General features: G+C 40.3%; 6 protein-coding genes, 1 long non-coding RNA gene and 1 other non-coding gene across 9 annotated transcripts; 4 read left to right on the top strand and 4 right to left on the bottom strand.

Annotated features, from left to right (window-relative positions):
* Positions 1-18,346: 18,346 nt before the first annotated feature.
* POP1 (POP1 homolog, ribonuclease P/MRP subunit) lies at positions 18,347-40,237 on the bottom strand. Its single transcript, XM_053965621.1, has 15 exons — positions 40,056-40,237; positions 37,387-37,563; positions 36,377-36,552; positions 33,771-34,019; positions 33,137-33,224; positions 32,654-32,829; positions 31,795-32,045; positions 31,583-31,676; positions 30,706-30,817; positions 29,620-29,739; positions 24,489-24,604; positions 23,017-23,208; positions 21,968-22,122; positions 20,914-21,255; positions 18,347-20,105 (listed from the first exon to the last, which is right to left on the bottom strand). Exons 1-15 carry the CDS (start codon positions 40,174-40,176, stop codon positions 19,448-19,450), a joined length of 3,027 nt encoding a protein of 1,008 aa, XP_053821596.1. The 5' UTR covers positions 40,177-40,237; the 3' UTR covers positions 18,347-19,447.
* A 194-nt stretch (positions 40,238-40,431) lies between these two features.
* RIDA (reactive intermediate imine deaminase A homolog) lies at positions 40,432-49,808 on the top strand. The gene is made up of 6 exons (XM_053957208.1): positions 40,432-40,551; positions 44,758-44,863; positions 45,422-45,476; positions 46,328-46,396; positions 47,901-47,956; positions 48,390-49,808. The coding sequence occupies exons 1-6, from the start codon at positions 40,490-40,492 to the stop codon at positions 48,450-48,452; spliced, it is 411 nt and encodes a 136-aa protein (XP_053813183.1). The 5' UTR covers positions 40,432-40,489; the 3' UTR covers positions 48,453-49,808.
* A 7,661-nt stretch (positions 49,809-57,469) lies between these two features.
* ERICH5 (glutamate rich 5) lies at positions 57,470-62,979 on the bottom strand. Its single transcript, XM_053942968.1, has 4 exons — positions 62,566-62,979; positions 59,852-60,271; positions 57,822-57,935; positions 57,470-57,483 (listed from the first exon to the last, which is right to left on the bottom strand). The coding sequence occupies exons 1-4, from the start codon at positions 62,591-62,593 to the stop codon at positions 57,470-57,472; spliced, it is 576 nt and encodes a 191-aa protein (XP_053798943.1). The 5' UTR covers positions 62,594-62,979.
* Positions 62,980-73,724: 10,745 nt separating this feature from the next.
* On the top strand, positions 73,725-77,574 carry RPL30 (ribosomal protein L30). The gene is made up of 5 exons (XM_053935403.1): positions 73,725-73,823; positions 73,912-73,962; positions 74,839-74,984; positions 76,072-76,202; positions 77,406-77,574. Exons 2-5 carry the CDS (start codon positions 73,942-73,944, stop codon positions 77,453-77,455), a joined length of 348 nt encoding a protein of 115 aa, XP_053791378.1. The 5' UTR covers positions 73,725-73,823; positions 73,912-73,941; the 3' UTR covers positions 77,456-77,574.
* LOC128801877 (small nucleolar RNA SNORA72) lies at positions 77,064-77,198 on the top strand. The gene has a single exon (XR_008435269.1). It is a non-coding gene; the product is annotated as a small nucleolar RNA SNORA72 (small nucleolar RNA).
* A 1,417-nt stretch (positions 77,575-78,991) lies between the features above and the next one.
* MATN2 (matrilin 2) lies at positions 78,992-140,593 on the bottom strand. The gene is made up of 27 exons (XM_053935395.1): positions 140,525-140,593; positions 138,914-139,075; positions 123,922-124,491; positions 119,815-119,937; positions 116,388-116,510; positions 110,380-110,502; positions 105,748-105,870; positions 101,755-101,877; positions 99,450-99,572; positions 98,456-98,578; positions 98,167-98,289; positions 97,653-97,775; positions 97,443-97,565; positions 97,111-97,233; positions 93,931-94,053; positions 93,714-93,836; positions 93,498-93,620; positions 93,209-93,331; positions 92,883-93,005; positions 92,624-92,746; positions 92,336-92,458; positions 89,867-90,280; positions 87,241-87,393; positions 83,172-83,243; positions 82,550-82,654; positions 82,210-82,305; positions 78,992-79,324 (listed from the first exon to the last, which is right to left on the bottom strand). Exons 2-27 carry the CDS (start codon positions 139,059-139,061, stop codon positions 79,272-79,274), a joined length of 3,825 nt encoding a protein of 1,274 aa, XP_053791370.1. The 5' UTR covers positions 139,062-139,075; positions 140,525-140,593; the 3' UTR covers positions 78,992-79,271.
* A 19,797-nt stretch (positions 140,594-160,390) lies between these two features.
* Positions 160,391-219,779, bottom strand: LAPTM4B (lysosomal protein transmembrane 4 beta). Of its 2 annotated transcripts, none has more exons than XM_053963739.1 (7): positions 219,628-219,779; positions 201,857-201,968; positions 194,791-194,864; positions 194,080-194,202; positions 186,095-186,193; positions 179,410-179,505; positions 160,391-162,429 (listed from the first exon to the last, which is right to left on the bottom strand). In XM_053963739.1, the coding sequence occupies exons 1-7, from the start codon at positions 219,721-219,723 to the stop codon at positions 162,355-162,357; spliced, it is 675 nt and encodes a 224-aa protein (XP_053819714.1). In that variant the 5' UTR covers positions 219,724-219,779; the 3' UTR covers positions 160,391-162,354. The 2 variants fall into 2 exon arrangements, with proteins under 2 accessions (XP_053819714.1, XP_053819724.1); XM_053963749.1 differs by lacking the exon at positions 160,391-162,429 and adding an exon at positions 173,335-173,995.
* LOC128799392 (uncharacterized) lies at positions 195,738-197,181 on the top strand. Its single transcript, XR_008434717.1, has 3 exons — positions 195,738-196,079; positions 196,356-196,504; positions 197,062-197,181. It is a non-coding gene; the product is annotated as an uncharacterized LOC128799392 (long non-coding RNA).
* Positions 219,780-235,956: the final 16,177 nt, after the last annotated feature.

Here is a 235,956-nt window from a genome sequence, read left to right as displayed (position 1 = left end):
TCAGGGAAATTAGACTGTGTGATACAGGATTGCTCTGATAAGAAGATACAGTACTGCCAGAATATTCCTATGACCTGGGAAGTGTTTATAGAGAGTGCCCAGCAAGGAAGTTTTGTAAACCTGCAGTCTTGGGTTATGTTCCCTTTACTTTCTGATTACCACTAGAGTAAGCATGGACAGTTTTGGTATCCATAGAATCTCAAAAATCTCCAGGCCTAAGGATTAGGTGGCTGCTGAGTAGGCTTTTTATTTAATCTAAATCCCAGTTTCACAATTAGGCCCCTAAAGCTTGTCCAAAACTTTCAAAGTGCATTTCATAGTACAAATCTCCATCAGTGTTTTGGTTGCTAATGGACTCAGGCATCAGTCCCAGGGGAATCTGTCAGTTCCCAAGGTAGCAATGAGAGGGATGCTGTTGGGCAGCAGACTCAGAAATGTATTGTGGTGGCAGGAAAGTTTTGCAAGAACACAGAGAAATTACTCCAGGGGGTCAGTAATGTATAGTGGTCTCCTGGGCTCCTTTTTGACAGTGTCAACAAGGCACTTGTTGACAGTTTTCTAACTACAGCTACTGTAAAGGAATGATTAAACAGGTGGTGCTAACACTGACTGCTTTACATGAAGTCAATATATCACTCTAGACCATGGCACTAATACCTTAAACGTGAAAAGTGGCCTGTGGCCCTTGATGAAGGAGCCAATTTCTGTACTTTGCTAAATCACTTTGGGAAAAATAGAAATGATTGATTTAAGCCTCCAGCAGAAACATGCACTTGCCAGCTCTCCAGTTGAAGATTTCCACTCTTGGAATAGGCATTGCCTTGCCTAGATGAAATCTTTGGAGTCTGCTGCCAGGTCTTTTGCCAGAATCATTAAACTGCTTGAAATAACAGCACTGTCATTTGTCTTCCATTTGATAGCTTGTGGGCATAAATCCAGAGCAACATGAGCACAAGATCAGGAGTTTTCTCTCAATTTGAAAAAAAAATTTTAAAGTTTTTCTTGAATTTTAATAGCATGTGTACCAGGTGCAGAGCTTTATGCTGTCAAATGCTCTCTAATGCCCTCAGCCAGGAGCAGGAGAGAATGCTTGCATGGCACAGAGGCTGCCAATTAAGCAGCTCTTACCTGTCATTGAAGGTTATGGCTGGTAACACATTGTACAGCAATAGAATACAAAAACACACTACTGGACCTTTTATTGATTTTTCAAGAACTGCTGTTCTGTGCTTTACAATGCAAAAGAGCTGAGGAGTATAATTTATTATGACTAAGCATTGCAGTTACCCATGTGTTTATTTTTTCCTGACAATATTTAGCAGTGAACTAACAGCACGTCCTGACTGGATAATACTGACTGGGTTCTGGGTGCGTGGATGCGTTGCAGGACTTGAATCAGCGCTGTGAATAATGAAAGATGTTGATATAAGAAGGCAGCTTTATGTCATCTGGCCTGGCCTCCTTTACAGTTCAAGTCAGGCAGCCTCCTCCAAGCACTTGTGTCAACCCTTTGACCCATCTACAGAAGAAAACAGCCCATCCTCTCCTACTAGTTAAAGTAGAGGAACCACCAATGCCATTAGTGATTTTTACTAGCAATGAGTCATTGTTTGCTTTTAAACTCTGCCTTATGTCTATTTTAACTTGTTTTGCAGCTATTTGCCTTTTGCCAGTGGTTTAAAGCACTTGGTAAGTCCCTCTAGCAAAATACAGTATGATGAATTTTTCACTAAGCTAGAGACAAACCTTCTAAGTCTCTCACCATCAGATATTTCTGTCAGCCCTCAAATTGTTTCCTGTGCTTGTTTTCTGCTTTCTCTCCATTTTTTTCCAGTGTCTGCATTTGGCCAAACACAAAGTAAAAATCAGTTTGTAGCAGCACTGAAGAAATAGGACAGAACAGGATGAGACCCAGCGTGCCGTGGTTGGATGCCTGGCTTCCCCACTTCCCACAGCTGCAGCCCTGCCACCTCTCCAGGGAGGTGCCTCTGCTTTGTTTTGACACTAATTTATCATCGGCTGTTTTGCACGCCCAGAGATGCAGCAGCCTCAATTCTTTTCAGTGACTTGATTTCTGACTCATTGCTGAGTTTGGTGGTGGTCCAAAGAGTAGGTGCCCCTGCCCAGAGGTCTCCAGGAGGTCCAGCACAGCAGGAGACTTTGAAAGCCTCTGGCCCAGGGTCTGACACAGGTATGGTGGTACCTGGCAGTGGTAACAAGCAACATCACAGAGCTGCCCTTTCTTCAGCACCTGAGAGATTTGAGAGCTCAGCCCAGATTTGGGAGGAGGGTGACTAATTCAGTGACTGTTTGAGGTGTGGTAAGTAAATACCACACTGGGAGGAGTGCCTGGATGTGGGGAGACCCAGGTCAGTTGGTCTCTTCTCAAGGATGGGGATGGTGCACCAGAGAGAAAAGATGCTGATATTTGACAGATGCTAATATATGACAGAAAGATTTCTGCTCTCTCTGTCCCTCACTGCTCACAGCCTCACAGTGAGCCTGTGTCTGAAAGCAGCACTTTGGGCATCTTCCCTCCAAGAGGACACAAGCATCTGGCAATGCTGACTGGGACATCCAAACCCCAAAGAGCAGTGGGATGTGCATACCAGCCCTGGCATCTTTGGATCATCATTCAGGTGATCAGCCATTTATTTACTCAGGCTTTGGATCTCCCCATGCTGAGGTTCCCAAGGCACCCCACAAGGTCCAGCTCCTGGGTGGACCCTGTGCTTCAGGTCCTGCCTCTCTCTGAACAAGGAATTAGTGTCCCCAGCCCTTTTGGGGATATAGGATTTGAAATACCTTTGCAGTGGAGGGAATATTGTGGTGCTTTTACAGCCCAAGGTGCTATGTTAAGCCACAGAACAGACACAGCTATTTTGCTGGCAGCTTTACACAGCAAATAGTTTGTATCCAGTGCTCTGAGGTGTTTAGGGTGGTTTTTCTTTGTAATTTCAAATGAACAGATCCCTAATGTCACCTCAATTAGCCTGAGATAATTTGTGGTAGAGTTTTTAATTTTAAAACAAGTTTATTTTAGTAGTGAAGCTTTGCAAGTAAAAGGCCCTGTCAGAACACTTTTAAAGTGATTACACTGACTCACATTTTTAATGGCTTTTTTTTTTAATCTCAAAAATGGCTTTCTTCCAAATAAAATCCTACAAGGCCTCATATAACAAACAAGGGTTACTGCTCTTTTCCACACATAACATGAAAAATATCCTTGAGCAGAGCAAACTGCAGCCCATCTGCTGTAGCTTGGCCGGCGTGCGGCACAGCTCGCTGGCCATTACGCATGGCTCTGGGTAAAGCAAACCACCTGCTTCCTGCACGAGGTCCCACAGCCTCCCCCGTGCTTCTCCGAGGAGGAAACCCATCCAAACTGCTCATGGGGGATGACAACCTTGGCATTCCCTTTTGCTGCATTTGTTCTTATGCCATTTGTTGTTCACTCAAGTACTCCGTGGACTTTCGTCTTCTTTTCCATCGAAACTAGAAAAAGGCAGGCTTTGCCAGGGATAAATAGACTCTTGCTTTCCTGTCTATTGCACTCCCCCTTATCTCCAGCTGCAGTCAGCAAAGTTTTCAAGTGGGAACCCAAAAGGGCACTTATGAAAGGGCAGGGAAAGGAGAGAAGTCTTGGGGTAATTTTCCCAAGGAGCAATCTGAACATCAGCCCTTCCTCCCTGATCCAGGATCTGATGCTACACTTGTTGAACTGAGCTGAGCCTTTCATGTTTCCCACTTACATCACACAAGTACTCACTTTAATTCCAGAAGCATCCCTGACATGTACTTCCCAGACAAATTTCCTAAACACTTATAGCACAGACAAACTGTAATTTTGCAAAGACTATGCAGATTAAAAAATGGCATTTCCCCTAAGCTGCTTGCCATCATGCTGCAGAGTCTGCCAGCACCATTAGACTGCACATGCTGAGCATCCTCTCATGGCCATCCCTGTCCATGAAGGGAAACCTCTGCTCATCTTGATCACTGCTGAAAGCAGATGAGGGATGCATCACCCATCCACCAGCTAGACAGGGAGGATACCCTGCAGCCCTGGGCCCAAGAGGTGGGCATGGCTTCAAAGGATTCAGCACTTTACCAAAAAAATGGCATTCTATGGCCTAAGTGAGGTCACAGTATACACTGCTCCAGGTACCTCTTAGTGGTCAAAACATTAGTGTGAAGTTTAAAAGTACAAATTGAAATCCTTTCCCAGTCTGAACTGGAGACTATTAGCAGTGTCTTAAGGAACTGGAAGAACCAGACTATTGGGAAAAGAGGACTTCTGCTCAGCCTTGACTCTGCTGCAACAGCCTGGAGGGTGTTGTGGCAGCACTTAATATTGCCATCAGGACAAGATGCTTCTTTCCTTCTGTGTTAAAAAGAAATTAAATCCAACGCTGTTGTTTTGCTAAGAAATAAACAGTTTTCACTACCTTCTTCACTGAACTTAAACCAGACTGTTAAATTCACTGACTATAAACAACCATTGGTGGCACTCTGAGGTAAAATCCTCATATGAAAAATTTCCTCTAAAATGGGAAAAATTTGGCGCATTTGTGTTTGACATCTTCTGCTTACAGTGTTGTCCTGAATCCTTCTGTGTCAGCCTCATATGCAGCATTTTTGAGTGCTCAGAGGCATCTGGGTAGGGCCCATGGGTGTGTCTGTAGTGCAAATAATTCACTTAGATAAAAGGTAGCTGTAGAAGCCAGAAGATAAGGGGCTAATCTGTTTGTGTCAAACACTGATAGCCAGATAGTTATGGAGCCAACCCAGGATTGTTGGTAATAAGAATGGCTGTGTGAAAGAACAGGATGTGTCTGGACAAGGGTGGCATACAGAGCAAGGGCAGCACTCTTCTGGGACAAATATTCTTGCTCTGGCTCTTGGAAATAAGCACAGCACAGTGGAGTGCAAGCATGAGAATGAGGCTGAGAAGTGGGCATGGGCTGTCAACCAAAGGTCTATCCACAAGAAGTGGATCAACAGCACATATGCCCCAAAAGCACTCTGGCTCATTTCCAGAAAGGTCAGAAAGAACAAACTGCTCACAATAACTAATTTGCATTAAATGCAAGAAATTTTGGTTCAGGGCAGGAAAAAATTGTCTATAAAAAGGCACCCCCAGGACAACCCATCAGCTGGACTAACTCTGGACTGGTGATCCTCCCTCCCTCCCTCCCTCCCTCCCTCCCTCCCTCCCTCCCTCCCTCCCTCCCTCCCTCCCTCCCTCCCTCCCTCCCTCCCTCCCTTCCTTCCTTCCTTCCTTCCTTCCTTCCTTCCTTCCTTCCTTCCTTCCTTCCTTCCTTCCTTCCTTCCTTCCTTCCTTCCTTCCTTCCTTCCTTCCTTCCTTCCTTCCTTCCTTCCTTCCTTCCTTCCTTCCTTCCTTCCTTCCTTCCTTCCTTCCTTCCTTCCTTCCTTCCTTCCTTCCTTCCTTCCTTCCTTCCTTCCTTCCTTCCTTCCTTCCTTCCTTCCTTCCTTCCTTCCTTCCTTCCTTCCTTCCTTCCTTCCTTCCTTCCTTTCCTTCCTTTCCTTCCTTTCCTTCCTTTCCTTCCTTCCTTCCTTTCCTTCCTTTCCTTCCTTTCCTTCCTTTCCTTCCTTTCCTTCCTTTCCTTCCTTTCCTTCCTTTCCTTCCTTTCCTTCCTTTCCTTCCTTTCCTTCCTTTCCTTCCTTTCCTTCCTTTCCTTCCTTTCCTTCCTTTCCTTCCTTTCCTTCCTTTCCTTCCTTTCCTTCCTTTCCTTCCTTTCCTTCCTTTCCTTCCTTTCCTTCCTTTCCTTCCTTTCCTTCCTTTCCTTCCTTTCCTTCCTTTCCTTCCTTTCCTTCCTTCCTTCCTTTCCTTCCTTTCCTTCCTTTCCTTCCTTTCCTTCCTTTCCTTCCTTTCCTTCCTTTCCTTCCTTTCCTTCCTTTCCTTCCTTTCCTTCCTTTCCTTCCTTTCCTTCCTTTCCTTCCTTTCCTTCCTTTCCTTCCTTTCCTTCCTTTCCTTCCTTTCCTTCCTTTCCTTCCTTTCCTTCCTTTCCTTCCTTTCCTTCCTTTCCTTCCTTTCCTTCCTTTCCTTCCTTTCCTTCCTTTCCTTCCTTTCCTTCCTTTCCTTCCTTTCCTTCCTTTCCTTCCTTTCCTTCCTTTCCTTCCTTTCCTTCCTTTCCTTCCTTTCCTTCCTTTCCTTCCTTTCCTTCCTTTCCTTCCTTTCCTTCCTTTCCTTCCTTTCCTTCCTTTCCTTCCTTTCCTTCCTTCCTTCCTTTCCTTCCTTTCCTTCCTTTCCTTCCTTTCCTTCCTTTCCTTCCTTTCCTTCCTTTCCTTCCTTTCCTTCCTTTCCTTCCTTTCCTTCCTTTCCTTCCTTTCCTTCCTTTCCTTCCTTTCCTTCCTTTCCTTCCTTCCTTTCCTTCCTTCCTTCCTTTCCTTTCCTTCCTTTCCTTTCCTTCCTTTCCTTTCCTTCCTTTCCTTCCTTCCTTCCTTTCCTTCCTTCCTTCCTTCCTTCCCTTCCCTTCCTTCCCTTCCCTTCCTTCCCTTCCCTTCCTTCCCTTCCCTTCCTTCCCTTCCCTTCCTTCCCTTCCCTTCCTTCCCTTCCTTCCCTTCCTTCCCTTCCTTCCCTTCCTTCCCTTCCTTCCCTTCCTTCCTTCCTTCCTTCCCTTCCTTCCCTTCCTTCCTTCCCTTCCTTCCTTCCCTCCCTCCCTCCCTCCCTCCCTCCCTTTCTTCTTTCCTCTCCCTCACTTTAATCTCTTTCTCTCCCTCTTCTCTTTCACCCTACCCCTTATTCAAAATCCACCACAGTGTGCTCAGACTAGACTAACTGGGAGCAGCCCAGCAATTTCCAGAGGCTGATGGAGCCATTAGATTCAGTCTTGGCTTTCTGCAGCCACAAAGCAGTAATGTGAACTTCTGTCCACAGCAACAACCACCTCTTCTCTCTATAGTGGAGCTGTGAGGAAAGAAAAAGGCTTGCATTTGACCAGAGGCTAGATGGTAGCTGAGATATTCCAGGAGTGATATTTATGTTGGAAATGCCAACCTGGCCTACTGCAACATTGGTGTAAGGGCTTCAGCAACATCTGAGGTAGTGTCCACTAGACAAAAAGAGTGCAATAAATTAATATTAACCTGCTGGTTTTATTAGTAGTACTGTTGCATCCAGTATGCTTAATTCATGAGCACCTGGTGGAAGATGGAAGCTGATACTGCAATCTGTCATTGACTCTAAAGAGTACAGACAACACATCAGGCAGGTATTTTGTGTCTTCACAAACAAATGAAATAGTGGACAGACTCCTCCAAAGAAGTGTTTCTCCATACTCCAAAGTTCCACTAACGTTTTTGAGGATTAAGCTGCAGACTGCTTGAGCAGTCTTAATGCAGCAGTTTTCATGAATAGCCTGCTAAAGATTAGGCTGCCCTTTGAAAGTAGTGACAGCATGTGTGTGAGAGTTTGGGCAGTTTTGGGATGGGGGAGATAGGGGGGAGTTGCTTTCTTTTAGAATTATCTCAGAAACCATTCTCTGAAGTCTTACAGAAAGGAGTGGTCCCCAGAGCACAGGTGGAGAAATGCCCTCCCAGGGCAGGGACAAGAAAACATCTGCGAGCAGAACTGCATTGTTCCCTAAAGCTGCCAGGTTGGTCAAGGATTGCTTGGACAGCAGGGGGTGGTTAGACCTCTCCGTTGTTATTCACAGCTTTAACTTACAGCAGAATAGGAAATAGCACTATAATTGTTGTCATAGGGAAGGAAATGTTTAAACTCAGTGCAAATGCAACCCATGCTGGTCTGCTGTAAGCATTCGTGGAAAGTCAGAGATCAAGGATCTCCTGGGTATTCCCATGGCACAGAGTATAAAATCAGAGCTGACACAGTCAATACCTTATACTTTCTGACTGATGTCAGTGATGATCAAAACATGCAGGAACTGAGAGGGAGTGGAGATTTTAAAGGCAGTTGCATCAACAGTCACAAATGTAAGACCATCCCAAGGAAAAAAGATGGGGGGGCCTCTAGATGATAAGGACAATAAATGTATGAATCCCAGAAAAGAGCCAGATTTCCCATGGGTTTCTTTAATTTTCTGGATTGAGGAGTAGTCTTTTAAGAGTCTGGCAACATTTTCTTAGTGCAGAAGAGGTGCTTCAGAAATGAGACATATAAGGATGTGCTGAATAAAAGCAGAACTCTCTCCTCCATCAAAATTCCTTTCAAATAGTAATAAAATGTAAATATTGAAGTCTCCTCTACTTACAGCAGTCCTCTGTTCTTTTTGAGGAGCACTTGAGAAAGACATGCCTTTTTCCTTTGTCTGTAGGAAAGCAATAAAATTACAGTCATCTGAAAAATACTGGCATTAGGTCAAAAAAAAGGATGATGCAGAAATATGCCAGAGGGAAAAAAAAGAAAATTAAATATTTGTTACATTTCAAGATAACTGAATTCCTCTAAATGAGTAGCACATTTACTGTGAATGTCAAAATTTTCAAAGGTAGTCTCTTAAAAAATCCACAATCAACACTCACATGGTTCACAGTCTGTACAGAAAAAAAACAGTCATAAAATGTGGGGGTTGAATAATCACTGCTCTTCTCTCTGCCCATTGCTTTCTTTCTGTAAATAAGAGTACATGCTTACACACACATGTGTGTGTCTGTGTGTGTGTGTGTGTGTGTAAAATAACACAAATCTACCAAAAAGCAGGACTTATATATCCCTGCATTTACCATTCTTTGCTGACTCCAAAATTTGCAGTTCTGAAAAACAAACTCTTGTTTCTCCCCTACAGGAAGAACATTCTTTTCTTGCCTAAATCATCACTTAAAACATTTTAGGATTAAAACATTACTAAACTTAAACATTTTCATCTGGAGTAAACATTGTCCAGAAGGTTTGGGTGGCCAGCTTGGATATTTGGCTTCTATGAAGCCATTTGCAAAGAAGAAAAAAGTGTTGTAAGTGATTTCAGTTTTTTCCAAAGATTGCTTTCTTGATAATGTCATACAATAAATCCTAAAAGCTGGTCTATAGGCCAGCTTCACAAGACAAACAGTGAACAAATTGGCCTGGGCAAGAAAAGCTTTCCTAAGATAATAAAAACAACTTGTGCCAGCAGTGTGAGAAAGAAGACAGCTTTCAAAATGTTTATCTTCAAGCTAAAATACAAGTCCTAAGTCTGGGTTTGAAAAGCAACTGGAAAATTGTCTTTGGTGAGGAGCTGGGGGGTAGAGGGGCCAGGCTGTGAGCATCACCAGGTGGGGTTGGGGCCAGCAGGTCAGCTGGAATGGCCCCGGGAGGAGCTGGGCAGGGACCTCCTTCCTCTGACATATCACCCTGGTCTCGGAGGCACATCCTCTGCTAGCTATGTCACAGTCCCTCCTCACACCCACACCCAGCACCTTTAGCCTCTTTGTTTCTCTCTTTTGATCCCTCAACCCATTAGCACCTATAAATGATCATGCTGTACGATTCCTTTGCCTCTCCTGCATTTTCTGTGGGCCACCCTACCGTTGGGATATTCAAAATACCCTTTTCTTTGCCACCATATCCTTCTCCTATTGCTTCACTTCATGTTGGTTTCATGCAACTGATTTAGGCAATGATTTACATTAAAACCTTGAGTGAGAACAGAGGCCAACATGGTGAAAAGGCTTTGGTTGAAACCTCACTTTCAGACCCTAACCTGAAGAAACCAGCACCTCCTGATTCCAGATTTCCCAGTGTTTCAGTTGCCTGTAACTTGATGGTTTTGTGCATTTTGAAACATTTCATTCACAAGAAGAAAAGAAGCAAAGTTCAGCCTTTAGTGCACGAACAAGAAGTGGAGGAAAAAAACCCCTTTCCTCATTAAAAAAAAAAATACTCAGATTTTTTCCCTGCCTTCCCCTGTGGTCCAAGCAGGACTTCAAGCAGAAGGCAGTTTCAGGCATTACTGGCATACACTTGCTATGGAAGTATGTCCATGGAATGCAACACAGGGCCAGGTTCTGAAGGAAACTTCTGTTGTTAATTGGATAGTTACAGGAATTTGGATGTCACCTAAGGAGCATATGCGTTTGGGTGTTACTATCTCAGTCATTATTCTTGCACCTGGTACATTTGTGTCCAGCAAATATCACATGTAGGACCATCATCTCATTATATAAATAGTCTGAGGAAGCCAAGGGTCTGGAGAGGACAAACCCCATGCCCAAGGTGAGCTCTTGCTATGACAAAATTGTTAGTAGAGGTCTGCTTGTAAGCCTCAGCCCTGCATGTTTAGCTGTTTGCTGGCAGCAGATGAGAGTCTGGACAAAGCTTGTGGGCCATCCCCTGCTCACGTTCTGAGTTCTTCTGCTGTGCCACCTGCAGAGGCTGTTGGACTACAAAAAATGCACCTTGCTCCAAAATGCAAACAAGCTGGACATCTAACTAGAGAACATGGTCATAGTAGATTTAGTTCTGAAGGTCTATTTCTTTGAGAACTAGGGAATAACAGAGCCCAACAAACCACACAAGGGTACAGTAAATATTGGCAATCTCTTCGGAGTCCTTCACAGAAGAGTGACATCTTTGCACAGGGTCATCTCTTACTTCTGTCTCTTCCTTTTTTTTTTTTTTTTTTTTTTTTTTTTTTTTTTTTTTTTTTTGTTGTTGTTGTTGTTGTTGTTGTTTAAGAGTAGCATCTCTATTTAGTAAATACCTGATCTGCCCTCAGTGCATTTGTGCATTTTGTGCTACTGAACAGTTTTATTGCGACAGGAGATGGCACAGAGGCACAGAAGCCAGAATCTCTTTAGGGCCTCAGAGACATCACATCAGCTGTATCTGGAATAGCATATAACATCCAAGGAGAAAAGATTAAAACACCATACTTGTGAAAAACATTGTTAAGAAGTAGTTTCAGACCTGCCTTATTTGTTGCATGGTTAGCAGCTACAGCTTAGGCAGAGTAGTTACTGCTACAGCAGCTCTACAGCCCTTCCTTGCAGACAGAGTAAAACATAAATATTGAAGTATGTTAGAGGTCTGTAGCAATATGGGAAAGGGCCAAAATAGATGGTGGCAAATAGTGGGGAAAAGGTCATGAGAAAAAAAAATGAGGGAAGTAAGTTGTATTAAGCAGAAAAACAGGGCATGACCCTACAATTTGGCAAAGTTACAGAAATGTTAACCTTTGGAAATGCTATTAGTTCATTGCTGTTGGAAAGTTGGCTAGAAAGGCAACACTCAGGACTGACTCAGTTCTAGGGTTTCTGCTGTGCTAAGCACAGTAACACATGAACACACCTCCTCCCCTCTTGGAGGCACGCTCATAAGGAACAGCCACTAAATACTGTTATTCCTAATATTTTGCTACCCTAGGCAACCAACCATCAACTCCACTCGGCATGACATAGCCAGCAAGAACTAGATAGTCTAGAATCAATTTGCTACTCCAGTGGAGTTTGATTTTATGATCTTAACACTTGTCATTTTGGGAAGGAACAAAACATTCACTGTTCCCAGGGTATGTAATGCTACTGGGAAGCCATAAATTTTAATTTGGTGCTTTATTTCCCTCACGAAGAGATGTTGTTCATATGTGCTGTCACAGCTGGGGGTTCCTCTTTTTTTCCTTGTCCCTTCATTGAGTTGGAACATACTCAGGTACACGACAGCTTTTGTTTCCATCAATGATGGATGTTAAAGTGAGAGTTTTGGTCTGGTTTCCTTGGACTAGGAATAGTTTCACATGAAATTTTCTGCTGGATGAGCTGGCACTCCTGGCTCCCTCTCCAAGCTCTGCCAATCACTATTTTTTTTCTCTTCAGCATTCAGCTTGAATTTGAAGTGGCAGGATATAGAGATTGATGGTTTTATTCTTTAGAGGAAAGGAATTAATTCCGAGTGCATGCTGGAGCACAAAAGAGACTTGGGGAAGAGAAATGTTCTGCCAATTTATCCAAGTGTTTTTCAGGAATTGAAAGTGGAAACAGAAAACTTATTAAAATATTTGTATTTTTTATTTTAATGACTATCTTAATTTATAGGAAAACCCATACTTTATGGAGTCTCCTGTAAGATATATTACTTCATATTTGGGAAAAAAATACCTGGATGTCTAAAAGCTTAGAAAAAGTATATGCTTTTCATTCTTTCCCATAGTATTTTCCACTTGAAAAAATTTTGTTGTGGCAAAAAATGTAGGTACATAAAGCAGAAGGCTCAGTTAATAGAAGTATGCCTACAGCAGTCTGTGAAAGAAGACAGGTGTTACACCAAAGGAAATTTTAATGACAGAAATCAAAGTTCAAAGGACAATCTTCTAAGGTTTTCTTACACTTTGATGTTATGGAATAAAGGTATAGCCTATCTGTAAGGTCAGAAACCTTGTTTAGCTCCTGTTTGAGAAGGAGACTCAAGCTTCAGTCAGGAGATTGGCTGAAGCTTTTAATATTTTTCAATACTCAGTGGTCTTAGCATTTTGAGGACTGAAAAGGAGGAAACGTATGTTTTCCTCCAAGTCTAGGTCCCTATAGAGTAATTTATGTCCTTGAAAATATGCAAATTAATTTTACAAATGGATTTGGATAAGAATCAAGTTTTAATGGTCATCAATTTCATGACCTTCCAGATAGAAGAGTTGACCTCTCTTACTGCTTAATAGACTCTGAAATCCAGCTGACATGTGGAGTTCACTATTTTCAATGGTGAAAGGAAGTTATTATTTTTGGTGGGGTTTTTTGTTCCCATCCCTGAAGACTACATGAAACCTGGCTACTGTCCTGGGACTTGTAGTTCAAGTTATTGTCTTCATAGTCCCTGGAGTTAATCTAATAGCCTGGGATCTTGACTGCAGAAAACATTTGAAGAAAAAATGAATTTATGTCGTATTTCCTGCATATTTGTGATAGTTGTTTGGCAAAACTAACAGCATCCCCCTTCTTGTACTGTGGGACAGTAATCTTTCAGCTTTTGATGGTCTTTTACAGAAGGAAATATGAATTTAAAAACAGTGTTTCAAAATAAAGGCCAAGATTTACTCAGAATAGGATCAAAGCAGAATTTAAAAGACAGATACAGCACAGAAAGTTTTTCACAGAAAGAGTGATAAAGTTCTGGCATGGTCTGCCCAGGGAGGTGGTAGAGTCACCATCCCTGGATGTGTTTAGAAAGAGACTGGATGTGGCACTCGGTGCCATGGTTTAGTTGAGGTGTTAGGGCTGGGTTGGACTCGATCATCTTGAAGGTCTTTTCCAACCCAGTGATTCTGGGAATTCTCTGAATAGACGTAGCCATTCCCTGTTCCGTGGTCTTTACACTTCTACAGGAAAGTTGTCAAACCATGAACCATTCCACAGCAAAAGGCAAGGACACAGAGTACGAACTCATGGGGGGAGCCAGGTTGGATGGGGCTTTGAGCAACCTGGCCTAGTGGGAGGTGTCCTTGCCCATGCCAGGGGGACTGGAACTAGGCAATCTTTAAGGGCCCTTACAGCCCAAACCACTCTGTTTCTATGATTTTAAAGATGTGTAAAGCCTCTTCTGCTGCTCAGGCAATCAAAAGAATTATTTGCTCCAAAGGAAGCAGAGATTTGAAAGTCTGTTCATTAGGAAGCCTCTTCCCTTGTGTGTTGTGTATTTGCCCATGTGCAAACCCTTGCACAACCACACCTTGCAACATCAGTGAGCTCTGGCTTCACACCAGCGTGCTGTACCACAAAAAGGGGGTGGCTGCCTAGGAAGCCACAAACAGGCCTTCAGGCAAAGAAGGAACTGCTATTTTCTGGATATTTCTGCTTTAGTTTTACTCCTTTTTGGATTATCCAACAAGTCTTCTACATGTCTACTAACCTAAAAAGGGAAAGTTTAGAGGCCTTCCCCCCCCCCCAGATTAACTCAGAATGGCAGGATCAGGATCTCTGAGCTATTTATTAGACTTACCCTTCCTTCTTCAACATGGAAGGAATCCAGAGCTTTGCATGGGAAGGATTTGCCTCCACAGCTTTTGACACACTGCTCCAAGATCAACTTCTACTGAGGTTGTTTTCTCAGGCTCCAGTGTGTGTGTCCCACTGGGTGCTGCTGGACACCTGCAACACCCCATAAACCTCCTCTGTCCCAGCATCAGGTGTGGGGAGACTTCAGGGGATACAGAAATCTGTAGTTTGGGGTTGCCATTTTAGAAGTTGGGCCATTGTGTGCTGCCTATTGGCATAAAAGTAAATTCTTAAAGACACCAACAGAAATTATAACTATTTTTTTCTAATAGTTAACTCTTATGAATACAAATAATTAATGCCTCAAAATACAGTAGCTCAGTAAAAGCCCTAAAAAGACTAAGGGAAACTACAATTAATTCTTTTTTAAGACATTCCTCAGACTACTATGTACTAATGCTCATTTTCATCTGCTTCTCTTTGAAAAAACAAAAACAACTGGTTACAGTTCTCAACCAATTTCGTAAATTTTTGTGCCTTCATTTGGAACCCCCTTCATGTATTTGCCAACTAATTTAAAAGAATTATTGCAGTGCAAAAATATTCAGAAAACCTGGATGCAATTGATTCCTGTAAGACACTCTGTTCTACAGGAAAATAAATTATCTATTTTTAACCCTTTAATCCCTGCTGGTCTGTACCAAAACTACTTCCATCTGCATCTTAAAAAAAAATCAAAAATCTTTACATTAAGCAGCTGCCCATCTGAAAAGTATATTTTTAATTGCAGATTTACTGTTTGTTTTTGTGTGCATGCACCCTGGATATTTTTCAGTGCTGAGGAACAGTAACAGACTTTGATATGGATGATCCCTCTTTCCCACCCAACCCTACTCATTCAGATGAGCAATTGGCTTTGCCTCTGGGTCAAAGCTTTCTTGGATGACACCTGATAAAACCCAGGTAAGATTTTTAGAAGTGTATGTATGGTATTTATACATAGTTACAACTGTAGACACACAGGATTCATCACTAGAGCCACAGTTAAAATAACTGAGGTTGAGACCCACTGAGGTCTCTAGTAGATAGAAGGAAGGGGCTCACTCCTGAGGTGGCATTTAAAGTAATTTCTGAGTAATAAAGCTCTAGACTCAGGATTTGCCTGTCCAAGATTGTTTTTACTTCATCCTTTTGTTAAGGACAAAAAAAAAAAAAATAAAAAGCCTTTAATATTACCTAATATGAAAAAAGAGAGCAAACCCAGAAGAGAAGTGATGTGAGAGAGCTTTGATGGACACATGGGTTTGCAGGTGCTTGAGCTCTCCTATCCATCACAACCATTTTAGTCTTCTTTAAAAAAACAGTTTCTGGGCTAAGAACAGGATGCTGAGAGAAGGACTGAGCTGAAATAGCTTTCTCATCATGGCTATTTATTTGATCTTGAGATTAAATGAAATAATGAATTGCATGATCATTTCTGGAAAGTTGCAGAAAACCCTCACATATTTGGATCATGAAATTTGAGTCACTCTCTTCCTTCAGGCTGCCCTTTCCTTCTCTGCTTTATTCTTGCTATGTCCTGAATGTCTTTTTGATTTTATTTCTTAAGAATTGGACTTAGCTAGTCAGAATAGCAGCATTGCTGTAAGCCCATGATGAAAAGACAACTAGAATCAAGTGAGCTGATGCTGGTAGATGTTACGCACATCTTGGAGTGTCTAAAAATGTTTTTAAAAAATCATTCTGTGCAGGCATATTGCTACTGTAGAAGAAACTGAATTTCTTTAAGAAGAAACCCAATGCAATAAATAAAAGCTGTGTTTTGTCTTTTGTCACTCCACCTACTTTGCAAACTACCTTGAACTCATCATTTTGACCAGTGTCAAGCTGGCTCTGACTTTCAAAGCTGCCACAAAATGGTTTCAGTTCATATCCCCTATCCTTTCTGAGTTCTCATTACTCCACACAATTTTACTTGCTCTTGAAGGGATTTGATGAGATCAGTGTTTGCAAAGAACTGTAGTACAGCTGAGTTAAATTTGCATGAGGTAAATTGTGGGTGCTGTTTACATTGCTGACCTCTGGGAATATAATTTAGAAGCATGGAATTTTAGGCTGAGGTTTTCTGTATGTTGTATTTTTGGAAAACAGAACAGCTTTTCTGCTTTTCTCAGTCTTATTGCTTCAGAAATCAGCCTTTGGTGGTTTACTCCCCCAAGCTCTGTTCCTACTACCTACCTCACATGGACATGAGAATGGATCAGGTTTGACATATCTGGCTCTTCCAGATTTAGAGCACTGAAAGAAAAATGTCATGCTGAATTTGACAGCTCTTTGTCTGAGTATGCCATGATCCCCCAAGGCTTCTATCTCCGTCGAGCAGTCTCACACCCTGTCAATTATTCTCCCAGATTTGTTTCAGCAACCCCAGCTGCCTTTCTGCCAGGTAACTTCTTCCATTACCTACAGGCTGCTAAATTGCCCTGAACATCTTTAACAAACACACAACAATCTGGCCCCAGTCCCACCTCACTTCATCCCACAGAGTAATCATCACCCCTCTCTGCAACCTCATTTTCTGGAGATGGTAAAGAATGTGTATCTTGGAGCCCCACAGCTTGGTAGGTCCATTAGTCACTCACCTGTCAGCAGAGCAGGCAACTGTCATGGAAGTCATGGTTCAGCCTGGGAAAAGACCCTTCACCAGGTGAGTCAAATGCAGCATTTACACAGCTGCTCTGAGGGAGCCACAGGAACAGCTACAGGAGCAGTGTGTTACCATTCAACCTCCTCACTGTGTTACAGAGAATGCCAAAACTGCCTTCTGTGCTTCATTTTAGCTTCCAAAAGCTCTTGCCAAGCACAGAATGAGAGCTAAGGGCTTGTGCTGGCATCCATTTTGAGAAAGTTATCTGGAGGATAGCATGGGAACCGGAGAGCTTCTGAGAGCTGCTTTCACCAGGCCAGAGCTTCCTAGGTTCCCAAAAATGCTCGTGCATTACAGCCCACAGGAGCTGATCCAGATGCTCTGGGGTAGTTAACCAACATGTAGCAACTGCATTAAGAGCAGATGTGTGCTGTAAACTACACCTGATTCAACATGATGAGCACAGACATACTATACAGCTGATGCACAGATAACACAGGTTTAATTACCCACAGTTTGATTATCCAGTGTTGACATGGTTTTTATGACTAAATCACCCTTGAGACACACGGAATCTGGAAATTGCAACCACAGATAAAAATTTCCTTGCAGCTAAAGTCACAGTACTTTTCTGACAAATTTTGGCTGAGAGTTTTGAGCATTTTTAACTTATCTGGTGTGCAGTGTATTTTACAAGGAGTGAAGTCTTAAGGCATAAATCATTGACTTACAGGAAAACAACTGTGTAACAATATTACAAGATATAGAGAACAGGATGCACTTGGGTTCCAGTTTCTGTTCACTGGCTCACCAGAGACAAGGATCATAAATCAAAAATAGAGAATGAAATCAAAGAAAAGTAACAGGAAGTGTCAAAATGAAAACCTGGCAGAAATTACCAATAGGAAGAAAAAAAAGGGAAAGACTCCAGATGTTTTTTTAAAAAATAAAAACCTGGGAAAGACTCAGTGAACAAAAGATCTACAAGTAGAAAAGAAAGAATAGTATCTTGGGTAGGGGCTTCTCTTTCTTTCTCGCATACAAGCCAGGTCTTTTGAGGCAAGAAAATATGTATCTATTAAGAAGATGAGGGAGGTAAAAAGGGAAAAAATCATATAAACATCACCTCCCCTCCTTTCTTCCTGTGAAGCACAGCTCTGGAAACTGTGATCCCAGAAATATTTCTATCAGGCTTACAATTCAAAAGGTTCATTAAATCCAGAATTATTACCATGAGAGAACTTGATCAGAGCAGCCAGGCTGTAAAGTTTAAGGGGCTCCTTATTCACACATACCTACAGGCTGCAGCACTCACAGTCACACGCCAGGAGCGTGTGAATCCCAGCCCTGCCAGCACCAAGCTCTTTCCTCTGGGGCCATCTGCTGGCTTTCCTGCAGATGCTTCCCAGGACCTTTCTGGGACCATGATTGCTTTATCAGGTGCATCAAAGCTGAGCAGTAAGGAGCCATTCTGCATGATTTCTCAGGGAGCTGCAATCCAAGCTCTGCTGGAAATTGCATCTTTCTTTCCCACATGCCACCACAACTCCCATTACTGGTGCACATTCTACAATCCATCTTCTGAAGACTTTAAAAACAAAATCCAGCCCCACTTCCAATACTTCCCTTGCAATCAGATTTTCTTCCTCCTTCCCCATGTGTGTGCCATATTTAAATGGTCCTATATTTTAATAATTTTGGGGGTAAGGCACACTAACTCTTACCTCAAATAACTCCAACCAACATTAATAAATTTGCCTAAGACTTTCAAACAAAACTGTGAAAGAGAAAATTAGGTTGAACACTGACATTGAGAAAGTTATGAACTGATCCATGTTTAATTTATCTAAGAATTAAACTTAGTCAATAGACTATTAACTCAAGAATACATTACATTTTTATTTGTACATGATAATTTCAGGATAATTTTACCAACTGACAGATATTTGTACCATGCTGCTACTAAACTACAGCATATTACTGTAAATTCCTGTTCAAGTTCCTTAACTCAGGAATAGCTAGATGTTTAAGACTATCATTAAAAAAACAAACAAACAACAAAATACCAAACACAAACAACCTACCCACACTGCCCCAGGCAAATCAAACACCTTTCTCCCTTTACCCCCCAGCATATTTTACAAGTTTTATGATTGTTTGAACAATATTCATGAACCATACTGTAACATGAAGAAACCTTCAATTCTAGCACATTCAATACAAAAATAAATTCATGTTTTGATGAACAAAAATATCCCCTATTATTAACAGAAAATGTGTGCTGTCCCACTGTGGCATTCAGTAGCAATTTGCATCTGAAAGGCTAATTACCTTTCAGACTAGGGAGACAGACTGATATGCTTTCCAGTTTAAAAGCTCCAGTTGCTATAATTCAAAATGACATAACTGGTCTATATTTTATTTGTATTTATTTAAGCATTCAGCTTTCTCTACATAGCTCTGTTGCACTGCAGCCACATCTATTCAGATACAAGGAATCAGGAAAGCCACTTGCTGTATACACGGGATCAGACTGCATGCAGTTACATGTGAAAGTGCACAGTAAATTTACAGTCCATCTGAGCAAAGACTTCTAAAATTAACATGATGATTTCCTGTATATTGTTGTAGCATCCACTGCTTTGAGGAGAAAAAATGAAGAATATGCTTCTTTAGAGACAAAGAAGATCATCATAATGATCTGCTAGAAATCTTTAGCAATGCAGACATCAAAAGTAACTCTAGTCTCTTTAGGCATTAGTTATTTTTCTTGAATAATGTTGAAAAGCTTTTTAATCATTTCATAATCTTAGAGCTGTTTGAGCTCAGAATAGCATCAAATTTGAGACAAATCTGAAAGGCCACAGAATATAAAACAGAATTCTTTGGTATTTTTGCATTGCACTGCAATGATGCTTAAACCTCAATATTAAGTCTTGCAAACCTGTACTGTAAAGATGCTGGAGTCCTTAACAAAACAAGCCCTTTCTTATCTGCTGGCTGGTTGTGTAACATACAAATTAACCCAGTCAAGCTAACAAAACCCAGTGCTTCTCCACAGCCTACAGCCAATGAAAAATCCCCTCGAGTGACATACCCCAAGATAGTCCTGGAGCAGTGGGAAGTAACATCTGGAAGAGGATCTGACCAAAGACCGAGAATGAGGTCTTCATGGTCCTCAGTTGCTTTCTCATCTGGAATACCTGCAGGGTCACTCTCTAGAGACTTCATGTTATCCTTTTTCTTCTTCTTCTCCTCTTTTTGCTTCTGTACCTTGTCCTTGAATATGTCACGATGCTTGGGTTCTTGTGGACCACAGAAGAGTTTGTCTTTGCTTAGATGCAGCAAGTCATCTTCTGTTGGGATGCAGATCATGGCATGCAATTCAGGGTTCCCCTTTCTCAACAGTGACAAATTGACCCAGACGAGAGCCCTTGGGTAGCTCATCAAAATTGGCAAAAAAACATCTTCAGTCATTTCCTTCTGTCCCAGCCGAGAAATGAGGCGGATTCGCCGATCTTTCCCAGCAGTGGGGTAACACCAGGCTGATAGCTGCATTAGTAGTTTCTCACTCCTATTAAAAATTTTCAAAAATAAACATCACAGATAGTTATTAACAAGCAATTTAACAGAAATCCAGCACCCCACATATTTGCAAGAGCACACTTAAAAAAAGCCCTGGGGCTTTCTATAACCTTCCAAGCTGATAATTTTATCACTCTTAGCCTAAAAAGAACATTGGTGAGTAGAACTCATGAGTCTTCTTCAGAAGGAAGGAGACATTACTTGCTTAAACTTCCAAAGCTTGTTAAAACCACAAACACTCTAAAATCTCCAGTGACATTAATGCAGTCCAGAACTTTCAGTGTTTTCTTCCCCTGGTAACCACACAAAAATGAAACACCTGTGTTCAGGCACTTTCCAATACTGTTGCTGCCCTCATGTGTTGCATTGGAATGCAGGGGATTCTCTATTTTCTGGAGACCTTGTTAAGGAGTGCAAAAACCACCTGTGGTGATTCTTGGGAAGAGAATGCAAGATGATTTTCACAGCAATAGTCCTAAAGTCACAATTATGAGCCTCTAAAAGCTCCATCAACCTGGAAGCAGACAGAATACACCAACTCTAAGAACACAGTAAACTCCAGAGTGTTACATTTAAGAAAATTTATGGAGTTTTCTTTATGTAGTCATCAAGTTTGCTGGAGAAAAGCAGAAGGATTTCCATTCAACAGCAGATTCTGATTCATGATAAAGCTATTTAATCTCACTGTATTCGAATGAAATAATTCTCTCATCTTATTAATCAAGGCTGAGCTCTTCCTCTCCTTAATTCAATAAATACCAATAGAGAAATAAAATGTATGTATCATTTTGTCATACCTGAGAACGATAAAGTCACTTGTCTTAGTTTCATCTCTCTCACCAAAATCTTGGGTGCTTGTAACATCCTCTGTCTTTAGGGCATCTTCAGAACTTGTTATTTCCATGGTCTCCTCTGCCTCACCACTCTCAGGGGAAGCTTCTCTGACCACTTCTGCTTTGGGGTCACAAAGGGTCGGCCCTTCAGTTGTGCAGTAGTCAGGGTGTGGGGAAGAAGGACATAAAAATCCTCCTGAAGCTTTCACTCTTTCTTCCCAGTTCTTGGTCAGCTGCCCCCAAGGACAGATGAAAGGAGACAGAGTACCCAGCTTGACATAATTTGCCCTTTTTGCAGGTGGACGTCTAAATGATAAAACAAGTAAGTAAGTAAGAGTATTTTCAAAATCAAGTATTTAAAACAGAAAGGGAATGCGCAGTTAACGTCCTAACCACATTGAACAAGAATTTTAAAAGTACAATCTAGAAAATGCTGCTGTATTTCTGTCAGCTATATCCTTTCAGCCATGTTGGAAACATCTACCTACTGTGACTGACATCACCACCTTTTCCTCTGAACTTCTCCTACTTTCCCCTCCTATCTGGAAGGGGAACCAACACCAGCTGGTGCAGAGGACATATCCAGCTACTCCAAACTCATGGTTAAGAGTTCTCTTTGTTGCAGTAAAAATTAATGCAATCTTCAGAATGCCTCATATTTGAAATTATATACCAAAATGTACCTCTTAATTTAACACTTAGTACATAATTGGATATAATCCTTTGCATTCTCTTACCTCCTCCCCCATTTGCTGCTTAGGCATCTCAAAATAGTTTTGTTTATTTTACTGCTATGCAGCCTTGTTACAGCTCTATAACTGAGCATGTCTCTGGGAATAGAAGGGTTTAACTTATGTGCTCTGTTTAGCAGAGTTAAATATATCTACGATTTCTAAAACACTGGTGAAAGATCTCCAAAAGTCCAAGTCTAAATGAACACAACAACAGATAATTAAGGGAATATTTTAAGCAGTATTCATTTTTGTCATTCTTAACATCAATTTTTAATTAATGTTACCGTTTGAATTTTTCAAGAAGACTGGTTTCCAGTTCTTTGGCAAACTGCATTCCTGCCCGGCAGTCTGGGAAATCATTTGGAGTGTGAGGTGTTCTTTGATATTCAGAATGCTTTAATGCCTCTTGCAAGCCACCCACTCGTACACCTCGATATATCTGTTATAAAAATCAAACACCCAAAAAAGCAATGTTTGAACTGATTTTGGGTTCCTAGCTGAAACAAAACATTAATGCCCAGAGGGTACTTCCTTAGAAAACTGAAAAGTCTAACACTTAAGCTTTAAAAAACGAACTTAAGCATGGTTTCTACAGTTCTAGATGCTAATTTCAACAAAATAGCTAGTCATGCTTTAAATTTCATTCCCCAAAGCTATCAACAAAACTGAAGAAAATTTAACAGATTCTGATCTTGTGCATTGCCAGGAATGTTTATTACTTTGACAGCCACTGCCTGATGTATTTTAACCATACAATAGGTATCACTGCAACTGAATCCCCTGCACATTCAAAAGCATAATTTTAACTGCAGAAAGGCATTAAAACTGCCACCTAAACACTCAAAGCAGGATGCTTCAAACAGCACCAAAGGAGTATTCAAGCTTAACTCAAACTTTGTCTTAAGCTCTCTCCCAAATCAGAAGCAACCTTGGTGACAGAGGTGTAGATATCCAAGCTGGAAATTGATTAGCAGCAGGCACCAAATGTTTTCTCTTTAGAGGCATATGCTTGTAGAAACACAGAGGTATCGCTTCAGCTTTCTCTCCTGACTCCCCACTGATTTGCTGCTGCTAGACTGCCATGTGGGCATAGCTGTCTTGCAACAGAAGACATGGAAAACTATTGTTTAAGTTTCAAGACCAACCTTCTGTCATGAACCAGTTCATATGCCATTTTTTAAAGTGAAATTTTGATCCTGTAATTGGGAATTAGTTATGTGAAGTACACTCTCTAAAATAAATTTTGTGAAGTACACTCTCTAAAATCAATTAATTTAAACTAAATTATATAAATTATCAAATTGACTTGCAATTTGCCATCAAAGTCACTTACAAAAGGAATCCAGAAAGCCATGCCCCAGCCCTTTGGGAGACAGATATCCCAGCCACTCCCCCATCCTGGTCGATCTTCTCCAGCCATTTTCCCTGGCTGCTGCACCAACAGTATGGGAATCTTAGACTCACAAGGACCCAAATCAAGGTGTGATCCAGGTACCAGTAACTGAGCTCTCATATGGTTTAAATCCTGAGAAGGAGGAGACATTTCCCATAAGTTAATAACCATTCTTCTTCCCTCTTCCAGATACCCTTCCAAGATACAGAGAAAAGGTGAGTTTACAGCTAGGAAAAATATAGTAGTAATACACTATATATTTGAACAGAATTTCATCAAGGCATGAAAAATTATTTTAGAAAAAAGAAGTATTAAGCACCCTGTTTCTCTCCTTCTTACTTCCACAGTCCTTCATAAAGAGCAGGTACAAGGTACAATATAGATGAAGGAGGAAAATCAAGTTTTGCAACTTTGTATTTATAGACTTGTGCACAAGACTAGATTGAACAGGTGCTTTTCAGTGCTTGCCATGGAGCAAATCTGAACTGATGGGAAGATTTGGTCATCAAACAGTTTCACATAAAGCATGCTGGCACCAAGGTTTTGGCAATCACCAGTTGTTATATTCCATTGTTCCACATTAAGAATACATTTATGAAGAAATAGACCATCAGACTCCCCGTGTTTTATCAGCTAAACATTAAATTTCATGACAGTATAAAGAACACTGTCTTATACAAAAAGATTGTGCTGGTAACTGTCATGTGCTAGTGTAATATTTTTAAGTACTCTGCTTTTTTACACTATGCCAGACAGTTTGAAAGGGCACAAAATTATATTTCAGAAAGAGTATTTAGAAAGATGTTTTTTGCCATACAAATATTTTCTCTTTCTGATTACAATGGTGCCAAAAGTTTATCACCTCTTGGGACTAAATCACCTTTTTATCCATACACTTTATGGGCTGCCCTCCACTGTCAATGAAAATATCAAGATAGGAGATTTCAAACCCACAACAGCAAACTTGAAGTTCTCTACAAATCACAAGTTATTGCCCAGCACACCCACAGCACAGTGTGCTGCAGTTCAGAAACACAGGATTTCTTTCCTTTTAGCTTCCACAGTTCTTTCATCAGAAGAATCATCCCGACCACAGCTAAAGGCCAGAGCCTTCCTGTGTCACTTTTCTGCTGCACGAGTCAAAGTGATGTATGAAAATCCAATTCCAAACCTTTCTGTTATATAAACCTACAATTGCAGTCCTGCAGGCAATCCAATAAAGCTTCCTTTTAACTGAACCCATGGTCAATGGCTGTGCAAGAACATTATGCAAAGTCAACTTCATGTCAGCAGCTGGATACTATGACATTAAGGAAGCTATTGATTAATCTTAGTTTTATACAAATTTCAAGAGTCTCTTTCTACGGACTCTATGAACCATTTCCTCAATGGAAATCCACCTACTTAGTTACCTGCTCTGATATTTTATTTTCAGTGACGTTCTTACAGATGTCGTGGTCCCAGATAAAGCTGTGAGCACAGTCTGCAGGTACACCCTTCAGGTACAGCTGCCTAACTTTATCATTATCTACAAAAGAAAAGAACCTTCAAAAAAAATTCAAACCATTTCTGTGGTTTAAGTATCAAATTGCCAAAGCCACTTCCATATCATAAGTATAATGAGCAGACAACCAAGAAGAGCCTATTAAAAGCTCGACAAGCATCACTGCTTCTGGCATATCTTACTATCCATGTTTTTCCAAATACAAAATATGAAATCATCTGTTAGTGTTATAAAGACTAACCTCGTATTTTCTCACCAGCGTTTCTTCTTAACAAAAGACATGACTGTTGGCAATGCAAACTAGATCTTTAAATACCACCTTTAATAGTCTGGAATCTGGCAGACTGTGAAGCTCAACAGATTTGATGAAAATCAGAAAGAGCAACATTATAAAGCCTGAAATAAGTCTGCCTAAGTAAACTTGTAAGAGAAGCAAGAGCTACCTTTAAGAAATATACATACAGGAAACATTTGTATGGCTATGCCTAGCATGCGACACTTATTTAGTACTAGTTTCCTGCTCTGGATCTTTTCAGGCTGTGTGCTTCAAGGAAGGGACTATTCTTGCTTATGCCTGCACAAATCAGCAGTTGTGTACATTACTGAAGAAAAACAACAATTGCTGCTTCAAAATGGATTGCTGAAGTATTAAACCTATCTCTTCTCCAGTTTTACAATCTAAGGAAAGCAAAGAAAATGTGTACCTACCTTTAGTGATCTAAGAATTAACAGCCTCCAATGTACAGTACAGTACGCTGTGAATGCTGAGCCATTTAAGTAAAGTAATTCTTATCAAGAAACAATACAATGAACCTATTAATAGTTCTGTGATTAAAAACTTAGAGGGATTGCTCCTCATTTCATCATCCACAAGGTGTTACATATTAAGGGAACATAATGTGTCAGGGTTTGTTTTGTTTTTAAAAATTATTTAAGTCCTTTAAAAAACGGTTCTGCTAAAATTTCCAGGTAATGTAGACAAAGACTCAAAACCAGAAGATATGGATTATTCAGTGGTACTAATGGTACCTAGCAATAGGTACTGCCAAACATAACTGCAATAATTATTTAAAATCCATAGTCTTTAAGATGTACCCATTACTAAAATTTGCAAATCCTTTGCAAGAAATATTACCTACTGCAGCACTTGTGACAATTTGGTCATGTTACTGATACTTGCCATGCATTCTTGCTAACGAATTAGATCTATGTGAGGAGAAGAAATGCAAAAGAAATTATCAGATTACAGTGGCATTACTTCAAATTAAGAACAATAAAACTAAAAAGGGAATTCTTGCCAATTAAGCAGAAGAATTCCTTCTCTGACCAAAAAATTAAGAACAGTAAACTGAGTGGGAACCTAAGAGAACTCAAGACTCCTACAGGCAAAGCACATTCTGTCTGGAGAGAAAGCAAGTATTAATGCCTCAAAAGAAGGAGAAAAAGAGCAACAAAACTGTGTGGTGGTGGTAGGGAATGCCTTCCTGACTCTTACAGATAACCAAGGGGGAAGGGCACATAATTACAAGCATAAGGTAAGGGAAGTACTTTTTCCACCTTCTGTACAGAAAGCAATTGCAAACACCAGAATCTCTTTATGTTAAATTATTTCAACATGTTCTAGTTCCTTTAACTGCAAATTATTCACTGCAAATTTCTCTGCTTTTTTAACATTTCTTTCTATCACTACAGTTCAGGCAGCCTATCCTTGTCATATTCTCAGAGTTCTTTGCAATTCCTATATTCTATAATGGCATGAATATTTGTTTCCCCACTATAGAAAGACCTTTTAAGTCAGTCTCTTTTCATCACCATCTCGTATCCAATATCCTCCTTAACACTAAAATATCCTTCTCTAACTTGGTACATTCCTTCTCTTTGATCCTTGCTGAACCTGGAGAATTTATTCTTTCTACTAAGCATACTATAATTAAAATCATAATCCCAAATCCTCACACCAGTTCTTCTTACCTCTCTCCTGTTTTCTTCAGTTATATTTTAAGATTTCTGGGGAAATAACCAAATAACCTTACTGATGATTAAGTTGCTGGTAATAGTGAAAGTAAGATGTTAGGGCTAGTAGAGGAAATAGGAAGTTTCACTACTAAGCACATGAAGCTCATCAACAAGCTACTTCTGCTGGTGTCAATGGTTGGTGTTTAGACAATACAGGCAGATAGAAGAAGGCTTTGTTCCATTTTGAGCTATTGATCTGATTTGCATAGCTGATTAACTGTCTTATCTGGCCTAAGAGTTCTACTTGAAAATTTTCCTTCCTCCCTTTCGCAAAATAAAGCATAAAAAATAGAAACTGCCTGGGAGCAGTCGGACAGCCCTTTGTCTGCAGGAGGGTGGGTATCAGGACAGCTGGGGACATACACCTACACCTCTGCAAGAGGTGCATTTAGAGGCATGGACCCAGGCTCTGTATCTACAGAAGGAACGTTAGTTCACATATCTTTCATGGTGTATTCTCCTTCTATGCATCTCACTCACTGATTATGTAGATGTTTCACCATACTCCATGTTGAGCGTTTTTTAAGGCAGTGGGATTTGTTTTTTCCATACAAGACAGTAACAACATATAAAAATGTCAGAAGTGTACTTTAAACTGGAGAAAATTACAGTACTAATGTGCAGTCATGTGGGAACTGACTGCTTACTGGGAGTCTTGACTCCAGCCTGAAGAAATAAAGACAGTGATTTGGTTAAATCCGATCAGCCCGGGCTCATGACACACAGCTTGCACACATGCATATGCACTGAAGAGATAAAGTAACTTGGAAAGACTGAAATTACATTTGATTTGTTAGTGTGTTACTTACAGGGAAAAACTACAGAGGCATATCTCAGAACAGCAGTTTGGAAAAAAAAACAGTATGAACAGATGTGTGTCATTCCACAGACTGCATGTATGACAATCCCTAAGCAAAGGTGATGGCCTTAACTTACCTAAACTAGTCACTCATTTGACAAACAATGCATCTTTAAATTAGCAAAGTTTATCTAAGAAAATCAGTTGGCTTTCATACAATACTGAAAAACAAGAGAGGCTAAAATACATATGGAACCTGTATGCTACTGTATACAATGCTATTTCAATCTTACTAATATTAATCTTAATAGTACTTGAATGTCCAAGAAGCAAAAAAGGAGGGAAAAGTGTGGAATACACCAATAGTTCCCTTTTACTGCTCAATAAACAAGATGTGATTAAGACAAATAAATTACTATTAACATTTTTAATAGAGGTCAGCTCACGATATTACTGTATCTGAGTAAGTTCACAACACAATCAAGACTCAGAAAGTTTATGTAATTCAAAGGCTTATAAAATGACTTTTTTTTTTTCCAGAAGGAGGAAATTAATAGCACTGCAATGGAATAACAGATCTTAGACAATTCTTTTTTTTTGGGGCAAGTTCTACTGAAAGATAGTGGTATTGTCTATCTTCTTTCAGCCTTCTGCCTACTCAATTTTTTCAGCTGCATGTAACAGTAACTTATTTAGCAGAACCTAAATTAGAAGTAATTACGCTATTTACCTTTCCTTGCTAGCTGAACAAGTACCTCCTCCTGCTAAATAAAAGTCAGAAAGGACAGAAGCAGTTTTAAGTTCATTATGAAAAAAAAAAGACTCAGAAAGATACAAAAAAGCAACACCAGGTTTTCTGAGTATCTGTGGTATGGAAGATATTTTGCAAGTGAAGGATAACCCCAGGTAGAAAGAGTTGAAGATGGACATTTCTATCCAGTCAAAGGAAAAGACATAGAGGTGCTCTTGACTCCCTATCTTACACCATTACCTCTTTACCATGGCCATCCTTCCTGAGGGAAAATCAGATCCAGCAGTGGGAGAGACACTACTATGAGACATTTAAAATACCTAAATGCCTTCTGTTGATCTTGCCTTCTTGAACACATCCTCACAGACATGACAAACAGAATGAAAGACATCAAATTACTTTCTGTAGCTGCTAACTCTTCTAGCGGCTCAAACCAGTATCTGTAAGCAAGTGCTACATATCTCACCTTACTTCTCAGCAGGAAGGAACCAAAGTAGAGGTCGTGTATGCTGCAGCATTTCCAACAGGAACACTAATGAGAAAGCTAGCTGAGCAGAACTAATTAACAGAAAGGCTGTTCTAGATACAGAGGGGAGAACAGGAGGATGCAATTGAAAATAGCAGAATTTTGCAAAGAGCTGAAAGTAACTGAAGTAGGAACCTGTCTTAAGTCATATGTAAGACTAGATTATTCTAGTGTCATGTAAACAGACCACCAAGGAAATTCAGTATTTTGAAGTCTCTGGAACTTTCAACTTTTCCTATTTGCTACTGCTTGCTAGCTGGCTATCATGTTTCTCCTATTAGGTGAGGCAGCCTGTGTCCAGTCAACCTAATTGGGAATGCCTTCACTGTACACAAACTCCACTATATCCTGTGCATACTTTTGCACATTTCTAGAGGACATTCACATCCATATGAATTTGAATTTTGCACTGAAACATTGTGCAAGTCAGCATTGAAACGAAAATTTCAGAAGTTATGCTTGCACCTTTCATTTTCTATCATAACCAGCATCTTGGCCATCTGAAATACTAATCCTGCAAAGGTAGTAACTTTTTTGCAGTGGAATTGCAACTTTCAACATTGTAGGCCTATAAACCAGAAATAGCAGATATCTTCTTGGAGGGAGAAACAGGAAGACTAAACACCAAACAGAAACTTACTATGGAGCTTTTAGCACCTGGTTGGCCTTGCCAGGATTCGAACCTGGATCATCTGTATGGTCAGACAGAGGCTTCCACTGAGCACAAGACCAGCTTTGGTGCATGTCCCTCCCTCACAACTGCTGTTCTAGAACCTATGCAACTTTCAAGCTGTTTCTGTTCTGCCAGAGGCTCTGGAAATGGGAAATATTTTGAATGAAAACCTAGAGAAAAACAGCGAGACAATCCATAGAAGATGACAGTAAATGAAAACAAAAGCATAGAGAGAAACTAAATATCTTCATATAATATAGACAAGGGATTTTACCTTGGTATTTTTCAAAGTCTGGCATGGCTTTTGTCTTCTTTTTTGGCAAATTGACTCGAGGATCTCCAACAGTGAGGCCAAGTATTGTACCTGGTGGCATATCTGATGGTGAGCTCATCCCTTTAAAAACACACAGATGAACATTGACATTGAAACCAATTAAGTTGTGGTCTTTTTCTGCACTAGTATTTTGTGTATTTTTGCCTGCAGTAATGTGACACCACTGTAAGCCAGTGCAGTAATTCAGAATACTCTATTTAATATGTTTTGAAAACTCACCAATGCTTGTTAAATGTTCAGTAACAAAAAAGTCAACAAGAGCAGTGCAAGGCTTGGTTTGCAATTACATTTACATTTAGCATAGAAATGAAGTCACTGTCACAGATTCAATTCATCCTTTGCATTTGACAAATTTCAAAGAACTACCAACCTTTGTTTTACACCTGCCTTCATGAGAAATGAAATTTAGAAGTATTTTGTGAAAGTTTTACCTCATCTCTGCTTAACTGCCTCACATTGGATAGACAGCTTGAATACAGTGTTGAGATCTACCAAAGTGCCTTACCTGTTTCAGTGCTAGAAATTGAGAAGATATCGTTAACTTTATGAAACTTTACAATTCAGCCAAATACACAACTGTTAATTTAGAAATGAACATATATAAATTAAGTATAATACTTTCACTTTGGATTGGAGGCTACCGTTTTATCTGTGGATGTATTGTACAACTTACTGTCTTAATTTGAACTGTGCGGTGAGAGAGTGAGAGCATACATCAGACTGTATAACCCATCAGCAATCCCAAATCTAAGTTCACAAAGATAACAAACAAAATTCAGTTTCTCTATTAAAAGTTTGAACTACACATACGATTTATATTCCTTTAAATACCCCCAAATGTAACATTTTTCAATTCTTTGCCATGCCCTAGCAAGTACCTAAGCACATACTCAAAGGCATCACCCTCTTGATCATGCAAAAAATAAGCATGTACAAAATGAAGTCAACTTTATTAGCATGCCAGTCTTTACCACTAGAATTTAAGTTTCCCCCCCGTCCACCAATAGCACCCATGAGCCCAAATACCTTCCAATAGCTCAAAGATTGCACTTTGACATTGATGAAGAGATACTTTTTCAGAGTCCTTGCAGTTTTCTACCCACCAGTTATTCAGTTCTGTCTCTGAATCTGCCATCTCCTGGAAAACAATGTATCTAATTAAACTGAAATGGTTATTCATTATTTTCTATCAGTATGAATTGAGTCTCAGTTTGCCTTAACTACTATAGTCACTTTCTTCCTCTTCAAGTTTTAAACCAAAGTAATTTTTTCCTGGTGAAGTGTAGTCCTATACTTTACAATAACCTCTAATAAACTGTACAATTTAACCTGTGTTCCAAAAATAAATAAAGCAATCCACAATACTTCCTAATTCTGACATTATTTCTTACAGAAAGACAGAGATTTCATGGCCTCATCATGTTGGTTTCAAGAGACAAAAAAAAAAAACAATAAAACCACAGTGATGGTATATGCCAATAAGTGGATGAAACACCTAAATCCTGGAGAAACTCCATATTTGATTGAAAACATCTAAGTTTTCTGTACCTTACATGTCTTGCCCCCTAGTTCTAGGTGCTCTAGCTCATTGTTTGAGAAACAGGATGAATGGTTTGACAAACAGAATATGAATTATTCTGGATCTCTCAGCAGAAACTACACAGCCTGTTCAACAGCACCACTGTTTTTATTTTCTTCCTACTCCCACTGAAAATCCAGGTGGGAGTTCTTCCTGAGATCAGCATTAGAGACTCAAAACAGAGAAGCCACCAGGGTAATACATAGGTTAGCCTTTATGAAAAGTAAGGCTAGATAATTTAAGGGTCTTTCTAGCAAAAAACAAGCTTGCACATTCTAAGAACGTTACCAAAATTACAGTAACATCCAAAGTCAATTTCCTTACTGTTTGGACAGAAGCTGCCTTCAGGGTCTCTGTAAGGACAGAGTGTGATAATGGGCCGATCAGCCGGTATCTGAGAATCTCCATGCTTCTGTCACTGAAACAGGAAAGTTTCAGTTGAATGTACAACACACATTATTTTCCCTAGTACTGTTAAGCCAGAAATGCAGCATATGTTATATGGGCCACAGCTTCTGACTCTACTGTGAACAAACCTGATTGCAATGCCAGTAGTCCGTGAGATCCAAGAGTAGGACTGGAATGGATCTCTAGTGCCGTCACCAATTATTTTTTTCACTGGCACAGCCTTTTCTCCTTCTTTATCTTCCTTCTTTCTTTTATTGCCAAGGCTCGTAACAACTTCCACTTGTTTTTCCTCTTGAAATGATGTTGTAACAGGCTCAGAAATACAGATTTCTTCAGGTTCTGAACACTGAAAAATTGCTTTTAACTCCCTCAGTATGTCCTTAGGAAAAATGAAGTTTGCATTAGGATGATATGCAGTGCACTGCAAACCTTAAGTATACTTTTGAAAATTATACTCTATTATTTAATTTTCCTATATGGATTTCAAGGAATAAAATTTAATTCTGCTGAAGTCAAGGGCTTGCTAAGAAAAGCTGAATGTAATATTGGAAGTTGCTAAGAATTTGTTCTCTTGAAAATTAACACAAGGAAAACTGCCTGTGCACAACATTTTATTTTTTTCATTTTCTTTTTTTTAAAGCTGATAGCTAAGTATCAGATTATAATTATCCATGATGATACTGAACTTATCCTGCTGGGGGTGAATCAAGCAACATCATATTGCACATAAATCCTGAAGGAAGTGACACTAAAAAATTTTACAGAGGCTCAAACACTGAACACCCCAGCAGCATGCATTTTCTGTACAAGCTTTATAAAACAAGTTGCAGAACATGAATATTGTTAGAGTGGAAATAGTCTTCCAACTTTTAGTTCCTGAAGCCATGTATTATATCCAGTTCTTCCACACTTTTCAGATGACCTCTTTCACATTAATATCACCTAATACATAAAGAAATAAGAGTTCAACTATATAGGAAAAAACACCTGCTTGAGAGCTGGATGCACCCAGATCCACAACTGTCTGTTTTCAGACCCATCCCTGGGTTTCCAAATAAATGTAACAGGACCAAGCATATCTTCAGGATAGCGATCTGCTCGGTAAAGATTCAGGGAACCCTCAAATCTTCCAGACAGGCAAGAAGCCTCTTGAAATGTCAATCCTAAAAAGAAGATACTTATTGAAGAACAAAATAATATGTTGTTTAATAAACAAAGTAAAATTGAAATTCAGTCTGGCTGCTGAGTGGCTAATGTTGTACCATAATTAGCTTATTAATAAGCCACTGAAATAAAAATGTCTAGTGCTACTATGACATCTTAATTACATTTTTCACTCAAAATCACAACTCAGTATCAACTCTGTTACTACTATTGAGTAACTACTACTGACACATTACTAAAAAAGGAAAAGGATGGGTCATCCTTTAGTCTATTCAGAATCTTTATTTTGAACTATCTAAAGTTTACCTGTGTCAATGCTACATATTCGAGCAAGTTGCTTCAGAAGCTCATTCTCTTTACCCTTCAACTCCAGGCAACAATAATATGATAAGTCCTGAAACAATATGATAGTGTCAAAGTGAGGATAACTCTTTAAAGTGAGCCTGTTAAGAAAGGATCAGACAGGGCCTCACAATTTACACTTAAGTAGAAATTTTTCATTCTCTAAAATTTGCTGAAGTGAAATGACTTTCTTTTTAACTTAAAATTAATAGCTGTAGGAGAGTGGTGAGGCATTTCTCATTTGACGGCCAACCTGCCTCTCAAAACAACAGATCAAAAAGGACATAGAATAAATTATCTTTCCTCAATAGCTGCTCAGGTAGATGACATAAGGATTCAGTTAACCTTTTAGCTCTTGAGAAAACTGAAAATGCAGTATTTCAGTCATAGTTACCATAAGACTCCTTTAAAGGTTCATCTTATTCTCTCTGAAACTTGCCACCCAGAATTACACTTATAAAATTATTCATTTCATACTTAGCAGTCTTATTAAAAGCTGACCCAACAGTACTTCACAGAGACAGAAATATTCATTGTAACTAAGCAGTTGATTACTTCACCTTGGCAAAATACCCAACAAAACACATAGATATGGTACCTGAAGAAGGCATTGCTTTGTCATGGCTCGGTAACAAGCCCTGTAGCTCTTCTCTGTAGGGCTGTTTCCTAAACAGTATCCCCATTTCTTTACCATATGAAATCTCTTTGCATGCCAAATATGGGTTTCCAGCCAAATATTCTTCCGTTGCCTGTGATTAAACTCTGCTACCAAATTTATGTGGCGTCTTCTAGCTTTGCGGCATTTAGTCTTTGACTGTTCTTTTTTCTGATGTACAGCTTTCTCTGCCTGTTTTTTAGAAGAGAGGATATTGAAGTAAATCTCAAAAGAAAAAAAAATCTGAAAAGAAAATGGCTGAAATACAAGAATACAGGAAGCACTAACATTAAATAATACCATGTTGGATCATTCTTGAGGGTAACTAACTTTGAAATTGTCTATGCAAATCACATCCACAGAAGTGCATTAAGGTTTGATTGAAACCCATGTATAAAACAAAATCCCCACACATTCAGAAACTTAACAGTGAGCAGTAAGTGCTACTACTTCCTGTATGAAGTTTTTGCCACACATCAATATAGTCACATGAACAAATCAATGTGACCTGGAAAATGCCTGGAGATTTGAGCTCATACAGAAGCAGTACAGACTATCAGACTGACAGAAAGGACCCTATCAGTTCTACAACTCATAGAAGCTGACAAGAGAGGACTGTGGTAACATCCTGAAAACAACCAGATTAATCAAGGTCTGAATTATTACATGTAGATGCATGACTAGAGAGGAAGATGTGACTCAATCAATGGTTGAATTTTCTTTTTGTGAAGAAAAGTAGTACAAAGAAATAGGATTATAAAACATACAAAAAGATTCTTAGAATATTCTTTATAAGCTCACCAAGAAACACTTGATAACAGACCACTGGTTATAAGAATAGCAAAGGAATGAAAATGACAGAAGATCAGTGCCAAGAACACTAAAAACAGTGAAGCAACCCATGAAATCAAAATAGAACTGGAAAAAAAAATGTATCTTCCCATCAGACCCATCATTCACCACAGAGAAGGAAATACAAGCCACTGGATCAATGGCAGGTGACTGGTTCAGAAAGGCATTTACAGAAAAAGGAATGTGGCATTCTAGGTGAAAAATATACATCTTTAAGCTTATTGAAGAGATAAGAGATGGTCCAGGTAAATGTTTCGATGAATATGGTCATGACAAGGGGTCTTAAGACAAATGAAGAAAATGCAGCAGAACTGAAACAGATCACTTTGAAGATGTAGATGAAACACCGAAAAATAATAGGCAGAACCTTTACAAAAACAAGTAACAGAGATATGACAAGCTGCAAGAAAATGTGAGCCTGTGCAAACACATAAGCCACAGCAAAAAACCTGAAGACAGAAAATGTAGCAGAAGAAATACAGTTGCACCAGGGCCAATTAAATAATCTCAAAAATCCAATGGAATGGAAACAGAGATGGGAGAGGGAGTGTGAGCATGTACACAGAAGTTAGACAGGCTGTCATATGAAAGGAGTTAAAAAAGCAGGACACAAAAGAACCAAACATAAACATTAGAGAAATCCAGATTTAACAAGAATAACACAAAACTAACTATGCAAAACAGCCCATGCCTTCTTCCTTCAGTTCCCAGAAAACATGCCCAAACTGCATCTCTTATCATGTCTGACAAAGCAAAAAGAATGTGAAGCAAAACAGTAAAATGAGATTCAGGTTGTGAAGATCCAATAAAACACCCTAAAAAATATGTAATTGGCATGTGGCAGGGAAGTATCCAAAGCGATTTCTGAACCATGAACAACCATCTTCAGGAACTCAGGGTGGAGGGGGCAAGGTCCCAACTTAAAGACAATGCAAAAGAAAAAAAGAATGCAATGAATAAACTTATCAGTCAACCTTAATACACAGAAAATTTACCAAGCAAACTCAATTGATCACTTTAAGAATTCTGAGAGATGATAAAGTGATTAATGCCAAACATTGGGAAGATCATTTCCCAATAACATCCTGCTGAACCAATTTTTAATTTTCCATTTTAAACATACAGGAAGGTCACAGTGAGTAAGGAGCAAGTAACCCCCATAGGCATATTCTGACTAAATGCTGAGATACTGCTACAAAAAGAGTTCCATGAGCTGTTAGGACTAGTCAATTAGTAAGTCTTAGAGCTGCATGCAGCCTGCAAATAACCCCAGTGTACCTCCCACATTTGAGCTATAACACTCACACCATTGCATCAGCTGTGCTAGCTTGAGGCTGGCACAGTCACATCCTAAAGCTGTGGTGGGATGCAAGGCAGACAGGTCTTACTGAGGACTCTTGGACCACCTGGGACCAGTGCACCACCTGAACAACCTCTACTGCAGTGGACTCTTTTATCAGTACTCTAAGAACTTTTCAAGATGTCCAGTAATCACAAAGCCAGGTGGTTGGTGAGACCTATTTGAGCTACCACCTAAACCTGAGGCGTTCCTGCATTTTGAATCCAAACGTCAATCAAAATTTAGGGTACTCAGGGAAGTCTGGCAGAAGTTCAGGTCTGAACATTAATAACTATAGAGCTGAGCACTGTGCTTTGGCTGTGCCCACTACATGAAATGCTGTAAAACACACTTATACCTCTTTCCTGGCCATCTCTTGGAGCCGCCTGGGTAGGCGTCTCACATTGTGACTCATTGCTCGCCTTCGCATGTGCCTAGGGAGGGTCTGGAAAACCAGAGAGTTGGAAGACTTCTGCGAAACTGCTTTCAACATGGCACTGATCTCGGCAGCACGAGCTTGAGCAAAGGTAGACACTGGAATGAAAAGAACTGCGTCAGAGCATGACAAACAACAAAAAAAACATAGGAGGATACTGTATGTAAATTACAGAATTACTCGACTGCAGCAGTCTGATATCTTCTTGACATAAAAGTAAATACTGTACACTGTCACTGAAGAAATTTCAGTTCTTTACATATCCTGAAGTTTACAGATATGGTCAAGCAAATATTTATACGTGAATGAATCTCAAAGCTGTTTAACCACCAATTCCTTTTTGCACTAAATACTTCTTTGTTAAATTAGAATAGCAATCTTTTCAGGTGGTATTCATGGAGATGAAAAAATCTTTAGCATGGAAAAAAAAATGGAAGCAGTAACATATTACAGACTGTTTTGAAACAACAAATAAAAATCCAGAGCTTGGTCTCATTTCATGTTTATGGAATTGTATCTACTATCAGAGCACTGCCACATTTTGCAAAGCTGATTTGCTCTCCTAAGTAAACATTCTGTTAGACAAAAAGCTATATTTAACTTACATCACGAGTAAAATCAGTTTAACTGGCTACATTAAAAGCAGATGACTGTCAGTACTCATTTTGCTGGCAAACAGCAACCAAAATGCATATTCCCTCACTACAAGCAGGTGTAACTTTTCCACTCAGAAGTCTGAAAGAACCCATTGAACAACAGCTAGTCATTCATTCCAGTTCACAACTACTTCTGTGTTCTGGAGAAAATCAGGAAAAACAGAAGTGTTAGCATCAGTTCTAATTTTTGCTCTTCCACAAAAACAAAGATGGCAAACTTAACTACCAGCAAATTGCCCTGGACAGATAAATTACAACCTTTTCACACATACAAACCTGTTATGTATTTTGGCATTTCCTCAGATACACTTTGGTGTCCTCCTTGCCATCCTCCTCTTCCTCTGCCTCTCTCTCCTCTATTTTGCCCCTTTGAAAAATATTGGTCTTTCCTGTAAGAAGGCCCAGATGACTGACTTGAAAATTTCTGCTGCTGCTGCTCAGAACGAACATCTCCTGGAAGGTTTAGAGATGAAAAGAGGTTAGAGAAACACAAATTAGTCTGCGTAACCGACAACTCTATTAGTCTTTCCTCATAAAACTGCATTGCAGACTCCGATTATATTTAATACATGTAACTGAAAAAGCCACCAGAAATCAGAAGAATTATGTTCTTTCTTACAGGAATAAATAAGAATTTTACGCTGCCCTGAAGCAAACTTGTAGTAGATTAAGTAACTTTTGCATGCTCTGAAAATGGCACGGAATCTAGACTTTGCCTCCAAGAGTCAGAGCGAAATCAGTCCATGCAACATCATAGTGATTTTTAATATTGTCTTGTCAGAGCTTTAGTAACAAAACAGCAAAGTTATTTTTTCCACTTGCTCCTTTATATTTTTTTTTTTTCTATAAGCAAATGTATTCTTGTCCAACATATATTTCTTTTACAGCAATAATTAAGGTAAGCATGATACATGTATGTTGGTGCATTAAGTTGCTTGTCTGGTACAAACACTTAAACCCATACTGAAATTAAATAACTAAAGCCTACAGTAAAGCTTTCTAAGGTACAGACATACCTTTCAGGAGTGCTAAGCACCTAGCAAGTACCAAAAGTTTCAGAGGGCCTTGAAGTCCTTATTCAAAAACCAGTGTATATTCAGCCTAACAAATATTATATATTAGTTTAGATTACTTTATGTTCAGTTAAGCCTTAGTTAGGATTTCTAGTACAACTTGAGATATGGTTCTCAGGCAGTTCATGCTGGACATTCCAACTAAAAAAGCTCCAGACAGCCACTCCTATCACTCCATCCACTACATCAAGACAAGTGCTCGAGAGAACAAGGGGCAATAGCATTCAGGGAGCTTCTCTAGTGAAAATCAACTTGTGTGTCCACAGAAATGGAGAGAGAGATTAAAAAATCCAGTTTTCAGGTTGATCAGCTTCTTAACCAAGCCTGTCCCTTTGTCCCAAAAATGCTACCATTGGCATGAAGACCAGCCAGGAGCAGACTCACATTCAGGAGCATCTCAATTTATGAGAACTTAAAAAGACAAAGAACCTCCTTTTTCCATTTCAAATAAGCAAGAAACTGAAGTTTCATGTTCAGCAGGAGTACTGTTGTAGCCTGCTGCAACCACACATCATGCAGAACTGCAGTAAAACTGCAGAAAAAATAATTTGGTGTAGAAACAGAAATTAGCTTTTATGTGGAACAATTCCCTGACCTGGTTTTCCACATACTTGACAGCAGCATCATCCAGACACTGAGGTGAAAGCGAGAAGGAAATAGCTGGGAAAGAGGGATGGAAGCTGTCTCAGCAAATCTGTGTAGGCCTACAGCCCAAAATCAATTCGTATCACAAACACACCCTCTTAATGGAGGAAGTAAAAATTGTAATCAGAAGACAGAAGACTGTTTGGTAAAACAGTCACTGACTTAATAACTAAAAAACCCTTAAATTATTTTAGCTACTGTATAGATCCACAGTTTTGTAACTCCTATTTAGAATTTTTCTGTCCTATTTCAACAAAACAGCTTTGTAAAACTGTGATACTGGCACTACAGAAGAATGCTACATGGGTGAAAATCCACGTCTTTTAACAGAACAGAAAAACATGACCATGTAATCTTGGAAATTCCCTGCTACAAATACAGTTAGAAAAATGTATTGATCTGGCAGTACTCCTGTAATGACATTCCAAAATCTTCAGACATAGCTAAGCATAATTCGCTATGTCATTCTGTCTGCTTAGGAACTCTTCAGTCACCTAAATACACAATGATACTTCAGGTTTTTTTCATTCAATCACAAAGATGCAATTTGTCAGCTTCTGAAGGCCTCACAGTAACAAGTCATTTTATGTGTGGGGTTTTTCCCAGAAATAATGTAGGTAACAAATATCTAAATGTGAAGGTGGTGGGGGAAATTGAGGTCCGATTGAATCATAAAGGATTGCAGGTCAAACCACAAGGACAAAAAGAGCACCTAGCATACAAGCCGACAGGATCTTTTAGTCTTCAGCTGCAAAGGTTACCTGTGTACAAAATGCTCCAGCAATAACCCAGGACACTGCTATTTTGGGGACACGCCCCGCTGCCTCCTGCCACGACCCTTCACAGGTACAGGAGCCACAAGGCCCAGGAGGCAAACTGGTCGGGCGTGCAGATCTGAGGGAAAACTAGTGCATGGACCATAGCACCAGCCCCCCCGCACCTCCCAGGTCTGGCGGAAAAGCAGGGGAGAAACTGGATTGGGTGTAACATCTAAATTCGTTTTACGACTAGGAACTGTAGGGATTCGTTATGTAATCGAAGGGATGATAGAGAGAAGGGCATATTCACAGGGTACAGAATAGTTTGGGTTGGAAAGAGCCTCTGGAGACCATCCAGTCCAACCCCCCCCCCCCCCCCCCCAAGGCAGGGTCACATGTAGCAGGTTACACAGGAACGCGTCCGGGTGGGTTTGGAATGACTTCAGACAGGGGGCTCCCACAGCCGTACCTGGGGTCGGGCAGGCTCTGCTCCCACCGCCGGCGAAGGGCCCCGGCTCTGCGGGCAGCGTGACGCTGGCCGGCTGGTTCCTCATCTTCTTGGCTCGCTTCTTCTCCCGCGCCCCAGACATCTCCGGCGGGGTTGCGGAGCCTCTCTGTAGCGGGCAGAGGAGGGCAGAGGTCGGCGGGCGGTGCAGCCGCAGCCCCCAGCACCAGCCCCGACGCGGCGCTCACTCACGGTGCGGCCTCCACCGACACACGTGGATACCCACGCCCCAGCACTGCGCATGCGCAGTCCTCCAAAAAAACAGGCCTGAAGGACTACATTTCCCAGAGGCCCACGCGGGCAGTGGTGGGCGGGGCGTGCTCCGGCTGGACGCTAAGGGGAGGGAGTGCAGGAGGGGCGGCCCAGCAGTTACTGCAGCTTCAGCACCGGCTCCAGCCATGGCCTCGCTCGTGAAGAAAATAATCAGCACTACCAAGGCCCCTGCGCTGGGTCCCTACAGGTAATGCCTTAGCTAAGAAAGATCTTGGTCTTGGTGGATAACAAGCAGACCATGAGCCGGCAGCGCCCTTGCAGCCGATGCTTTCCTGGAGTGCATCGGGAAAAGTGGCCAGCAGGTCGAGGGAGGTGATCCTGCCCCTCTGCTCGGCCCTAGTGAGGCCACATTTGGAGAACTGTGTCCAGTTCCGGGCTCCTCAGTACAAGAAAGACGAGGAGCTACTGGAGATGGTCAGCAGAGGGGCACAAAATGATGAAGGGTCTGGAGCATCTTTATGAGGAGACACTGGGGGAGCTGGGTCTGTTTAGTCTGGAGAAGACTGAGAGGGGATCTCATCAACACCTCTAAATACCTCAAAGGCAGGTGCCAAGAAGATGGTGCTGGACTCTTTTCAGTGGTGCCCATATGGCAGTAGCCATAAACTAGAACACAAGAAATTTCAGCTCAACATGAGGAAGAATTTCTTTATTTGAGAGTGGCAGAGATTGGAACAGTCTGCCCAGGGAGGTTGCAGAGTGTCCCGCTCTGGAGACATTCCAAACTCAGATGGATGCATTCCTGTGTAACCTGCTCCAGGTGGCCCTGCCTTGGCAGGGGCTTGGACTGAATGATCTCCAGAGGACCCTTCCAACTCTAACAGTTCTGTGATTTTGGGAGCAGGTTTTGCTGGCAGGGTTTTGGCAGGTCCCTGGGAGTCTGTCAGGCTGGCCTGGGGCTGAGGTGAGAGCAGGACCCCTGAGTGGGGGCCAGTCCTGGTACTCCCTCCCCCCCCAGCAACCCCCAGGGAACCTGGAGTCCCAAAGCACGAGTGGGGCTGTGGTGCCATGGCAAACTGCAGTCCAATAAAGGGAGGGGGTATAGCTCAATAAGTTAGTTTGGGAAAATAATTCTGGAATTAGTGGTGAGGAGTGAATGAAAAAAAAGAGGAAGAAGAATGATTGTTCTCCAGAAAAAGGTGCTTGGCTAGAGACAAGCATATTGTGTAGGGAAGCTAGAGATGCTGACTGTGCAGGTGATACAGAGTGAAGGCTGAGCCCAGTCCGGGGTGAACTTGGTTAGATGGAGAATTCAATGCCTGGGAATTAAAAATCCTTTCTTATTTTGAATAGTTATAAATGTTTTTCAGTCTAAAAACTTAACTGCTGTAAAAATATGTATGATGTTCAACATTTTCACAAGTATGTTGTTGTAGCAGTTCTGCATAGAAAAATAAAGAAAAATACCAGTTTTAATTGGAGAAAGATTTCTCTTTGCAATTTGGATGTGAAAAAAATGTTCAGTTAGTATAGTAGATTTTCATAGCTAAAGTACTAAAGGGTTATTACCAGGACATTTTCTAAGAATTTTAAATTCTGTATTCAGGCTTTGTGTTCACAATAGAATCTTTGTGCCTTCCAGGTGCATTTTTGTCTCCATTACTTTGTGTCCTGAGCTTTCTAAGCTTCAAACTGTGTGTGTCTTATAGGCTTTATAAAGATGGAAAAATACAAGTGTAGAAGCAGAGAGACATGACATGAAGGTTAACTTCTGTAAACAATAAACTGTTGGTGGATTGCAGCCAGGGGCCTGGCATTGCTTGGCATCAGGAGAACATCTAAGACAGGGGAAGGCAACAATTCTTTGTCTGCACGCACACACCAGTGTCCCAGCCTTCAACATAGCTTTCCACTCCAAAATGTTGTGCTTATTGGCAGTTTTTGATGAAATACTGCTTATTGTGCAGCTTGTTAAATGTATGACAGGTCTAACATCAGTAAGTTTATCGCTAACTTAGTTTATCAGATTTTAGTAAACTTGTCAAAGTCCAGAGGGCAGAAGTTACACAAGAAATAACTGCCACATCTCTGCTGTGAGATCTGAGCTTGGTTATGCAGGAATGAGGACTTTTGTGGAATGAGGAATTGGGATGAATGAGCTGCATTCCTGGTTCTGCTACAGCCCTTCAGTATGCTTTTTGGTGACCTATTTTTACTGTATTTTTCTATTTCTTTTACTGCATCCATTTGCCAGTACCTTGAGAGAGGTAGGTAGATATATAAAAAGACACATTTCTATGTGTGGGTCTATATATCCCATTAATGTTATTAACCTTTTAAAGGATACTGTTCTTGTATTAATCCACAATCATTTATGTAAAGAAGATCTGATTAACAAATAGCATGGTTCCTAACACCATCTCTCTGACAGACAATGTTGTTCTAAGGTCACAGTGTCTGCCCAGTTATGCATTTAGGTACACTGAAACCTGAATGACTTTAGACACACATTCACATCCCTGCTGATTAATGAGTAGCTACGATTGGCCCTAGTTGGAGGTGCATCTGCAGTTGAAGAATGATTGGGGTTTGTGGAGTTGAAGTTTCCCTTAGCTGCTCTCATGCATTTGAGTGCAGTGCAAGTGTACTCCTTGGCTGGTAAATTGTTCCTAGTCTCAGTGAATGGAGGATTCCATTGGTGGGCACACCAAGAGGAGGAAGCTGAGCAGACCCAATAAGGCTGCTGCAGCTGTTGATCTGGCAGTGGTATCAGAAGGTTTCAGCCTGTTCTTTCCCAAGTTATTAATGATTTAGGACTCTCAGAAGACCTCTGTTGAGATAAACAGTTCACTGTCATTTGGTTTGTGATAAGGAGTACAAGACAATCTCTTTTAGTGGCCAGCCCATACCTTCTTGTTGCACAGTTCTCTGTGCTTCAGACAGAAACAGAAGTTTGTGCTCTGAGGGCTCTCCTCCACAGCAGGACTGATAGGAAAGAAAACTAAAGAACTGTGTACATGCACACATTTCTATCAACAATACTGTGTCAGCTAGAAAACTATTCAGTGGTTTCTCTTTGTATGGTGTAGCTTTGTGATTTGCTACAGCTTTGTTAGTTGATGACAGAAAAAATAATCCCCATGTAAGATAGTTTACCATATCTGACAAGTTGCTGGCTATTTTTTCCCCATATGAAATTACAGGAGAATGTAGGACAGGTGTAAAAGGAAAGATGGGAATGATGCATTGTTCAAACTGCCTAACCCTGATTATTTGACTGAGTCCCTGGATTAGGTTGGTCCCCTGTGAAGTGAATGGATTAAGACAGTCCAGCTGAACGAATCTCAGCTGGGAGATGTACTAAAAATTTTCTCTGCATATGTCCCTCTTTTTCCATCGACACTAAAGGGAAGCAAACCTCCTAATTCAGATACTTCAGGGAGGTGCCTAACTCTAGTTTGTGTATCTTGAGAGAGTTGTTGAATGGTCAAAACAAGGCATTTCCTTGTGGAATGAGAAGAGATACGAACAACTGTGTTGACACACCATAAGCACTTCCAAAATAATCTCTCTATAATTTCTTTGCAAAATATTTTTAATTACTGATTGAAGAGAATTAAATTGTGTCTCTTGTATAATGTTTGCTAGATAGTTTAAATCTTTGTTTTCAACTTTTAACCTCTTTGTAGTAGAGACACTAATAATTGGCAACTCAACTTCAGCAAAAGCACATTTGACATTTTTATATAAATGTTTTGCAAATAGCTTGAATTTTGCATTCTTCTGAATTAACCCAGCAAAGAAGTCACTCTGGTTATTTGGTGAGAGGAGAGTGATTATTCTGGGGATGGAGTGATCAAGGCTTTTTGCTGCCTGGCCAAATTCATTACTCTGGAGGAATACTGCCAGAGAACCAGGGGGCAGGTACCACCTCACAGCTGTAACTCATTATCATAGTGCCTGTTTAACAAGAAAAATGTTAAATCTCTTTTGACTTTTTTTTTTTTTTCATTCTTTACTTTGCAGCTGAAATGTAGTTGAAAGGTATTGTCTGCTTCTCAAACTGGGATGGAATATTTATCTGGGCAGATGCAAAAAATGTTTTTATTTACTCTGCCTTCCCTCTGTGCTGTCTGCACAGAACCTGTATATCTGTGTGGAACCTGTAGCTCAGTTTAGTATTGTGCTGCTGCATTCACACCTTATGCCTTTGCAAGAAACAGGGTTTATCTCATCAAGGGCAGAGCTATGCACTCCCATAGATGGTGTAATCCCAGCTCTTCAAAAGCTTAAGCAAATTGATGTAGGACTGCATGTACAGACTTGCATGTGCAAAACCTCAGTCTTATTTCTGATGAATTATAAAGTACTGTAGAAAATTTGAAATGTGCTTTTGGATTTGAAATGTTTTCATGGGGAAACATTAGATCTAAAATGCCACTTGTGTTTTCAGCCAAGCCGTGCTGGTGGACCGGACAATGTACATTGCAGGGCAGATAGGGCTGGAACCTTCCACTGGGCAGCTTGTCTCTGGAGGGGCAAAAGAGGAAGCCAAGCAGGTAAGAAGTCTTCCAGCAATGAACTTGTAATGGAATTGGCATGTGTCTAATTAAAAGTGGAATTGTGAGAAATTGAGGAGACTAGAAAGCACGTCACATCCTCCAGGTGGGGGAAAATTTCACAGGACGAAGTCATTCCATCTTAACTAACACTGTCATTTTTCCAACAACTTGGAAAACTTGGAGGCCAGGCTAGAAATCTGTTTCATGTAGGAAGGTAAGAAAGAATCAGTGTTTGAAGCAAAGGTTCACACCCCAATAAAAATGCTGGCTTGAGTCAGGGAAAGTTTTACTCCCTCAGCAGCAAAGAGGTGGAGTGAGATAATAGGATGAGATGGAGCTGTATCATGTATTTACATCTAATGAATGGCTGGTTTAATATTTATTAGATGCTCCCTTTTATTAACTTTTAAGTCAGTCTTTTTTTTTGGCAGTTGAGGTTTTGCTGATTCAACTTACAGTAAACATGGATTCAGCCAAGTCACAAGTCATATTTACATACTTACAGAAATATAACCCAGCTGATAGCTAAAAGACTTTTGTTTCATTTTTCTTTAGGCTCTAAAAAACATGGGAGAAATCCTGAAAGCTGCAGGCTGTGACTATGGCAATGGTAAGTGCTGCTGTGACTCTGGCAAACAGGTGGTTGTTTTTACCTGAATTAAAATATAAAAAAATCAAGTGACCTTTTAAGAAAAAAAGAAAAAAGCTATTTGCTGAACATTAAATTGTTACCAATAGCTGGAAGAAACAAAAGAAATTGTGAATTTAGGTTAAAAAATAAAAGAAATGAATCTACATGCAAGTCTTTGCAGTGGGTTTCTATGGAACACTGCCTTTCACGAAAAATTTCTGGCAATGGAACTAATATTTTAATTCCAACTGAGGAAGCTCAGGTACAGAGAATGTTGCAGTGACTACAGACATTTTAAGCATCCTAGTCTTTGCTCCAGGTGAAAGCAGGTTTGTAACTATGCTGTTAATATTCTAGACACTCTTGATACTTTTCGGGTGGAGGACTCTACTGGTGAAACTGCACCAGGATTAATGCTGGGTTAGGCAGTCCTGGGAAGAAATTCTAGTACAGAGTATATTTTCAGACCTTCCATGAACTCTTTTTTTCTGGCAACAGATATTATATCTAAGTTATTGCTGGCAGCTGGCTTACAACAGCTATTTTAATTGATCTACTTCTTAGTTCAGTCCTCTTGGGAGAATTTGGCTTTTTCAGAGCTGGTCAGGAATGACTTAATTCCTTGAAGTTTTATATTACATACAAGGTGCTCAGATTTTATTAGGTGGTTCCTTAGGTTGTAGCTCTAATGGTTAATATCTGCAAAACTTGTCAAAATGTTTAGAATACTTGAGAGAAATGTATGAAATAAAAGCAAGAAATGTGCTAAAGTTTTTCAATTTTTTATGCAAGTCAGAGGTCTAAAATAACTGCACTTACATAATTTCTAGTTGTGAAGACTACAGTTTTGATGGCAGACATGAAGGACTACAATGATATTAACGATGTTTACAAACAATGTAAGTAGATATTTTGCTTGTGTTTTACCATTATGGCTTGTGGAACAAATTATGTTCATGGTAGTCAAAATGTTTTAATGACTCAGATGATGTAGTTCCATATTCTTTGAAATTACTGTAGAAATTTTTTTTTATTTCATTTTCAAGTATCAGATCAAGCAGAGCCTAATTTCATGTGGATTTTTATTCTACCTTTCCACTAACTAACTCGCTGTCCTGTGAAGATCAGCTCCTGCTATTCCTACAGGTTGATCTTCTTTGCCTCTTACCTTGCTTGATGTTTTGCTGTCCTGGCTATAATTCTACCATAGGCAGCCTTCAAATGCTGAATTTCAGAATTTCTGAATTTATATCTCCATTTCTTTTGAGTCTATACTTTGGAACAATTTGAGGGTTACTGTTATGGGACTGGGCTCATTCTTTATACAAGGATGAGCCATGCTGCTCCCCTTGAAGAAAAAAGGGAACAATGCTTGGTCAACAAAAGTGAATGTAGACTGAAATAGGTGATTCCAACGAGCTGTTTTGTGCAGAAAAATTTGGGACAATTTGCATGAGCTCCTTATTTAGATAGCAACATCTGGTCTTGAATGAAGTCTCATTGATAAGCAAGTAACACAGTCTCCTACTTGTCAAAATGTACTGAGCGGTGTGCCTGCTTAAGCAGAGTAAAACCAAACTAGCTGCATGCTTAGTTACTTGTTGCCACCAGCCTGGAGTTTGAGAAAACAGCTGCTGCTGTTCTCTTATTGTGAGTTATTATCTCCATGCAGGACCCCTGCATTTCCATTATTAGCAGTTTTGTGATAACTGTCAGTAGTAAAACTTTGACTTCATTATGCAAATTTCTTGGAAGTGTTCAGTCAGGGTTGGATGGGACTTTGAGCAATCTGATATAGTGAAAGATGTTCTTGGCCGTGGCATGGCGGTGAAGCTCTTATGTCTTTACCAGTACTCTTCTCCATGCCTTACCCCTGTTCTAATATCTGTGATTGTCAGGTCTAAATGGGCACGGAGGAATAAATCAAGGGCCTATTTTTCCTCTGTTTTCCTTTAATATGAGTAAGGTTGGACTCCTGGTGACTTTATGTGAATCTGGGATCTTTGCTCATGACTTTTTTGGCAGAGGTCTGTTTCTCTCTCCTGCTCTTTCTGTGAAAGAGCCATCTCCCACTCCCTGGTTTGAAACTCATCACCATTCTGATTTAATCTTTCTTTTTCAGCCAAGTTGGTGTGAAGGCCCTGCAGTGTCAGCAGAATACAAGTTATCACTGGCCACCAGGTCACAACTGCAGCTGACTGCTTGGGGATGAGTGGTGGCTTGCTGAGATTGAGAACAGTCTCACCAAAACAAAGAAACAAAGGGGAAATGGTAGCTGGCATGGAAGTCTTGTAGCCTTGAACCTGAAACTGTTCCAATGATTTCATTTTATACAGATTACTTTGATCTGTGTTTTATCAAGCCAAGTTTAGTGATTGCTGGATGTTTCTGTTTAAATTACAGTTTTCAAGGCAAACTTCCCAGCCAGAGCAGCCTATCAAGTTGCTGCTTTACCCAGAGTAAGTGTCACTTTTCTATCTACAAAAACCCCCAAAATTTTCTGTAATACCTTACTACTGAAGCATTCTGAAAGCTTTTCTACTTCTGAAATAGTTTTGATTGCAATTATTTTAATAAAGACTCTTAATTAGTTTCTTTTCTAAGTATACTATTGTTATGCCCACATATTATCAGAGATCTGAATATGAGATACATATTTCTTTATGGTGGAAGATAGATAAAACATTAGAAATAAGGGGTTATGGTACTTGAGTAAGCATAAATTGAATTTACAATATTACTGAACATTGCTAAATCAATAATACAACTGTCAGAAATGTAATCTCTCTCAAATGTCACTCTGTTTTTTTATGAAGTTGTGTTGTTCATCCAATTGCTTCATAAAATAGATACATTGAATTCCTAATGTATTTCTTCATTGTTTTGTCACAGGGGGCCAGAGTTGAAATTGAAGCTATTGCCATTCAGGGACCTCTCCAAGATGCTTCAGCATGACTATAAGTAGAGACTGGATATCTTACAATGACAGTTTTAGATTTAGTTAATACTTCTTCCTTGTATCCAATTCCTACAGCTGATTACCAGCAGTTACACACAGTTGAAATCAGTAAACTTACTGAGGAAAGGTGCTTTCTTCAGGACTTACAGTGAATTCTCTGCTGGCAAATGCTGAAAAGTGCCTGAGTCCTAAAATTTTAGCTTCAGCTAAAATCAGCTGAAACAGATTGCAGGACAGGACCTGCCCTTTGTGGAGGTGACTGGATATTCAGGTATTAAGGTACATACCTGGATGAACATATTAGAGTTATACAATGTGTGATCTGGACATGGAAAACTATACTGATTTGTAATAGTATGTTTTTAGTAAAAAATTTTAAATCAGAAAAGAATGACAGAAATGAGAAAACACTACACTTGAATTGCTTAGCATACATTTTCACTTCTGAGGAATTTTACTGTATTTGCTTCTGAATTTTCTCAACTTCTTTCTTTACATATAGATTACTGTTGGGACTCAATTTTTCATATGTAAGCAACTGCTTAACAAAGTTAATATTAATTTCAGAAAGAAGAAAATTATGATTTTCTGAAGTGGTACCCTTATAAATCAGATGAAAATTAATATCTACATGTAACCTTTCTCATGATCTTTTTCATAGCAATTCAGCTTTGTTTTGATTTTAAAAACAAAATATGTTTAATGAGAATAAAATATAATTGCAGCTGCAAAAATGTGCTTGTTTATTATGGGAACAAACTTTTCTTTTCCCTATTGTGGTTTGGTACGCCATTACAAAAAAAGTCTCCAGCTTGCTTATTCAATAACAGATAATTTGAACCAAAAGAATAGGCTTATTATCTACACCCTAATAGCTAAAGGTGAAATTCTCCAGGACAGGAAGCTTTCAGCTACCATCATTACAGTTCTTGTAATTTTTTCCTCTGCCATTAAGGTCAGAAGCATTGGTTTGATGGGGTGATTAAGCGACTGGTGGTGCTAGTAACTTAGCCCATCCTTCTGTATTGATCTTCTATCAAGTAGAAATGGATACTGTGAGAACAGTCAGCCCTGCTTACCAGTCCTAGATTTGATGTGAAACAGCCATTCCTTCTTTTCACTGAGCTTATCAAGTGTAGTATTATAGAAAAAAGATTCATAATGAGGTTGTCACAGCAAATATGTGCAGATATGAGGATTTTTTAAATTGTATTACCTTGCTTTCTTTGGGAGATAATTATTTTCATTAGAAGCAAGATAATACCTTTGTTATTTCAAACAGCAGACTTCCAAACAGCATTTGAAAAATGCCTGACTTTTCTCTAAATAAACTTCCTATACATAAACTTTGATTAGTTTTTGCTGGTGTTCTTGTTCTGTCTCCTTGGCTGTACTAATAAGGCATCTTATGCTCTATAGCTCTGACTCCATAAGCAATCCCACCTAAGAAAAAACATGGTCAGACGTGTTAGGAAGGAGTTAGTACTAACTAATATGGCAGTGTTCCTTCATTTTGTCAATTAATAATAATTAAAAATAATGTAATTGAATGGTGTTATATTTAAACTTTTAAACGGAGTTCAATTCCTAATTTATATTTAGGTTTCTCTGTTACAGCTTTGTTTAGATGTAATTACTTGGTTGGGATCTATTTCACAGATTTGTAGGAGATTTAGTTCAAGTTCACTGTAAACCAGCTGATTTCAATTGTTTTGAACATGACCTGTGTTCTGCCTTTTATAACCACAGTGGTTATCCCTTATTATTGCTCACGTTCTTCCCACTGCCTTCCTAACCTGTGTCCCGCAGCCTCTGTGCACCTCGAGCCCAACACTAGATGGCAGTTGCGATGTTTTTGTGGCGTGCTGACTTGTGCATTGGCCGGTAAAAGTCCATTATAGCTCTCCTGGAGACTTCGCTGGTAGGAGAGTTGCTCTCCCCAGTAAGGGACAGTCTGAGACTGAAGTGTAAATGAAACACCTGGAAAAAGTTCCATGCTGGATGCAGCCAACATTTTGCTTCCATTAAGTGTTTTTATCGGTAAGTAGGTGCCATTCTGCAAAAACTCAAGAATAGAAATTCCCTCTTAGCTTTATGATTCTTCAGGTGAAGACAGTTGTAGTTTTTAACGATATATTTAAATCAAAGGCATTCAAGATATTTTTCTTGATATGTATTCTTCTGGTACAGGGAGTCTAGAATAACTGAAATAAACTCTCTTATTTACAGCTCTAACATAGTAGTTTTCAAAATAAAAAATCAGCCTTCCACAGAGGAGTGTAAAACATTTATTTTATTTAAGCAGATTTATTTGATTCTATTCTTTAAAACAAAAAGGCCAACACCCATGATTCTCCAATATGAAAAGCCTATCTCTTAGGTCTTAATTTGCAAACTAGTAAGTACATAGATATTTAACAAATCCAGTTTTAAATAGAGATATGTTAAGACAGGTGGGTTTTTTTTTCTTTGCTAGACTGGGCTGCATGCAAAATACAAAGTTGCAATTCATCTTGTGGCATCCTGATTTCAGCATTTAAAATCTGTTTCTATCATCTGTAACTAAAACAAACCACAGCAAAACTCCTCTATCTGTGAAAGTAAAGCAATGTATAAAGTACTGAAGTGTGTATGTTCTAACAGGTGTTTTTTTAGTAAGACTCTTTCTTCTTTAAAATATTATATTTTCTACAGATTAAACAATGCAAAAAATACATTTCAGTACCTAGTTTTAATAAAAGTGTGTTCTCTTAAACCGCATAAACTGCCCCAATCTTCTACCAGCACTTGCTCTTGCTGCAGTGTTTACCTAAAAGCAATTCCTCATTGAGTGAGCCAACCCCAGCCAGCCAGATGGGCAGGGATCTTCTGAGATCCTACAGAGTGCATATGTGTCTGCACAGTGCTGACAGGATGCAAATTTAACCTCTTCTAGGGCTGTGTTTATTGGTAAAATAATACATTTTTGGTAAAATTATTGGTAAAATAATAAATTTTTTTTTTCTATTAGAAAAAAAAATTCTAGCAGAACTTTCTTGTTAGCTTGGAAATAAAGTTTGTTCTTTCAAGTGCACTGTCTAGCACTCCCTTCTTGAGGAAGGGTTACTTCTACCTTGGATGAAGTTGAGGACTGAAGATTGTTTAACTTTTGATAAAATACAAAACAATCATCAAAAATGCTTGACTGTATTAAAAGAATTTTAAAAAATGTAGCTTAAGATCTGGAGGTGTGTCCTATAAACACAAATATTGGAGCATATCTTCCTTTTCCCAGCCTTTAACAGGAGAAAGCCCTTTGACAGACTAATTAAATTTGCATGGTAGGGACATCTTATTTCTCAGAGCAGGAGTTCAGCATATTTCTAGCACGTACATTTTGATAATTTAGGTGATTCAACTTTTCATGTTTAACATAGTATGAAGCTTATTTCCTCTTTGGGAAAGGAAAAAGAGAATGTTGTCATTATAGACTATGTAAGGATGAAGATGATTGAGAAAGTCTGCTACTGTTGAATCGCTGACTGGTTTATATTCCTCTTGTTTTCATTTACATTGCTTGATGGCCTGAAGAAGCTGAACAGTGAGGAAGAACATACATAGTCACCTGTCTTCCTTGTTACAACAGTAGTAGAAAGAGTGACTCTGAGGTGAGCAGGTCATTTTGACTCCCTTGTATCTTAACATTTTATTTCCAAGCGCAGTCTCCTCTGTTGCTATGAATACTACTGATCTCTGAGACAGAGCTCTTGTTGGTTTATGCTTAAAAATAGTTTAATGCTTGCCAGACTGCAGTTCATGATCTTGCCAGTAGTCAGCCTGTCGCTGCCGATTTAACCTCCTGTGTTTTGGAGTGGGGCTGTGCTGGCACATGTGCTGGTGGCTGAACTGAATTCCCAGCTCACAGGAAGAAATCAGCCATGAGATGCAGCTGAAGATGGACGTGCCTAGGGCATTCTGGGACATGGCTGTACACCCAGCCCAGTCCTATGTCACTTTGGGGCGTTCTCATTCTGCTCAGTACCTGTTCCCCACTCCTCAGCTCTCGAAGGTGCATGGTGTTGTTTTTCATGGCTTCTTTTTGTGGAAGGCTTTGAGTATGTCAATAAAAACTTCCTACTCCTGTTTCAATTTTTGATGCTCAGTTTAATGTCAATAGACTTTTTAATAGAACTAGCAGCTTGTTTTAGCTTCTCTATCACAGAAGGCTAGAAAAATGAAAAAATAAATTGAAAGTGACATCTACCTAGCAAAAATTCCCTAAAAAAAAAAAAAGTATGCATTTGGGTTCTAAAAGTTTATGGTGTTACCTACAGGCAGTTGACATTAAATGAAGCTGACAAGTTCATAAGAATGCAGCTAAGCAGAAAACCTTAGATTTAGTGATACAGCCAAGAACTATCAGCTTATACAAAAGGTTAATAGACCAAGGATATCAATTAGATTATTTAATATAAACCAGAGAACCAGAGTCAGCTGGAGTCAGACATGGACATGCAGTATGAAATTATCTCTTAGAGGGGATTTGTATAACTTGCTGGTAACAGGATTTTTGTTACGTCGTATTATACAATAAAGCTAATAAAAGAGCAACATTGTGCTTGCCATTTTTAGGTAACTGACCTTTTCTCCATGTCCTACATCCTTATGCTGGGGATCTTGTAAACACAGACCCCAGCAATGTATTATATAGAGTCCCTTTGCACAGGACATAGCCTCAAGCTGTGCCAGCAGAGGTTCAGGTTAAACATCAGGAGGAATTTCTTCACAGAGAGGGTTGTCAAACATTAGAATGGACTGCCCAGGGAGGTGGTGGAGTCATCATCATGCCTGGATGAGAAATGACTGGATGTGGCACTTACTGCCATGGTCTAGTGACAAGGTGGTCTTCAGTCAACATTTGGACTCAAGTAACTTAGAGTTGTTTTCCAACCTAATTGATTCTGTGATCCTGCAACATTCACCATCAGAACAAATTTCTACTCTTTATCTGACCCAAAACACAAATCATATCCAGGGGCCAAACAAAAGGAAATTTGTTTGAAATTATTACCATTCAGCTTCATCTCCAAAATTATTATTTAGCATTTTGGAAAAGAACCCAGACAGTCCCTGATAGCGTATTTCTCCAGGAGGACAGCATGCCAGGGAAATATAATAGATAACCTTTTCTTTGAGAACAGGCTTATATTTGTCTCTTAGATAGGTTTGTATTTTCTCTCTTAGAAGTCTATTTTAGAAGCCACAAATGCATATGAGGAGAGCTACACAGCTAAAGACAGGTTATTATTGGCCATGAATGTTAACAGCTGTGAAATTATCTTCTAGGATTTATACAACTAATACATCCCACTCAGTTAAAAATGCCCCCTGTATTGTACTACAATCTCTTCAATAAATTTGAGTTTAAAAATGGGGAGTGAGCAGCACACAGCTGGGTCCTGGACACTGCACTCTGTTATCTTCTATTTTCTGGAAAACTCCCTTCTGCATTTAGTTAGAGCTTGGTAAATTTCCTCTCCCAGTCCTCTATGTGCTATACACTTCAGCCTCCATTGGTAGTCCAGGCACTCAGCAAACCTGCCTACATACTATAATTGAAGAGGAAAAAAGCTACACTCTATTCTTCATTCTTTGTAATGTTGGTTGGAGGTTTCAACAGTTTGAAGCCAGTTAATCTGAACCTAGGGAAAAACTCCTAATTGAAAAAGGAATGATCATACTGCTGTTGAAAAATTATCCTGGTGTGTATAGAAGGCATTCTGGCAGGGAGATGAAGGTTTGGGTATTTCAAACTCTTGAAGTCTTTGCAGCTTGACTTCAAAAAAATCTGTATTATATAAAACTTTTTCCAATGCCTCCTATTCATGTGTCTGTAGCTTGTGGTTCAATCCATAAAAGCCTTTATATTTTCCCAACCCAATTAGATTTAAAAATATTCATGTGAACAGAAGAGCAGGCCCAAGAAGAGGATGTTCACTGAGACACAACTTCTATTCCTTGTTATTAGCTGTCTCTGAAACACATGGAAAAAATTAATTTAGCAATTAATTGAAGGTATAACTTGATATTCACTAAATCTGACAGGAACTCAAAGTGAAAGTTCCCTGGAAGTATCACAGGTTGAAGGGGATATATGCTCTTCTCCCAAATCTGTAAGAATGTTCTGTGTGGACCTAAAAGCAACCACTGGTTCTGCTTCCTCTTCCCCCATCCCATTCATACACAGTTCCTGCTACAGACATTAACGTCACCTCTGTGATGTTACACATCACTGCTACATTCTCGAGCTCCTCCTCACTTGCTGCCTTTTCTCTTAACAACTTTTGAAATCACTACATCCTTCCAGTCAGATTTGACATAGAGGCAAGCACTTAATGGACAGTAAATCCTGAGTAAGGACAAGAGACAAAGGGCACAAATTGAAGTACAGTGTATTTCCTTTAAATACAAGATGGTTTTTTTTTTCTTTTTCTGTAAGGACAGTTAAGTTATGGGAATAGGCTGCCCACAGTTGATGGAGTCTCCACCCCTGGGGATTCAAAACCCAGCAGGACAACCTGTTCCTGCTTGAGCAGGACTAGACAAGCTCCAGAAGTATTTTTGTCCTCTGCTATCCCATGACAAAGTATGGCTGAGGAACTGTGTCCAGCCCCTGAAGCTACTGTTGGCCATCAGCAGCTGAGAAGCTCTGGGGCTCACTTGATAGCTAAATGATAGTGCCCAAGGGAGTGATTGGCTGAAATCACAATGTCTGGACATCCCAGCTCAAAGTACTCCTTTCCCAGCTAGAAGACTCAGCAAGGGTATGGAACATGAGAATCTGGGACTTCTTCACACTGAGTTGCGGTGTTCCATGAGGGTGGGTAAGGAACACAGGAAAGGTGGGAAATTTTGCATGGGAATGAAGGTGGCCAATGAAAGACATCCACCTTCAGTGATTCTCTATTACTAAGAAGATTGCTAATATAGCATGAAAAAACCCAACTCCCTTTAATGGTTTCAAATTCAACACACTTAGCATGTCACTGAGCATTCCCTTGTTCTTAGGTGGACATCAGCTACCTTTAGAGACCTACTTCTTTTTTTTTTTTTTTTTTTAAACTAGGATCAGCTTGTATCCTCTTAGTCATACCCTCCTAGAGATAAAGCTGTGAATGTTTTTGATGTCTCTCAAAGTAAGAATTTTTCCATTCCCTTAAGCAGTCCTGCTTTCCTGCCCAGAATCTTGCTTTATTTCTTCAATATCCTTTCAAGATGGAAGAATTGCTCCCTTACACAACAGAATCCCATGTTTAGATGGTCACTATTCTGTTCTTAGCATTGTTTGTTCCTCTTGCCTGCAGCTGTTCTCTGAGCTGGGTCATTGCACTCCCATCATCTGAAATGCATTACAGACAGAGAAGCAGGACTGCTCTTTCTGCTCCCTTACAAAACTGTCGGGGAGAATACTGTCAAAGCAGACAAATGCAGGAAGAATTTCAATAAAGCTGTAATCATCACTGGGTGAAATTTCTGGTAATGTTCAAGGCCAAGTTGGATGGAACCCTGACCAACCTGATCTAATGGGTGGCATACCCCATATGTGGCATACCCATATCTAATGGGTGGCATAATGGGTGGCAGGAGGGTTAAAACTAGGTGATCTTTGAGGTCCATTCCAACCCAAGCCTTTCTATGATTCTCTTATTCTTCAGGAGCAGGAAGATGTTCTTTGAGGTTTCCTAGAATCAAGTTAAGTGCTTTGCTGAATTCACAGCACACAGAGATGATTCTTTGCAAAAGCATAGGAGCTTTTAAAAAAGACATAATTTAAAGACATTAAAAACAAGTTGATTGATTAAACTTGTTTTGACTTCATAGGCAAAGCTATCTGGCATAAATTTAAAGATCCTGCAAAAGAAGAGTTGTCAATGGCCAAGAACTGCTTCTCTTCATAGGCTAGCTTAAAAAGTAACAATCTGTAAAGATGAGCAACTGTCAAACATGAAAATTAAAGGGAGGTGAGCAATTTTTTTTATCACTGCTGATCTAATTTTACTTGGGTCATAAAGGCACATAAGCCTTGGCCAAACTGCTTGACCACCACCCTACTTGTCTTACAGACTGCAGTGCTTGTGCTGAAAATCATTTAGCCCTCTGGCAGAAGCATAAGCAGCGGTGCAACACGCTGGCTTGCCCTAAGGCTGTGACATACTGGCATTGGGAAGGAACCAAAGACTGCTCACCCCAGGTGCAAGGGGTTCCTTTGGAAGTCATGAAAGACACTGGTGTAAGGTATCTGCCAGTCTTTCTGCTGAAGCTGTTCTCTTCTGAAATACAGAAATACTTGCTAGCCCAGAGAGATTTTGAGCGTGACTAAGGACACCAGTGATTAGGATGGAGGGGAGAGGGAGAAGGTGAATCCAGCTATTGCAATAACATTTGCTGGGGGAAAGGGGGAGCTGTCTGCATTGCCTGCTCATCCATTTCCACATTCCAGCAATACCATAGGGTAACCTGTGGTGGTGGAATCACCATCCCTGGAGGTGTTCAAAAAACGTGTGGATGCAGCACTCAGGGACAAGATTTAGTGATGGACCTGGCAGCACTGAGTTAACAGTTGGATTCAATGGTATTTTCCAACCTAAATAATTCTGTGATTCTAATTCTGCCTTCTGGGGCATGTGAACACCTTTACATGATAGACTCAAGTGTGAGGTTCTTAGTAAATGTGGAGGAAGAAGAAGAAATAACTTTTGTAGCAAGACTGTGGTGACAGAATTTTGACCATAATCTCAAAGTCTGCCAGAGGGATAATCTTGTCCTCTTGATTTTTTTCTCTTCACTGGTGTGACAGTTTTCCAGAGGAATTTTATTTGGCCTGTGACTTTTCCTTCCCACCATGTGACCGGATATGCTGGGTAATGTGCTTTCATCACAGCACCATACTGCTGATTTCAGCTGATAGGGAGAACAAGGGGATCTAAAATGACTGGCGTAGAATGGAAATCACAAAGCAGTATTAAGGCTTAGCTTACAAAGACAAGCCTGCAAATAATAATGAGCAGAGTCATGACTTTAACAAAGGCTTTTTATTTTCCAAGACTGCATGTTACAGTCTATCATTCTTCCCAAAGAGGGAAAAGTTATCACTGATAAGGTTTGTATATTCTATAGAGATGGCCCATATAAAAAGCATGACTTCCAATTGATTGCTTCCAAAAATGTCTTTTACTGTAAAGTATTTTTTACCCTCTTGTGTAAAAATGCAGAAAGCAGCTGTATGCCTACAGGGAAATAACAAGATATGCTCAATAAGGACAGGACAGTTTTTGCTGTCTCTTAAACAATAACCCATGTGGTCCTTCCCTCCTCTGTCAACATACCTATCTCTGTCGCTGCTGCACTATCCACAGCTTCTCCTGTTTCTTCTTTTGTTTCAGGCCCTTCACCTACTGTCTCACTGAGCAGCTCAGTTTCCACCTGTTCTCCCGTCTCACCTGGGAATGGTAACCATGGAGATCAAATTAGGATCCACTAAAAAAAAAAGCACCTTTTTTGCTTTGTAAGCTCTCCAATGCCTGTTATCAAGGTACCCCCCTGAATGAACCCAGAGAGAACAAACAGGAAAACAAACACTTTTCATCATCCAGCTATATGGTTGTCTTATGCCCATGAAATTCTCCTAGTGCTTTCAGAAAATCCCCTTGATGCTGTATCCAAAGGAAATCATGAGTACTATTTCTGCTCAAATTATTTTTCCTGTATTTTATTTCATAGATGTGCAGTTTTATTTGCAATTGAAAAAAAAAAAAAAAACAAACCAGAAATAGAAAACATGGTAACATGCAAGTCTGGCTGAAACCCTGCTTTCCCAGGGAAGCTGCTGCCTAACTCATTTCCTCCCATAGCTATGGAAGCACAAAGGGAAAGCAAAACAAATGCTTTTGTACCACAGCATAAAAATAGAAAATCCCTTCTTCATCAGAGGTCTCTGGGAAGAGAATGCACTCAAGTTAAGGTATTACTTCTACCTTGGAAATAATAGGAGCAAAACTCTTTTCCCCAAAAGCTTCATTCACTCGCCCTGCACACATCACTTGGTGCTAAAAGCCTCACAACTCATCTTCAGACAGACAACTGTAAACATGTTTCCACTGATGAGAAGTGACAGCACAAGGTCCAGGGTGTGCTGCTCTGCCTCTGGCACTGCCCTGAGGCTTAGAAATTGTGAATAAAGAAATTGGAGTTTGCAGCTGGGCAGGATGTATATTTAACAGGTGAGCAACCTGTCATTTACTGCTTACATAAAACAAGGCTTTATTCCAAAGGATATATTACTATGTAGAGGACAAAATTAATTCATGAAGAGACACAGGAGAGGACGAAGCAATCCAACAACCATGCTCAGCTATAAAGGACGAGCAAAGAATGAGATTCACAGAGCCAGTTCAGAGCCAAGCAGCACAAAGCCACGGGAGTAGTGGCAGTGGCAGTCTCCAGTAACTGGCTCTGGACTTCACATGGATCAGTCCTTCTGCAGTTCTTCAAGGCCAAAGTGGAGTGAGGATGTCTCCTTGCAGAGAAATACTCCTCATGTGCTTCACCTGCTTATTCCCTGAAGAAGAGCTACCCCAGGAATGCATCTGATTCCTTACTGAGCTACTTTGTACCTTTTAGGAGAAATTTGATTCCACCTGTGAAGTGTTCATCTTCTGCATGCGCAGTCCATGTCCTCTGGGCACTAACCCAAAGGAGAGCATAGCCTGCAATTTCCAGGAAGGAGCACACCTCCTGCTGAAGGTCCCTCCACAGCACATGGAAATCCCTGTCACCTCAGACACCACTGCTTCCTCACACAGCCCGTCTCTCCCCACCCAGTCATCTCCAAGCATTGGTGCAAAGACAGCCCTATGTCTCTCCACTACTACTTCTATTCTGCTTGTCTTTTAGGCAAGCTTCCAGGACACACTGGAGATGCCAAGTGTGCATCAAAGAGATCTTTTTCGTCTACATTCAGCTTTATGTGTGCAAGGTCAGCTGGTTTATAATTAGTACATGTGACTAAGTAATTGAGCCTTTGGGCTGTGCAAATATTAAAGAATGTGTCTGAGCTACCAAGAGACACAATGTTTTAAATGAGGGGTATGGTGGGACATTTTACCTGCTAAGAACAAAAAGGACATGAAATGAAATAGCAGAGGTGAAAATGCTGATTAAATTTATTACAGCTTGGACTTGTAAATCTGAGGCTTCCCCAGCCACATTCTTCTACGCCTCACATCGTACAGGCTCCCTCGACCAAATTCTGACTCCAGAAGCTCATTTGAGGCTCTTATTAAAGCCAAAAGGACCCACACAGAAGTCCCTGGAGGCAAATTTTTGTCTCCTGAATTTATGAAAGCACAAATATTACCCTCAATGAGGTGGTCCTCTTCAGTAATATGTACTTTCTCGACGACTTCCACTACAGAGCTGTCACTGCCCTCTACCAGCCCACTGTCCTCTGCTGGTTCTGGAGGTGGTGCCCCAGCATCTTCTCCTGGTGCTGGAGGTGAAGGCCCCCTGCTCTCCTCTCGCCACACAGAGGGCAGCTCAGAGCTCTCCTCCTCTCCTGCAGGCAGGGGCTCGGTGCCCTCTGGCTCCTCCCTTTTACTGACCGACTCTGTCTTCCCCTCCACGTTCAGGATCGTGGCTGAAGTCTCCTCTCCTGGCAGCCGCTCGCCTGGGTTGGGCTCCTCAGAGGCAAGGCTCACATGTTCTGCTGGCTCCAACTTTGTTTGGTCAGCTACAGGTCCATGGTCATCTGCAGTCAGGGTGTTTGCACCTGAGGATGCTTTTAGTTACAGTAGGGCAAGGAAAGGAAAAAGGGAATTACAGATAATTGGTGAATGGGCACATAAGCTGGATGACAACTAAACCCACAGTGAACCACACAAGCACTACCTGTCAAAGAGCTCCCTCCTGGCTAGGGAAAATACTCCCTCATAGGTCTGCTGCACATATCCACACATATCCAGTAGAGGATGATGCTGCTCTTACATTAAAAATAAGTTTTCATTTGATGCATATAATACATTTTTATATGAAGAGAGCAGACTTGTTTGCAAGTCAATGTTCTATTACATTTTCCCTTTTGACTCTGCAGTGTGCAGGTGGTTTGCTAGGGATGGGACACTGCAAGGAAATACCTTTACCTGCAAGGAAACACCTTTTCCTGCCCCAAACCAAGCACAGCAGCAGTGTGGGGAGTGTGAGGGAGCTGCTGTCCTGGGTTGCGTGTGAGAAGTTCTGGCAGTACCTTCAGGTGGACTGAATAAAACCCCTGAGAACCCAGAGGATGAGCAGTGCTTACTTCTTAAAACAAAAACCACATTGTCTGTCTTTTTCAGTACTAAACTACCACTAACAAAAAAACCAAAAAAAACCCCAAAAAAAACCCCAAAACCAAAAAAAAAACACCAAAAAACAACACAAACAAAAAAAATCAAGGAAGCCTAAACTAATTTAAACTTCCACTTCTTTCATCTTTCATCAACTTATTGGCTAGTAAAGCAATGGGTTTTGGCAGAAAAAATTATGAATAAAGAACTCACAAAATTACTTTGACAGGTATTTAAGGATAAAAGCGTAAGACTCAAAATGAGCTATACCTACCTATCAGACTGACTTACTAACATTCTAACGAAATTCAGTTTGACAGGATCTTTTACTTAACCTTTTCCTAAAGAATGTCAGGATGAAACCCCTGGTAATTCAAGCATGAAATCTGTTTATATAATAATTACAAAACTGGAAAAGCTGTATTTTCTGAGAAAATTATGATTGCAGTGTCAAAGCCAGTAAGCAGAACCATATGTTACTGTTCACAGATGAATACATCTATACATGTTCATATAGACATAGATGAACAGGAAAAAAACCCTGCTTTTAAAACATCTGGTTGAATACTGCTGCCCTTAAAGTAAGTTTACAGTTCTTTTGAGACATTCAAACAAAACAGCTCCCCAGCAAGTGTCACCTTGTCAGCATGTGCCTACAGACCCAGGGAAGGATGGCTAAGCCAGAAGAAGAGCAAGAACTGAGAATCTGGACTGTTGAGACAGACAGAAGGCAATTTCGACTATGAGACAGATAAAATCTCATTTGTCCCAGGAACTGTTAAACCATCCAAGTTGCAACCAACCCCTCCAAATCCACAGAGGAATGGCAATTTATAATGCAACTCCAACAACAGGAGGTAAACTCAGCTACTGGTCTCTGACAACAGACCCCCCCCAGGGCAAGACCCTGCCTCTGACAGTTGCCAAGGGGCAGGGGAAAGGGCAGAGGGCCCCAGCTTATGGTGCTGAGTGTCAATCTGTCAGTGGAATTCCTCTGTCAACCTGTTCAAGCCCCTTTTCAATCTGTTTATACTCAGTCTCCACTATATCCAATGGTCATGAGGGTTGCAGCCCACTTACATCCCCTGTAAAACGCACCTTGGCTTGTTTTAAGCCTGCTGCTGGTCATTTCATCAAGTGGCAGTTCTTGCATTATGAGAAACAGCAAATATATTTCCCTGATTGCTTTCTCTAGATCTCTATGACACCCTGTCTTCCAAGCACTCCTTTTCCTAAAATGAAGCTCAAGGTAAAACAGATACCAAATCACAATAGTAGTGAGTGAATGTTAAACTTAAGCTACTCTAAGCAGTGATTAAAACAGCAATGTATGCTCAGAGACCAGAAATTTGATGTTTTCACATTTTTATTTTTTGTCCCTTTAGACACTTTTCACACTTTCACCTTGCTCAGTGCCAGATGGAGAGAGATCATTTAAAGCCTACAGACAGAAACAAATAAGCCGTGAAAATTTGCATGTTATATAGAGTTTTAATTCATGTGAGCAGTAAAAGAAACAATTCAAATGTGTTATTACTAAGAATCTCCTATGATGCTCCTATAAGCATCAGCCCTGTAACTTTGAGCTAGCCCTCTCTACATCAAAATATTTTATACAAATTGGATTATAAAATACTGCCATATCTGCACCACTGGAAACCCTGGAAGCATTCATGTGCTCTTATCTGAAATGCAAAGAATTCTCTAATATGGAAAAAATAAATCCTCTCAGTAATCTGTTCAATACCTTTATCCCTGAGAAAAATTAACATCATGCGGCAGTCAGCATTCCTAGGATTCCTTCTAGTTTTGCTTTATTCTTAATTTTTTTTTTTCTCTGCTGTAGACTGTTTTAGCTGGAGAAACAAAGAAAAACACAGTGAATGTATGTGAGCCATGGCTACAGTATTTGCTCTTTGCCTTCTTTCCTTTTGGAAAAGCCTCAAAGTTTTGTGAGCTACACATCAATGGAAGAAAATGAAATACATTTTCCTCTATTAACTTATTCAGAGAAGTTTTTTTTTCAAATTATCTTTTCTTATTAAAATAAACTAGCAAATTGTTAACATATCTGGTTAGTAATTGCCAAATTAATGCAGATCTTTCAGCTATAATTAAAAACTGCACTTCATCCTTGCCATGATATTAGTGTATGTATTTAGTACATTTCATGACCTACCCTGCCATGAACATGCTTTTATACAGAATAATTAAAATATGCAGAATAAATTACTTCTGCTGTTTCTTCGATCCCTTCAGTGTTCCTGTGAAGGAGGATGGAAAGGCAGAGGAATTGGTACATTGACCAGGTGACCGAGACAGCAGGTAAGCATAAAGAGGTTTCTCCTGATACTTTCAGCAGATGTGTGCTGGCTCTGTAGTGGCATAGACAACGCTCAGCCCACAACCTGTTCTCCTCTCTGCAGTCACGAGCCACAGCACCACAAGACAACACGCAGAATATAAACCCATGCAAAAACCATGGATGCTGCAGGCAGAGTAACAACAACAGATCATAACTCAAGAATATAGGAAAGAAATGCTGTAAAATGAAAGGCAAACAACTTTTTTGGATCTGCCTTCGAGATGTATCTTTCTGGAGAGGTCAATTCCTATAACTTCAGCATTCAGATTCTTACAGAAGTGTTTCCAAACCTTCCTTGGAGCAAAGAGCTAAATATAGCCGATATGCACACTATGTCGAGGTGGATTTTGTTAGAGAAAGGAAGGATAGTGGGGTCAAATATTGCTAGTTTATTATTCTTTTAAAGAAGGAAAGAAAGGCCACTAGACTGGCAAGGTACTACACAAAAAGACCAACAGCAGGACGTGTCTGGAAATTAAACAAACAAAAAAAACCTGCGGAGCGGAGTGGAAGGGACTTAGGCATTCATTCACAAGAACCACCAGTTTCGAAGCCATCACTCATGGGGCGCAGCTCCCTCTGCTGCGCGGGCAGAATAAAAAACTGAAGCAAACCCGACGGGCTTCTGGCCTCGCGGGGTTTCTGTGGGAAAAGCGAAACCGACGGGAAACAGAAACGCGACGGGACGGGACGGGATAGGACCACCCTGAGAGCAGCGCGGCCCCGCATCCCCAAAGAGCTCTGCGGGCAGCTCCCGCCCGGCTCCCCCCGCCCCGCTCACCCGGCAGCGGCGGCGGCTCCTGGGGGCGGCTGCGGGCGCTGCTGGAGCAGCCCATGGCGGGGCCGGCGGGCTCTGCGGCCGCTCCCGACGGCCGGGTCGGGTCGGGTCGGAGCGCGGCGAGGCGCGGCTGGCGCGGCCACCGGGCAGCACCGACCTGCGGAGCCGGGGGGGCGGCCCCGGCGATGGAGCCTCCCCCGCCGCTCAGCCCTGGCCACCTGCCCCGGGGCGGATTTCTGCGCTGGGTCAGGGTGCCACAAGGTGTGAGTGGCAGCAGGCGGGAAGGGACTGCAGGTCCGTGTGCCCCAGAGTTTAATCCTGGGGTGTGCTCGTAAACCTCGCTAGCAGGCTTTGAGCCACGATAGCATCGAGTAGAGGAGACCCGTAGCCCGGGAAAAAGGGTCCAGGTCTGGGCAGAGGTATTAGACGGACCTGGAGGCCACGCCGATGTTTGGCGATCCGTGAATGTGGCTGAGCTTGTGAACCTGAGACTGAGGGTGTGGGGTGTCTGTAGGGAACCCCAGACCGGACCCGGGGAGAGGAGCAGCAGAGCTGGGTGATCTGCACAGACTGTGTATGGTTTGGGCATCCCGGGGTTGTGCTCGTACACACACAGGAGCCGCAGCCCCGCTGCCAGCCCTCCCTGCACACAGGAACAGCTGCACCCGTGGGACTGAGCGGGGACAGACCCCTGGGTTCTCAGCAACTCGGAGGCAAAAAGGAATCCACAGAGTCCTCTGGGTTCAGCGGCCACCTGTAGCATCCTTACCATCGGCCTGAAAGGTAAAATGAAGATAATATTTTATATTTGCATATAGGCAAATCAACAGATGTCCAGGAAAGCTGAGGTGGCCTAAAAACTTCCCAGAGTAAGAATGAAGAATCTTTGCCACACATCTGCTTGCATAAGCAGATAATGTATTTATTGCACCCAAGACATAATTTGATTTTGTCAAATTTAGACTAATCACGTGTCCTTCCAAATGAACTTGTTTTGTCCACCCAGAAATTTATTCAGACAAATCATTGTATTTGTACATTTGTCCAGGGTTTGTGATGTTCCATGGCCAAGGTAGAGCAGTAGCAATAACTCCAATAATTTCCGCAATAGTTTCTGCTTCCTCAATTTGAATTCATTTTCAGGATGCTTTTAAAAAAACAACAGAAAAAAATCCACTGTAGGCTCTATAGATTTCTATGTGGCTATATATAAGATTACTATGCAACACTAGACACTGAAATGCTGGTAACTTTAGGATTAGCAAAACGTGTTGCTCTGCGACAACAAAAGCAGAAGTGCAATAAAGGGCTTAGCAACTTAAAAATTAATTTCAGAAATATTTGACATTCATGCTGCTGGTGTGAAATCCTGACTGCTGCAGTGGGAGTGAGGTCAGTTCCCTACACTACAGGATTTCCTGTACAGCACAGGTGAAGACACCCAGGCATCCCACTGCTCTGCTGCCACAAGTAGGAAACAGAAGTGTCTGTGACTGTGAAGGAGTACTGACATGAACTGAGGAAGCCTGACATGCCAGGAAACATACTTGATATCCCACCTTTCTTCTGTGATCTTTCACAGAACAAAGTAAGGAGGATGGGCCACCAGGACAGACTCATTAAACACTTGGAAACATCAAACACTGAGGAAAATAAAAAAAGGAAGGCTACATTCAGTTCATTCTCTCGTCTGCGGAGCTTTGTACCTGCTTCCCAGCCTGTCGTAACCAAAGGGTGAGCTGTGCAGAGTGCACCTACCATCCAGCTTACTGATATAGCAGAGAAAGGAATTCAAGGTTTACAAGGCCAGAGAGAGGGAGCACGAGTCAGCGTGTATTGGCAGCAAGGCTCACCGGGGGTGCTCTGTTCTCCATGTTCTTTAAACAGGCCTTGGATAGGATACAGAACTAGAAATGAGAACCCAAGGGCCATTTGGCAGGTAACTCCAACAAACGCTAATTAACAATGTCATGGTCTTCCCTCTTCCTGCGTGAAGGAGAAGTTGCATCTTTTGAGCAGGAAGACTGGACATAACAGAGCCAGTGCTGGAGCTGGACACAGGCAGGGCCACGCCGGGACAGGGCTTCACCTCAGCATTTTGGCTGGATTGCCACAGCCAGGCCAGCCCTGGACAACGTGTGCCCTCTGCAGAGCACTCAGCACAAACACATCTCCCCGGGATAACTACACGCTGCCTCTCTGCCACTGTCCTACCTTCTGGGAGCACAGGCTTGTACAGACCTTGTACAGAGTCCCGAAGAAATTAATGCAAATGATACAGTGGCTGCAGCATGATATTGGCAGATGAAAATCCTTGGTAGGTTTTCCATCCCTTCCCCTTGGCAGGGCACCTCTCCACAGACTCTCTGCCTCTAATCCAAACCACCCTGGTACTGCCCCAACTGAAGACAGTACCAAAGTAGCTAAAAAACACCCCCAAACCTTTAAGAGCAAATAAACTAAACAATTATATTGAACTATTTCTTTTATTCAGGAATACAAATTGGGAAATTAAAATTAAATGTAAACTATGAGTATTCAGGGATAGCTGCATATCCAGAGGTAAAGCAACCTTTGACCTCTTATACACAATCAGCAATACACTTCCAAAAGCAAACTCCATGAAGATTTCTCTAAGGCCCTGATAATTTTTAAGTTCTCCAGGCCAGTACTATATGAGCAAATTTATTGCACTCATTCCAGAGCTCACTAGCTGTTAAGATTTCTGAGTATTTTAGATATTTTTCCTACTACAGCAATTAAATTTATATCTATTTTCTGATAGTCCCAAATCCTGTGACTTTCCAAATCAAAATGATTTTTCAAAACATTATGTTAATCAAGAGTTTTCTTTTTGATGACTTCTTTTCTCAGCTCTTTGGGTACAGAACGACCAGTACCTAAACAAGCAATAAAATATTCTAGATTGTTTATTTTGTCAAGTAATTCAAGCCAAATGTTTCATGATCCAAATATTTGTAGGTCCACTGAAGGCTGTTCTGTAATGCTGATTTATGAACTGCAGAGAGCTGCCTTCTGAAACAGCTATTTTTGTTTGGCCTGGGATAGCAACAACCTTGAAACTTAGCTCCTAGTACATGCCTAATTTCCTGGAAAGGAGGCAATCTGAAGATTTTCTCATCAAAATGATTACTGTCTTTAGAAATCTTTAGATTTCTGCACAATTTGGCCCTTAGAAAATGCAGTTTCCCATTGTACTGGCACTGGATTTAAGCTGGTTACACATATAGGTATAAAAATGTATGTATATATTTATGTATGTACATATACACATACTTCTTAACATGCTTTTACTGGCTGAAAAATCTGTTCAGGTCTGCAGATATCCAGGTATTCACAACAGACAGTATTTAACCTCAGATTTTTCCCTGTTCCCTAATGAGATAACCTTTCTGCACTCAACCCATTTTCCTCTACAACTCCTTTCTTTCTTTCCTTCCTTTCTCATAGTAAAGCTGCTTCAAGGGTGGCTGAAGAAAGGTTTTAATTCAGATCTAGTGAACCTGTGCCTTACTGGGATTCTAAATTCCCAGTAATCTGAAACAAAGAGCTGCATTTGTCTGCCTGACAATACAGTTGTTCAGTGCACAACCCTGTGAAAATCAGATGAACATGTTTGCATTTGCTGTAACTGCAATGACTATCAGAGAACACAATCTGTCACTTCTAATAGCCCTGATGTGCAAAACTAGAGAATAATGGCTGCAGGTGTTCATGCAACATTGTTGTGTAATTGTGCAGAGATTTGACCAGACTATAAATTAAAGCAGGACTGGGTTTTTTTTGCATATTTTCATCCTATTAAAAAAGTATGTTCTGTTCATATTGGTAAAATAAAGATATAAACCTGTCGGGGTCGGGTTGGCAAGACCCCAACAGTGTGAAAGTCCTTTTTCCCTAGCCTGGCAGACAAAGAAGAGGTCTTGAAGCTGTGAAGCTGAGTTTTCAAGGCTGTTTATTTCTTCTTATCTAGAAGATTTTCTCTGTGACCTGCCAAGGTCCGGCTAGTACAGAAGCCATGGCAGTCTGCTGCGAGCCCCAGGTGTCTCCCACATTATATACCCAAAATTACGTGTACCACGTTTACAGTTCCCGCACCAATACCTAAAATCTATGTTGGACAGTGTGTCCCTATCCTAGACCAATAGAAAAGTGTCACCATCACACCGAGACATGGAGGACAAGAAGAAGGAAGAAAAGGTTAGGGCACGCCCAGATTCCTCCATCTTCTATCCCTGAAGTACATTCTAAAAACCCCAAAATTCTACTTTTTTTTCACCCTGTACCAATTCCCTTATTACACTACTTGATCCCTTTTGGCTTGTAATTCCTCATACAAGGTTGGCAGCCTCTCCCATGGGCTAAAATTGAAGCCACAGGTGTTTTTTGACTTGTTGCCAAGATCCCTGAGCACCCTGCCAGGGTCTTGAGGCATCCAGAGCAGCCAAAGAGATGTTCTGGACTCCAACATAAACCTAGCTTGTCAGAAGATCAGTCTTCTTTTTTGAATTGAATCTCATCATTCAGGGTTAGCATGTGACCTGTGGCACCTGAAGGGTTGGCTTTAGCAGAGGTTACAATTTGAAATCCCCCCAGTCACACCACACATTTACTGGAGCTTTCCTGGTGACCTGTTACCATCTCAGGCACCTGGCACCTCTGACAAGGAGCAAGTGCTGAGTTCTACACAATGCCTACTGACACTCGGGGGAAGGGGCTAAACAGGGATACAGCTTCAGATGTTCCTCTGCATCCCTGGATGCCAGAGTGATCCCCACTTTCTCTGAGGATCAGCAGTGCTGCCACTTCAGCTTTATAAAGACCTCAGAAGTTCAGAGAATTTAACAGAATGATCCATCCCAGACTGTACCATAGGGTGCCCATGTACTGCTCATTTTTCAGACTTCAGAATGTTTTTTTTCTCATTCTTCTCTTCTTTCCAACCTTTTCTCTCAGTTAACTATACACTGTCTACAACAGCACACATAATTAGCATACATACCTGTTTTCTTAGTACCTCATTTTACTGCTCACTGGATTTTCCAATGAGTAATGAGAAAAACTGATGATATTATTACCACTGCATTTGTGCAGTGCTTGGGGCTCTATAAGACAGAGAAGAAGTTGCTTTGGGATTCTCTGCAGAAAGGCATGCTGCTTGGATGAACCCACATATGCACTATGTCCAGTGCTGATTCCTTGCAGCCAAACTGCTGCAAGAGACCTCACAGGTGATCCTGGCCAGCTCCCTGAACTTGCTTGTCTGTCCCCAGGTATGTGTAACCCTGCCACCACGGCTTGTTTGCTGATACACTGGTATTGGTGTCAGTGCTGCAGCAGGAGATTCCATTGATGCTTTAGGATTTTAGCTTTTATATTTTTCATATATTCATAATCCTGCAATTCTTTAGTGTATAACTCTAGACTCCATATAGAGTGTCAGCTACTGTCTTCCCATTTTGGTCAGACAAAACAATTCCTCTCTAGGCCTGGGAATCTGTCTCAGGCCCCAAGAAATATTAAACAAAAGTGAGTTGTGGGGGGAGCAAACTTGGGGTAAATGACTTCATTACCTGAAGCTGTAATTGGAAGATTAACTTCCAATATACAAATGGACCAAACTTGTAAAAGTATGAAAACCTGTGACCAGTTGTCCATTTTTTGGGTGTAGCCCCTGGGGGGGTCCTGTCGACCCTAAATGTACCTGAAAGCCCTTCAATAAATATAACTGCTTTTTATACCCTTAATTTTGTCTGGCCTCTGTTTTTAATTAATCCCAACAAGGCATCACCCTTACTTTTCTTTTTTAGATACACTGAGTTGGTTTCATTCACCCAAAATGAAGTTGCTTTCTTATTTTTGGGATAGGTCAGTGTTCCACCACTGACTTTTCTCGTAGTGCTCTCACTCTTCTCTTCATAGCTCTAACTGGTGCTTTCTTACACAACCTTGTCAGCATTTTAGTGGGGAAAAGTGGTGAAAGAACTTCAAGACCACTGCTCTCTGGATTAAGTTCTCCCTCTCTTTTAGAAACCCTGCTCCTGCCTTCTCATCAGGCAAGCACAGAGTTATGCCAGGGTGAGGAGTGGTCCTGCTTTCCCCAAGTACTCTGCATTCCCTGCACGCTCATCTCCACTGCCAAACTGAGCCCCAGCCCGCAGAGCCCCAGAGCCAGAGTAACACCTGGCTCAGCCTGAGAAGGAGCTGACCTCCCTGGCTCAGCACAGTGGGGCAGGCAGGGGGGCTGGATGAGACCACAGTGCCTGCTGTTGGTGCTGGGAGAAGTAGCACTGCTTTTCCTGGGGCTGCCAGCTGCTCCCTGGGTCGCTCCACCTGGAGACTTGTTTCTTGGAGATAGAGACACTGTCTGCTGCTTCCCTGCCTTTCCTCTATTTCTGCTGTATCACAGCCTCGTTGTGGAGGGGAACTTAAGATCCCTGAGGGTGCCTGAGTGCCTGATGTGTCTTCCCCCATTCCTTAATGCTCAAACAGCTGCTGTGAAGGCCCATGCACTTCCAGCTGCTGTTTTTAACAAAACAGTGGCTGTATAATAATGTTTAAGGAATTTTAGTGGGGCCATAGCCTTTTCTTTCTTCTAGTGTAATTTTCATCTGATTTGGACTGGCCCTTTGTCTTTATAAAGGACATTTTATGGGCCATGGACTCCCAGGAGAGGCCTTCACAGAAGGGAGATCTGGGGGCTGAGAGACAATAGTGCCCATTTCTACCTGTATTCCCATCACCCCCAACCCAATCCTTATTCCACCTAGATTTAGGGACAGAATTTGGGGTCCAATGCCAAAAGTGTCTATCAGAAAGTTCCTTTGGAAATGCAGAGATTTTTAAAAAGCACATTACTAGAAAGAACTAGTTTTATAAATGGCTAAGGAAAGTTGTTCTCTCCTAATGTGAGCAGAGGCTCCAAGGGCATCCTTGGAAACAGCTCCCTCTCCCGGAGCCATGCATGGCTCCCACATCTTGCAAGGTGACATAAAACCTGGAATAGTCCAATGGAATGGCATGGAGCACTTCACAAGGCCCACTGAGCCATTACTCCCTTGCCAGTAATTTCAACAAGAACGAAAGATGAATGTTTCACCCGATCATAACCAACCGAGTAAAAGTACAAAGAGTGAAAAGCAAAGTCACAGTTTGATGGGGAATAACAGCAATGCACCTGAGGGCTGGGACAAGGACAAAAAGAGGAGCAGGAGGAGAAAGAGACATAGAATGGAGTTTACTTTTCAGTTGCCAAAGAAAAGTTTCAAGTATACTTCAAAATTGATTTAATCATACTCTGTAAAGGAATAGAAATTTTTTTTTCAATTAAAAATATTGGACTATAGAGACACATCAAAATGTACCATTTTTATATTATTATTTATATACTACATGTATCATTTATGTGCTTAACAGTGACATTATTCCCAGAGAACTTTACCTTTAGATATGGACCAATGTCAGAGTTTCACTTGTGATATTTCAGTTCCACTTAACACTTAAGTTTGGTAACATTTTTTCCAAGATACCTTTATCTCAGTGTTACTTTAGATATTAATTTAGATGCTTAAACTGATCTGTCAAAACCCAAGGTTGTTACTCAGGAAAACATGATTGGGATGATGGTTTGCATTTTGGCCAGAGGCTGCCTGTCACTGAGAAGGTTATCCTGTTGGAAATATTTTGGTTAGGTCTGATCATACATCAGAAAAAGTTACCATGGAGGTAGTCATACCAGGAGAAGGGCATAGCAGTATATTGCTATAAATTATTTCCCTTACTTGAAATAATAGCTATTAATATAATATTACAAGCATACTAGAGTAACTGAATGCAACATGTTTTGTCTTGGCTTTTTAGTTTGTTGCTCCATATTCCATATCGATAAATGCATCACACTTCCTAAGGCCAACAAGCCCAACACTTTCCCATGCTTGTGCTACCTTGGGAGAGTCTAGCAAAGCTCCTATGCTAGCTCTGTAATTTCATAAGAATTGTGCACGCTGGGATGCCTTTTTGGTGCAGTGTCTTAAGGGAATAAAGTCACACCAGCAGCAAACCCCATTTCTATCCCTTTACAGACTATGTCCTGTGGCTGGATCCCTGAGCATCCTCTAGGGGGATGTCACAAGCAATCTCCGAAACTCACACGCAGAACATCCACACTGCTCATCCCTGCAGGCGCCAGCTGAGCTGCTGCTGCTCTCTGCTCCTCCCGGCGCCAGCCCGGGGTGCTTCTTCTAGGATGGACAGCACTGTGGGATCGAGAACAAATGTCCTCGGCCTGAAAATGGGAGTCTCATGTCGCGGCCCTGGTCCCAGACAATGCCGTGCGTGTGTGCTCAGAGAGGTCGTTTTCAAGCTGTTGGTTTCCAGAGTGCACGGGGGGCAGGAGGAAGTTTCCCTGCACTGTCCCTCCGGCACAGCCAGGGACTGAGCAGCTTGGGGACGGGCTAAGGGCACTGCACGGCTGGTGGGAGTGCAGAGCCATCGCCCCGGCAAACCCGGGAGCTGCACTGAGGGCGCCCAAAGCTGAACCTGCTAACAGGCAGAGTCCGGCCCAAGTCTGTTCCCAAGCTCAGTGGCTGGTTTCGTGCAAAAAACCTGTCTGCTCGGGCTCGGCCCCGTCCCGGGGCTGTATCCCGTCGGGACAGGCCAGTCATGCGGAGCTGAGGCCTGCCAGGGGCTGCCGTGCAGGACAGAGAGCGGGCGCTGCGGCTTTAGCGAGGCGGGGTGCACTGTGCAGACAGCGGGGACACGGGCAGACCACCACGTGTCCCCTGTGCTGCTGCCTTGAGGTGCCCAAGAGATTTATTTTCTCCATCCCGTAGTTTTCCCCATCAGCTCTGTGTCAGAAGTGACAGTCCCAGGGACACCGTCCTGGTGACACCGCACCTGAAGTGCTCAGCTCTGGAGTCCCCAGCACAGGAAGGACATAGACCAGTCAGACCGAGTCCAGGGGAAGCCATCAAGATGATTAGAGGGGTGGAGCTAGGAGGAAAGGCTGAGAGAATTGGGATGGTTCAGTCTGGAAAAGATAAGGCTTTGGGATGGCCTGATTGTGGCCTTCCAGTATCTGAAGGGAACCCACAGGAAAGATGGACAGAGACTTTTTTTTACAAGAGCATGTACTGCTAGTGACAGGAGAAAGGCGAATGGCTTCAAACAGAGAGTAGGTTTACATTAGATATTGGGAAGAAGCCCTTTACTGTGAGGGTGGTGAAGACACTGGTACAAGTGCTATAGATGCCCCCCAACCCTGTGAGGTATTCAAGGCCAGGTGGAGTGGGGCTCTGAGCAACCTGGTCTAGCAGAAGATGGCATGGCAGCGAGGCTGGAACTAGGACTGCTTCAAGGTGCCTAGCAATCCAGGCCATTCCGTGATTCCACGATGGGAGGCTCAGGCCCCTACGGCTCTTGCCGCATCAGCACCTGAAGCCTTCCGCGAGGCTGTGATGTGCAGCGTGTGCTCAAAGCCCCTGCGTGGAACGGGGGAAGCAGCGGGGATGGAAAGGGCGGAGCCGGCACCCCGACGGAGCCAGCCCCGCAGCCGGGCCCGCCCCTCGCCCAAGCCCCGCCCACACGCCGCCGGGCCCCGTCCCTCGTTCAGCCAGGCTCCGCCCACATGGGCTCATGACCCGCCCCCGTCCGGTGTGGCCCCGCCCACGCCGGACAAGGCCCCGCCCCGCCCGGGGCCGCCGCCGTGGTTCGGGCGCGTTGGCAGCCGTGGGGCGGGGTGGGGTGCGCGCGGGTCTCGCGAGAGCCGCCGCGGGCTTCGCGCGGTGCTTGCTGGGAGCTCGCTCCTTTCTGGCGGCCCGGCCATCTTGGCGGCGCGTCTGCGGTGAGCGGGGCCGGGCCGGGGGCGCGGGGGCCGCTGCGGGCGCTGCTGCCGGGTTCTGACCGCTCCCCTCCATCCCCCTGTGTTCCAGGTACCGCCCGACCCCGCGTGAGGCAGCAGCATGGTGGCCGCGAAGAAGACGGTGAGTGAGAGCGGGGCCGCGCCGGGCGCACGTGGTGGCGGAGCGTCCGGGCAGCGCCGTGGTGCGGCGGGGGGACCCCGGCGTGGCCTGGGTTGGCGGCCGGGGGTGCTGGGGGGCCCCTGGGCGCGGTCCTCAGAGCTCGGACCGTGCCCTCCTGACACTGGCCGCGCCCCTCGGCCGCCTCCCGCTGCGCTCGGTGTCCTCCGAATCCTCCCGTGCTATGTCCCGGGGTGCTTGCAGAGCTCCTGAGATGGCTGCAGGAAGGGAGAGGTGGTGCCGAGGTCCTGGTGCGGGTGGAGTTCATGTTTTTCTTTTCGTGCCATGTTCTGGCCTTTCTCTTAGAGTGGCTCTGACAGATCCGGGTTTCTCGGTCAAATACGCCTAACCTGTTGTTATGAGCATCACGCTGCCCTGTTGTAATATCAGTTCGATATCGCGCAGAGTTACTTCTTTCTGCTGCCCCATGTAATGTCAGTGTGCGCCCTGGGGAGAGACAGACTCTAAACCTGGCTTAGATTTGCAAGGCAGAAGTGGTGTGTACTTGGCCTTGACTAGCTGAGCTTGACAAGAACTTGTCAGATACACGCAGATGTCGCTGATCTATGTAGCTAGCAGCAACGGTGCTTTGAGATGTATTTTCCTAATGAGAGATGTGGGGGTAAGAAAGAACTTTCTGAACTTGTGAAAGCACAGTATCAGCTATGCCCCGGTTCATAGGCTTTCTTATACTCAGGTAACTGACTGGCCTTCCTAGTCCATGTTTCAGATTATAGGGAGATTATGAAAAATGCATATATTTGAAATTTTTCTATTGTCTTCTCCATTGTTTTGAAAAGTATGAAGTAACACAATAATGCTTTTCTACATCTTTTTCAGAAAAAGTCTCTGGAGTCCATCAACTCCAGGCTTCAGCTGGTTATGAAAAGTGGCAAATATGTGCTTGGGTACAAACAGACCCTGAAAATGATTCGTCAGGGCAAAGCCAAGTTGGTCATCCTCGCCAACAACTGTCCTGCTTTGAGGTAAGCAGATGTGGGAAAAACAATTCTGAGACGGGTTCTTTGTACAAAGGTGGTGTGTGCTTCATGCTGATTGCTCCAGAGACTTCATACAGAGGGCTTTGCTGGCATGTTCTAGAGTGCTCTGAAATTTGTTTGGTAGTTTGCTGTGTAATGATTTAAAGTCTAGAAGTGCTGACATGCTTCCTGGTGTTTTTCTGGCTTTCTAATTCAAGGAGTTTGCACTAGAGAAAGTACTGGAAGCTTTTCACACTAAGAGTGTAATGGGACTGAATTCCTATGTTTTTCCCAATTAGTGTATTGGAAAATAATTTTATAGCTAGGAAAACTGATAAGAGATTTAAAGTATTTGAAGCACACAAAATTTGCCAAAGTTTGTTATAAATCTGGGGTCCTGGGCAGTGAAACTGCTTTTTTGAGAATGTAATTTGTACTAATATCTTGATGTTTTCCTCATTGAATACCTGGGCCCTTTTTGTTGTTGAGGGATATTGACAGGCTCAAGAAAATGTAAATGCAAAACCCAGTAATTAGATACTTGAGAAATAGCAGGACTGTTGAAGTGGGCAGCAATCCCCAATATGAGTGGGGATCTGAAAATGCTTAGGAAACAGTATTGACTTCTAGACTCTCCTAGACGAAGTTAGAAGAGAGGGCAGCATAGATGGACTTTCTGTTTTAAATTAAAATACACAGTTCTTTTCTCAGCTGCAACAACTGTCTCTGTTCAGCATCTGGATACCACTGGCCATCAACATTAACTCTCTTAGTTTATGCACTTTGGCACATAAAAAAGGCCTTTCAGAGGTCTGCGAGTGCCGAATTCTTCTGCCGTGTAGAAATGAGCCTGTGTAGGAGCAGCCTGAAGGGTTTGTTTTTACAAACCTTCAGCAGACATCTCAGTAAAGGTTCCTGAGCCACAAGTGTGGAATGATGCTGCCTCACAAGAAACAGCTGCGTTTCTCTGGGTGGGACCGAAAAGTTAAGGGTCTTAAGGTTTAAGTGTGGTAGGAGTTAAAGCTGCTCTCTCTGTATTGCAGTTGGTCAGAATTGTTTGTGGTCCTGATAACAGCCAATTTTTGGATTTCAGAAAATCAGAGATTGAGTACTACGCTATGCTTGCCAAGACTGGTGTCCATCATTATAGTGGGAACAACATTGAGTTGGGCACAGCATGTGGAAAATACTACAGAGTGTGCACACTGGCCATCATTGACCCAGGTAATTCCCTCCTGCAGTATGGGGGCCAAATGAGGAGGAGTCTGTGGATCCTCCCTTCTCCTGTGAGTAGCAGCACTGAGCAAGGAATGAGCAGGAGTGATGACACACTACTCACTGCCTTTTTCTGTCAGGTTTAACACTTAAAATTTTCTCTGACCAGGATCCTGTTCTTCTTTTGTGAGTCCTAGGTTCTTAGAACCTGGAAGGACTTCTGCTTCTCTTGCACATAACTGTTAATGCTGAGCCCTGTGAGCATTTTGTCTGCTTGTCAGTCTGTAGGGAGGTTTCAGTGTCTGGGACTATATGGGACCTGTTTCTGAACCCATCAGCTAGGACATGAGCTTGCACAACATACTGTTTACAACAGCCCTGTTGGACTGTTTTTAATCTGAGACAAAGAATTGTGACTTGTCCTACTTCCCAGAATAATATATAGAAAAATAATCAATAGGCAGGTGGATATTCATCAAGGGAATGAAAATTACATTCAACACTTCATTTTAAAACTGTTTGTATGTAATTACTATGGTTTGGTAACAGTCTTTGACCCAGAGAGTTGCTCAGATTCCTTATATAGAATGCTAAGTAGGTGATTTCCCAGAATGTTTTAAGCGAAGAATGAATCCCGTGTTCTGTTTGTTGACCAGAATGCATACACATATGTTTAATGATTTCTCTAATAACTTACACCAACTGTTCCCCAAGTCACAAAGATTTGAATTTCCTACTGCTTCAGGAAACTTTATTTAGCTTGCTTGTATTCAAATAGTAGCTGTAAACTTAATTTTCCAAATGTCACTTTCAGGTTGGTTTTGGGTGGGGTGGGGGCTACAAGTCAGTCCTAATGCTCTGCAGCTGCCAATGCGAATATTCTCGCTGTCCTGATATTTCTGTGATCAGGGGAGGCTAGACATTCGCTATAGTAAAACTATGCATTGTGTCCTCCAGGACTAGATTGTTGTTTTAGTCCTGGCTTTGTAAATGCTAGTGACAGGTGCATAATTACTGTAAATACTGTATTTGGATAAGAAAAACAGTTACAGGTATTCTTACCAATATAACCAAAATTATTTGGTTTTTTTCCTAAGCAGACTATCTAGAATCACAGTGGTGATTTTATGGGTGGGGTTTTTTTTCTTAGTTTTATTCCTAAAAATCATCTTCCTGTGGGTCCTCTTGTAACAATACATTTTTGTTTTACAGGTGACTCTGACATCATTAGAAGCATGCCAGAACAAACCAGTGAGAAGTAAATGCTGTAGAGGTGTTATTTCTACAATAAAACTGGTTACAGATCTCTTTTAAAGAAAAATTTGTATTATACCTTTGTTGGTTTTAGGGAACAAACTATATAAATGAAGATTCATTACCACTGCTGTGCTTCTTGTTCTGTTAGAAATAACCTTCACATGGCAAAAATTGCCTTTCTTTCCGTAGGCATTGTGGATCTTAAGAGGTAAGTGAAGGAAGGCTTGATCATGACAAGTATGGTGCCAAATCCCAGCAGGCTGGGGCTTCCTTAGTGTTTGCTTTTGGAGTGCTAACACAAATACAGGCATAATGTAAGGGACAGTAGTAAATTTGGGATGTTGGTGGGGAGCCCTAAAGATTTACATGAAATATTTCACACTGTTCTTACCAAGTGAATCCAGTACTAATGTGCATTAGTCCCTTTGTCTTTGCCTTCTAAGAGTACATATCTGTAAAAGGACAATCAGGATATAGCTTCTAGATGTGTAACATACACTTTCAGTAAGATACCAGTTAACTTCACAAAGTTGTTTTTAAATCAGTAACCTTTTTTTTTAGTTTTCTGAAGATACTGGAGACAGATGAGCTGGTGTTCTCAAGTCACAATTGCTGAGAATGTCAGTATCTTAGAGATTTGTGCCTGTTTTGTTTGAGACCATGACTGCAGGATGTTCCTTATTACTAGGGATTGTTAATTGAGGTGCTAATGATTTTCTGACATGGTACAAGCAAACACCTAATGAAAATCAGAATGTACCTGTAACCTTGCAGAATTCTAAAGTATGCCAAAGCACAAGGTATCTTTCAGAGCTTGCTGTTTTATGTCCATGCACATTCACCAGCTTGTCTGAGATCACTTAATCACTTAAGTTTTGCTGCAACTACTTCTGTTATAAAGTGAATGAAGTTTGGTGTTTCCATTTGGAGACAAGAGGCAAACTCTGAGGTGTGTCAGAGCAAAGGAGGAAGTGCTGGTGTATTTACCTATTAAACCACAAATCTGGATGAGTTGCAGTCAAGGGAAAACACTTCAGGTGGCCAGAATAGAAGCAGTTTGCTGGTTTTGTTTGTGTTTTAGTATTTAACAGGTGTGCAGCTAGATGAATTGACCAAGTAATACTTTCAGAATTAATATATTTGCATTCAGGAAAGTTAGAGAGTCAGTGAATACTGACCGAAGGACAGCAGGGAGAAGTTGGGTAGTCTGGACACGATAAGGAAAATTTTTTGAAACTTCAAGTTGTGATGCCCTGATAATCCAGTGGACTTCCCACTTTGATAATTTAATTCCATCACAGTTTAAACACAAATGTGTAACTATATATTTACTTCCTACTGATTCCAGTAGTAACTCTTCTTGTAAGAATCCAAGTCAAGCCCATGGCTGTGAATGCTGTCTCACTTGTTCTGTGTATGTCTATACATAGAACTATATATATACACACAAACTGTGCTTAAATTACTAGGGGTGGAGGAAGGAAATACGGAAAAGCAAGTCAAATAAATTCATACCCTAAAAATACTTTAAAACATAGAGGTTTCATTTCAAAAAATAACAGCATTTTATTATTTTGCATAGCTTATTTCAGTTGTTCTGCTTGATTAGAATTTCTGCCACTTACTAAATTGTTTATATAAAATTTTCAACATTTCTTATCTGCAATCAATGCAAACACATGGCATGTAAATGCAAGGATCCAGATATTCTTTTCAACTTCAGACACAAAAATGTTATTTTACTTTGAAACAGTTTAAGAAAACAGCTCTGACAAGTTTGTATGTATAAATATACAGTGTAGCATACACTTAAAATTCTGATCAGTATTTTAGTCTGTTTTCCAAGTCTTCCATTCTCTTTGTAATTTCTTCCAGTAGATAACAGTTAAGGAAAGAGAGCTACTGATAGGATGCATTAATATAAAAAGTCAGCTACCTGATTGCTATGGTCCATAAACATTCTGTTTTTTCTCCTCTTTGACTCCCAGTAGTGTCTCATACAATATTCCCCTGTATTTTCTTGTTCTGATTTGATCAGCTGACTTGAGAACGCTGTGTGAAGCCCCATTCCTTAACAGGCATACCTTGTCATGGAGTTCAGACAGTAGCTTATTAAAAAGGCTGGTTCTAAAAATGGATTGCTTTTCTCTATTTTAAAGGGAAGGTAAATATTTATCTAGTTAATGCTGTTTAAAAAATGTTTTACTTAATCATATGGAAAACTGCACGTAACTAACAGTAGATTATAGAACTATGGGGCTCTGAGACCCCAGTAAGAATGTCTGCTCCTTATGATCTGTTCTGTCCACAGTTGTGACAGTGCTTCCCAGACAGTTCACAGTGCTTCCCAGACAAATGTGGAATAGAGCACAACAAACTCCATGGGATCTAGGGCTGGTTCCATTTACAGTAAGAAGCTGTAGCAGTGCAAAGTAGTGTACAGCATCCCTTTCCTGATAAGCACTTTCAGTTGGCAGGAATTTTGTCTCCTGCATGAAGAGGTTGGACCAGTACTGTTTACTTAAGTCCCTCTCTCTGAGTGCCATGGAAATGCTGCAGCCATGGGAAGCTGAGAGGAAGAAGAGGCCTAGCATCAAGCGAGATCTGAAGGCACTGAGATCTACTTCACAAGGATGAATTTGCTGCACCCCACTCCTTGCTTGTTTGATTAGAGTCTTGATTTCAACATTTTAAGGTCTTACACAAGGGAGGATGGAGAACTGGGCATATAAATTGGGATCTTTGACACATTGCTGTTAGGGATTTTTTAGGGCACACAGGCAAATAGAATTTTTCCTCTTGAACAGCCATGTGTACTGTTCCCCCCCACTGTCAGCAGGAAAATCTCTTGCTAGTAAGGAACCAGGGTGGGTATCCTGCTTCTGTGGGTGTCTAGTTTGCCTGGACATTGGGTTTGGTAATTTCTCATTTGTCTGCTGTGGCAAGGTTACTCTGTGCATAGGAGCACCATGTGAACTGCATTTTCTTCAACAGCCATATTTCTCAAGTGTTGACAAAGGCAAAGTTGAAACAGTGAAACTGCACTCAACTTACTGATAGAAGTGAATGTAGCTGGACACCAAACAGTATGGACTGGTCCCTCTAAATTTGTATTGTGTAACTGGAGCTAGTTTTGCAGCCAGTTGTCCCTCCCTTAGTCTCCAGACCTCTGGATGAGGACTAGCCAGCAGTCTGCAGTTCCAAGGACTAGTGTATCACCTCATACCTGAGCTGCTCTTGCAATAAGGCAGAGAAATGAGGTTTGCAATAAAGAGGAAACTGCATGGTTCATACTCTTCGAAGCAGTGGCTGCACAGTGCTCTGAGGAAGTGCTTAGCACTGTTCCTACAAAATTCCTAGTCTCTGGGTCAGTGTTGACAGGTTTTCCATCACCTTGAACCATTGGAGTAAAAATCACAGGGTTGCCTGCTCAAATGGTAAAGCAAAAAAGCACATGTTGCTAAGGTTCTAAGCTTAGTAACTAAGTTCTTGATTCTGAGTAAGCTCAGAGTTCCTCACAGCTCAGTTGCAGGAGACTGCAGTAAAGAGCTTCTGGAGGGGCAAGAATTGGTCTCCTTGTCAGCATGCAGGTTGGAATGCTGCATGTCATATAACACATAAGGACATGGGAAATTACCTAGAAATTTTTCTTCAAAGTTGTTTGAAGAAGTCCCATCAGAGGAGTATGTATGTTGATGAGCATTTGAAACACCTGGCAATAACCGTACATGATGGCTTTCTCCTCCTTTATGAAATGTGCTTTGCATGGCATAACTTAATCAAGTGATTAGAACATAATTCCTTAAAGTGTCTGCCAAAGGATTCCCTTGGGAAGATGAGGGATTGCTGGCTGCTGCAGGGAAGGTCTGAACTGGTAGGCAATGTTCTGCATAAGGTTACCAGCCACTTAGGGCTCTGCTTGCCTCCCTCTGGACAGACTGTTCACAGTCTGAAGCTGTTCCTGTCTAGGAAGCACAAAGTGATGAGCTGTTGGTATCACTGCACTCTTCTGTGCAGAGAATAAGTGCTTACTGCTCTTGCACACGGTTACACAACTCAAGTAGATGATGTTTTCTTAGTGTTTATTTGACCAGAAGCAGCTTTCATGATGAAAACAGGAATTTGCTGCATAAATAGTGCATGATGAGTTGTATTGCCATTTCACTGCTGTTTCTTGAGATGTGGACATTGCAGGCAGCGTAAAGGCTCCTGCAGTAGCAGCTCCCTTGAAATAGACTAACTGGATGGCAGAAGGTAGTGATCTGCACTTTGCTTTTATCTACATTTCTTTTAATGCAAGATTAAGCAAACCTGAGTCCTCTGATTTCATCTAGAGTATGGTTTTAAATGACTCACTGCATATGGTGCTTTACCAAGGAGTTCAGCAGGGAAACATCTCCTGTCCTCTGACACCTGTAGCCAGTAAATGCTATTTCAATAGCATCTGAAGAAGTAACCCAAAGCAAAGCATGTTAGTCTTGAATTTAACCAGTTGTTTCTTTGCTGTTCCTTAAGGTGTTTACTGTAAGGGGTTATTAAAGTTCAAGATCCTTGTTAATATTTTGGTCCCTTCTATGAAGGAGAAGCAGATTAAAAGTTAAAGGCCTTACTCCTTGGAAACTAACTATTACGTAGTTTAGATTTTCTTTACAATAAACTGATTTTAGCTATGGAGGCAGATTAGACTTGATGCAAAACCAGTTTTTTTAACCTGCCTTTCTTAACTTACCTGTAAGAAACAGTTACTCAGAAAGGATATATCGCTGGGTGAGTTTTCTTACTTCATTGGTTGCATAGTTCTGGAATGTCACAAGGTTTTCACATTTGCACTGGTCATTATCTTTTGAGGCTTTTGCTGAAAAACAGAAACACTTAAGTATAGACTAAATGCTGAATAAATTGAAGAGGATGGGGAGGAATGGACAGGGCATTATAAATGCAGAGCAGGTTTAATAAAGCTTCCTGTTCTCAAAACAGGTCAACATCCTCAGGAACGCCCTGAGGCACATTCTGTTGGTACTGGAAAATAGTATACAGTGTGTAGTCCTGTATGTTCAAAGAACAGTCTGGGTTATTCTAAACAAAGGGAACCCGATTACCTGTTGTTGAGTGGATGTGACTGTCTTCAAAAAGATACTTGTGGTGTACTGCAAGATGTGGACAGTCAATGACATCTGTGATGGCTATTGTGGTTGATTCAGGTCCTGCAGGAAACCCCCCAAAATTCTAAAAATCAGACCCACTAAATTATAATTTTTTTTTTCTACTCACATGCGCTGAGTTCTCCCTAATTAGTAAGTAATCTCACTAATTGCAGTAAGGATCATTCAAGGAAAGGATTAGCGATACAAAGATAAGAAGGAACCAGGCTGTTAGGCTGTATTTACTTTATACATGATATAAGTTGTGGGTTGCAGAACTGAAAGGGAATTGTCAATGTTCCTGTGAGAAACAGAAGTGATTGAAAGCTGAACATGCTTAAAGTGTGAAGCACAGTGTTGAAATACAAGCTTCCCCATGAAGTATTTCATTCAGATGATGTAAGAAGCATGCAGCCATGCTTTGTTACAGTGAATCTCCATTTTTCACATTGCAGGGTGACTCGGAGGGGCGAGGAGGCAGGGACATGGGATAAACCATTTTAGCTGAATTGTGAGAGTTCTCTACAGAAGGCAGCATGAAAAGGCAGCAGGAGAGGACACTTGAGTTAAAACAGCCAACCTGAAGGCTGTGGACCAGTCTTATGAAGCCTCCCAGATGATGCATCCTGCTGGTGAGGTGACTCTTTCAAGGCTGGTAGATAGAAATTTCCAAAGGAAATGGTATCACAAAAGGAGCAATAAAAATGTTCACATTCTCTAGAATTGGAGATGTTTCTTGCCAGTAGCTTGATATTTGTCTCTCCTAACACACGGAGAATGCCTCATACCTGTGCTATTTAGAAGAGGTCCAGTGTTGATGGAAACTCCACAATTTGCCCTTCAACTCAGACTATCAGAAGAACTCCTCCAAAACCAGAAGTGATTATTTAGTAATGAAGCAGTCTGAAATGACAGCAATCTACTTTGTGTCCCATAGTGAAAATTCTTTCATGTTTCATTATCATTCATTATCCTTTGGGGTGAACTGAATAATAATATTGCTTGGAGAAAGAAAAAGTTTCTTCCTGTCCTTCAGTTTTCTTCTTTATAATGGGAAATACTGATCAGGGAGTTGGGAGTTTTTAGGTAAGAAGGGTGCAGCAGAGTCTATTTGATACACTGCAGTTGTAAGCAAAAATACACATTTCTAATTCATGAAGCACGGCCTTTAAAATGTAAGGATTTATTTCAGAGTCCACACCCCGAACTTTTTAGTCAAGAAATTGAGAGGAAACAAAACCTGTTGCGAGGCAGAACCTCAGCCATTGTGTGCCCTGCCCCTTTCTTGCCCCCAGAGGGCAGAGTGGAGACAGCTGCGGTTCCGTAGGACTGGTCCTTCGCTAGGAAATGAACACTTCGTCCTCCACTGACTCCGGAGCCCCCCATGGCCCAGGGGAGCTAAGAGCAGGTATTTAACAACTGCACCAGGTGACTGATCATGCCAGGGTGATGGAGCATCTGGGACACATCCCCTCCTCTGGAACCTAGAGCTCCTTCCCTGGAAGTGAATGCATGGGAGTAAAAGATGACAGTGTAAACTTTCCTGATGCAGTAGGGAGGTGGAAGATGCTTCTGTGACATACAGGTTTGCTATAACTATTGGGGTCCCTGCTGGTTTAGTCAGTTTTGACAGATGCATAATAATATACAGCTGTGCTAAGTTGCACTGGGGAGGAGATGAGGCCCTTTTGAGTGGAGGTTGGACTTACTGAGCATGAATATCAGGGAAGAGCAGATGAGTTGAATAAGAAGTCCAGAGATCAGGCAGCAGAACTACAATATTTATATAGAGATACAGGTATAGATATCTCAGTCTGCATGGGAACCAGCTGCTAGAAGGAACTCAGATTTTGGAGAAGAGTTCAGGGCAGAGAGATGTGGGATAAGATCACAAGGGAATTAAACAAACGAGAAGCAGAGCCTAGCTGAAGAATGATCAAGTGGGAACAATGATAGTGAAGATGTCTGTTGTAGGAGAGCTGGAGCAGGTAAGATGAATCTTGAGTGTTTGACCCTGGGTCACGACTTGCTCAAGAAGTTGCTCAGGAGCTGCAAGCTAATGAGAGGGTTGTTTAAGAAGGGCAGAGGAACTGACCTGAAATGTTTGAGCTTTGGACACTGGGCTGGTATGGACACGTAATTAGGGACAGAAAATGACAGATGCACTGGTAGAGGTGTGGCAGGAAGTCTCCAGTTTGGAATAGGAATTGGGCATTTAAGAAACTCCTCTTCAGGCTTCAGAAACTAGTTGGAGCTCTGAGATTTCTGATCTCATTGCCTCTGTGAAGCTGAATAAACACATAAATAGTGACAGAGGCTGATCACCCTGAATCCCTTGGTAAAGTCAGTGCAATGAATAAATCTGTTGGGGAACAATGCTGAAGTTGGATGTTCGTTTTTAGTGTTCTGTTTTGTAATAAAACACAATTAATTTGTTAGGAGGAGACTCTGGAAAAGTCTCATCAAAAGCATTGTCTAAATATTTGCTGAACTGATAACGATCCACAATTTGGAAGGAGAACAGAATGTTAACCAGCTGGCTGCTGAGTACTGTTATCTGATCAGGGCTGGGGTCTTGTGACAAAAATAGTATATGACCATGTAATTAAAAGCTCCCATAATGCACATGCTCAGGACTGAAGGTGCAATCATACTGAGTATGTATGACATTGCTGGAGCCTTGTTAGTGCTTCCAGTCAGATGAGAAATTAAAATTAACCAAGGCAGTGAATGGGAACCTTCTGACTGAATGCCTTTTAATAAGAGGCAAGAGGAAAAAAAAAAACTCCTATTTTTGCCTTTACTACTAGTCATCAAGAATAATTAATAGTAATCAGCAGCTATTTTACAAGGCAGATGCTTTCTTGCAGAATAAAAAAAAGCCTAACCCCCCCCAAAAAAAACATTTGGAGGACTTCTACATTAGTTGGAAACAGGCGGTGCATCTACAGCTGGGATTAGGGATGAGAGGCTCTTTCAGTGGAGTCCATGAGGACAGGATCTCTTCCTGTCCTTACAAGGTGGAGCCTCAGCAGACCTCAGCTAAGGACCAAAGCTGGAGTAAAGATAAAAGTCATTGCTATTGCAGAGGAGAAAAATTGCACTGTATACAACAGAAGGAATTAAAAAAAGAACATTTAGATTGTGTAACGGGTTTGGAGGCAGAATTTCTGGTGGAGTGAGTTGATGAGTAATAGGTAGTCCTGGAGTGTCCAGAAAAACAAGGCTGGGTCAGTCCTCAGTTCACAGGTGTGAGGCATTCATTGCCTGTTGTTGAGAGAGGGGGAGGACAGAAGCTGAAGCACCAGTGCTGCCCAGTTACTGGAGGTGTAGACATGAAACTGCCACAAAGGGGCAGGATTTACTTATTTTTTCATATTGTAAATAATGCAGTTAAAAGGAGAAAAAAAAATTGTGGTTGCTAACCACTGTTGTGGGTACCTGAAGGATGCGTTTCCATCACTGAGCTCTGGGGTTTGCTGGTCAGTGAGAGTTATTGTACTGGGGTTTGCTAATGAGTGAGAATTATTGTTCTGGCTGCCAGATAGTTTTGGGTTTGCCTTCTCCAAAAGCTTTTAAGATGACATGCTGTCATTGGAAGATTATCTGCCTAATAAGGTTAATTGAACTGACTTGGTTTTATATTATTATAGTATTTAGTATTTCAGAAAGATGAAACTAGGACCTCTTAGGACTGAAGGACAAAGAGTACGCAAGCTAAGAAACATCCTTAAAGTCTTTTTTACAAATTCTTTCTTGAGATCTGTATAAAGAAATGTCCTGCAGCTTATTTTATACAATAATGTAAAAGAAAAAAAAAAAAGGGCAAAATCTGTTTGCATTTAATTCCAAGAAAACCAGCCAGAAAAAAATCTAGTGAAAATTAAATAATCTTGCACAATTCTAGTCTTACAGCTAACATCATTCCATATGTTGTTTCTGAATTTTGCTTCAGGTACCAGTTTGAATGTACAAAAAAATACTGAGTCTTGGGAATGTATGAGTGGGAGAGACTTGCTGTCCTTTCCCTGGCTCCATAGCTTTCATCTCAGCTCAGATTCCCCCTTCCTCTTACAAAACTTCATCTGGTAATGTTTATATACAAGCTGTTTGTTCCAGAACAAAGAAGGGTGCTTTCTGAAACAAACCTTTCATATTGTGTAACAAAACTCAGAGCTTATGCATAACTGAAATCCACTCTTTGTAGCTGTGAATGTATGTTCAATGAACTATTTTTAGTCTATAAATACACACAACAGCTCTTGACAATTTATTTTGCTGTGGTTTAGGTTTTTGCTGCTGGTCTTAGGATTTTTTTTTTTTTTAATTCTCATTAAGATATTACAAATCCATGATTATTTTCCCACATTCCTAATGAAATAGATCATGTTTATTTGCTGGAGTGGGGTTCAATTCATGGCTGACTCAACCTTAGAGATAGAAAAGAGAAGAAGCAATTGATTCTTCAAGGCATAGAATTGTACATCTTATGCAACCTTCATGAAAATAAAGGGAAGATAATTACAATACATTTACTCAGTGATGGATTAACAGTATATATTCTTCATGTATTAAAGGGCAGAAAAATCCAAAAAGCAAAACACCTGAAAGCATTCACTTCCATCTCAAGGAAAATGGGATTTTGTTACCTTCACAGATTTGGGCTCTTAGCTCTTCACTTATGTCCTCCAGAGCTGTGAAATCCTCAGCATAGAAGAGATGTTTATATGATGGCTCAGATGCAATTTCCAGCAGTTCTTCCTCAATTGCTTTTCCTATTCCAATGGCATAGATGATTATACCTGGATTAAAAAGAAATTGCACATACTTATTATTTCAGCAGTTCTAATTCTAAGCACTTGTTCATCCATGAAAGGAAAACAAGAGAGAAAGAGAGAGCCCAAGAAATGTATATTATATGTAACTTTAAAATCAGTGAAGAGGCTTAATATGCTTTAGTGCTTTAGTTACTGGGAGATTTGCAGAAACTCTCTTGTTTGCTGTAATTTGATATACAGTTTTTGTGTTAAAGAGATGACACTTGCCTGGCCACTACTGATAGTAAATGGTCCCAGAAAGAGTATTACAAACAATGCAAGAGAATCACACAGTTCAGCCTCACAACTGCACTACAAGTCCCTGGTTTGTGTGTGTCTGTAGGGTATATGCAATACAGCTGATTACTGGGTTGATGGGAAAACCTGTTAAATATTAGCAAATGGGGCAGAATCCTGAAAGATGGCAGTAATTTTTCAGAAAAATACGTAAGTGTTTCATTGAAATCCTCAGAGCACAATTGAACTTGATTCTTGCTCTCTAAGGGGTACTAACAGGCTGGAAGGCCCACATAGGAGGGTAAGAATGGGAAAACAAGAACTTTATGGGGCTAGGAAAGAAAAAGCCTTACAACAGGGATGCTCAGGACAAGTATTTCCACAGCAGAGGTACTAGGGAGAAGGTAAGTGAGGATGTGTAGTTTTCTTAACTCTGGAAGCAGGGAAGGAGGAAGTGGTTCAGAGCCCTCTCACCAGATAAATTTTAAACAAGCAATAACTACAAAACATAGAGATCTTCAGTAATCTCTGTGTCAGCAGATATGTTTTTATGTTCATGAGCATATGATCTGATACAACATTTCTCCTTATATCAGTTCTGGCTTAGAAAGTGTCCACAGCAAGTACTGATTTTGTGATTCATAGTACAGCTATGAGCTTCACAGCTCTTACATGATTCAAGAGAAGAAGCTGCCTTCTCTGGTTGGTTTCAGATAAAACTTGAGATGAGGAGGTTTGATATCATTATTTAACATGAGGTGATAACTGCTGCACACTCACTGAATTGCAACTTTTAACCTTTTTGCTGAAGAATCATGGGCCTGATAATACCACAAAGTATGCATTTTCCAAGTTTTTAACTTTTAACATCTCCTTACTTTTCTTCATTAATCTGCCTACCATTGCACTTTAGCCAGGAAAGGAAAGTGTTTACCAGAAGCTAATTCAATTGAATGAATGCACCAGTCATGCTGAAGTTATTGCTATTTAAAGACTTGGGGATATCAGTGATAAAGTATTCAAGGTCCATTTCATATTGAGCATTACTCTATTGGTTATGCTGCAATTACACAGGGAGTGGGTTTGGCTTGTAACATTGCAGTCAGTGTAAGCAGTCCAGAGCTGAGGTTTCATTCAGCAAGTAAGGAAGTTGGTTTGTGCTTCTTTCCTTCTTCTGTAAATCCTCCATGTAGTTTCATTTCACCAGTAAGCCTGTAAATGTTCAGGGTTTTTAAAGTAATTTTAAGATCACCATATCTTTCATTGTAATGGCACTCTTGTTAGCACGTGCCCTTCTCATATCCTTGGATGTTTTTCCCTTTTCTCCTTACAGAGAGGCATCGACCTGATCAATGCTCTACTAATCATGTATCAAATTCTGATTAATATGTCAAATCAATAAAACAAGCACAGAAAAAAAATGGCCAAAATCTTTTGAAGTCTGGCTATTTTCTCTGTGTTGCAGCCCATCAGCCATGGTTCTTAACGCAGTTTCTCATTAAAAAAAAAATTAGCAAAGAAAAAAGAGATTCTTTTCTTGGCAAGTTTTTAAAATTTTCAGTTCACTCTGCTAAACAGATGAAAAGATTCTGATTTGTGGTACAGGTGTTCTAAAGGATGGATGTCTACCCAAACATATTAGAAATTAAAAATCACCAGTTTTCAGTCACATTTCAGCATATAGGCATGTAGAAACAGTAAGATAGACAGCACTACAGTTATATTCTTTCCAAAAGAGTCATCTTCCTTCCAGAACACCATTAGTACTATAAAACTGGTTAAAAATAAAGAATATGCCCTATAAACAAAAATATAGCAAATTATTACTGTAGTATTTCTCACAAGAATAGATTGCTGTATTTTGAAGAGACAGCTTCTTTTATTGTTTTCCTAGAATTTTTGATGGTGTTCCCAAGTCTCTGTATCAAATGTCTACCCTTAGAGGATACGTTCAGGGCACTCAGGGCATGCCAGGTGGGTGGCACCACTGTCTGTGGTGAGGCACTCCCCATGAGTCCTGCTGTGGGGATGATGCACATGGCAGGCAGCAAAGGCCCTTGTGAACAAAAAGATCTGATGTGCAGGACAGTGGTCACTGTCACTGTACTGGCCAGACTGCTTTGGCAAACACCTCTAGATTAGCACATCCAAACTGGTACTACGTCTTATTCCTAACACTATTTGCCTTTTAGAATGAGACACCAAAAATATCTCTACTTACCACGTTGCTTTGCTCTGGTAGCCCACTCAGAGACTTCATCCTGAGCCCGTCCATCCGTAAACACAATGGAGATTCGAGGGACATTTGCTGAAAATGGTCTTGCTCCTTCTGCCTCTGTGAAGCTTCTCTCAGACATTTGCCTCAGCGCCAGTCCTGTCATGGAACCTCGGCCCATGTATTTCATTTGTGACACAGCTTTCTTCATGTCTTTGGCTGAGCTGAACTGCCTTAATGTAAACTCTGTACGAACCTCAGTGGAGTACTGAAGCAAACCAACTCGAGCAGCTTTGGGTGAAATCTCAAGTGTATCCAAGATTCCTGAGACAAATTGTTTTACAATTTCAAAATTTTCCTCTCCAAGACTTTTTGATCCATCAATTACAAACACCAGGTCAATTGGGCCTTCAGTGCATCCTGTGAAATGAGCAACAGAGTGTACAGATCAAGAGAAACCCCCACAAGGCTGGGAAAGTGATCCGGATACCCTGGAAAAAATTCAGGGATCATCTAAAGTAGCCTGTTCCTGGCTTGTCCTACTGTGCCAATGTGTCTGAAGATGTCGTGTACAGCTCGTGTCAAAAGCTAAGTGTGGGCCTATGACTGAGAATTTTACAAAGTTATAACCACAGTGAATATTTACTGAGACATATTCTGCTTTGCAGAATACTACAATTCTTTAAAATGCAGCAAAAATCAGCAAATGTTTAGAATTAAGTGGAGAGAACTGAAGAACATATAGCTAGCACATAGACAGAGTTGCCATCATTTTCTTCCAGAGATAAGACTGTATGCTAACTTTGCATTTATCAAATTTGTCAGGACTGAGAGACATGGAAGAGAATCATTGAAGCTGAATTTCTGTTGCAGGAGTTATAAAATAGTTTTAAAAAAATTAATTATTGCGAGGATGAGAATTGGCTAGATAAGGGATTTTATGCTTGTGTCTACCAATTATGTAATTAGAAGATATATATATTGCTGCAATTAATCTTTTCTGGTTTAACCATTAGAGCTGGGAGTTTGTCAGAAGATCAGCAAATTTGTAAAATTTGTTACTTCCCCTACTTTTTGGTAAATGCACATGTAAAAATCAGAGTAGTTGGTAGGCACTGGGTGTCAATAATGAGGTTAGGGAATTTAGAGATTGGAGAATGTCTTCCAAGCTGCAGACTGCTTCTACCAGGTGGGTTGTTTGGTATGGTGTTTTTTTTTTTTTTTTTTTTTTTTTTTTTTGTTTTTTTTTGTGTGTGGTTTTTTTTTTGTTTGTTTGGGTTTTTTTTTGTTTTGTTTTGTTTTTTTTTTTTTTTATTCTGGAAAGGAATTGCCTTCAGCAGGCAGAGATTACTGTGCTTTGTGCAAAGACTAGCTGCAGAGGTATTCAGTTCCAATTGGATCAATGTAGCTTCCAGGGAAAATATGCTATACTAAGGAATGTAAGATTTGCTTCTTAGTCTGGACCAAATAAACTTTGACCTCCACTCATCTCTGATCTTTGTACAGGGAGAATGCTTTAAGCACTACATAAAAGAGAACTGTGCAGCAAAAATTACTCTGCAGAAATTACTGGAGATGTTTGTTACCAAGTCAAAGTACGAAACAGGAATTTTCAGCTTTAAAGCCTGGACTTTTCTTCTTAGAAAATATCTATTTTAAAACTGCTCAAGAACTCCTTTCTGCAGTCATCTGAGGAAAAGACACCTCACATGTAATAAGGTGATGAAAATACAATGAATACACATATACTACTACTGCATGGTAATGCAATGAATATACATATCAATACTACTGCACAAGTCAAGAAAGGGCAGCAGTTCATGGTTCATGGTGTCAGTTAGGACTGTTACCGTTCTTTTGGTAATCACAGTCTCCTCAACTAAGGCATCCCTTTTTGGCAGAATAAATGTTTTTACTGAGTTCAAATAGAATTTCTCCTCCAAGTATTAAGAGATGATCAGATAAATGCATATTATGTTGGAAGATAAGCAAATAAAATTAATAGGATTTTAAAATATAGTATATAAAGATAAAAGACCCACAGTACATGAACCTGATTAAAATGTACATTCCTTGATAATAAGATTCCCCTTTGGCTTTTTCCTGATGTTTCAAAAGAATTATTATTGTACTAAAACAACTCTTCCAATTTGCTAGATTTTTGCTTAAGAGAACATCAAGTTCATTGTTTGAGACATTTTATGCCACATACATATGCCCTGGGGTTTCAAATACTATATCATGTTTGAAGTGGGAAGCTGTGGCAGTGTTCATAGTCAAGCTGGATTGGGCTTGCTGACACCTGGTCTAGTAGAGGTGTCCTTGCCATCAGCAGGAAGATTGAACTAAGTGATCTTTATAATAATAAGGTTCCTTCCAACCCAGACCATTCTATGATTCTATAATCTTTTTGAAGTGAGGTCAATTGATTTTAGAAATAAAAGAAACAAATGTGTTCTATATAAATATACTTACTTCTGCATGTTTTCTGGTCCTCTTTTAGTACATATCCCTCCTGGCACTTGCAGATATAGGAATCACCATTATTAACACAAGCATATTCACAACCATGGTCAACTGATCTACAGACATCTTTACCTAGGAAAAATTGAAGTATTTATCTGTATTCTATTTAACATTTTATAAATCCAAAGACTCCAAACATGATATCTGAAGAACATATGACAAAGGAGTACAATATCTTTGTTCATTTAAGTAGCAATGCCAGAGAAGAGGGGCTGACAAACATAATGAATTACTTACTTCGACATGTTCTCCCATCTTGTCGCAGGACAAAGCCCTCATGGCACTGACAGCTGTATGAGTTGTTATTATTAATGCACACATGTTCACAGCCATGGTCAATGGATTTACACAGGTCTTTATCTGAGAATTGTTAGGAGAATCCCCTTATTAGACCATTTTTCAAATACAAAACTGTCATGAACAAGCTTTGAGTGAAAATGTGTTATTTCTTTTAAGACTGAAAAACATATTCCCCATAAAAGTTTCAGCTACTCACTCCTGCATGTTTTCCTGTCTCGCCTCAACATAAATCCCTTGTGACACTGACACATGTATGAATCGCCAGTTGGAACACAGACATGTTCACAACCATGGGTGACTGTTTTGCAGACATTTTTACCTTGGAATAATGAAAATTGTGTTTAGCACAGTTAGCTAAGTAGATAAATTTCACAAAATATAAAAAAATTGGCTATAATTTTTCATGAAGGAGCTCACTTTTATGAAGCTGATTTGTTATAAAAACACAAAAACCACATTACTGTTGCATAGTATGTTTCATTAACAGATCAGGAAGTACAAAACAAAGATTAAATAACTTACTCCTGCAAGTTCTTCCATCTTCCCTCAGTATGAAGTCTTCCTGACACTTGCAGACATAGGAATCACCAGTATTAACACAAATATGCTCACAGCCGTGGTCAACTGAGTTGCAAACATCTTTATCTGAGAAAAGTGTATGGGGTTTGTGAGGTGAGGCTTGTTATGGGGGGATGTTATCCTTTTTAAACCAGCCCAAATATTTGGAAATCACAAACATACACGTGTGCACTCACACCCACAACACTTGAAAGCTTCAAATAAAAATACTTTTATAGCTCAGGCTACTCACATCTACATGTCTTTCCATCTTCCTTCAGTATGAATTTTTCATGACACTGGCAGATGTAGGAATCTTCAGTATTCACACAAACTTGTTCACAGCCATGGTCAACTGAGTTGCAAATGTCCTTGTCTGCAAACAGGAGAGTTGGTAGTCAGCACAGATCAGTAGAGGCCTTCATTATTTTATGTGTAATTCATCCAGTTAAGTTCCTGTGCTGCTTACTTCTGCAGGTTTTCCCATCTTCCCTCAGTAGGAACCCATCATGGCATTTGCAGGTATATGAATCACCAGAATTAACACAAACATGTTCACAGCCATGGTTGACTGATTTGCAAATATCTTTATCTGAAAACAGATGACAGCTTTTGTTGGTTAGTGCATTTCTACACAATCACGAGCTGCAGACAAAGAGTATGTTGATAAAGATCAGACTACTTACTTCTGCAAGTTTTTCCATCTTCTCTTAGCAGGAATCCCTCCTGGCACTTACAGACAAATGAATCACCAGCACTAGCACACACATGTTCACAGCCATGGTTGACTGATTTGCAAATATCTTTGCCTGGGAATAGTTAGATAATATTTATGTGGCTTGTTAGTTAAAGATTTTTTTTTTATAAATACAAAGACTGGGGGATCACTCCCATGAGCAAAAAAAAGATGGAAGCTTGCAAACGGAAAGTAAATCTTTTTCTAATTAAATGATGGACATCTTAGCTTACATTGAGTATAGTATCTATTCTGTATTATCTGACCAGAACTTCATAGTTTGGATGACGTCCAACTGAAAATAAACCGTTTTAGGATTGATCTGACTAGATTAAGGAGGTTTTACATTAAGAGCACTAAGAGTGAAATGAGGGAATAATTTAGTACAGTCATTTAGCACAAATGTATGCTGGTAAAAACAAAACTAAGAAAAACACCAGAGAACATGATTTAACCATAATTCTTAACATCTATATATCAGTGCCAAGAGTCTGCATAAACAAAACCTGAAAGAATAGGAAGTACTTGTTTAAGACTATAAACAAAATCTAACTGGATTGCTGAAAATTGACGCGAGGACTTGTATGACTGCAATGTTAAACCATTTGGTTAAAACCTCTTCAAAAAGGATAGATGGGCAGAAAGTGCAGAAGAAAGTGGAGCCACCTATCAACATTCCCCTTTTCTTCTTCATGCAACACAAAAGAAATATTAGTTTCTAATGGAGAACTACCTTTACACAAAAAGTGGCCTCCTGAGAGCCAAGTTCAACTTGTCTCTTGAGGTTTATATTTTTAGAAAATTTCAACCTGTGCCAAATTTCACGGGGGTCTCCTGCTACCAAAGGAAAAATTCCAAAAACTACTACATAGTTGTAATATTCTAAATCAAAAATAATTAAATTTAAGGCATGGCAATCTAAACTAGATCCAGGCATAGTGGATAAGGGAGAAATTACAACATAAGTAAAAATTAGCATCTGCTTATACACATCTGTGTACTACCCAGAAACATTTGCTTATAAACAGAATAAAATACAAATTAGCAGCAGACATAGCTATTACTTCAGAAGGATGAATTTTACATAGCTGAAAGTAAGTACGAGGCAGACTATTTTGGGATGCAGGGGGAAATAATACTAGTAATAAAAACCATCAATGATTGCACTATTTAAGATTATTTTACTAGACACCCCCCAAAAATGTAGTCTCACAATCCAAAAAGAATGCCAGGGTAGTTAAAAATCTAGAAATTGAAGTTGAAAACATCTATAAGATTTGAAAAATGACTAAAGAAAGGAACATTCACTGTATTTACTGAATGGAAAAATATTAGGAATTTAAAACCACTGAAATAATAAGATAAAGGACAAGGGGGTGCACGGCCAACCAAACAACGGGTAGTATGAGTACATTATTTCGATACTATTAGAAACAAAAGGCATTCTAACAATGTATTATTAATTAATAGACAGAAAGGTAGAACTGCCAATCTTCATGCAGAAATATAAAACATTTTGGTGTATTCAGATCTGAACCTATGAAATAGATTACTGCTGACCTTGTTGGAGTGAAGAGTTTCACACTGTGTGAAGTAGGTCACACGGCATCTACTGAACACACACACATTTTTGAATCAGAAACTCCAGATAACTTGCAGCAGAGAGTTGCAAAAGAGGTTTCTGAGGAATATCTTGTATGCTTAGTGTTAATTTTCAGTAGCTCCTAGAACTCAGAGGAGGCCCCAAAACACTGAGTTGTCTCCATTCCCAGTGTATGTGTACACACTGAAAAAAGTACTATGGTTCCAGCATTTAAAAAGATGAGTAGTTCACTGTAAGCCTGCCAGATTGACATTTATCTGAATTAAAATAATGCAACAGATAATGTGGAACTTGAGTCAGAATAAAATCAAAGAAAGAGGAATAATATCAATCAACTTGGTGTTATGGAAAAATAAATCCTGGAAAAATGAAATAAATGTCTTAATTGCTGATGAGGCTGTTTCTTAAAGTTTATTCTGTTCATACAATGGAGCATTCAAAAAGGCAGGAGTCTTGGTATTATTTTGATTAAAGAAACAGACTACAGAATCAACATTATGTGGATTTACACTGGCTAGAAAGGTCTTCAGAACCAATTGTGGATGGATGACTATTAAGTAGCTTTAAGAATTTGCCTTGCTTCTCTACTACTTAATATTTTTACGGACAGCCCAGAATAAGACACAAAATAATCACTAACAAAGTTTGCAGATTACTCCACTTCTGAGAGACTAGCAAATAAATATAAAGCAGCTGCTGATATAAGGTAACATGAATCTTTTTGGGTAACAGCAAATCATATGTATTTTAAAATAGCCAGAATTAAGGATATACATTTAGAAACAAAGAATGAAGGCTGTACTTACAGGACATGGGACACCTGTAATGCTGAGATTCCTAAATAACTTTTGATCATGGTAGATAACTAATTGAACATGAGTACTAGCAGAATATTTTGGTCAGAGACTAACACTATCTTTTATTAAAAAAATATTAAGCAAAAGATAAATGATAAAAAAAATTTAAGTAGATCCAAATAAGAATTAGATACATTATTGTTCCTCTGCCCTGGACCCTGCTGAATCTCCTATTAGAAGACTTTCTTTCACTGTGGTGCATCCACAAGGATGCTGATAAACAGCAGAGGTTTTAGGGGAGCAAGAAGCAAGTTATAAAAAGATTAGAAAACATAAAAAGCCTGAAGGAGTTTCATTTGCTTATTATTTACAAAAGAACATGCTAAGAGGTTACAGAACAAGTTAAGACATGATCTGCATGAATATAGACAGAAGAACACATTGGTAATTAGAACTTCAACCCAGTACAGTAAAATGCAGCAACATCCTATGCTCAAGATTAAAACTCAGTATACTTAATTTGGAAATGGAGTTTACATTTTAAAACCTACATTCAAACCTTAAAATTGGCTGATTTTTCTGAAATGTAGCTTTGGTTCAAACAATCCTGTATTCAGACAAGTCTTATGATCTATAGAGAAAAATATTCCATTCTGGCTACCATGAACCAGTGAATAATATTCTAACAAGACAAAAATTAAATTTCTTCTTTTATTAATAAACTACTTACTTTGGCATGTTTTCCCATCTTGCCTTAGGACAAATCCATCATGGCATTGGCAAGTGTATGAATCATCACCATTAACACAAAGATGTTCGCAGCCATGACTGACAGATTTGCAGATGTCTTTATCTAGGAATAATTTACATTTTATTTACTACAGTTTGATAAATAAGAACACTTCCAGGACTTTAAAGACTAACAGTAGTAAACTCCTAGTAAATACAGAATTTATTCTCCTTTTTGCAAGGAAAAATCTCAATTAATAACTGCCTCTAAATAATATGTTTCTCCTGTGGATGTCTGAATATAAAAAATATAGTAACATTAAAATAACTTACTTTTACATGTTTTCTTATCGTCCCTCAATACAAAACCCTCATAGCACTGGCAAAGGTATGAACTATCAGTATTCACACAAATATGCTCACAGCCATGGTCAACAGAATTGCAGACGTCTTTATCTGTTGAAAAATAAGATTGCCATATTTAAAATATATCTACAAATGTGGAGATTATAAACAAAATCTACTAAAGAGCAGGATACTTACTTCTACATGTTCTTCCATCTTCCCTTAGTGCAAATCCTTCATAACACTGGCAGATGTAGGACTCATCAGCGTTAACACAAACATGTTCACAGCCATGGTGAACTGAACTGCAAATGTCTTTATCTGAGAACAGTTGATGAGATTTGGTTAAAGCACATCTACAGCAAATGTATCATGCAGAGAGAAGTAACAGCTTTCATTAGGTCTACTGATACCACTGGAATAAATAGGGTAAATTTTAGGCAAACACTTTTAACTCTTGGTACCTGAACATTTTTGAGTATTTTCTGTTTCCAGTCTGTCAGTTAATCTATTAAAAGACACTATTTTTGTCCACAGAGTCACTTACAAGCATTTGGAAGGTCTAAATGTATAAATATATAAATAGTACTCCTATATTATACATATGAAGACTATTAATTTATTATGACAGTAAACTGTTGTATTTATTTGAATGCTTCTCAGATCTACATACTGTAAATAAAATTCTGTGAGTAATTCTCAGAGTACTTACTTCTGCATGTTTTCCCATCTTCTCTCAGCAGAAAACCCTCATGACACTTGCAAACATAAGAGTCATCTTCGTTAACGCAAATATGTTCACAGCCATGGCTGACTGATTTGCAGATGTCCTGTCCTGGGAATGATTGATATAAATGTAGGTTTTGAATGAAAACATGTTAGAGAAATATAGCTGTCAAAAGGAAGTTTGTTGCTTCTTTTCCAGTAAGAAGTAAAAAATACCCATTTCCTTCCTTGCCTGATGTCCATGCAAAAGGGTTCAACAGATACCAGTCACTCACTTCTGCAGGTCTTGCCATCTTCTCTCAGTACGAATCCCTCACGACACTTGCAGATGTAGGAATTGTCAGCATTAACACAAACATGCTGACAGCCATGGTTGACTGATTTGCAGACATTTTTACCTGGAAATAATTTAATATATAAAAAATTCTGTTAGTTTAGGGCAGTATGTTCAAAGTTAACTTGCTTTTAGCATATCCTAACTTTTTGAGATGGGCAGAATTTGTCTCTGCACAGAGTAACAGAAGAGGGTGATGTTAAGAAACACCAGCTAAGAATAAGGAGCTTTTCATTCATCATGGTAATATCTGGATGCCTTTAATATTTTTTCTGTAAATAATTCTTATCAGCAGATGTTGATATTAGATATTATGGGGATTGCAGTTACAAAATACTGAATGCCTATGAGTTATTCCAATACTTATCCATGATTCTTCTTTGGTCACTTGGTGACTTATGCTATAAAAGTTGAGAAAAATTTGCTATAATTTTTTTCCTTGATATCTGCCATAATCATAACTGTGTAATGTAGTCAAATTTGCAACACAATTATGATATTTCTGTTGCAATCATCCTTATCCTGTTGGACATGTTGGACAAAATGAACTTTCCATTAATAATGTTGCAAGCTTCATGCTGGGTAAGACTTTATAAACATTATATATTTTTGCCTTGAAATTTTAGAAGAAAATCACAGTCATGTCAGCTCCAAACATCTCCCAGTATGTTTGGATTCACAACTGTCCAATTTCAGGGCTACTTTTTAAATGGCTCTGATGTTTAAGATGTGATTCAGGTGACTAAAAGTATGCATTCAGTACCATTTTTGATGCCGCAGCATATCCGGGACATTGGCATACTGCTGGCAAATATGGCACCAAAGGGGAAATACGACCTCTTGAAATCCTTGAACATTTAGGCAATCCAATCCTACCTTGCAGATTTCTTCTACATGTGTAATATTAGACTCTGAGTTGCTGACTAATAACTTACGTTTACATGTTTTCCCATCGTTACGGAGCCTGTATCCTTCAAAACACTGACAAGTATAAGATCTGTCACCATTTACACATAAATGTTCACAGCCATGATCACTTAGAGCACAATGGTCAACTCCTGTAGGAGCAATCAAAATTATTTTAAAATTTAACCAATAGTGACTCAATTATTTTTCATCTCTAGTATTTGCATTCCATATAAGAAAGTAAATATAAATACACTGAACTGCTTAAACAATAATTCAGTTTCTCATCTGATTATAAAGCTTCAGTAAAATGTAAGAGGTCCTAGAAGTCCTACTTTTCATTTTTTACTTTAAGCAGAGTTGAGAACTCATACTTTTCTGTGTTTAACATATCTATACAGAGTCTGGATTGGATTAAAGTGGATTTAAAAACCTAAATACTTTGGCAATGATTTTATATAAAACACTGGCAAAGACATAAAAGCTGCCTTGTGAACATTCTTTAAATAGTCTCTAAATTGTCTGAAGTGAAGGTGGCAGTCCCCAGAATTCACTTGTGGACCTGACCCAGTTCCTGTGACAGCAAGAAGAAAACCTCTCGGATGTCAATGGGATTTGGCTTGAACTATTCAAGATTTTACAAAGAATTGCAAATGACAGGTACTATCAAATGTGGTCCACTTTTCATCTCAAATTTCCCAAGTGCTTCTTCTCTGTCATATAAAGACACAGGGCTCCTGAGACTTTGCAAGCAGCACTTGCTACTGTCTGTTGGCTACACACTTTTTTTTTTTTGTAATGAGTTGTCAGAATACAGATTTGGTTACCATTAGGTGTTCCCATAGCTTTCTTAAGATCCTTGAGCCAGTTTATATAATACTAGAACATCCCAGATGTTTTCTCACTAGGACTGGTATATGTTAAATGCTAATCCCTTCCATTCAACTTATTCAGGAAATTGCAAAGTGCCAAAACTCTCTTCATGGTAGCTTAAAAATGTTCACGAGGTTTCAACATTTCATCTAGAGCTCAGAAATAGGACAAATCTTTCCTAAATATGTAAGAGGACAGGGTTGTGAGAAAAGGAGCTCCATTTCATTGCACTGAGCACCATTTTCATAGAATCATAGAATATCCTGATTTGGGAGGGACTTGCTAGGACCAATCAAAGTCCTACTACTGGCCTTGCACAGAACGGCCCCAAAACTCACACCATCTGCCTGAGAATGTTGTCCAAATGCTTCTTGAACTCTGCTGCTGATAGGTTTCCAAGTACAGCCTGAAGGAAAATAACTTAGGAATGAAAAATCATCTCTTGTTACTAGGAAGGAAAACTGATTTTCTGTTTCCAAGTTGATAAAACTCCATTATTTAGCTGTTTCTAAATTTTCAGTGGTACTGCAGATAAAATAAAAAAAAATGCTTTTAGTAGACTCTACTGTTGTTACATGTACACTAATCATATTTTTGTGTTACTGTCTGCCCCTTCTAGAGAGCTGCAGGGGCAGACAGAAGCAAAGTCTGTCTAGGTTTTGGATGGAGCTATGGAGGCAAATACAAGGATAAATAAAATACAAAGGCAAATTGTCTTTGCTGATTTGCCTCACTTCTCTCTAGATAATTTTCATGACTGAGAACTTGCAGTTTGTCTTCTTTTAAAACTTTGTGCCTGAGAGCAAAAAAAAGGGTGAACTCTGGAGCTGCTCCAACACTCTACAATCTTGAAAGATAGTGTACCTCCAAAATCTGGAAAAAGTGGACAGAACACTCTCATCAAAGAGGTCCATAAAAAGTCAACAGGTAAAATACACTCATATTCTTCTTTTTCTGCCACTTTCAATACATTATTTTTCTAGGGAAGGAGGCCATTCAACTGTTTGTGAAATTGTATAAATTCTCAATGATCATTAGATTTGTAAAGAATGGAGAGCTGCCAGGACAACCGCTCACTTATTAAGGGTTCCCATGCTAAATGTAAAGCTCAGTGTGGGACTCTCAGTTCTTCTCATGCCCCAGGTAAGGTGGGGCAGTGTGCCTTGGGGACACTGCTGTCCAGATGACCTGTCAGACACATTTGTCATGTGACTGAAAAACTGTCCTCAAACCTGAGGATGAATAGCTCTCCCAAAACTTTTCTGAATATATGAGGACTAACAATTATCTTGACAAATATTCTTTCCTAAATACTTTTTCTGTTTCTGCTTTCAAATAATTATTAAAGTATTACTGAAAAGCAGACTGTAAGACTAAATTGAAGGTGAGTCCTTTTCCCTGTATGGAAACAAAAACCTTTCCCAAGGGAGCTGAAATAAAGGATGTTCTTTCAAGACTCACGTGAGCAGGTTTTTAGGTCCTCATTGATGACAAATCCTTCAGAGCACTGACAGACATAGGAGTCACCTGTATTCAGGCACAGTTGCTCACAGCCATGATTGCTTTCAACACAGTGGTCCACTCCTATTGATTTGTGTTAATGATTGAAGAAATCACATTGGTGTCTTAGATACATAAACTATGACACTGTAGTTAGTACATGATGCAAGGGAAAAAGATTGGTCCAGCTTTTTACTTATGCAAGTGTCCCCACCTACTTGAGTAACCTGAGTTAATTAACAACACCTAAGTGAAATTAATACAACAACCCCACTCGGCATATAGCAAACTTGGTTTATATTTACTTTGCCAAAAATCACAATGTGATTGAACTAACACAAAGCAGAGAGAAGGGAGAATCCTGAAGCCCAGTCTGGTCTCAGACACAGAATCATGCTTTCCTTCTTTGAAAAGCAGGACTCTCTCATCTGTTCACCATTAAATTATCGCAGCAAATATGAGTATTAGTAATTTTTGAAATAGAAATTATGGCCTTCAGATTATTTAATAAAGATTAGATTCTTTTTTCAACAGGATAAGAAATCACCAATTTAAAACTTTAACCTGCCAACAGGTTTAAGCAGTTAAAGCCTCATGGGGGACAGACAGAAATTACGAGTGTGAGACTGTCTTAACATGTTCCATTTCTTTGATTTTCCTATTCCTATTCCAAATAAGATGAAATGGAATATGTCTTTTAAGTCTTGTATGCAACTAGTTGTGAGAAAGACAACAGGTGGGGGAAGGGAGAGAGGTGTGAATTTGGTTTAAAAAATACATTTCCTCACAGTGGACAGCAAAGCTTTAGGGTGAGATACATGCACTTCCACATGTACTGTGCAATTTGCTGATTCTGTGAGTATAGAAAAAGGACATTTTAGGAAAAAAGCTTTGAACTTCCTCATAGTGTTTTACTGTTGGATTTTTAATCGCTAGTTTTAGTTATATAGGCCCAAATCACTTTAGCTTAACTTCATCAAAAGTAGTGGAGTTCCTTCAGACACAAACATAGTCTTGCATGTCTCCTTTGCAAATCATTTACAGATGTGAACAGACACGTCTGCAGCAATTTGTTTACATTTTAAAAAATCTGTACTTAATGTTAAATCACTTATTTTAAATATTTCTGTTTATTGGTTTATTTAACTAAGCAACAAGTTTGCAGTAATTGGTCCAGATTTACCATTATATACAGGGAGACAATGTAGGCTTGAACAAATGAAGCTGAGGTGTCAGTTTTTACTAGCTAAAGCAAGTTCCAGCTGGAACCTCCTCCTTTTTCCAAGAGTTCACATCATCATGAAGAGGCTTGTGTAACTTCTCAGAGCACACAAAAAATGTGGAAACAAAAAAAGAAAATATTGTCTTTGAAAAATTACATCTGTTTGGCTCCATCTTTTCAATACAAACACCCACACCAACATGAATTTTTAACATTTAAATATTTGGGGCTCTCATGAATTTTGTAACACACTCTTTCAAAGAGTGCAGTAATCACAAAGGTGCTAATTACCAAGCTTTGGAAATAATTGTAATTGTAAATTTTGTAATTATATGTGCTGTATTACATGTGTGAAAGAAAAAAATGCAAGCAGGGGAAAGGATGGGGAAGACTCACTGTTTTTACAAACAAGGAATGTCATAGGATAAATTAATTTTTAGAAATTCAACTTGAGATAGTCTAAAACTATAATTGTCAAAGGTTGCAACTCATCCAGGTTACCTTAAATATGCCTTTATCACAGATTATTTAAAAATGATTATTCCCTCTCCTACCAAGTTTTTTAAAAACTTCAGTGACTGAGTATTCCTTTGGAAAAGTATGTCGTAAGTACATTGAGGAAAAACGCTGCCAATATTTTAGGTGATATGCAAAATGGTTCTCTGCAATAAAACTATTTTCTAAAACTGGGTGATGCCAAGTGGGCAGTGCTGTTGGGTTTCTCTGGGGCAATACCAATCCTTTGTTTAGCAACATTCTTCTGAAAAAGGACACCTCATTGAGTGGATCACTGAGGGTGCAAACAGAGAAGAGATGGATCTCTTCATGTCCCCACACACCAGCATACAGCTGTCTGAGGTGTGCAGGTTACACAGTCCATAGCAATGATATGGATGTTCAGCAGCAAGCACTGTCTTTGTGTTAGACAGTGCCTTTGAGTGAAATGGATGAACACATTTCCCCAATTATTTGGATTGGAGAAAATGATGCTTTAGTTCTCTGTTGGATCAGGGATCTCACTATAGCATTACTTCACTAGGCCTGGCTTCTTGTGGACTTTGCAGTAACATAGGTTTGCATGACTCAGAAACATCTCAAAATGGACCCAGGAGTGTTTTCTCACTCTGTTCACACCTCTCCCTTGCAGCAAACTAATCACTGCAGTTCATGAGACACACTCATTGCTGCACGTATCGCCACGGTGTCCTTGGGTGATGACATTTGCACACAAACAACTCTTCCATGTTAACACATTCATGTTCACAGTCATGCTGACCTAAAGCACAGAAGTTTACTTCTGTGGAGAGAAAAACTGAAGCCAGCCATAAGGGCTTCTAAAGTATAAAACAGCTTAGAAAAACTCATTTTTCTTAAACAACACTGGATTCTGTGCTTTGGACACCTACTAAAGCTGACAGTGAGATGAGGATCTGAGAGCAGACTGAAAACACTCAGCTATGTAAGGCTTCACTTTGACCCCCAAAGATCTCCTCCTGTAGTCATCAGAAGTCACAGGTGGTGGTGAAGGAGGAATGCCTGGTGCTTGTCACCACTCATCTATTTTCCCTGATTTCTGAAAAGGGCATATATGCAAACATTCTGTTTTATTTCACAAGCTTCGCTAACGTGACCCTTGTTACAACAAGATTTGGAATAGGAGCCTAATGCTAGAAACATCACCAGATTTGCAGCCAAATCCAAAGCCCCATAAGGAAAAATACCCCAAATGGGAATTACAATTTGCCTTTAATTTGCAATTACATCCTTGGCAATAAATATTTTATAGAATGCTGTTCTTTTGCTCTATTGGCTCTATTTGCTCTACCAAGGCTATTGAATCTATAAAAACCTGAATGTACTAAAATACCATATAGATAATAAAAAGCAGAATAGCATAGATTAGTGCAAAAGCACTGTGCAGACAAAAATGCTCTGTGAGAACATATCTTTAATACTGAACAAAAATACATTTTCAAAACCAGATACATTTTATGAGTGTCTAGAAATGGAATTAGATTGCTCCAAACAAATTTCTTATTCATAAAATATCAGTACAATTTTCTCTCCCCAACAACTGAGTCACGAGATCAGCTATTTCATTTTGTTGAATATATTCTCTCTAAACTTTAACACATTAGAAATTTGCTGTGATTTCAGGCCTCCAATCAAAAAGAGCTGTAACAGTATGTCTTTCTAAAGTAAGTGGCATATGTGACTGGTTTATAACACTGACATTGCAAATGCTTTTTTTACAGTTTTTTTAGGAAATGGTGAAGTTTTGTATGTGACTCTAAGTTGATTTTGATATCTGTGTTGTCTGTTTAATACATTTCCAAGCTGATGAAATGTATCTGTCCTTGGCTAAACCAACTGGGTAAAACAAGGTTTGTTTTTTTTTTTTTTTAATTTCAAAGCTGCTCACGTCTTTACAAGCCAAGGCCAGAAAGTTTCAAATAAGTAATGAACTTACTATAAGTAATTTTGGTTCCTACATCAATTCTCAGGTTTTCATAACAGTCTTCAAAAATGTCTAATATACAAATTAATCTAAAAACAGAGAAATGTATACTTTCCCAGCATGATTCATCCAGTTAAAATTCAAGTTTATAAAGAAACATTTGTTTCAACCTTAATTACAGAGAAAACTTCCATCCTTTCAAAAGGGAAACAGTTCACTGCAGGTTCAAGAAATAAAAGCAGATTAACTTTATTATGTCCAAAGGACTACTCACTTTTGCATGTCTTCTTATCTGGATTAAGTCTAAACCCTTCTTGGCACTGACAAAAATAGGAATCATCTGTATTAATACATTCCTGTTCACAACCATGGTCCTGAAGAGAACAATAGTCTGGTTCTAAACAACAAAAATGTTTGTGTCAGTGAGTAATATAATTTCTCAGAAATAAACTAGGTAAAAATGAGTTATTTTGTTTTCTTTTGCATTTTTTTTATTTCCTTAGGCACCATTTTGGTGTTTTACCATATTGTTTCAAACCATGAAAATAAAATATTTCTTTCTTTCCAAATATCTGCTATACTGATGTACACCTGACATATAGTACAAAGAATTATTAGAGAACAGAAATAGTTCATGTAGTAGAGAAGTTAGAATCTTAAACATTTCTTAAGATTTTGCAGCTAAGCCTTATACATTGCCTCATCAAAATTGCCTCTACTCACTCAGAGCATGTTAGACATGACGTGTAATAAACACACAAACATACTTTTGTATGCTGTTCATTAGATCACAGCAGGACAAACAGGTCATCAGGAGTGTGGATGTTTTTAACAGCTCTGAATGCTTGTTTCACAATTCTTCCATTTGAAATGCCCATGGAAGAGAAGATGAGCAGTCTAGAAACAGCTACCACTTGTGGGTAAAGTAACTTAGAAAGGATAGCAATTGTGCACTAAGCACTGAGATATTTCCCCTATAGAGTTTATCACTATTGATGAAGTCAACGAACCTGACATTCACTTAGATGCAGTGTCTACCCATCACTTAGTTTTGTGTCAGTGTAGTTAATTTATATTAGTGAAAAATGCTCCTAACCCCTCATCAATGCTAAAAGTAGATAAACAAGTCACAAATTACATAAATCACACTTCAAAAAACATCCAGGCTTTTGAACACCTCATTATACAACCTGAAAACTCAGGGGTTTTTATTATTCCCAGAAGTTAACTAATTATTCCCACAGGTGATTTGCTTTCAGAGGCATGGACAGTTCTTTCTTTGGATTCATAGCAGATTAATGGAATTGAGTCTTTATATATGATGAAAGCCCTTTGTGATAATAAACCACCTATATTTTCAGAATAAATGAAGTGGAATGTGACTTCCTAAGAAAACTTGGAAGAACTATGTTATAATTTCTGAACATCAGTCTGTATATTAATTAACATTGATAACATTAATTAACATTTCCTTTACCAAAGCTTTTTTGTACAGCATACGCACATACATATATATATAACATGGAGATATCTTATCTGTTTACTAAAATGAAAATTAGAAAATATATTTTTGTTCAAGAGGGCACTGAAGAGACAGAACCCATAAAGCCACATGTGTGCACCAGAGGAATGCAGCTGCATGCCTTCTGGACCTAAGCAGTGCTGTGGTACATTTACCTGCTCAAATCCTTGCTCACTCAAGGAGAGATTTTCCTGGATAACTGATTCTGAAGATGACCACAAGGGCTGAAAAATATGTATGATCTTTGTTGAGACCTTGAGGCTATTCTGTTTCGGACACTAAAAACACACTTCACAGGGCTTCATTAACACAGCCCAGATTAAGGATATTAACAGAGCCCTGCCCAGTGTCGTGGGGACAGGACATTTTCATGCTCATTATCCCAATCGTGGTTTCTGCTCCCTGTCCTCAGTTTGTTTTGTCTTCCTTCCCCCCCCACCCCGGCTGGCTGCTGGCTTGCTGCTTAGCTTGCTTGCTGCTTTTGCTTGCTGCTGGCTGCATGCTTTGCTGGCTCTGCTTTCCTCTCTTTTTTCTCTGCTTTTCGCTGGCTTGCTTTTTTGCCATTTTTTTCCTTTTTCCCAGTTTCCGTTGTTCCCTTCCCCCCCCCCCCCCCGAAGACATCGGACCTACTCCGGGCAGGAGCTCCCCCGGGGTCTGCGAAAGAAGCTGCGTACCCTCTGCGGCGAAGAGAGATACAGCTCAACCCCCTTGGACTGGTGAAAACATCTGTGGTCATCTTGGGCTATTTCTCTTGTGCTGGGGAGTGTTTTTTGTTGTTCCTTAATAAACAAGTTTTTTCCACTTCCCCTCTGAAGAAATTCCTCCCGAACCCGGTGGTGGGGGGAAGTTGCGGAGGGTTTGGTTTCCTATAAGGGGCTCCTTTGGAGGTGTTTTCCCCTAATTTGTCCTAAACCAGGACACCCAGCTACAAATTATGTGAATCCAGAATTCAAACAGGCCTTTCGTAAAGAGCAACAGTTGAGGCTCAGCAGCACCAGTACAAGCAGAAGCTGCCATCTGTCCTCTTGAGGGGAGCAACAAGAGTGGCAGGAGTCTCCTTAATAGTGGCTTGAATGTCCTCCACCTGCCTCATTGATAAACCAAATTTGCTGTGCTCTTCCAGCCATAGAGCATTCTGATGGTCTTGGAAAGGTTGGCTTCATGAGCACTGCTCCTTGTGTTTCATTCTAAGAACTTTGGAATGGTTCCCAGAGAAAACATTCGTTAGATATGCATGACCATACTGACAACACTTATTTCCAAGCATTTCTTTGTAGCCATGAGCATAAAGGCTTACTTTCTATTTTTGAAAGGGAAGTCAGTATTCTGAGACAATCAGGAGATCTCAGGAGTGGGCACCTCAGGCCTGCTTGCTGGTGCAGAGAACTGGTCTGGCATGGGTGTGAATCTTGACTACTTGGCCATCATCCCTGAGACTCAGTACATAAGCCAAATATGTAGAAATTTATGTTAGAAGTTTTGAAGTCGCAGACATTTTCAATCCAGTGATCTGTAGTTTGTTTGTTTGTTTGCATTGTTTATGAAGACTCAAATTCAGTGTGATTCATAACATGTGGGAACTAAGGGACACTTTTGCTCTGAAGAGCTCTCATGCTGTCTTGACTTTTGGGCATTAAGAGCTACACAGTTCTTTCTTTCATGCTTTAATTTATCCACAAGGCTCAGGGGATATCAAGTATAAGGAGCAGTGGCTTAGTAAGTCACTTATTGTGCTAATTTATGCCTAATATGTCTCAAGCAACAGATAGAGGATAGAGACAGGTCAAGCCTGAAATACTACTTTCCCAGAATATTCCCTCAGATGTCAACATTCTGTGAATCATCAATTTAAATAAGTTAAAATAATGCATAAGGCCATAAACTAAAAATCAGTCAAGGCATATGAAATGTTTATGCAGTTTTAAGGACTTTCTTTGGTTCAAACTGGAGGAGAAAACACTGCTTAAACTCCAAATTCTTAAATCAAAGAAATTAACGAAAACTTGTGCTTGGACAGTGGAAAGCACACTAAAATAAGATTTCAAATATGTGGAAGTATAATTAGCCAGCCCTTAGCTGACAGATACTTGACAAATGGGAATGTTAATACAATCTACAAATGATGTCAATCACTACAAATACTCTGGCCCTTGGGAAGCAGAAATTTCATCTCACCTGACTCTGACCATCTAAAAATTATGTGTCTAGTCTGGCAAGTCATCCAGACTCCCTGTATATTCAAGGAAAATACAGGCACTTACATAAATTTGTGCCAGAACTGGGAGCAATCACCTTTGAGAAGTGTATGTCTCTTTCCCTTGATGGTAAGAACACATGTACAGCCTTCCTACATGTTCAAATTAAGTGGAATAGTTATCAACCATAATACACAATATAAATACAGTCTATAGGCTAACCAAGTATCTCATCAGAAGGACTGAAATGCCCCTCAGTCTGGGAAAACACAGAAATTCAGTGCTATATTGATACATTTTTTCAGAAATAATGTTTGAACATATTATTCAATGATATGGGCTAAATTCACCACTGGCAGCAGCAGCAATCATCTAAAACGAATGGAGCTTGCCTCCTTACAGGCACAATAGTAATATTTCTTTATCAAAGCCCACATTTATGAAGAAAGGTAACCAGGAGGGTACATTAAGGTTTTCCCTTGACATTTCCTGAAAAGGAGCTATGACATTAAACACTGTGGAGGTTTTAGGTTGTTTTCCCAATTATGGGAGGCCTTGGCATGAATATTTTCTGGTCTGTCAGATCCCTCCGCTTCATGTCCATTCCTAAGTCCAGTAATTTTTGATTTTTAGCTTGGTATCAAATTTGACAAACAACAAACAAGCAAAGCCATGAAGTTATTATAAGCTGGTAGAAACATAGAATCCTGGTAGAAGATTCTGATACTGCCAGAGCTTTGTCACACCATTAGAGAACTACTCTGGAGAAAAATCCACAGAAAAACATACTGCAATGTTTCTTCTGATTGGAAAACTACTCATTATTTTAGATCATCTTACAAAGCAAACTGATTATAAATTGTCTTGCACAGACTTGTGTGTTTACCCAGCTGAAAAAAAAAAAAAGAATAATCAAAGAGACATCCAAGGCAAAGCTTTAGCTTTTTGTTGTTGAAAAAGATCCGGGTTTCATGTTAAAAGCTTCCTGTTCATAGGAAGGACCTTTATCCTTAGGCCCTCCCCTCAAAACATCTTGCTTTGCTATCAAGACCTTTGGCTTCCAGGGCACTCCAATGTTTTCTCTACCTGATGCATTATTCAGCATTCCCAGGACCAGTAGGAGGATTACTGCTGACAGATGGAAGACAGAAGTATAAACTGATCATAATTAAACTTTATCACAACTTACTTCCACAAGTTCTTTTGTCTGGATTTAAAATGAACCCCGGGTGGCATCTACAGTAATAGGAGTCCTTGGTATTAACACATTCATGTTGACAACCATGGTTATCCAAAACACAGTAGTCTACAACTGAAAAAGAACAAGACAAACATGCAATTAGGAAAAAAAATTAGAACTATTATGCATAGATATTATGGTTCTAGAGACACACAGTAGCTATAAAAAAGGAAAAGCTGATGTAATTGCTGTCCTGAAAAGCTTGTCTGCAAAAAGTAGTGCACTCACAACAACAGTTGGTAAATTCGATTTTAAATGAGTCCTGAATCATTTCTCAGCTTTGAACATTTATCAGCTCTCAGATTGTCAAGAGCCTTTACAACATGTTTTCTCAGATCTCGAAACCATGCCTCAGTAACTCTGTCCAGATGTTCACACTAGGCCAGGGCATAGAAAAGTTTGTTTGATTTAGTTCTGTCTTCTGTCTCTCAAGTCCCAGTCCTGGAATTGCTCTACTTTTCCTTAGTTCCCTCCCAGCTGTATTAATTCTCAGGAGCTGTTCCTGTAGCCTGAGTATACAGGAGAATCTTGGCATTATCTTCTACACTGAGGACTGTCACAGTACATTCATTCCCTCTAATGTGCTCCAGATTTGTTCTGTACAAAGCAGCTACAACTGCAAAGCCTGAGAGCTTCAGGCTGATATTCACCATAGATATTCTGCTTATGCCTTTTGCAAGGAAAAAAAAGTCACAGGCAGTCCTGTCACCTATTTCATAAGTCTGGTCATTTATTACACAAATCCATATTTAAAAGTTAGATTGCCAAAGGGTTATAAAGTAATACTTCAGAGTTTACTCTGTCAAGCCCATTCAAAGTTGCTAAAGAAATTAAAGGATTTTTAAAATTTCTTTGCAGGTTCAGTTTCATCTTCACAACAAAAAGTCTTAGAAGAAATTAAAGATAAGTCACAAAGCTGGTGCCCTGCCTGCAAAGAGCTGCCAGGCCTACATTAGGAAAGTGTACCCGATTCTTTCTGCAGAAGACAGTAAAGTGCTTAGCTTCATACCAAGACAGGTTCCTCTTTGCCAACTGAGTACATTTTTTCACTACACTGCTTAGCCAAACAAATTTCTTGAAGAGGCATTAATTTGTTTTAATGCAATCAATTCTTTCTTCACCTATGTAAATCATGCACACTCAGGTGTGCTACTATATTTAGGCAAGATCATCTACTCAGGAAAGCAGATTCAGTTACTTTGAAAGAGTTTCTTTTAACCCTTCAGAATATTTGTGTTGAATTAAGTCAAGCTACTTACTGGCTACCATATGATACCATTTTCCTGGCAAGAACCTTCCTGTTTCCAGACTGAATCAATTCATATTAAAACCTATTTACTGAATACATATTTCAAGGATATAATGTACCATACAATTAGATTTCATCTTAAATTAATTCTAACATGCACATTTTCAAGTGTTTAAAAGGCACATTAAGAAATAGGTAGGCCAAAGAATACATGCTATTTAGCATCATGTCTGGGAAATAGCCCCTATGGATGTTTCTGTAAAGTTACCTCCTCCTCTGCATTTAAACCTTAATAAAATTAATTTCTACTGCAATACCTACCACTGGCCAACTTATAACAGTGAGACTAGAATATTCAGTTGGAAGAGACACACAATGACAATTTAGTCCAACTGCTTGACCAGTTCAGAGTCGGCTTTGTCCAAATGCCTCTCACACACTGACAGGCTTGGAGCAACCACCTCCTGTACGAAGCCTGTTCCAGTGTTTGACCATCTTCTTGGTAAAGAAATGCTTCCTAATGTCCAGTCTAAACCTTCCCTGGCATAGCTTTGAACCATTCCCACATGTCCTATCCCTGGGAGAAGAGCGTATTTCTACACTGAGTCATGAGATACACATGAGAATGTGAAAACTTGAGATTTCACTGTTTTGAATTTTATCTCATATCTATTTAAATAAGATTTTTTTCTAAATGATTAGTGTCCTTTTTAGTGAGCAAACTATTAATTCAGTTGCCATCTCTGCATATTTGTTCCACCTTGTTTTTCTCACTTGGTATTAGTAAGTGATGAGAACCATCTTTTACTTCCAGTTAGCAGTTCTGCACTCTGGGTGCTTACATTTCCCTCTCTGAACTGTGGACTGCATGGGTCACCTTTCTCATAAGGGGTTGTTTTAGCCCTAGGATGTTTATAGAGGTTATTCAGACTTGGGAGGATGAAGAAAGTTAAGGGGAAGGGTAGGAGAAAAACGGGTAAAGCAAGTGAAGGCATCAGGAGGATGAAAAAGAATGTGAGGGAAGAGCAAAGCACACTCAGGGAAGACTCGTAAGAACCTAAGAAGCAGACAAAAAAATCCAGCAGTGCCAGAACTGCAGAGAGGTGCCAGCAGCCAAACTACTGCCAGGAAAAGGGGATCCAAGCCCAGCAACTGCAGCAAGATGGATATAGTCTAGCACTAGTGCCAGGAAAGAGAGGACAGCATGTCCAACAACACCAAGGTGGAGAGACTGAGTGTCCAGCAGCATGATGGAGAAAGGGCAGCTCATTACCAGAAAACTTCAACCGACAGGACTTTGTCCATGTGAAAAACAGTTCAAAAAAGGTAAAGTGATAGTGCCCTGCCAGCCAGATTTACTGCTGAGCAGATATTTTCAAGTATTGTTTAGCCTATAAATTATTTCGTAAACTCTGCATTGCAAACTCTCAGAGTGGTTGGTTGTTCAGTGGTCAGCTTGAATGGATACTTGTGAGTTCTGGCTGTGAGATTTCATATAATTATTGCCTTTCAGGTAACTGGCTGGCACATGTCAATAAAGCAATTAGTATCACTACTGATCCTTAAATTAGCCCATCAGAAAAATTTAATAAACATGCCTGTGAAATGAAGTTTCAGCACTTTCTCATTTGCTTTTGCTGGAGTTAAAACTTTAGAAGTCTTAGATATCTTAGATGGAAACCTTTGACTCTTTCCAAGAATATCACAATGCGTATTTCCTACTGAAATTCTCTTTTCATTCTCTGAAAGGGGAGGAGTGACTAACCTTAATGAAGTCACTGCTTTTTGCAAAATTGCTATTATTCTCAGTGATCTCTAGTATATGTGTACATCAAGATCTTTCTTTGGATCCTGCACATTTGATAATAAATGCTTCACAGAAAGGAAGGGTTAACTAGCTTAGGAGTAATGAAAACTGAGAGTTATCACTACTGATTCAGTACTACACATAGCCTCCCTTAAAAAATTTTCCAGCAAGGATGATAATTCATTTGTGATCACATCTGAAGAAGCTGTACATTATTAGTAGTAGCATATTCCTCAAAAACTTCAAATTGTTCAAACCTGAAAAGTCAAATTCTGGAGGTTGACAATAGGATTTGCAGACAAATTAGCATCAAATTCATAAATTACCCAGACAATCTTTTCCTGTTCAAGAAATGTAGAGGAACTAAGTTCTGAATAGACCAAATACAATTAATATACATTGAACCATTCTTGTACATTAGTAAGGAATTTAAAAGTTAAGTGGCTAAATATGCAACTGAAAAAGACAAATAAAATATAGAGATGTTAATAATGTGCTTTAAAATCCCAATTACTACTGCTAATTATTGCAGTGCTATGAATAGTATGTATTCATGTTTTGCTGTTAAAAGGTATAAATGAATAGAAATGAAATGGAGAAGAAAAACTGCTATAAAAGACAAGACAGTGAACCCATGCATGCTGTATTTTGAAAATAATTGAAAAGACAATATGAAATCTTTAATAATTGTGCTTATAATAGATGTATATCTCTTCAAGCAAAAGAAAGTCAGTGAGGAGGTAGGAAAAAAATGTCAAAGATGCATACAGGTCCAGATGGCACTTTCCCCAGACTTTGCAGGTAAGGCATTGACAGACAAAAAAAAACAAATACCAATGCAAGAAGTTTAATAAGTGGCATAGAAATATTTTGAAGTTTTAAATAACAAAAATAGACTTCATATTTATTACAAAAGATAATATTAGACTTGACATACAAAGAATTTCACCAGAATGAAAGCTCTAGTAGCTACCTTCCTGGTAAGGATATCTTGGGCTGTCACAGATCTTCAACTTGATAGAAAATAGTAACAACAGCTGATAACACTAAGCATGAATATTTCGGAATAGAATATATGGTAGGAAAGAACTGGGGATGAAAGAAGCTTCCAACGGAAGTCACAGATTTTCTGTCTCATGATATAGTCCAATAAAGAGCAGAGAAATATATCCTTTATTCTAATACAAGTAAAGGGTAGGGTCGAGAGGGTCAGCTAAGGTTACTAGGTGAATGTAAGATATAGAAATTTGGGCAGAACATAAAAACTTACCTAAATAACCAGTATTATCTGCATTTTCAAAACAATTTGGCTTCAAAAAGCTGGTTCTTCAAATGGTATATGAGTGGCCAAATTATGCTGGAGACAAATTATGTTGAGACCTTTAAATACTCCTATACTGAAATCATGACGCTACAAGTAAAGGAAACATTTCTGATGATTAAGCACTGAGTGAATATTCTTCAAAACCTCATGTTATTCCAGGCCTAAAAAACCTCAAAACCTTGTTTGTGTGTCCTGTGTGAAGCTACATGCAGAAAGTTCCATAAGTGGTCACCTATTTTGCATCTCAAAACAGGGTTATCCTGCAAGCCAATAGCTCTTTGAAGATTGTAAGAGAAAGATATGTTAGAACTGTTTTAAAATGCAAGAAAGAGTAGGGTGTTGGAGAAAAGCATTGTGGTGGCCTGTGGCAGATTTGAGGCCAAGGATTGACTTGGATTCATTTCCATGGGACTTCAATTTGTGTTTGAAATTAAGCATCTATCTAAGTGCTTGCCTGAAGAAAATACCTAACAAATAATGTAATTTTTTATCCAGATCTCACTAGGGCTTTTTGCAGTGGAAACCAGAAGACAGGATTTCCTCAGAATGTAGCACGGAATGAAAAGTTTACAAGAATAGGTACATAGGCTTGTGAAAGAGATTATACTAGAAGCATTTACCACGTATAAACAGAGAAGAAGACTGAGATATTTACAGAGTAATAGAGAGGGAAGTTGTCGCCCTAGTTATCAAGAGTTTTCTAAAGCCTTCTGAGTTTACATTCTTGTAGAGAACTTTCTCACACAACTTTCTGTAAATAACCTATTGTTTTGCATTCTTTCATAGAGGCGGAGAAATTTGATGTACAGGTAGTTTGTCCAGTGTCGTTGGAGAGGTGGCACGTTCACCCTCCAATCCACTGGCATCTTTTGAGAACTATAAAAGATTGGAGTCAGAAAAAATAAATTAGTCTCTTCATCGTGACCAAGGCTGTGGTGCGTCGTTTTTGCTTGTGTCATTTGGTGACAGGAAGTATGTTTTGTGCTAAAGAATTATTGTACCATATTTCCACACTGTCTCTTTTGAGCTGTAATTCTTGGAATTGATATTTACTTCCACATTGCCCACAGTGAAAATTAAAGGCACATAGTGGATGGGTTCCTAAAGTGGCTAAACTTTCCTTAAAGTCACCTTTCCAAAAAGGGGATGAAATCTCTCCTCACATCACCATAAAGTCAAGTGAAAAAAACATCAAGAAATTGTCCCTTTTCAAGTTTTTCTGTGCATAACTTCTGTCTGAAGCGGAGCTACTGAGTTTGTCTGCCTTTGTTTTTTTAATAGCCACATATGTCATGCCAGTACATTGCTGGCCACCTACCTGGATCTCGAATAAAACATCAGTTGTGCTGTTTCAAAACAGAAAATTACTTTCTGTGTGAAATTGGTTGGAACAATTTTCCCAAGACACCATTCATTATCAGTAAAGACCCACAAACATGTCAATTATGTGTGCTTTCTCATCTCCCACTCATACAGGAGCACATAATTGTCTATGGCTTAAGTGGATACTCATTTATATTGAACTTTGTTTTGGTTTGTGTCAAGAGATAAATGTGAATTGTTGAATTCATACTCACCAACACAACTCTTTCCATTTGCATCAAGCTCATACCCTTCATAACACTGACAGACGTAGGAACCCGGTGTGTTCACACAAATCTGCTCACAGGCGTGTTTCTCCACAGCACAAAGGTCCTGAGCTACAAACAATTGCATGAGTATGACATTCTTTGACCTTCTACAATGCACAGGTAGACCACAGATCAAAATACATTTCAGGAAGCTATGGACAGCTCTTTACAGATGAGCTCATTTTAACACAGATCATGCCAGTGTTCTGTCAAAGACTGAAAGACAATAGGATCAGTCACTCAAAGCTGAGGCACTCATTCCTTCAGCTGATGGCAAAGACTATTAATGGACCAATGATGCCTAGTAGAGTTCCTTGATGTATGTTTCCGTAAAACGTTCAAAGCACATTTTTCAGGGATTTTTTTTTTTAAGAAAAGTAATTGTGCTTATTTGTATATTTCTGGGGCTTTATTTTGCATAACCAGATAAATGATGATGAGGCTGGAAAGGGAAAGAAAAGGAAAACATAACAGTAAAAAACATGGGGATATTTAATTTCTGAGTTTTAGAATTTTTCAGTTTTATGCAAGATACCATCTCAAGTTACGCCTCCCATGCGGAAGATCTCAAAAAAATGACCATGACAAATGAGGTCAGTTCAGCACCTAGCCAAATAAAGCACACTGGGTTTTCTTTTAAACAGACTAAAGCTTTATGAGAACCCCAAGTTTTCCCAGTGAAAGCTCTGGAAGGCAGAGTACTTTGTGTTGCTCAAAGACTGCTCAACGCATAATGGTCATTTACAGCTACAAAATAGGCTTTTGGAACATGTTTGAGGAAATCAGCCAAGCAAAAACAAATTTTCTTTTATAGCTGTCTGCTTCATATCAAGCGGCATGATGAACAGCATAAACAGTCGCTTAACTCTTTTGTTCCAGTGTAAACACCCACAAATAGATAATTTTCCAGCTTGTTTCAGCTACATTCCTCTCTTGTATTATTTTGTTTATTAATATAAGATTTGAGCATCTCTAGAGAAGAATAGGAGAGATTAGTTAAACAAACAAATATAATGTAATAAGTAAAGAATACCTATTATCTGACACAAATACTCTTCTCTAGAAAAGTTAGAATACAGTACACAAAAGGAGCATCCTTTCATGGATGCAAAACCATAATAATTAAACAAATGTAAAAATATTTTTAGTTAAAAGAAAAGCATTTCCCAGCATGAAGTGAAGTTGCCAGTTCATTGCTGATTGAAGCCATTTGGTTAAAGGCTTTAAAGAACTGAGTACTAATAGCATATACTCTCACAATAAAAAAAAAGGGAACAGAAGAATAAAAATAGAGTCTAACAAAAGAATGAAAAGAGAGCATAACATTAGCTACATAGCATTCATCTTGTCTGCACTGCTTAATTCAGAAAGTGTTAAATTATGTATCTAAATAAACTATTTGTTCATTGAAGAGCTGCTAATACAACCAAACCTTAGATAAATATATCTGGTTTATGCTGATCATGTACTTAACATAAACATGATGAAGATCTACTTTACTAAGATGTCAAGTGAAGAATCCATTGTCTCTGTGCACTTGTGGGCAATTAACAGCTAGTGAAGGTAACTAAAATACTTCCAGACTGTGCATTTTTCTTCCACTGTGATTCTCCTACCTCCAGAACTAAGCTGTCCCCTTTGCTCAGGCTTGGCTCCCCATCCTCATGAATTCTGTTACATCTCTGTGGGGGTTTTAGATGTAATTGTTTGACCTCTTCTAGACAGATAGTGCATCATCTCTCTCTTTCACCAATGATTTGCACCATCCTAGCACATTTATGGCCAGTTTGATGACTCTCAGATTTCCAGTACTAATTGCTAAAATTAATTTATAATTTGGTGATGTAAAAGAACCAGAGGCTACAAACACATTGAAGGACTAATGCCTCTTTCATATTGATCAAACTGCAATCTGGTATCATCTTACTGATGATCAAAGCAGGTGAATCAAAGAAATCATGTGAGAGATAAGTAGGGAAAACTAATAGATATCATAGCTAAAAAAAAAGGTAAAGCAATACAGCAAAGGGCTTTGAAAAATGGAAGAGAGGGAGCATATTGAGGGCTACTGTGCATGGGTCACCAGCAGGAAAATTACACACAATTCCAAAACACTTGGAAATTAACCTGTATTTGAAGCAGTGCAGTGCCCAAATGCTGAACTACTGGCTGAGAAAAACTATGGAAATGTAACAGAGTAAAAAGAAGAAGAGACAATGAAGAAATAATTTTTCATACTTGTAATTAATTTTTTTTAATTTATTCACATACCTTCACTCTTTCATTGGTGCTTAGTATTTAATATTAAACACAGCTCTAAGCAAGAGAGACTAAGAATCCACTAATCTCAAGATACCTGGTTGTTTTATGGCACTCTCCTGAGATACAAAACATCAAACACAATGATGGGATTTGAGCCTGCAGTCTTCACCTTAGCTCTAAATTATTGATTGTAAAAGGCACATCCTATGCTCTCATGATGACTGTTACCCACAGTTTCTTGAAAAGACATTTTTCAAAATTTTTCTTCTGGCTAAAATCAGTTTAGCAGCTTTAATTTTAATTCATTCACTTTCATGTGAATCTGTACACTGCTGTGTGATAAAAACTGGAATTTTTAGCATGTACATTTTCCACAAGCAATTAAAGATAGTGTTACATAATTTCTTTAAAATAAGGGGGATACAGAAATAAATTTGGCATATCCCTCTAATGTAAATTGCTGTTAATTACTAGAAAACAAGTTAAAATGGACTAACAAAATACTGATCACAAAAATCAAAATTAAAGTGAAATAAAGTTTGTTATTATAAACTATACAGCAAATTACTCAAAACTTTAAAAAGTCAACACTTTTAAAGAGAGGATAAGCAAGACTTCTGAAACCATTCTTTGAAAGGTTGCAAACCCTTACATTTCCACCAGAAGTTAGAAAGAGCTTTTCAGAATGTCAAGTTACTTCACAGTTTTCTAGTATGGGGTTTTTTGCACCTGTGTGTACCTTCTAGTACTGTTGCTAGCTGGACAAGTTAGTAAAGTATCTAAATTCACTTCGTTTGAAATGATGAAGTTATTGACTTGGTTGTTTTTAATTGTTGAACTTAAAATACCAATAAAATTCAAATGTAATTTCATATAGTTACAGTGCACCTCTGCAGAGTTGTGTATAAAATTCAGCTGGATGTATTTCAGAAAGAATTGTAAGAACTTCACTTAAAGCAAGAAAAAGAATTACAACTTCACCTTTCTAGGACACTTTCAGATGATTATCATTAATTATGTACTGACCTCAGTTCTTTATGAGCCCAACAGAAAGGGTAAGTGATGTTAAACACTTTTTGGGAATATGAAAGAGAAAAGAAAGACAACATACTGTTACAAGTTTTCTGGTCAGCATTCAGAATGTATCCTTGTTTACATCTGCATAAGTAGGAGCCAGGGGTGTTTATGCAGAAGTGATCACAGTGATGCTCAACTATACTGCACATATGAGGCACTGAAAGAAAAAAGGAAAACATTATTAGCTGCTAGTCTTAATTACTTGTGGTCATGACTGGAAAAAAATGGTGTAGAAAATTTTAGTGAAGTAACTCAGAAATTTCAAATTAAGTGTTGCTAGTAAAGACAAAAATGAAAGCTTAAGAAAATAAAAATACACAAGGGAGTATCTGAAAAAACGAATCATTTCATGGCCCTATGAAGACAATGAAACAAACTTATTATAATCAGCTTTAGAAAACAAGTGAAGTTTAAGTGTAAGCTGATTTATAGGACATTCAATTTCTTGCATGAAGAAAATCACCACACAGCACACAATAATAAAGAAGAATGACTAAAAAAAAAAAAACTTAATGAAGAGACTGTTTTGCTTGCTTAGTTATTAATGTTGAGGAACATGCAAATAATACATGATGACACTGAGTATATGTATCTCCAAGACTCATTATGCAGGAGCTGAAATGAGCTAGCCTCCATATTGTAAGTCTTTCTGAGTCTATTTTTGTTCTGTTTGTATTTTATGTCTCTAATAGCAAGTATTAAAATGCAGCAGACAGACAATGAAAGATAAAAAGAATGGAGGCCCATTCAGTCAAATTCATTGTTTAACTATTTTTCTCCAGAGCAGTATTTGGGGATAAAGAAATCTTGATGCTTCCTTTCCAGTGCAGCATTGCTTGTATGTAATCTCTATAATATATAGGTGAATTACTTCTCAGAGAACTTTTTATGGAAAATTATCTATTTTGCTTAACAGCAATTAGGGATTGATGTGTTCCTTAACATACTAGGTTGACAAAGCTCAAAATTTATGGAATAGATATTAACAGTAATCTTCTAGAAACCACAACAGAAGCCTGCTAAGTAACTTAACCTGGTGGGTGTGGTACTTGTGGAAAAAACCCACATGTGATTTTAAGATATATACTATGTATCTGCTCTTTGGCATGGTTACAAGACTTAGGTATTTATTGCTAACACACAAACCACCACAATTCTCTAATCTCTCAATCTGCTTCTTGGATCTCACAAATTTCTCCCATAATAAATCTTCTCAAGTACATTTATTTATATGAACACAGACCTACTTTGACTTCTTGTCTTGTCATCTTTCTGTCATTCTGAAAATGAAAGCATTCAATGACAGGGGTCCAAAACCCCATGTTCCTTCTGAGAGTACTTTGTTGCTGTCTGTTACCAATCTTCCCATCTACCACACAAGTAGTACATTTTCTGAAGTGTTTCTGTTGCTCCCATTTCAAAGCAGTGATACTCTCGTCATTAGTCTGATTTTTGTGGTGCAGTCTGTTCTCTGAATGATTTCTGCAACCTCATCCATTGCAGGAGGTGTTCAGTGATCACAGGAAGGTAATAGGGTGATCTCATAGTTAAGGAATCTGAACATGAGCCTTTTTGTGAATTAGATCTTATCTCTATATCACAGGGCCCTTATTTGATTTGGGGCAAGACAATAATATCAGTATCTTCAAGGAAACATCAGCCTTCACGCTATAACTGTTCAGATAGAGACACCTGAATCTGGATTTGCAAGAATGCAAGTGATAGCTGTAGAGCTGTGAAAAACATGTTGTATTAGTTCAAAAATGTTACATGCCTGAAAATCACACCAGGGATTGCACTGAGTCAAATATTTAAAGTTGGTGAGTGGTTTTGACAAACTTAACACTGTTTCTGTGCCTCCATTCCTCCAATATAAAATGGGGATGACACCACTATCTACTTTACAGGAATACAATAAAGACTTCATTGGCCCATGACTGCTCCATCACAAGTTCTGTCTTTGTCACACTTCATCTAATCTCCATCTCCTTTCTTGGATTCTGTTCCCATTTCCATTGACATTTTTCTGAGTTTTCAACTCTTGTCTTATTCTTCATGCCTCTGATCCCTCAGGATACTCTTTTCTTCTGTTTTACTTTGCTAACTAGTAATAAAGAGGGGTTCTGGCTTCAACTGGTGTTTCTGACACCCTCAAACTTTTAGAAGTCAGAGGCAGCAACTGTAGAGAACCTCTGACTTAATAGAATAGAGCACATCCAGTTTACAGGAATTCTTCTGAGAATATAGGTCCTGGGTCCTTAGTCTCCCCCATCCAGTAGTAAGTAGTGGTTAATTTGGCTTACTTTTTATTTTCCCCACAGAGCTTCACCATTTGGCCATGGTTTTCTCTTGTCATCACAGGAACCATGAAGACACATTCTCACAGACATAAAGGTGATTCAGACACAAGGACAGCTCAGGGGCCAAAGTCTTTTCCCACAGCACAAAGACCAGCAGACAGCATTCCAGAAGACTTGACCAGAGGGGTGCCTTCAATGGTGTTAGCAAAGAAACGAGGTGTCCAGATGTTCCACTCAGCTACAATGATACTGCCTCTGGGTCCATACCTGGGAGGACTAACCACATTTCCTGGAGGAATGTAGGTGCTTTAGGAAGCAGAGGCTATGATTACTCTCTTGAGTAAAGCTCAAGCTGAATGCTGCTTCACAATCAAGAGCAAATAAAATGTTATGGATCCTGACTGCAATTTAGTACCTTATGTTGAAATCCATATGAATCTAACAGCTTAAACTCTCTGTTGAATCTGGATCTGACATGTCTTAGGATCTCACTTTGAATTCTCAGCACAGCAAATCCTGTGGAGACACTCCCTGGGAGCAGGAGGCAATTGCTATCCTTGTCACCTCCACAGTCCAGTGGGGGGGTGGCTTTACTGAGGAACACATAAGTTTGATTAAAAGTGAGCTAAAAAACTCTAATAAATTTATAGGACACTGCCTAGTCAGAAAAAAAAAACCTAACCAAGTAAATGGTATTTCTACTGGATTTGTTTCTAAAACACAATCTAAAAAATCAGCATTTGCTGTGCATTGCATTTAAACTCTGAATCCATGATAAGTTTACTTTTTCTTGGTTTTTAAATATATCCTACTAAGCCAGCTAATAATACAGCAAGGACGAAACAGGAAAAAAATCTATTATCTGATGAATGTCTGTGTTGGTGTTTTGTGCTGAGGCAGTTCAGCTGCTCTTTGAAACAATTTTGGAAAAGACCAAGTAAGGAAAATTCTCCAGACTATCCTTACAATAAGCTGCAGTTCTTTTCTGGCAAAAGCATCCCTAGACATGAGTGACCATTTAATCTTACCATGCTTTTTTTTTCTGGATTCTAGTGAAAATACATCAGCTTAATGCCAAATTCATATGAAATACTTTCATATTTATCTCAAGAATAAATAAAAAAGAAAAGTCTACTAAGCACACAGATTAAAATAAAATTAATTACAAATGCCATAATATTTGCAAAAGGTAATTCCTTATCAGGGAATTACAGATGGAAGTGATATCTCTGTTGTAAGTTAATGCCTATTAAAATATTTACCTTATTGTATGAATGAATAATATCACTGGAACGGCTTTTCCTAACTACTTGTATTTAAAATAGATGGAATACAAAACCTGCTAAGTCTGTGTTTCACTTCCAGTCACAAGGCATATACAGAAATGATTCTTTGCATAGAATTATTTTGTAAGCTTTGGAAGACGAATCCATGGACTCTCAAGATTATTTAAAAAACTGAAAGACTGTTCAGCAGTTTAAAGTTCCACTACTAAGGGAGATCACACTTAAAATGAAGAGATGAAAAAACTTATCTAATATTCAAATAGCAGAGATCATAAATTTATTGTCATTATGCAATAAATAAGAAAATCATGATATGTGTGTTTGCCTAATGGTTTATGACCATGAGCAATTGAACCACATTTTATGGCACTTAATAGTAGCATAAGTTTTCCCCACATGTGTGACTGCTGCTCTGTCTGTTGTTTGGCTAATCTCCCTTCAATATATATGTTCTAAGAGATAAGGTTTCATGTAAAAAAAAAAGTTTAATTATAATGCATATTTTTTCTGTTTCATTTTCATCTATATATTCAAATCTATATATAAAAATCTTACCACAAAGTTTAGTCTGGAAGGCAGAGGTCAGTGTTTCAATCTGACTGAAATTAGCAACCAGAAACACATGTTCTTCATGTGGTTCACTCCCAATGGACTTCAGAGTGTTCATATCCACTCTTCCCACTCCAATAGCAAAAATTAGGATTCCTGAGTTACGTGCTTTAGCAGCAATCTCTGCCACTGGATCTTGAGGTCTCCCATCTGTCACTATCATGATAATTCGGGGCACATTCTGACTCAGAGGTCGAGCCCCCTCTGTCTCTGAAAATGCAATGTTCACTGCATACTGCAGAGCCAGTCCAGTCATGGTGCCGGTGCCCAGGTGCATCATCCTCTTCACTGCTCTTTCGATGTCCTGCTTCCGCCGGAAGGTCTTCAACGAAAACTCCTGTTTGACAGTGCTGCCGTACTGAATCAGACCCACGTGCGTGGCATCAGGGCTGATGTCCAGAAACTGCAAGATGGTCAAAATGAACTCCTTCACTTTTTCAAAGTCATAATGACTCACACTGCGAGAGCTGTCAATGATGAAAACAAGATCCAGACGTTTGTTGTTGCAAGAGTTTTCTAAAAGGAAAATATAAAAACAATACTTTACAATTTCAAAAGGCAAATACGTTAAGATTTATTGTCTAAACAAACACTCTGAAAAGTGCTGTGAAAATTCAGGAAAAATAGGACATACCACAATTACAACTACTTGGGCAATATAAATTTGTTCTCCAGTAAATAACAAAACCTGCCTGATACTTGATCATTATATGTATTTTTGTGTGTGTGTATGTGTGAGGTAAGTGCCCAGAATGGTTAATGACAGTGGAATGGTGAGATAGAATCACACAGAGCTTGGGTTGGAAAGGACATTAAAGATCATGTAGTTCAACCCCCCTGCCATGAGCAGGACATCTTCCACTAGACTGGGTTTCTCAAAGCCTCATCCAACCTGGCCATAAACACTGCCAGGGATTGGACATTCACAACTTCTCTGGGCAACCTGTTCAAGTAAAGAATTTCTTCCCTATATCTAATCTACACCTGGCCTCTTTTAGTTTATTATTGGTTCATTACTTGTTGTCCTACCACACATGCCCTTGTCAAATGTCACTCTTCAGGTACTTGTGTGTTACCCTGTTGTGTCATTGTTGAGATTCTGACTTCATTCCCCATGCAAGGGTGGAAATCCTCTCTGAATGACAGTTAACTATTTAAGTGGGCTGCACTGTGATGCTTTGTGTGGCAGGGCCTGAGAATTTAGAAATCTAATACTGTGACAAGTCAGGAGGATATAAGTGTTTCATTGAAAACAGAGAAAACATAACACAAAGAAATACACTTCAAAAACATCTGTTAATTGCACTGACTGATATGAGATGTGAAGGGACTGATTTTTCAAGGAAGCTGGCACTAAGCAGCACTTTGCATGTACAAAGTACTGCTCTCAATGATGTCAACTGCAGCTGTGAGTACTCAGCAGTTCTACAAATCAAATGTCATGATTTCAAACATGTAATTAATACCCATCTGGGGAAAGTTTCATGTATTGGACTAGCTCAGCATCACAGAGAAATTATATGGTTGCATCAGAGAGAAAATCCTGTTGTCTGCAGTGGCACTCCACTCAGCCAAAAAACCTCTCATACTGAACACTCCCTGAAATCTATGTCAGCTATCAGAAGCCTTTTTTTCCAAGAGTCACTGAAGCATAAATATTACAGACAGAGTATGTCTATATCTGACTACAGCACAGATGGGCAGGCCAAGCTATTATGGATAGCAGCAGAAGTGAAGGCTGGCTGCCTTCTAGGCATCATAAGAGCTTTTTGGGACCCTGGGTACGTCCTCCGGCTTCTGCTCAGCATACTTTTCTGAAAGCATATAAGAAATATGAAACACATGCATGAGTTGTATGATGAGAATGGATAGGGACTGACCATTCACAGGAAGCCACCACATGACAGGCTTGAGGCAAGCCTGTGAGTTGAGCTATCAGACTTGCCACAGAAGAAGACAGCATATGGAAAAAGATTAAAAGGACTTTGATGGCATGTTGATGAAAAGAAATCAACAGAGGTTTAATGTGTATAGTAAAGACTCCTCCAAATTAGGAAATCCTTGAGTCACAAAAGCATTGCAGTTCAGGGAATAACTGCAAGTGGCATTTTCTTGTCCTTAAATTATTCCACATGCATCTACTTTTGACCTCTGTAGAGACAGAACATAGGGTTAGATATACCTATGGCTTCAATCATTGTGTCTGCTCATCTTGAATTCCTGTGGCTATAAATAAACCTGTGAGGTTGTTAGTTGTGTTTGTATACCTGGCTTGAAAGATTAAAGATGGGAAGAATGCTCATCAGACTGCAGTGGCATCCTCATTTTACTAAGATGAGACACCCCTAATCCGTAGCTTCCTGTATTGCCAAACCCAATTCAATTCCCAGTGCACTGTCATCCATCTTGTACAGTGAATGAGGCAAATGTTTGGTGGAAAAGTAGTTTCTAACTGTATAATCAAAGATGATGTCATACTTCACTAGTACAAGTGGGCCAATCAAGGACTCTATTGGAAAAATGTCTCTCTGTGGACTGTCCTTTAAACAAATTCACTTGTGACTGCTGACGAACACTTGACGAGCACTTCTGCCAAGGCAGGGGGTGAGAAAGATGCCTGTTTTCACTCGTTAACTCAGAAGCCTCTTTCATAGATTACCAAGAACATTTTTTGGCATAGAATAAAAATGCTCTTTAATGACAATTTAAATGACTGCCTGGATTTATTCATGTAGAGTCTACAGTACAGCTTTATTCATAAGCGTAGGAATATGCTTGGGTTGCTTATTATTTCAAAATCAGAGTAGGTTGAATATAAGCCAAGCTGAGCAGAAACAAAATTCCAGTTCGAATGGGATATGGATATCCTGACATAACTATTTTCCACCTTATTATCTTAATTACCTTATATATATATATAAAATTACAAATTATCTTTACTAATATAGCATGAATGATTCCAGCAATACAAAGATAATGCTAAAGTTATGATTTGTGGGAGCAGACCAAGAGGAAAGAAGGATAATTACAGAAAAAAAGGCTAAGAATATGTGTGTGCATAAGAGGGGAAGGACAGACAAGGGAGAAGGATAAAATGGCTGATATTTTATTTCCCTTAAAACATTTCAGCACTGATTCAGCAAAGGTAAATCATGCCTGACCAGCCTGATTACCTTCTATGACAAAACAACTGCCTGGAGGGATGGGGGAGAGCAGTGGATACCTCTAGTTCACCAAGGTTTTCAACACTGTCTCTCACAAAATCCTCACAGGCAAACTCAGGAAGTGTGGACTGTGTGAGTGAACAGAGAGGTGGTTTGAGAACTGGCTGAACAGCAGATCCCAGAGGGCTGTAATCAGTGGCACAGGGTCTAGTTAGAGGCCTGTCACAGGTGATGTCCCCCCAAGGTTCAGTACTGGTCCCACTATTGTTTAACTCTTCATCAATAACTTGGGTGAAGGGGCAGAGGCCTCCTCAGCAAGTTCCCTGACAACACAAAGCTGGGAGGAGTGGCCAATACCCCAGATGCTGTGCAGCCCTTCAGAATGGCCTTGGAAGGCTGGAGAGATTCCAGAGAAGAACAATCTGAAATTCAACAAAGGTGAAGGCAGGATCCTGCACCTGTGAGGAATAACCTGCACCAGTACAGGATGGGGCCTGACTCTGCTCTGCAGAGAAGGACCTGGGCGTCCTGGAGGACAATGAAATGTCCATGAGCTGGCACTGTGTTCTTGTGGCCAAGAAAGCCAAAGGTATCCTGGGGTGCACTAGGAAGACCATTGCCAGCAGGTCCATGGAGGTGACCCTGCCCCTCTACTCAGCCCAAGTGAGGCACTATCCGGAGTGCTCTGTCCAGTTCTGGACTCCACAGTACAAGAGAGACATGGAGCTGCTGGAGTGGGTCCAGAGGAGGGCTACAGAGATCATGAGGGGACTGGAGCATCTCTCACATGAGGAAAGTCTGAGAGAGTTGGGCCTGTTCAGCCTTGAGAAGAGACAACTGAGAGGGGACCTCATCAGTGTCTGTCAGTTTCTGAAGGGAGGGTGTCAAGAGGATGGACGAGGCTCTTCTCAGTGGTGACAAGGAATAGGACAAGAGGCAGTGGGCAGAAACTGATGTACAGGAAGTTCCACCTGACCAGGTAGAGGAAAAACTTCTTTATTTGTGTGGGTGTACTTGAACAGGCTGCCCAGAGAGGTGGTGAAGTTTCCCTCACTGGAGATACTCAAGAACCATCTGGACACAATCCTGAGCCATGTGCTCTGGGATGGCCCTGCTTGAGCAGGGAGGTTGGACCAGATGATTCACTGTGCTCCTTTCCAACCTTGTCCATTCTGTGATTCTGTGAAAACAAATCAGAACTACAATCATGGTGCTGAATCCTTTTAATTGGAATATAAAGATTTGGATCTCAGTCTGAAGAGATAAATTCATCTATTCTGAAGTCTGGAATGAATCTTGGTGGGAAAAAGCCTGGAGAGCCTTGGTGGACAGCAACACATGACATTGTGCTGAATTACTTTGGAAAAATCTATTAAGCTGAATGAAACACAGTGTTTTTCAAAACTACTTTGACCAGCAAAGTTCTGTCTACAGAAATACTAAACATTTCCAAATTAAGACATATTTTAAATCTTTGTCTTCTGATTTGGTATGAATTTTTTTAAAACTCTGTAATTATTAAAGTTGATTTAACTTGGGCTCAGTGAAAAATAATATGTAACACTTCTACAGATAAAAAATCCAGCTTGGTGGTATTTTGAGGAGTGGCAATAAGTAGTAATGACTGACAGATCTAAACACTTATCCCCTCAGATAAATTTTCAGTGATAGCTTTTTAGTAGTTACATGCTTCTCCATTTGTCCTGTAAACTGTAATTTCTTCCTCTGACCAGCTCTCATTTTGAACAGTGAGCTTTCTCACTACTTTGGCAAACATCTTTATAACCAAAAGTTAATTCCCTTTCACTCTTACAAAAATTGACATACTCACTGAAAAGAGCTACTCATCCATAAACCTACTTCTAAGTCAGCAGAGGTCTTGTATTGCCAACGCAAAAGTTAAAAAAACCCTCAGTGTGGGTTGTATTATCCAAAGGGGAAGCCAGGAGAGGCTTCGTCCAACAAAGACAGAAGGAAAGATCAAGTCAGTGGTAAATATGTTCTCCTTCTCTACTCAATATCCACTTCATAAACGACAGCTACAGTGATGCCACCTTTGGAAAACTAACAGTGCAAGGAAATTTCAGCTCTACTGGGAAGAATCCAGCTAGGATCCAATTACTGAGAGATACATAAAACAAAACTTAAAATAATATTGAGCATCTTCATTTCCTCTAAAGCTGAAAATTTAGTTAAATCATTTTATCTGATAACTGCAGGTTTCCTTCTATTCCTTTCTCAAAGCAAATTATGCTCAGCCCGTTTTGGCTTTGACAAAGCTCACAGTGCTCACCCACCCAGGGTCTTTGTCTGAGAGTGTGTTTCTATCCTCTCATTTTTCACTGTTACATTCCCTTAATACAACTAAAGTAGCACTAGGAAGCTTTCTTGGGCATTCAAATTGACTCTTCTAGGCTGTTAAACCATTAGAACAGTTCTGATACTATTGTCTGAGGACAGTTCACATTTTCTCAAGCAGTCCTCAGGCATGATATAGGAAGCAGCATGAGCCAGGGATCCATCCTTTGTGGATAGAACTGGTCTGTGAGCTCAGGGTATTCCCTAGCACAGAAGCAGACCACGTTGGTCTCAGTGCCAGAGAGCAGTCTAAGGTACCAGCTAAGCTCAGAGGCCAGCTGGCTCGATCTACAGTGTTAAACTCAGCATCCTGCTCAAACAGAGTGGCTGTATACAAGAGGACTCCTGGGAATAACCCCTGTAGGGATTGTTCTTTGTACCTGCTGAAACACGCATGGTGATTGCTAGTCACTGTGGGCCATTTAACAGCAACAACAGTGGTGGAGTTCCAATGTGCAAGAATGTGCCCAGCACTGTTTCGTTTCCTCAAACATTTCCATCTGGGCATATTTAAACTGAACACATTCAAAGACACAAGTTTTAGATGGTGATTTTTCAAAAGTTTTTGCAAGTTGGTTGTCTTGAAAAAGCTGCTTGTTTAAAAACGAGTTAGTTATTTTCTAGTTTTGTCCTAAATCTTTATGACTCCTTAATACTTTTTTTTCTTAATCTAGATATTACTTATTTGGTTATGTAGGTCTTTATCGTAATAGATGAGAAGGGATAAATGTTAAAAAAGGCTATTGTTGTATGCAAAACAAAAGGAAGTTAGCTCAGTTTGGTAAATAATACAACAAAGTTTAGACATTGAAAAAGTAACTTATAACAATTAGCTCCATTAAGATGTTCGTTATGGAGTATGACAATTCGAGCAAAAAGAGTTAAGAAAAAATGGGATCATAGAATAATTATTGCCTGATGTCAATGGTAATTTTAATATTTTGTGTTTCTTAGCTCACACCCTAGTAATGCATATACAAAAATTACATGTGCTGTGCCACTGCCAGCAGTAACACCATGTTTATTTTTAGATTTTATCTTTGAGTAACAGAACCAGTCTTCACTCAAAATTAAATAAAAGGGGGAGAAAACTATTCTCCCTGTTCACATATTTTACAACTTCTTGCTAAATGTCTCTTCTTTCTTTACCATTTTATTATCTCATTTTCCCTCAAGCCCTCAATATTACTTGCCTGTCTTCTTTTTAGAACTTCTTTCCTTATAAATCTCTGCATAACTCCTATGAAATTTGTTAAAAGATGTATGAATTTCCTGGGTATCAAATTTTTTTTATTGAAGTCCAGAATTCTGGTTTTCCCTAGCTAAATATCCAGCCAGAAAGATTGTGTTTGACACGTTCTCAGAAAATTCTAAAAGATTTCCTAGGTCATCAAGAACATTTAATCTTCTTGTCATAAAATTATAAAAGTTCTACTGTGGCCAAAGAATAGCTAAATTTCCAATTCATTCAAAAACATACCAAGTGCAAAATGCTTTGGGAAACATATTTCGTGATTGTGATTTTTGCAAAGAAGAGCAGTTATTCCAAGTACTTGTCTCTAGTGAGACATTTTGAGAAAGTTAGCTTCCACTCCTTTTGGTTTTTATTTTAATTCAAAGATGGACAAAGTATGGTATGGTACATTTCAGATATAATCATACCTGGTTCCTGAAGTAAACATTAGAAACTGCCCAATACCCCTTTCCTAGTACACATACATGCTGCACTTGGTTCTGCAGGTGACGTCCCCTCTTCCCAGCTCTGGGACAGGCTGTGGATCCAAGACCTGCCCCTGTATTTTCTGGCCCCATCCTTGCTCTGAATCTTTCCCCAAACACACAGGCGTATGGCCCTAACCCAAATGTTCATTATGAGTTTGGCAGCTCACCCATTTTTCCTTACAAATTTCTTCATCTGGGAACAATCTCTAAATGGAACACAGCCTCCAGACATTTCTTTATTGCCTCTGACAAAATCTTTTCTGAAGTTCCAAAATTTCTGGGACAACTGTACAGCAGGAGGCTCTTCTCCAGAGATTTCCATTTCCTTCTACATGCAAATGCTTCATTATTAGTCACTGCAGTGACTAAAGTAGTATATTACTTTGTTCTCATTTCACCTCACTATTTCTATTCCTTCCCTGTCATGCTTCTCAAAATAACAAGGTCATTATTAACCCTAAGTCTCTCTAAATCCAAAGTCCCAGAACTGACTCATAGTTTTTCTTCATTTCTTTACCTATACTGGTGCTTCTCTGGTATGAAGCCAAAGTATGGTGTAAGAATAGTCTCAAGTTTCTTAGTTCTTTCTGCATATTTCAGCTGTTCTGAGACAGAAACTGTTTGGTTTTCTGACAGGAGTCAAACCTGCTTTCATGGTCAGGAGGACCAGGGAGCAGGTTGTTTTCCTTGCAGGCAGAGGAACACCTGCACAGAAGCATAAAGTGTCCTGATATCCCCATGCACATGGCAACATGAAAATCTACCCACCATTTTCTGACAAAAACAAATGTTATGTGCTCTCAGCTAAGGATAGCTTATACCCATGAGAGATGAGGAATTCATTTTCTGAGCCACAATAGAGAAACTTGTGGTACACACAGTAATGCTACTTTGCATCCTGTTCCCACAGCCAGCCTGGAAGCACTTACTCTGACTGTGACTGTCTTCCTGCACTCACCTGTAAAACATCAAATCACAACCAACATGAAAAAGGTGATTGTATGGAGGAAGGTGATCTTTGTATCTTTGTGCTTGAAGATATGAGACTCCTATCTTGGCTGAGCTACTTAGGATGCTACCTAGTTGGTGACACAGAAATTATTAGAGGAAGAATGGATGCAAAAAGTAAACAATTGTTAGTAGCAGCATAGAAAATCTGAGAAAAAAATGTGACCTTACTGAGTTTGTGGTGTCCTGCTTTCAGGACATAAGCTTAACATTTTAAAAACTCTTATTGATACTTTTTTTTAAAGTTGCCCATGTCTTTGTTTATGGGGAAAGCTGTTAGCAACCTCAACATTACTCATTGATCAGCTGACCTGAAACCACATATTTCTATCTATTGGTAACAGTCTAAGTATTAGATTCTTTTCCAGAGCAAATTCAGAAACAGCATGAGGGGATAGTGCTGTATACCATTCCCCCTGTCTCCCAAAACATGTGGGACATCATGTCCACTGGTGAACCAGCAGTTCTTCCACTTCAGCAGTACTTAAATAAGATGCTGTCTTCAAGGTTCTAAAGCAATTTAAAGTATGTCCTCGTCCACAATAGTGTCTGATTACCCACTCATGCCTATAAAATGAGATGTTCTTGAAGCCATGCAAATACTGTTTCCATGATTTTCAAATTATTTTGCACATATGTACTTTTTAAATTAAGAAGGCAAAGTGCTCAAAATGAAGTCAAAACCAGCACACTGCTGAATATCAGTGTTCTTTCTTTTGGCTTGATTTTTCTTCAAGACATAATACACAGAAGAGGCTTTGAGCTCCTTGATAATATACTCATAACAACAGTTAACAACAGTTTTTTTACTCACAGTAATGTTCCTCACTGAATTATTGTCAAGGCAAACTCTTTTTCAAACAGAAATGGTATTTTGCAGTAATTTGTGGGGGTTGTAACAAACAAATTCAGAAATACAAAGATCATTTGATGTTTAGTTCATGACTCAAGTTTTTTTCTGTAACAGCAGATATTCTTTCATCCTGTGAAAATATTACAAATTACCTTTAAAAAAAGGGAAAAGAAGAAAAAAAAGGTGGGGGAGGGGCAAATTAAAAGAATAAGAAAACAAGTCAAAGAAGGGAGGAAGGAGGAAAGAGGGAAAAGGTTTTGTTAGAGGAAATACACATTAAAGAAATACAATACAATTTCTTGTGATGCTGGAAATCAAATTATATTCCATATAATTTAAATTACATAAATACTCCATAGGTGACTTAAAAGTGAATGTGATTTTGATACACGAAAATTAATAATGAATATTAAATGCAAGAGTTGGCAAGTAGAATGTTGTTCTGTGGTTAAAAACTGCTATCACAGACCAAAATCCAAATTTTCTGATCTCCATGATAATTGGCTACAGATGAGCTTACTCAGATTAGGACATAAATCCCTGAGTTCTGTCAGGGTCCCAGCTAATCCTCATGGCTCATTAGCTGGGGCTGTTTAAGGGATAACAGCTGCAGGAACAACTGGCTGGGCAGGGATATGTTTGCTGATCAGATCTCTTTTTCTCAGACTCTGGGACCTCTGTGAAGGGCTGGGGAGGCACAGCCTTAGCACAAACCAGGCTACCAAGCCTCAAAGCCACAGAGAGAGGGTGTCCTGACTGTGCATAAACCCTGGAACTTGAAAAAGCAGCTACTGGGGGGGAGAGGCCAACAGCTAAGAGATTAAGATGAAAGTTGAAGCTTTGAGAGTCAGCATAAAGTTCATGGGTGACCTCTCAGCTATAGAAACAAGCACTACTGGGAAGCAAAACACACCATTGCTAATATTGCCTTGAGGCAAAATGATTGCACTGTGTATCTACACACCTCAGAAGGAAAAAAACAGGTGATTTTGTAGGCTGTAAAATGCTTGGCTTGCTCTCTTTCCAAACATAATGTGTTTCTATTTATATGGCAACCTCATGTTTTGAATAGAAAACTGATAGGTAAATAAATGGATAGGTATTTGATTACCCTGTATCCTTGCAAAAGCTTGGCTAGGATTTTGCTTGTATTTTAACTACTTATGTGGTAATTCAAAAGATGTAATTTGCAACCACTTCCTACCTTCATCTGCTGCATGGAAGAGTTTTCGTCTCCCCCAGTACTACACCAGTACAGTATGTCTAACACATGTAGTTACTGTGACATAATTCTCATTTCAATTGCAGTACAGACTTCAGTTACAATAATTCTACTTTCTGACAGGATTATGTCTGAGGACATAAAACTTGTCAGGCTTGCATTTAGGCGAAGAAATAACACATACATACACTGAGGCTGTGAATTAGTTCCTTACAGCAGAAAGCATCCCACATTGGCTCAACAGTCCACATTAGCAGAATATAGAGATATCTGGTCAGCTCTTACTGTATAAATATACAATGTATTAAACCAAAATTAAACAGGAATCTTATCTGCACTCCACAGAAGCATGATGGCTTGGGCTCACTTTTGTCACATACTTTCCCTTCTGATTTGCTATTAAAATAATTCAGAATGTTTAACCTGATAATGTCTTAAGCCCTAGTTACATACACTCAAATTTAAGAACTGGAGATAAGAATCCTTGGATTAATTTTAACTGGCTGTAGCAGATGATTCATAAACTTAGTGAGTATTGCACGTAGTTCTGATTACTTCATATTATTAGTGGAATCATACATATACAAGCAAGAGACAAATCATTGTATATTTTGTTGCAAAATATAATTTGATGCAGACAGATGCATTTGCATTTTGCAGCAGCTTCCACTGAACAGGAGCCAAGTACATTTCCTTCTTGGCCTCCTATCCCCTCTGTTTTAATTTTGTGCAGTATCTGTTAATTTTTTGTTGGTTCTTCTGGTATCATGTAATATCTAAAGGAATGCCCCCTAAAATAGCTTTTCTCCTTACATAGTTATTTTCAAAATCATGTAGCTGCATGTTTCATATTCCTAAGGAACAGGAAGAATGTTATTGCTTAGAATAGTATTCTACATTCAAGCTTTCACTGTATTCACTACAGCTTTCATGCATTCACTTCAGATCTTTGCAAAGAAGTATGCCCATATGAAATGAAATGAAATACATGCCCAGTTCACTATAACAGAGCTCATCAAGAAAAAAAGCAAACACAAACACTTGGGGTTTTTTTTTTTACAATGTGGGAATTTTGATTTGCCTCATTTTGTAATACATTATTAATATGCAGTAGGGCCTAAGTCCCAAATCTGCTTCAGAAAAAAACCCCACAACTTCAAATACCAAGGAGGCACTACATCTTGGATCTACAAGAACTGGATGCATGTTGCTTCTAGACATGAGACCTGCGGAAGGGTGTTGTGGACTTCTCACTGGCCTTGCAAACACGGTATGGAAATCACCAGTCTGGACAACTGATCTTGCTCTTCATCAGTCTGTTTAGGTGCAGAAGTTCATTTCATTATATCTGAAGGGAATCAGCTAATCTAACAGACATAATTTTATCTTTATAACCATGTAACAAGTATATAACTGCTTTTCTTTAGAAAAAAATGGAATATTATTTTCCTTTCACAAATCAGTATAAGCCAAATTTGATCCAAACTCTGGATCAAAGTACTGATGAGGGGAAAAAGAAGACAAAATTTAGTTCATATGTCAGACAAGGGGAAAGGCAACTGTTATCTGCTACAGAAAAGAGAAGCTGACCATCTTACATCTTTCTGTTGTTTCACAAGATCTTACACAACTATGGAAACAATTATTTAAAACATAAATAGACCTGCATGAAAACAGCATCTTCTAGTAATATAATAGAAATTCTTCTATTATTTGAAATACATGCATATCTAATATGCTGCAAGAAAGACTTAAGAAAATGTTAAAAATTAATTAATTTGGCACAATTGACAAGTTTTTTATATTTGGAAGTCTGACTCAGTGTTTAATAAAAGAAAACCTGCAAAGCAGTTTGGCTTTCAAGGGCCATATAGTGAGAGTTGCTAAAACTCTATTTCCAATAGATCCTTGAACAAAATAATTCAGCTCTTTCACAGAAATTACTAGCTATAGCAATAATCAATTTAACCAGCAATAAGCAATGCAAAGACCTGCCAAATTAAAACAATGAGATTTAGTTGAAAAATTGAGGAACAAGAAAAATACATATATTTTCAGACACAGCTCATTCCTCCAGAAGACTTTGTTAAAATGTATAGGCAATTAGACCTAACAAGACTGTTGAGAAATCTATGAAGTATTAGTGCATGGCTGATGAAAAAGTAAATCCTCCTAAACCTGGATCTCAAAGTACTTTTCTCTCTATATGGACAATCTCACCGAATTTTTCATCCATTCCATTTTACTTATTTAACTTGTCAGTCTCCTAGAACAACGACTTTTACTTCTGCATTTGGACACTACTGGTATTTCACCAGTAAATAGTTATCACAGCAATACACTTTTGTTTTAAAAATGGTGAAAAGAAGTAAAAAGGAATAAAATTATTTTAATATTGCTATACTTACATAGCATAAACTTTCATCTTAGTCCTGAAAAAGAGACTTCCATCAAAAAAATATCCAACCCCCAATCTTAATTTTTATTACTTTTCCAGGTACCTGTTGGTTCCTTGCAGCTATTTTGCTCCATTTTGCCTGCCAAACAAGTCTTTACACAACAGCAGCAATTGTCATCACCACCACTACTTATAATATGCATACTACATAGAATGTGACAATTTTTAATCCCTGTTAAGTTGCTGGAATTCTGGAATGATTATATGAAGTCTATTACTTGATGTCACTGAGATCATATTTTGGACCTGTTCTTTCTCATGCCGTTTAAGGAACATTCAACTTTCCAGCACAGTGGCACTTTACATACTCTGTTCTTTTCAGAGAGGCATGTTTTTGCCATGCCACTGTTTCTATACATTGCTGCACATAAGCAGGTGACCTAATTTCTTGAAACAGAATGCAAGGCCCAAGAGTCTGACTCCAAACTGCCACGTACTTTTATGGGCTGGATCAGAGAATGTTCCAAGTTTTTTGCATCATTTAATGTCTTGAAGAGGTTCCTTTAGCCAGAACTATTTGCATCCTGCATATGCCAAACTGAGTAGGGTTCCAGTGGTTTCCAAATGCAGGGACCAGAAATCCCTTGGCTTTTGAAAGAAGAAATAAATAATTTAACCTATATGTTTGGATTTATACTGAACCCTTTCATATATTTTCCACTATTTAAATTTGAAAGAGAGGGTATAAAAGGAATTTTTAAAAATCACAGGGAAAATGGCAACTGAGAAATGTGACACTTTCTCCACATAACATCTTGCCTCTGCACTCATTTTCTGGAGACAACGGGCAGTTTATTTCTTAAAGTAATAAGTTCACTTAGGGTATTTGCTAGGAACCCCAAAATATTCAGGAAGAGCTCCTATATAATCACATTTTAGAATTTAGGATTTTAGAAAGTTTGAGATTCTTGTTAAGTAAGGTGTGAATGTGGGTATTTCTCTTTGTTGTCCTACATCCATGTTTTTTGTAAATTAGATCTCTAGAGCTGTGGTCTTCAGCCTTCAGTACAGAACCCCAAGTGTTTCAGGATCGCATCTATTTGTTTTGGGGAAGATTAGTAAGAAATGGAAGTCTGTTATATTTTGTTTTAAATTTGTCCTATTGGAATTGAAAACCAATGTTTTTAAGTTAACAGATTGTGAATGGTACTTTATGGAGTTTTACATCATTTAAAGGATTACATTTTATTTAGACAAAGCATTTCACTGATAAAACGTGGTGCTCTCCTCTCTGTCACGCATTCTCCCATATTCTTTCTTCCCAATGTATCTTCTGCACGACATTTCACATTCCCCATGTTCACTTGGGTTAGGTGACCTTTATGGAGTTCACTTACCATCTCCCAGTGGCTGGAGAGAGGTATCTGATGAGGTCTACTACTGATGTGAATCATTAATTCCTAATGATAGGCTGTGTCCAAACCCCATCCATGCTGTGTTTTCATAACCTGACAATTACTTTAAGCAATTAGCAAAAGACAGTTATTCTAAGTCACAAACTGTTAGGAAATTAAAAAGTTGACTACTTGGTGATGACCAACAATAGAGAGATAAACCTTATGTTTTAAAATACGACAGCCCACAAGCTGAAACTGATACACCCTTTCCTAAGATTTTTGGCAAAAGAAACAATTAGCTCATAAAAAATTACTCATTATAAAATAAGCTACTCATTATAAATAAATCTGACAAAATAAAGGGATTATCATCAAGTGATGTAATGACAAGCCTCATTTCAATAGCCACAGATCTCCATTCAATCATCTTTAGGCACATTACACACATGAAGATAGGTAAAACTTCCTGGCATGGTAAAAGGCTCATTTGACAGCACCTCCATGGACCAGCATGTATTTTCTCTAAATATTGAAAATAAAGTTGTTTCTTTTTTTTTTTTCCAAGCCAACATTCCAGTAGCAAATATTTATTTAATACCACTTCAATAAAATAAATCTGGTACCCCAAAAGTAAATACCTTCTTTCAACAGCTGCTACCTGGTCAACAAACTATCACATAGCTGCTGGCAAATTAAAGTCTCCTTTTTGTTACAAACTAACTCAGCCAAGGTTTGGCCAGCTGCTTATGCCTTTTATCATTTGTATTTGAGACAGCTTTTGGTAGTGGTGTTTGGGGTATTTTGTGTGTAACTTACCCAGTAGAGATTGTGTGTTAACATCCCTTCTTTGGGTGAAATGTCTTCCGGGGAGATCCTTTGCCATGGCAGTGGAGAGCAGAGTGTGTGCAAATAGCAGAAGGAAATATGCAATCATTTTCTTCATCTTCATGAAACAGAAGGACATGCAAGGATGTAAAACTGCAGTAGAGAAGAGAAGGAGATAAGTTCTTTGATTCAATAAAAAGATGCATTCCAACCACATCAGTCACTCAGCAGCATTGCTTCCCTTCCATCACATACAGACATGCAGACACACTGGCAACAAATAATACCTACAACTTCACAAAATAAGGTTTACATAATAACACAGCAGTTGGCAGTCCCTGTATACCATTTCTAAGTATTGTTAGTTAAAGTCCATAGTCAACATTGATAACAATTTATAATAATCAAGTATTTTTAAAGCAAGAAAAGGAAGTTTGCTTCACTCAGCCTGTCAGCATAAACAGGTTTGAGGAGGACACAAATATATTTTTGTTATTCCACTCAGTGTTCCTTTACAATTTTTTCAGAAGTTTAATGGTTCCTGTAGTCTGAGGGACTCTTGCTTCAAAAATCTTGGATAATTAAAACAGAGAGAAGAATATATATTTCAGAAACAGCAACTATAAATGTGAACTGATGACAACTCATGTGTACTTTTCAGAAGACAGTCCATGGTTGCTAACATGAAGATACCAGTGCAAGATTAATCTTGTTGCAGGAACAGACTCCTGAGGACTGGAAAGGAGCTTGCCATAGGTTCTGGAGCAATTTTCTCATACAGAACAAATTGACAGCCAAAATTCCTACATTAAGAGATGATTCCTGACCAGGAGCTTGTTAATGCATCATGGAAAGCTGTGGCTGACTCTGCCACAAACAGAAAACAAAGATTGACATGCTAGAGACTCATTTTGTGGCTGTGTTCCCCCATTGGTGGCTTCCTCAGACGGAAGCTCCTTTTACACTCCCCCAAACCATTATTGTTGTGGTTGAGAGCATCCCACAGCAGCTGGATTCAGTCTTGGAGTGGGTGATACAATGAAACTTAGTAAAGAGCTCCCCTAGGTGTGCAAGAGATGGACAGAGCTACCCACTTTCATAGCAAAGAACTGTTTTAACTGAACCTGAGTGGAACTTCTGAAGCACTGTAAATTTTAACAGTAATTCTTGGTGAAGTAACTAAGACTTGAAAACAATTTTAACAGGGTCCTAAACCTAATGAGCAGATATGTAACAGAAGGCAACTAAATGCTTCAGTTCTGAAAGACAATTTATTTTCTTTCCCACCATGAGCTATTGACTGTCAGAAAGCAAAATTCTGAATAAATATTTTCTCTCTAATAAAGATATTTTGTCCACATACAGTCCTCCCATGGTTCTCTGTTTATCTTCTGGGCCTTCTGCAAGGTCTCCTGTCTTTACTCTAGAAGCTGGATGGTGTTTACTGCACCACATTTGGTATGTAACACCTCATTTTTCCAGCAGGCTAAGCCCTTCTGCCACAGCCCTCTGTATCTTCCCACTGTTGGTTAACCCTTGCTCTACCAGCTGAGAACACATTCCCAAAGTATCAAACTTACAAAGTCATATTTTTATGGTTACCTGGTGAATATATTTTGGGCACTTTGATTCCAGCTGTCAGCACTACACCACTGGGAACCAACTCCCCTGGGCAGACCTGAGACCAAGTCACTGCAAGACAAACATCCTGAACAGCTAAAAAAAGAAAAAAAAAACCAACCCGACAAAAAACCACCAGCAAGAGGAGATTTGGCATTTGGCAGTCCATGGGGCTCTACCAGGTTGAGCACCAGATTCACCAGCTTTCACTGCTCCCACAGTGAGAGGAAGAAGAGTAGGGCTTTCACGGCAGCCTCGGAGCACTCAGTGCAGCACAGTGCTGTGCTGGACATGTGAAGAAGCTGCTAACAGAGAAGAGACAACTGCTGCTCACAGAGGTACAATCTGGTGAGGGCTGCTGGCTGTATCTGCAGCTGTCTAGAAGAAGTTTGGCATTAAAGGAGATTCTCCCAGAAGATGGCAAATAAGCAGACAGGCTCTCTATTCTTTTAAGGCTTCCCTCATTCCCTAACTGGCTGCTAGTGAAGAGCTGAATATTGGAATGGTGTGTTCTTATCAATTTTACCTGTGGTAGCTTAGCCATATACCCATGCATCAGAGTAATTTTTCTGACTGTTATGGACTTTCATGAACCACGGTGTAGGACTACTAAAAAATAAAATTGAGATTTCATCTGTAAAATACCTATTTCCTTTGTTGGACAGCAGAAACAATATAAGCCTGTTTCTATGTTTTCAAATATGTTTCTATGTTTTCAAATATCTTTTGATATTTGATGGCTGTTTTGGGCAGAGACACTACTGAAAATTCAGTGTCAGTGGTAATAAATCAGTGAGCTTCTCCACTGCCTGTTGCAGGTTATTAATATTTGTCCTCTTCACTGTGATAACTCTTACATAATATCAAGGGAAAAGAGATGCTCTGTAGTTTATGCCAAAGTTGGTGTCCTTCCATCTCTTACCACACTTCAGGAAAATTTCTTTTACAGAGAAGCAGAAAACCCCTCCACTGGCCTGGAAGACCACCTTTTTTTTTTCACTCAAGTACCTTAAAATGTACCTGTCTTTGCTGAGCAGATCACGTTGAAAAACAAATTGGAAAACAAGGGTAGTAATATGTTTCAGGTCGTAGCTTCTGCTCCTCTGTATGGTCTCCCTCCTTGTCTTGTAGTGCAAGTTTCCTTCCAAGGCTAAATCAGAAACATAAACTTCACAAATCCCTGCATCTCTACCTTCTCCAGCTACCAACAAAACTGGCACAATACACAGAAGGGGAAAATACTCAATAGTTACATGAAACATCAACACCTGCAAATAGTGTCCCCTCTCTTGAACCCTGTATAATTTCTCATCATAGATGGGAGGGAAAGAGAAGACAAAAAAGCACCAGAGGCAACAGTTATTAGCACTACAGAGGTTGCCTTTGGCTTTTCTTGTTTCATAGTTAAAAGAGACAGCCATTTACTCTCATTAAGCTTCCAAAAGACCTAACTTCTGTGTTGTTAAGTTATAAAGAACAAAAGTGCATAGAAGAGAACCATTCTGAAGTTCTTTCAGCATTCTTTATTATCTCCCCATTTTTAAGATAACAGGAAACTGTGATCAAATAATAAACTTTCACTGAAGGTAAATGAACTGCAAGCAATCTATGTGAGTCAATAAAATCAGTCTGTTTCCCCAGTTTAGCAAACATGGTGAGTTACTTGGAAAAATAAATGAGGTCTTATTACATGAATGCCACAAAATACCTCATTCTCAATCCCACCATCTGAGAAATTAAAAACAAAAAAAAAGGGCTGCAGGCACTGTAAAGCCCTTTTAACTATCAGTTACAATATATTCCAAAGTACTTCACTATCCACAAGCCAGCACATGCATTACTAGTTCACTACTCGTTAAAATCACTGTGTAGCATGGGCATGAGGATACAGAGTGTTAGTAATTTCCTCTGTCTTTCTGGACCAGTTGCTGACACAGGCATTTTCCAGTTCTAAAAAAGAGCTGTAGAGGCCCACAGAGTCCAACATCACAAAACAGCATTATAAATCATATATATTATGTCCCTAGCCATGCAGGTGTTGTGTGGGGCAGGTGGCCACAAGTGGGAGGGTGATATTTAGCACATCAGCAAGAAGCACCATCTTGTCTTCATCATTACAAAGGAGCACTCTACTGTCACTCTGTTTCACCTAGTGATGGACTGGATTTTCTGTAACTCCTTGCTGCATAAGGAAGGCTTCACTGGGCTTAGCAGCACAGGACAGGTAGACACCTATTCTAAATCATAACTATTAACTGCATTTCACCAATAGAGTTAAATCACCAAGAAGAAACGAGGATGCAGATGCTGTAAGTTTTTAAATTCCTCACATGCTGCTCAACCCTCATGCCAGGCACTAGGTGCCCATGAACCTGGATGCCCATGAGCTCACAACTGTGCCATGTCCTGCAAAGCATCAGAGCAGTACTTGCTAAAACATTTTTTAGTTCCTTTTAAGAGGCTACCTTGGGCCATTCGTGCTGTCAGTAATATGAGATAAATCTGGGAAACTCATTATCTGAAAGTCAATTAGCAATTCTGGTGTATTCTGAGACAGCCAACCCAATTACAAACAGCTTTCACAGTAGTGCAGCAAGCCACCACAATAACAAAAGGAACTGTTGACTTGGCAACATCAGTCTTGTATCAATCTGAAATAATGAGTGTCCAGACAGTATGAGTAACCGGAATCTGCAGTGGATTTAGGACCAGAACTTGTGTACTCCGGTGTGGGAAGACTGGGACAAATTCTTTGCATGGGTCCATGAAGCTTCACGGCCACAGGTTGTTGTTTTGTGTCTGCAGTAGGGCACAATCCCAGCTTGTGATAGCAATGTCTGTTCCAGACATGTCTGCATAGCAGTGGGGACAGGGTGACAACCACAGACTCACAAAGTCTTCCACCTTTGTCTCTTATGCTTCCATACAGTTCTCCTCATCCAGCATATATCCCTACCTTGGCAACTAAAAGGATATTCCAGTGCTTTCTGTACTGAGAGATGCCCCTGCCTTGCATAGGAATTGGGCTGCAGCTGAATCTCCAAGTACCTATTTATTCCAGCTGCTGCTAAAAAATCCCACAGCAGAGTTGAAACTTGGACTAATAAAATCGAATGTGACAGTGAAGTAAATTAACTTTGATTTTGAAACAGTACAGGGAAGACCCAAAATGCATTACAGAGCAGTTCCTAGAAGGGGAGGTGAATGACATTTGGTAATCAGCCAAATATGCCCACAAACCCAACCCTGTACACAATACCCATGTGCAGAGCATAACCAAAGGTGCTACAGGATACAGGAGGACAACCACATTCTAGAAGCTGTCCAAAGAGGGGATGGGGAAAGGACAACTTGCCTATCCAAGCACAAAGGCCAGATAAGCATATACATGAATTGATGAGTTCAAACCCCGAAATTTACAGCATATCAGAAAGAGCAGAGATCAGCATTCAATTTCGTTGTCAGATGTAAATACCATAGTGGGACTTCCACACAACAGACTTTATTATTTAATAGGCTTAAAGTATATGTACTACATATATATTTTAATTTTCTACAGCTCTAATGAAATGAAGAAGACTAGGGATCTGTTGCTTAATTTAATGCCATCCATCTGAATGACATACAGACTTCCTGATATCACTGTTGTAAAATGAATAACTTCTAAATCATATAATGATTTAGGTCAGAAAGGACCTCTGTAAGCCTTCAGGCCCGACCCCCTGCTCAGAGGTGAAGATGAGGACCATTTCAGTAAGTTCTCACCACATAAAAGTTAATGGTGGTGCTATAGAACAGTACACCCATAGTATGGTTTACTCTGCATAGTTTCCAGTGGTCAGACAGCAAGCTCTAGCAGTGGGAATTCTTATTTTATGACAGCATCAATCTCCATGCCATGCTTTTCTTCGGTTGCCACTTGGACAATAGACCTTTTCATTATCTAGTTCTTTTGAGAAAGACTCATTTGCGCTTTCTGGTACTGAATCTCATCTAGACATCAGAGTTTCCACAACATACCCAGAAAAGTAGCATGGGAAAACTGAGAAAATTCACTTTTACCATGCAGAGTAGGTATTTAAATGAAAGCATATATTATATGACATATTATACACATATAGGCTGCTTAGTTTTGTCTCTGAAGTAGTCACAAACCACAACAGACTTAACTGCAAACAGAAAGGTTTGGGGGAAAAAGGCTACAACAGTTCTGAAATTTATTTGCAAAGTCACACTGATCCTAGTACCAGCACCACTGTAAACCAATAATTTGGGGATTAAACCCACTCCATTCCAAATACTCTTTGCTCAAAATGAAAACACTAACAATGAGTACACTGTATAAAAAGAGCTTGTTAATGATACCCACAATACAATTAAACAGTGCTTACTGTTTTACCTTCCTATGGAGATGGTTTATACATGAGAGAGTATTTAGATCTGATTAGCCTTTCTGTAGTTTCCGTGGACTGACTAAAACATCTTTTACCATCACAGCTGGGTCCCTGAATCCCAGCTCATAAGCAGTAGAATGTGCATTCCCTTGTTCATGAGAAATCCCAGTGAAGTCAATGGAGACACTCACATAAAGTAATTAGGTGTGAATATTGAGTGCAGGATTAAGGATCTTAACAGCAGCTTTGTGTAACTGAGTGCTGCATTTTCTGAAGATATAAAAGAAATCAAATTTAATTTGATGACTATCACAGGGATATACATTATATGAGAAAACGTTTAGAAAATCTCATGCTTAAAGCTGAGACATCTACATGAAAAGTGTAATACTCAAAACTATTTTGTAGATTTGGTAGGATTTAATGGAAAAGCCATATGTGTATTTTATTTAGCTCTTGATTTAAGGAGAATTTTTGATGGAATAGAGTTTGATAATTTCTTCTGAAGTAGTCAGCTATCTGACAGAAGCACAGCTATAATATGTAACACAACATGTCACTGTTTCACATCTCAGTCAGGATCACTCACCCTTAGAACAATGGTCCCAACAAGCAAACCCAAGTGCTTAGGAAGTATTATATAAATCAGCAGGTTGCATTCTTCTCTCTCAGTCAACAATATTCTACACTTTAGCAGTGATATAGGCCAGTTTGACACAGAAAGAACTGTCTCTGAAACAGGAATACATGGTCATTAAAGATGACATGATAAATTTTGCCAGATTAATGAGCACCATCTCAGCAGGGTTTCCAGAGGAAGTATATTACATTCAGCAAACCGTCCCTCACTCCTTCCACCTCCAGCAAACGCGGGGCTCTCAGGAAGCCCGGGTAGCCCCTACCCTGCACGCTCCAGGTAACACCTGCAGTGCAGAGCTACCTGTGGGCTGCAACCTGGCACAGGGAGAAGCCGCAGCTACAAGCTGGTAAAGACACTTGCAGGCGACTCTCGAACACGTTTCTAAGCAAAGTTCGGTTCCGATGCTACACTGATCTTACAATACACTGGGGGGGGCTTCCTTACAGCAGATGAACTATTAAATGAGTTACTGCGGCATGCTCGGGGAGGAGGAGAAATGAAGAGTTTGCTCAGACCCACGCAGTCCAAAGGAAAGGGAAACCCTTCTGCTGGCTGCACCACGAGCAGCAAACCACTCCAGCGGGACCCAGCAAGCGAACATCCAACCCAGCCCCAGACGCCGCCGCGGCCCCTCGCCTCGGCCTCCCGCTCCCCGCCGGGCCCGCGCCGCCCGCGCTGCAGCCCCCGCCGCCCGCGGGGCCTTCCCGGCCGCCCCCACCCGGAGGGGCCCCCGGGGCAGGGCCGTCCCTCCGCCGAGCCGGGGCCCTGGGGCGGGGGTGGCCGCCGGCAGTGCAGAGACTCGGGATGGCAGCGATGCCGAGCCCCGCCGGGCGGCGCGGGACGCGGCGGGGTGCGGTGTCCCCGGGCGGAGCGCCGCGGACCCGCCTGGCGGGCGGGAGAGGCGAGACGAGGCGGGGCACGGCAGGCGGCAGAGCCGGGCTTACCTGAGGGGCTGGCGGGGCCGCTCCGCTCGGCGCGGCAGCGGCGGCGGCCGGGAGCGAGCGCGGAGCCTCCTCCCCTCGGCGCGGCCCCGGACGGCGCTCCCCCGCCCGCCCCCCGGGAGCAGCCGCCTCCCGCCAGCCCCGTCCCCGGCGGCAGGAGCCCGGCTCAGCACTGAGGGGAGGGAAAGCGGGGAGTCCCGCTGTGGAGACACCGGCTGCCCTGCCCAGACCTCCAGAGCCGGCGCGGCGCCGGGAGGCTGCGGGACGTGCCGCGGAGAGCCGCGTTCCTCTCTCCTCAGCCGCCTGGGTTCTTCACTCCTGCCCCCGTAAGGGGTACGACCTGCCGTCCCACTCCTTCCCGCCTGCCCCGTGTGTGGGACCCGGGCTGTTCTCCCTCCCCCTCACGCCCGCCGGGAGGAAAGAGAGGGAATCGACGGCTCTTGCGGGATACGGGCTGTCTGTCCCAGGCGTTCCCGCCTGGTCCCGAGGGACGCGGGACCCGCTCCCTCCTGCCAGCCCCGTCAGGGACAGGGGCTGCCGGCCCCTCTGGGCGCCCGGCCGCGGCGGCCCCGGCCCAGCCCCGCCGCCCCGCGCACCTCGGCCCCGCTGCTGGTTCCTCCCTGGCAGAGCTGTCCCTGCGCTGTGGCGGGCGGAGAGGGGAGCTCCCGCAGCCCCAGGAGCAGCGCCTACTCCGGCCGAGGGAGCTCTCCCGGAGGGGGCCGTGGGTTCCTGCTAGAGAAAAGCGGTATGGTTTCTGTCTAGAGGCTCAGCGCATCCTTCCCTGGCCAGCGCCGTGCTCCCCGGGCCGCAGCCTTCCAGGGAAGCCGACCAAGGGAAACGTCGAGGAATGGAAATCCCATTCCCCGGGTGCAGGACCCGCGGGCCAAGGCAAACAGTCCCTGGTGATTCATGCGGTGTCTGCCACCGCGGCGAACCGGTGAGAGTCTCCGTCGGGGAAAACGCTGAGGGAAGCGTGAAATAAGTTGGCCAAGTAGCAGGGGACCGTCGTTTCTTAGCTGACACAGCAGCGGCGCGGTCAGTAGTCCAGGTGGAAAAACTAAGTGTGGGGTTTATATCAACACTTACGGTATTATGTATGAAGAAGAAAAAATAAAATTCCTGCTTTGTTCCCAAGCAATTGTGATTTCTGTTTCCTGGCAAACAAACAAACAATCAAACAAATCCCAGTGAAAGCCATTTAAATGGCAGAGGTGAGCCGGACTCACTGTCACTGTCCAACAGGAAAGACATAAATCGCCAAGCCATGCCAATTGCTGTACATCAGGTGCCAGAGGAGTCTGACAGAGGAGACTTTTACCCCTCAGAGTTGCTGGAATAATGAGTAACTCTGGCAAATCCACAGAGCTACTTTATGTAAGTTTTGTAAGGAACAATTAATTGCCTGTGATGTGGGTGTGCAAAATCTAATCTCTAAAAGGAAGGATACAGATAACAAGCAAATCTAAAACTGAAAGTGGTTGGATTCACTTTGTCTTTAATTCTGAGCACTGGCTCCTGAACCTTTTCTGTAGCCAGAGAGAAGGGAAAAAATAAAAAGGCAACTGAGCACTGATAGACATTATAGCAAACCCAGCAGGGCCAAGTGCAGAACAATTCACCCATTCTGTTTCATCCTTGTAAGGTAGCATAGGATGAGGCCCCAGTCATGGTGCTAATTAATTCTCTGCTCTCTGAAAATACAGAAACCATACTTCCATTTCCCTGTGCTGTGGCTTGAGGCATCAGCTGAGTTGCCAGAAGAAGACAAAAGACAGGAGGAGAAAATGTTGCGACAAAATCATGTGAGAGCCCAGAGTAACTCTGGTGGCTTTAGCTCCAGTTTATACATAAGAGAGCCCATCACTAGTGCTCTTCCCAGAGGCCATGCAGCCTGCTGCTGTTGGCAGGTTGAACACATGGAAGGTGTCCCAGTGGGAGATTGGAGGAAAGGATGATGGCAGCAAGTCAACACAAAGCATCTCTTTGTTTCATAAGAGATATCATAGAAGACAGGGACTTTTATTTTACTTTATTTGACATTGGTATTTATTTATACCACACCAGAAGTACTGTGTAATCCCCACTCAAAGCTTCAGTCTCTTTGTCACTTGTCCTTTCTCAAATAATGAGCTCCTGTCCTCCACTCCCATTGTGTGACTTCTTTTTGATTTGGGAGAGCCTTTGTTCAGTCTGTCTACATTTGATACAATGGGTAGAGGAAGATTGGAAGATGTAAAGTAAGAAAAAGCTGGAGGCTTATATCAAGCCATGCTTTAATATGCAAAAAATCAAAAATCTAGCCAGAAAAAAAAAATCAGGCAATTATTGAGTTTCATGAAGATTGCTAACTAGATACTTGAGATTTGAGTCCTTTACTGTCTTCTCAAAATGCCTGGGAGGATTACTCTCAGTCTGGAAGAAGTGATGTAGGCTGCTTCTTAGTTATCACAGGCAAGCACTTAATATAAAAAATACATTTCAGAAAGTAGATTTTACATTATAAGCAGGTACTTTAAGTAAAACAGCAGTGAATTCATTTTCCTCCTGCTGTTAGAGGACTGTTTCAGAGCTTCACAGTAGTTAGACACTTCCTATATATTTCCAGTCTTAAAGTATGGCCATTTTGTATTTGTTTCTTCATATCAACATTGTCTTTAAACCTAAAGATCTCATTTTGTTCTCCAAGGCTTGCCCAGGGCATTTAGTGACAGCAATAATTTTCAGCTTTCACTCTTGTTTCACTCAGCAAGTTCTTGCTGTGTATGTGACTCCTGAGAGAGTGTGTGGCAAAACTAATCACGATACACCATGCAAGCCCTCTCCACTTCTCCTGATGTGGTCAAGGATTTCATTATCATTTTAAGTGGCCACAGCCCCACTGATGGTTGATGGTCACCTTTGTATTCAGTTTATATATGGACCTACATCTGTTAGCCCGTGGATTAATCCTCTCTAATACATGATCTTGAGGGTCTCTTCCAATCTTAATGATTCAGTAATTCTGTGATTTTATACTATGGTTTTTTGTCTCTCTTCTAGTTCTTTAATTTTTTTTTGTTTGTTTCCAACTAGCATTCCTAATTGTACTTATTGTAGATATCAAAGTAGATGATTGATTTTTCCATCTTTTGAAGCAAAAAATTTTATCTGACTGTGAGTGAAACTTTTCCTTTGGGTTGGATGCAGTGGCAGTATTAGAAGTATCCTTTAATTACCTAACCAGGTTTAACTTAGCTACAAAGCATACCAAGATACCAAGATTACTACAGATGTTCTGTAGCATCTCATACCTTTTTTTTTTTTTTTACTGCAGTTTTGCTTTTATGCATTTTTCTGTGAAATATCATCTTACATTTGAATGGATTTTCCAGATATTTAGGGGCAGGGAGACTTGATTTTTTTTTCCCCAACATCACCAGGTACACATTAAATGAAGCTATTCTATACCTACAATATCATATCTTCTACTATCTAGTAGTATTTTCAAGAAGCCTTTCATCATTCATCCTATCACTAAAACTTCTTTTTCAAAGTTTTCTTCCTCTTCAGTCTTTTAAAACACAGTGATTGGTGTGGAGCCATATATGCCACCACCACCACTAGTGACTATACTAAAAAAAATCATATTTTGAAGAGTTCCTAAGGTAAAGTTTCTTGACTTCAGGTAAAAGAGAAGATTCATCATACGAGACTATAACTTAGAGATGCTGGATACCATCCTTGGGTATTTTTTGGTCACTTCTTACCTAAATTTTTCCATAATACTGTCATTCAGTGTATTACTCACAAAACTGGTAATATAACACAGGATTGCTTAGAGAAACAGATTTTGTCAAAATATCCCTTTTTTCTTTATTTTTAATGGGCTATGAAAGGATCAATATGGGGTCGAGTGTAAACATTATACACTTGGACATTTCTTAGGCACTCACATAACACAATATTTTGACTAGGGAGCTATAATGCTGCAGCAATAGCTTTGCACATATGAAATAGATTGCAAAACAGATGATAAATCTCAGCTGTATGTGAGCAAAGAATACTTATTACATGAGTGTGTTTCAAGAGAAACTCTGCAAGGATAAATTTTTGACTCTGTAGTGCTTTAAATTCTTTATCCACAACATTAAAGAAAACATATTCTATTTTGGCTACACCTTAAAGCTCTGAATAATTCAAGCAGACTGTTTAAAAAACCTTGGAATGGGATAGCAAGAACTGAAAGAACCATTAGAGAACTAGAAAATATGCCATCCAGTGAAAAACTCAGGAAATGCAATGCCTTTAATAACTCAGATTTAGAAGGTGACTTAAGGACACCATATAAGTATATAAAGAACGAAACTTCAATAAAAGGTGTCTTCAGTGGAGCCAACAGAAATGTAATAGCACTTAATGATAGAAACCTGCAGACAGAAAAATCAGACTAGAAACAGGCTGGTTTGTCTACATCTCCATCCTTCATATTTTATAACATTTTGTAAGGGACTTTTTTTCTCCATTGCATTTTTTTTTTTTTTTTACTAATAAAGAACTGCTATTGTAAGGCAATCCATAAATTAATGCAGAAAATAACCAGTTTGTGGTGATTCTTTATCTTTTTGTATATTAGAGACTCAAAAAAGATCTTGTATTTTAATTCCAAAAGTGATGCCTAGAGAGCATATTCAATGGTTACCCAACCTTCAAATTGCTCCGTTTCACTGCTTCCTTCATGCCTGCAGTTCTACATTGCAGACCATGCTTTCTCCAACCTGTGGAGGTGGGCATTCACCTCCTCCCCGCAGAGGGATCTGGTATGGAGAAAGACACCAGTTTGTACAAGGTTGAGCTGGCTCGTGCCCAGCTCATGCACAAGCTTCCTGCAGCTGTTTGGCTGCCTAAGTTCCCCTGTGTGCTCTTACATCACAACCAGCAGAAACCAGCAGAAATGTACACCTCACAAAAAGCAGAGCTGGCTCTTAGTGTTTTTTGCAGGATAGTCTGAAGTGCAGGTATGGCATGGCTGCTGCTAACTGCTGTTTGCACAGAGGCTTGGAGCATCTGTCCTGGAAGAGTGCCTGAGAGCAAGCACAGGGTGACCAGCACAAGGTCTCACAGAGAGCTGGACAGACCTGACAACCCTCTGTGGCTCCCAAGGTCCTCTGCACAGCCCTGGCAGCAAAACCCAGACTCCTTGTCTTCTGGATGTTAGAATAGGATTGGTAACAAAGGGATTAACATTTACATTTCATTATGAACTTCATGAAGGACAAAGTTATTGGGATGATTTCCACAAATATAGGTATTGCAGGACCAAACTTTTAGGAACCAAATATTTTTTAAGCTTATGATTTCTTTTGAGAAACCACCAAAACCCCTGAAAATATACTTAATTTGAAGATTGTGAGTAATCTCTTTTAAATCTAAATTCAGTGCAGGGTTTGGAGCCTCTTATGATCTCTTCAAGATGGTTCATGAGTCAGACTTAACTGTGGCTCAGCATTCACAGCTGTACCATAGCCAAAAGAAAAGATGCTTCTAGTAATCAACACTGAAGCTTTTGTTTATATGCATATATATGTACATATATATTCTGTATATTAATACCTATGATGAATATAATACATATATAATGTAGATTAATAAATTATCATAGTGGGCTTTTAACAAAGCATATTTCATCTGAGGCATGCAGAGCCAGGCAGCATTCATTAGTTTTTTAACTTTTTCTTTTAAAGATGTACTTATGAGTTTAAGTACCACACTCCTGTTGATACGTGCTACAAGACAGTCTCTTTACTTTTCAAAGAAGTAATATCATCACTGAAGAGGAAATCAGAGGAAATCTCAAGCCAGGAGCCACAGCAATGACAGATCAGGCAGGTATTTCTACTGCAAATATTGCCACAAAAGCCCCCAGGGATCTGAATGGACTGATTACCCTTTGGCTGCTGGGCATCTAAACACCACATTTAAAATGTTGATATAAGTTTCTTTTTTTATTCTTTGATTTATATAATTTTGTATGAATACCGCTAGGTCAAGAGCCATATTGCCTAAATTCTGCCAGAGTTGTAGTTCGGATGATATTTGGGTGCTTATTTTGAGCACAACACAGACGTTACATAAGATTCATGAAGAACCTTGTTATTTCATTTAAGATCCAGACACACATATGAATCCAAAGACATTATTACATTTAGAATATTCTTCATTGTGCAAGGACTGATTCAGTGCTAGCAATTTGCATGCTTTCTGGATCATGTTGTAAGATCTAAGTTGGGCTTCTTGTGTGTGTGATGTCAATTTTGTCCCAGAACTGAGTAAGAAAACATTGTCTTGGATTCTGAAGGAGAGTTGAATTTCAGCATGGCATGGCTTAAATTACAAAGGGAAATGCTGAAAATGCAGTTTTCCTGCTCACATGTTCAAAGTTACAGCAGAAGTAAAGCCTGTGAATATACTTGGCAAAGTAGCAATCCCAGGACAATTTTTCATCTTGATGAAGTAGGTGAGTGCTGTCTGTGGATTAATTCAGTATGTATTTTACCATCAGTATATAACTTCATTGAGTCCTGCCTCTGATGATATCGTATATCACATGTTTTTCACAGTAAACATTATCCAGGCTGGATGGTAATCATAAGCTGCCACATAGTTCTGAAGAAAATTAAGAAAATATGTCACCTATGTATAAGGCAAATGCTTGCTTTTCAGTTACTGTCTGAAAGAGTTCTGATTTTCTGGTTCCAAAACATTTTGGAGAGTCAAATGGAGTTTTCAAGAGAATTTCAGTAGGAAGAACTTAGTTAATTGCAATATGTGGGCCTCAACAATCAAAATTTTGCCTTCTGTCCATTTCTCTGAGCCCCTGTGGCTGACCTCAGCTGCTATCCATGGCACCCAGAAAGATGGAAGTCTGCAGTGGTACAGAGACAGCGAGGCAAAAGGGACCTGAGCCCGCACGTCCAGCCATGCACACCTGGGGGTTACTAGCCTTTTTCATTTACTTTAAGACTGTGAAATGATTCTTAGATTGAAGTACATCTTGTCAAGATTCTAGTCCTCAAACATCTGGAAAAAAAACACAGCAAGATGACCACAGTAGTGTGGGAGAGATGTGCAAGTTCTTTACATATTCATACTCCTTCAAACCCTTTGATCTGTTTCAGTTCCCCCGTTTTTATATGTATATAATGAAGTTATATGTATATAATGAAGTTTATATGTATATAATGAAGTTTACAAGCTATGAATTGTGAACAGAACTGTGCAATTCATGTATCATTGATGTATCACTAACACTCAGGATAGTCCTTTTTACCACAAGTGAGAAATAAACACTTTTCATTATACCTGTGTTTGAGTCTTTACTGAATTTATTTTTAACCAGTAGCATGTTCCTGGAATTATATAATATGTCAGCTGAATGCAAAGAATTCAAGTAAGAAAACAGTATGGGTTTGCAAAATATCTGTCTCTTTATTTCCTTTTAGAGGTGATATAATGTACCATGAAAAAATTAGAATCATGTAAGTGTCAAGCAGGTGTCAAGCAGCTATAGGAAGAGATGCTCAAAACAGCAAAGAAAAAAGTGGAGTGCACATCCAAAGTAGAATTTGTGGATGTAGCAAAAGGATGATGTTTTTAGATGGATGATGAGATAATTACCTACCTACTTCTTCAGGAAAACAGATTCGATTTAGCCTCGAATCCTATATCCTTATCTTTTAAGTGATTTTTAAGTGATAAAAAATGGAGAACCATATGGTAATTGACAAATGACCACTAATGGTTGGTCAGAGTGTTACTGACCAGCTGTAACATACCTGCTTTACATGACAGTAGTTTGAACCACAGTAGATGTCTAAGGAAAAAAAAAAAAAAAAAAAAGAAAAAAGAAAAAAAGAACATCTTGTCTTTATTTAGGAAGAATAGTACAGAAAGATTGATAAAGTTTTGCTTTCAAGATATTGTAAGAATTCAAGAAAACTCACTGTAACTAGCAGGAACTTACTTGCATTCTTTTTTTTTTTTAAGATACCAAACACCTGCTGACCTGGCTCTTCCGGAGTCAACTGAGACAGTTTGATTTCAGTCAGCACTGGACCTAGGAAAGGGTGTCTCTTCTAATTAAACAATTAAGACTGATGCTTCCACTGATAGACTCAAATTTGCATATGCATTGCAAATTCTTCTTGATTAATTGCAGTACAGTGTGGTTTATAAACCCTATGACCTAGTATTACACATACATTCTACATTTCCAATCATAAGGCTATCAGATACAAACATTTTAAGTGATTTAAAAACTACAGTTTGATCTCTCTGTACACTAATAAAGACAGTTAATAGTAAAACAACATTATGATGTTGTTTATAAGCATTTCAAACCTTGCATGTCAATAAATAAAAGCTGAATTCCTCCACTGGCAAAAGCCATAGACATTTTATTGCACTAACAACCATTTAAATTTATTTATTTATTTCAAACTACATTTTAGTAAGACCTCAGTTTTTCTTGTTTGCAATAGAAACTAACAAAAATTTTATCTAGGTCCTTGAGAAATCTGTCTTGCTTCTATTTGTCGATGCAATGCTAAAGACTTTGCTATCTATAAATATTTTATTACAGTAAACACAGACAAAGGCAGAATAATGAGCGAGAGCTGCAGCAACTACAAACAAGGGAGACATGAACCTTAAAACACATTCACATCAAGGGGAGGAGACAACTTCCATCCCAGCACAGGTATATCAAATTGAAAAGCAATAAATACCTTAAACCATCATGATTTGTACAAATGCCATCTCAGCTTCTATTCTGATCCAAATAATACTAAACACTTCAGAACAAAATTCGAAGAAAAAAAAAAATTACAGATGTTTCAAAACATGAACAGGTGATAAATACAGAATTAGTTTCTCAACATTAGGATGTGCTCATTCAACCTGTTGTGGTTTTTTTTGAGGCAAAGGAAATGTAGTAGATCTAATCTGCCTGCATTTCAGAAAAGCATTGCCACAGAGGTGATTTATAACTGAAAAAGGAACATGCAGAAGGAATGTGAGCTAAGTATGGACCTAGCTCATGGCCAGGAAAGACATTGTATGTTGGTTGCATGTAGAAACCATGAATACAACCACAGGTCACATCCTAAAACTTTCCCAGCTTGTGACTCTATCTGGTCTCAGGACCCCTGAGACAAAGCTGTTTGCTAGATGTTTGTTTGTTTCCTCAAACAACCACCTCCCTTTTTTCTTAGACACCCCTTTTTTTAGCTCATCCTCAGGCTGGTTATGTAAAATGAGCTGGTCTGAGCTCCACTGGGACTGTGCTGCTGGTGCAGCCTCTTGTACCGGAGCCACAAAAAAGGCAGCTCGCATCTAAATGTTGCTGTTCTACACCTGCAGAGTGGGAATTATGGAACCATGCATGTTCTGTTGCTTGGTGCTAATACGAGTGCAACAGTTGACAAAGGAGTATTTCTGAGCTTCCCTTTTTAACCAGGGGCTACTTTTCTAGACCCCTGGAGTGCTTACACAGTGTCTGTTGAGTGTAGCGATACATTACCTTTATTTGAAACATATTTCTCCAAATGACTATGTCAGGACTTTTTATCCAGGCTGAAAAATTGAATTGCAGAGAGGAATAAGTAATCAAAAGGTAGCGATATATTATGTTGTGCTCTGGGCTTTTTTTGCAGACAATTCACAAGATAAAAAACCATAATGAGAATATACATTTGAAACAGAAATCAGTCAGTCCTAGATGAACATATGGCCACAGATACCATGACTAAATATCTATTTATTTAAAAGGAAAAGATTTGCATTTAAAAATAAGCAAAGTTCAATTTTTTAAAGAAAAAAACACCCAACACTAATGGATCAAATATTCTGTTTTTAAGAACCTTTTGAACTTCTTTAGCTGTTTTTCTATGAGAAGTAAATCAGCAGGATCACACAACAGCAGGAAATTTAGGCTGCTCTGTCTAATTGACAGAACTAATTTCATCCTCTGCTCTCATGCAATGAAAGAAAAAAAGAAAACTCATCCCATTTTTCTAATGATTTAAGGTGCAGAAAACTTTATAAATTCCCAAAGGAGAAATAAGTTTAACTAATTGCCAGCTCTTGCCTTTGTTCTTTTACTTTCATTGTCCTTGCTGCCCCAGGTGAGTCTATCTGATATTGACACATTCGTACAAATAGTATCAATCTCCTGCAGTGTCCCATTGGTTTATTTCATCTGTTGATCTTAAACTGGTGTACTGGTGATACACAAAATAAAACTATAAAACTACTTGCCTATCCAGACACCTTTTCTCCATAAGAGAGAGGGTGCCTGTTTTGTGCTTGCCTCCAGCATAGAATGAAGGCTGAAATGTCTTCCATCCATAAAGTAGAACATATCTCATCTTACTAGGCTGTATCTGAATTTTGAAGAGCACCTTGCCCATCCTGGCCTTGAATGGGGTCAGAAGATTTGATGCTAAAAGTTTACCCATGTTGGACCTCTAATTTCATCCTTGCCTCTAGTGTCATGAAGGGTTTTGAAATGGGGAGTTTTGAAAAGGGAAACAGATTCAATATTACATTAAAAAAATGAATCTGAAAAAAAAGCCCCAACCCTTTCAAAAAACAGAAGTATTTACATACTTAGGGAAAGTTTATATGAAACAGAAACCTGTTAGATTTATTACCAGGATGCACATAGGTATTGTGATGGAGCCCAGGTCCTAGGCTAAAAAGCTTCATGTGCCTCATCCCTGCTACTGCTGGCCATGTCGACCTCAAAGAGCAAACAGAAGTCTTCTGAAATCACTGCAGAGACTCCACAGTGCTGCAGCTCCCTCCCTCAGAGTAGCTTCACTGCTCTTTCGTCCCTGCTGGCTAGCAAAGCTTCTCATGTAAGCCAAGTAGCCAGCCCTGCTGCAGGCCTGACTCATGTCCTGGTTATTTATTCAGCTTTCCAAGTCACCCTGTGGCCTCCACTCAGACTAATTAGTTAAGTCCAGCTCTGGCTACAAATGAAAACATTTCATTATTTCCCAAAAACTCTCCTGTCTGATACATTTAAATAATGTGTCCTGGTTTCAGCTATGATAGAGTTAATTCCTCTGAAGAAAAAGAAAATAATTTACTGCATTAAATTTCACTAAGGTTCTTCACTAAAACAAACTACTGTTGTAGCTTATTGTCCAGGGTATAGTTGTAGAACTGCCTTTTTGCTTTGAAATGGCTTTGTATCTGCTGGCTGGGTGACAATGAGGCTTTCACTCCCAATGCTAGAATATCCTCTTCTGCTGGAGGTAGACACAGGCTGCAGGCAGGAGGTCACAGATCTGTATTCCACACCCTGCTGAGCTATTCAGCTGAAAAACTGGCCACATTGCAGAACGATTCCAGGTCAAACCCATGGGTGTGGAGACATCATTTACAACTACCAGAGTCTTTCTCTGAAAGAACACTAATCCTGATTTATCAGAGCCAAGCCTCTCTTTAGATAGCTATAGCTGCTGTTTTGGATTTCTCAGAGCTGGGAATTGAGATAGTGTTGAAACATCTCCATAGTGAATTTGCAATAAATGCTTTTTTGTGGTATTTGACTGCAGTTTCTACAGCTAATAGAGATGGATAATGGGAAAGATACAACCTGGCTCCAGAGAAGCAGCATATAAGGAGAACAGCCTCTATGGAGAGAGCATCTAAGAAGTCTCTAAGGATAAAACTTAGCTCCAGAGGAGCAGTTTAGAGTCGTCTGTCTGACTAGACAGTTTGGCAGGCATTTAACCAATACTTTTGGTTTAGAAATATTAATCTGTAGATCTTGCATCAAAGAAAATAAGACAAAGGTATCATCCACTTCAGTGATAGAATTCTGGAACAGAGCTTGTCTAACAACTAATATAAGAGGTTACATGAACAATTATATTTTCTCCTGACTGTAGCAGAAGAGAAAGAAAGGGCACATAACTCAACCAATATTGCAGCAGTGAACCTTGTTTCTGTGCTGTTTAAAAGATGTACACTAATGTTGCCCTCCCATGTTCTGTTCCTGTTCCTGCTCCTCTTTCCCTTCTGCCCTTAGCAGTAGCCAAGTCTTCCATTTTGCACATTCCAATCACCATTGTGCACAGACTTGTTATTAGCAACAATTTTTAAAACTGTCCATGGTGTCTCTAGCCAACAGGGTAGTGGGGAGGAATGCCCTAATTTGAAAGAATTTGGCATTTGTTTGGAACTTGTTGACTGGTTATCATTTGCTCTGCTTCCTTGCCAAGATTTTATCTGGCTGTATATTGATTCAGTGTGGCCTTTGCTAACATATCAAACTTGGATTCTTTTTACCAACCAGAGGTTTTCCCAAAGAAGTACAGACAGACCAACACCTAAAATGATGGTTATTAGTAATTGTTTTGGAAAACTTCATGTACTTATAAGCATGAGTGCCATATTGTTGGGTCACCACTACAAATTTCTTGTTGCTTTCTCCAGTATGAAGCATAGATGAGTGTAAAATGAAGGAAAGCTGCATTGCTGCATTGTTCATTCAGGAATAAAAGCATCAGGCACATATGAGAAAAGTTGGATTTGTGCCTTAGCATGTGTAGGATTTGTGAAGCTTGCAATGTCTTGTAGCACACATTAAAAAAAATAAAACAACAACAACAACAAACTCCAAACAAACAAACAAACAAACAAAACCAAACAAAAACAAAAAAACCAAAACAAAAAAAAATAAAAACCAAAACAAAAAAAAAAAACCAAAAAAACCAACCAAAACCCCAGGAGAAATTTCAGCAAAAGATCTACTTATATTTCTGGTTCTATCAAAGTTTAGATTCCTGTTTGCTGGTTTTGGCCTTATATTTATGATGTTTCATGTCAACAATTCTTCAAAGTTCCACTCCTAAGTTGCTAAAAATTATTAGTAAAAAGCAGTTATATTGGAGTTTCAGATACAAAACCAGGAGAGCATTTGAGTAAGCAGATGCTCCTAATATCTGTGAGAAAGGAAAAAATGCAAGGAATATTGGGGAAAACTGTTAGGAGTAAGCAGTTCCCAAAACACAGAAACTTAAGAAGCCAGCTTTTTAATAGGCTGTGTCACAGATGACTATTAAAAAATGAGTTACAGAAAAGCTGTGGTGTAAATTCCCCAGGATTATACATGGAAATGGAGAATGAATTCAACATCTGAGGATAAAAACCCTTCAGCTGGAGTTTATGGCTGTTCATGTAACCCACAGAATCTCATTTTTGTGTGGGAGGAGCTCACCTCTCATGGGGATCCTCTGATATGTCACCAGAACTAAACTAATATTATATTATCTGTTACCTCCTACCCAGCTATTTACTCTGTGTGCAAGAATGTCATGGTTTTGATACCACAACCTTCCTGCCCTCTTTAACTCAAATTGGACCAAATCCAAGGGGAGTTCTGGCAGGACACACTGTACTCACATTTATGCACACACGGGGAGTATGAAGGAGTCTTGATTCCTTAGTGAGACAACCTAAAGTCTTAAGAAATTTCATGTGAATTAGCACGTAATCCCTATTATGGTGTGGAGAAAAAGAAACCCCAGCTTTCAGTGTAGCTCAGTTTAGCCCTGTTCTGTATTACACACTTCATCAGACCTGAAAAAATGCCTGTGGTTTTGGACAATGAACTAAAACCTTGAATTATCTTTTGGTCTTACTATGCAATAAATTATAGAATTTCCTGTCCTCTCCTCCATTTATACAGTATGATGAATCTGGGGAGTGGACTAAAAACTAACTTCTAGTCCTCTACAGAGAAAATTCTACTGTGACAGATTGATTGGACAGGAATTTGTGTACGTTCGTGCTTGGAAGACAATAAAAAAATATTTCCATAGTCTTGAGGAAACAATCCCTTTTATTTTAGAGAAGTTTGTATACACAGATGCAATGTATTTACAACCAGCTTTTCTCAAACAGATGACTGCCTAATATCCTCCACAAATCTGTCAAGAATGAAAGAAAATAAGCTCAGAAGCCCAGCCAGCCAGCACAACACCCAAATTCACATTAATTCCCAAAGATACCTGTAATGAGAGTAGATGGCATTATTCAGAAAGAAAAAAAATAGGATTGTGACAAAGATCAGTGATAGATTTCAGGATTGGTTCATTCAAATGCATTGCTTAGCTTGATCTTACAGTAGATAAACCATGAACTAAAATTTCAACAAGCAGATGGGGACCTGCCTTTTGCCAGGGGTGTGGAAGAGACAGGCAGAAAGAGTCTGTCCTTTCCTTCCCTGGCCTCTACAAGAACAACTCACAGTTGCAATCTCTGTGAAAAATTTTGTTGGTCCTGTGTTCCCCTGGAAAGCTCTTTTCCAGAAAAAGTCAGGATAAGTTCCCCATTTCTTCAGTCGGCAGAATGGAGTCAGTGCACTAAGGGTGAGAACAGGTGTCCTCCTCAGGAAGGGTGTGGACTCACATGCCAGCCCAGCCACAGGAGAGATGGTACCTTGGTATCTTTTGGTGCCCCCCCAAACTGTGACTCAGCTCTGCACTGCCCTTTACCTGGGGTGCTGTGCAATGGCACCAGTTGAGCTTCAGCCTGTACAATCGCCCCAAATGCCAAGGAGACAATGCAGAGGGAAACAAGGAGAGGTAGAGACACACATTATATTCCCTTTTCATGTTTCTTTTCAATTAAAAGTAGAAACTTCATCAAAACAAAAAGTTACATGTGAAGGAGGCACTTCTCTAGAGAAGAAACAAATACCTCACACAAACATTCATGGATGGATAACCCCCTGAGAAAGATTCTCAGTACAACCAGTTCAGTCATAAAAGGAATCTAATCCCCCAACACTGATGTATATGAGAAACAGACAGAACATATCTGCTAAAGCTCAAGGAAATTACATGCTTAAGTTTCCCACAGGTTGGGAACATGTCTCTTAGAATCTGCATAATTTAGTTTACACTCAGCAGAACATTGCGATATTTACAGGCACATTCCGATGGGAAAACATTTGCATGTTGAGTATGAAAGACACAGCTTTGCCACCTAATCATGGGACTTTAAAGCAGGATTTTGTGACTTCAAAATACTATTTGTGAAGTTAGTGGAGAGGAAAAAGGTGTGTAGGCGGAAAAGAAAATTACCAGAATTTGCTACATTTCTTTTTGAGCATTAGAATGGTTTCAGGCTGGGACAAAGTGATTCTGTGTAGACCACAGGTTCTGGCTTGTTACACATAGAGTGTTTTGTCTACTGTCATTTCCCATACTTATCCTTCCCAATTAAATATGTTTCCCATTAGCCAGGTTGATGAAAACAGTGCATAAGACTAGTTCTTCTTGCAGTCATCATCATCACTCATAGCATAGTAACTTCAAAAATACTTGCAGAAGAGGAATGAACTGGAATGTCACTTTTATTTTTGACTTGGTCTATATTCTGAAGTTGAATATGGGCATCTGAGAAACATATTTGTAATGCTTTTGAAGTTTTACAAATAAAAAAAGTAAGTTACACTCTGAACCTGATTGAAAATGCAAAGTTCTATGTTCTCTAGCACTATATGTCAGATATGGTGGAAAAAGCTATTCAGTGACTACTGTAACCCTAGTGCTACCCAGAATTGTTCTGAAACTAGTTCACTAGTTTCTGAAACACTACTGTAGTTGCAGCAAATTATTAAAACTATCTACAGAATATGAGTCATACATTTTAGGTTTCAATATGTCAGCAAAACAGCAAAGTGTAACCCACAAAGGTTATATTCTGGAAGTGAAATTATCAAACTATTGCTTCAATGTCTGTAAAGTAAAGCTATCCTCCCTAGGGACACAGCACTCTCACTTATGCTGACACATAAGGTGGTGGTGGATCTTTAGCAGCTCCATTCACAGGATCATCATATGGTGGTAACAGGACCTGCAGGAAAGGAAAAAAGCTTTTATTTTTAAAAAAGAAGTTAGATGATAAAATTTACAGAAAAGAAAACCCCTAAGGCCTTGTCCACAACCAACCAATCAACCAAACAAGCCCCAAAACAACAAAAAACCCCAAACAAACCAACAAAAAAAGCCCCCCAAGACAAAACCCCAAACCAAAAAAGAGTAAATTATTAAGCAGGAGCAGAATAGTGAGGAAAATAAATAATATTCGCTTGAAGTTCCTCCTTTTCAATATGTATACTGTTTTCATTATAAAAGAAAACATTATTTCTTCTCATTTCATAGTAACCCCAGTAACAGCTTGATTTCATCCATTCACTGCTGGCACCTGAATTTATTCAATCTGGCAGTGATAGTGGCTGCTCTTCTATGTTAAGAGTTCTAAACCTTGTCTCCTGGAGAAGTGCTCAAACTGCCAGAGTGAGAAAAGTCCCAAAAACCTCTCCTTCTGAGCCCTCCCTGGAATAGCTAATAATTATTTTGGAGTGGGGAAAAACAAAGTAAATGGAGAACAAATTACCCAATGTCTAAATAAATCTCCAGTTTTACACCTCTGGAGTACTCAGCCATGAGAAGGAAGATCTATACTTCCAGAAGCATTTCAGTGAATCCTTCAACATCTGATAGCAATTAGGAAATTAGGACAGGTTAAGTCATATATCAACCCCATTCACTGGAGTCCAGGCAGCTTTCTAAGATACGGGAGATGCAAGTTAAGACCACACAGGGCAAAGGAGAGATTTGAACCAAGATTCCTTCTTGTTTAGGCAAGCACGCCAGCCATCATGCAATTTTTAATGGCACCTGCACTGACATTAGTTAGCTTGCATGTGAAAAGACAAAGGAGGAGTTGGTCTGTGAACCCCAGCAGGGACTGAGGATAAAACAGACGTCTGAATGAAGAATGAGTGTACGTTTCCTAAAATACCTCAATAAAAAGTAAGACTATCACTGAAGTGCACTGTCTGAGATACTTTATGCAGCTGATGATAAATTATTCATAATGGAATCTCCAGATTTATCAGCATCACTTCTTGGTCATTAAAGAGCATGTGAAGCAGATTGTCTAAATGTACATAAGGAATATCCATAGGGAGTTCTGCCATGAGAGGATTTCACCAATTCTTATAGAAGTTGATAACCTGCCTTCTGCAAAAAAATATCCATAATCATTCCTTTTGGACCTCAACCACAACATATAAAATCAGTAGGAATTGTTCTGTAGATTTAAATAGACTTTGGAACAGACTTTTGTGGGATAGTTCCAAGTATGATTCACATTATACTCATGTGAGTTTACAAACATGCATTGATGACCATGTGTTTAAGTACATCTGTGCACATTAAGATTACAGAATGGCTACCTTGGCATCTTCAGCCCTTAATCAGAAAATTTCATTACTTAGAAAAGGAAATTGTCAGAGCCATTGCTCTTCATTAATACCATATGTTTGAGCTTGTAAATGCAGTATTTTATGCACTACACAATCTAAAAACACTCGTATTTGAAAAGCACTTAATAAATTATGTCACCTTTAAAGGCTGCAAGCATCTTATGATAATTTATCTAGTGAAATTAGGACAACATTTAGAATTTCAAATATATATTATTATAAAAATCATAAATATATTTTGCAGTGTAACCTCAGTAAATCACAATGCTAAAGCATGTTAACTGTGAAAAGCACTACAGTTGAAATCCCCTCCCTAGCACTGATCACTAGTTTAATAACAGGATTTATAGTAAAATCCTCACATTACTAAAAAAGCACTAGTTTCTCAAGTATACTGAAACATGTTTATTAGTTTATTATGACACAACATAATTAGTAATTAAATCTGATCTCCAGATGACTCTGAAAATGAATGAAGTTCCCTTTGTGAAGATATAGCTGTCTTACTGCACTTTTGTAATGCTAAGCCCCAACCTGTGATCCATTTCTTTCAGGTTCAGAGTCAGTTTCATCTGGTGCGAGAAGAAGTGACAGCAGTCATCCAAAGAGTTGTCCATCTTCCAGATGATAAAGATGAGCTGATAAATAATGGACAAGACTTCTTCCTGTGCTCTGATCCTCTTTTAAATCCATGTATCCTAAGACTACTGTGTTTACATCAGTATTATTACTTCAGCATTGAGGTTGCTGTTATTTTTCATAGGTCTCCTGGCTTGGAGAATTAATGATACGAGTGAACTTCACTCCCTTCACTGTTGTATGAAACAAAATCTATCTGGTAGGAGAAAAGTCTCCTGGTGAGGCTTTTACATCTTGGGAGGTAAGCACTCTTCTTCATTCTGCAGACCCAAACCTCATATATGGGTCAATGGCCCTAAGGGCCCTCAGAAGATATTTTCTCATTAACAGTTCAAGAAGTGAGAGGAGATAGGAATGCCTGTAGAAGTTGGAATTGGGAGTGGGGCTGCAGCCGAGCCTCATCTCCAATGGGCTACAGCTGTGAAAAGCAGGTGACCAGTATTGAAACCAATGAGCCATGGAGTGCCCAGGTGCACTGACCAATCACTAAAGGGAACAGAGGGCACACAGATGCAATGCATGTAAGATAAAGAATATAAAAGGCTGAGCTAAAGAACAAGAAGGGCAGGCACTTGCAGCCTTCTGAAGTGATGTTACTCTGGATGGGTGAATGCTTAAAGCCTTCTGAAATTGTATGGTGACACTCTGTATATCATGGCTGTCTTAACTGTGACATGTGCTGTGACAGACAGCAAGGAGATAATGTATTGCTATGCCTCCAACACTAATGACCATTCAAGTGGGCAAGTTGGTACAGAACATTCCTGGAAAGGGGGGACTGTACATAGGTAGGGCAGTCCTTTTCTGAAGCCAGTTTTCCTGTTCTATGGTGACCACAGCACAAGTGCAGAAGCGGGGTTAAACAGTGGTCATATTCCTAGAGAGGACTGTGGACCACTAAGGACCCCAGACACCCCCTGACTCTTTTTGGGAATTCTCCATCAGAAAACTGTGTGCTCCATGGTGTTGCATCAGACACAAAGAAACTCCTCTTGGAAGGGATCTGAGTGCTCCTCTGCTAACCTGAAGGTACATAACCTGACAAACTTTTTGGATTGCAGGTCCCCACCCTCAGTGGAACACAACCATTATTTTGACCACAGACATCGAAATTACAACAGTCAAATCTTGTCACTTGATCCACAGATGGCTATGTCTTTCCTCTCTGCTATCTGCTCTTAACCCTCCATCAATCCATAATGGTCCTTCAAACTAACTGAAAACTTTACAGGCTGGTTAATGGAAGCAGATAAGCATTGTGAATATAAATCAGCATAGATATTCAGGCAGTACATTATGCTCTCCAGAGACAGGAAATGGAAGCCAGTCACTGAGCCAAAGGGTGAATTCAGAAACTGGAAAAATAGAAACTCACTATTCAGTCTTATCTATGAATCTGATTAGAATGGATGCAATCTAAATTAATTGACAAAGTACAAAAAATATGTGCATATTTTAGGTACATGGTACCCCAAGGCAGAATCTTCACTCAGACAACTGAGGCCTTTTGTTTCCCAGGCATTACATTTTTGCGTTTCTTTGTTGTGAATTGAGAAAAATGTATGTTAGTTGCCTGAGTGCTGTGGGATTAATGTTTGCAGAGTGTTTTAGATTGTCACTTACAAGTTACTATAAAAATTATGAAGGCCACCCATTTTTTGGCACTCAGTGATCCCTATGTGAAGACATTCTGGCTTTTTTCAATAGACCAGCAAGCAAGTTTGGAAGATTCAGTTCCGAGTTCAGTTCTATAGCATGCCTGAAATCTAAAGGACAGAAGCTTGTAACTTCTTTCACAAGCCCTATAACTGCATTAATTTTATTTTAAAAGCAAGTACCATTTTAACCCCATCCTTTAAGGTGCAGCCAGATGTAACATTACTCGCTTGTTTGTACAATAGTCTGGTGTAAAAGCATCGCAGAGAGACTCTGAAATCAGAGCTCTAGGGGTCTCAAACCACGATGGTTCAAACCCACAGCTCCAATCTGCCATATGAATGCTCTAGATATAAGGTTTTCAGTTGGGAAGGGAGGGAGGGAAACTGGGGCTGTGTAGCCCTTATGCTCAAGTGGGACAGGGAATGCTGAGTGCTGGGCTTAGTTCCCAGTAGCATTTATGCATTTTGTGATAAGCAGTCATGTATAATAGGCAGAAGTAATCCATAACTGACCCATAAGAAATCCTGTTCCTGACTTAGCTGGTGTCATCTGAGTGGTTTGGTTAATTGTATTACATAAGCATCTCTATTATAAAGCACATAATACAGAATGACCTTCTCTGAAAGAAATAATTACCAAATGAGTTTGCCAATGGCTATAACATATTCAGTTAATATAAGCATACGTCATTTCTTATTTTTTACATCCTAGTTAATCTGGTTTTGGAGAATAAGTTTTTTAAGGCATTGCTTAGAAATATATCTGAGAAGAAACACAGGTAAATACTTGTATATTTGAACAATTTGTAGCTAATCTTGTCCCAACAGTGTTTTGTTTGTTTCTTTCTTTGTTTGCCTGCTTTAGGGGGCATATTGCATTATTTCAATAATCACTCCATATCTGTGCAGCTGATTCCACATTTACTTGACCTTTCAGGAGAAAATGTTCTTTCTTCAGCATACGTGTAAGTTTTCTCATATTGCTGCAGTGCTTTCTGTTTGAACTCAAGCTCTTAGATCTCCCCTTTCTAAAGGAGATGTGCTCAGTTCTGTATGAGTAAAATAAAATATTTGATCAATTGGTTATTTCTGCATTCTCACCCAAACCTCACTGAACTCAACAGAAATCTTTATGTGTCTCCAGAGAGCTTTGGATTGCTTTTTCCAACAGCCATTTGTATTCTCCACTGGATGGAATGGTACAGTTTGCGCACAAACAGCTTTGAGTTTGAACAGCATTCTGCTTGGCTGCTGTATGAAACATTTGGAAGTTCCCATGACAAAAAACCTTATTGATGTCTTGTTAGAAACAAACACAACTCTAATATACTTTTATCCAACACCCACTAGAACTTAAATGCCAAAAAAAGCTATAGATTAAAAAGGTCTATGATAAGTACTGATGGTTATAGTGAGCATTCACGATGTTTTCTCAAACTTTAGTTTTTCAGTAAAAACACCTTTGCTTTATGCTGAAGGACTTCAGGTTACATCACAGAGATGACAGGGACAGGTGACAATAAATAGTTGTGTGGAATTAGGGTCATTACTACTGCAAATTAATCCTAGTCCTGTTGCTATCATTTGGATCTCTGACAAATTGTTTCACTTTGCCTTAGAAGGATCTCACATTCATAAAACAGGTGTATTATTTGAAACTTCTTAAAAGATGTTGGAAACATCAAGACAGAGTCAAAACTCTCTTGGATGACACTTGGATATGACTGTATGAGACAGGTGCTAAATTGTGGAAATATTTACAAATTAAATATGTATTTGCAGAAATTTCAGCCTATGCTTGAAATGTTTATCTCAAGCTCTTCACCACAGCGCTGTATGTACTTCATATAATTCTTCTGCAGAAGCGACCTTTGCATCTTAGTCACCCAAATCTTTAGGGAAGGCCAATGTGAATATGTGGGGAGGAAAAGAAAAGAGGGCAAAAGGAGCCCTTTGTTCCACACAGGTCAAATACAAAGTGTCAGCAGGCTCAGGCTGTGTTGTCTGTTTATTAAAAAGAGGAGGGAGACTAACCACAGGGTGAATAGTGTTAGATGGGAAGAATATGCCAGTGCTGAATGCAGCGCTGAAATACAGTCACCACATGCCTTTCCTAAAGCAGGGCACATTTTCTCCTTGATACAGCACAAGGCTGATGCATCAGGTTCAGAGACAACTGAACTGAAAGAAGAGGTTTTAAGCAGCACATGCCTAATTGCACCAGCCCTCTGCTTTGGGTTCATTTAATTTCAGTGATTCCAGCCATGGCCAACTACCGACTTGCACCAATCTGACACCACTGTGTGGTTTGGAGAGTGTTTAATGGTATGCAATCACATTTACTAATTTCATGTTTACTTCCCTGCTGTCCTGTCATTCACCCAGCCGAGAGCAGTGGAATTTCCTCCCACAGCTGTGGTGCTTTGAGGAGCCATTAACTGCAACCTAAAGCACGTTCAGCTGCAGTGAAGCAGCAGCCAGCCTACAAAGAGCTCTAGAGGGAAGGCTGCCATCAAGACCACCTGTCCCATTCAAGATAGTCCCAAATGTACTGCTGGGTTCTTGACTACACAGATGTTATGAAGATCACCTGGGGAAAACAGAAGATGTCTGTGTGCATACACAGCTATAGCCAGCTGATTGCTTCACTCTGTAGGCAGGAAAGGCTTAGAATAATTCTCTTTGTAATGTTTCCCTGTCAAGTTTGACAATGTGGTTTTTTTCTGAGCAGTCTGAGAGTACAAAGGAAAATGTAAAATTAAGGTATATTTTTTTTCTAAAAAATTTCTGAAATCCAGATCTCCTCAATTTAAGCTCTGTTTTGGAGACTCGAGCCACAAAGTGGTAGCTATTTCCTTTAGTACTTTGTGTGACAATGAGCTCTGGATTATATGTAAATATCACTGATTATTTAATAAATTTTGTATTTTATTTGAAAGTAAATAAGCCTATTAATGTAGCACTTATGTCCTGTACAAAATTTACTGAAAGCTATTAAATATAGTGATTTTATTCAGGCTGACCTTCAAAAGTTTTCAACGTTTCTCTGTGTACGGAGAAAAGAAGTAGCATTTACCAAGAGTATCTGAAGAAATATGTTTTTTCTATAGTTAGTTTCCAAGAGTTCACAGAATCATAAAATATCCTGAGTTGGAAGGGACCTACAAGGATCATTGAAGCCCAACTCCTGGCCCTGCACAGGACCATCCCCAAGAGTCATACCATGTCCTTTAGAGCATTGTCCAAACGATTCTTGGGCTCTGTCAGGCTTGGTGCTGTGGTCACTTCCCTGGGGAGCTGTTCCAGCGCCCAACCACCCTCTGGGTAGAAAACTTTTCCTGATATCCAATCTAAACTTACCCTGACACAACTTCAGGCCATTCCCACTGGTCACCAGAGAGAAGAGATTGATGTCTGCTGCTACACTTCCCCTTGTGAGCAAGCTGTAAACCACTATGAGGTCTCACCTCAGTCTTCTCTCCTCCAGGCTGAACAGACCAAGTGACCTCAGCCACTCCTCATACAGCTTCCCCTCCAGACCCTTCACCATGCCTGTGGCCCTCCTTTGGACACTCCCTAATAGCTTTATATCTTTCTTATATTGTGGTACCCAAAAGTGCACACAGCACCCACCAGTGGGAGAAACAAGAAGTATTAAAACTAAATCCACTGAGAATTCAGTTTTCTACTTAATCCCTTAACACAAATTCACATTTTACACTGACTGTATGAAAAGGCTGGCAGTCTTCAGGAGAAAAGGGAGCTTTTTCCCAGTAGTGAAGAAAGAGGAATAATATTAATTCTGTGGTGAGATGAAGTCAGATGTTGCATACCAGGCAAGCACTGGAGACAGAAGTAGGGATTAGCTTTCAGAATGTTGCAATTAAGCACTTGCATGTAGGAAAACAGCTCTCCTGGATAAGTTAAAAGGTCTATCCAGATACAGTAGTAAGTGGTGGACGATAAAGAAACAGAAGTGCAAGACAGAACAATGAAAGAAATTTAGAAAGAGCAGTGCAAGCATATGTAGTTAGAACTTGCCTAGAATATTCTCTAAACTGTCAGAAATTTGAATGTCAAGGACTTGCTGGGCTACTGGTCATTAAAGGAATTTTTCTTTCATTGATTTTTCTAGCCTGCATTTCAATCCATGCTGATGTCTAGCACTGCAATGTCCCCTGGTAAGCAGACCCACAGCTCTTCTAGGTGTTCCAAGAAGAAATACCTTTGGTTTGCTATGAAACCTGCCAGTAGCTATTTCACTGAGTGTCCCTTAGCTCTTTTCTAAGTCAGTGAGCACCCCCTCTGCCACTCATAACTCCAAAGACCTCTATTAAATTCTGTCTTGTTCTGCCCTCTTTCATCTCACTAAGGATCCTTGCTCCCCTGCAGTGCAGTCCCCACTTACTTTCTTCATACTAAGAAACCCACTTGACAGTTTTGGGTCCAGGCTGAAGGGTCCAAGCCCAGGTATGTGAAAGGTGCTGGGAAGGTAGCTGACCTACATTTGAGCTCAGGAAAATGGCAAGGACTTTCACCCACCTGACCTGGACAGATGACCTTCCAGATGAGATCAACTGCCCTTTAGAAACAATTCTTATAAGTAAATGCTTATGAATATTTGCTTCAAAGGTGTTTGTTTACAATGTAAATGGATGCTTTGGTCAAATGAGTCCAGTCAAAGCAAATGTTTCTGAGGAAGTAACAGGGCAATGTCTAAAAAACTGTTCCTATCTTTCTCTTTTTCTTTCTCCCTGTCCCCACATAAAAAGAGCCCTGAGTATAGGGCCAAAAACAAAGCTTCATATCTGACTCAAATCTTATTTAATATTAAATGAGCGACGTTTGACTCTGCTTCATACACCGATGCTGTTATAGTTTCATTTGGATGCTTTTGCTTGAAAAACCTGTCCAAAATATGCTAGTTAATTACTATTTAAGGATTTTATTACATGTTGTCTTTCAAATAAATCCCAAGAAATCTTCCTCTCAACATGGATAGGAAGTATTTTCATGTTTATATGTATGCATTTCCTTTAGAAACCACACTAGAACAATTACAGATGGAGTAACTGGAAGCAGAATAGCTCAGAGATAATTTATAACCTCATTCAGCAAAGAAGTAGGGTTCAGTGCTCCAAAATCATCTGTGCAAAGTTAGAGCTGGTATGGCTTTTCTTTGGCAAAACTGCTTGTTTATTCCAAGCCACCAGCTCTCCAAGACACTATTTAGGAAACTTTACATGAGTTTATGAAATTCTGTAATGAAGCAGCATGATTTTTTCAGCACTCCAGTTAGATGAATAAATGTATATATTTCTAGAATACAACAATATTTAGGGAGAGATTGTGATTACCCTTGCGTGGGAAGAAAATTGAATTGGGGAAGCTATTGTCTTCTTTCATCATGTGCAGCCTCATAAAAGTCATCCAGAATAATAGTGTAATTACTGTCTCCATTCAGAGGCATGGAGCAACAGCCCTCTTCAGGTCACAGATGTCTTTCCTACATCTTGGTCAGCCTCATACTGCTGCATCTCTAGCTGTACATCATGATTTTGTACAGGGAGAACAGCATTATTTTTTCAATTTTTCCTTATTTTTTTTTTTTAATGAGCATTTTCTGGATGAGCATGTGCTTCTCAGGGTATATTTATCTACAAGTCATCAGTGTTGAAGACATTGGAGCATACTTTTACTCTGTGTAACAAATGGTTGATGTCTTGAGTGCAGAAAACTGTGAGAGAGCACTACTCTTTCAGTGGACTTTTTCATTACTAAACTACATTGTGTATTCCACTCAAGTGTTAACAAGACAGAAAGCTGGGTATAGCTCACATGGGACACCCAAATTGTTTAACAGGACTGATTATCTCCCAAAGAGTGTGGTTATCACAGCCATGCTTACATTACAGATGCTGCTGGAAAGGCTCCTGTCTGTATCAAAAAATCTATCACTGTTAGTAAATCACAACCATAAAGCACCTGTCAGCCAGAAACTCCCCAAAAAATTTTGCAGATCTTCTAAATTTGGTGGATGAATACCCACTCAGCCTTGCTCTTTCTGAAGTTGAGCGTCTGTCCCAGAGTTAATTTAAAGCAGACCTTGCTTTCCCCACTGCTCATAAGACAGAGGACCAAACCCACAGGTGCTGCGCAGTTTGGAACAGACAGTCCTGAGTCCATAAAGAGTCCCAAGGGACACTCGGAAAGAGTGCAATTGCTCTAAGGGAGCCACTAAAGTGAAATGAAATGAGACTTAAAGTCCATAAGTTAACTGAAACCATTAACAACCACAGAAGGACAGGCCCCTTGACCACTGCCAAACACGGGCAGTTGGGTGCTCCTCCCTGGCAGGGAGCGAGCGTGTTCTCGGAGAGAACACAGCCACCCACTGAGCCACCAGCTGTCACCGCCCCCCCTACCCTGCTGAGGGTCCTTCAGCATCTGACTGGTTTGTGGGGCTGGGAAAGCTTTGTCAGAGAGCCTTGGGGAGGGAGGGACTGGGATGTGTGAGGAGTTCCTCCTCTGCTTGGCAAAGGCTGGGGCTGTGCTGTGCTGTGCAGGGGGACGTAATGAGGTGACAGCAGATGAGGTAGTGCTGGAGCTGCAGCAGGACCACGCCTGGGGGAGCAGCTCTGCAGCAGGGCAGGGCTCCTGCACAGGCCAACTCTACAATATATGCTATAAAGCCCCAGCATGGCTTATTTCTGCTGGGACTCTGCCTCTCACACCCTGCTGCACCTCCCTGTTTGAGCAAATTCTCACCTCCCCCTTCTGTCGGTGCACAGTGTAACTATGACTTGAGCCTGACCTGGAAAATTCACACACGGCTCAGCTTAACACCCATACATCCTGAGCAACAGGGATTTAAGTTGTCATTGACTTTTGCTGCACTGATATGTATCCTTGGAATTATACTGAAGATTTTGACTTGTGTTTTGAAGCCCAAAAAGCAGCAGCTGTCAGATGGTAGTGAATCAATCCCATTAGGATAAAAAGCACTAAAGAAAGAAACACAGCAAATTTATAAACACTGTCTTTTTCCTACATTGCAACATACCCAATTAGTGAACCCAAAAATATTTGGAAGATTTAAATTACACGTCCCCATTTCATGTCTTCTTTTTAATCTAATTATCAACACTGAGAACAGATTTGTCTGTTTTATTGTAAATCTCTCACAAATTGTCACATATTAGTTCCAAATTCCAATATGTCAACTGCAAATAAATACAGATTTACAATCTACTTAGGAAAATAGATAAACATGTATATTTTGAACATGTAATTTAACTCACAGGTAAATTTATAACTGTCATGACAAATGAAAATGCTTTGGAAATCTTATTTTTAAACTTAAGAGGGTATTTGCCCCAAATTGACACTGGTAATAGTCCATTCCAAACAGTACAGCTGGCTTCTGACAGCAGCTACCTAATAATAGTTGAGACCCATACAAGAAGTGTAATTAGCCTATAGCACTAAGCAACAGAGAAAACAGGCAGCATGAAGTAATTTTGACCACAGGAAATGCTGGATTTTAATTTTAAAAATCTTCCATAAACAGGGAAAAAGTGGAAGCAAGAGCTGCATATAGATGGCAAGATGAAAAGTTAAAAAAATAAAGGAGCAATCTCTTCGCTAAGATTAAAGGCCAGCTGACAAGGCACGGGACTTCACTGCAAGTAGAATATGAAATGCTGGAGCAGCTGAAGAGCTGTTTGTTGGCAGATGCAGCTTGTCATGATACTTTCTGCAATTCAGAATCAAACAGAAGAGGAAGAACTGCACATGCAGCACGTGCGGACTACCAAGATGTGAATGGTGGCATCCATGTGGATCTTGAGCCCTTTGAAGATTAAAAAAAATTCTCATTGAAGAAATTGCTTGTGTTGTTATGTTTGCAAAGTGCAATTCTGAACAAAAACAGCTCCAGCATTTAAACCACATTTCTAGGTCTCATGTAGACTATTATATTGGATTACTAATGAACCATCCCCTTTACTTATTGCATTGGGTAGTTCTACTTATATCCTTTATTTCTTGTCCCTGATTCTTCTTCCTCTTCTCTATGCCCTGCTTTACCTGCTTTTCCTCTAGCAGCTTGATCAGACAGTTTCCAATAAGGAAGGTCAAAGGTCCTTTTCCTGGACTCCATTGGAAGCCCTGAATGGACTCAAGAGAGTGAGTCACACCAGGGATATTCATTTGTGGTGTCAGCTCATTTGAAAATATTTCCCTGGTTACTATTAACTGCAGAAAGATATTTGTAGTCAAGTGGCCCAGTAACAGTTTGTGGCACACAAACTGCCACAAGACCAGCTACCTTCTGAGAATTGACAAGTTTGTAGGATTTTTATGGAAAACATTTTTAAAGCAGAATTTTACTTTGAGCTGTCTTCTACTCTGACACATACCATCCCAAATCTGACTCAGCAGCTGGAAACCACAGGTTCCAAAGCACTTATCAGAAATAAGAGCTCTTGCTATGGTTTATCTGTCTCTGGGATCCATCTCACGCTTCAGTCTCTTTAACCAGCATGAGTCTAAGGGTCCTTCCCTCTGTCCATAGCCAAATTAATCACCAAATTAATAACACAATAATACAAAGAATGTCCCTTCCAACTTTACCAAAGAATTTCTTCTTCTGCTCAGAGAAATCATTCAGCAGGAATGAAAGATCTAACTCTACACTTCTCAAATGGGTCTCCTATTGCTTTGAGCAAGGGAAAGCAAACAAAAGTGTTGACCAATTAATTACAGGCTACTTAGCTGAGGTCATGTCTGCAGAGGGAATATATCTACATTTTTTTTTAAAAGTAACTTATTAACCATTGTGGATAAGTCTATGTAAGATAAAATCTATTGAAACTATTTCATAAAGCATATAAAGATCCAAATTCCAGTTTGAAGAGAGATTTACAGCTTTACATTTTATCCCACTGGCAGCATGACCAGAGATGAAACTTCCATTGAATGGCTTCAGTGAGAGTTAAAAATAAAAAGACTGAAATCCCCTGGCTGTCCAAGAGCACAATAGAGCTGCTACTGCTCCAGAGAACAAATGTCTAACTTTGGGTTATCTTTTGCACCTGTACACTAGCAATTTTTCCAAACTGGATGAACATTTCCATGGTACTACTGTGACAGTTTAAATCTGTGTGGAAAATTACCCTTCATCCATGGTGCGTTTGAGAAGCTGGCAGGAAAAAGCAATCCCAGATTGGGAAAGTGGAAAAAACAATCCTCAGGTTACTATGGATTGGGAAAGTGGGACAAGCAATCCTCAGATTACTGCAGGGGAGCCACTTTAATGCCATGCCAAAACCTCCTACAGACACCTCCAGAAACTGAGGGGAGAGAAGTATTGAACAAACACTTAGGAGGAGGGAGATCCTCCACTTAGGAGGAGAGAGATCCATATTCCCAAGAGACTCAGTTGTGACTAAGGTACACAGCTGGATTCTCAGGTTCTCAGGAGCCTAAGAGTGTCACATCTTCCCCCTGTCTGGGGTCCAGGCCATTCCCCTGCCCAGCATCAGCTGGCCCTCCCATGTCATAACACAGTCTGTCGATGGAGCCGAGCCAGGCATATTCATGTGGTGTCAAATTTTGATCAAAGGTCACAGAAGGAGGCTCTCTCATCTAGTGAGCAGCAGGAGTATCCCATTCACAGCCTGCAGCAGGAGGAGGCATATTTGCTCCAGATGGCACACTTGCAAAAAGGATGGCTTAAACCACTTACACTGAGTGACAAAAATCAGATTATCTGGTAGCTGATAAAAGGTTAGTTACAGATCAGATCTATGAGCATTATTTATAAGAACCAGTTTGACCAGGGGAACTAACTGGAAATTTCTGTGTTGAGAACAACAGAGCAAATGGGTAGCATGAAGCAATGAAGCAATTAAGCAATTCAGACTACAGGATGGATTTTAAGACAAAATCCTTCTATATAGAGAAGAAAACATCCAGCTCTGGGGGGGTCTTATCATAAGCAGGACATGGACCTGTTGGAGCCAATCCAAATGAGGGCCACAAATATGGAGAAAAGGAGGCTCCAGGGAAACCTTGTAGCAACTTTCAGTATCTAAAGGGGCTCTGCAGAAAGCTGGAGTGGGACTTTTCACAAGAGAATGTAGTGATAGGACAAAGGGAAATGGCTTTAAACTGAGAGTAGGTGTAAATTAGATATTAGGAAGAAATTCTTTACTGTGAGGGTGGTGAAACACTGGAACAGGTTACCCAGGGAAGCAATGGGTGACCCATTCCCCAAAGTGATCCAGGCTAGGTTGGATGAGGCTTTGAGCAGCCTGGTCTAGTGGAACGTATCCCTGCCCATGGCAGGGAGTTTGGAACTAAATGATCTTGAAAGTCCCTTCCAACCCAAACCATTCTGTGATTCTATGATTCCACAATACTTAAAATTTTTACTTTAAACTGTAGCAATCATGCCCAGTCTCATATTTAAGCTTAGATTTTTGTTTCCATTTGTACAGATTCTTTTAGCTAATGCTGATGACAAATACATATCAAAAAACATCCCTGAAGATGAGAATGTACCCTGCAGGTATGATCTGCAGCTCTGTTGGAACTCAGGTAGCAGGTTTGATTCTAAAAATGACATATTTATTTCAAAAAAGAGGGCAGAGATTGACTCATATTTTTTAAGAAACTGGTAGCTCATGATTTAAAGGCATATTGGTATGAAGAAGCCCTGCTGAAAGAAGTTTTCCAGAATTCATAAAAATAAAAACCCATCATTTTAATACAAAAGTACACTTGAATGTTGGGAGAATATTATACAATTCAACAGACTGTAGTGACCTATCACAGCATTTCAAAATTTTGTAAGGTTTCCTCAAGAGCTCTAAACTCTCAGAGGTCCCCAGTATTTCACTTTCAAAGCCCTATTCTTTTATGTTTCATTTTGAAACCATTTTAAATTAACAGTGTTGGACCTACATTTTTTTAGTCATGTGGAGAGGGGGGTTTGTGTATGTTTAGGAATGCAGACATAGATGCAGAAAAAGATAACCTTCTTAAGTCTGTGATTTCAGGGGTGAAGGGAGGGAAGAACTGTCTTCTGACTCACAGTGCAGAATGATGGGGATTTAACCCCACATACCGTCATTCCTTCTGAAGCTCAGTAAAGAGCAAAAGAAAGAAACAGGCTGCTCAGGAGCACATCACTCCTTTTTCACAGTGCTGATACACTGGGCTGGTGGGTGCTCATGGAGCTTGTCAGGGAAGGATGTGAAAGAGATGGATAGGGAATGAGTCACCTAAGGGTGAAGGTGCTCAACCTGACTAGAAAGAAGTAGTCAGACATGGGTTTGAATGAAGCTTGCCTCCACCTCAAATACATAATTCAAAACCCAGGCTGTTAGTGACTCTCCTCTTGCCTTTCTCCTGAGCCTTTCTGTACTCAAAAACAGGAATTTTTGAGTGCTTTTTTTTTTTCTTGGTTAGCTAATAAATTCCCAAACATCTCTTCCTCATTTAATGCCATCTTACTGAACTTTTTTAGAAAGATGCATCATACCTTACAGGAACAGATTCTCACCTTATTAAAACTAAAGAAGTGTAAATCCTGGGGAAGGAAGAAGAGTCCAATGGTCAGAGCCCTAGCTAGGAATGCACAACCTTGCTCTCAACCTGCTTTTGCTTTAGATGTCTTCTAAGAGCAAAGCAAAGTTAAATTAAAGGCTCAGTCCAACAATGTCATCTGTGAATGGGATAAAAGGGTTTCCTTTTCTCACAGAAACATTTGGTAATTACCAAATACAAAAGTACTGAGAAGAGCTTTGGTAGCCAGGCATCTCTAAAAAAGTCTTTTGTTTTTTGAAGGCAGCAGTGAAGCAGGTGGTTTTAATGTAACTTTTAAAAAATAAGTTTAGTTTCCCAGATAATCTAGCTGACACTCTCCCACTGCTGAGCCTGCTGGCTCTGTGGGTTATAGAGTTAACAGCATTTGAAGCTGAGTTACAATTACCTACAGGCTGAACAAAAGAGCTATCAAAAGTATTTCATATAAAATTCCTCATTTTATTCAAAGTAGATTCCAATACAGAAAATGGTAATACTTCTTAGCTCTCAATAAATCCATGTTTTTATTCTTAAATGTCCTGGTTGCCAGCTGTGATCATAGTCTATAAAACTTCTTATGTTTTTCTTAAAGCTTCGGGTAGAGAAGACAAATAACTATGCAAGAGTAACATCTTTCATGTAAAAGTAGTGATGGTTTTCTAAGCCCTTGTGGCTGCACGGGAATCACTCATTCCAAAGGATTATAGCTGACAGTCTAAAACCTCTGTGCGTGGAGACCACCCACAGTTAGGAAAACCTGAGGAAAGCAATCCTGGGATTTTACCCAAATGATCCAGAGGACCAGTTTGTGCTGCTCTCATTCTGTTATGTAAATGGTGTAAAGAGCCTTGTTACATCAGCCCTGGGTCACCCCAGGGGCTGACCTGGCACAGAGCCCCCAGAGTGTAGCTTGGGTGGAACGAGCAGCTCCATGGCAACACCACTGCAAACAGAACTGGCTCTTTTCCAGAGACCCTTTCCTCCCGTAGTCCTTCTGCAAAAAGCAAGACATTGCTTAGCAATCTGTGTCTTGCACATGTGCATGTAAGCACTAAACTACTATAAAGTGAACCTATGCCTTCCATATTTTGAGGTTAAAATCTGTCTATTTATTTCTTTCATGACAATCTTTGTTTCATTTGGTCTCCTTACCATACAAACCCCATCATGCACTGGGAAATGAATCACTGAACTTTTGCTGCCTTTTAGCTCCTCTCTGTGAGTTTGTAAAGCACTACACCAGATGTTAAATGTCCTAAATCACAATTTTATAGATAAATCAGAATTTCACAGCAGGTGTAAACCATAGCATCCTTGAGTCCTAATCAGTCCCTCCACAGTCCAGATCATCACACAGCTAGAGAGCTCAGGACTCTCAGAACCCAGAGGGCCATTCCTGGGGTTTATACTGATATACTGATAAACTTTATAATCTGATAACACAGATTCTTTAACAGATAATATGCATAAAATAAAACCAGCATTTTAGCAATAGACGTGATTTGCAACCATTGCACGCCAGTCCCCAGAGCTTTAAGTCCAAACATCAACGACAGATGAGGACAGCCAAAGGAATTAAGGCAGTTAACTAAAGAAATATAAAGTAAAATAAAAATAAAATAAAGCTTTTAAATGCATAACATTACACAGATGTTTGCCATCTACCATCCTTACCGCAGTGTCATTGGTGGTAATGTACACCAACACATCCGAGTTGTTTCTGCCATTGATGTATCGGTAACAGTTCCACACACAGCTTATCAAGTAACCCTGCAAAGAAAAGGGATTTATTACCCTGTGCAGAAAATAAGCCATGGACGTTTTTCTGATAGAACATTTCCATTCTTTATAAATACTAACATCAGCATGATAGAAGCGTGGGACAGTCACCTCCCTGGTTGCAGTGACTGTGAGAATGTCTGGGGGCTCTGTGAGTAACCCAGTGTCATTCCTCATACTGATAGCATTGGGGTTCTTTGGAATTGGGAAGGTTCTGGGGAGACCTTACTGTGGCTTTCAATATATAAAGGGGGCTTATTAAATCAATATATATTCCATGTGACTGGAATGGTCTGGGGTGCCTGACTAGAGAAAATTGTTAAAGTAAAAGCTTTTATTGACATTCGAAGTTATTTCTGACATTTTAAACATTGTTAAAAATACTGCTTTTTTTTTTTTTTTACACTGGGAAAAAAAAACTGTAATAGCTGCAACAAACCTACTGCAAAGTCACAAACTTCACTGGTTTTCTTCTTGGAGCTTGGGTACTACTGCTTCCTGTCAAACAACTACTTGTCTCTACTTTTTTAACTGGTTGGGCAAAATGCTCATAGTCCATGAGGGAGATTCCAGTTTGGGCAGCAGAGATGAGCAAAGTGACTGGAAGGAAGAAGCAGGAAGATATGGAGAAGCTGGAGTCAGATCTGCAGCATGTCAGTAACACAGCTGGCAGGATTAAAGCAGTTCTCTCCGGAGCTTTCTGCTTCCCATTGTTGGAGGTTAGAGTTTTTCCTTTTGTTTTCTTTCAAACAAGACACCCATGTAATCACACATGATGGTGATGAGGAGACCTTTGTGTTTTGATAGTGCCCAACTTATATTTTTACTTAGTAGGTCTGCACAGAGTTCTTTCATAAACCTAACACATGCAGATTAAACTGCCAGCACTGAATTTGCATGTGTGTCTCACTGAGTGAGTCATACTTTTGTGACTCACTTGCACTGATGGCCTTCCAAAAGCCTCTTATCCCTTTGAGCTGCCCTGTGCTTCCTCTGTCTCCAGAGCTGACACACATGAGCTGTGTTTTTCAGGATGCCACGTGACTGACTGATGGCTTGCTTGCAAATCAGGAAGGTTTTTTTTGCACCAGGGCTGAGCTGGCTAAAATCTGGTAAATTTGCTTCCTCTTTTTTCTAAGGACCTTACAGACCCTGAATTGACTTGCAACTGTTGCAGACTTTGACAATACTTTTGGCCATCAAATGGGGAGAGCAAAAGGCTTCTGGAGTGAGCTAAATCCCAAGGGAAGGTTAGACAGGCTCTGCAGACCAAGCTGTGGGCTGTGCAAACCTACCCCAGGCTAATGAAACAAGTAAATAAATGCACATACATGCACCTTTTTCAGAATTAAGTAAAACGTCATTGTTAATTTAAAGTGGTAATAAGTAGTTCATTAGCTTTCAGTGCTCAGATACTATAGCCTGGGAAAGGCATAAGAGCCAATGCAGAACAGACACTGAATATAGTACACTTCTGTGGGGACACAGCCTGTCTTTATAAGAAACGCTTTACATTAAGCCTACCTATTTGCAAGACTATTTCTATACCGCTTCTGTCAAAATCCAAAGTGAGGGAAGCCCTGTTTTGGATAATACAAGCCTATCTGGGAGAAGCTAGTGGGAGATTTATTTTTTAATGCTCCCATTCCATGTGGTGAACAAAACCCACTTTACCCCACAATGAACCTCTACAGCTTTCCCAGCTCTGAAACCTAGCTCTGCATGTACAAGCTGTTTCTCGTGGGTCAGGTCTGTCCCTTGAATTAAGGAGGTCATCAGCCAGCACACACCAAGGAATTGGCTCCGAGACACTGACCAACCCAGGGGGGAGAGTGGCAGCAGCTCGGAGCATGTCCTTGTCCAAGTGCTTTGGACATGTGCTGCTGGCCTGCAAACCATGAGTCATAGAAACTTGTTTTCTTCAACCTGTAACCTTACTTAGCTCATTCTTAATAATTATTTTCTACCAATACTGCTGCACTGTTAAATGAGGCTCCTGATTCAGTTACCAATTTTCTTTCCTGAAAGACTTGGCTGAGGTTTCAAATACTGCTTTAAAATGTGTGGCTGGACACACAGTATATAAATATATTGATTTTTATCTCAGAAGACTAATGTTCACATTTGAAACTGGCCCTAGATAAAAGGCCTGAACTCCCTCAGCCAAATCCACCCTGAGTGGATTTCCTGCCCACCACAGCACAGACTGGTGACAGACAGTGACACTTTTTGGGGAAGGCAGCCCCAGGCAAACACCTCGAGAAAGGTGTGTAAAAAGGCTGAATGTAGAAACAGGCACCGTGCCTACTTCTAGCCAGCTTTCAGTCTTCCCCTTTGGATGGTGGGAAATTACTTGAGACCCTAAGGATCTGAAACCCACAAAACTTTGTCACGCTGTCTCTTGCTGTTGCAGACACACTCATTCAGTTGCATAACAACAGAAATGAACTGTGCTCATCAGATGCCTGACCAGAAGACTGACCAGCATCTTTGTGGAAATTAGAGGTTGTTGTATTGTGATGCTTCCTGTAACACAGCAAGGGAAAGTCTGTGCTGATCTGGGTCACAGAAGCCCTCTGGGTAACCCCTCACTGGCAGCAAGTGCAGGGTGAAAACCACAAATCAACAGAGCCCCCTCAGGTTAGCAGATGCCTGCACTGAATCCCATTTGACTCCCCAGCTGCTTTGAATTTTCTGTTTACAGAGCTGGGATGGGCTTCAGTAACTGGTGAAAATGAGATAAAGTTTTCTACACAAACTGAAATTTATATGAAGATTTCAAAGGGATGCTAATGGCAGACCAGTTGACCACATGTATTTCCCATGTTGGTGTTACAGAAAGAGAAACAATGAGTTGCTGTGATGATAAAATCTGGAATTAAATCCATCTTCTCAGCACGCTAGAATGTGTATCTTGTGAGAAAGGGTTGTATAAGAACAGCTGCTTAGAACTGAAAGAAATGGTGTAATTGGAAAGAATAATATTAAACCAAATCACTGGTCTGCAACACTTTATACGGCACCTTACAGGGCCAGGACATCAGCTGCTGGCTCAGTCACACACACTGTTGCAATTTAAAGCAACTGACCCCTGTTTTAGAGATGATTCTCCCATAAGTATCCTGTCATCATCAGTGCTGGGACTTGTCCTAGGCTTTTGTGGAACAGGGGACAACCTCGTGGCTATGTACTGGCCATTCCTGGGAGTGGGGATCAGAGCTTGGCTGTTGGGGCTGTGCTCATAGTCCCAGCTGCTGCCCCATCAGCCCTGCAGGAAAGCTGCAGATGCCAGGTGATGGATGTGCTGCAGGTCAGGGCTACCCCTGCCAGGAAGAATGCCCTTGGGCTGAGATACCAAATCTCTCAGGGTGAACACAGAACTTCATTCTTATCCTTTCCCATCTGCTGAGGACACCAGGACATGCAGAGTGCTCTCATCTCTGGGCTCAATAACTTGTACATGCAGCTTACAGGCATATTATGGAGAACAGTGCTAATACTCAGTTTGCTGAAGACCAGCCTGTCTCACTGAACTGGAACAATTTTTGGCTGCTCCACTGGCAGCTACCTTTTCCTACCTACTGTTCAGAAAGAAAAAGGCCAAGGAAGAGGCCATACTGTGAAGCTGCAGAGTGCTTGGGGTTCCCTGAGGAAAAGGTTTAATCTGCTATGTTTGTACTCATTTGAGCTCATTTGTGCCTAAGGAGCTTCCCCCTGTTGAAGCTTCAATTGTTCTGTCTCAGAAGCTGGGGTTGGCTAGAGGAAACTAAGGCTCTCTTCTCCAAACCAGCTGCAGAGGACACGATTCAAAAGTCATTGTGCTGGCTATATAAAATTTGAAGTCCTGTGTACATGTATATACATATATTTCTGCTGATAGGAAACATCTATGTTTCATTGTATGCAACTCCAGTTCAGTTTCTAGACAAAAACAGTGAATGGAATAAAATATTTTGGTCTACTCTGAAAAGTGTTCTGTGTGAAACCACCTGAAATTCCCATTAGGTGCTTCAGATGCAAGTAAATGATAACAACTAAAAAGACAAATGCTTGAGTGTGGTTAGCTGGCTTTCTTACCACCCTCTCTTTTTCACAAACCCATGACTGCAAAACACAAACCCATCTAATACAGCATCTAATACTGCATAATCTTGCTTTCTGCTCAGTAATCTTCTTCTCTGAATGTAGCTTCACCCAAAACAAAAGTGTCATAGTACCAAATATTTCTGAGGAATTCAGTTTTGTATTTCCCACCAGTTGAATGCAGCTTTTCCTACTGTTGCTTTTCCTAGGTCACAATGTTTTGGTTCCTCTCCCTGTTTCTAGTTGAACTCCAGAGGGAGAGGAGGCATATTTTTTTATACACAGTACCTTTCTAGTTTCAATATATAAATGTGGTACCATCTGTTAAGTCTATCAGAGATGAAATGTGATGCATCTGTGTGTGTTCAGCTTTTATTTGATGGAGCAGATTCTGTAAATCTGCATTGCAGCTCTTCTGGAAACGTAAGAAATTCAAATGAAAATGCTAACTGTAATTTAGCATGTGTTTCTGTGTAAGTCACATTTTTTGTGACTCATTTATATGATAATACATTGCTAGAATGAACATTATATGAGCCACACATACTCTTGGAAAAAACAAGTTTCACCACTTAAAATGAGTCTTTGGTACTAATGATTTCTTAGGTTTCTTGTCTCTGTAGTAAGCATTTTTGCCATTCCAATTTTAGTTGCCTTTTTTTTTTTAATAAGCTTGAAGCTTTCTTGACATACTTAAGTCAATGAAACATCAGACCTACGTGGGGTAAAAACAAGCTGTTGGTTGCAGAGAAATTTTTTAGAACACATTCCTTGTGGAACCTGGAAAATCTATGGATTTATTAAATTCACACATATTTCTTAGAAGTGCAAATAAAATCAGCTGTATGGTTGTGAACATATAAGGCCAGAAAGATAAACTCTATTGCTAAATCACAGAAGAAAAGTGAGCATAGCTTCCAACAGCACTTTAATACACCTTATCTGTTGGGTTTCTTGAAGTAGCTTCAATAACCTAATCTAACCCAGTTTTGAAGTAGCTTCAATAACCTAATCTACCTCTTTTGCCACAATAACATTCCCTGTGTATGTTGTCAAATGCGTTGTCTGGAAGCAACATCTTTGGTGTCATTGTGACTCTTTAGGACTTGTCTAATCTAAAGCAAAATTGCTTTGCAGAGAGAGCAAGACTAGTCTGAAATAAAGTCCCACACAAGAAATACAAAACCAGCAGCACTGTGCTGTAAGAAACTCATAGAAGGGTGCAAGAAAAGGGCAAACACACCAGCATATTTTACAAGAGGTCCAATGCTCAGGGTACTAGTTGGAGCCACAAGTGATTGTTTTTCCTACATTAATTTGTCTGATCTTATTCTGAGCTCCTTTTGAACTTCTGACCCACAGCAGGAGGGGGCTGCTGCACTGGATAGTCAGCCTGGATGTGATGATTTCTCATGAGCCCTTTCCAACTGCTCTGGGTGATGCTCCATCTCCTCTTTGCCTGGTACCTGCCACCTCCAGACCTCTCACCCACTAGATTTGCAAATAAATTCTCATTCCCTGTGTCCTTCTGTTGCTTGGTCTGACAGTTCTTTACAGTGCTACTCCCAAGAGAGATTTCTTGGATTTATTTATGTGCTGTACAAATTTCTTTTTGAGACAGGGCACCAGAAAGGAAGTCATGCTTCCAGAGATGGTGGGCATCAGAACTGGCTAAGAAACTATACAATTTATACTTTTGGTTTTTCTATTCCTTTCTTAATATTCTTAGCATTTGATTTACTTGTTTGACCAGAAATGAGCTAAGCTAATATTTTCACAGGTCCATCTGTAACAGCTACAAGACCCCTTTTATAGTGGTCATTCTTACTGCAGTCCACTGCAGTGTTGGTGAAACAAGAGCATGCTTCCTCAGTGCCCACTACTAAGAATTTTTTACCACTGAGTTTCTCTACTATTTCCTTGTTAAGTCAGTTCATCCCATGAGATTCTCCTGCAAAGATTTCTTGGCTAATTATTTTCCATATTTTGAATGACATTGCAAAAAAAATGTTGTTAGATTTCCTTTCCCTTCCCAGATCTCTTATGAATGCACCAAGCTGCATGGGTCTCAGTGTTGGAAAGACTGATAATTTATTTTTATTCCCTATTCCCTAGCTACAGTCAGTGAGGTGACCTTTTCTCTTCTCCCTACACATCTTTGGGTGGTTTTTAAAGTTTTTCATGACACACACTGCTGAACATGTTCTGCAAACACCAGAAGTCTGTATCAACAGGTTCTCCCTTGTCCACTGCTTCAAAGATTCATAAGTCATGAGTTCCTCCTATAAGCATCACACTTCCCCATTGTGGACTATATGTTCACGTGTTTGTCTATGAGATTCTTCACAATTTTTTCATGACGTCTAGAACCCTATTTTGTACAGGTATCAGGCTGCAGGGGGTGTAGTTATCCAGAACTCATCTCAAGACAGACCTCCCAGTAAGGGACATCCCACCCATGACCAGAAGCGGACTTTATACACAACAGTGCACTTACCTTGAAAGCCAAAATGATACTTATGAAAAGGAGGATAATCACAACCAGACATGTAGGGTTCACAGACATAATCTCTTCCTTGTAGGGAAAATTGTTGGGCTGCATAAGTAAAAATAAGCAAAACACTGTGAGTCAATCTCAGAAGTCATTTAAGAGCCATTCAACTAGTGCATTCTATAATTAACAGCTTACAAAGCTTTCTGTGATTGACTAAATCCGGAGCTCTCCCCACCAACAACCAGTTTCAGTAAGTGTGGCTACGACAGGCATTGTGAACACTCAGCTGCCAAAGGCTCCCTGGAGGGCTGAGGGATTTGCTTTTTCCTTTGGATGTGGTGTGGGCTCTCCCTTGGTGCACCCTGGGTTTGTATCTGACACAAACTAGCAGAAGTCTGACAGCTTTGCAGCAGGAAATCTTCCACCATGGGAAATTGCAAGCAAATCTCATACTTACTGAGTAATCATTACACTGGCACTGGTTGCCAAAGAACAGTGGCAGCTCTTTCCAGAAAGTCAAAGCAAGAAAAACTGGACTGCATAATCCTTTTATCTAATATTTTAGGACATTTCAAAATACCTTGAGTCTATTATACTCCATCTTATTTTGGCAAAATTTGGACTACTTCTCTAGGAGCACTTGTTAGTGCTGCTAAATATGTGTCCCATGGAGTCATGGGGTCCTACACAGGGCCACCTCATGATTTCAAGCTGAAATGTGGAAATCTGCCCCAGGCCCTTCTCTTACCACATACAAGAAATAGAGGTGACAAAATGAATTTTCCTGCTTAGCACAGGCTCTAGTGATTTAGAGCTGTGAAACACTTTAGGATCAGTGACTGAAAAACAGCCCCTAAAAATGTTTTACTGTATTTTTTATTGCTTAAAAACTCCACGCCCTTTGAAATGAATGTTCCAAATAGTTCTGAAATACTGCAAGATACAAGTTCCTGTTCCAGTTAGAATAAACCATTGTTCACAGACAGAGCTGTTCTCCACAAAAGATAACTCCACTGCAACAGTAGCTCATTATATCTGAATGCAATAGTTCCTTCCACACAACTCCCTTTTCCCTTACAGGTCTAATTACTTAACCAGGCCAGCTCTGCATCCTTGTCAGGACAATTAACTAGACCGAGCTATAACTGTATTCTTGGCAATGATGGTGTAAATCCAGAGTAACCCCTTAATAACCCTTATTCCAGCAGTCAGACCAGTGCATCAGGAAATTATCTCTTTTTTTGGACAGCTGCTACTGAGAATAGCTCTTTATTTAGCGCTTCCATGAACTGTTCAGAGTGGTTAACATCAACAGCAGCTGTAACCGTTTGCAGATAGATGTTACATAAGCACATTTTCCACTTCCTGACAGCAATGTTTCTGTTCCTGTACTGAATTCCATGACTGAAGTTTTTATCATGTTATCTTCTTTGTCGAGCTAGAGCTTTTGTAGGGAACTAGCTTGCTATAATTCAATAAGTTACTGCTTTTTTTTTTCCCACAGAAGGTCATTCTAAATATAGAGAATCCAGTCACCCAGAGACCAAGAAAGCAAGAATATATGCAAAGAAATTATGCACTGAAAAATTAAACAAAAACTTTATATGCATAAAATTTAAGTATTAATGCCCTAACCTCCCATCCTGTTTGCAGAAGGGACACCATAAGTTAGGAAGTTGGAAAGTCCAGTCAGTAAAGGACAGTTACAGTAAATCTGTACCCGAATGATTTTTTCAGTACTGATCTACCATTAAAAAAACAGTCAAAATAGTTTGTGAATGTAATAAAATATTCCTATTAAGACTTTGGTTCTCCAAAGAAGAACCTGTTTTTTAGGAACCAGTCACTGGTCAAAGAGTGGATGACTGCGTGCTGTGTTTTTGGACATAATCTAATGGGCTGTTTCTAGACATCAACTCAAAAGGGATTTGCACAGAGGCAAGAAGAGGGCAGGCAAATGACCTAGAAAGTTCCCACTTCCTTGAAAAGCAGGAACATCTGCTGGAGCCATGAACACCGGTCAAATCTGGTGCAGGGTGTGCTGCTCAGCAGTGCCTGGCCTTCCCTTATATCAGCACCAGTGTTTCAGCAAATATTTCAGCAAGGCCAGGAGAGCACATGAGGAACAAGTACTGTGCTTTGTCCCCTTTGGGCTCAGCCTTCTGGCTTCTCTGTCCTGAAGAGATGAGAGGTGTAAGCAGCCCCAGCGAGGTGGTGGGTGCTGCACCCATGCCATGGTTAGCCCCATGCACAGCTGCCTGGGAGATCTCGGTGCAGGGTGTGAAAACCAAAGTCAGTCCCTTCTGGAGCTTCCAGGCTTCCTGTGTGGGAGAAAAGCTTTCAGTTCTCTGATGGATAGCCCAGGAGCATTGGGTCAGCATGGAAGAAACCCCTTTGGCTTTTTTGCTGACTGGGCTGGGCCAGCCTATGAGCAGTCTGATCTTAAGTCACAACTACAAACCCCTTCAGTGCAGTAGGAAAACCAATTTATGAAACCTGCACCTTTGGCAAAGAAGCAGGAAGGATGGTAGGAAGCATCTCAACTGGTTCCAGTCTCACAGGGACCACACTGGAACTGGTGCCATTAGGCAGCCCTTGGGGTCCCATCCCATGGCTGCAACTGTTCCCAAAAATCTCATTAATTCTCACAGGAAACAGGTACCAAGAGTGGTTCAGATGAATCAAACCACTGGTCTTCACTGACTGCAATGATGAACTTAAATATTGACGTGGATACATGAGGTGGGAGAAGAAATTCTGCTCCTGTCTTGGGAGTTTGCTCTCCTGAGGGAAGACCAGTAGCTGAAATCCTGCTGCTGGGAAGGTTCCAGGCACCAGGCTTGGTGCTGCAACTTCTGGAAAAAGATCAGTGCCTGATGTTGCGCAAGGTTGGATGAAGCTGTGACTGAAATACATCTGTGTGGGAAAAATTAAGCCTATCATTGGAAATACAGAAGTGATTTTGGAGCAGAACATGACAAAATTTTCTACACAAACAAAAGGTAGTTGCAATGGTGTTGCACTGGCATGCTAAAGTAATAATTAAAGTGTCATTTATAACCTTGTCATGGATGTGGAGAGGGCTGTGTGCATAATAATATACTTGATGCATTTCTAATTTAAAAAAAATACTGCTTATTCATATCAAAGCCCTGTTAGACACTTAAAAGGACTCTAAAATGCACATGGAAAGTACATTTCTACTGCATTGGTATCATACGAACACAAGAAGAATAAAATGACAAAGGCCAAAGCCATTTCTCATTCCCTCAGCCTGCTTGCATGACCTTTCATGTTTTCTTTCCCCTTGGATCACAAAAAATCCACTTTAAAATACAGTGTGGATTGTCACTCCAAGTTACAATCCTCCAAGTATCGAAGTCTTACAAAATTGAAAGGAAACAGCAATGTGTCTGTAGAATTTGTAAAGCTCTGCTATGAAGTCAGTGGTACTTCTTTGGAATTATAAAATGGCATTAAAAATTGTCAGAAAGGATATTTTGGTTTTAAGCTTTAATTTATAGGAAAAATTTCTTTCGGTTAATCTCTTTTCTCTAGGCATTTCTCCATAAATTTAAAAGCATAATTGATACCACCTGAATTGTTAGGCAGCAGCATTGCAGGCAGTCCCACAGTAAAGCTACTTAATATACTTTGAAATTTTGTTTAGATGAACTCATAGTCCTGCACTGTGATTAGAAAAAAAGTTTGCATAACTCAGTTGCAGACCAGCCTGTTCTGCACCTCTGCTTCAGTCCATTTCATGTGCTGTTACCAAATGACAGAAGATGAAGCATTTAATTTGTTTTAAAACACCCATATATCAAAGATTTAGTGGGGCTAAATGAAAGAAATGTGCTTTAGGTCAAACTGCTTTAGACCTCTGCTTAGACCAAGAACTAAAATGATTTTTATTTTACACATGTTGGATTTGCTGTATGCAAAAAATTTTGCTTTTTAAATGACAATGATATTGACCAAGATATCCAGTGTAACTCTTAGAAACTTTGATCACATGATCACCATTAAAACTTACTAAATGCAAAACTTGTAACATTTACTTATTTTACATGACCCTTCAGGCTAAGATGCTCTTGCAATCTATGGCAATTAAGTAGCACACCTGAGTGCAGCTGGGTATCAAAAGGCAACAAGAAGTTTCCAAAGACACTGTTCCTAGGAAAGAAGAAGCCAGTATAGACTGATGTTACCAAACACCCTGTTTGGAATTGCAACAATTGCAACATTTTCAGCTATGGCTCCGACCAGATCATTGATATGTACTCTCCATCTTGCTAAAAGTACATGGAGAGTTTCTCAGTAGCTGTAACTCATCACCCACCGACTGACATCTGGCAGATGTGAAAGTAACAATAGTATGTTACCAAAGTAACTGTATAACAATACCAGATAATAGTGAAGTTGAAAAGGTTAAAGAAATGGGGGTTTTCTCACCTTAGAGCAAACAAAAAGTTCTTCTGAGACTGCTAAGTGCATTCTCTTACCAAATGCAAACTTTCTTCCAGATATTCAATAATGGATTTGAAGAACAGTTGTGATTTTTCATTTACCTTATGGAGCTGTGCCCCCTAAATTATCATTTCCCAAATGCAAAGCCGTTTTAGAGGAACAGAGACTGTAAGAATGCCAGAAAGAAACACAATCCTTGTTTCCTGCCTACCCTGGCAGACCACTGCAAAGGGGGTGAGGGCATGACAACTCTAGGGCACAGGGTTTGCAAACCAGCAGGAGGGATCACACCCCAATGGCACTGCATTTATGGTGGTATTGCTTGCAGTGATTTTCACCTTGTCCCATCTCTGAGTATCTGATAACAGTGGATGTGCCCTTCACATCTCCCCTTTGCTTCTGCCCACTCAGACAGATGTATTTACTCTGAACCAAATGTAACAACCTTATGCCAACAGATGTAGCACTTCCAATAAAGGGACAAGGGGTTTCAGTTCAGCTATTTGTGCTTGGGACCACAGCTAAGACGCGGGAGGCATAATTAGCTTCAAAGCAAATGCAGAACAACTTCAGAACTTTTTTGAACAGGAGGCATTAACTGTTCAAAATTCGTCACAGCTATTGGTAGGTTTTCCCCATCACTAATCTCCAACACACAATTGATAAAATACAAACTAATCCTTGTTTCTAAATTAACTTAACTTGGACTAGCTTCCAGCTGCTCATTAGCATTATGCCTTACATCTAATTTAAACAGCCTTTTAATACCTCATTATTTTGCATATGAAACTTCTAATGGCACTACCTCTTGGTCTTTCTCAGTAAATGAAGCAGGAAAAGCTGGTTGTCTCTCATCATTCTACAGTATATCAAGCTTTTATATAGTTTTTTTAAGGAACTTTTTTGCATGTTCTTTGACTTTCAAGCATTGGTTTTTTTACAACCAGACTCCATAAATAGATGAAGGAAATTCACACTACCAACAGAGAAGGGAAGTCTCCTCTCTCTTACAATTAATTGCTCTTTTTTTCTGTCCACAAATCCCAAGAGCAATTTTTGCAAACAGCAAAACAACCTAGGGACTCTAGTTTGGCACTTAAATCCCTAGGCTGCTTACAGGGTTACTGCATCCCAGGCACAGTTGTCAAACCGTATGCTCATCTGTGTTGCTCAGGCTTTTACATCTCTTTGCATTTGTCTCTGTAGCAATATTACTGGCTGAACTCAAGTTCTCAGGCAGTCTAGCTCAGCTTCAGCCACGGGTTTTATTAGAAGTGAATTTGCTGGGAAAAGTCACAAGTTCTGGGAAATGCAGAGATGTGCTCAGTCTGGGCAATGCAGAGTAGGGTCTTCCAGAGCGTGACACAGAACAGCCAGATTAAATTCCTGCTCACAACTTCCCACCAAAGGACTCAATCCCTCTAGACTATGAGCCTGGAGAAGCTCTCCCATGGCTGACATCAGCTTGTGTGAAGTGCCTTTTGGGGTCCAACATTATTAATGGAAGTCAGGAGGAGCATGAAGTCTACTGCTCATTGCTGGAGACCTTCCTCTACTCAAAATAGAACCTCACTGGCAGATGGTCAGTTTGACCACAACCCTTTTCAGTCTGCCAGCTAACCCCTCCATGTGATACATCCTGTATTGATCCAGTGCTTTATTGCTGCTCTGAGCATCATGCTGTGAAGTCAAACATCTCATCAAAGGCCATTATGCCCCTGCCCATCTTTGTTGATGAAGTCAGTAATCTTGTCGGTGAAGGAAAATGAGTTTGCCTGCAGGACTGATTTTTCATGAAACTGTGCTGGCAGTCATTAATAATTTTTTTCTGGTCTAATCCATTATCAATTGACCGTCCTCTCTGCCCCAGCCCTTCTGTTATTATTCTGCTTGGTAGCAATGTCAGGCTAATCAGCCTATAATTATCCTGGAAATCCCCCTTGCCCTTTTGGGCACTGACAGTTTAGTGCTCCTGAAGACCTCTGACATTTCATTACCAGTCCAGAACATGATTTACAACAGCAAGACAAAGATGTGTGCAACCAAAGATTCAACACTCCAGAGCAGTAGTACAGAGTGCTCTGCTGCACCATACCCAATCCCTTCCAATGCCTGCTCTTTCTCTTTCTCTTTCTGCTACAGAAGGACCTGTTATTTTTTTATCTGCAAGGAAAAAAATGGATGTTTTAGCACATATTTCAAGAGTAACAGCTGGTCTTTGCCCTTCTAGTGAGTCAGCTCCAAATGTAGCACCAGATTTTCAGCAGAAGAGCAGAGGCTTTTAAGTGCACATTTACCAGCCTGTTTTTGTCCCTGTCATATTCTTGCACAGTGACCAAGACTGAGTAAAATCTGGTTACAACTCATGCTCTGGGAGGTGGGTGAAGTTCTGCAGCCACAGAGATGCTGCCAGAGTGCTGCCAGAAGAGCAGGGCTGGCACTGATGCAGCAGCAAGGGTCTGTGGGCAAAGGTCAGGCCAAAAGGCTCCAGCAGTAGCAGTGCTAGCTGTAGTTCTCCCAAACCATGGCTGTAATTTGCTCTTTTCCACTCATATATCTGAGAATCTTTTGATTTATGCTTCTGCTTCTCTTCCAGTGCACCATCAGCTGTGAATGCAGGTGAGTGTTAAATAAGATGAAGGATAACAGGCTCCTGATACATCCCACCTCTCACTGGCATGACACATTGCCTCTTCCTGCAGATTTGTGTGGCTACTTATCTGCCTGCTGTTTCTCATTACCTGGTATTTATACCAGCCAGCTTTCCATCCACACAACAAAGTTCACAGCCAAGCTAATCTGTATTCAGGTTCTCAAGGCAGATTTTCAGAGACATTTGCAGAACTGGCTTCTCCAGAGCTCTGCAACTCCACGTGAACCCTGTGGATGTGGGACGTGGTCCTGTGATGAGACAGAGGCTGGTGGGCTCTTGTCTTTGCTCTAGGAGGTTGTGATCGTATCTTGTACATATGCAGTATGTACAATATTGCATATTGTATGTAATACTGGCCATAGATATTTGGCCAAAGCAGAACGAGAAGGGAGACTCTAAATGTCCCTAGGACATAATCAAAAATATTTTCTAGCAAAACCAAATATACACTCAATCAGACTCCTGCCTAATTAAATGTGTTATAGCTACCGAATAAATTAAAAGGAGCAACAAAATATCCTTGAAATAGTACCAAAAATAAGCCACTGGATATGAACACAATAGCTGTGAATGCAAAAGCAATTATTTATCATCCATGTCTTGCAATATGAGTCTCACTCTAAATGAATGGTGCTAAGAGCTTTCACATCACTGCAGAACATCCTTCAGCTTTTCACTAATATTGTAGTAAGTTAGTAATGTAGCCTTGCAAGGATGTTGAATTCAGACTGGCAAGGATTGAAAGAACTTCTCAAGGACTATATGAGAAGGATACCACTGGCTAGAAATACAGGGCAGAAACTCCACCTTATAGAAGTTTTTCCCCCCAAAGCCCCCAAAGGCCTGTGAACATCAAGTGAATTACCAATTGACGGAGGTAGTCCTGGATTGTGCTGGGATAGACGAGTACGCTGATGGCAACCAACGTGTTGAGAGCAAAGTCAAAGATCTGGTAACAGAAGAAAGGGATGATCCAAGCTGCATGTTGCTGAAAAGGAAATAAATTAGAAACTCATCAGCCGTAAGTTAAAATAGAGGAATATATGTATTTCTACAGGAATCTAATGAATATTTGACATTACGGAGTATTAAATCAGCTAAGAGAAATATGACATTCAGCCAAAAGGTTCGGCCCAGACAATTTGGCTGCTCTACTGCAGTCATATGTGCAGTGCAACTCCCACAGCTTGATACATTAGGAGATTTAGAAACCACATAATACTTTTCCTTTCTAATTAATAGGATTAGCGTTGGAACAAACCACAGACTTGGGAGGTGAATGGGGAAAAATTCCCTTAACTTTGATAGGTACAAGATTCCGTTTTCTGAATTCACCATTTGTCCAGAGCTTACTCATATTTGAAACTGCAGACAATCAACACAACTGCAGCAGGGGGCCCTGGGGTACCACTGATCTAAGCAATCAGTTCTGCTGCCTCTTCAACTTCTTTTCCCTCTACCAATTTTCAGCTAAACAAGTAAAGAAGCAATTGTTAGAAAACAGTTTTCTTAATTTTGTTTCTGTGGAGTTGTGTGTTTCACTTTATTCGTGTCTTCCCCAAACGTAATGGATTACCTTATATGCGCCATATGTAGCCATTGCACAGATCAGAATCATGAGGAGAGAAATTGCGGTGGCAATGCACATATCTGGAAAAGAGACACATCACATCAATGATTGCAGACAAATTCAGAGCTTGGTTCAGTTCAGTTGCCACCTCCCTTCTGCAGAGCATTTCAGAGGGCAGGGTGGGAGATGGGTGGAGATGGGGTCAGGTGCATCGTTCAGGCATTGCTGGAGGAAATCTCCGGCTTTTGTGGGGAACCTCCTAAATGCAAGAAGCACAGACAGTGCTTATATCTGCTCAAGCCTGCAGCATTACACTGTGCTGACACTTACACTAACACTGTGCAAACCACTACAGCCTCTATAAGACTATGGAGATGAATGGTCTAGTTTTTCTAAGGATTTTCAAAACTCAGGAGCAGTTTTGACAAGACTATCTTACTGGTGGTGCTGATATCTGTAGTCAGAATGCATCTGCTTTTCTGCACTACAAATTGTTTCTTCACCAACAGTTGCTGCACACCATCGCTCATATATCTTTATACTGGAAAAGGAGCAAAGCTGGCAGATAAAGTCATTTTAGCAGAAATAACATCTTGAAATTTTTAATTTCAACCAACAATACTACAAAGATATATTTATTAATGAAAATGTATAACCGTCAGGAAAGGTAAAGCAGTAAAGGAAGGAAAATATTCTATTCTTTAAAGTTTTGATTGGAGGAATTACAGGAGTCCTATATTTTTCTTCTACTGCTGATCAGTTTTCAATTAACTTTTCATTAGATTAAGAAGTTCCTAAACCATGAACAGTTGGAATGAGATCCTGGGGGGTAAAAATTACATGTTTGGTCTTTTCATATGCACCTCCCTAGGTATCATTACAGGCCACTGAATTTCTGAACTTGACCTTACAGTGAGTTTGGGAGTGCAATGGAACATTGTACCTGTTTTCTGAGGTTAAGCCTCTGCACAAAGAGGACGTGAGGTATACAGGACATGGCTTTAGAGATTCCACCTCTGCTGGTGTCTGTGAGGTATGTGCTGTTCACATTGCTGTCAGCAGGTTTAAACTACCTGCCTTGGTGAGGTACATGGAGGAGCTCTGAGATGCACAAACACACAACAGTGTTCTTCAGATGCTCACTACCCTGACTTTGGAAGCATCAAAGTGTCAAGATGGCATCATTTCATCACAGAGCTGCCACAACATAGAACTCCAGCACATGATGAGGAACATCCCACAGCATGGAACAGTCCTCAACTCAACTCCCTGGATGCATCAAAATCAGGTTCTGGGTACGTGCCCGGGAGCCTTCACCCAAGTCTCTGAAAGGATCTGGCAGCTGTGGACAGGTCTCACCTCCTACCACCAGGAAGCAGTGCAGGCTCACCCTGGTCATGGCTGAGGAGGAAGGACAGGCACTAAGTCTTGTCTGTCATTATTTCCAGCCTATCAGAATGATCATCCATGTAGAGAACAAAAGACCCAGTCCTTGATCCTCCTGTGCCTGAGGAAGCACAAACTTTGCCCTAGATGGCACTAATCCAGATTTCTGCTGGCCCTTGTTGCAGAGAGGAACCTCAGCCTTGTGAAGCTGGAGTTAAAATGAGCAAGAGGAGACTGCTGCTGGCAGATGAGGACATCTCCAGAGCTGCTTGTGTTCTCTGGCTCCTTGGGCACTGCATCTACCAACAGCAGGATTAAGGACTTCAGAATCCAGGTCTCTCCTTTTCCAGAACACTGCCTGTGTCCTATGTTTCAGGATTCATGTTCTCTCTCTCTTGCCCCTAGAGCTTGTCCTTGTGATCGCATAGGAACTCAAATGCCACAGAAAAAGTTCTATGGCAGGCTATTTCCTAATTTAATTGATTGCATTTGAAGGATAAAGTGCGCTTTCCTGGCACTTGGGAGGACCACATTCAAACCACTGTAGTCTGATGAGGCCCTGGAGCACAGATGTCCTTTCTCACTGTACAAATACTTGAATCTTTGTCTTATTGTCAAAATAAGCAGGTCTTACCCAGGAGAGGGGCCTGCACTCAGCAGTGAGTTTAACTCACCCGCTTCCTTCACAGTGGCTGCCTGCAACTCAGCTCATGAGTGCTACACGATGCCATCAGGAGGCAGCTGGGCTCCCTACTCATCACTCAGGAGGGAATGATATCTCTGTGCATCCCAAATTGCTCTGCAAATGCACCTCCTTCTCCTCTTAGAATGTGTAGAGAATCCAGACAACCAGTGCAGTGTTTGAGCTGCATTACCTTGACCAATTTCTAGGTTTTTAGGAGCTGTAAAGGCTGTGCTGTGCTTGTTAGAAGTGATCTGAATTCTGCCCTCAGGAGGAAGAAGCATCCACAAAATATACCTCTACAAATAAAAGGTACTGCAGCCTCTTAAGACACTTCTGGTTGTGCAGTCATTTACTCTGGCTGCCTACATACATCCTGTGAAATCAAAATTATTTTGAATAGACCAGGTACAATTAAGGTAATGAAAGAAAAGGAGAGAAGTGAAAATGGCTGCTGTAGCCACTAACTTCAATTGAACCTCTTGTAAAAGAGACTCTTGGTTCAATATTTTGATTCTGACCACCAGTTTGGAGGCATTGCTTATGCATTTGTTCTTGATCCCAACCACTTACTTCCTGCATCCAGGGGGAAGCTGCTGTCATTGTCATTTGCAGCAGATGTCACAGGTTCCACTTTGCTGGTGACTGTGGCAGTACTGGTTCAGAGCCAGAGCCCAGCAAACTGTGATGAACTTGACATTGAAGATCTGGTCTGACACACTCATGCTCCTGGTCTCCAGTGCCTCCCTAACTGTGCTCCATCGTGCCAAGTCCTAGTTGGCTCAAGCTAGTTCTTTCTCATTTAAGGCTTCATTGGGTTTTTTGAGCTGTGTCAGCTTCAATTAATCAGAATGAAACTAGATATGCAGCACATTAAATGAGAAACTGACAGGGGTGTGTGGGTTTTTTTCCAGCCATGCTGTGCTTTCTATGGCATTCATAGCTAGAAGGGCTGTATTTGGACTGCTGAAGGGATTATCCAGCCTATTTGTCCTAGATGGATTTTTGAGCTTTCTCCTTGGGTTTAAAGAAACCAGTTGAGTTTTTCTCTCCTTGGGTTTAAAGAAAGCAGTTGAGTTTTTTCAATTCTTATACCTTGCAGTGAGATCCTACTTTCCTGCCTCTTTGGAGAGAAGATGTTGCTGGGGCTGGGCAGAGCTCCTGTCACGGGGTACTTGTGTGCACAGCAAGGTGCAGCTCAAGCTCCCTCAAGTCACCTCAAAAGTATTTCCTTGCCTTCCCCTCTCCTCTTGCAGAGGAGGCTGATGGTGGGTGCTGCAGGGACAGAGAGGAGCAGCCAGCAAGACCAGTCCCTGAGCCAGGACTTGTGTGGTAATGAAGACCTGAAATCCTCATCACCTGCCCCAGCCCCGGAGTTAATCGCTGGCCCTCAGCTTTGACAGCAGGGGCCAGAAAGCTGCTGATCAGCAGCCTGCAATCCTCAGGCAATTTCTCCACTCTCCCAGTCTTATTTATCCAAGAGCCTCCTGACTGCCAGCTAAGGATTACTGCCTTGCTCTCTCCTCCAGGCTGCTTGTGCAAGCTTGATGCCACTGCTGCCAGCCACCATGCAGCCTCCTGGGTCACAACCTGCACAGCAGCAGCATTTTCTTCCTGGGAAAGACAGGAGTGCAATGAGAAGAAAAGAGTATTCTGCACCTTTGAGCGCAGCACATTTATTCCAGAGTATAAAATTAAGAGGGGAAGATGCTGCCCTGAATATCCTATACTGGGAAGGGATCTAGTTTTTTGCCCCTCCCTATATGTGGGACTAGTGCTACATAGGAGGTGTTGATGGACTGGGACAGGAATGTACCTACTCCACCACTTCCATTTATCCCCCAGCAGATGTCTAAGCCTGCTGTCTGTAGATTTCTTTATAATTTTTTTCTATTTGAATTAATATTTTTATGTCCTGGGTGCATGTCATATTCAGCAGAAAGACCCTCACATTATTCTCCCCTGTCCTGAGATGTCTGCTTGTCCTGTCTGCCCATCCCAGGGCAGGGACATGGGCAGATTTTGACCTAAGTTGCTGATGTCGGTGTCAAAGTTCCCCTCAGTTGCTGCAGGGCATGCAGAGTATTTCAATCCTTGTTGTCATGTGGCCTGTGAAGTATCACACACACATCTCTGACACTATGACAGCAGTAAATAAAACCAAGCAACACCCATTGCTTGTTTGGGCTGTTGACATGTCAGGATGATGATCTGTGTGTCTGAAGAAGCTGAACAGAAGGCTCAGGCAAAACCTTCTGGGAAGTCAAAATGAATTATAGGGCTTTTCCATCTCCTGCTCTGTGATTATTAGTCTTTTAACAGCAACAGTATTACATTGAGCAGCTCACACATTTCTAATTTTCCCTAGTCCACTAGTCCAGCTTCTAAGCTCCCTCAGGAAATAATAAAAAAAAAAAGATGAGACTAAATGGGCTCAGCTGAATGTCCAGCACAGGAGGAAGCCCAGCATTTTACCAGGTTCTGAGATGTACATCTTGGAGAGCCACACAAGGCACGCAAACTGGTGTCTTCCAGTACCTCCCTCTGCCACATGGTTAAGTCTTGGCAGACTTTCTTCCCCTTGCTTCCTTTTCTAGAATAGAAGGGAAAATAAATAGCCTAGAACTTTTTTTCTAAGTGTTCAGGTAAATCCTTTCTCTGACTAATCAAACAGGTACTTTGGAGCCTCTGGTAATGCCCTTGGAACCACACTAAATCCTGGAATTAGAACTGATGTTGCTCTGGAATTTTCAGGCAGTTTGCACTAGACTGGCTGTGGCTCTGCAGGTGGCAGGAATTTTTCACACTGCTGGAACAGAAAATTGAGAATTCTCCATAAACCAGACACAGCTAGAAACAAACCTGAATACAAATATTGGGAGAGTCCTGGTTTCTTGGAAGTCAAGGGAAACCTGTCATTAAATTCATTTGACTAGTGTAACATAGCTGATAAGTTTTTTCCAGATTATGTTTTCAGATCTCTTATGAGGGATCCTCTTACAGGAGAGAAAGGGAGTGACAAATTTTACATGTAAACTCTGTGTCTGCACTTTTTTGTTGTTTGCTATTGATAGGAGCATCAATAGGAATGAGAATAATGGCTATTAGTGTTTATGTCATTATCATTTGTCAACAGAAGTACATACAGATAATAACTTTGGGGCCCTCTTTAGCATAAAAATTAGATATCTTCCTGTATTTCATATACATGGTTTCAGTGCAGCTAACCTGAAAAACACTTTTTCAAACAAGATAAATGAAAGTAGGAAAAGAGAAGAGTATGTGGAAGTTTTTCTGATGATTTATCTCATAATAAAACATTTCATTACATTTGAAAAAATATAGTCATGCTTAAATAATAGAAGAAAGAAATTATCTCCTGCCAGCTATTTCCAGTAACCATAAAAGTCAGTAGTTTGACTCAACTGCCTTTACTCAGTAAGGGACCAAACCAGAGGGAGTCAAAGAATTAAAGGAGACATTAATTCAAGTGTTCATTTGTAATTTAACTGCCTGTGAAATGTTCCCTTTACCAAATGGAAATTAGGTTGCTTGGCCCATAAGCCATCCTTTCACAGTCTTGCAGGATTCACTTCAGAAGCCTTGATAAAAATATACAGAAAATACAATTTTCAAGTGTAGATGGAAATCCCCAATGTACTTTATCTGACAGCTACTGCATTACAAAACAGAATTACAATTTTAAAGCCTTGGGCACTGGCAGGCCTCTGATGTCCGCTATATAAAACCGCACTGACAGACAGTTATTACCAAGGTTAATCTCTGAGAATTAGGACAAGGCAGTCAGTTTTAATATGTCAGAATCAGCTAGGAGCCCATCTGTATCTACTATGGTCCTTACTTTCTTAAATCCAGTTATATAAAAAGATTTTTAGTCGGAAGTTGTAGGTGGTTTTTCAATGAAGACACAATAAAGTACCAGTCACCCCTTATCATTAATTCAGTGTAAACCCTCAAAGCATATTTGCATTAAAGACCTTGTGGAAATAAGCATCCCTTAAATGATAGCCAGCATCTCTGACACAACAATGGGCATTTTTTTTCCTCATGTGTGGGGCTATTGCTTCTCCTACAGATATTTTTATTGACTTCAGTAGGAATGAGGAAAGGACTTAGAGCCTTTAACTGTAGATGGGGGGATTCTGAGCAGAAAGACGCCAGTGTGATTAGAAACAAACCTTGTTTCAGACTACTATGAGAAATGTTGAATGTAACCATCTTGTGAGCAGAAATGAAAATAAACAGACATTTTTATCAAAAACACATTGAGGGAAAACTTTACTAGATATGAATTAAACAGTTAAATCAACAAACCACCAAATAATTTGAAAAAGTTATGGAACAAGGAAACATTTCCAAAGGACAGGAGGTTTTGTAGGAGACAATAAATGGCCTAGCTTACCCTTCTCTGAAATGATATTGAAGATTTTCTATGATGCCTTTCAGTCACAGAAGGAATTGCTCTGTGTTATTGCTAATATGCCTGTGACTGTACAGTTGATATTTGTATTTGCATCGATTCGAGCAGGTTTGTGCAAGTCATGCCACATGCACGGGGTGCATGAACACATCCAGCACGAACGAACGCACTCAGCTGTCTGAAGAGCAGCAGCTCCTGTGCATGTGCAGGCACTCGGGATGTGGTGCTGCGACATGCAGAGACTCCATATCTCCCTCTGGCCTGCAAAATTCCTCCAGGGCTTTCAGCACCATGCTCAGCGATACATCTCCCTGCCAAGGCTCTGCTTCTGCCAAGCCAGGACACAGCAGAGCAGATGGATTGATTACTAATGGGTAGGTGGCAGATAAGGTTACTACTAGGAAACAAGTTTGAACTGTGTCATGACACCTTTCACAATAAAAATGCATCTGTCCGATACACAGGTGAAGCGATAATTAAAAGGACAGTAATTACTGAAATGATAGGACAGTTACATAAATGCTGGAGTAATGAATGCTAATAATTAGGGAATTTGTACTTACTGGCATCATCCATAAATTCAAATTCACCCCCTAATTCAGCACTAGTCAGGTGGTACTGGTCAGGATCAGTCAGGGCACTCAGCAGAATCAGCAAGACCACTGAATTTATAATCTACAGAGAGGAAAAAGGGAAAGGATCAGTGAAAATAATCCACGAAAAACCTCTGGGCAGCTCATGCCCACCATATTTCACACCAACTATGACAGAGACTGTTTTCCAACAGTACAACTATAGTATTTAACTAACACTGCAATTAATTACTCTAAGTTGGTGTAAGCAGGACTTACTTCTTCTCTAAGATGTAGATTACCTCTTTTAATTCCAACTCGATTCCACAGCAGAAACGTTACCGCTGCTCTTTCAGACTATAAACCACGTTACCACATCCACCAGTCATTTTGAGATTATTACAAATGGGTGCTATAATCAAGAACTATCAGCATGGCAGAACTAGAATTGGGGGCAGACCCTGCAAAATTGCTAGATGATCAAAGAGGAGCTCAATTACTGGAAAGGGCTGTGTTTTCAGAGGCCATGAGTGAGGCACTGGTTTGGGTGAGCTGCTAAATGAGGAGGCCTGGGAGGGTGGGAGGAGGTGGCAATGTGAGCCCCATGTCTGAGGTTCACATTCCTGTGTCACATGGGACAGATGGACATTCACAACCACCAAGGCCTTGGCTATGAAATGCAGTAAGTAAATTAAACGCCAAGAATATCAAGTGATCCAGTAGAAGCGGATTGTCAAGTATCAGCTATGAACGGATTGGAGAGGTAGCCAAGAGCTGTATTTTAAAACAAATCTGAACAAAATGCTCATATTGCTTTGAAGTGAAGAGAGCTAATTGCAGAAAAGAAGATTGTTCAGCATGAAATAATGCAGCCAGGCTAAAAGCTTATTCTACAGAACTAGGAAGATAACTGGTGAAGAAGAAAATGGAAAGAAGAAAGCTGAAAAGAATACACTTAGAAAGATGGATTTTATTGCTTTGGTTCTCACTTCAAAGTCATCCTAATCTGATCACAGGTTACTAATAGCAACAAGAAGGTGTAGGTGTAACACAGGTTATTTCAAGATACAACAGACTAGAGAATTTCTCAGGTAAGATAAATCCTTTTTGATAGGTAAATTCCATCAAGCCAAGCAGATACCAGATCTGTTAGCAATCTTTGAAAACTGCTGAGAATAGATTGACTTAACAAGACAAGAGCAAGCACAGTTAATGCATTTTCAAAGCAGGAAGGTCATGTAATGAATTTCTAGATAGACTGTGAGAACAAAATAAGAACACATCATCAAGCAGTCTCCCCATTAATACTTCAAATTTGTATGGTGACAAGTAACAATCACCATGGGCTTGTCAAGGACAAACTGCAAGTAATTTCTCTTATTTTCCTTCACTGATGAGTAAGAGGCCTCATGGACAGGGCAGAAGCTGTAGAGAACATCTCTGCATCTTAGCACACCTTTTGACATTATGAGATTCTCACAAATGAGCAAGGAAAACCTGGTTTGGTTGAATGTGCAGGAAGGTGAATGCACTGCCAGTTGGATAACTGTACTGAAAGAACAGCTGTCACAGATTTAAAGATTCACAGCCAGCAAAGAAGATATATTGATTAGGGTTTTCCAGTATCATTGAGAGACTTGTTATTTTAAGTAACTTGTAACCTCTACATTTCTCTAATTTGCAGATGATGCCAAGTTGTAAGCACTCTGTGAAATAAGATTAAAATTATTTTGACAAACTAGAGCAAAATTCAGACAACAGAGCACAATTCAGCACCAAAAAGCATAGAGAAACACATTTGTGAAGAACTTCAGAAGAACGTGAGACAAAAAAACCAAGTAAGTGACAGCTGCTCAGAAAGGAGTCTTGAGTATGACAGTGAATTAACTGAACACGACTCAGTGGAATCCCATAAGCTCATTTTATGGCTACATCGTGCTGGGCAGTGCTGCAGAAACCTGGGCATTAGAGGCATAAACCATCCTCCCACTTGTCCTCCATGGGCCTCTGCAGAAAGGGTTCAAAGTCCTTCTAAAATGTACAAGGAAAAACCCTGGGGAGGATCCTGCATCAGAACAGAGGGTAGTGAGACATCTGAAATGTAGGACAGATAGGGAATAAACTGAGGTTGCTTAGCAAGGAAAAGGTAGGGGGAGGTGCTCTCAGTCTTTTATGAGCAGAAAGGCGGGGGAAAAGAATGAGGCAACAGACCTTCCTCCAGATCCACTGGGTAAACAGATCTGAATTATAGCAAAAGAAAACTTAAATTAAACAGCATGGTAAACAATCAGAAAAGAAGCAGATAGAGATTGTCTGGAGGGGGTTAGAGATGATCATTACTGCATTTTTACATAGAATAGTTAAATAGCTTTTTGTTGGGAACGCTGTAGCATCATCTTGTCTTGGCTTTCTCTTGGTTTTGAATCAGGTAACTATCAAAATTCAAAGTTACGTTCCATAAATCTTACTGGGTTTTAACATTATGTATAACTCCATATCACAACCTAGTTCTTGTTTTATACTCCTTTGTGGAAAGCTAGAAGATATAAACCAGTAATAAATATATTACTTAAGAAGATTACTCAAAATGTCCAAGCAATCAGAAACTATAAATGTAGAGTGTTGCTATTTTAAAGACTTTTTTTTTGGGTACAGATATAGCCACTAAAATTCATAAAATACTGAACCTATGCACTCTACTTTCTCCTTATGGATGTGTCCTGATTCAGATTATGTGACTGTCAGCATTGCCTTAAATTCTGTATAAGACATAGATTGCGTTTGCCTGATCTGAAGTCTGCTGCAGTCAGTAGGATTCTCTCTAATGCTCTTTAGTGCATCACTTTTCTGCTCTATCAGTTTGTTCTCTTGAGATCCTCATAATCATCTGAGCACTTTCCAGCTGTGCTGTCAGCAGTGCAAGTGAAATACACCACGTGTTTGTTTGCTCCCTCTTTCTCCCAAAATGTGTGCACAGTTGGCTGTATTGTGTTCATTAGGGTTTTCCTTTTGTTTTGGAAGTGATGTGACTGTTGAATTTTGAAAAATGCTGTGATGCAAAAAATTCTGTGTGTCTAAAAACTTACTGATATAATGTTTTCCAAGGACACACAATCAAGGACAAGAGCATAAAAAGTTATTCCCTGTTGGTAAATGCAGTTGGTATGAGAGTTGAAATCTCCATTCCAGGAAAAGCAAAAGAGATTCTTTTGATAGGGCCAAAATTTCCTTCAAGGTGTTTTACATTTCATTTCTTCAGCAACAAATAGTGTAACAACCATTAGCATTGCTAAGAAAGCATTTAAATTATGCAAAGTTTCAGGAAGCCACTAAACCCTGTACCTTCCCAGTGAGACACGCTGTCCTTTCATGAATGGAGAAACTGAAAGGTGTCCACGGCCATACAGCAGTGGGGTTGCAGCAGGATGCTCTCCCTGGAATGGGGTAAAATATCTTGAACAGTGTCCTCTTTGCAAAGCTATCAGTGGTAAACAAAAAAGGGGCATTCATGCTGCCTTTGGTGTTGAACAATGGCTGAAGCCAAGTGTGACTCAATCCCGAAGTTAAACATTCTGATAGTGAGATGAAAATGTAAAATACCTGGTAAAATACATGGATAAAGGAACAAACAAGTGACACTGCTGATAGTTTATCTGAAGCTGCTGAGCTGACACAGCTGGCCTGGAGACATAATGGCTGACAGACAATCACCCAGTCCCAAACTTGAACAGCACCCCTTCCTGGAGTGCATGTGTGGGGACTTCTCCCTTGAGTGGGGGTGCCCTTCAAGGTTACCTTTCAAGGCTGAATGAAAGAAACGGGCTCTTGGTCACTGATATCGGTAACATGGTCTGTTAATAATAATTAAATATAAATTAATAATTTTTTTTGCTAGCTTTAATCAAATTACTTCACTATTGCTTCATGGTGTACTATAATTGTTGTTATAGTTCCTATATTGTGTAGTAAATAATTCTCATTTAGACAGTTTTTTGTAATCGTTATCATAATAAAAAAATATGTATATTTATTTAAATATATCTGATTTGCTGTTCTTTATCCTGTGGGACAATGTTGTATAAAGATTCAATTATACCTATATAATCCTTTAGACCTAAACTGTTGACAAAGTCTAGGGTTAAGACCAGATCCAGCCATACCCAGACTCCTCTATGAGGAGTTTAAAAAGCAAGGGGATCCTTTCTACACCCTGTGACTCAACAGGAGGATTTCTTTAATAAACTTTTTCTGAAGCTCCCACTCTGCCCATGACAGGTATTCAATAAGAATAAAATGCAAGACTTTGCACTATCAAGTCAGAACCGTGGCCACTGGGTCCTACAGCTGATTGCAGCCCCAGTGCTGCCAGGGCTCAGGAGAGGAGCTCCAGAGACACTCACGGGTCTTATTTGACCTCCACAGCCCCAACCTGGGCCTCTCCACACCCCTGCCCATGGCCCAGGACCTCATGCAGGTCAGCCTGGGGTCATCAGTCTCTGTCCCAGTGGTACAACATGACGCCAGTCTCCAGCCATGTTTCCTGGGTGGACCCTGTAAAGGCATGTTGCAGCTTGTCTTCAGTTGTGTCCCTGGTCCCAGCTCTCTTTGCTTTTGGTTGGCCCTCCTGGTTTATCACCTGTCCTGCTGGGGCTGTTGGTGAACCCCATGATCAGCCCCAGTTCTGCTTCTGGGCTCAGTCCCTGCAGGATGGTGTTCAGAATGCCCTAATAACACACTGGACAAAGAACCTACAGAAAGTCCTAAAAATGCCCAGCTGTGCCCTTATTCTGATATGGAAATAAAATAATATTTTTTTTAAAATCCCAAAATCTTACTTCTCTGGCAGCCAGATGGAATTATGTCCACTTTTTTAATCAATGAAGGGGAGGAAAGTAACAGCTTTATAGAGACCACAGACTGTATGAAGCCAAGGGGAAAGAGGAAACATTATGGAAGAGACATCCAGATATTAGAGCAGTAACTGGAGCTCCTGCTGTGGGCTTACAAACCATAATTTCAGACTTGAGTAGAAGACACTTTAAACTGTAACAGCTGTGTGAGGAAGATGCATGCAGGCATGAGCAAGACAGGCAGCGGGTGATGAGACTGGCACTGACCACCAGCCACTGACGCTGCTTCCACCTGCACTGTGGTAAAGAACCAGCAGCTTAAGCACAATGTGAGGCAGTTCTGCAGGAGAGCATGTCCAGTGTTTAGGATGCAAGATCACAACCTCGTGTCTTCCACTGGCAGCATCCAGCAATTAGAAACTATAAACTAAAATTTCAGACTTCTACTGTCAATAAGTCACCTTTTTTCCATGTCATTACAGAGGTCAGCAGTGAACCATGGGAATAAAATGCACTGCAGCAACAGGTGATCAGAAAACAAATATCACTATAATTTCAGACCTTTTGTAGAAGTGCAGCTGCATGGTATCTATCCCAGCTTATCTAAAATAAAATTAGCTCCAGTAGCTCCTAAGAGCATGCCATTAACACCAATCTACTGATGATCCCTAACTCAAGCAGACAGAGAAATGCTTTTGCCAGCAAGTTACATAAATGTCAGTAAACACTGAAAGAATTGCCAGGAGTTACAATGGCTTTCAGTCAAGAGTCAAAATAAAATAACTTTGTTAAAGGAGTTCAGAAGAGGAAATATTATGCTCACTTTAAATCAATACACTGCATTAAAAATAGAGTAATGTTTCTATTGAAGTCTACAGGTTCCCCTCTACAAATATTCTACTATAGCTCTCCCAAGACTTTGTAATGTACTGAAGAGAGATACCTATAGTCACAGGAAAAAAAGAGCCCCCTCCCCCAAGCTTTTTTTCTATTGAGGGTTCAATTTATAACTGAATCCATGCATTCTGAGTGTTATGGGTGGTGAAAGATGTTCGTACTGTTTTAATTCTGTGACTGTTTTCAGCCTCACTGAACTCAAGAGAGATCCACTTAAGCACTCTCCTTAAATCTCAGCATTGGTGGAGAACTAACTCCCTGCCTGTGCCCCTTTTCACAGTTCCAGGGATGGTTTCATGACGCTCTGAAGCCCTGTAATATGTAGGAACTGGCACACGGAGTTCTAGCATATTTTTGGTATCCCACAAAACTGGTATGGTTTAGTTTGTTGTCCCCTCCACAGATACTAAGGAAGCAAATTGCCAAGGACATTGATTTTAGTAGTAAGAAATCCTAAACATTTTTAGTAAAACTTAAGAAAATCTCAAGCAAAACCCATGTACCCTCTCCTCTGTTTGTCTCCAAAAAACTCAAGGCAATTTTATGAATCTAGGTACCTGTTCTCTACAGAAATGATAGAAACAAAACATCAGTCTTAAACTACTTTTGCTCCTTGATACTAAACAGAAGAGTATTTTCTAGCACTTGGATATTTGAAGTCAGTATCACTATGAGAAAAGTAAGAATTAATGGAAAATGTCTATTTAAGTATCTCAATGTCTAATTCTCCCTATCTACCTTTCCTTTTTCACTAGGCATGTTCTTTGCATATTTTCTTCTTCATTTTTTCTTTAGGCATAGAAGATATTAATAAAAGCAAGAACACTTTTATTCATCAAAAGGACAAAATAACTCTACAAGGAAAAAAAATATCAGGTTCAGGATTTAACTAGCTCATGATAGATTTACACTATCTGGGGTGCCTTTCCCAAACTTCTCTGTTAGTGTAGATAATGAATTAAGGTTTATTGCCCCATATAGGAAGATTTTTCTGTCTATTCTCTGTCTCCCTGTTAGGCGAAGTTTTGTGTTTGTTAGTGTTCATTGGGGGCTTTTTCTGAACTCTGACTGAAGAAGAAACAAGGAGGCAATTTTATCAATAAAGGTTTTAATCTGAGTGCTGTGAAGAGCAGGCAAATAGCACATAAGAAACAAGATGTCCCTTCTGCGTACCCAAGTTTCTTGACAAGTCTCACAGCAGTGATTCAATCTCTTTCCCTCTGGGGGCACAGGAGCTACATCTGAGCACACCACAGCCACTGGTGTGAACTCCGGGAATGGAGGAGCAGGAGAACCCTGGCTGTCAGAGTAGACACCTCTCTCATTTTTTCTGCTGTGTAAGCCTTTCTGCCCCATGCTAATGAAAATGTGTCAATGTTCCAGTGCTTGGGGACAAGCTGCAGATGTGTTAGTGATGCACAACTTAATGAGTGGTCCAAGTTAGAAACCCAGACACCCTCAATTATCTTCTCATCCAATGGAGCAAAACAGCCTGAACAGAAACAGAAAGAGGGACACTTGAACTTGGGTTAAAAGGGAATCCTTTACTCTTTTGACCAGTGAATCACATTATCAGGCATTATTACTGAAGCCTAAAGTTTGAAGGAATTCAGAAAAGGATGAGATATTTATTAAGGAAATGCAAGTGTTTAGTCATATCATAAAAGATCGTAGAAACAAAATATAAGCCTTCCTGCTTCAGGTGACTGCCCAACCTTAACATTACAGGATAATAAAAGAAAATGTTGTCCCTGAACAAGTTGTTCTTTCTCCCTGCATGGTTTCAAGTTTTTATATACTTTAATTTGGAGAAGATGGGTTAGAGTCTGCAATTCTTGTCACTATTTTTCCATGCCACTTATGAGAAGGCAAAGAATCATTCAGGTGGGCTCAGACTAGCACATTACAAAGTCCATATTATTGAGAGCATATAATAGAAAGCTGCATTAAATATTTCAATCAGACTTTATACATAATTTCAGCTTTGATTGCTATGACACTAAACTCTGAACTTTAAAGACTATGTTGATTAAACTGATATAGGAAGTCCAGAATAATTTACCAGCACTCTTCTATAGAAATGACTCAATTATTACCTGCTGCCAGCCTTTTAACAGGCTTAAAGCCCAAACTGCAAGAGGTCTGTTATTAGTGAAATATGGTAATGGTTAAATTTATTTTAAATAAATAGATGGAGAGATTGTGCAATATGCACAGGAGAGGTTTCTACCTCCCTAGAGACAGAGTTTAGTTTGTTATATACTTGTGAGAGACTGAAATGTTATGGTTTGTGGCTTAAATATTGTTATGAAGGACTTTTTGCCCATTAGGGCAAAGCTGTATAAAGAAACTGCAACCACCAAAGCCCTCCCCTCCCTGAAAATGCCTCAGGAGGGGAACTTGGGACTGTGAGTTAAGCTGCCTAAGAGAACTTGAGATAAGATAAAGGTGACACTATTGTTCAATCATCTCGGGTCTAGGGAGAAGGAGACAAGACTGAGGGAGAATGAAGTATCGCCCAGAAAGCCAAACCCAGCAGCTGTCCTGAAAATCAGCTCTGGCTGGCTTTGAGGCGGGGGAGGCCATAGCCCACAGACTCATCTGCTGAGTTTGCACAGATTCCCCCCCAACCAAGGGGGCAGGAGGAGAGTTTTGTGTGAACACAAAACAGTGAACACCCATCCTCCCTTACACCAACCGGCTCAGGTGTGAAACCCCCAACCCCACAGGCCACATCCACGGGACATTCACATGAGAGGCAGCTGAGGGGGTGCCATAATCCATCAAAGACACCCCCAAAGTGCTCCCCAGACTTATTCCTGAGGCCTTGCACCCGAGCACTGCACATGATGCAACTGCTCCAGGGTCTGCTCCAGAGTCTGTTGCAAGAGACTGTGTCAAACTTGTTCCCGCAGGGGAGGTTCCTGGGCATTCCCAGCTGGCCTGAGTGCATATTAATCCATTGAACTCGGTGTTTTGCAGGACCCTCACCTCCAAGAAGACCCGAAGAACAGGATCAATAGGACACCTTCAGGATCCATGGAGTGGTGATATTTTCTACTTAATCTGTCTCTCTGTCATGCTCTTCTTCTCCCTCCTCCTTTTTCTATTTCCTTCTATCTCTTTCTACCTCCCATTTGCTGTTAAATAAAATCCATACTACTGACTTTGGCATGTGGTCTTGCTTGCACCTTAATTTGGGCAGAGACATTTCTTTGACAATTTTAATAACTGTATCATAACATTATTTAATCTTAGTCCTTCTCTGGTTTAAGGAAATAAACTATTTGTATACAAATTTATCAGTGGTCTTTGTTACTTTTCCCTCGTATTTAAAGGAAGTTTAACCTGTATCTAAGGAAAGTCCTGAAAATGATTGCTGAGGTCTTCTGCCCAGCAAGACCTCTAGGGAAATATTTATGGAGAAATATAAACACATATACAATTATATCATTACCAGATCACTCACAATTTCTCCTAAAGGTCATCTTGGTTCAGGATGCAGTGGAGAACTAGCAAAGAATTGGTATGCAATAAAACCTTATTAGAAAAAGGGTTATTCAACTGGTATTTCTTTGGTTTCTGCATTTGTCCTTGACTTCCAAAAATGCATGTTTGAGCCTCACAGGTGACTGTGAAAGCTTGAGGGCAGACCTGCTAAAGTGTGACTGTGATGTAAATTGTGGCAGCTCCCACAGATCTAGACTTTTGTGTGGACTTGTGCCAGAGGATGGGCCAGGCAGCACCATTGCAGCTGCTTACCTGGGCTGGACTGTCCAGGTACCCACTGGCCCTGGCCAGCACATTGTGTGACCTTCAGCCACTGCAGCCCACAGCGCTGTCCGTGCTCAGAGTCCCCTCCACCCTCCTTGGACCTGGCCACTGCACTGCTGAGAGGACTCTGCTCTGCTTTTGAGAGCAGGGCACATACAACCACTTCATTAAAAAAACAACCTCACAAAAACCAACACCAAAACACACCAAATCTTTGATCCATTATTCTTATGTAGCCACCACTGGCAATATCCACAGAAGCCATACAAGTGACTGCACCCTTGAAGCACTCTGCAGCCCAAGGCAGGGATTTAGTTATTCAAAGAAGTGGAAGCATGGTACAGTACAGATAATTACTGAAATAGTAAAGAACACGATCACATGTATCCTGTCTGGATGGCTGGCCACAGCTGTTTCACTGTTGGGAAATGCATCTCTCCAAGGTGAAAATCTCCCACAAACCTGCGTTTCTGCCAAAAGCATTTGTCCTGTCTGTTTTAAGCAGCTTAATACATCTCTGGATAGAACAAGACTTTGCCAGCAACAAAATGAAAAGCAGTCACAGCACTCTCAAAACCCCTTTCAGGGCTGAGTAGCAGGATGACAATAGTTAGAGCTTACTGCAGACACCTGAAAAAGAGCTGACCCACAGGAGGTCCAGGAACAGTGTGCTAAACTCAAGTCCATATTAATTCTTCAGGGGTGTGTCCCTGGCAATTCACCTCACATTGACCAAGAGCACTCTCTCACATCTTCAGACACAAGTGTGGGTTTTTGCTTTTCATTCTGCTGTTTGGAGATTTGGGACTTTAAACCTCCAGCCCTGTTTGAGAACAGCACAGAAATCACCCTGCACATCTTCAAGCCTCAGCCATTTTAAACTTCCAGAGTTTTACAGTCAAGGCACAAGCCTCACAATAAAACAAGAGAGAAAGAAAGCAATCAAGGAAATTAATTCCTGGCTATTTTGCAACATCCGTTCCATATGTCCAAGAATATATAAGACTAATTGCATTTTCACTGACGTCAGTGTAATCAACGATCAGTTTAGGAAGCTTAATGTGTTCTCCTCTGGCTCACTAGGAGATACATATTAACCTTCAACAGAACTTCCAAACACATTTTACTTGATTAATGTAATACCTTCTCTCCTTTCTATAAATATATTCATGATTTTTTGTATAAAAACCCAAATGTAATTATAGCATACTGAACTCTTAATGTGATTCTTTCCTTCAACAAGCATTTATGTAAACTTTGCTCCTCTTACAACCAACCATCTGTTTTGTCACTGGAGGGAATTTATTATCCAATTGAAGGCCTTAATAAGAAAAAAAAGGGTATTTTACAAAGGTTTGCAGTTTCTGAGCTGATAATTGTATTGATTACATGAGACAACTGTGCCATTATCAAGACAACTGATGCAGATTATCAGCTGTCATTGCAATGGTTACATACTCTGTGAAACACCCTACCGTGGTATTTGGGGATATAAAAAAACCTGCCTATGTTAGGGGATTAGAGCTTAAAGACATTTTCATAAATCCTTGTGTTGTGTCACAGACTAATAAACAATTCAGTAAGTCCAAGGGCTGCCCAAAAGACATTTTCAAGATATTTTATCCCTCCAATGACTTAAAAGGTTTTTACAAGAAAAAACATTTTTAATGTTTTAATGCTATACTGATGTATGACAGGGTCTGGGACAAACTAATAAAATGCTGCTTCTACTTCTTTCTGCAGCACAGGAAACACACAAATCTGGCTATTTTCACCTAGAGCAGAAAGCACAGGTAACTTGGGATATAGTGTACCAATGAACACATCCTTTGTTCAGATAACCTTTTTGGCCTGTTCAGGGTGGATTCTGTCACACACAGGTAGGCTCTTTGCAAGCTATTGTGAGCTAAGCTAGAGTGATTAGGCTCTTTGCAGGCTATTTTATTGCTTGTGCCATTTAAATTCCTCCCATGCATTCCTTTATTTTGTAATTCAACTGAAGAGGGCCTGAAGCATGAATTGGAGAAAAAAAAGATGGGATAAGGTCCTGCACTACAGAAACCAACCTGGGCCTGTGCGTAGCAGGAAAGAGTTCTTTAAGAAGTTCTCCTGATGCCACTCTTGAAGCTAATAACTGTTAAATTATTTAACAATGTATCTCTAGAGAAGTTAGAATCAGAACATGGTTATTGAGAAGGTCTTTCAGATAAGATCATTTTATTCATGCTAATGATCATTATTGGTTTTTAGTTTTTGCTATGACATACCTAAAATTCATACATATGCTTTCAGTTTGTTAAGAAAATACCATACAGGGCCTGAGCAGGTATTTGTGTGCAGAAACAGTCATTTTTCACACCCCGGTCTTGAAGATAATGAAATGGATGTGATCCAGTCCAAGAGCATATACCCTGAACCTCCTTTGACTCCAGTCTCAGCTGGATATTCAACACGTACATCAATCATCAGGGAAGCCTTTAAAAGTAAGATTAATATTCTCCTTTATTCATAATGAATTCCAAGTTTTCTCTCCATTCTCCACAATATGCATTGTGCAATATACATGTGCATAGGAAGAGTCTAATGAGTTACTTGGGAATGTTACTGGTTTTTTTCCATGATCTTGTCTTTCATCTTATGAAGTACAGACAATAGAAAAACTAATGATCATTTTATAGACATGGCCCTTGGGACATAAATATTTGATCAATTCAGCCATTTCTATTAGAAAAATTGGGAATCTCAAGTAATTCACATTATGACACCTTCACTTGCTAGTGGAGAAAATTCACCTACTGCTTACACTACATCTCCTATCAAGGGATGGGAATTAGGAATGACACTGGCATCAGCCAGCTCTTTCCCCTGAATATAGACCCAGGTTTTGGCTATGGAGGGGCAAACACCCGGTGAATCCACAGCAGGCCCCGTTCTGCAAGAATCCTTTGTGCAGGGCCAGCAGTAGTGGGCTGTCACTGGCAGTGCTGCAGGATAATCCCACCCAGCCCCCAGCTACATCCCACTGGCACCAACGGGAAGCCACATCCCTGGCTGATATGAAGGAACTGAGCCTCCAGTGAGCTGGCTACTATGATGCTTCATACAGACATAAAGTTGAAAATCCTTTCTTTTTAGCCCACTTTGTTCTGTATAAAGACAAAGCAAGCTGATTTTCTAAGTCAAACACAAGGCCTCATATCGGTAATCATGAAAATTCCCACAACCTAACGCTGAGATAACACCTCAGGCTTTCTGATTGTGCAATTTTGCTCTTTTCACAACTTCAGTTCTCCTTTCAGTTTTGAAAATCTTGTGATTCTCCCAGGTTTGAAAATAACCAAGAACTTCTCCTTAGAATTTCTTTATTTTCCCTAAAAAGGCCTGTTCAAGGGACCCTGTTTGCTGATGTGGGTAGTCTCAGGCAGTGTAAAGCTTGCAGGAGAGGGGACAGAGCAGCTTGGAAGGATGCAGTGCAGGGATATTTTGTTTACATGAGCAGTCACTGCTGATCTCTACCCCCTGCCAAGTAAGCCAAGATTACTGAAATCTTCTAACTGGTATTTAAGCACATTGCCATACATGCTGTTTTGCATGAGGCTTGAAAAATGGCAGGACATAAATGTGACCTAGCCACAAAATACATATTTTTATTCTCTTTTTGACATCAGATCAAGTGCACTCTACCAATCTTGTCAGGGTGTTCAACCTTAAATCAGTGAGGCCATAGCACATTGTGCTTTTCTTTTCCTCTACAATAGAAGTCTACTACCAGTACATTTTTTCGTCATTAGGATTCAATCATTTTATTAAAAATGACTGTGACAGAGATAGATATTAGACATGCTTTCAACAGTATATTCAGAAAAATCCAGAACTGAAATGTCACAACTAGCAATTCATGCTGAGCTTTCCACAAATAGCACCTCAAACATTTAACCTACCTCGGCGAAAAACTTTTTGGCTTGCTCTATTTATGTTCTTACTGCACATCCTTCAGTGAGAGCCACACAACTCGATAACTTGTGGTTATAAAAGGTTCTCAGCCTTCCATTAGTTTTTATTTTTAGCCCCTCACTGTCAGGACCTCAGGGAGCACAGAGGGAAGGCAGCAGCTCCCCAGGCGTGACAAGGGTGAATCCACAGCAGGCCCTGTTCTGCAAGAATCCCTTCCCAGGGCCACAGCACTGGACTGGCACTGGAGGTGTTGCAGGATCCTGGGGGACTGTGGGACCTGTGCCCAGGGCTTTGCTGCACTGAGGCAGGTAGCAGGAGGCACTGAGCACACAGAGCTCAAAAAAGAAGACTCCTTCTTTTGTTGTTTATTTTTTTTTAACTGATACCTTACAATTTCATTTTCTCCCCACCGAAGTCCATCAGAAATATCAGAATTCCTGTTATCCCAGATGGTGCCAGTGGATCCTCAGGGTGTGCAGAAACCCCACTGTCACTATCAGGAGAGTGGAAAATCCTTCCATGACACTGTCAGGATATCTGATGTTGTTCCTTCTATGTGTTTTAGACAAGGAAAGTGGAGTCCATTTCCTCAGGAAGAAGACACGCTGTGTTTATAAATGCTGTCACTGACAAGGGTGTTGTTATTCTGACTCATCAGCACTGACTGGGTCACTTGGGAACTGAAATGCCCTGACTTCAGCACTCACTGGAGTTTTTCCCCAGACTCCAGCACCCACTGGAGACCAGAACTGAAGTTGGCTCATTTCAGCATTGTCACTGTCCTGAACAGCACAGTGACAAAATTCAGCTATTGGAAGTGACTTTCTAATTTCACTTGGCTTGGTTTTTTGTTTTTTTTTTGAATACAACACTTGTAAGACTTTTATGCCCCAAAATGTTTCTGTGTGACTATTGTGACCTCTGATTTCATGTTATAATCCAGAGATATGTACAGTCCATCTCAGATAAAACCTCAAAAATTAATAACCAGCCAAACCAAACTGGTCCTGTTTTGAAATAAGCATTAACCCCCAGCCAGCCATAGTACTGACAATTTAATCCTCAGCATAATGTTTGTATTTAACACTGCAGCACGCCCTGTTAAGTTTTTCTCCCCAAGGCAGCACACTAGTTCCTGAAGTGTGGGCTATTCTATAACCCCACTAGATATTCTTTTCAGGAAATTTCCCCTGGCTGCTCCAACCTTTACAAGTTACTTTTTACACTGAAGTACCTCAGTGCTCAGTGGCAGTATGCATATTGCACTATTGTGCTATATTGCAATATCATGCAGTGGTGTGTTATATTACTCTAGATTGCAGTACCAATGGCTCTACCAGGACGAAACTACTGAAACACAAGAGCTATAGAAACATTAGTATTCTGAGATCCATTATGTTCTAAAATAAAGTTAAATATTTATTTCCCAGCTATTGACAGGTTATGAGACCATTGTGTCCGTGGCTGCTGTGCTTGTGCTGGAAAAGCTCTCTGTTCCTGCCCCTCACTTTTGTCGGAAAACTCCCTCAACAGCAGCACAGATGACTCCACGTGCACTCGGCTTCCCGCTCTCCCCACTCTTTGTAGGACTCCAAACACCCAGTTAAAACATTAAAACTAAAGAGCCCCCAGCTTATCGATGGCGGGGTGGAGTGCTGAGACACAGCGCAGATGCTGTGCCAGCACTGCTCAGCAGCAGCCCAAACACTGGTGTGTAATCAACACCTTTCCAACTCCCAATGCACAGCGTGGCACTGGGAGGGTTGCTATGGGAAGATTAATTCCATCGCAGTCGCTATTTTTTCCACATTTACTCAGACATTAAATTCTGCCTCCTGAAATTATACCAACTCAAAACTGGTTCAACATGAAAAAATGAAACATTAAAATGTTGTGTTAAAAGTCTGCCAAAACTTCTAAGCTACAGCTTTTTCCTCCTTCTGATGCTTCTACTACTGAGTAATTGTATTCATTGTCATAGAATTAATAAAACTCACACCTCACAGGTAGTGAGAAATGAAAAAGCAACAAGAAAATGATTCATTCTCTAGGTTGATGTTTTTCCTCAAGTAATTTCCTGTAAGGAATAATGGCAAAGAGTATATAGAATACATGTTGGTGTTGCAAAAACTCAGAGAGAGTTTTTGAACTTTGAAGTAACGCTCACAGGTCATGTGTGGTTTGAAGTAATGCAATTACGCAAAATACATGCAGAGAAAAAAAATGCCACCAGGACAACATCTATTTTTATGTTAGCCCTCAACAGCACACGGTAACCAAACTATAATTGTTCTTCTGAGTCAAAGAAATCCATTTGTGTATGACTTTGTCAACCAGATTTTTCAACTAGGGCCATTCATTCAAGGAGCTACTCCTTCCTTACTTTTTGTTTCCTAACATAATAGGCGATCAAAAAGGTTTAGCATTTATTATCTACATGCATCTAAATATCTAATCTTAATGAATAAATTTAAAATTCAAATACTTGCAATAGTGAAAAAAACACAGAAAGAAATGTGTACTGTATCAGTTTGAAGTAATTTAGAAATCCGCCCTGAAAAAGTTATGAAAGCAGTAGAACCAAGAGATGTAAATCAGGAAATGCCTGCTCATAGGAAAGGTAATTTAAGACCATATTTTGCAGTAAAATACTATGTGAAATTGGCCCACTGGTATTGAAATGTTTATAACAGATTAGGTAACAGTCTAAAAAGCTATCAGATTTTCTTTGTATCCAAGCCCAGATGATGCACTTCCCTCTTCCTCAAATAACTTTAGGTTCACTGAACAGCTAAAATATCTGTATCCCTGTCTCTGTGGAGCCAGTGTGAAAAGGCTTGCCTTCAGTTGAAGGCAGAAAGAAATAATAAGCCCCCTAGAAGAAATGTTCAAAAGCTTTCAGGTCATATTACAACTTAGCAAAACTTAATTGCAGCCAGGTAAAGAGAGACATCTTTTACAATACTATCAGTACAGGCTGTGGATGTTGCTATTAACTATATTTTATTAAACCAGGAGAAAGAAATGGTTCAACTAATGCACAATTTTCTCAATGGTGAAATACATATTTTACAGGTCCAGAGCTAGCCAGGGGACCCCACGAAGGCTTTTCATAACGACAACAGAACATTTTATATGATTTCTAGGAAATAAATGTCAACCTAGCTTTTGTATTACAGTGGTTGAATTTATTTAATGAGCTGTCCTACACTGGAGGCAGCCCTGCATTTTTCACTTGCTTCTGCAAGGAATTTCAGTAGCTAGCAAATAAGCCCGGGTCTAATCTGCTTCCGTCTGCAATCATTTGAAAAATGATGCTTGGCAAACAGCTCTGCACAGCCTTGCCATCAGACAGAGACTGATTCCTCACACCAAGAGACTGAGCAGTCTGAGAAGTGCATCTACGTTACCTACAGCAAACAACCAGTTCTTTTTATTCTGAAAACCCTGCGATTATGGCTGGACCAGCTCTGGGAAAACTGTTTTTCCCACACTGCAAAGGATGGGGAAACAATTGTCAGGGAGGAATTGAGAGCTTAACGCGGCTCCTCCTCACCGAGTCTTTCCCCGGGCCAAATAACTGAGCGTCAAACAGCCTTTGGTTACTGATGGTAACGCTGGTGTCCCCAGGGTAAATTCCTCACTCGTGTCCCGTAATCCTGGCAGAAGAAAGATATCTTTCTAGTACCTGCAAACTGGAAGCTTTCGGCTCCCTACCAGGCAGGCCAAAACGCTACTGCCAAACGATTACCTGCCATACAGGGGACAGCAGTGACAAGAACGCCCGATTGCTTTATGAAGCAGCGATCAGAGATGATAAAACATGATTTTCTGCACGGAGTGCCCAAGGGGCACTGGAGCTAATGCACCAGCGGGGCCCGTGTGCTGCGGTCAGCTCCAGCCTGAGACCACCCCGAAGTTTGGGGGGAAACCTTTCCCCCAGTGGTCTTCACTTATCACATTTTCAACCCTCATACAGCTTTTGGGTTGAGACCCTCCCGCGCCTGCCCGTGCCCTGTGTCTCCTGCCCGCTGCCCTGACCCCTGAACACGCACACGCTTCGTGCCCCAGTTTCGGCAGAGCCTGTGCCTGTGCCCGCCGGGATGAGCGGCGGGGAGCGCGGCGCTGCCTGCGCATTACGGTGCTCTAACAACGCGGCTCCTCCTGAAACCCGCCTGGGCTGCCCGGGCAGCCGGAGCCGCTGCGATCGGCATCCCCATCCACGGAGCAGCCCCTCGGGCTGCCCTGCAGCCGGTGCCGAGCGCCCGGAGCCAGGGGCACGCTTACCAGGTACCAGACGCCGAGGATGATGGTGCCGGTGCGGACATGGCAGCAGAGGCAGCAGCTGTTGGAGTAGAAGCGTGCCCAGGGCGAGCTCAGCATCTCGGCGGCTCCTCGGGGCTCCGCCGCTCCGCGTCTCTGTCCGCGCCGTTCCGCGGGGCGGGGCCGGGCTGGGGCCGCCCCTCCCGGCGGGCGGGACCGAGAGCACGGCCCGGCCCAGCCAGCCAGCCAGGCGGGCGGAGGGAGCTCTGCGGCCCCTGCGAGCACATGTACCCGCAGCAGCAGCGCGGAGCAGCCGCGCTGGAGCGCCGGGAGGGTTTTGGGCTGCGCAGTCCAGGGCGTTCAGCGAGCTGGCAGCCCGGCCCCAGCGCTGCCGGGCCAGGGCCGCTCCCCGCGGGATGCTCCCCGCGGGATGCTCCCTGCCGCGCCTGGAATGAGCCCGGGGAGGGCGAACCGGCTCGGCGCTTCTTTGGCAAAGCTGGTAGTTCGTCTCGCAATTTTCGAGTGTCAAAGCAGCAGAAATAAACTCAATTTCTCTATAAGGAAAGATAATATCGGAGGAGATAATGGATTGTTTTGAATTTACCCCAAATTCTGCAACCATGAACATTTGTTTTCTTTCACAGTGTCGTCCTAATCCACTCCCAAAGCGGCTGCTATTGGGGTGGCTGGAATTTCCTCGTGTAACTGATATACAAGGTAACATTAAACTCATGGCTACTACCCATAGTTAATGCCCTGACGATGGTGGGGTGTGAGGGGGACACGTATCGTTAGGAGGAAGGACCCAGTCCTGCATATTCAAGCACTGATGCAGACTTGAGCTGAATTTCCTACCAAACAGATGACTTTTCATGTTTTATTATTTGAGGCTTGTATTGTTTTCCAGATGAAATAATGAAGAAAATACTGTCAGAAGGTCTGTATGTCTACCCTGACCCTAAGCATAATTTATTTACTGCCATCCATCTTGGCTTGCTACCAAATTCCACGATTTACCATCAAAATATGACATTGAAAATGCTCCACTGCTTCCCTATATGGTTGCTTTGGGGCTCTTCATTATTTCAAAATACATACATCTGCACAGAACAGGAACTTCAAGATAAAAGCTAACTTGACACAGACGAACATTTCTAACTATGCTTTATCCCTACTTATAAAGCCGCTATAGTAAATTAAATTAAAAATACTTTAAGTAGGAACTTTACATAACCTCTGTTCTTAGTTTGTCCTTTTAAAACTGGCAAGGGGTTGGCAGGGATTTTTGTGTGTAAAAGGAAAAGCCACACTGAATTTATAATTTTGACTAGATTCTATGCATAAGCCAAATATTTTCAGGATTCATATTGCAATATATGTTATGGAATAATTCGTGCTTATGTAAAAAATATATATGTAATAAATGATGACTGTACAAAAAATTCTTGAAGTTTTAAATTATGAGCCGCAGCTGGGGAAAGGTTGCGAAACCACAGATGGCAGCAAGCAGAAAGATCTCATTTACAAAGGAAAAAGCCTGGCTCTGCGCGGAGATGAGCTCCTTCCTGGGCCATCCAAGGAGACACCCAGCGATATCTGCGATCAAGATAGTCAGAGTCAGGAGCACGCATCTCAATGCCAGTTTCCCTGTAACTCAACATCAGCATTCATCGGTTCCCAGAAACAGCTTTGTCCAGCTCAGCACAGAGAAAAGGAGACCCATGAATACGTGAAGCAAAGAGAAGAATAGGAGAACCTCTGCCTCAGGCAGAAAAAAAGTGTATAAAAACTGACTGGACAGAGGCAGCATTTGTGAACAGAGGTGATCCGATGCGGTAGAGGTCGGATCAGTGTTCACCCAGTGCCGATCCCGGGCTTGGCACTGCCTTTTTGATCATGGCTATCTATGACTGAATCTTGGTCATTAAATAAAAACGTATTTTATTAATTATTAATTAAGTTTGATCATTTTTACCTATAACAATATTAAAAAATGAAACTAAATTTTTTGTAAAATGAAACATCAGTATTGACAAATATTCAAGAGGCCAAAGGAAAATCACCAACCATGGGGTCTGGACTATCTCACTGGTAGCCTTGAGAGACCTTGTCCTTTAGTACCAGAGAGTAGGAAAGTTAGAGGTGAAACCCTTTTATGCAAGCCCTGTGGAAGGTAGGAGCATCTGCTTCATGAAGGCTATTGGCCAAGGACCTGACCTTTTCAAAGCAGACGTGGCAATAAATTAAGGAGGATTCCATAAACAAGGACACAGAGATGCAAACCTGGTGGAAAAGGGACAAGAGAGACAGTGACAAAACCCAAAAGTGTCAGGTTACTGAGTGATGGCCTACTGAAGAGCTTTGGGCAGGGTCACCTGGAGTTTGTAACTGATAAGAAGGGGCAAACAAGAAGAATAGGAGGGTTTGGGATATTTGAGGAGGACTCTGCAAAACTTTGGAAGGACTAATTAGAGGAAGGGGATTGTGAAGGAGCAAAGGGGAGGGAATAATTAGAGGAGGGGGATCAGGAAGGAGCAGAGGGAGGGTCAGACAGAAAGGGGTATAAAATAGGTCAATCATGTGCAGAGTCTGGCGGAGCAGACTGCCTGCTCACCCACACTTCTTATAAAACCTTTCTTAAGTGTCTCTCTGTGTAGCTTCCACTCTCCACTGTGTGTGAGGGCTGTAAGGAGCAAGTGTCAGCTGCTGGGGGGATCAATGAGTGATCAGTGGGTGGGTGGGTGTTATTTGCTTGCAAGCATCAAGCTGGACCAGCTGGTCTCTACTTGGATCTTCCATGAGTCCTACGCGTAGGAGGCACAGATGAAGGCAGCACCTTGTCTGTGGCCATCTGTGCAGCTGTCTCTGCTAGGCTCCTGTACCTGCAAACAGGAAAGCAGCAGCTGCATCCCTCAGCCTGGGATGGGAACAACAAGCTGGGCTTCAGCAGCCAGGTAGGAGGAACTCAGGTCCTGGAGCTGTGAGAGGCAGATGCTGTTTATAATATCCTCCAGCACAGTCCTCCTCTCTGTAAGGAGATGTTAACTGCATGTCTACTTTCACTTATGGTTCCCATCAGTGGCTTTGTGAAAAATGCATATTTTATGATTGGCTTTTCGCAAATGTTACAATGAATATTATACGTGTAATGTTGGAAAGTTATGCTATATTAATTCTCTCAAGTAGTGTGTTAAATGTATTTTTAGTTTATAACCCAATGTTAAAATAGAAACTATACTATGTAAGATACTTTTTAACCAGCTCAAGAAGGTAATGAGATAATCAAGAAATTCTTTGCACAGAGATGGCAGGGACGGGGCCCATAAAGAGTTACGGCCTCCGTATTGGAAAAGACAAACATTCTTCCACCTTCTCTCCGTCTTTATAGAACCACCAAGATTAAGGAAAAAAAGTTGACAAAACCCAGAAAAGCTCTTAATTTGCAAGGAATTTATGCATCATGTATGGATGTATGAATATGCAACAGGCTATTGCTTTTAAGGTTATTCCTTTGTTCACAAGGCACGCTTATTGGGCTTAAGGGCCCAAGAGCATCTGGATGTCCGTAATTCTTTGCCTTTTATTGTCTTGTAATTGTCCTAACTCTAAATTTTTATTACTCTAATTGTATTACTATTTTTATAACCATTTTATTATTATTAAACTTTAAAAATTTTAAAAACCAAGTGATTGGCGTTTTTCACAGGCTTTAACCCCCATATTCTCAGGAGAAAAAGGAAGTAAGAATAAGCACCAAACACTAAACACTTCAGAGCAGTTTCCTGTATAATTATTAATTTCCATTCAAAAAGCCTGATGGGAAAGAGCAGGACACATCAGGCTTCACATCACGCTCCCGATTTATAACTAGCTGTATTTGGTTTGCTTGGCAAGATTTTGGTAATGGCGAGGCTTCAGAACCTGAGTATTGCCACAGACACAGACCCTCCTCAACATGGCCTCTGTAAGTAAAACCTCCATGTCTCTCACTTTGCCTTACAAAGCAAGAAATGACAAGCGTGTTACAGAGGTGGCTTTGCATACAGAATACCTGATCTTACACCCTGATGGTGGAAAATCATTCAAGATGCAACAGGGACAACTTCTAATTGGATGATATCGGAGTTTTGTCAAGGTACCAGAGGTACAACAGATTCTCGAGATTGTCATCTTTATTAATCAAAACTTGAACAGGACCAGTATCGTATCACTGTCTTGCTCAACAAGTGAGACAAACTCAAGAGAATTAACAGCTTACGTACAAGCACTTGTTTCAGCCGTGCTGAAAAAAAAAATACTTTTTACTGTGGGATCCATATGGTAAGAAATTTTTCTGAGGGAACACTCAATGCTGAAATTAAACAGATCAAAGCCTGGCACTACCCTTGCTCAGCCGCTGGTCAGCTTGTCGGCTGTGGGATGTACCCAGAAAAGAAATGCAGGCTCATGGCTCCTGCCTGCCCCTCCTTACCACAGCAGAGCTGTAGATCACTAAACTCCGTTCATACAGCCAGTCATTCCCCACAGCACACCCTGAGAGCTCTGCCAGCCAGCTGGGAAGGGACACAGCCCGACTTTGCTGCCTTGCCAGCTGTTCTCTGTGCTGCAAGCTGTTTAACAAAACAGCTGTGTCCTGCTTCTGCTCTGTATTCCCTATGTCCCCTCTGTGCTCTTCTCACTGCGGGGACAACTTCTCCCTCCTGCAGAGGATGCTCTGGTCCATTTAGCATTTTCTTGTGCTTTCTAGTGCTCACTAAAATTGATAACTGGTACTTCCCAAACATGTTAATACCTGTCTGAACAAGATTGCTGGAAGAGGACAGTTGACTTAGAAACTGTTTGTGATTCCCACCTTCTTATCTGTACGCACAGCCCACAGAGTTGTGCAGCATAGTTCAACTGGCTTTGAATATTTCAGTTACACTGTTGCCCAGCATTGCCTACAGCACTTAAACAAAAGGGCAGCTCAAGAGAATCTTGAGCATCTTCTGCTTGCAGGATTAGCCACGTGCTCCAGAGTGAAAAAAGGAATTGTTAATTGTTTTGTATTTGGCAAGTTAAGATAAGAAAAGGGTTAAACATTGCCCAGAAACCAAGGTCTGGGTATTGTCCTCAGGCACAGGTCTCTTTGAGAAAGAGACTCTTATCCTAGTAAAGAGCCATTTTAAGAGTCCTTTTGTTCAGCTTCCTTCAGAACCAGCGTTTCAGGATGGCTGCAAATGATTCCAGTATTTAGAGCTCTAGGAATCTTTAATGGCATGAAGTTTAAAAATTACCTGTACTTTCTAAAAGAAGTAAGCCTCCAATAAAAGTCTGACACTACCCCTCTGTCACAAAGACTGGCCAACATGCAATCAAATAGGACTGCTGCTACAATTCAAATTGGGTTCAAGAGGTCATTCATTCCCCCGGTTTGCGTAAAAAGGATCAGAGTGAGAGCAGTATTTTTCTCCAGCATGTTACAACTCAGAACACGGAGCATGTAAGAAAGCCATTGCAATGACACAGCTTGATATGCTTGCAGACCTAAATTCTTGTGTTTCAGGACCAAACAATGGACAAGAAATGGTTAGCTGGTTGGTCTTTTTTATTATTATTTAATTCCTTTTTTCTTTTAAAAGTTCTGAATAAAGCTTTAAAATTTGTTGAGAGAAATGCCTGGAACTTTTTAGCTCACTACTGGGATATTATATAATGATTTTTGTTATAGAAAATAGTGATTCTAATATCTTAGGAAATTTGTATACTTACACATTTTCCTTCCTGATGTAAAGTGTATTTGTTATTAGCTTCCTTGGTCCAGAGCTTCATAATTCTACTTGAAGATGCTGGTTTTAAGAAACATGTTATTAAAATATTTTGATTTATTGCCCTGCCAAGAGTTGAAATGTTCTCCAAGGAAAAGTTTGCTTTACTGCATGCTTCTTTTCCCTCTTTTCTAACTTGAAAGCCTCTCAAATTTGCTTTGAAGATATAGGACTCACAAGAAGGCTAGTGTGTTCTAGAGTACACTGAGATTCAGCTCTTTTTAATTCTGGCCTTCTCATTCATGCCAGCCTCACAGATTAATTTTAACATTTTGGATGAGGTGAAATAATCTGTGTTACATTTGCAAGAAACCTCAAAAATAAGCTGGGCGGTTATCTAATTATTTGCTTGGCAGCAGATTTGCAATTTGGTAACTGTAAAAAATGTTTTTGTGATTCGTGTCAATTGGCAATGGAATCAGCAAATGCTTGTATCTGCTGTGTCAAAAGTGGACAGCTCCCTGTGTTATGTGTAATATGGATAATTCGTGCCTATAAGGTGATACATGGGTAAAGTTTTATAAAATTAAAACATAGACATAAAGCATGGGAGCCAGAGCCAGGGGGTTGCCTCACATATGTTGAAACCATTGCCGATAAGTCTTCATTTACAAGTTAATACATGTGGCTCGCTCTGAGATGGGTCGTTTCTCGAGATGATCTAGGAACTCCCAGGCGATGATTGTCCCAACAACTACCCGAGATTGGAATCGCTGGAACCTCGGGAGGATGTATCTCAATGCCGGTTCCCGGAACTCCATCATTGATGTACATCGCTTCCCGGACCTCGGATTGTTCAACTCAGCACAGAGAAAAGAGACTTTATGAATATGTGGGACTTTGAATGGAAAGAAAAGGCTGATCGCTGAAATCCCAGTCTCGAGCAAAATAAACTGTATAAAAACCGCTCAGCAGGATGGTTGGTGTGAAGTACAGGAGACCCTCTGCTAGAGCGGTCAGACCTGTGTCTCACCCAGCACCGATCCTGGGCTCAGCACTGTCCTTTTCTTTGTGGCTGGCTCAGATAGAATCCAATCACTATAATAAAAATTATTTTTTCATTTTTAATTTGGCTGGGTCAATTTTTACTTATAACACCTGGGATAACTACAAAGAACAGTTTTGAAACTTTCTGACAGAATAGCCAAATAAAGAAAGAAAATAGAAGAAGTAAAGAGATGAGGTAGCAAAACGACTGATGCTTAGAATAAAATGAGGAAGTTGTGGTAAATCTAAGGGATATTGCAACAAAGTGACTAAATGCTTATGTATAATAAAAAGCTTGATGCACTTGTACCAGACTAAAATCATGTAGCGGACACTGGTGTAAGGCCTCCCTCCAGATGACCACAAGAAGGACGGGAAGCCAATGACCACCTGGAAAGATTATGAAATTGCTGATCCCAGCTTATTGATATTTGCTATTTAGACTAACACAAGCACACTGGAAAATGCTTTGTAGGCTTAAAACCAGTATATATACTCGGGTGAACTTGTAGTGGCATATGCCATTAGTGGAGCGGTGACTCCCCGGCCACCCCGCGCTGTTTGCTTGCTTTCTTTAAAATAAAAGACATAAAAATAAAATTTGGTTTGGTTATCAAAATTTTATATCAGTAACATGTTCTTGAAGCTTTCCCTCAGATAGAGTTTGCTTTCCATGGGCTTCAGTCTCCTCAGAGATCTGCTCCACACAGACTGCCAGCTTCCAGAAGTATGTGGTTCTTTTGTGTCCACTCCTGTTCTCCTCTCCCTTGCCTGTGTGTTCTTTCTTAATCACTTTTGTCAGGGCTGCCAAAGGCTCACGTTTTGCCTCGCAGAAGATGTTTACACTGGAGTTATAGCCTGGCTCTGCCAGGCTCAACAATAAAAAAACTCTCTCCTTTTGCCTTTGAAGTCTGTAAATTTCTGTAATTGTTTCAGTTCTCCTGTTTTTTCCCCTGCTGGCTCAGCATACCTGAGATACTGAGAAGTGGAGACATCACCACTGGTTGCAACTGTTATCAACAAAATTGGAAGGTGCAGGTGTCCTGTATCCAACTAAAACTCATCACTTCTTCCTCCACCAGGCTAATTACCTCATATCCTCATATCCTAATAATTTCTACTCTACACAAATTTTTCTCCAAATTCTTTTGATAAATTAACTTTCTGCTCATCAGACACTGCTTTCAGTCCTTTAAATATGTTTATTGCTTCCCTCACTAGTGTGGGGATCTAGACAGTTTTGTACAAGCTTTTAAAACTGCAGGCATCAGACATAACAGTGTTCATTTAATCAACAGACACAGTATTGGGATTGTACCCCCATTCCTCTTTACTACTCGGATTAAAACATCCCCAGATTTACACTTGACCTTTTACTACACCAACCCAGTGGAAGGTCATGCGTGGAGCTTTTGGTCTTTTGGCCTGAATGCTTATGCTGGACACAGTATTAAACTGACTGGGACATTTTATCCATAATCTGCAGCCAGCTATAGAACATAAAGTACAGCAGACAAGGATGAGAGAGAGCTCTTGGATAAATTGGTTGTTATGTTGCCAGCAGTCTCACTGCTTGCCAGATTGCTTGAGCAAAGGAAATCTCAGTGACAGTTTTTAATACTGTGTTGAGTTTGGAGAGAGGTCACAGGCCTTTGATTGATAGGAGAGGCAAACCTTCTAAGAAAAGCTAATATACATCAAACAGCATTTACTTCCTTTTAGTTCCATTAGTTAGATTAGTTAATGTTTAATTTATGGATTCATTTGAGTATGGCTCAACACTGGGAATGTTTCCAGATTTAATTCCCTTCTGCATTATGCCATTATAGGTTTTCCTCTTCTTTTAAAAGGCCACTTTTTTTTTCTTTTAATATAAAAGAATATAGATATCCCCCCCAACCCCCCCACAATTTGATCATCAAACATGTTTTGTTTACATACCTGTTTGGATTTTTTTTTGTTATATCTGGTAGAACTCATGATCATTTTGTTTCCTATCAACAATCTCAGTCTAGTGATAAATCATGTCCTTCCATTATATTGAGAACCAATACTGGTTTTAAGTACAGTCAAGAAGAATTGAAACAACACATTTTCCATAACTGTAATTTATTACTGCCTGTAACTTACACAAGAAGCACTTCCCAGTTTCAGATTTTTAGATGCCAGTCAGGCTTCAAGCAGTAACTCACCACTTTACCTGGGGACCTGCTTAGACTTTGCCCCAGGTGCACTTTATTCTTTAGCATATTAAGCCAAACATGCCAAAACCTGGAGCTTTGAGCTACCAACAACTTTAAAGCAACTGAAAAGCATCAACACCATTACTTTGAATATCTATGGACTTATCCCTCTTTTCCTGCTCTCTTTCCAAGTCTGCTGGACTCTCAAGCAAACTCCAGGAATGCCACCCAGTTCTTCTCAGCAGTGTTCACAACAGGCAGAGGTTTGCCACAGAACATTATGGAAACTTTCAGTCTCACATGTATTGTTTTCTATGCTAAAAAAAACACTTAACTTTCTCATAGTGTCACATCCTGTGCTTGTTTACCCATCCACTGCCTATTAGGGAGTCACCAATGGAGATCAATTGCTTTCCAGCCAAGCCTGCAGAGCATGCCATAGGAGCTGGTGGCTTTATACTGTGAAAATATCAGCTTGGGTTTGTCCCCGTCAGCTCTCTGTCCTGAATCCCCTTGATGATTGATTTGCTGAGCACATGATAGCAATACAAACCCAGTTAGCCAATATGTGCCTTTTTCTGCAGGGGCAAACTGTGAGTACTGTACATGCAAAGTAAGATTTTAATACACAATAAGTAATTACAGGTCTGTGGTATGTCCTTCATGAAGTGCAGAGATACAGCACTGATGATATTACCACTTCAAGAGCAAGGGAAACACTTTTGTACAGTGCTGATGGTGCAAGTTTAATTGGATTAAGTTTGTTCCAATTTATAAACCATTTGTATGTATTAGGAAGTGCAGCTAGGAAATCTAGATTTAAAGCTACATAAGATGGATCCACCAGTACCATGTGTATGTGTGTGTGGGATGAGACTGAAGATAATACTGGATATTTTATATTGTTTCTTCTAAACAAAAAAAAATATCAAGGCTGCTAATATTCTCCTAATAATAAAACCCAAAGATACTCTTGGCTTCTCTTCATCACAGTCTCCTAAACATCCTCCTAAGATACCTAATGCCAGAAGTGACAGTGATAGTTTAAATTGTATTTCTAATGTTTCATCTTTTGTATAGCAAATCACATAATAAATGCCAATATAATTCTACTGAAGTAGCATTACTTGCCAGCTGACCTCCAAGTGCAGTGTAAACATTGTTTCAAAAGCACATCTTATAATCACACAGCTTTCAGCTGTGTCCCAATAGAGGTTATCAATGTATATTACTATGCTGTGACTGTAAAGCATTTTATAGACATGCACACATCTGAACATGTTTGATTAAGCCTTAGGCAACTTTGGGAAATCCTGACTGAGCCAACATTGCAGAGCTGTCCCAACTCACAGTGGTATTCAGTAATGGACTAGTCAAGGCACAGAGAAAATGTAATTGCAGTAACACACAATTGTAACTCATCATCTCCACTGCAACTCATTTAGTGTCAAATATCTATGCATAAACCTTTGGAATATCAGAGGTTTAGTCTTAGCATTCAGAAACCCCATCTCTGCAGACCAGAATGATACATTTGCCACTTTGGAGAGAACTTCGTTTTCATTTTTAATGTAAAATTCACTGATCGCCAACATGACATTCTCCAAACCCAAACATAATTCGAAAGTGCAAATCTGTACGTATTTCCCCTTCCCTTTTGATATTTAATGTATATGAGCCTTTAAACCACTTAACTGCCACATAGGACAGTTTCATATTTGTAAGACAAAAAGACTCCTCACTATGAGTTTTACCATGCCGATGCTGATGGAGACATCCTTGAAACCCTGACAGAACACCCTGCTGATAGCTCACTTCATTCACAGCAGGGCTGAGCTGCTGATTTGCCGTAAGGAAAAAAAAAAGAGAAAAAAAATACAATTAGAAATTCTTTCTTTAGTTAAACTTCAGTTCAAATACATCTTTTTGAGGTGGACTGCTCAAGAAATATTAGGAATATTTAGCTCTAAAAAGTTTAAAGCCTCCAGCAGTATCATGTCCTCCATACAGCAGCAACACAAAGCAGAAGTGTGAAAGATAATGTGTGGTGCTCTCAAGAGATGTTAATATTACATTAAGTGTTCACATAAGAAAATGTGTTCCAGCACAATGCTCTCTGGCAGCACAAATTCCAGTGGCATACTGGTGCAAATTCAAGATTTTTAGAGATGGAATTCTTAATGTAAAGTGAAGCACTTGCAGTCCCGCTTTCCCATAGTGATCTTGTGCTGCACAACATGCTCTGCCTCAAAGTGAAACAGACAAAAAGTTCTTTTCTAATGTGACACATATGACTTCCGGCTAAGTTTGACCATAGTCTAGCATTCACATGATGTGATTGCAGAAATCCAAAACATACAGCAGTCTTTGGGTATGGAAAACCTGCCTTTCTCAATCATCTGTGTGAGGCTTTGGAACCCTTCAATTATTTATCTCTATTAAATATTTTTTATATTCAAGGTAGTACAAGTTTAAATGTTTTAGTCATTACAAAAACAGTCACTAAATTTTCTGTTCTGCATGCCTGCTAAGGGCTCACAGAAAAAGACATGCTCCTAAAACATCATGAAGAATTTCCACAGTTAACAGCAGGCTGCATGAGTTGGATGACTTTGAACTGCATGTCTGCAGTATATGAATATAAAATAGCATAGTATTGATTTGCCAGCTCAATTCTATCAAGTGCTGATCCCACTCCAGAAAAGCACTTAAATACTTTTTACTACTAGTACTACTGTTCAGAAGTGTTCAATACACAGGTGAAGTCCAAGTAACATTATTTTTGTTTATTAAAAAGACAGATTTCATTATTTTTTAATTAAATAAACACATTTGTTCAGAGCAGACTGCTGTTTGCACCTCCATTCTTGGAAAATGCAGAAAAGAATTCCAACAAAAATGAAGAAAATATTAAAAATATCTACTGATTAAGATTTGCAAATGTTTTTAAAATAACCAGCCAGCCAGGCATGATGGTGACAGAGGGTATCTACAAAGGTGGACCTCAACTGTTAAATACAATTGTGCGAGCCTCATACTTAAAGCAACACCAATATTAACCCCACTCTACACATGCCACAGACTTGATTTACAGCAGAAATACCAGAGAGCCAGCTGGAGTAAGAATAATTCTCAAGAATCCTCACAGCCCTCACCTGATTTAACAGCTACCTTTACCCCTGCTGGAGGTGAGGCAGAGGAGCAGGGCAGGCATGGATTAGGATGAGCTGGCATTGATGCTGCTGGGTTTTGGCCACTGCTCTGCAAGAGTCACCATGCAATCTCAGATTTGGTTTTTCTTGAAGTGGCTACTCAGACCATGCAGGCAAGAGTTCACAGAGAAAGAGTTTAACCTGAAAAAGTTTCAAAGCAATTGAAAGACTCCAACTTTGCAGCCAAGCTAAAGGGCAGTGTAACTAAGCACAAAACTGGAACAACATATTTCAAAAGTCAAATGAAAGATGATGCTGGCACAGCAGGGTTACTTGTAACAGATGACTTGAAACAGGCACCTGAGGCAGCTGCCCTGTCCTAAACTGCCCCTGACAAAACTCAGTTGGGCCAAGACTGCAGGCTTTTTTATCACTGAATTTATAGATTAATGAATTTATAGGCTTTATACCCCCTTACACTATCACTGATGGATTACAGTCTTCTGTAATTCAGAAGCCATATGGTGGTGGTTATGAAAAGGATACTGTTTAACACTGCAGTAACCTAAAGCAGTACAGTCTTTGAAGAACACATGGACCTGACAAAGTCTCAGACTTCTGGAGACAATCACCTTGGTAACTGCAGAATTTGATTGATAGAAATAAAATTCTTGAGATGCATTTTATGCATACCACAGGAAAAAACCCAAACCACTTACAGAAAGACAGGTTAACAGTGATGTAGAATTTTATTGTAATCTGTTTTCTGTTCATAATTTTACTGCATTCAAACAATAAAGTATCTGACCAGCTTTATGGCATTTGGTGGTGCCATTGTTTTCTTTTTTTTGTTGTTGTTGTTTTAAAGTACAGTACAAGGATCATCTATCCAATCTTTGTTGGCAAAAGCACAGTTGAGATAAGATGGCCCAGCAATCTACTCAGCCAGATCTCAAAATCTCCAATGTTGGGGAAATCCACAACTTCCCTGGGGAGATTATTCCAATGGCTGATTGTTCTCTTTGTGGAAAAATTTCCCTGTGTGTCCAATTGGAATCTCCTCAGGAATAACTTGTACCCATTATCCCTTGTCTTTTCCATGTGGCTTCTTGCAAAAAGGGAGTCTCCATTTTTTTCTTTAAATAGTGGAACATGGTGATAAGGTCTCTCCTAAGCCTTCTTTTCTCAAGGCTGAACAAACCCAGTTCTCTCAGCCTTTTCCCCTCTTACAGGCTTCCCATTCTGTGGCTCTTCTCTGGACCTTCTCCAGCCTGTCCACATCTTTTCTGCACAGCAGGGACCAAAACTGAGCACAGTATTCCAGTGGGGCCTGATGAGCACTGAGCAGAGTGGGACACAGACTTCTGGATCTCTGCTGGTGATGCCCTTGTGATGCAGCCCAGCACCCCATTGGCTTTCTGTGCCAGCACAGCACTGGTTGCTCATGTTGATCTGATTGTCCACCTGGATCCCCAGATCCCTTTCCACAGAGATGCTCCTCAGCTGGGGAGATGCCAGCCCGTGCTGCACACCTGGGTTACGTTTTCCCAGGTTCAAGACCTGATGGTAGCCCTTGCTGGACTTCATCAGATTCTTGTTAGCCACTCTCCAGCCTGTCCAAATCTTCCTGCAGGGTGGCTCTCTCTTCCAAAGTGTCCACTTTCCCACTCAGTTTGGTATCATTGGGAAACTTCATCGTGGTACACTTGATCCCATCTTCCTGATCACTTTGTGAGGATATTAAACAGCGCTGGGCCTGACATCGATCCTGGAGGACCCCACTCGTGCCACGCTGCCCATTTGAAGAGGAGCCATTTACCAGCACCCTCTGGGTGCTGCCTCTCAGCCAGTTCCCACCACCACAAGGAGCACTCATCCACCCACAGCCCATCTGTTTCTCCAGAGGGAGGCTGTGGGAAACCGTAATGAAAGTCTGCAGAAATCCAGGAGGCAAGGTCCACCACCCAGCCCACATCAACCAAGCAGCTTACTTTGTTACAGCGGGTGACCAGTTTTGTCAAGCTCAGTTTGTCCTTAGTCAATCTATGCTGGCTTTTCTGAATCCTGTGCCTCATCTGACTTGTGATAGCTACCAGAAGGTTTTGTTCCATAATTTTCCCAGGGACTGAAGCAAGATTGATGGGCCTAAAATTCCCTGGATCCTCATTTAAGCCATTCTTGTGGATGGGGGTACATTAGCCTTTTTCAGTCTTCTGCCATAACCTGAAGTCCACAACTTCCCAAAGATGATGGAGAGCAGCCTTGCAATGTTGGCTCCTGTAATAGCTCACACCCCCCCCCATCCCGCTGGATCTGTGTTTGCAGCAGCCTGGTTTTTTGGTCCCAAGGCCAGAGGCCCAGCAGTGCTGGTGCAGACAGAGGTGAAGGAACTGTTGAGCTTCTGCCTTTTCAGTGTTACCAGTGACTAATTCTCCTGTCCTGTTTATCACCAGGACAGTAGTTGTCTTCTCATTCTGCTTGCCGTTTTTATGCCCAAAGAACCCGTTCTTGAATTTTTTGACACCTTGACCAAATTAAATTTATTTTTTATCAATTTTTATTTTCTAACTGCATTTTTGTACAACCTGGCAACATCCACACAGTTCTCAGTGGGTATTCATCCACATTTCCACCTCTGGTATGCTTTGCTTTTGAGGAGACTCAGAACCTCACAGTTAAGCCAAGGGGGCTCTTGGTCCTCCTACATTTCTTATCTTTAAAGGGGATGAACTGTTTTTGTGCTTTCAGAAGAGTGTTCTTGAAAAAGTCCCAGCAATCATTAGCTTCTTTACCCTCCAGGGAAGCTTTTCCTGGAATCTGTCCCTTTTTGAAGACAATTAACACCACAGTGATTTCAGACCTGGCTGCAGGTATTTTCCACATTCACTAGCTGCCTCTGTGAACAGGAGAAAATGCGAGGTTACTGATCATTCACAGTGCCTTTGAAGACCTCTGAGAGAAGCAAAGCTTGCAAATGTCCTTAGATATTATGCCCAGCCACTCAGCCCCTCAGCAGCAGAGGGACAGCAGTTGATACAGCTCCTACTCTTTTGGCTAACTGGCTCAGGAAGGCACTGGTCTCACAGGTCCCAAGCCTCTTAAAAAGACACATTAAAGCCTGGCTGTCTGAGAGAAAGTCCAAGTTACAGAATCACATAATAAAGGAATTCTCTCTCGTCTGGAGCTTTGTTTGCAGACATAGCTCAAGGCATTACTTTATTTGTTAGCTACATAGGTAAGATTGGCCAAGGAAAGAGCAGCCATGAAAAACAAACTGTGGCAGCCTTCGTCAGAACAGCCTCTGAAAAAACCCACCTCAGTAACAACACATTTGGTTTATACTTCACCAGGTATTTGAAATAAGGAATCACTTGAAGTCAGAGTCTATTGAAGAGCTAAGTGGAAATACTGTTAATACAGGACTTCCTATTTGTGAGAAAACAGGGAACCACCTCATACCTAGTCAGTTTTGAGTTCATTGTGGCAATCCGGTTCTGAGTGATCTATGACTTACCCTCTACCATGGACTGAATTAAAAATCCTAAGCCAAGTTAAGGGATCACTTAATGCTATAAATAAGACATCAAATGTGCTTTACAGTTGCAGATGTTCCTAAACATGTTTTTTTAAAGAGTATTGTATGAATTCCTGAAACCATGAGTTTCACGTTAAGAGTTTTAAATACACTTTTCAGGATACACCAATATTAAAGACATCACAGTTTCAGTTAAAAAAGCAATTTTCAGGGAACCAGAAACCTTCAGCTTGGTACAAATAGCCAGAAATGAAGAGAGCAGAAGTTCAACAGTTTTTTCAACTGAAGGACCCACTATGGAAATCAGACAATTTTTGTAATGCAACTAAGTTTCAACAGTAACAACCCATGAATCATTAATAATATGATACAGAACACAATCAACAATAATTCCCATCCCCCACCCATGAAGAAACAGAAATCATCCCACCTTGCTCCCAACAACCATCCAAACTAACAGCAGTTCTGTTAGTCCTGCAGTGAGCAAAATCCATTGTGTTGCCACATTACTTTCAAGTTAAGAACTATCAGTCATGCAGCCCTTTCTGCTCCTTCTCCCCCACATTCATTTGGTTGATGCTCCTTAAATGAAGTAATTCACTCAGAATTTTAACAATAAAATGTTTTTAGCAGAGTACTTTAAGAAGCAATTAAAATTTTCAGGCTTTGTCTCCTTCCCAGTTACAGCA

This window comes from Vidua chalybeata, chromosome 1 (genome assembly GCF_026979565.1).
Source record: "Vidua chalybeata isolate OUT-0048 chromosome 1, bVidCha1 merged haplotype, whole genome shotgun sequence".
Classification (NCBI taxonomy): Eukaryota; Metazoa; Chordata; class Aves; order Passeriformes; family Viduidae; genus Vidua; species Vidua chalybeata.
The sequence above is the reverse complement of the archived record's forward strand: the minus strand, read 5'-3'. Positions and strand labels throughout refer to the sequence as shown.

Excerpts from the sequence above, each read along its gene's own strand:
- RIDA (XM_053957208.1), top strand. The coding sequence starts at position 40,490 with ATGGCCTCGCTCGTGAAGAAAATAATCAGCACTACCAAGGCCCCTGCG. Across the intron at positions 40,552-44,757 it reads CCTGCGCTGGGTCCCTACAG|CCAAGCCGTGCTGGTGGACC; the intron begins GTAATGCCTTAG and ends TTGTGTTTTCAG. Across the intron at positions 44,864-45,421 it reads CAAAAGAGGAAGCCAAGCAG|GCTCTAAAAAACATGGGAGA; the intron begins GTAAGAAGTCTT and ends ATTTTTCTTTAG.
- RPL30 (XM_053935403.1), top strand. The coding sequence starts at position 73,942 with ATGGTGGCCGCGAAGAAGACG. Across the intron at positions 73,963-74,838 it reads TGGTGGCCGCGAAGAAGACG|AAAAAGTCTCTGGAGTCCAT; the intron begins GTGAGTGAGAGC and ends CATCTTTTTCAG. Across the intron at positions 74,985-76,071 it reads AACAACTGTCCTGCTTTGAG|AAAATCAGAGATTGAGTACT; the intron begins GTAAGCAGATGT and ends TTTGGATTTCAG.
- MATN2 (XM_053935395.1), bottom strand. The coding sequence starts at position 139,061 with ATGTCCTTCTGTTTCATGAAGATGAAGAAAATGATTGCATATTTCCTT. Across the intron at positions 92,747-92,882 it reads AGACAGGAAAACATGCAGGA|ATAAAGACCTGTGTAAATCC; the intron begins GTGAGTAGCTGA and ends AACAATTCTCAG. Across the intron at positions 82,655-83,171 it reads GACTGGTCCACAGCCTTCAG|GACCTGAATCAACCACAATA; the intron begins GTTGGCTGTTTT and ends GGTTTCCTGCAG.
- ERICH5 (XM_053942968.1), bottom strand. The coding sequence starts at position 62,593 with ATGATGTTAATTTTTCTCAGGGATAAAG. Across the intron at positions 60,272-62,565 it reads AATTTTTCTCAGGGATAAAG|CATCCTCAGGTGCAAACACC; the intron begins GTATTGAACAGA and ends TGTAACTAAAAG. Across the intron at positions 57,936-59,851 it reads AGAGGACCACCTCATTGAGG|GTGAGACGGGAGAACAGGTG; the intron begins GTAATATTTGTG and ends TACCATTCCCAG.
- LAPTM4B (XM_053963739.1), bottom strand. The coding sequence starts at position 219,723 with ATGCTGAGCTCGCCCTGGGCACGCTTCTACTCCAACAGCTGCTGCCTC. Across the intron at positions 194,203-194,790 it reads CTACATATGGCGCATATAAG|CAACATGCAGCTTGGATCAT; the intron begins GTAATCCATTAC and ends TTTCCTTTTCAG. Across the intron at positions 179,506-186,094 it reads GTATCATTTTGGCTTTCAAG|GGTTACTTGATAAGCTGTGT; the intron begins GTAAGTGCACTG and ends TTTTCTTTGCAG.
- POP1 (XM_053965621.1), bottom strand. The coding sequence starts at position 40,176 with ATGTCTGGGGCGCGGGAGAAGAAGCGAGCCAAGAAGATGAGGAACCAG. Across the intron at positions 31,677-31,794 it reads ACTACTGGCATTGCAATCAG|TGACAGAAGCATGGAGATTC; the intron begins GTTTGTTCACAG and ends TTCCTGTTTCAG. Across the intron at positions 22,123-23,016 it reads TGGCTTTCTGGATTCCTTTT|ATATATCGAGGTGTACGAGT; the intron begins GTAAGTGACTTT and ends TTTTTATAACAG.